Source organism: Strix uralensis, chromosome 3 (assembly GCF_047716275.1).
Source record: "Strix uralensis isolate ZFMK-TIS-50842 chromosome 3, bStrUra1, whole genome shotgun sequence".
Lineage (NCBI taxonomy): Eukaryota > Metazoa > Chordata > Aves > Strigiformes > Strigidae > Strix > Strix uralensis.
The window spans coordinates 900792-1178385 of NC_133974.1; the positions used below are offsets into that span (position 1 = coordinate 900792).

Below are 277594 nucleotides of genomic sequence, written 5' to 3' on the forward strand. Positions count from 1 at the left end.
CCATTCCATTCAGTGGGCACCTGGGCAACTCCTGGAATGGGAAAAGTAAGATAAGGGGGAGCTCGAAGAAAGAGACACAGAGACCCTATTGTAGGAGGATGATTCTGCTGATTTAGGAAGGAGGCACCTGCACTTTACTTCACAGCGCTCGCTCTGGACAGAGGGTCAGCTGGCGACCAGCGTGAAGAAGACTGCTTACTTCTTCCCTCGACCAGCAAAGACCCTCACCCTATTTTCACTACACGTGCTGGGACTGCGTAAATGAATTCCGGGAACTCCTTATCATAAGACACCCCTTTCTAGGAAATCTAATGAATATCTACAATGCGTGTGTCTGTAAAGCGATGTCCCTTACTCCTTCTTGGGAGCCCGTATGGTGGAGAATCCCCAGGGCCACCCCAGCGCTGCTGATAAAGAATATCTGCTTGACAGGGAAGAACTTGACTGTTGAGTGAATTTCTTTGTTTCAGGTGAAAAGAGCCAATGAGCTGAGCTGTCCAGTCACCCTGTTACTGCAGTTGGTGCCCCGCAGCCCCCGGGCTCTGGAGGGGGGCAGGAGGCAGGAGGCAGGGTGCAGGCAGGCACAGTCCCTGCCTGCTCTGGCAGGAGCAGCTCTGGGCCAAGCAAACGTCCCCGTCGTGGTGCTTACGGACGCGGGGCCGGACAGAGGGGACAAAGCCCGGGGGAGCTGGGAGCCAGGACCTGGGGGAGACCCGGCGGAGCCGCCGGGGGGGTCAGCAAGGGACCCAAAGGGGAGGTTTGGCAAAGGGACGGGGGAGAAGGCGCATCAAGGGCTGGGTGAAGAACCACGGCACCAGGGATGGAGACAAGATACTTTAATTTTTTTACATTTCAGGTGGAGTCACCACAGGGACTTTCCCAGCCCTCACCCCCATCTGCTGTCTCCGGGCTGCCCGCTGGAATCAGCATTGGTGTTGCCTCGGGGGCTTGCGGAAGCGCCTGCGGCAGGACTGGCAGCGCCGTTGCCACCAGGCCTTGGTACCCCTGCAGAGCTGGGCACAGCCCTCCCACGCCCGGCCACGCGTCCTGCCCGCGGGCACCCGCTGCTGGGGACTGGGCTCCGCTGGGCTGCTCCTGCCCGGAGCCGCCGCGATGGTGCTGCCCAGGCTCACGGGGCTGCTGCTGCCCGACTTCACGGGGCTGCTCCTGTCCATCTCCAAGGACTCCACGTTCGGAATCCTTGTCTCCTTGTCCCCATCCTCAGCCCTGTCGGTGTCCATGTGCGGCACCGGCAGCTCCGCTCCATTGCTCCGCAGCCATATTTCGATCACCAGCGTCCGCAGGCGGGCGTGGGGACTGCCGGGGGCCGGCTCCACATCCCTGGGTGTCTGCGCCTTGTCCCCCTCATCCCCAGGGACCTGCTCTTGCCTGGTCCCTGCTGACTGTTCCAGTGGGGGGTCCTGGCCCAGGGCTGCTCCCAGGCTCTCCACCAGCCCCTCATCTTCCTCCGGGGACTGGGCGGGTCCTGAGCGCTTTTGCGCCGCCAGCTCCGCCATGGCACCGGGGCAGGGCTCCGGGAAGGAGCAGAGGGTGTCCACGGAACTGGAGCTGCTCGTCGAGAGGGAGCTCAGGGACGATATCCGGGGTAGTGGGCACAGGCGCTCCATGCTCGGTGCCTTCGCGCTGTCACTGCAGAGGAGGAGAGGGAGGTGAACCTGCTGCACCCCGGCCCCTCCGGCAGGACGGGCAGGGCTGCCCGGCGTGGGCAGGGCACGGGCTGAGGGTCTGGGGCAGGATCTGGGGGTCTCCCCCAGCACTCACCATGTCTCCAGGCTTGGTGCGGGCTCCTTCCTTCCTCTGTGCTTCGGTAGAGAAGCCTCCGAGGAAGCCAACAGAGCGAGCTCAGGCCTGCCATGAGGTTTGCAGGGTGCTTGGGGCCAGGTCGAAAAAACCAACTGTCTGCACGGATACCCCGTGCCGTGCCCTGCTGCACCATGTTCGGCCGTGTCATGCCATGCCATGGGTTCCCACGCCGTGCCATGCCATTCCATGCCATGCTGTGTTGTAGCCTCCCATGACATTCTGTGGCATGTCATGCTCTGCCATACTATGCCATCATGCTTTGCCGTGCCATGCAGTGTTGCACCATGATGCTGTCCCACGCCGTGCCACACCATGCTGTGTTGCACCATGATGCCGTCCCACGCCGTGCCGTGTGCTGTGCAGTTGGGCCATGCCGTGCCACACGGTGCCATGCCATGCCATTTCCAGTCTGCTTGGTGCCAGGGCCGCTCACTCCTCAGGTTCTCCAGCTCAGCTTCCACTGTCATCCATCGTTTTGTCTCCTGCCTCTTCCTCTGCAGGACCACAAGAGCTGGGTGAGACGGGAGCACCTCCCAGGCCCACAGCACAGCCCCCCCACAGCACCCCACACCACCCTACACCACCCCACAGCACAGCCCCCCACCCCACCCCACGCCATCCCACCCCCCGGCGCAGCGCGGTGCACCCGTCACCTACCCATAACCAGTAGGCCGCCAACATGGCGCCAACCAGGAGGAACAGCAGGATGAGCATCACTAGCGGCAGCATCTCGGCCGAGGTGGGCCCGTTGCCACACGCCATGATTGTGGGCCCAGTGCGGCTGCGGCCTTTTATTTTGGGGCAGGTGGGCGGAGCCCCTTTGTGACCTCACGGGGTGGCTGAAGCCCCCTTTGTGACATCACGTGCTGGGGAGAGCCCCCTTTGTGACACCCAGCAGCCACTCCTGCCATGTCCTTCCCCCTGCGAGGAGGGGCTGGGGTGTCCCCCTCAAAATCACAGTATCCCAGAATCATCTCAGTTGGAAAAGCCCTTGAAGCTCCTCCAGTCCAACCCTGAACCTCACCCTGACCGTTCCCAACTCCACCAGATCCCTCAGCACTGGGTCAACCCGACTCTTCAACCCCTCCAGGGATGGGGACTCCCCCCCTGCCCTGGGCAGCCCATTCCAACGCCCAACAGCCCCTTCTGCAAAGAAATCCTTCCTAAGAGCCAGTCTGACCCTGCCCTGGCGCAGCTTGAGGCCATTCCCTCTTGTCCTGGCGCTGGTTCCTTGGCTCAAGAGACTCATCCCCCCTCTCTGCACCCTCCTTTCAGGTAGCTGTAGAGGGCCATGAGGTCTCCCCTCAGCCTCCTCTTCTCCAGACTAAACCCCCCCAGTTCCCTCAGCCGCTCCCCATCAGACCTGTGCTCCAGACCCTGCACCAGCTCCGTTGCCCTTCTCTGGACACGCTCGAGTCATTCAATGGCCTTTTTGGAGTGAGGGGCCCAAAACTGAACCCACTCATCGAGGGGCGGCCTCTTGAGGGAGTGAACAGAAAATGGGGGAGACGATCGCCGTTTCAGGGACATGGAGCTGCCTTTCTTGTTCCTCTTATTTTCTGGCTGTCCATTGTGGCCCTGCCTGGAGGCAGAGATGTGGGATGCGATGTGGTGAAAGCCCGGCCCCACCAGCAGCAGTGGCAGGAGCTGCTCCAACCACCAGCCCGTCCTGCTGCTGGCAAAATGGCCTTTTCGGAAGCTGCTCGGGCCGGCCGTGTGGATCAGCTGGAGGCAGGAGGGCTCGTAAGACCTAATGCCACATATGCAAGTATCTGCAAAAGAGAAAAGCAGCGCGGGGGAGCCCCCCTTGCATCGCTTTTACTTCCCCTCCTCAGGAATTCATCTTTCTGACAAAGCTTATTTCTTACATTGGGTTCTCCAGGGGCATCTCAAAAGATTTACCCAGCTCCCGGGTATAGTTTGGTATCTAACTGAGTTCCCCTGCCTCGATGACAACAGCAAAATTAAAGAGGCAGCTTGATGCCTACAGGCGGGGGGGTGGCTGGAGTTCAGAGCTCCTGGTCTGGCCCCGGGTACTTGCAGCACGGACCACGCTCAGAGGATCGGTGTTGTATGGCAGCAGGAGGAGGAACTTCAACCCCTTTTCTGTTCCTCCTCAGACAACGCCCTGAGCACCTGGGGCTGCTCCCGCCGGCACCCTTGGGCCTCTTGTCCTCACACAAATCTTGGGTTCCAGCCGTTCCTGAAGTGGGGGGAGCTGGAGGTAACCGAGGGTCTGCGCTGGAGGGTTCCAGGGAGATCACCCCTCCAGGCGAGGAACCAGAAACGGTGGGGCCAAAACCTCCTCAGCTGGCCCGACCTGGGCCTGTGGCCGAGCCACGCAGGCCCTGTCCTTGCCTGGGGGAGGAGCTGGAGAAAACAAAGCTGCTTGTTCGCGGCTGCTGCCTCCTGGGTGACAAAGATCCCTTCCATCCCCGCACATGCCAAGGGCTGGGCCCCGCTTTGTCAGAGGATTGGAGTAACCAGCGCGTTGCTGCTCTCCTCGAGCAAACCTCCCCAAACTTCAGTGCTGTTGCACAACTCAGCGATTCGCTTTTCCCTTCCTCACGGTGAGGCTGGAGGGCGAGTGGTGTTGCAACACGCCCCCCCCCCCCCCCCACTGCTGCTCAGCTGTTTCTGACAGCCGGGAAGAGGCTGCCGGGTCCTGCTGGCTCTGCCGTTCCACCCTGTTCCTCCTGATTTGGTCATGACCCCTCGTCCCATCGGATCAGTGTCCTCCTGAGATCAGGGCAGAGGAGCTTTGGGAGGACGTGGTGGGGAGAGCTGTGAGAACCTTTCACTGGACATCCCCAAAGCTACCAGCGCCGCGGTGATGGTCTCCTGACCAGGACTCAGCAAGCAACCAAAAGCAAGGATGTCCTTGTCGTTGGTGGGGTTTCTCTTGCAGGATCAGTTCCCTCGGGGGGTGACATTTAGCATCAGGGCCAGTCTTAGACATCAGACAGAAAACACTTTATCTTGTTTGCAGTGGGATGTGCGAGATTTCGTATTGCTTCCTCTCTAGGATCCTAAAAGATAAACTTCTTTGAAGTCCATGAAAAAACTTTCTAGGACAAAAGGTTGTTGTAAACAGCGGCGCAAACATCTACTGATGCGCTTGTGCTGATAAACCCTTGGGGGGGTGACTGGAAGCCGCCTGGGTCCCCCGTCAGTAGCTGTGGCGGTGCCTTAGCCGCCGAGCTCGACGTGAATACGGGCGTTTTTCCTTCTTCTCTGCTCAGTTGTAGACAGGAAGCGTTTCATACAGTGCCCTTAAACTGATCTAGCCGAGCGCTAAAAATAAACCTTCTTTGTGAAGCCGCAAACTCCTGCCTCATCTGCTGTGTCAGCTCCTGGAGAGAACCCGCTGTGAGAGCTGAAGGTTTCTTGGGCCAGAGGCTTGTACCCCACGCACGGCGGGGGAAGCGTGTCGGCAAGCGGGAGCCGGCAAGGCTAAGAAATCAAAATACAAAGGGAAAAACACCCCAGCGTCTGTCTTCAGAGACGTGCTAAGCCGCTTTGGGAGGGGCAGGGTGGGAGGGGTACGACTCGTATTAAACCTTTGGAGGTAACTCACCCCGCGAACAGCGGGAAATTACCGTTCGCAGAAGGTTTAATTATGTAAGCGAGCTGCAGCTGGCAGCGTGCTGGATGGCGCCGCGGGACGGCTGGGTTTCGAAGGCGTGCGAGCCACTCGCTTGTTTGCCAAGGGCTGCTCCTCCCCACGTTGGAGCAACGGGGTGTCCGGCAGCCCCCCGTGATGGGGCACTTCCAAGGGGCTTCGGCGGTGACCCTGCAGCTTGGCTCTCACCGCAGGGGGGGTTCGCTCTCCCATCCAAGCAGGAGCTGCGACTAATGCCCTGAGCGCCCAGGTAGCTGCAGGGTCGCAGGAGGGATGTGGGCTCCCCGCGTTGCCCGTGTCCTCGAGTCCCCTGCTTCCAGCCCGTCCACTCGTCTGGTTTTGGCTCCCCATTTCTGGACCGGGGTGTCCCTCTGGGCTCTTGTGCCTCGGTGCTCAGCCCAGCTCTCGGTGGCCGCTGTGGGGCTGTGCCTTCCCCGGGAGGCGCCCAGGCCCTGCGTGACGGCCCGCTGGCTGCAGCCTGGGCCCGCAGGCAGCCCGGTGAGGCTCGGCCGGAGCTGGCGGCTCCCGGGCCTGCAGCGGAGGGTCCCCAAGGTGGGGACACCGCGGAAGGGGCGCCGGGCCCAGGGCCTCTCACGGGGGCGGGGGGGACACATCGGGGCCGGCCGGGTCCCTGTGAGGGCCCGACACCGCCTCCCGCCGCCAGGGGGCGACCTCTTGCCCGCCGCCCCCCCGCCACCGAGGGTCGCGCTCACGCCCCTGCCCCGCCGTGACGTCACCACAGAGGGCGGGGTGGAGGCGAGACTGAAAGGCGAGCCTACCCAATGAGAACAAGCAGGGGAGGCGGGACTTCCGCCGGCGGCCGGCCGGCACGCAGGTGGGAAGGCGGGGCCACGCCCCCTCCCCTCCCAGCCCTTTCAGGCCCCGCCCCCGGCGCGCGGCCGCGGGTGACGTCACCACGGCGGGCCGCGCGCGCCGCCCCGCCCCCTTTCCCGCCCCCCCTTCGCAGCCCTGTTGCCGCGAGCAGTGCGTGCGCTGCGTGCGTGCTGACGTCAGGCGGTGCGCGCTGACGTCAGGCCCTGCGCGCCCCCCACCCCCCCCCACCCCCCCCGTAGGCCTGCGCGGTTACCGAGCGGCGCGCGCAGCCTCGGCAGCGCCTGTGAGGAGCCGCTGCGGTCGCCGCCGCCGTCCGGGGGAACCGGGCCGGGCCGAGCCGAGCCGAGGGGTTATGAGGGCGGGCGCCGCCGCCGCCTCCCCGTGAGGAGCAGCGGGCCCGTGGCGGCGGGGGGAAGCGCGCCAGGCGCCGGGGCCGCCCCGCGACAGGAAGCCATTTTGTGGGCCCCCTCCTCCTCCTCCTCCTCCTCTTTAGCCGCCGCCCTCCAGAGCGGTGCGGCCGGTGCTGCCGGCCGGGGTGGGCGGGCGGACGCGCGGCGGAAGCGCCCGGTAAACGAGGGCGGCGGCGGGGGGGGCGAGCAGGGGGCCGGAGCGGGCGGCGGCGGCCGCCGCGCCTCCCCATGGCGAAGAAAACCTACGACCTGCTCTTCAAGCTGCTCCTCATCGGGGACTCGGGGGTCGGCAAGACCTGCGTGCTCTTCCGCTTCTCCGACGATGCCTTCAACACCACCTTCATCTCCACCATCGGTCAGTGCCTCCCCCCCCGCCCTGCGCCCCGCTCCCCCGGGGGTCCGCACCTTCTCGGCCCGGCCTCCCCCGCCGCCCCGTTCCTGCTGTGGGGGGTTCCTGCAGCCCTCCCGGGGGGGCACGGCCCTGCTCTCTGCCTTGCCTCGCAGCTTTCGGGCATGTTTTCTGCTCTTGTGTCAGGCGAAGGGTCCCCGCGGGTCCCCGGGGACCCCCTGTCCCCACCCTTTCTCCTCTCTGCTCTCGCTGTCGATGTGAAATCCTCGGCGAGCCGGCCTCCCTGGTCACACCCGACACCGGCTTTGCCCCTGCTGCAGGGAGGGATCGTTTGGTTTCTCTCCGCAGTTGAGCGCAGCAGTTTTCTCGGCTGTCGGTGACCCTGAGCGACCCTCTCTTCCCCTCCCTTGGGGGCAGCGTTGGCAGCGTGTCCCCCACCCTCTCCGCCAGCGAACAGCCGGAGCCCACCTGGCTCCTTCCCTCAGCGCCTGATCTCCAGCCCCGTGCACGCAGGAGGGCGGTGGGGTTGCCATCCCTGCGCGGTCTCTTCGCCGCTATTGATGTGGCTTAGCAGAAATGATTCCACTTGTGGGTGGGGTCTGTTTTCTCACCCAACAAAGCTGTCCTTCCCTCGTTTGTGAGCGAGCCGCCGGGCTTCTGGCAAAGCTGATGCGGCGTGAAGCTCCTGACTGAGGTAGTTTCTTTGACATCGTGAAGGAGAGCTGTGTATTTTTGCAGGCTTTCCCCTTTCCGTGTAATCTGTGCCGTGAGACAGGCCGTGTACCTAATGTCCTTTCTCCCTAGGTTTATCAGAGAGTTTTGTTTGTCTTCTCCTGAACACCGTCTTGTTTTGCAGATGAAGAGTTCAGGTCAGCAGCTTCTTACCCTCTTGGTGACCGACTCTGGCAATTTAAGAGAATTCATGCTTCCATTCTGTCTTGCAGTACCTGGCCGTGTAATGTGTGCAGATACCTACCACACATCTGGAAAACAAATCTTTTTTTTTTGGAGGGGTTTGAATTGGATCTGGCTTTTTGTGCTTGACATAAATCCCTTGAATGTTTGGCTGTGCAGCTGTTCACCGAGGGTGGGACAACATGGAGTATCAGTGTAAATCTTAGTGCTAGGTGTAAGGACGCTGCTGTGTACTTCCTCATCGGTGTCGAAACGTCACCCTAAAAATTGCAGCTCAGGCTACAAGATGTAAAAAGACACTCTTAAGCAAGCCTTGGGTCATTGGAAAAGTATATTTGGGGGACAGCTAAGTGTCAAGGCACAGTTGTTGCCTAAAAGCTCTTTGGGCCTCAGGGTTTTGCTTAATTGTTTTGGGGGGAGGTGTGTGTGACAGTCACTTCATCTTGTCTCTTAACATCACGTACCTTGACTGTATTTGTTTTGCTGCTGTGGCCTCAGTGTAATTCTGCGCTGCTTGGCAAATTCTCGCCTGGATCACATGGCGCTTGTTGCTTTCTGAGTTTGCTGGGAAGGTTTATTTCAATTCTCAAAGTTAAAAATAGTCAACGTCTTAGTTAAGAGGTCAGCGGGTATGTGGTGGCTCTTGCTCCAGAGAGCTTGTGCTTTTAGAGATGTATAATAGTTAGTAATTTAGTAATTAGTTCTTGATCGAACTCTGCAATTCTGAGTGTTCAAGCAGAGTATCATCAGGTTTAGTAGCAAGTGTGCATGTGCAGAGTTTGGAAGTGTTTCTGCACAGTCAGAAATTTAGACCAGTAGGTATTTATTGCTGGAGTACATAAACTGTTTGTAGTGCATGTACACTGGAGGGCAAACAAGTTTTATTTCCTAAATTCTGGACTAAACACCCAGGCGTAGCTGTGAATGCTGCTTGATGACTGGTTGGCGTGTCAGAGTGGGTCAGACTTGTGTCTTCACGGTGGAATTCAGCAGGTTTTTGGGGTACAAATAGATTTTTTTTCTGTGTGGTGCTGAATTCCGAGTGCTTTACTGCCCAAAGATGACTTAAATGTGTTGTTTCCTTAGTTCTTCAGTAATTGCTTAAGGAGGAAGCCTGGTGGGACAGTGTCCTGTGCACGCAGTGTCAGTTGAAAGGGAGACTACATTAGCACCTTTTAAAAAGCAGCTGGTCCATGAGGGAAACAATCTTGAACTGGGTTAAAACACCTGTCCGCTTAGTTCTCCACATAATTACAACAAAGTGGATTGAGTGATCTGTCTAAAAACATGTTATCTCCAATTACCACCAGTGACTACAGTTTTTAGACTTTCTCAGGTTTTCCTCTGCTGCAGCAGTGACAGTCCAGGAAAGGTGCTTTGCCCGGTGGTACTTGCTGTGATAAATCCCCCTGCATTAGCTGCACCACTTGGGCTGGTTTTGCAGCCCAAAGAGGAAAGTTTCAGGAAAAACTTCAGGCGGAGTCTTTGACCTGTAGCAACAAGGAAATACTATTTCCAAAGTACTTGTGTACACAGTAGATGACGTTGGAGGTGATTGGCTTATTGGCTGAATCTCTCCTTATGTTTAAAAATGTAATACCCGGTAGCTTGTTAGCTCTGATTCATGCTTTTGTGTTTACACTGAGCTCCACCAAGAGCCTGAGATAGTCGAGTATGTAAAATATACAGCAGTACTGGTGGCTGTGAGCAGGTACTGGTCCAGTCTTTCTAATCTTTATCGGGAAAGATGGGTCTTGGAGAATATTGAAACTAGCCTGTGTATATAAAAGAAGAGTGGGGGGAAGCGTTTTAATTCTATAAAAGCAAAAGCTTGTTTGCATATGTAAGTGAAGGTACAATAATAATGCATTTCCACTTCACACTGGTAACTTAGATTCACTTCCATCTTTACACATTTTAAGGACTGATTAAGCACAGTCTGTAATGGCAGTTTGGATATAATTTACTATATGTGTAATTCGGTATACTCTCTTTAACATTTGACTTTTAATCACTCCAATCTAATATTTCCTGCTAAAAGAGCAGTTAAGCTTTTGGATGTGATGAGGTGCATGTGTGAATGATTTCATTACCCTGTCTAGAGGTGCTATAAATAATCCAGATGGCACTTCTGCAAGAATCCCTAAGTCATTGTAACCTCCCTGGAGAGAGCAGGGGCCTTGTCCTCAAATGCTATGTTGCTGTTTTCGGGTAGAAAGGGAATAAATTGTAGAAGACTTAGTCTATCGCAAACAGTTTTTAATTTTAATAACTCTTCAGTAATGCTCTGGAGCAAAAATCATTTTTATGGTATCTTTTTCTGAGAGATTGTGGAGGTGACTTTTCAGTTGTGCTCTATGGATACTCAACAGTTGGGCCACGTCTGTCGGTGGTAGCTGTTCCTCTGGGCAGTGGTGTTGCTCCCTGGTGCTCCTGAGCACTGAGTACTGGAGGCCTCTCTTAGACTGCTGCCTGGTCTTCCCTTTCCCCAAACGCTACTAATTTTAGTAAATCTGCCACTCATGCTGCCAGCAGATTTTCTGTATTTTCAGTATTAAAAACGTTAGTGTAAGTAGCTTCCAGTCAACGTATACTTGAGATCTTAAATTTTCTTTAGTAATGTTTGTATGGGCACGCAGCCTGGCAAGTTGATGACAGCTTGAAGTGAACCCTCAGCAGATGATGTGTCGGAGCTCTGCGGGCACGCTCTGTGAAGCTGCTCCGGGTCAGCCTTTGCCTGGGCACAGGCAGGTAGAGAGGGCTGCTCTTGCAGGGCTGTGTCTGTCTTGGAATTTGAATGTCAAAACTGAACTCAAGCGTATAATTGCTATTGTCTGACTAAGTAAAAATGCAAATGAAGGTGAGTCACAAAAAAAGGTTTTCCCGTGGAATCTGACTACCTTGAGTAACATGCTCAACAGAACAAAGTGTATGTAATCATGGTGAGATTCCCTCTAAATGCTGCTGGTTTAGGTAAAGCTTTCATGGCTCTGAACCCATCCTGAAGATGCACTTGTGTTCTCTGTTCCTGGTCTTTACTCACATTGACTGCAACTCTACAAACCCAGAGAGAGGGAGAAAAAGCAGTATGATTTTTTTTTTTTTTTGAAGTTTGATCACCCCATATTTTATTCTGAACGCAGCAAGGTCTTGATGCCAAAGCTGTGCTAGGAGTGTGCAAAACTTGTTTTAAATGCAGAGGTACGTGAGAAATACTTTCTGATGAAATCAGTCTTTTCTCATTTTTTTTAAAAATTTCTTATCCCTTTATTAGAAGTGATTTTGAGTTGCTAAGCACTTCCTTTGGAATCATTCCATATTGGTACATTAAAGCAGTGAAACGCTTTTAAAATAAGTCCTCAGATATCAAAAATAGTAAATATAGCAAGTTTCTTCCTATGTCTTGTGAGGATTTGTTTGCCTGTGCTTGTGCTGTATTAATATTGGGAAGGAAGGAGTCCCAGGTAGAGAATGGGGAGAAACTTGGTCAATTGGGGGAAAACAAACTAAGTGGAAATTACATTTTGAATTGTGAAGACGCTTTTTAACCGTATGATGGGTGCAATGAAGTTGGAAAAACAAGTGGTTTCTGGTGCCCAAAAAAAGAGTGTTACTACAGCAGTTGAAAGTACTGGCTTGCTTTTTCCTTATATTCCTTTTTTGTCTCAAATCTATAGTTTGTCGGCTTGTAGGAGCAGCAAACGACTTTGAGTTTTGTGTATGTTGTGCCCAGGCTGTGGATTCAGTCCGTATTTGACTCCTGGCATGGAGCATGTGAATTAGAAAAAAAAACAAACCAACAAACCAGCGCCCCAACAAAAAAAACCCCCACCCCAACTCCTGTGCAGTTGTTTCCATGCTGGAAATCATCAGGCAGCAAGAGATGCAAAAAATGTTTCTACATAGAGGTAATTGATGTGTAAAACTTGCTGTCATGGGAAGTTTTGGAAGGGAAAATATACATGGGTTCAGAATGAAAGTAGAACATTGAAGTGGATCCATCGGTGGCTGTTGGATGTGACGCTTTGCATGCGGCCTCGAGCTTGGGAATCCCCTCAGCTCTTGGTTGCCAGAGGTGGAACGAGTATTTTTTGGCCTGGAGAGCATGGTTCTCCTCACCTCTGTCTGCTGGGACGCCCAGGAGAAGGGTTCCAGAGTGAATTGGGCTTACGGTATGATTGAGGGTGGTTTGGGTTTTGTTAATCTAGCAGCAGTTTTGCTTGTGCATGCCTCGCAGCGCTGATGAGAAGCGTGCGGAGGGCTGTATGGTGAAGAGCTGAGGAACTGAGCTGGCTGGAAACTTTTTTAAACATAGCTATTTTTTTCAACCGAGCTGCATCGGTTCCCTGATCTGGCTTCTTAAGTTACCGTATAAATCTGGCCTGGCAGAGTGCATAGGGCATCTGGGGACATGGAAACACTGGAATAGGTGGCACTTGTGCTGAAAGTTCACTTTTAGGATTGCAGTTCCACGACACAAAGCGCTTGCAGCAGCGCCGGTATCTAGTGTTCCCTCCTTCCTGCCCCCAGTGTGAACCAAACCCTAAACTGGGCTTGCTCCTCTCCCTGCGCTGCTGCTCTCCCTGCCTGGGGGCAAAACCAGTTGATGAAGGGCGAGAAGGCTGCTGAACTCCTTACTTGGGCACATACCTGTGTGGTGGCAGCGCAGGGCACGGAGCCCCGCTGCTCCTTTTTCTGTTTGTCCTTGCACTGCCGTGCTATTTATGTTCAACTGAAACTAATAGGCAGCTGTTCCCTAAATGCGCTGAGTATGATCAGAAGACGTGGAGACAAATGGGAAGGAGCGTGCAGAGGTTGGCAGCTCCAGTTAAGCCAGACCTGTGTCCAGGAGGAGGCTGAACTGGTGCTTCAATAGTAAGTGGCAAAGCTAAAGAGCGGATGAAGTCACTAAGATTTTTTTTTTTTAGGGTAAAGCGTGTTTCGGATTCGGCGTGTGGGCCTGTCATGTCTTGTGATGGGCTGTCCGTATAACCCATGGTCTGCTCTTGAATTTTACAGATGAAGTGCCTGTTGATGTTGGTAGAAAACTTGCTCAGGAACTGCTGAGCAGGGATACAGCCTTCATTTTAAGAAACCAAGGACTATTTTTTAGTGCCTTGTTGAGTGATAAGCACAACTGTGGGGCACGGAGAAGTGATTTCCTCTTGCTTCTTGATTTACCTCTCTCGAAAGAAAATCTGTCACTCCCCTTTTTATCCTGAGAAAGTGCGTAATCGTTTCTACCCTTAAAGTTAATATTGATATTTAATTAGAGAATCAGTTGACAGTCTATTGATAAATACTTCATCAGGGGATAGAAAAAAACCAATCCTGACTTGAAGGGGTTGTTTTTTTAGGTCGTGCTAAGCGGCTGTTGCTGCCCGTAGCCCAGCGGTGCCGCGTCAGGGGGCTTTGCCTTGGCAGGCTGTGCTCACCATGCCTGCTCCTGGCCGCCGGCGGGAGAAGGGTGTGGGCTGCTTCCACCGTTGGGGTGGCAACAGCTTGCCCTTGCGCTTCTCCTTTCTGGAGCTGTGGAAGGGCAGCGTGTTCTTGCTTGTCAGCAGAGGAAGAGCTGGAGAGTCGCCTGGAAGGATGGTGACTGGGAGCGGGCTGCTCCTGCCAGGAAACTTCATCCTGCCTGGGGTTGAGAAATGCCCGGGAAAGATGTTGGATGAGAGCAGGTTGCCTGGATTCTTCTGACAGTGGCAGCCGGCGCCTGTTTTGCTACGTGACCTTCTGATGACATGTGGAGAAGGGTTTCGGCTGGCGCTGATTTTGTGTAACCCTTGTGAGGGAGTAAGGTACCTCAGAAAGGGTTTGTGAAAAACAAGCTTGTCAAATTCCCGGTGCTGTGGGAATTCCCTGTCTGGCCCTGGGGAAACAGGAAAGAGGCCAGAGCTGCTGCTGCTGCAAGTCTTCTTGAATGTTTAGTGTTTCGGTACAACTTAACTGTGTGGGTCTGTCTTTTCTGCGTGGGTTTAACTAGAAGTCTTGTGTGGGTTTAACTAGAAGTCTCTGCATGTTTTTGTTCTTTTCTGTAGCTAAAACAACTCAAGGCTTTCTTTCCCCCCGGGATTGTGACTCTTTTATACTGTGTAACCTGGAGAAATCCCCGTTTGTGCCTTGCATTTCCAAAACCTGACTTAAATCATCCTGAGAGGGGTTTGGTTGCCATTAGGTATGGAATATATACACTGACATCCATACCAGAACAGCTTTTTTCCTCAAGGATGCATTTCAAACTGGTGTTCTTTCATATTCAGACTAACGATTAGCCCAACAGACAGCAGATACGCTGAAGCAGTTGTTGGGTTGGGGGGAGCACTGGAAACAGTCTCTTCCCCATAACATGGGCCTGGTGTAGCTGCTGCTTTGTATACTGGCAGTTCCTTTAGTACTGCAGTCCGATGGGGCTGTGATCAATATCGGCCTCAGCGGGAGGCCGTCTTGGCCTAAGATCTGAGCTTCAGAACCCTTAAAAGACGAAGATGGGTAGGAGTGTGAGAACTTCAGGTGTTCACCCATTTTAGGTCAGGGTACAGTACCTCTTCCTTGTCTGTCCTTTGGTTTATGAGGCTGTCAGAAGGTTTGTTAAAGCTGGGCTTGTCAGGTTGTCTCATCTGTGGCTGATGAGATCAAACCTCTTCCATGGCAGCAGTCACTGAACAGCGTGCACCAGGTCCTGAATAAAAAGTTATTCTGCTCTGAGATAGTTCTGTCTTCCCTTGGTCTCACCAGCATTTCAGTGTTCTAGAGTAAAGGTGATTTTATCTTTTACTTCAGATGTTCAGTTACTAACTTCAGGCATCTGGACATGTGAATTAACGTATTGAGGTCTGACGTACTCATGTGCCAAGTGTCATCTCTCCTGCCCTTCCAACCGTAGGCGTGTTACCTGTTCTTCCTCGCCACCAAATCTCACTGGCAGCTGACTTCCCTGCAGGTAACTAACTTGATTGCACTTCTTAAACTATCTTACTATTGCAGATCCACAGTAAATGTCCAAACTTTGATAATGAAAAGAAGTTGAAAAGGTTGGTAGCAGTATCTAGATGTGTCCAGTTCCTTAGGCAGCAATCTTAATTTTCACACCTTCCAAGGCTTGCTGCAGCCTGTGTCTTATCCTCTTCCCTTCCTTTTCTGAAATGGGATTCCTCTACCATAACTAGCTCATTAATAGCTGAACTGTCAGCAAGGGCTAGCTGTCTAGGCCCCTGCTATAAGTGGGGCAAAGGAAAATAAGGAACTCCATCCATCTGCGCGTGGCAGTACGTACGCGTGCCTCTCCGTCACTTTAGAGGAAGCTTGGATGTGTAGCTTAAATATAGCTGTCTAATGGCTGGTTAAATGCATCCCACCAACGCTTCTGTTTCATTAAGCATCCTGTGAAATGCTTTCATCTCAACGTAACTTTTTGATCTTGCCAGTAAACAACAAAATTTTTATTTTTTTTTTTTAGCTACTCAAGTGTCTGGCAAAAACAAAGATCGCTGCTGGCTGGTTCTTTGGATTTTGTACTTAATGTTGGTATGTCTGGGACAGCACGGACCAGAAATGTGAGTTCTCTGGAAAGTCTGGTGCTTCTCATTGTGACTTCAGCGAGCAGGACTGGTGAACAGAAATGCTGGTTTGCATGGAAGGGGGTTCAGAAACTCCACCTGCCATCTGCTCAGCTGTGGTGGCCATGTGCCATGGGGCATGTGTCCCTGCGTGCTTGAGGCTTTGACCCAGCCAGAGAACCAGGAGGATGCTGCTGCCTGGGTTTGGGTCGCGGGCAGTTCGCTGAGGGCGCTGCTGAGGACAAGAAGCAGTGGACGCAAGTCACAACAGGGAGAACTCAACCAGGGTATTGGGGGAAGAAATTGTGACGAAGGTGGTCTGCGGCTGTAACAGCAGTGCAGAGAGGTGATGGGATTGCTGACCTTCGGGTAATGAAAATAGTTCTAGAAGAGACCCCAGGCAACCTGAGTGGACACGGCCCTGCTGTGGGGTGTTAGAAGCACAAGCTCTGCGCCCCACAGCCTGCCTTAGGCTCGCTGTTGGTCCTGGGTGCCAGGACAGGACCAGGGTTGGGGGTTTGAATTCCCAGTGCATGTCAGAGCTGCTGCTGGAGCCCATCAGAGCACTACAGGCTGGAGAGATTCCTGCTGGGAGTCTCCTCTTGATCTTCAGAGCATTAGATAATGGCCACCAGCTTCGCAAAGAGCTTCTAAGTAGTTTCCTAAGAGGGAGAAGAAACAACTAATGAAGAAGGATGGTGATGTCTTGCTCAGAGCAAGTTCAGGTGCTCCTCCTCTTGCTTTTGCAGGAGCTTCAGCACTGCTGCCAAACTCCGAGCAGGCACCTCTGCGGTCAGAGTTGCTGTCAGCATTGTGGTTTCTCACCCTGTAACTTACGGTGCTGCTGGTCCGGCTATTGGTAAAGCTCTTATTTAACCTCGGTTCCTTCCGTGTCGATCCTGATGTCATTTTCTAGCATAGTCCCTTTCAATATCGTAGTCAGGCGCTTTGTTGCAGGATAGGTGTGGGATGGAGGGAGCTGGAGCAGGTCCTTAGAGGCGGGACGGCTGCCTGCACGACCACTCCTGGCTCCCTTCAGTGCAAAGGTCTCGGGGGTTATTCCATGAGAATCGAAACCGGGAGTCTCCGTGGTGGCCTTGCAAGTGAGCGCCTGTTCCCATCATCCGGAGGCGTAGCGCCTTCTCCGGAGCTGAGAGTTGGCAAGGTGCTGGCTGGAGGCTTTTTTCTCCTGACAGGTGAGGTGTAGCTAACCTTGTTGCAGCATACAGCAGACTAAAGCATCCAAACGAGTGTTACAGCCTCCAGTGCTGCCTTGGGAGAGGCCAATGTTTTGGGGTAGCAATAACTTCTGATTCTAGGTGTGTCGTGTGACATTCTTCCACTTTTTCCCACCCTTTCAAAGGTACATAATTCTTGTTTCTCAGGCTCTTTTCGATGAGTTCAGTTTGAGTGTTGAGGTATCAGCAATAGCTAAAAAAGGTGATAGAACTTGCTGATAAATGTGATGTTTCTGGGCAATATTGTAGCAGTAGGCCTTTTTTTTTCATCCTTCAAGCTTTTTTCCCTGCTAATTAGCTAGACAGCACTGCCATTCATCTTCTCACTTGCTGGAGAACTTAGAGGTTGGGTAGAAGTATCTGATGTTACAATATTTGATGTCTTCCAAGGGCAGGGAGTTGGAGGAACTGTCACGGTCACGCTGTGCCATACAGCTCGAGGTCTGGAAATGGTCTGACAGATTCCTAGACCTTGCAGTAAACTGGACAGAAGTACCTGCTGCCGTGCTTGGACTCTGTGAAGTCTCTGTGTTTCTTGATGCTGAAGGGTTAATAAATTAATGCTTTTTCTGAAACTTAGGTGTTGGAGTTATATGTATAAGTTGATACTCAGTAACTGAAAACATCCTAAATCATGTGGTGACAGTGCCAGTTAAATCCATATTGAATTGTACTAATGTAGCACAAGCAAGGGAGCTTTGAAGCTGAACATACTGTTTGTAACCCGAGACACAGCACCGTTCCTTGGGGTCTGCGTAGGAAATAATCGGTGTGTCCGTAACCAGCAGTTCTGTACTAAAAATTTTACGCAGGAAGGGCCAGTCACAGCTTATCTCCAGCCCTCTTGCAAGCGGGAATGCTCTCAGGTGGCATCTTGGGCTGCAGTGCTTGGATGCTGTGGTAATGTCAGTGCATGTCTAATGCCAACAGTGGCAAAACCTGCTGCCGTGGCACAGTCTGGGTAGCTTGACTTAGGATACTTTCATAAATAATGGCAATATTTTCTGTTTATACTGGAAGAAGCCTGGTTTTCCAGCAATAAGTAGTCACTTACAAGCACATGTGCTCTTTCCAGTGGGTTGGAGCAGGCAGCTGGTAGACTGTTTCACAGAGAAAACAAAGTCCAAGTGCTGTAACGACCTAGCCCTCATAAAGCTGCACCGACTGAGAAACTTCAGACACAGTGTGAAGCATTTAAAGCATCACAAGCTTTCGCTTCTCAAATATTGACAGTGACCGCATCGCGCAAACAAATATCAAAATCTGTTTGGAAGCAACTGGAGAATCTTTGACTCCTCAGTTTTGCTGTTCGAAGTTTGCAGTCCCTGTGTGGTACCTGTGAGGGTGTTTGAGTGTGTTTTGTGTTTTTCAGCGTGGCTGAAACTAGTGAAATGTAGGTCAGCGGGTTCAGCTGAGGGTGTACGCTCCAGCAGGTTGTCTTGTCTGAAAACGTAAGTGATGGTCTCTCCTTCCTTTCTTCAGTAGTTCCAGCAGTAAAGAGTTTTAATTACTGAAACAAGAAGTAACTGATGTGAGTTTCTGCGCTGCAGTACGACACCATTACGGAAGCTGGGAAGGCAGAGAGCTTCTGGAGCTTCAATTTATAACAGGTTGACTAGCTGAATCTTTTTTAATGACCTCCAAGACACAGTACCTGCCTCTTGGGTAAAGCTAATGCTTTTCCTGAGTCAATCTCAATCCCTTGATTTATGCATTATCTGTTTTGTCAATTTGCTGAGTATAAATTAGTCAGGATAAGTGTTAACTTGAATTTCATTTTTATGTAATTTGAGGACAAAATTACTGTTACAGCAAGTAGTGACAAATTTTCTATTTCATAAATAGAAGCAGTTTATCTGAAAGCAGATTCACATACCGTATTTATTTTCTAGCGAACAAATACAGAGTAAGTAGGCTAAGACATGCATAAAAACTGATTTCATTGGCTGTAATTGGACTTGAACATACTTAGTCCTTATCCTTGGTGGTTTAGAGTAGAATTCCACTGAGCTGTGAATTTGTGTGTGGACTGTTGGCCTTCTGGAATCCAGACCTTTCCCTGCCATGATTTGAGGTGTGGGATCCGATGGGTTTTGCTGACAGAGGGATTCACAGGGGGTTACGGCTGCTTCGTGTGACACCCTCTCTAAAAATACGTGCTGGTAGAGGTGGCTGGCAGAACTCTGCTACCTGCACCAGAAGTTTGAGTATATTAGAAAATGAAAGATACAACGGCAGAGTTAAATCAGCCCTCAAACCTGGAATTAACTGACACTAAGCAGAGATTATTGCTGCATGGGAACAACTCTGCAGTAAGTACTGTTTCTTGCTAGAGCTTCCTTTCCCTTTTTTTTTTTTCCCCCCTTTGCTACCTTATGAATAAAAACCTTATTGTCTCTTTTGTCTTTTGGTATGCATAAAACATCACTAAAATAGTTCCTTTGTTCATTTTCTTTTGTTTTGTTTGTGGGAGCCTTGTGTAAGGTTTAGCTGCCGGAATAACAAAATTATAAAGTTTCTTTTTTCTGGAAGAAGTAACTGCTTGTGCTGAAACTGTGCGTGGTCTCGTAGACCTAAGCAGTGGTGTAGGTGGTGTCAACAGGAAGCTTTAGTTTTCTTTGAGTAGAGATTTTTTTTTTAACATGTAGATATGAGCTGTACTTTCACGTGACTTGTGAAACGCCTTCTCTGAAAGGGATATGGTTAAGTAAAGAGAGATCCTGTGGGACCCTCACTGGTTGATCTGCTTGCTCTCCGTGGCCACTCGGATCCCTCTGGGCAGCATGCTATACTGAGGGCTAACCTGTACTCTTAGACATCAACAAATGTTGCATTAATGCTTAGAAATGAGGTGAAGGCAGCTGGGAGGAGAGGATGAGAAGGCTTTATAACCGGTTCCAGCATGAGAAATGGTTTCTGTCCCTGTGGTATGTTACTTGCACCACAGTGAGACTCTCCGAACCTTCATCTTTGTCTGGGATCTCAATTCTAGTCTGCTTGGTGGGAATGGCACCCAGAACTGGTGTCAGTGGTGCTTCGAACATGTCTGCTGAATTGATGCGTAAGTTAAAAGTGCCGGATTCTTACTGTTGGAAATGGCTGTCACTTGGTATCCAGAACCTAGTGCCTGCATCCATTTTATTGAGAAAAGGTCCTTGGCCTGCTTTTCTCCTGAACTTTGCCCAGGCCCTGATACGGAGAGCGCGAGCTCTCAAATCAACCCCCTGAGATCAAAACCATGCCACGAACGCTTGGCCCATGGGCTGACCTGGGAACTTCCCTTGCCGCCAGCTGCTGTGGCCGTAGCGTGCTGTGCAACGTTTCATACACGGGAGGGTTCGCAGGCATAGCTCTGCCAGGTAGAGCTTGCCCAAAGTCCCCTCCCCTCTTGCTTTGCCAGAGGTACAAACCTGTGTTACTGTTTGGTACAGCCTCAGCCGTCTCCCTTGGTTTAAATCGCCAGTGGTGTGTTTGTTAGTCACCCAAAAGTGTGGCTTGAATTGCTGAGGTATAAATGTGTGTGCTGGTGTCACTCCCTTTGAACACCGAGGAGGACATGATGCCTCACAAGGAAAGGTTCTTAGAAACCAGATCTTTTTGAGCTCTTGTGGATTTAGCTTTAGTTTAAGGCACCTTTCTCTACAGACCTCTAGTCAGGCACCTCTGATGTTTTTAAGCTCATGTATATCTTAGTTCCTCCCTTGGAGGAGTCATTACCTTCACTTTACAAAAAAGTTGTGGTTTGTACTAATCTTTGCAAATCATTGAATCACAGAGTGGTTTGGGTGGGAAGGCACCTTTAAAGATCATTTAGTTCCAACCCCCTGCCATGGGCAGGGCCACCTTCCACTAGCCCAGGTTGCCCAAAGCCCCCTCCAACCTGGCCTTGAACCCTTCCAGGGAGGGGGCAGCCACAGCTTCTCTGGGCAACCTGTGCCAGGGCCTCACCCCCCCCACAGGGAACAATTTCTTCCTTAGATCTAACCTAGATCTCCCCTCTTTCAGTTTAAAACTGTTCCCCCTCATCCTGTCCCTCCCCCCTTTCCTGTAGCCCCTTTCAGTCCTGGGAGGCCGCTCTAAGGTCTCTCTGGAGCCTTCTCTTCTCCAGCTGAACCCCCCAACTCTCTCAGCCTGTCCTCACAGGGGGGTGCTCCAGCCCCCTGAGCATCTTCGTGGCCTCCTCTGGCCCCGCTCGAGCAGGTCTGTGTCCTTCTGCTGTTGGTGCCCCCAGAGCTGGACCCAGCACTGCAGGGGGGTCTCCCGAGAGCGGAGCAGAGGGGGAGAATCCCCCCCCTCGCCCTGCTGCCCACACTGCTCTGAGTGCAGCCCAGCACACGGGTGGCTTTCTGGGCTGCCAGTGCATGTTGCTGGCTCATATCCAGCTTTTCACCACCAGCACCCCTAAGTCCTCTGCAGAGCTGCTCTCGATCCAAGAAAAGTTGGACCAGATGATCCTTGAAGTCCCTTTCAGCCTGGTATTCTGTGATGTGATTCTATGATATGATTCATTCTCTGCCCAGCTTGGGATTGTGCCTGAGATTGCCCTGACCCATGTGCAGAACCTTGCCCTTGGCCTTGTTGAACTCCATGAGGTTGGCACGTCCCACCTCTCCAGCACATGCGTGTCCCTCTGGATGGCACATCCCTTCCCTCCGGTGTGTCACTGCACCACACAGCTTGGTGGTGTTGGGGAACTTGCTGAGGGTGCCTCGATCCCTTAACAAAGATGTTAAACAGCACCAGTGCCAACCCCAACCCCTGAGGCCGCTGCTCATCACTGCTCTCCATTTGGGCATCGAGCTGTTGACCCCAACTCTTTGAGTGTGACCATCCAGCCAATTTCTTATCCACTGAGTGGTCCATCTGTCCAATCAGTGTCTCTTCAATTTGGAGACAAGGATGTCGTGTGGGACAGTGTCAGATGCTTTGCACAAGTCCAGGTAGATGTCATCAGTTGGTCTTCCCTTACCCACCACTGCTGTAACCCCGTCATAGAAGGCCACCAGATTTCAGGCACAATTTGCCCTTAGTGAAGCCATGTTGGCTGTCAGCAATCACCTCCTTATTTTTCATATGTCCTAGCAGAGTTTCCTGGAGGATCTGCTCCATGATCTTGCTGGGCACAGAGGTGACACTGACTGGCCTATAGTTCCCAGGGTCCTCTCTATTTCCCTCTTTAAAAATGGGGGTTACGTTTCCCTTTTTCCAGTCAGTGGGAACTTCACTGGACTGCCACTTCTCAAATATGACGGATAGTGGCTGTGCCACTTCATCTCCCAGTTTCCTCACTGGGTCCCATGGCCTTGTGCACCTTCAGGTTCCTTAGATGGTCTCAGACCTGCTCTTCTCCTACAGTACAGTGGGGGTTCTTCCTTCTCCCAGTCCCCACCTTTGCCTTCTGCCCCTTTGGTGGTGTGGCTGGAGCCCTTGCTGGTGAGGACTGAGGCAAAAAAGTCATTGGGTACCTTGGCCTTCTCCATGTCCTGGGTAACTGGGTCTCCTCTTTCCTTCCAGAGAGGGCCCACATTTTCCTTAGTCTTCCTTTCATCACGGACGTACCTTTTCTTGTTGCCCTTGACGTCCCTGGCCAGATTTAATTCTATCAGGGGTTTGGCCTTCCTAACCTGATCCCTGGCTGCTCAGACAGTTTCTCTGAATTTCTCCCAGGCTCCCTGTCCTTGCTTCCACCCTCTGTAGGCTTCCTTTTTGTGGTCGAGCTTGTCCCAGAGCTCCTTGTTCATCCATGCAGCCTCCTGGAGTTTCTACCTGCCTTTCTCTTTGTGGGGATGCATTGCTCCTAAGCTTGGTGGAGATGATCCTTGAATATCAAGCAGATTTCTTGGGCCCCTCTTCCCTCCAGGGCTTTATCGCACACTACTCTGCCAAGCAGATCCCTGAAGAGGCCAAAGGCTGCTCTCCTGAAGCCCAGGGTAGCGAGCTTTCTGTGTGCCCTCCTTGCTGCCCGAAGGACCTTGAACTTCACTATTTCATGGTCACCTCAGCCAGGGCTTCCCTGGAGCTTCATGTTCCCCACCAGCTGCTCCTTGGTGAGAGCAAGTCCGGTACAGCACCTTCTCCATCACTTGCAGAAGGAAGTCCTCATCAGCGCATTCCAGGATCCTCCTGGACTGCCTATGCCCTGCTGTGCTGTCCCTCCAACAGATATCGAGGTGGCTGAAGTCCCCCATGAGTCCCAGGGCTTGTGCACATGAGGCTGTTCTATCTGTCTGTCGAGGGCCTCATCTGCTCTGTCTTCCTGGTTGGGGGGCCGGTAGCAGACCCCCACTGTAACATCCCCTGTCCCTGCCCTCCCTTTAATCCTGACCCATAAGCTCTTGGTTGGCTCCTCGCCCGTCACCAGGCATGTCTCCCTGCTCTCCAGCTGGGCACTAGACATGGGGGTGACCCTCCGTGCCCCCCCCCCATCTCCCCTGCCTGTCCTTCCTAAAGAGCCTGTATCCTTCCATCCCAACACTCCAGCCACAGGAGCCATCCTTCCTCTGGTGCCAATAAGATCGTAGCCCTGCAGGCGTGCGCCCATCTCCAGCTCCTCGTGTTTATTCCCTGTGCTACATGCATTTGCACAGAGGTGTTTAAATTGAGCCCCGATGAAGCCAGCTTTTACTGGCTGGAATTCCTTTGTGTGCTGCCCCTCAGGTGCTCTACTGCTGCCCTGGGACCCCTCGCCAGGTTCTGGGCATCTCTTGCTGGCACCGGCATCAAATTGGTAGGAGTAGGATGGATGGGGGTTCCCCTCCCCGGGCAACTTTAGTTTAAAGCCCTTTCACCAGCTTGGCAAGCCTGTGGCAGACAGGCGGACCCTGCATCAGCCCAGGTTTCTCAAAGCCAGTCCCAGTCAAAGTAGTCAAACCCCTGGCTGTGGCACCGGTCCCGTAACCATTTGTTGATTCACCAGATCGACTGGCCCTTTCAAACCCCTTCCCTTTGACCGGGAGGATTGATGAAAAAACTACGAGCGCTCCAGAGTCCCTCCCCACTGCTCCCAGGGCTCTGTAATCCTTCTGGGTGCACCTCAGGCAGCTCCTGGGTGTATCCCTGGTGCCCTCGTGAAGCAGCAGCAGCAGATAATAGTGGGTTGTGTGAGGCTCAGCATCTCTCGGTGCCATCCCTGACACGAGCCCCCGGTGAGCAGCACACCCCTCTGGAGCGCGTTGGGTTTGCAAATGGGTGCTGCCATGCCTCTCAGAAGAGTCGCCTGCTACTCTCACCCTTCATTAGTCGATTTTTTGTTTACGGGTCAGTAGTTAGATGTATGTAGTAGCTGCGGTGGGGGAGCTGGAACTCGAGCCGTATGTAGAATTGTTGGTAAGTCGCTGCTGAATGAGGCAGTGCTGTTTTAAAATACCTTCCAAGCGGGTACATGAGGTGGGACCTCAACTACGTCTGTGTGAGGAATGGTACCAGTGCCCTTCTGACCTTCTGATGATTTGGGTTTGCTGTTTTCATTCCGGGTAGGGGGATGAACAGCACTTCACGTTGTAATCGGTCCGTTAAACATCTGAACAATGGCACTTGAGGAGAAGCAGCTTTGTGGAATTCTTGATGTATTGATACTCTTTGCTTCCTTACAGCCTTGTGGCTTCTGAGACCTGAATGTATGGACATAATCTGTATTTTTTTAAAAAAAAGAAGTCTTACTGTTTGTGTTCCAGCTAATATAAAGATTTACGTCTGCAGTTATCCCAGTACATAACAGCAAGGTAATGGACTTCTCTCTATTGGAGGGGAGTAAAGTGGAACAAAAGATCTCAAGGTGTGTTTCTGAAGATGATTAATTTCTAAAATACAGGTGACAAGCATAGTGGAGGAGCACAACCTGGTGCATGGAGAACAGACAATTCACCTCTTGTCTCCTTGTGATTTGATTTTTTTTTTTTTTTAAATACTGCCCCCAAGTGCTCTTAAAGAGTTTCTGGTAGCAATGTTGACTTCTGTGATGATTTACTCCAGAGTTAACGTGTAGGTGTTGCCTTGTGATTTTAATATAAATTTCTGAAGGATGGTTGTTGAGGAGGTTTCAAGTGAGGCTAGTAGTGAGAGAAAAATGTGGGTGCTCTAGAAGGCTGGAGTCTTGGCCTAGATTTAATGTGCCTCCTTGAAACAAATTGGTGCACAAAGGAAGCTTGCATGCTTACAGCTTGTCCGCCGCTTTGAAGGGAAATGGGAACACTTCAAAAAAAAAAAAAAATTCAAGTTAGGGAAGTGTCCTTCACTCTGGCAGTTCTGAATTTTGTAATTCTGAACATTGCTGGTCATCTCTCAGCTGGCTGGTGGCTGCTCGGAAAGCTCGGGCGAGGCAGCTGCGGGCGGGGAGGCAGCAGTGGGGCGTGAGGATCCCCCATCTCTGCAAACGATGAAGATGTGAATGAATTCACAATACGTGGCTTTCCCAGATAAGAGGTCAGGCCGGATAACAATGGCTCTCTATTGTTTGAGGGGGATTAAGCCAGATATTTGGGGGGATATAAACCAGAGTACTGGATTTGTCACCAAAATGAATATTCAGCTGAGTCCCCCGTATCAGTCAGTGTTGATTTGCATAAATCAAATATCCCCGCAACGCTGAGTCTTATTTTTTTGGGATGTGTGACAGCATTTGAAAGCACAACAAATGCAGGCATCTAGAATGGAAGAATGTAGGTCACAGTAAGAAGCTGCTGTCTCACAGGATTGTCATCTGCTTCGTTAAGAATAGATTAATTGGTAGGAGATGATCTGGCAACACTGCTACTGCTAATGTCCTGCGTTCTCCCTTACACTGCCAACTCTGAAATTTATCTGTATTGATACAGTATTAGTGAAACTCAACCTGTAAAGACAGTTTTATAAAGACACTGTAAAATCATACTGAAAAACTCCAGATTCAGGAAAGAGCCATGGGGGTCACTAGAAGGGGCTGATAGGACTTGTTCAGCCTATTGAAAAGGAAATGTGCTTCTTTTTTTAAAAAAAAGATTCTCTAGTTTAGCAAATTTTGTGTTAAAAGCTAAAAGTAAGTGAATTGTTTGGATTTTGAGAATCTACTGCACTCCTAAAAATAGATGCCAGAATTAAATGAACGGTTTATTAAGATACACACCATCACGCTGGCGGATGTCACTGGTTAAGAATCTTTAACTTACCTTTACAGAGAGAGAGAGGTCTGGTCATAAGTACTTTTCTTGATACCCGCTCTACAAAAATACCCATTTTTAGGATACTTTGGGTACGGTGGGTACTTAACAGTTGAAGATACAGCTATTCCCCTGGCAGTTTCTCTGCTTGTTACTAGGCATGCTCCTAAAATACCCCAGTTCTGTGGAGCTGTTGTTGTTGAGGTGGCATGGATGGGGGCTGGTGAGCTCGAGATCAAGGAATGAATGTTTACCCGAGGGCTGGTTCGGGAGGGTACTAAAACAAAGTATGCAAGGGGTTGTTTAGTGAGTGGGTAGAGCGCTTGGGGAAGGTCCTCGGGGAAAGGAGAGGCCTCTCGGTGATAGACTCGGTCTGAGGGTGGGAGGATTGACACCAGTGACTGGGTGTGTGGGAAAGAGGAGCAGGGGAAAAAATGTAACACTAATCACATCATCGTTTGTGGCTGGTGGAGTTAAAGTCATTAAATCACTTGTTTCTATTCCCATTGTCCTCCCACGCCTCACTCAAAACTGGGCTCTCAAACAGGACGCTTGCCTTCGTGGATGTCTTCTCTCACCCAGCTGTGGAACTTTCTTAGTTAATTCTAGTAGGCTAAGTGTACGTTTCCTAAGGGTTTGTGTAAGGTATGTGTTACTTTATTTAGATGCAACTTCTGATGCTCTGTAAATGCTGAATTGTCACGACTTGAAACCCTGCAGAGCTGGAAGAGTGAGTTCTTGTTGCTGCTCTGGTTTTGCTCACTCTGCACTAGGAAAAACTTACTGCAGAGAAGATAAAACACTGAAACAGTTGAATCCATTGAATTTCTGTTTTACTACTGCGTAAATCCATAGTCTGCTCATATCTCGAGTACTTCGTTACGCTTCTCATCGCTGAATGTCAAAAATGATGGAATTAAAGGTTTAGAAGAGGACAGCAAAGACAGCCGAGAGGCCGTTTCAGTGTCACCTGCTCTGTGATTTCTGATGCCCCCCCCATGTTGGTCCTAGGGGGCTGCTGGTGGTTCTCCCTGTAGCCTTTTCCAGGCGGTGGTTCTGGGGGTCCTGCACTGTCTCGGTTCATTTTTGGGGGCCCCTTTGCTCTGAGGCTCTGCTCACTGGTCCTGCCACTGAGCTGCTGTGTCTGAACAAGTTCTATAGGTGCTCCCTAGCCTGCAGTCAGGAGTCCTGAGTCATTGTAACTGTGCAGACAGTAAGAAAACTCTCTCACCTAAGTCTGTATTGTGAGCAATTGCAGTCTTTTTTTTTTTTTTTGGTAGGCATTTATTTTAGGTCTGACCAGTGTGGTGGTAGTTTAAATGAATGGGAATCTGCAACATGGTCTGACGTAACTGCTGAGTGTTGTCTGTCGTCTGCGTGCAATGGGTCCCCCACCTTATTTCTAACTTATTTTGTTTAGCAGCAGTCTGTGTGGAGTTATTCCAGGCTAACAGCAGTCGTCAGGCTCCACTGGTGAGAGAGACCTGTTTGCCACCTCTGCTCTCCATCTGCATCTGACTGTGTTGTCTGATTACGCTGCTTAGCTTAAATTTTTGGAAAGCAACTTATAAGCCTCTTGCTGTGCTAGGATATGCAATTTTGGTTTTGTGGAGAAACTAAAATTACCTCGAGGGCAGAACAATATCTCAGCCACTGACTGATGGTTGCTACCTGGTACAGTTTTCTTCTCCTTTTGTTTTTCCCCTCCCACCCGTTCCCCTCCGTTAAGCAGAACAGGCAGGTTCAGAAACATCTTGCTAGTTTTTGAAAGAAGTTTTACTAATCTATTAATTATTAAATTTATTATTAATTTTATTTCATATAGGTGCCTCACTTTTGCTTTGTCTTACAGCAGTGTTTGCTTGCAGTGGGTAATGTCCCTCAGCTTTTGGAGTTGCCTGCAGGAGTCGGTGCACTTGGAGGTTTTAGTGTGAGGTCAAGAAAAATGAGACAAAAGGAAGAGTCTTGCTGGAGAGTGTAGCTCCCTCCCTGCATCAGGTCTGAGCTCTTCTCTTAGATGTTTTTATGGAAATGAAGGTGATAAAATTGATTTGAGATGTAAGTAACTTGCCCTGGCTTTTGCAAGGGGAGAAGCTGCCACTGGGGTTGCAGTTGTAAATTTACTCACCGGAACTTGCATGTCTGTGTAGAGCTTTGCTTCTGGCCATGCAATTCCTTCCTCTCACCCCACTCTTCCCCAGCTCCCCGCCTGCAGGTGGAGAGCCCAGAATGGGCAAGAACTGGGGTAAAACCTGAGGTACCTGGCTCTGAAATGAGCTGCATAAAGGTAGCCTGGTCCCAAGACCTTGGTAGCCCGCGCGGGCTGTCTGACCCCCTCAGCATCCCGTGGTCGGGCAGCATGGTGGCAGGTGATCCGTGGCTGACTGCGGCTCTCCGGGAGAGCTGTGAGGGGGTTGGTGGGGCTGGGACATGAAGGGGGCCCTGAGGACTTGTGTGATTTTGGCAGAACTTACCACAGAATCATGGAATGGGTTGAGTTGGAAGGGACCTTAAAGTCCATCCAGGCCCCCTGCCATGGGCAGGGACACCTTCCACTAGCCCAGGTTGTCCAAAGCCCCGTCCAACCTGGCCTTGAACCCTGCCAGGGAGGGGGCAGCCACAGCTTCTCTGAACTTGCATTCGGCCATCTTGGTTTTCTCCTTTCCAAAGCAAGAGGGGAGCTGCTGACTTCATGTGGAAGTTTGTGTTACACAACACTATTTTATTTCTTCAAAGAATTCATTACCACACGTTAAGTGTAGAAGAGATAACTACAAGTAGTGATGCAGGTACAGGTATGTATATATGGGAGACTGGGGATGTGTACGCATACACATAAAAGAAAATCAACAGATAAGCATTGATGCGAAGTGAGCTTTCCCCTGAAAGAGGAACACGAGCTGTCTTATTTACTTAGTTACTCTCTTGTTTACTCACAAGATTAAATGTGTTTGAAGGCTGGAGAGGAGGGTAAATTCAGTACTGTGAAACCAAGAGGTGTGGAGCTACCACAACAGCTGTGCATCCTACAAAGCCACGAGCAAAATTCGTATTGCCTGCTAGGTTGAAACTAAGAGTGCTGTGTGTGCATCTTGTCAGACCCTAAAGCGCCAATGGGCTGCTCGTTTTAATTTGATTGCTTGTTTTTTGTGGCTGGTCACCCTGCCTTTCCCTCCTCCCAGGCAGCTGACCGTGCCGCACGTGATCAGGGCTAAAGACAAGGGAGAGTTCAAATGCAATGTAATCCCTCGCTCCGGATGAATAAATGTCTTGTTAGAGAAAGTAGTTCTGACCTAAAGTATCGGTTCCTTACCTGGATCTACAATTTCTCAGTACTGCTTAAAAGAAGCCAAGTAGTCCAGGTTTTCAGGTTTCCTCGTCGTCTCGGTCTCTCTGATAATCTCATTCACACTTGCTTCAGCAAGCAAAAGTTTGAGACTTTGTCTAGTGACTCTTTTTTATTTTATTGCAATTTTCTCCTGAGAAAGCAGGCTTCACAAAGAATTAATAACCACAGAGATCCACCTGTTAGTTAGAGGTTCATGCGAGATGTAAGCCACAAGCAATAGGGAGGATAATGTGGGTTCCAGCTCCTTTTAGAGACCGGTTATTAAGAGCTTTTCTCTCCTCTGTAGCTAAATGACGTGCGTTTTGCCAAAGGTAGCAAATCTGTATTTCATAAAGAATTGCCATGACTGTAGAGGCTTGTCCCAGCTAGCCTAAAGTTTCCTCCTGTTCCTTACCACGTCAGCTGAATTTTGCTCTCTCTGATAAAACTTATACTTTCACACAAACTCTTGCCAAAGGACAAGTCTGTGAACAGCTTGAGTTTCTCTTCCAGCACAGTCTGAATGGTGCTTAGTTTGCAGACTTGCAAAGTATTCCTAAGTCCTCTGATCAAGAAGCTGTGAGTCTTACAAGTGGCACTTTGTGAAGGAACCTTATTCCTTTCTGATCTCTCGCGGACAAGTGAAAGGAGACGTCCCGGGGAGCTGCAGAGAGCTGCCACCACGGGCCCTGCGGCTGCCTCCCCGCAGCCCTTGCTGAGAGTAACGACCCGGGAGCAGCCCAGCTGCAGGTGAGGCCAGACTGCCTGTGAAAAAGCACTCCTTGGATTTCATAGAATCACAGGATGGTTTGGGTGGAAGGGACCTCAAAGCCCATCCAGTGCCACCCCCCTGCCCTGGGCAGGGCCACCTTCCACTAGCCCAGGTTGCCCAAAGCCCCGTCCAACCTGGCCTTGAACTCTTCCAGGGAAGGGGCAGCCACAGCTTCTCTGGGCAACCTGTGCCAGGGCCTCACCCCCCTCACAGGGAAGAATTTCTTCCTTAGATCTCATCTAAATCTCCCCTCTTCTAGTTCAAAACCATCACCCCTTCTCCTGTCACTACAGGCCATGCTAAAAAGTTTGGCCCCATCTTTCTTCTAAGCCCCTTTCAAGTCCTGAAAGGCTGCAATAGCTGTTTCCTTCTGAGGAATGAGAATGGAGGTTATTACTGGATAATCCAATCTGTAAACTTGTCAGCTATAAATGAACTGCTTTTAAGAAGTCACTGCAGTATCAAAACAGAGTTCAATTTAAGTTTTGTGAAGAGGAAAGTTTGGGGTGTTTTGTGGGTGTTTTTTACTGTTTGGGGTTTTTTTTGGGGTATTTTTTTTAAGATGAGGAGTTAAGGTTCTTTAAAACAGATTTGTGTATGTTTGAGTAATCTGTGTGTACTTGCCCAGGTCTCCTTAGAGCCGGAATCAAGGGGTTGCCAGCATGCCTAGGCACAAAGTGATCACCTGCCCTGGGGTTTGCTACTGCTCCTCTGAACTAAACGCTCCTGTCTCAACCTTGTGCTTTGAGCACCTTTCACACCAAGTGCGAAGCATTGTCTCAGCAAAGTCCTGGGTCCCAGTAGTGGGTACAACACTGGGAAAACCCAGCGTTGAGACTTTGTTCTGTGCTGAAGGTGTGAAAAAGGCCGAGAAACTTGAGAAATCTGGTTCGTATAAAGCCTCTGAAAAGTAGCGTTGGCACTTAGTGTTGAGTGTGGTTGGGAATGTTGTATATTCGTGCTGTGCAGGTATGAATACCTTGTAGAATAAATATTTTGAAAGACTAAGTAGTAACTGAGATCACTAAGAGCTTAATTAAAACCAGATCTCTCATCTCTTGCCTGATATGCTTGTGTTGGGCTTTCTTTGGAAGGAGAAAGTATATTTACATCTGAAGCTTTCTTGCAAAATATTTGATCTAAACTCCTTCACTGATAACAAATGTCAATGTCTGCATATTCTTAGTAAAACAACAGTATTAAAGCTTGTTTGCAAGGCTTGGGTTGACTTTGGAGAGTTTATAGTTCTGGACTTGATATATTTTGAAATCTTGTTACTGGGAGGGCTTAGAGGAATCAACTTTTTATTAGTGTTATGCTGTAGACGTTAATAAATGTTATAAAGCAGTATCTGGCTTAGGAGCTTGTTTTAGAAGTCATCTTCTGCATTAAGGTGTTAAGCTTAAAGACTAACAATATAACAAATTTCTGTCAAGAATTGTGGGATCTCATGATCAAATACTTCTGTGTAAAAAGACTAGACAAAGCTCTGCAAAGGTTTCTGCCCCAAAGTTAATTTTTTTTCTTTTTAAAAGCTTCCAGACCTAGTTATTGCTGTATTTTCCTGCTGTTGGTAAGTTTTCTTTTACTGCATTTTTGCTTCTTAAATATAGACATTTGAGGGCTTTTATTGGGCCCTACTATAAGCTGTAAACATACCTGAAGGTTACAGATTTTCTCTGTGCTTCTGTGACGGTGGTGGTGTGTGAACTTAGAGGTACGTTAGGGTTTCTCGTACTGATGTGCCGTACGTCAGGACGCTGCGTTCCTTCTTCCTCTGTGAGTTGGGAAGTTGCTCATTCAAAGAGAGCAGACTTCCTTCTGCCTGCTCAGTCGTTTTCTTCGCCTAACGCTGGAGTTTCTAAACAGGGAGGCAGTAAAGATAAGATTGATTCCTTTTGTGGCTATTAAAGCGCTTGCAAGAGCTCCACCTTGCTTTGGCTGTTTGAAGTGGCTTAGTGGGGGGGTTGAAGTGCACCCCCAAACCCTCGGAGACCGCGCAGCGGCGTGGGCTGAGACCCTTCCCTTCTGTGGGGTTGCTGACGCTGGTGCAGTCGAAAGCTGCTGGCCGGGTGGCTCCAGGGCTCATCAGAAAATCTGAATGTGGCCTCAGTTCTTGCCTCTTAATTCGGGTGTTGATCGCTGCAATTTAAATACACTGTTAAGAATACTTGCTGTTGCCAGAGCCTGTAGCACAAAGGGGGGGGCAGCTTGAAGGCGCGAGACTCGAGTCTGAATTTGTGCACGTTGGCTTTTCTTTCCCGAGTTGAAAACACACAGTTCTATTAAAGTATATCTGCAAGGCAACGACTAACAAATGAAACACAAAATGCCCTTATTTATATGCTGCTTACAGTCTGCACTTGATGGGGATTTGACGTGCAGGTTGACTGTCCTCGCGCTGCAGCGTTGCCTCTCTCTTGCCCTACATCCCGCTTCCTACCACCCAGTGTCCTCACCGAGCTCAATGGGGTCTTTGTTTGGGAAGAATGCAAACAAAATTCGTGCTGTCTGAAAAGGGCTAGCTCATCATTTGTAGCTCTGAAATGGACTGGAAAATAACTTTTTCTCCCTCCCTTTTGTACTGATGGCATTCTTGTCTTTCACTTTCGGAGAACAGTTGGTTTGTGATTTAGCAACAGAAGAGTGATCTTTACAAAGCCTTGGCAGGGGCTTGGGAGAAGGTGTAAAGTGATACATAGCTGTCCGGATGCTGTGATTATGGCTTTAAAACACGCTGTTCTGCTGACGCAAGTCCAGGGTCTTCGTTAACATCTTTCATCTGAGAGCAATGGAAACGCAGAACCGTTGAGCAAATAGTTCTGTGTTCACCCAGACATTCAGATATTTAAACTTACACAAATAAAGCTGCAATACGTTGTCGGGAGTCGTTGACAATAACCTCTGCTGATGTAGGGACAGAAGAGCTTCACTTCAGTGTCCTGATGCACAGGTCTGACCTCCCGGCTTCCAAAACTCCTCTTGGTCTGCCTGTTTACAGTGACTAGGCAGAAATGACTTCCAGTAGTTGTGTAAGGGCAGAGCTTGTTCGCACATACCATGAGATCAACTGCTGGTACTTCTTAAACCTTGATACTCAAAGGCTGGTGACCTAAAGAATCCATAAACAGCCTTTAAAAAACAGTCTTTTTTAAAGCCATGAGTTCAGTTTTTGGTCAGATCTGGGCCCGGATATTTCTATAAGCAACTGGTAGAAGACTTGAAGTTGGGAGCAAACCTAGAATTGAGCCAGAAACCTGGGATGATCTGCCTGTAAGGAGACCTCGTTGTGAAACTGCGTGAGCTGTACTGGAGAGTAACAAACACTTCCAAATTTTTATTTGAAAGTATGGGGTTATAAGTGTTTCATAGGCTGGCAGTATACTTCCAGGTTTTTCTGTGAATTCCAGTTTGCCCTGTTGAAGTTGATGAATATCTTACTGACACTTAATGAGGGAGTAATTTCATGCTCATCTTTAATTAATTAGTTTTGTCATTATCTCTTGTGATAGCAGTATGTCTGTTCTGCATGCCATTCGATTTTTATTCCCGTTACCCTCTTAAACTCTTTCTTGAACTTAGTGTTACTGGAAGCTCCCCATAGCTGTGATCTCTTCTCCCCGAAGCCTTTGTGTTTCTGCAGTATAATGTCACCAGCGGCTTCTTTGGAAAGACCTCGAAGGGAGCGGGCATTATAGTGATGCAGAAATCTATTTTTTCCAGTCTGTTAAAACTACTTTGAAAGTATTTGGAGACAAATAGTCATTCCTATTTATAACAATCTTTCTGTTATGAAGGCTGAACTAGTATTATATTGTAATTGGAATGGAAGCTGAGTATAACATGGGATTAGAGATTTATTTTATCCCCAAATACTAGAGTTAGCCAAATCCCTCTCAGTGCAGAGAAGAGTTAATGTCCTTGGCTGGCTTAATAGCTTACTTTAAGGCATAAGAAGTGGCTGTCAAACATCCTGCTTTATCTGGGCAGAACCTAAAAGTAAGTGTCAGTGTATAAAATACTTCTATGTATGATCTTTCGGTAAATGCTGTGTTGTTTGTTCGGTAGCATTGCTGTGGAGCACTACATCATAGCAAACAACTTGGTTAAATGCTTTTAACTTGGTTAAATGCTGCAAAATGTGGGGATAGTTAAGTGTATTTGGGGCAGTTCTGTGTGTTGGCTATTAATCATTCAGGTTTATTTGTCAAACCACATCCATACAACACTAGCTATACTGAGTCATAAATCTGACGTAACATGAATGATGAAATGCTGCTTTGGCTAATTGGAAGAAAATGGAGCATTGACCTGAAACGAAGGTCTGAAGGTCCCAAGCTGACGTCTTAGAATTAGTGGACAACCTTGGCCTTTAGTCACTGTACTGCTTTAAATCCTTAGAAATGGGGAGTTTTGCCCCTTCACACTCCAACTCGTGTTTATGAAGTACTTGGTAACTGCGAGCGGCTCGGTGAGGAGGTGCAGTTGGTGATCATTTCAGGGTTATTCCCTGTTTTCCTTTCTGGCTGCATACGTGGTGGGTGTCCACCTAGCAAGTGCCGTCCCCGCTCCTGCCCCTGCACTACACAGGCCTGTGGGGAGGGGGATTCTCCCCCCACCCACCCTCTAAAATTGTGTAGTCTTTCCCAGAGAGGCTCTGGTATCCTGATTTACTAACTTTTAATGTTAAAATCAAGTAGTGTGTGCACTATATAGAGCTAAAAGGAGTTGGACTTGGTGGGGTTTGAAGCTGCCTTCCAAGGCAGACTTCTTGCATAATAGTGTGTTTCATAAATTCTATTTAATCTTACTTGGTATAAAATGACCTTGTAGATTTAGGAGGGAAGTGTGTGATTGCAGCTGCTGCCTTTTAAAAACTCTAAATATAAACAGATTTTTAGAAAGCATGAAAAATGATCAGCAGTGTTTTCTCTGGTTTGAATTGAAAGTCAGGACTCTGGCATCTGATGACGGTCAGAGCAGTTTGAGAAGATGGCTTGTAGTGTTCCTGCTCCACTGATGTAGTCTGTGCTGGTAATTCTTGTGGGCAGTTTTGGAGAAGAGAAGGTTGGAACAAGACATGGTCCTCGAGCCTCTTCGGCTGTGGAGGACCTGGTGGGGGAGATCCTCATCCTGGCCTGTCTTGCTCGGCATACGTTTTGCTCTGAGCCCATCTCTTCTGAGAAAGAATGAGTAGTTTGTACATGTTGCACAAACGAGGTTTCACCAAGGTCTTACACAACGGTGTTCGCATTTCCCTGCTTCGGATGGAAATTTCTCACCGGGTGCCTGCAAGATTGTATTTGCTTATTCTAGGGTTGCCTCTCCATCAGATCATAGTTTCGGGTTGAGCCAGCGCTTAGGGATATGGTGGAGTTGAGAACAGTCAGTGTGAGGTTAATGGCTGGACTGGAGGATCTTCAAGGTCCTTTCCAACTTAGGTGATTCTGTGATAGTTACTCCATGAAAGTAAAATGGTAATCTCTCAACCTTCGGTCTTTCTTCTTTGTCATCTGACAGCTGCTGGTTGGCAGAAGAAATTCTTGGCTAGCAGGCACGTAATGTTGCATTTTGTACTGCTGACACCTGTCCCTTGTGTTTGTTCTGTCTTCAAGTTTATCAGTTTCTTATTTTAATCGTCCTTTGTACAGTGCCTCTCACTTTTGTAAGCAGTAGACTTCAAATAGGACAATTTATTATACCAGAATTAACAATGAAGATATTAAATACTGGTTGCAGCATTGATCTCCGCCAACGATTTGTCTTCAGTTTGATATTTTCATCTTGCCTAAGTCTTGTCAGGACAGCTCTCCTTCATCTCCTCAGTCCTTGCAAATCCCGTGGGTAACTCACTTCCTTGTGATACCATTTCAGCTTTGCCGCTAGTTAACATGTGAATTATTTTGTGTTAGTTGGCATGAAAAGGAAAAAAACCTTACTCGTACTCTGTCAAGATGGTCTGTGCTTACTCCGAGTGTTGAGAGTCGTGGTTATGCACAAAAAGTCAGTCAGATCCTGACTTTGCTTGTACAGAGACTGGAGCAGGGATGGACCTGGATGAAGAGACGTGGTGATTGAGTGCCAGCTTAGCTGATAACTTGCCTTTTATTGCTGGTTGAAAGCTTCATGTTGCTTAAACCCTTCTGCTTACGTTGATGGAGCTTGAGGTTGGTGCTCCCGAAGCCACGCACGTGTGTGTTCAGCTCGAGAGACAATTCAGGGCTTCTGCAGCTTGTTCCAATGGTGTAAAAAGCAAGATGACTGGTTTTAGTAGTCTGGAGTCATGTCACATGCTCTGACCGCTTTGAGTTATGTTAAACAGGTAATAAACATTAAGATTTCTTTAGTTAATGGTGTTCTGACAGGTAGATTACTTGAGCAGAATTAATGGAAAGGAGGACCTTGGGGAAAAGAGGTGGAGTTTTTTTCAGAGGTTTCTGAAGTGGTAGTATCACAAGAATTAGGTCTAAGAGTAAAAAAATAAAGAAAAATTCACCTCAATATTTCACATAATTTTTCAGCATATGCCAAATACTGTGGTTTAATAATTTTGGGGGAAAGAATCTTTTTTTAAAAAACAACCATAAAACAAACAAACAAAAAAAATAAAACAAACAAAAAACCAAAACAAAAACCCCAAACAAACAAAAAACCCAAAACAACCAAAAAAAACCCAAACAAAAAACCAATAAGAAGAAATCTTGCTGTGTTGTTTAGGATGTTTAAATTTATACCCAAACTCCCAAATTTCTTCTTTTTGGAAGTTCTACAGAAAAATTGCAAAAACCTGATATTTTTCGTTCTTAAAAATAAACAAGAAACATTTAAAAGCTTTTCCAAGCCAGATCACCGTAACTTTGTCAGCCGAAGGGGGACCCTCTGAGGCCCTGTCTGCGCTGGCCGGTGCGTTCCTCGCCTTCCGGCTGACCCGCACATCCGTGGTGTACCCGACAATTCCCTAAAAGAAGAAAAAAGCTGTTGTCTGGAGCAGATGAGTTGATGTGGAATTGCTTTTGTGTAGGTAAATACTAATTAGTTATTTATGTGTTTGTTTATTTCAGGGATAGACTTCAAGATTAAAACTGTTGAATTACAAGGAAAGAAGATCAAGCTACAGATATGGTGAGTAATAGACCCAAGAAGCTACGGGGTGGCATCCTTCTGGGTGGCTTCTTCCAGAAGCAGGTCTTCCTGAGAAGAGTTTGCTCTTCCTGAGATTATTCAGGTATCTAATTTTGTAACTGTGTGTTGTATTTTCCATAGTGCTAAAGCTCAGTGTTATCTCCCTAAACATTTTTTAAGAAAAGGGGAAGAGATCTGCGTGATGTTTGTAACCACTGTTCCTGCCTGCTCCCTCGGACAGGCTGCTGGCAGATCTCCTGTTTGGGAGGACAGGATCCTTGCAGTCTGTGATTTAGTGGGAAGTGCTTTAAAACTGGAATTTTTTAATTATGAGTTGCCTCGAATCTATGACTATAAATTCACTAGTAGCCTTGCTTTGTGTCAGCAAGAAAGTGTAATCCACGTCTCCACTTATTTTATATTTTTCTGTGGTAAGCTGGAGAGTTTCTCAGCTGGCTGAAAACATGGCTGCTTCTATGTAGGGAAGCCTAACATGAGGCAGAACTTGAACTCTTTCTTTTAACTTGTTACCTAACTAGAGATTTTTCTTGTGTTTTAATAGTCCTGTAATAACTCAAGTCAGGAAAGCTAATGGCTTTTCCTAGCCTGTATGTTTTAGGCTCCCTCCTCAACCGTGTACGACTATTGCTGGTGCATTCTCCAGCTTTACCAAGAGTCCAAAACTTGCATTTGTTGAGACCTTCAATTTTCCCATTTTGTCGCCCACTAATAAAAATCTTTTATGACTTGATAACATTGACGTTTGTAGATGCTGATGGATGGGTTCCAGTTAGGAGGCACTGATCTCTCTCTGTCTGGGGGTAGGACCGGCTGAACGATTATCCTTCCTAACGAGTGTGTTCTGAATCCTCCTCGTTACCAGCATGCTGAGCGTGCACCTTGTCTCCTAGTTGTTTCTCTCATCCCCATCCCACGAGCACCTCCTTCGCAGAAGTTGGCCAGCTTAGTTGTTTTGTTTTGTGCCCTGCAAGGGAAGGAGCTGTCGAAGGCGATGGTGTTGTATAAACTGCGTAGCCGGTCGATAAGGAAGCGCTTGGATGATGAAGCAGCTCAGCGTGCTGGAGTGCGTCGGCGTGGAGCCGTCTGGGTCAGGGCAGGGTTTTAGCTGGAGCTGCCTGAGGAAGGATGGGTAGAGATCAACTGGGAACCGAAAGCAGAGCGGCGGGAAGGAAGGAACCGAGAGCAGGAGCTGAAGAGGCATTTGGGGGTGATGCAGCTTCATTGATTGACTCGCTGGGCAGCTCTTGCTGTAGGAGTTCACCAGACTGTTAACAGCCAGCTTTTCAACCCAGAGCAAACCATAACTTATAACAAACATTTTGTCGTATTTTTCACCCCAACAGGGCAGGTGCTGGGAACTACCGTGGGATGGAAAGGTAGAACAAAACACTGGAATGACTTAAAGGAAGCGTTAGATTAAATTTAGGAAAAAAAGTCATTGTGAAATGTAAAAACAAAAATATGGAATACTTGAGGATGTTTAATGTGTATGCAGATGAAGAAGCCAAGCCATAATGAAGCTGTAAGCGTTGTGGGTTTTAGTGGCTTAGGGGAATGAAGAGGGGTTTGAGTGAGCCGAGTTCTATGAAACTGCAACTTTTAAACATTGCAAAGTTGGGAGGTCGTTGTCTGAATCTGCTTCTTGTTCTTGCCAGTTTAAAATTGACATTTGAAATGAAACTTGGAAAGCAGAAAATGAAATTCCTATGGCATGCACTTTTGATGGAAAAAAAAATTAAAAAATCTAGGCTTTGTAGTTTCCAACTTTTCCTGTACAAGGAGTTTTGCCCAGCGGTGGTTTGGTGGCTAGAACAGTAGTGCCTTTTGGTGAAGATACTTTGTGCAGCACATCTATATTTAACCACCGCTTCCTGTAGTTAAACTCGCCCTGTACTTCTAGGAGTTGTGTAACAGATTTCCAGAATTACACTTCGCTCCCGCTGCAGCAGTTTTGTGAGCAAGGGATGTGTTTAGTGGAACATTTCCTGTGTCAACCCAAGGCTGTTCTTGCAGCTTTTCTTGCATCCAGAGCATGGGTTGTGCTTTTATAACTGAAGTAGGCCCAGGAGCCAATGTAGCTGAATCAGCAAAATGTCTTTGGAGTCGTCGGTAGCATTTCCACAGGGACACGGCTCGGTGCTTGATTAACCTCAGCAGAAGGTAACAAAGGGCTGATGGGGACGAGAAAACGGACTTTTGGTTGGGACAGGAGATGAGACCCTTGGCACTTGGCTGCTTTCAGTTAGTATTGCATTGCAGGCATGCCTGTATCCACACACAGGATTTAGAGGAGGAATGATGGATATTTCATTTGTGGGATTCCCCCTACATCAGAAAACGATTGTCCCGTTCGTGAGACTGCCTGCCAGCTCGCCCTTTCTCGTACGCGCATCTGCGCTGCTGCTGGTCGCTTACAGAGACGGGATGAGTCCAGCCGTGGCTTTCCAAAGTGCCACCATGCCTTTTGTAACGCTATTTTCTTGCTTCCTTACAGGCCCTTTTATTGTTAGAAGCAAAGGCAATTTTGTCCTGTCATTGTTGCTGTTATCATCATCATCACTATTATTATCGGTGCTTATTCAGATTGAAACCTCTTTTTTTTTTTCAGAATAGTGACATTCAGCTGTTTATGAAATGACAGATGGTGACAGAATTTTTTACCTTGAACACCTTCCTACGTGTTAGCCATTTCCCAAATATGACAGACTTTCTTCACCTGGAGTTGCTCAGTGTTTGTGAGGGAGCTGTGCTCAGTGAGCCATCACTGGTGAAAGTGGTGGCTGAGCAAACCTGTCACTTAGAGAATAAGCTTTCTCCAACAGTGGGAGCGATGAAGTATTTGATTATGTAGCATTCATTTACATAGGTGAAAAGGGTATTTCTTTTCACATACAACAAGAGAAATAAACTGTTCCTCAGTTTAAAATTACTGTATTGATCTGGCTCTCGCTGATCCATACAGTCCTCCATTACCCACATACTAAATCTTGCTTAGACTGTTGTCCTGGTACAGGAGTTGCTCTCTGGCTGCCTGCAAAGCTGGGTCGCTGTGTTTCACTGTGGCTGGTACTGGCTTTTGTACTCCTTGGGGGGGGGGCTGCAGTCTCAAGGGACAAATAGTTTTACAGAAAACAGATAAAACCAGCACTTTCTGGTATAGCTCTGCTCCTTTGCTACACAGCGAGATAGCTACCTGCTTCTCTTCCTGGGTGTGGAAAATGAGCAGACGTGGCAGTAGCGCAGTCATGCCTTGACCTCTGAAATATATATAGAGAGAGAGTAGAGCAAGAATACAAAGGTCAAGCAGAGTTAAACCTTGCCAGAGGCGATAAGCAACTTGATACTTCATAGCTATTAAAAAGTGGGGTTACTGGTCAGTAAGGATCAAGCCAGGATTAAAGCATTTTCATATTGCTCCAAATGTGAATGTGACTGTTGCCAAAATGACATTGAGATGGGGAGAGAGGAGGTTGGGACAACAGGAAGAGGAGGCTGGTGGGACCAGGTGGCAAGCGGGACCGTGTCTGCGTGCAGGGAGGTTCTGGAGGAGCCCAGCACCGTGCCTGGGCTGCCAGCAGGGAGCAGGATGGGACACGGCTCTCGGGACTGGCCTTTGGGCTTCAGGGCAGACCCATCGGGAGGACCACTGGTATGTGAAATTCGGGGTGGAAGCACCTGGAAGAGTCAAGTGTCTTGGTTAGGTGATTGTACTCCGTGACTGTTTAGAAAAAGATGTGACAGTGTGTGATACGATGCCGTGTGGGAAGCCACCAGTGGTGGGCTTAGTACAGGGGTTGGGAGAAAGGAATTGGAGTAAAGGTGTGGGAGTGGAAATGCTTATGAAGGGTGGGGCCTGGGAGGGTTGACACTGATGAATGTGATTAATACAGTAATGCTCGCAGTACAGAGAAGGGAGGGAGAATAAAAGAACCAAAATGAGAGGTTACTGCTCCAGGAAAAGACGGTGTTACCATTGCGAAAGCGATGAAACTCTTTAGAGGAATAGAGTGGTAGAGCTAAAAATTCAGCTCTGAGGAGTGAATACCATAATGCTCCGGGAACTCAGGTAAAATTGCTTTGAAATGGAAACCAAAAGGCTTAGGCGTCCTGTAATTCACCAAACTTACTAGCTCAGTGTAGCAATTGAAAAATTAAATGTGATTTTTCTGATACCGTGGGTGCGATCGTTTCCAGTGGGCAGGGAAGTGTCACAGCCCAACATAATACACAACTTTGATTAGCAGGCCTAACATAATATACAATTTTGATTAGCAGGCCTTAGAAAGAAAGAGGCAAGTAGGATGATCGAAGGGATGTAATAACTATTTTAGGAAGAACAGCTGGAAAGATTGGGATTCTTCAGGATATCAGAGAAGTGATCAAAGCGCATTTTTAAAATCATGACTATACTGGAAAAGGTAGGTAGAGACTGATGTAACTCATTGCCTTTTCCAATACCAGAGCATTAGTTCTGGCCTAAGGCTCGAAGGTGGCATGTGCAAAACACAAGGAAACAAAGTTAAGCTGTGAAACTCCTCATCACAAGATGTTGTGGTAGCTGCAGGTGTACGTGGGATTTCACAAGGGGATGGTCTGGTTTGGACTGTCACATAGATGGATCTCGGGCTCCAGAAGTCCTTGAACTCCACAGAAGTGAAAGCTTGAAAACCTCTGGCCTGACAAGTGCGGCTCTTACACGCTTGTGAGAGTGCACAGAAGTCAGGTCTAGGTTTTTCATCCTGGTGAAACGAAGGCTGAAAGGAGATGTTACTGTCATCTAAAACATACATCTAAAAAATAGCAGACAGGGAGGAGGAGGAAGGACTTTATAAGCTCAAGGACAGTGGAAATCAAAGTTGCTGGAAATCCAGCAGCAGGAGCGGGAGACTGGGAGAAGCTCTAGTTCAGCGTAATGTAAATGAAATAAAGGGGAATGCGGAAGGAAAAAAACCCAGATCGGCCAGGTAGAACTTGGCATGATGTATCCTGTTCTGCTATTGCAGAACTTACCTCAGGAGCCCTCTTTCCATTTATTCAAGAATATTCTGTGAAAAATGGTTGCAGAAAATACAGCCACTTTCTGGTCTCTCCATTCACAGACTCCACGGTCTGGGGAGACAACGAGGAACTGGAGGAGATGATCCTGAGGTGGAATTACAGGATGTTGATGTTGGGAGAGTGAATCCAAAACAAAAAACCCCCGAAGATGTTTATGCTGACTGTGGGATGCTGGAGGGGTGGGGTAGGGCCAAAAGCTGTTGAAGAAATTACTGCAGTAATTAGGAACAGGTTTGTAGGGATTATCAACAGACTGGGGTTATGGGAGCAGTGGTGAGTGCTCAGCCTTTTCCAGAGGTCCTTATTTGCCTTTTCAAGTCAGAGTAGTAATCCCAAGCTTCATTAAACAGCCACATGGTGTATACACATCTAGTCTTAAACTAGTCTTAAGCTGATCTTAAGGAGTAACCACAAGAGATGGGTAGAGCTGTATGAAGAGTTAGTTCTGCAGGGGTTCATGGGGGACTAACAGTTGTTGATTCCTCACTTGCGAATTTTCTATTTGCCAGTTTTCATGCGGATTCCTGGCGTGGTGTCGGTGGGCAGTGTGTGTTGTCAAGCCAGACCGAGGAACTCAGAGATGAGGTGAAGGACAGTAGGTGTAAGTTAGCAAAGTGCTTGTTCTTCTTGTGCCTGGACAGGCTTGTTGCAAGACGGTGACTTGCGTCGTTAAGGCCAGAAAGGTGAGATCTAAAAGGCTACGCATCCTGGAGAGCTTCCGGAGCTGGGCAGGACAAATGATCCCTTTCTCTTTGGTGTTGTATGAAACAGTCATACCTGACAGTGTTGGATTAGTATGGAAGCAGTACAATGACAAAATTGCTTCTGTAGCAAACTGAAAAACACTTAACGATTCGAAGGCATCTAAATTTTTTCTTTTTTTCCTACTTAGCTGCTACGCTGACCCTCCTGTCTTTACATAAAATTTGTATGTCAGCCTATTTTCCTACAGTCTGCTTGACTGATTCCAAATTTTAGAAACAGCCTTATTTTTTCTAGCATGCAGCTCTTAACTGTGTAGAAGACCATAAAGCAATTTTTTTTTTCAGTGCATCTTTGCTGGGAACACTTTTACATGGCTAGAAAAGGGTCCTCAGAATTTTTTATTCAGCAGTGGGCTCGTTGCAACAGTAATGGGCTGACCTGGAACAGCGGAAAGAAACGTGCAGCAGCGTGGCTATCTGAAATAACTACCCCCGTGGAAATGCCCTGTTACCTGCAAGTTCTTGCATTTAATAAGTACAGAGGTGAACAGCCAGAGCTGCAGACAGCACCACTAGCTGTTGTGGTGTGATTGTTGTGTGCACTAGTGTGTGATCAGTCTCATTAAGATTTGCAATTATCCTAGGAACTTCTGAAAGTTAACTCTTGCTTCTGAGAGCTTTTGAGACTATTCACCATGTGCGTAGCTCAAGGTGGAAGGGACTCTCTTGGCATGTCACTCTGACTTCCTATAAAACAATTAGATTCTTCACTCATAGATTATTTTTTTTTCCATGGCTGAATATTTTTCAGAAAAGCTGAAATTTGCCAGTCGTGAGGTATCTTACAGATGTTCCTTTGTGAAGGAAGTTTTTCGCTAAAGCTTCCAGAGCGTGCCTCATGTCAGCAGTACAGTTTCTTCAATGCAGTATTGTGCTGTGTAGTTTTAAAAAATATTATAAGAAGAAACAGTGGGACATAATAAAGTTCTTAAGAATATTTTGCTAGGAAGTATTTGGTTTAATATGTTGAAGACTCTTATTTCGAGCTGTGTGGACTGGAAGGATCTTCACAGACCATCAGATATAATCTCTTCTTGTTGCATCCCTGTGAATCTTTCATAGATAAGTCATAGTACATCTTAAGGTTTCTTTAGTCTCTGCTAGGTCAACCGGAAAGCTGTCCCAGAAATTCCTTTCTCTGTTGGTTAAACCTCTAATATGATACAGCTTATGCATACTTTAATGTTGGCATGAGAGTAATTTAAATAGATTTTTCACTTTCCTTGTGCTTCTCCTTTCCCTAGTCCCACAGGATGACCTTCTTTGTCTTTATTTTGCAGCTAAACAAACCAAGTTCCCCCTTTCCTCCTGTGCAGTAGAGCTTCATTTTCCTAAGCTATCTTAATAGCCCACATCTACATTTATTTGAGCTTGGAAAGCTAGCGAGCTTCCGCAGTTGTTTTTGCCTGTGTTGAGGATTTGCTGCACACCCGTAGCTTTGGAGCATATTCTTACATCCTAGAGGTTGGAACAAAAGAATGGCAAGCCAGGGCAGTGAACAAGACACGTGGTCTCTGACTGTCTTGTGGCGTTTGCTCAGGGTGGATTCATCGGTCGTAGGCAGTTTGAAAACCATAACTCATTTCCTCTGTTTGCTTCAGTCAGTTCTCTAATCTCACAGCCATTAAGAGTTATCTCTGAATAATGAATGGAGAATCCATTAAGAAGGGGAAAGGGCAAATATAGTACTTTAAAAAAAAAAAAAAAAAAGGAAACACTCCAGGTTCTTAGCTTTATTCCTCCCCGGCTTTCTTTTCCTCCATTAGCTTCAGTTGCCAGAAGAAACACTGGAGGAGTTAACGAAGCAAGTTTAGTTGTAGGCACATAGGATGTGACAAGCGATGAGTAACAGCTAGGTGTTGCCCATGCCAAGTTGTGTAAAATCAATCTGAATTCTTACTGTGAGGGCTCCTGGCCTTGTCAGGAGAGGAGAAATTGCAGGTGCCGTATGTCTTGATGTTTTTTGTAAGGCTTTTCTGACAATGCCCTGTTTGATGTAAGCAAGTCAGGGGGAAATGACTTGGGTGAAGATGCTATCAAGGGGATACAAAACTCCTGGTGAGAGAAAATAAGTGATGTGCAAAAGTTCTGTTGAGATCTTTTGCAGGAGTCTGTCCTGAGTCTCACAATAGGCATTTAATGTTTGGGGTAAGGGAATAGAGAGTATGGTTCTTGTCTTTAAGTTAAGCAAGAAACGATGAAGTTGGAAAGTATCAATTGTGCAGAGGACTGGATGATAATTCAGATTGCTTTCGACTGATTGGAGAAACGTCACTGGAAAAAGTCCTGTGAAATTTGGTAGAGACAAATGCAAAGTTAGCAAGTTCAGTGTGAGTAATCAGTTACTCAAATGTCAGAAAAATCTGCTTAATCATGAGGAAAGGGAGTGGGATGCGTAAACAGGCATGCCCAGGTCTTCTGGAAGATGTTCCTGCACGAGGCTGGTAAGACTTCAGCTGGACTAGTGTCCTGGTTTTTGCTTAGACCTGGGCAAATCAGAGGGAGTCTGGAGAGAGTAAATAGGTGAGGCCGTGTATCTTAGACATTTGGCCAGTGAGTAAGGTCTAAAGAACTTGAGGTGGCTTGAGAACCTTCAGAGAAGGTGCAAGAGCTGTGTTTGATGTTTGTGTTTAGTTGTAGAGAGGAGGGAGATGAACTCCTCTAGTTATCTATGAAAGGGAAGACAAGGATTAACTTGCACTAAGGAAAACCTGAGTGTGCCATCAGGAGAAACTTCCAAGTGGGACAGAAAGGAAATGAGAGAGGGGGATTGAAGCCAGCAATCCTCAGAGGTCTCCAGCAGAACTTTTGGGAATAATGTGAGTATCCCTCAACGTTTTGTAGAGCCAGGGAGTGGACTAGGTTGCCTCTCGAGGCTACTGCCAGCGAGCCGGACCTCTGCGCAGCACGGCCTGTTAGAACAGCTCCGAACAAAGTGGTGCTCGGGTTTAGGAACTGCCCCTATTCTTCCTCCTCCTCCTCTGCTCTTCGCCTTCTTCCTGGTATTTGTCATTTCCTAGGAGGAGGTAGAATCTCGGGAGCAATCAGCCTTAAAACCATGATCTGGGGTCTGAGCCAAACAGGAGGCGATAAGACTCTTGGAGAAGAAACTTTGTACAGCGTTTCCCCTTCATCTTAGGAACTTTTCCTCCGTGGTATCTTCAGCTTTTGAGGCTTTTCATTTACTCCCCATTTGCCAGCTGATACCTGGCCAGAAATCTAACATGTGCTTAAACAAATTGATTTGGCAACTGCAGTCAGTGTTTGTTGGTTCAACTGTAGGTGCCAGGACGGTGGGGAGAGCTGAGTTTCCACAGGACTCAGTGCCTGGTGGTGTCCATGTTCTGCCCAGGCATTTGCTGTGACCTCAGGAACAGTTGAGAGGGAAACGAGTTGAACTGGTTCAACTGAAGTCTGTCATCTTTTCTGAGGTTACTGGTTTGTGAACAAGGAAACGTGGGTCTGGGGGGGAATGCTGTGCCTTTCGGGAGGAGGTTAGGGAATGGGTAATCTCAATTTAGACCAGTTTAAATTTGGAGACATATCTGATTCTACCTTATCATAGAATAGTTCGAGTGGGAAGGGACCTTACAGCCCATGCAGTCCCACCCCTCTGCCATGGGCAGGGACACCTTCCACTAGCCCAGGTTGCCCAAAGCCCCCTCCAACCTGGCCTTGAACCCTTCCAGGGAGGGGGCAGCCACAGCTTCTCTGGGCAACCTGTGCCAGGGCCTCACCACCCTCACAGGGAAGAATTTCTTCCTTAGATCTAACCTAAATCTCCCCTCTTTCAGTTTAAAACCGTTCCCCTTGTCCTGTCCCTCCCCCCTTTCCTGTAGCCCCTTTCAGTCCTGGGAGGCCGCTCTAAGGTCTCCCCGGAGCCTTCTCTTCTCCAGCTGAACCCCCCAACTCTCTCAGCCTGTCCTCACAGGGGGGTGCTCCAGCCCCCCTGAGCATCTTCGTGGCCTCCTCTGGCCCTGCTCAAGCAGGTCCGTGTCCTTATGTGAATAGTGTCACTGAAAACTAACTGTAAACATGTAATCTGTTGGGTTTATATCCTCTGAAAGACACTGTAGAATGTGGCAGTTAACTCCTGATTCTCAACTGAATGGCCTGCAGGTTTAACCAAATCTCATGCACTCTCCATCAAACATCTGGGAACGAGATGGGAAAACACATACTGTTATTAGTATTGCACTGTTTATTTTCAACATATTGCTTGTAGAAATCAACAATTTAATGTTACAGTACATCTCCTAGATTTATTTTTCATACATTTTGATCTAAATTTCAGCAATTTACGTTTGTAAAATCAATTTAAAGCTTTATAAAATTGATCTGAAAAAACAGAATTCCTCTCAGTATTAAGTCTGAGTTCCAGAAAATGTTGAGTGATTGGCTTCGTGGCTGCTCAGCAGCTGGTGAAATGGAAAGGGATCTTCTTGGGCATTGTGGTGGTGTTGATTGGGTAGTTGGGTCACGTCGTTGCTCGTCACAGTTCCAGTCTCTCCTGACTTTGACAGCAGCGTTGCTAAACAGCCTACAACATTTTGGAAACTTTCTATAGAAACTTGAGTACCGAGTCCGCGGGGCTTGTGCTGTGTCAGTGGTTATGGCATGTAAGTTAAAAATTGTAAATGGAGTTTTAAAGTGGCTTATTCTTATGTTAATTTGGGAAGAACTGGTCAGTAACAGGAGAGAGTGTCTGGGACAGCAGCATTTCAGGGTCGTTCAGACTCTCACTGCTGGAGCTCGCAGTCCTATCGAAGTGTTGGCAGAGCATTTTTTGCTCCTGTTTCGTGCAGTCCACTGCTGGTTCCTACCAAGGCTCAGGAGTCTGAGACACTTCCCTGAGATATGAGACTTGGCAGTGAAAGTTTTTCCTTTCAGGTGCAAGTTTCAAGTTGTCCATAAAAATACAAAGTTTAAAATGAAGAAATTTCTACCGTGACTCGATACTGAGTTTATTTATTGTGGTAAGATAGTAGACGACCTACTGCAACCTACCACTTTGCTGTTCAACAGATGGCTTCATCCTCTGCCACCTTAGTCGTGTAAGCCCAGTTACGCAGTCCAGCATCTTGTTTCTGTCCTAGTTGACTCTGAAATGTGTTTTTAAAAAACCTAATCCCCTTTAAAGTAAAATCTGGAAGAGAAACGTCAAACCCTCAGTTTCTGTAGCCTCCTGAGCCTGGCTTACCGAAGCTTGCCCGTTCTGCGAGTGTTCAGCTACACCTGGGAGGGAACAGGTCTACCTTGAAGCTGGTGCATGTTGGAGGATGTCCTACTGCTCTTTGAAAACATCACACATCCCCCCGTAGCGGTGCCGTAGAGCACGTACAGGGCCGTGCACACTTGTCTAATGGATACACCATGCAGGGTTCTTTAAGCTTGCCTCTGATACATACTCTTGTCTGTTTTCTGCAGGGACACGGCAGGGCAGGAACGATTTCACACCATCACCACCTCCTATTACAGAGGTGCCATGGGCATCATGCTAGTATATGACATCACCAATGCCAAGAGCTTTGAAAACATCAGCAAGTGGCTCAGAAACATAGATGAGGTGAGTAACGTTTGTAAGATTCCAGAATTGAGCTGTTTGGTGTGACCCGTAGAGCGTGTGATGAGTCCCGCAGAACTCAGCTTCTGCTTCTACCCTGGCAGAAGGTGTAAATTAACACGGGTTTGGGTGCTGTTCTTTGGCTGTCCTGTGTTCCCTCCCTCAACTCTCCCTTCAGCAATGGCATGAAGGGTTGCGATGCTGCACAGGAGCTAGTGGTGTCCTAAAACGTCAAATTCATACACAAGTGAACTTTGTTTCTGTGCTGGAGAATACTCAGAGGTAAGGAATGTGTCTTCTAGTAACTGGGAGTTGCAGTTTTCGGGAGGAGCTGCCACCACGAGGTGGTGTGCAGAGGAGCAACGCGAAGCCGTAAGCTCTAGAGTAGCTATAGAATACGTCACTTCTCGTTCTAACCTATTTTATAAGGATGGCTGTGTAAATTCTCAAAGATCATTAAATATGCTTACCTCCGCTCCCTCAAAATTGACGTCGTGAAATATTTGCAAGTTTTATCATGGGTGTTGCAGATAGTATGGCGAACTGCTCTTGTTGAGTGTTGGCAAACTGCTCAAACCTGCATAGCTGATTTTTTTTCTCCTTGTTTGAGAAGTACCAAACAAGGAGGCTGGTAAAATTTCAAGCCAGGTCAAGTGAAGCAGAAGAAACTGATGTGGAAACATTCAGGGCCTGGATACCCAAGAGTTCATTCTCCGGGAGTTCTGAGGTGTTAGAGAGCAGCACAGCTGTTAGTTCTTGGTTTTGTTTTGCTGTTCCCAGCTGGAATAAATGTTGGGATTTTCCAGCTTCGTGTTTTTTCTAGAAAGCATGAAGATGGCCCTGTAGAACCGAGCGTCAGCAGATGGGTGCTGTCAGACTGGTGAAAGGTTCTTAGAGAGCAAAAATTTTATATTGTGACTTTAATTTTCTAGCATGAGAAATGGGAAACTCTACTGTTACGGAAAGGTACACGTTTTGGTACAGAAGGAGGGGCGGGGAAGTAAGGCAGCACAGGAAGAAACTCAGAGACAAGTTGAATGTAAACTTGAAACCAGGGTCTTTAGATTCTGCAGTTGCTTTGTTTAAAAACAATTCAGCAGTATCCAGGAGTAAGGGATGTCGTTCATCCCATCATGTCTGAGGAGAGAGTGGTTTTACTGCCCTCATGGTTTTAAATCTGCACCACACAAACCCCGGCAGCTGATTTCAGGTACGTGGGGACAGCAGCGTGGTTACTGCAGTTTTATAAAGGATGTTTGACCCTTCAGGAAGCTTTTTTTATTGTGGAAGAAGCTCACTAAAGGAGTGCATTTGTAGGAGTGACGGGTGAAGTCATCCTCTGGGGTTCCAGGTGCAGCGTTGAGGCTTCTCACTAAAATGTGTGGCAGGTGTAACCCGCTCAGGGACAGGACATTGCAAATGGTAGTTGTGAACGAAGGGATGGAGTGCTTCAGTTTTACACAGCATTAATATCGCCGAGGATATTCTCTGAAGGAGGAGAATTTTCAACAAGCCAGCTGCTCTTCTGAATTGCTAGTCTGTGTAAGGAGCCTCTTCTACAGGCCACTTAAGCCTTGATTTAGAAATAGCCAGGAAACCTAGAGACATTACACCTTCATCCTTGTGAAATACTTCATTATTTAAAGCTCACGCATTCTGCAGAGGTGTCCTGTGCTGTGCACTTTTGTTTGGGCTTGAGTAGAGTTGAGTTGCTCAAGCGCACGGTTCTGTATGTTGGGGCTAGCTGTAGTTGAAAGAAGACTCTTGCTGTGTAAGCAGTTTTGGGCGTGAAAAGTTAACGTTTTCAGAGTTTTATTCTATGTGACATCTTAATCTGCCTTTGGCGACTGGCTGCTCTTCCTCCTTGTGACCTGAAAGAAAAAATACTGGGGGTGATTCTCCTGAGGGATGTGAAATGGGTTGTTACTGTAAGCAGGAGCATGGCAACGTGGATCTCTTGCCTCTGTAGTTGTGTTAGTAATGCTTCTGTAAAGTAGTATTAAGAGCGTTGGAGTGAAAGTAAATTCAGATTAGTCTTTCCAAGAAGCTGCTCATGGCAGTTTTCAAAGTACTTCAGTTATCCACTTAAGTGATGCTTTGTGTTGGGGCTGCTGGAGCTTTTCTGCTAGTCTGGTGCATCTCTCTGGCATATTCTTTCCTTCCTGTGATGGATATTGGCAGTGCTTCCATAACTGAACCACTGGGGTATTTTTGCTTGTTCAGTGTTCCTCGAGAAAGCATTGGTGGTGTATTAGAAATAGTGTGACCAGCAGAAGCAGGGAGGTGATAGTCCCCCTGTGCTCTGCACTGGTGAGGCCACACCTGGAGTGTTGTGTCCAGTTTTGGGCACCTCAATCCGAGAGAGATCTCGAGGGGCTGGAGCGAGTGCAGAGGAGGGCAACGAAGCTGGGGAAGGGCCTGGAGAATAAATCCTGTGAGGAGCGATGGAAGGAGCTGGGACTGTTCAGTGTGAGGAGGAGAAGGCTGAGGGGAGACCTCATCACTCTCTACAGCTCCCTGAAAGGACATTGTAGAGAGGTTGGTGCTGGTCTCTTCTCCCAGGGAATTAGTGACAGAACAAGAGGGAACGGCTTTAAACTGCAACAGGGGAGGTTCAGACTGGGCATGAGGAGAAAAATTTTCCCAGCAAGAGTGTTCAGAGAGTGGAATAGGCTGCCCAGGGAGGGGGTGGAGTCCCCATCCCTGGGTGTGTTTAAGGGCCGTTTGGATGAGCTGTTGGGGGATGTGGTGTAGGGGAGAACTTTGTAGAGTCGGGCTGAGGGTTGGACTCGATGATGCCAAGGGGCTTTTCCAACCTGAATGATTCTGTGATTCTGTGTTTGCTTTTGCCTTACAAAGGTGATTCCCTCAGTGCATGGTCCTGCTTTTCTTTGCATCCTGGGCGTTAGCAGGGTGCTCACTTCAGTTTTCCCTCGGCGATGACCTGGTTTACATGTGCTCAGTGCACGGTCTGCATTACATTTCCCTGCAGGAAGTACTTAGCAGATGGAGCTCAAGCAGAAAGCTGACATGCAGTCTTGCTCTCATTGCGACATCAGAGGAGCAGCGTGATGCTAGAGAGCTGTAATTTCCCTTTGTTAGTTAACTCGGTAACTCCTCTCAAAAAAAAAAAAATTAACAGGCGAACAGGTTTATTTACCAAGTTCTTGGTTAGTTGGCTTTGCGGTGGCTGAAACAGAGTCGCAGTTGTTGAGGAGACTTACAATAAAATGATGCAAAGGGCCCTTTAAACACCAAAAAGTAGTGTCAGCTGGGGCCATGGCACTGCTTGAAGCTTGATTCTTGGCATCTGTAGCTGTGGGGTGGTTCCCATCCTGTGATGCTTTGTAGCATCGTTTCTGTGATGTGCTTGCCTAGCACTCAGAAAAACTCACACCTCTAAGTGCCCGGCGGGAAGATGATTCTTTTCCCACGTTGCTGAATACAAACTAACGGAGGTTTGGTAGGCTGGTGTCATTAACTATGGGTCTGGGTCGCAGAACAGCGCTTGGCCTTTTTCAGAAAGGAAGACTTCACGTGTAAACTACAGAAATAAAAAGGAAGGGGGAAAATAACTGGCATTGGGATGATGATAGAGCTGGGTCACACCTGTAGCTGTTGTCTCATTCCACTTCCAGGTTATGTGAGCACTTTTGTCTGAAGAACGATGTCTGGCAGCCTTTTTGTTACGACTCAGGAAGGTGCAGGACACCAAGATCTGTAAACGTTAGCCTGGACTTCAAACAGCCTGGAAGTACAAAAGTGAGGTGGATATTTACTGCTTGTTGGGGGAGGTGTGTGAACCTGTCTCTTGTCTCGTTTTAGCATGCCAATGAAGATGTGGAGAGGATGCTGTTAGGAAACAAGTGTGACATGGAAGATAAAAGAGTTGTCCCTAAAGCAAAAGGCGAACAGGTAAGTGTCAGACCAAAACTTGCTTATCCAAGGAAGCAAATCGGTGCCAAAACCTCCTGCCAGCTCCAGTCGGTTGAGGTGCCACAGTGGGATGTGCCAGGGAGCGGGCAGGGCCGCTGGATTTGCTGATGCTTTGTAAGTCCAGGGGTTGTTTTCCCTGAAGCTGCGTTGCAGACAATGCCGTGAATGGAAATAATTCCGCTGCAGTTTCTGCTGCCTTTGATAACTACAGATTTTCAGGCATCCTTTGTTAAGTTACTTCCCGTGTGACAGGCTTGTATGGTATCGGTCGTCTTGCGTCCAGACATTGACTTGTGGTTTAATACACTTTAATTGCTGTTTCTGAATCATTCTGTATCAAATCTTTTGTGACACTTTGCCTAGCTAGTACTTCTGATGCCTGCTACGGCCAAAAGTATATTATGTGCTTATAAATGCCACTAATCCCCAAGTTACGGCAGCACCAAGTGAATAACTCTGCAGTAACGCTAACCTCCTTCTTTTTCTCTTTTGGTTTAGATTGCTAGGGAGCACGGTATTAGGTTTTTCGAAACTAGTGCAAAAGCAAATATAAACATTGAGAAGGCATTCCTCACATTAGCAGAAGACATTCTTCGAAAGGTAGGTGCTTACAGGATTTGCTTGAAAAAAACACCCTAAAAATTTCAGCTCCCATCGCTGTTGATGTTTATCTGGATTGTTGCAGCTTTTGGCTTTGGTGTGCGAAGGCAAACGCGTCCCTGAAGGAGTTCTTGTACGTTGGAAGTTTCTAAAGCTTGTTTGCTGTTCCATTGTTGTAGGGCTACTGTGTAGAGGGAGTAGAGCCAAGGAACGTGAACTTGTAGCTGTTTGGCCCTTAAACTCATGGTTGTGTTGTACGTGTGCTTGGGCTTAAAACGTTTCAGTCGGGGTGGGAGAGGATTGTCCTGTCCCTGCCACCATCTCCATCAACGTGCAGCACGGGCTAAAAACTCTGAAGCGCCTCTTGGGAAGAGTTGAGGTGTGGTTGGCCAGACAGATGAAGGAGCTCGAAGTGTTGTTTCTGCCCTGTTTCCAGTGATGAGCCCCCTCGGCCTCTGCGTTTCGTGGGAGGTTTTATTGGGACGGTTGTACTGCAGCTGAGAGGAGAGCGTGGATCACCAGCTCATCCCGGTGGCTGGCTCCCCATCCCCTGAAGACAGTGGCCTTGGTGGCCTGTACCCAACTCTGCGTGCCCAGAGCGACAGGGCGCTGCTGTACTCGTACCCCTGATATCTTCCACGAGCAGAAAAACACACCAGCTCCTGATAGCTGCCACCGTTCGTAGGATCGAGCTGAGTGGGTGGCTCCGGGGCTGGTTCCAGTTAGTTGTTGTGCTCCCGTAGCCGAGGGCTCGCTTTACCCTGTCACCCTGTGCTGGCACGTTCCTGCTTCCCATCGGGTCGTGCCCCTCCAGCGCTGGAACTCCGCAGAGCTCGGGAGATGAGGGTTGGCCAACTCCAGCACGTGCCGGGGTGACCCTACGTGGGGTTGCTGTGCCCCAGCTGAGCGTTGGGGGCTGCCCTGTCTCCATCACTTCATCGATAATGGCATCTGAGTTAACTGGGTCCAAATTTAGTGCAAGGTCAATGTTGAATCTTTTTTGCAACCCTTATAAATACACGTCGCTCAGCAACGTCTGGTTCGCCGTTGTAGGTCCGAGTTGTTTCTCAGGTTTTGACAAGCTTTATGTGAGAAACCGGCTGAAAATCCCTGACCTCTGGTAAGCAGGAGGTCAGGCTAGCGAGGCTCACTGACCCTTTTCACCTTCAAATTTTTATTTTGGCCGTCAGTGTATTTGTCTGAAGAATCGGGGGGAAGAGCGTGCTTTTGCAAGGCTGTGAAAAAAAAAAAATAAGAAAAGGAATACAGAGGCTAACCAGCAGCATTCTCATGAACGTTTGGGTTGGTTTCTGAACAGCTGAAAGGAGATGTTAGCATCGGATCAAACCCACTTGACTCTGATTGTTGCTTTGGTCTCACCAAGTTTACATCCCATGACGCAGGCGAGCCTGCTTTGCCTGCTGCCTCGGAAACTGGTGTCCTGGTTAACTGGAAGGCAGATGCTGTTGAACAACCCCTCTTTATCCATAAATTACTCTGTGGTTTTCTAAGGTCGTTAGTTCACATAATTTAGCTTCAGCTTGTGTTGGGTGTACACTGTGATTTACTTACTCCACCAAAGTCCGAGTGTCAGTTCTAAGAGCAGGATCTAGAAATAGTTTTAGTTTACTTTGGGGTGGTCCAAGTTCAAAAGTTGTTGTTGTTGGTTTTTTTTCTCCCCCCCAGATTTCCGGTTGTTGTTTATTTAAAACAAAACTTAAAATGGTTTTGTCTGCTTTTGCTGGAGGGGGAGGAGGATTCCCTACATTTCTGAGGGGCTCATTGTCCCTAGTTTATTCATAATATTATTCGGTGATGCCAGTCGTCTTGCAAGCCGCTCTCTCTTCCGCTCTGAATACTTTACTGCAGAATATCTTGAGAGTCATCTAACTCTTTTTACTTGTTTCCTTGCAGACCCCTGTAAAAGAGCCCAACAGTGAAAATGTAGATATCAGCAGTGGAGGTGGGGTGACAGGCTGGAAGAGCAAGTGTTGCTGAACGTTCTCCTATATCACCAATCGCCATCCACCGCCCCTTTTTTCTCGCTGCAAAACAAACCACTCTGCCTGTTTTTAACCTTAAACCAATGTTTTGTTCCTCATCTTAACAAGCTCCTGTCTCCCTTTGTTTTTCCGTTTAGGACAGCTTGCGTACTATAATTTTCTCAACCATGTGTATAGGAAAATCATCTCCGTGACTTCATTTTTTTTTTTTAATGTACCTGCTCAACTTACCACTACGTTTTGGTTGTATTATAGTCCCGTTCCTCCTGACATTAAAACCTATAGCAATCATATTCAACTCTATTCTGCAAATTGTATAAGAATAAAAGTTAGAATTAACAATTTATTTTGTACAACAGTGGAATTTTCTGTCATGGATAATGTGCTTGAGTCACTGTATTCTCTAGATGCATCAAAGAGCCAGGAAAACACTCATTTTTGCCTTGAGTCTGTGAATGGGGTTTATTTTGTCCTGTGCCTTATGTGGAAAGGAACTTTTGTTTTCACTTTTTTTCTTTTCTCCTCTTCTGGTGGAAGCATGTGCAGGAGACCTACCATCCATACTTGACCATTTTAAAATACTGAACTCTTTTGTGATTGCTTTCTGTGATTGTTGGTGTAATGCATCGAGGACAAAGGGTGGTGCAAAAAAAAAAAAAAAAAAAAAAAAGACATTTAATCTGCTGTGTCTCCTTTTTGGTGATCTAGCCATTCAGAACTGTTCCTGCTGCCATTTTTCTTTTTTTTCCTCACTCGCAGCTCTTTCCTTTTGCCTGCATGCTGCTTTTATTTGCATTTCTTCATGGTGTGATGTGTTAATTAAAAGGATGGCAACGTGGTATGTTTGCCAAAAATTTAATACAAAGCACTGATTTAGCTTTCAAGGTAAAAATGTTGACGATACCTACTAATTTCCCTCTAGGCAATGTCAGTTCACTAGTATATCTTCTCTCTCCTCCTGCATAGCCGTTGGGTTTTATGATATGGAAGAGTTATTTGCATGCACTAGTTTTCTATGGAGGGTGATGTGGTTGTCTACTTTATGTGTATGAATATAACATGCAGTTCCCAAACTGACAGCAGTTAACACGAACTTTTAAGTTCTCTCTTCCCATTAGCCCCTCCAACCAGTGGTTCGGTAGCCTAGCAAAAGGCTGAGTGAAACTAGATTTAAAAAAAAAAAAAAAAACACGAAAAGGGAGAAAAAAAAAATGTTGGCAGTTTAATTTATTACCTCCCTGCAAACTTTCCATTTTCCCCGTGGTAACGGCGGCGGCGCTGGGACCGCGGTCAGCCTTGCTCTCGGTCCTGCGCTGCGGGGACGCGGCGGGGGATCCCGGGCGGGCTCCTGAGCTCCCCCCGGGGATTAATTTTGCTTTTCCAGCGGCTGCGGGGGTTGCTCCGGTGCCCGCAGCTTCCTCCCTTCCGGCAGGGAGCGGGGAAGGACGCGAGCGCGGCCGCGGGAGCCTTTGTACCTTCACTTGCGTTTAAACCCCCCCTCGGAGAGCTGCTCCCCCCGAGGACTGAAAGATATTTTAAATAGATGCTTCTTCCTCCCCAGGCCTCCCGGTCTCCCTTAGTTGGACAAGTTTGTGCCTCGCTCTTGTCCGCTTGGGTTTCGGACTGTCTCCGGTAAAGAATTAAAGTAGTAAATAACGCTGGTTTAATTGTAACGAAATGACGGTGTTTTGACATCTAGTTTTGAACGGCTTCCCGGTAGTAACTTGAACCGAGGTGTCTCCCCTTTCCCTCTGTATTCTGGCATTTTGTCTCCGTGTGTGTTAACCCTTCCCTGTCGAGTGGCCGCCGGGCTGGGGCCGGACATGGGGACGGGCGGATCAGCCGCCTCTGTCGCGCCCAGCGCTGTAAATAGAGTTACGGCTACTTTTGGTTAAACCTGCACTTTCTAACATGATCAAAAAAGGGAAAAATGGAGAAATAGACATCAAGGTGGTTTGGTTTTGGTTTTTTTTTTTTGTTTGTTTTTTTTTGTATAATCCTTGTTTTAAATGTGAGCTTTTTATTTGCTGCCAGGGGCTTGGCTCCCTCTGTGTAAATCCCTTTGTAGACGCTGTGTTCCTTGCGAGCCAACAGGTAGAGAGCAGGCCCCTCGCTGCTGCTCCTAGCCACCGCCTCCCCTTCCTCCTCTCCTTACCCACGTAATAAACTGAAATATTTCTAGACGGTCTACTTCTGTTCACATAAAAACCATGAATTTTAACCGCCGGGCTTGGCTTTGTTTTGCGTTGTGGAGTGCAAGGCCCAGCCGAGGAGGAGTGAGAGACAGGGAGTCAATGCTAAAAGACAGGGAAAAAAAAAAAATATAGTCATAATAATCATGTTGGAGGAATTTGCAGTACTTTTATTTCTGCTGGTATCTAAACTTCCTGCTAGCTAGCGAACTAACTGCTTGTGAAACCTCTACTTGGAAGACACCCCCTCCCCAGCCCTGGGCGTGGAATAAAGCCTAAGGCCAGCCTAGAAAAGGATGCGAACGCAGCTGTCCCTGCTCCAGCCCCAGGCTGGGCTTTAGCCGCCACAGAGGACTCGGCGCTACCTTTTTGTCACAGGAAAAAAAAAAAAAATCAAAAAATCTAACTCGATTAAATTGGTCCTGATAAACCAAATCCCGAGGTTGAATCTGTCCTACAAGTGTGTCCAACCGCTGCCCCGGGGAGCTGCTGGGGCGGGGCAGGGGGCAAAGCGGCGCTTCCTCCTCTCGGCCTCCGACGGTGGAAAAACAGCATCAACTTAAGGTCTAGGATTAATTCCCATGCCTACAATTTTTTACTTAATCTTTTAATATTTTTGCTACTCCACTCTGGCTTTTTATTTAAAACACATTCTTTTGTACCACTTACTGTATCAAATTGTATAAAAGATCACTGTCCCATTCTTGGTCGTACCAAGAGCAAATAAAAGCTTTTATAAACTTGCATTGGTTACTTCCTCGGCCCCATTAAATTCCCTTTTCCCAGGCCCTGGGTGGGGGCAGAGGGCCGAGCCCTGGCCCCCCACCTTCTCCCAGGGGCCACCGAGTCCCCCCTGAGCCTCATCTGAGCGCTTGGCTGGGCCGCTGCCACTCTCAACTTCTGAGAAAGGATTTGCCTGGCGCTAGAACTCCTCATTTCTGTCTTTTCTGCAGCAAAGCTTTAGGTTGGTGTTTCCCAAAGGCAGGATGGGGTGAAGCGTCCCCTTGGCATGGGGGTACCCCAGCTTGGGGGCTGTGACACCCCCCAGCTCCTCAGTGTGGGGAAAGCGGCCGCCCTGTGCCAGCAGCCCTGAGCCAATGCCCTTCCCTGACCCCTCTGCTGCCCCCCCGGGGCTCCCCCAGCCCTTGGGAGCACCCCTGGGTGGGGATGTCACCCCCCACGAGAGCTCAAGCTGTCCCCATCGGCTGCTTGCGGTCCCCTCCCGTGCCCCTCGCAGGGGAACGAGGCCACCCCCGATCCCCCCAGTGACTCCATTGCTGTGGTCGAGGCACCGCGGGGTCGGGGCAGCGCTTCCAGCCGTGCCCATGACCTTGGTGGTGGCATTTGTGCCCCCGGGGGACTCAGGGACCGGGCAGGGACCTTCCCCCACGGACACCGGCACTGTCCGGCAGCTCTCGGTGTCCCCGTGTTGGTGTCATCCCTGTCAGTGAGTCCGGAGTCTTTCCCTGTCGCCCTCCTCTGCTGTGTCACCCCGGCTGTCCCCATCCCTGTCCCTGCTCCTTCCTTGTCGCTGCTCCATCCCCATTCCCATCCCTGCTCCATCCCTGTTCCCGCTTCATCCCCATCCCTGCTCCATCCTCATCCCTGATCCTTTCCCATCCCTGCTCCATCCCTGTCCCTGCTCTGTCCCCATTCCTGCTTCTGGCAGGTTTTTTATGTCCCCACACGTGGGCTTTCCCCCGGAGGACCCCGCTGCTGCTCTGATGGCACCTTTGGGGGTGGGTGTGTGTCCCCCACCTCTCCAACCCGCACCAGGACCCCACCCCTGCGCTGAGTCAGGCCCTCGAGGAGGGGTCGGAGTCTCCAGCACCCATCGCCGGGGGCTCCGGCTGCAGCCTGGGGGTGCTCGGGATGGGGGGGGGGGGGACACAGCCGGGTGACAGCCGGGTGACAGACCCCAGCGCGCAGTGACACGTCCCCAGGGCTGGACACTGGCCCCGTCGGCCGCTTGCTGCTTCCTCTGCTCCTTCATCCTCCTCCTCCCGGGTCTCTGACCACCCTGGGGGGGTGGCTGGGGGGGGTGCGGTGTCCTCAGCTCCGCACCGCGGCACCCGCGAGGACCCCGAAACGGCTTCGTGGCTGTGAGCGAGCGTGTCCCCAGCGCCTTACGGGGGTGCGGCCCCCCCCCCCCGGGCCCGGCGTCCCCAGCTCGGGGTGCCCGTGAGCCCCCCCCAGGGTGCGGGGTCCCCGCTCCGTGCGATGGGGATGGCCCTGCCGGGGGGTCCCCGCTCCCTGGGCCTCGGGTCTGTGCCGGGGGTCCCCGCCGGGCGATCGGGGTGTCGTCGTCCCCACCCCCGCAACACGCCCCCCCGCAGCCCCCACCCGCGTCTCGGCCCTTCCAGCCCTGGTGTCTCCTTAGGGGGGGGGGGGGGGGCGGGGGCAGCGGCTCCCCCCGCCCTGCTCGACCCCCCCAAGGGAGCCGAGCCCCCCGGTACCCCGGGGCTGAGCCGGCCCCCCACCCCGGGTCAGCAGCGTCTCCTGGGGGCGGCTCCGCTTCGCCGGGGGCAGCGTGTGTGTCCCCCCCCCCCGCCTCGGGGGGTCCCCAGCCAAGGGGAGGGGGGTGTCCCTCCGGGGGGGTCCCCACCCGCCGCCGCCTCCCCCCGCCCCCTCGGGGAGGTTGAGGGGGGCGGTGGGGTGGGGGGGGGGGGGGTCCCGCCTGTCGGGGCGGGCGGGCAGGAGGGGCCGAGGGCGGGCGGGGGGCGGCTCCCGGCTGTGCCCCGCTCCCCCCCCCGCCTCCCCCCCCCCGCCCCCGGCCCCGGCCCCGGCCCCGGCCCCGGCGGCGGCGCTGGAGGCCGGTGCGGCCGCCCCCCCCCCGCGGCCCGGGGCCGGCCTGAGCCGGGATGCGATGGAGAAGCTGGCGGCGGGGCTGGCCCGGCTCCGCTGGAGCCCCGCGGCGCTGCCCCTCGATGCGATCGTCAGCCAGTGCCGGTTGCCCACCCTCGTCTGTCTGGGGCAGGGTGAGCGGGGAGGGGGCGCGGGGGGGGCTGGGGAGGGAGGGAGGGAGGGAGGGGGAGTAGTCAGGGGGAGAGGAAGGCTGGAGGGACGAGGAGGAGGAGGGAGGGAGGCTGGAGGGATGGAGAGGAGGAGAAGGAGGGAGGGAGGAAGGCTGGGGGGGCGAGAAAGAGGGAGGGAGGGAGGGAGGGAGGCTGGAGTGATGGGGAGGAGGGAGGGAGGATGGAGAGGTGAGGAGGAAGGAGGGAGGAAGGCTGGGGGACGAGGAGGAGGGAGGGTGAAGGGAGGGGTGGAGGGAGGAGGGACGAGGAGGGAGGAAGGCTTGAGAGTGAGGAGGAGGAGGGAGAGAGGAAGGACGGGGCGACGAGGAGGAGGGAGGGCGGGAGGCTGGAGTGATGGGGAGGAGGGAGGGAGGAAGGCTTGAGAGTGAAGAGGAGGGAGGGAGGATGAGGAGGAGGGAGGGAAGCTAGAGAGATGGGGAGGACGGAGGGAGGGAGGATGGAGAGGTGAGGAGGGAGGGAGGAAGGCTGGAAGGAGGAGGGGGGGGTGGAGGGCAGAGGGATGGGGAAGAGGGAGGAAGGCTTGAAGCGAGGAGGAGGAGGAGGAAGGAAGGCTAGCGGGATGGGAAAGAGGAGGGAGGAAGGCTGGAGGGACGAGGACGAGGGAGAGAGGGAGGCTGGAGTGATGGGGAAGAGGGAGAGAGGAAGGCTGGAGAGGTGAGGAAGGAGGGAGGAAGGCTGAAGGGAGGGGTGGAAGGCGGAGGGACGAGGAGGAGGACGGCTTGAGAGTGAGGAGGAAGAGGAGGGAGGAAGGCTAGAGTGATGGAGACGTGGGAGAAAGGGCAGAGGGAAGCGGGAGGGAGGCTAGAGGGAAGAGGAGGGAGGAAGGCTGGAGGGAGCAGGAGAAGGGAGGGAGGCTGGAGGAAGGAGGAGGAGGGAGGGAGGTTGAACGGCCAGGTGGGACATGGGGGGGGCGGGGGGGGGGGCGGAGGGCGGTGTGGGTGAGTGGGGGGGTGCGTGGGGGGCCCCCCCAGCCCCCCCAGCCATGGGCCTGGGTGTGGGTTGCCCCCGTCACCCTTGGTGGGGGCTCAGAGCCACCGGTGTGTGTCCCCCCCCCTGGGGACACAGCCTGGCTGAAGGGGCGGGGGGGGGGTGGGGGTGGTGGCTGTGACCCCCCCCCCCACAGGGGTGCACAGGGTCACCCCAGGGTGGCTTTCCCCCCCTGCCCCGAGCACGGTCTGTCCCTCCCGAGCAGGGTGGGTCCTGGGGGCCAAGCTGGGGGTGGGTGTCAGGGACGTGGGGTGCAGCGGAGGAGGGGGGGCTGAGGGGGTTTTGGGGGGGGGTGGGGGGTGCCCTGTGGTCTCAATAAAGTTGTTGTTTGTGGCGGCTGCAGCTTTTCAGGGGGGACAAAGAAATTGTTTCCTGGGCAACTGGCAGCTCTTGGCAGCGGGCACCTGCTCGTCTGTCCGTCTGTCCAGACACTGGGGGGGGGGCTGTGGGGGGGGGTCCTGGGGCTGGTGACAGCCCTGTGTGTGTGTGTGTGTGTGTGTGTGTGTCCCAAAATGTCAGGCGAGCGCGTGGAGGGGGTGAGCGCCCAGGACGTGCTGTTGGTCCACTCCTGCCGGCAGTGGACGACGGTGACAGCCCACGGCCTGGAGGAAGGTCACTACGTCATCGGGCCCAAAATCGACATCCCGCTGCAGTACCCAGGTGAGGGGGGGGTGGGGGTTAGGGGTCCCCCTGGGGCGGGGGAGCTGGGATGCCTCCCCCAAAGCTTGGGGGGGGTGGAGGATTGGGGATGCTCCAGTAGGGTCCAGTTGAGGGGAGGGGATGGTTTGGGGGCTGTTGTCTGGCGCCTCCCCCCCCCCCCCCCCCCCCCTTGATGGGGGTGAGGGTGGGAGAGGGATGGGGACGTGGGGTGGGGTATTATGGGATGGGGTGGGGATGGGATGGGGATAGGAACAGGGATGGGATGGAGATAGGAACAGGGATGGAATGGGATGGGATACTATGGGATGGGATAGAAACAGGGATGGGATGGGATGGGATGGGATGGGATGGGATGGGATGGGATGGGATGGCATATTATGGGATGGGATGAGGATAGGGACAGCAATGGGATTAAGATGAGGCTGGTGATAGGGATGGGGACAAGGATGAAGTTGGGATGAGGAGGGGGATGGAGATGGGATGGGATGAAGATGGGGACAGGGATGGGATGAGGTTGAGGATGAGGATGAGACAGGGATAGAGATGGGGACAGGGATGGGATGAAGATGGGGACAGGGGTGGGACAAAGATGAGGATGGAGACAGGGATGGGGATAGAAATGGAAACAGGAATGGGATGAGGATGGGGATGGGGCCAGGGGTGGGAAGGGGGTCGGGGCTGGTGATGCAGACGAAGGGGCCGAGATGCCGGCGGCTGCCATAGCAAAAGCCTTAATGACCCCTCTAAGTGCTCGCCATGTCGGTAATGAGTCCTGCTAATAAATAAATAATGGGAAATGGAGCGGGGGAGGGGTTAATCACCCGTCCCAAGGCGGGGGCCGACGAAGAGGAGAGGGCCGGGCAGTGGATTAACTGGCTTCGGGGGGCTCGGCTGTGTCCAAGCTGATCCCCCCCGGCATGTGGGACTGCCCCCGACTCCAGCCTTGACCGACTCCGGTGTCTCCGGGACCCTGCCCAGGCGCTGGGCTCGGGGGGTGGCAGCGGTGGGGGCGGCTGGTGCGGGCACGGCAGGGGATTAATATTCCCCTCAGGTCTGTCCCCGGCAAGCCGATGCCAAGGGCGGCAGTTTCGCTGCCGGCCGCGGCCCCCCCGCCTCGCTCCCCACTCCTGCCTGCGCCTCCGCTGCCACCAAGCCCCCGCTCCCCTCCCCGGGTCCCCTCCCCAGTGGGTCTCCCACCCGCGGTGTGGGGTAGAGCTTGTGGAGGGGTGTCATGGGGCCTCGGTGGGGCTGGGGTCAGGTTTTGGGGGGCAACGGGGGCTCCCTGTGGTGTTGGCTGCTCTGCTGGCTCTGCTCCAGGTGGGTTCCTCCACCCACGAGGCATTTCTGTGGCTGCTTTGGGGGGGGTCCCTGCAGACACCTCCAGTGTCTGGGGCTTTGTACTTCCCCCACCCCCCCTCGATGCTGCATGTGTGGGGTACAGGTGTGGGGGCTGTGCTGGTGTCCCCTTGCAGCCCACAGAAATTATCCTTCCCCCCCTCCAAATGGGGGGCTGTCCTCAAGGATGGCTGCCCCCCCCCCAAAGGTGGGTCACAGCAGGTCCCTGGGGCCAAGCTCTCACCACCGAGGGTTTGGTTGGTCGACGCAGGGAAGTTCAAGCTGCTGGACCAGGACCGGGACCTCCGTGAGCCCGTGCAGTACTTCAACAGCGTGGAGGAGGTGGCCAGCATCTTCCCAGACCGCGTCTTCGTCATGGAGGCCATCACCTTCAGCGTGAAGGTCCGTATGGGGGCAGCAGGGGACGGTGGGGAACAGCTGGGGACAGTGGTGGGACAGGAGGTGAATGTCAGGGAGTGGGGGTGAGGGAGCAGGGGGTGGTGGTAGGACCTCAGGAGACAGTGGTGGGATATTAGGGGAGGGCAGTGGACCAGCAAGGGATGGTGGTGGGACATTGATGGATGGTGGTGGGACATCAAGGATGGTGGTGAGACATTGGGGGAGTCAGTGGTGGGACATCAATCAAGGGTTGGTGACATGGGAGGTCAGTGGTGGGACATCAGGAGAGGATGGTGGGACAGGAAGGGATGGTGGTGGGACATTGAGGGATGGTGGTGGGACATCAGAGGTGGTGAGACATTGGGGGTGGTCAGTGGTGGGACATCAGTCAAGGGTTGGTGACATTGGGTGTAGTGGTGGGACATCAGGAGAGGACGGTGGGGCATCAGGGGATGGTGGTGGGACATCAGGGGTGGTGGTGGGGACATCAGAGGTAGGTCATGGGGACATCAGGGATGGTGGCTGGACATTAGTGGTGGTGGTGGGACATTGGGGGTCAGTTGTGGGACATCAGGGATAGGTGGTGGGAATGAGGGGGTGGGGGGCGGAAGTGAGGGTCAGTGGTGGGACATGAGGAGAGGATGGTGGGACAGCAAGGGATGGTGGTGGAACATTGAGGGATGGTGGTGGGACATCGGGGGTGGTGGTGGGACATCAGGGGATGGTGGTAGGACACCAGGAGAGAACAGTGGGACAGTGCGGGGGGTGATGGGCCATCAAAGGTTGGTGGTGGGACATCAGGGGATGGTGGTGGCACACGAGAGGGCAGTGGTGGGACATCAGGGGCAGCGGGGTCCCATGGCGGGGCCGTGCCGGGGCAGGTGGTGTCGGGGGAGTTCAGCGAGGACAGCGAGGTGTACAACTTCACGCTGCACGCGGGGGACGAGCTGACGCTGATGGGCCAAGCCGAGATCCTCTGCGCCAAGACGGTGAAAGAGAAGTCGCGCTTCAACACCATCCTGCGGAAATTGGGCAAGGCCGGGCCGGCGGCGGGGGCCCGGCAGGTGAAGGGCAAGATGCCCTGTTTGATCTGCATGAACCACCGCACCAACGAGAGCCTCAGCCTCCCCTTCCAGTGCAAGGGCCGCTTCAGCACCCGCAGCCCCCTCGAGCTGCGCCTGCAGGAGGGCGAACACACCATCCGCAGCATCATCGAGAAGGTGCGGCTACCGGTCAACGTGGCCGTGCCCAGCCGGCCGGCACGCAACCCCTATGACCTGCACGCCATCCGCGAGGGCCACTGCTACAAGTTGGTCGGCATCATCTCCAAGACGGTGGTGCTTTGCTGCATCCTCCGCCGGGACGAGCTGGTGCCTTTCCATTTCCTCCTGTTGACCGACATGCCTCGCTTCCAGTTGCCCGAGGGGCTACTGGCCGGTGACCCGCAGCTGGAGAAGCTGCTGCGGGACAGCGCTGCGTATTGCCACGACCGCTTCAACCCCGACGAGTACTCGCGGGCCGTGCGGGAGGCCAAGCCCGATTTTTCGGAGGAATGTGCCAGCCCCCGGCGCTTACGGCTCTGCCTGCCAGCCTGCGCCCGCGAGGAGCTCAACCAGCCCCTCCAGCGACTCTCCCTCTGCGCCTGCGGCACCCGCGAGCCCCCCGCCCGTTGCCAGGGACCGCGGGGCGTCACGGGGAGCACCCCGCGCCCGCCGCTGCCCGATTTCCCCGACGCCGACCGGGAATACGTGACGCCTGACTGGGCCGAGCCCGAGTTCAGGACTCAGGAGCCGTTGGAGATTCCCTACGAGGAGCTTTGGAGCAACCCTGGCGCCGAGGGCTGCTGCGAGGGGGGCGGCGGCCGGCAGGACCTCGGCTCTTTCGGGGTGCTCACCCCGCTGGGCTCCCCGCACCGCCCCGGCGTCCCCGGGGATGGACCCCGTGGGGACACCCCACCTCCCGTGCCACCCAAATCGGAGGCGGTAAGAGCCACAGTCCAGGGAAGGACACCCCGGGGTCCCGGCAGCCGCCCTGGCCAGCGGCGAGGTGGTGGGGTAGCTCCCCATCTCCAGGGGGGTCCCCCGGGCTCTCTGCACCATGGGGTACCTTGGGCTTCCCAGCACCTGGGGGGTATCCAAATCCTCCGGGCTCCCCCACACTGTGGCTCTCTAAAGTCAGGGCTCCCCTGCACCATTGCGGGGTGGGTGGGGGGGTGTCCCCAAAATTTCAGGCTCGTCATGTGGTACCCAAATATTTTGGGCTCCCCACACCATGGGGTACACAATTCCCTGAGGGGTCCCTGTTTTTTGCCCCAAGCTCAGTGGCTCGATCGGGGCTGGTTGCCCCCCCACATCGCTCCCTCCATCCATGGGGTCCTGGGGGCAGATCCCCTGACACGGGTGACTTTTGGAGGTGGGGTGTGTCTGACAGCGCTCGCCCCCCCCTTCCAGGTGAAGGAGGAGTGCCGGCTGCTGAACGCCCCCCCCGTGCCGCCCCGGGGCAGCCGCCCCCCGGTCCCCTGCAGCCCCCCGGCCCCCCTGCGCTGCCCGAGGCTGGCACCCGCGCCCTCGCCCAGCCCCAGCCTCTCCTACTACTCCTCGGGGCTCCACGACGGGTGAGTGGCTCGGGGGTGGCCGGGGACATTATGGGAGGGGTGGGTTGACACCCCAGGGTGGGGCTGGGGGCGACACAGAGACACATCACCGGGAGGATGGTGACGCTGCCCTTCCTCCCTGCGGCAGGTCGGTCCCGCGGAGCGGCAGCGGTTCGCCCTCACCCGACGCCTACTCCCTGTACTGCTACCCCTGCACTTGGGGTGACTGCAAAGCCGGGGACCCCCCCGGGCGCCCGCTGCCCCCCACGGCCTTGCCCCCCGCCCCCCAACCCGCCCCGAGCTCCTGGTCGGACCCTTGGGCCTACGTCGAGGCGGGTGCCGGGGCGGGGAGCGGCTGCTCGACGCCGGGGGCCGAGCCCCCCCTGAAGCCCTTCCGCAGCTGCCCCCGCCTCAAGCCCCCGCACCCCCAAAAACGCTTTGCCCCTTTCGGGGCACTCAACCCCTTTGCCAGCCCGGCCGAGTGGCCGGAGAGCTCGGAGTGGCCCAAACCGCCTTCAGCCCCGGTGGCCCCCTCGTCCTCTTCCTCCTCCCCAGAGCCCTTCGCCCCTGTGGAGGAGCCGGCGGCCCCCCCTCGCCCCCCGAAAGGTTTCGAGGGGGACAGCATCGTCATCCGGGGGGCGGCCCCGCTCTCGCCCGCTGTCCTGCGCGGGGCCGAGGGCGGCGTCACCCGCCTCTACCTGGCGCAGGGCGTCATCGAGGTGCCGCCGGCGGTTCGTGGGGGGGACGGGGGGACCCCGCCGGCCGCCGCCCCCCGCCCCAGTGGGGACGGGTCGCCCTGGCTCCCCCCCGCCGACCTCTCGGCCCTTTCGCTGGAGGAGGTTTCCAAGTGCCTGCGTTTCATCGGCCTCTCCGAGGACGTCGTCAGCTTCTTCGCCCGTGAGCGCATCGACGGCAGCATCTTCGTGCAGCTCAGCGAGGAGATCCTGGCCGACGACTTCCGCCTCACCAAGCTCCAGGTGAAGAAGATCATGCAGTTCATCAAGGGCTGGCGCCCCAAAATCTAACCCCACGCTGGGGGGGACCCCCTGGACCGGGGCTCCCTTTCCTCCACCCCAATAGCTCAGCCCTAGGCCCACCCCCCCTTTCCATTTTAACACTGGACGGTAATTTTGGCCCAAATGGGCTGGAAAATAGAGTTTGCGTTGACTGGTTTAACTTAATCCTTGTGGATTAGCACAATAAATGTACGGGAGAAAAACGAGCCGCTGCAGAAGCCCCTTTGCTTGGGGAGGAGGGGGGGTGGTGGGGTGGGGAAAGGAGGCTCTGGGGGTTGCTCCCATCCTGGCACCCCCTTCCTGCCTCTTGGGAAGGGATATATGGTCCCCCCAAAGGACAAGTGTTGCTCTGGGGGCTGCCTGCACCCCAGGGTGATTTTGGGGCCCTGAAGGAAGCTCCCCCGCTTGACAGCACCCAGGGAGGGGAAGCAGAGACCTGGCATTGCCACTCCCCCTACCCCACCATGAGGTGCCCCACAGCCCCCCCCGAGCTCCCCAAAGCTTGATGGGGCCACAGCAAGAGCAGGGTTTGGGGCCAGACCACCATCTCACAGTCCCTCCCCCCCCCCCCTCGCCAGGAGGGCTGGAGGTTGGTTACCAACCCCTGTTCCTCCCCCAGAATGGTGTTTTTTTCCACAATTTTGTCGTGGTAGCCTCGAGAAATGAGCACAGACGTGACAGGAAAGGAGCAGCAGGGCCCAACTCCCAGGCCAAGCCCTGCCAGGGTGCAGGAAGGACGTTGGAGCCTGGGGAGACACCGGGGAGACAAGGGGGGAGGTGGGGGCCAGGCCAGCTCCAAAATCAGTGACAGGTGCCCAGAGATTTAAAGCCTTTTAGTTTAAGCTGAGCTCTCCCCACGGGGGACCCTTCTGGCCTTTGGCTGCTCGATGTGCAATTACAGGCGGGTCCATCTGCCAGGAGCAGCGCTCGGGGCCAGACAAAAAGCGCCAGAGGCTCCGTGCAGACCCTGATGGAGGGCAGAGGTGACAGAGCCGGGTTTTGTGCCGCCAGCTCCTGCCTCTCCCCAACCTCCAGCAACTCCCAGCGGCCCCTTGGGGGGGGGGGGGGTCTCTTAGGCTGCAAGAAAGCCCAGAGGATTGTCTGACCTCTTTAACAGCTCCCTTCCTCGCTGCCACCGCAGTGAGAGGGCAGGAGAAGCAGGCACAGAGTCCAAACCCAGGAGATGGGGATTTATTTTTTTCTTTTTTGGTTGGAGGTCGAGGGCCAGCTGCTTGCTGGACGCTGCCTGCCAGGGCGGGAGCTCTGGAGGTCGCAGCATGAACGCAGAAGAAATTCTCTCTTCCAGCGAGGAGCCACCAGGCCCACGCTGGCATGGGACGGATGTGCCCAAGGCCCAGGAGCTGGTAAGGCACTTGAAATGACTACAAGCCATGAGGCAACCTGCTGCCACCCTCCTTCCCCTCCCTGCCTGCCCCCGGGTGCTTTGCAGATTAACCTAGAGAGCAGGAGAGCTGGTGGCCCTGGCTCGAGCTGTCAGCGTGTCGTGGGGGGCATCGGGCCATGGTCACTGGTGGAATTTCTTGCTGGGGTTGTTGGCGTAGTCCAGCAGCAGCTGGCAGGGGGTGAACTGGCTGCCGTAGACGGCCTCGTACTTCCGCAGCTTGTCCACCAGCTGCTTGGCTCCGTACGAGTCCACGTACCTAAAGGGACCTGCCGGGGACAAAGGGACAGCTGGGTGACAAGGGAGGGAGAGGCACAAGGTGCCTGGAAGGGTGAGAGCAGGGATTTGGCTCATCCGTCCTTCTCCGGGGGAGAACCCCCTGTCTCTCAGCTGGGCAACGCAGGGCCCTGCTCCCCGCCTGTCTGCTGGGGGCAAGCTGGGGCACAGATAAGCACCACCTCCTGCCCAAGAGCCTGCTGTTATCCCGCAGCTGTGAGCTGAACCTCAGCTCAGGGTTTGTCCATGGCCACCCAGCCAGGTTGCCAAGAGTCCAGGAGAGCTTTGCCCATGCTCTTGGCTAGTACCTCGGCCTGAAAAGCACCGTGCCCTGCGGCTGAGGTTATCAGCTCAGCTTATCTGCACGGGGCTGGACACAGCAGTGTGTCCCTGAGCTCCATTTCTCTCTGTGCAGCACAAAACCGGGTTTCCCCAAAGTGCTGCCAGCAAGTAGCAGTGGCCACAGGTGAGAGAAAAACCAGAACCTCATTTTTCACCGAGCACCATACAGCTGCACAAAAGCAAGCCAGGGATTTCTTAAAATTGTAGGGGCTTTTGCAAGTCCATCCCACCTACACCCCCACGATTATCAGGCATGGTAAAAGCTCTTTGAAGTTCTCGGGGGAAGTGCTGATGAGGCTGGAGCCAGCACGGCTCTGTCTTCTTGTTCAAACCTGAACACACAGCACATGGGTTGAGTCCCTTGAGCCTCACCAGCTACAGCTCTGCAAAACACCCGAGGGACTCCCCAGGGTGCTGGTGGAAATGTCTCCCAGCAGCTCTCGGGCTCGCTGCCACCTCCCTGGGGGGGGTGGGAACGCTGGAGCAACCTCACCGTCTCCGGCTCTAAGTGGGGGGGAGATGGATGCTCAGGCTTGTCAGACAGCAGCTTAAACCTGGCCTTAACAGCTGACTCGCCTCTGGGGGCTGGATCCCACTAGTCAAGCTCAGTCCGATCCTTTTGAGCCAAGCTGTGCAGCCCAGCCCAAAGCCCAGCCTAACCTCTTACCTCCCAGGCACGGCGGGAAGCCCAAGCCGAACACAGCACCAATATCCCCCTCCACGGGGCTGCTGAGGATCCCTTCCTGCAGGCACATGGCCGCCTCGTTCACAAACCTCGTCACCAAGCGCATCTGGATGTCCTCATCAGTGCAGCTGCAAGGAAAGAGTCTCTAAGGGCTGCGCAGGATGGAGGAGCACGTGAAGCCGGCACAGACTGCGGACAGAGCCAGGCCAGGGGGAGAATGATTTCTCACTTAGTCTGTCCCTCTCCGCGTGAGGCTAAGGACCAAGTTCTGCGACGTGTCCTGGAGCAGGCACGTAAGAACGGCAAAGGCTCGATAACCGCTCCAGGAGATGTTTCAGTGCCAGCTCTGCAGCCAGGGGGGGTCACACAGCAGGGCCTGCACCAACCCGCCTGCCCCGGCGAGCCCCCCCACAGGGAATTGTTCTGCAAAGGTGCCCAAGAAATGCTGATAAATTCGAGGGTGCCCTGCTCCCGCTCACACAGGCTCTCCAGGGACATTTAGACTGGCTCTTAGGAAGTATTTCTTTGCAGAAGGGGCTGTTGGGTGTTGGAATGGGCTGCCCAGGGCAGGGGGGGAGTCCCCATCCCTGGAGGGGTTGAAGAGTCGGGTTGACCCAGCGCTGAGGGATCTGGTGGAGTTGGGAACGGTCAGGGTGAGGTTCATGGTTGGACTGGAGGAGCTTCAAGGGCTTTTCCAACCCAGATGATTCTGGGATTCTGTAACCTGCCCCCCACCACGGCTGGGAACAGCCAAATGCTGCCTGGAGTGACTCTTGTGCTCAGCACTGTCCTCCAGCACTGCCCCGTGGCAGAGGGAGCTGGGCAGGGGTGAGAGCCAGCCCGCGAGGCAGCTACTTACACTTCAGGCTTGGCTGGCAGTTTGAAACGTGCCAAGATCTCATCCGTGCCAGAATTCACACTCCTGTTCTTCACCCCCTCCTGGTAAACGTAAAAGCCTTTCCCTGCCTTGCGACCTGCCAGGGACGAAAGGAGACAAGTCACACCCTGCAGCACGACCCGTTCACTTGTGATGCCTTCGCTTCTGATTTTCTCCTTCTGCTTTAGCACCAGGGTGAGAGCTGGGACACAGCTCCTACCACGAGGGCACAGACATAATTTTTCCTCAGTCTGAGCTTCTAAAGCTCAGCTCAGGGCTTGTTTCACTTGAGCACATTTCCTTCCAGCCATTTGCTCCTCAATTCCCGGAGCACCTGGGGAGGTTTCACAGAGGGGCCACAGGGAGTTCAGGAGATCTTGGCTGCCTTTGCTTCAGGCAGAATCTCTGCCTGCTGCTGCCATTTCTGCATGGGAAGGTCTGGCCACAGCCCAAGGTCAACCCAGGGATCCCCGACCTGCTGCTGAGCTGTTGTCCGACTGCCCTCACCCGCGGCAGGAGCAGCTGATGGCTGGCAGTGCTTTTCCTTGAGCAAAGGGGAAATGGGGTGGATTAGGGCAGCCCAGTGTCTCACCTAAGAAACCTTTTTCAACCATGAGCTTGAACAGCTCGATGTTGCCTCCTCCAAAGCGCTCGCCAAAGGCCTTGCCGAGGTCCTCGGCCACGTGTGTGGCCACATCCACACCCACCTCGTCGATCAGCGTGGCAGCACCCACAGGGAAGCCGAAGGCCGTTGAGATGGCATCTATTTTCTTGGGGTCAGTGCCCTCCTGCAGGAAAAGAAGGGGAAGCAGTGGTATCTCTGGGTTGAGAGGCCTGGAAAACCAGTGCGGGGGCAGAAAGTTCTCGCTCATCCGGGGCCACGGGGGCGTCACCAGCCCCCTTAGACCTTTGGTTACGGACAGGAGTGGCAGAACGGTGCCTGCACCACTCCTGACTCCCCCCCGGTGCTGTGTGGGGAGGAAAGAGCCTCATCCCTCCCTGTGCCAGGTCTCCCCAGCTCAGCCAGGAGATGTGGGGACAACCATGAGCACCGGGGTTGGTTCCCCACCTCCCTTCGCGGCCAGGGCTGGGCTCAGCCTGAGCCGGGGCGCAGAGAAGCCGAGTGTACACGACTATTTGGTAGTCAACGGGATACACACCTGGAGAACTCGGACCACTTCTGCCAGCATTGGGCCCAGGCACCGCGTGGTGTAGAAGCCAGGCCCGTCCTAGGGAAGAGTGGAGCAGCAGGAAGTAGGTGAGTACAAACAGCTGGAACACGGCCCCGCTCAGCAGCAAGGGCCTTTCACCGCCCCGGCTGCAGTTCGGGTGCTGACACAGAGGGCAGACACAAACTCCAACACTACGTAATCACAGAACCATCTCGGTTGGAAAAAAGCCCTTGAAGCTCCTCCAGTCCAACCATGAACCTCACACTGACCGTTCCCAACTCCACCAGATCCCTCAGCGCTGGGTCAACCCGACTCTTCAACCCCTCCAGGGATGGGGACTCCCCCCCTGCCCTGGGCAGCCCATTCCAAAGCCCAACAACCCCTTCTGCAAAGAAATACTTCCTAAGAGCCAGTCTGACCCTGCCCTGGCACAGCTTGAGGCCATTCCCTCTTGGCCTGGCGCTGGTTCCTTGGCTCAAGAGACTCATCCCCCCTCTCTGCACCCTCCTGTCAGGGAGTTGTAGAGGGCCATGAGGTCTCCCCTCAGCCTCCTCTTCTCCAGACTAAACCCCTCCAGTTCCCTCAGCCGCTCCCCATCAGACCTGTGCTCCAGACCCTGCACCAGCTCCGTTGCCCTTCTCTGGACACGCTCGAGTCATTCAATGGCCTTTTTGGAGTGAGGGGCCAGTCTATCGACTGCTAGAATACTTTTTTTTCCTGTGGGGCTCAGCAGCGTTTGAAGACTTCCATGAATTTACCCCCTGGAAATCCCCAGCAGAGTGTTTTTATTTGAAATAGTGCCCAGAGGTCCCAAGCAGGCTGTAGAACCCCTCTTGCTTCCCCAAGTCCAACGGGCTGACAAGGGAAAGGGTGCTCAGCACAAGTGAAACAAGCATCAACTGGTTGTTTTAACTCTGACAGCACTCACAAAATCAGGAAGCAACAGATTAGCTGCAAACTGCCATTCAGTGATGTGGGGATGAAGGTTAGAGAAGCAGCACTATCTCCACTGGCTTTTAGAGATGCCCAGAGCACTTTTTGAGAAGCCAGTGTTCCCAGCACCACAGGAGAGACCTGCTCAGCGTCGCTGGCAGCCTCACGCATTGGTGAAAAGACCAACCCCAAAAAATATACTCGAACTGCCCTGAGCCAACCGGCTGAACCTCCCACGCAGCTCAAACAGCATCTCTGGTGCTTCCAACCGTGGAGCACGAGACCAGCTCTGTTTGGAGGGTGTGTGTTCAACAGCAGCACCAGCCTAACCCCCCATCCAAAGCCCGTGTGCCTTTTTGGAGGCTCTGCTGCCTCCTCTGACAGAGCACAGTGGTTTGTTCTAAACTCCTGCCTCGCTGTGCTCAGTCTTCTCTGTTTTCTTGGTACAGCTCTTCCACTACACTTGCATCTGTATTTCTGCCCCCCGCCCCCCCCAGTTTAAATCCAGAAAGAGGAAGGTCACTGCTCATTGACCCTCTGTCCTTGCAGTCAGGGAGAAGAGGTGTGAGAGTCCCGCCCAGGCTCTGCTCCCTCTCAGATGACCCCAGCCTCCCGGCAGCTGTGGAGCAGCACTGCCAGCTCCTCAGACCGCCCCTGCGCCTCGTGGTCTTCCATGGCCGCTCCAAAGGACACCCGAGGGATCACTTCTCACCCCCTTCTAACCTCCATTTTTACCTCTCATGGCAGTAGCTAATGCCAGTGTACTCACAGCCACGTTTCAGCCTCCTCTCAGCGCACAAACCTGCCCTTTTGTTTATAATCCCAGCCTGTGTTTTGTGCAGCGTTCCCTCACCTTTACCACGATGACAATCTTGCCCTGTTTGAGGCCAACAGCGACAGCGGAAGCAGCCGTGTCCTGGGATGTTTTGTCTGTGGTGATGATTTCCAGCAGCTGCATTCTGTCAACAGGGGAAAAGTAGTGCATCCCAATCACCTAGGCGGAAGAAAAAGCTCAGGGTTAAGCTAGACTTTGGCTCTGCATGTACCATCTGAGCTGGCAGAGCAGCCACCCGCACCTTCTCCTGGACTTTGAGAGTGGCACAGCAGTCACAGGTGTTGAGCACAGTCCCTGTGTTCTGCTTGTGAATGTTTTGTTTCGGGGTTTTGGTTTTTTCTTTTTTCGTGATGAAGGGAATCTAAGGACAAGGCAGCATGTTTCCAGAAGCTCATTAGAGAGGTAAGCGCAGCCTTCCTCTGGGAACAGCATCTAAGGGGAGATGATCCGGCTGTGTGCCTCTCTTTCTTAACACAATCATGTAATCAGCACGTCACCTTCCTGCCTGCTGGAAGCTACACTTGGCACTGAGATCTGTGTAAGTTAGAGGCATCTTGCAGGAGAGCTGCAGACTGCAAAACTAATCATAGAAAATACACTAATTAGTTAACCCATTTCCTATTAGTTTGCCCATAAAGAGCCATTACACTGGCAATTTAGGCAGCAAGAGGGTGTTATTTGCAAGTCTGAACAAATAAGACTCAGTTTGCATTTCAGATGCAACTCAGGTCTGACAGCAAACCAGGAAGAGGCTCACGAAGGTCACAGGAACCTCCAACAGCCAGGACACACATCGTTACTCTGGGGACTTGAGAATAATTCAGCTGGAAGGGTCCTACAATGATCATTTAGCCCAACTCTGCAGATGTCCCCAGAACTTCTGCAGGAAGACAAGCAGCAGAGGCAACGCTCTGCCCTGGGCAGGCTTGAGACCCTTGTAGGAGTTTAGGGAACCAGCCGAGCGTGCCTTTGCTTCTGCATGTGTGTAACAGTTTCCAACTGAGGTCTAGAGCTTCCCCCTCCCTCTGCCCGAGCTGTTACTGCCTTCCCATCCCACCTGTCAGAGGGGGAGATGGGATTATCTCACAGGGGAACTGCTCGTTCCTCCCTGCATTTTCTGCAGCCTCAGGTAGGCCAAGCAGAGTCCTCAAACGAGGGGGAAGTGTTTCCCCCTTTTTCTACCAAGGCCACCCTAGGGTGAGGCTTAGCCCTGGGGAGGTGGCTCCGCCTGCTCACGCAGCCCCCTCGCACCACTTCAGGCTGTCTGGCCTCCCGCTGCCGCTCCCCGAAGGCCGCGGGTCTCCGGCAGGGCCCGTGCCAGCTCTGCCAGCCTCAGGGGATGGAGGAGGCCTCTGCTCCAAACCTCTGCCACAACCTATGCTGCACTCTGTGTCCTGTTCACAAGGATCATTTGGAGCCAGACAGAAAATCCCATCACCCCCTCAGGAGCCGATCCCACGGCTGACTAAGGCTTCACGTTTCAGCACCTGCGAGTTTAGCTTCCAGCCCCCAACTTTTCTGCCCTTTTTGCCGTGAGGTCAGTGCCTTCTCCCCGAGAAGGCATTTTCCCACCGTGGCAAGTCACTCCTACGCCCCTAGTCAGTTTATCAAAATGACTGAAGTCTTCTTGGCTGGAATTCTCTCCACTTGAGCCCTTCCACAGCTTCTCTGCCCACACGTGCACTAATGTTTCCCAAAGTGCGCTCACCCCCCCACCGCACCTCGCCAGCGTCACGCTGGGGGTGAGGTCGCCTTCAGCCCCTTCCTGCCTGTCCCAGCACCACAAGCTCTTTGTTCCAAGCCCACACTGGGGGCGGAGAACGAGCAGTTTTGCATTCCGAGGAGGAAGCAGAAGATCCCAGCACTCACCTACGGCCAGTTTTTGCCACGAACAGGCAGCTTGGTGCAGAGCAGAACACTAACAGGCAGGTAGTGCCAGGCACTCACCTTCTCCGGCCTCTTGCTAACGGCAGCAATTTGGCTGATGGGGAGGGCAGACGTGTTACTGGCGAAGACACAGTGAGCAGGGATCACCTGTGGCAGAGGGTGGAAGAGATGGTGTAAACGCAGAGGCTCCAGAGTCAGACCCAGAGCGTGATGAGCAGAGCCCTGAGAGAACAGGACCAGCACCTGGTAGTGCTGACAAAGCAAACCCTCCTCTGTCAGGGCAGACACGTTAGGAACTAATTCTGAAGCAGCAGCCCAAGTCAGACAGATCTGACTTGGCCCGAGCTCTCCCCAGGTCTGCAATATTAGTCTCAGAGCCCCCGCGTTGCTGCCAGGCCACTGCAACCTCGTTAGACGCTGCGGGAGGGACTTCGTAAAGGTGCACAGAACAGCTCCTTTCTATTTCTACTTCCCCAAGGATGCTCTTGAACAGAAAAGGGCAGTGGCAGCGAGCTGGAGATAGAGGATTAAGTTGTAGAAACGCCAAAGGACGTTACTGTCATATCAGTGCGCTCAGAGAAATGACAGTTTTTTTGGAGTGGCTCCCAGGAGTCAGGGAATGTCAGAACTGCCCTGTTCAGCTAAGAACTACTGACTCCTTACTGAGAAGTGAATATCCTCAGTGAGCAGAAAGCTGCCCTTCATGTGCTGACAGAAATAACTTGCACCAAGCACCAAATTGCAGCACAAAGGGGACGTGACAAACCCAGCAGGGTAGGACACCCTGAGCCTGCGCCGTACCGGGGCCACATGTAGCACGAGCTGCTCCGAAGGGATACTCACGGCTTCCACTTCCTTCAGCACTTTGTGCTTGATGTTAATGTCCTCGAACACAGCCTCGATCACCATGTCTGCCTTCTCAAAGCCCTTGTAGTCCAGCTGGCCCGTCAGGTTGCTGAGAATGGAGTCCCTCTCAAACGACGTCAGACTCTTCTTCTTCACCTTGCTGTTCAGCCTAGGGAAGGACAGCTCTGTCACGGCGCCCGGGCAGGCCTGCCCAGGCTGCTGAGGTGCACCCCAACACCAAGGGCATCGCTCCCTGCCTCCCTCCCAGAGCTGGGACCCAAGGAACCTCCAATCCCAGCCCCTCCTTCCATCTGGAAAAGGGAGAGCCATGCTCACACAACTCAGCTGCTGCGTTAGGCTGAAGGGCAATCGCTGACGTTCCTGGCGACACACGGCTAAGCTCTGTTACTACTGAGCCAGGAGGACAGGGGAAAGAAACTTTCCGAAGTCTGACCCGATGCCTGCCCTGACGTGGCCTTTAGGCAGCCAGGATTACTCCCTGCCCCTTAGCTCTATAAGCTACTGCTAAATCTAAAAGCTAAAGCAATCATCTGTTAGGTCATCGACCTACCTAAGGAGCTAAGGCTGAATACACCAGGCCTATTCCGTAGCAATATCCCCACACACTGCACAGGGCAACCTCAAAAGAGCATTTCTGTCACATCAGATGGTAGAAGACCCCAAAGAAACAGAGGTGTCAGGGGTTCCCAGCTGCTTGAAAGCAGAGCAGTGTTTTAACTAAAGGCAGCCCCATCCCATCCCAAGCGAACTCCTTTTAACTGACGTACCCCTTGAAGACCTGCTGCTGGCCTCTGTCCAAGCCTTGCTGCGCCGTGTCCTTCAGAATGGTCTTCAGTCCCTTGTCCACTGAAACCTGGGCGATCCCAGCTCCCATGAGCCCCGCTCCCAACACAGCCAGAGTCCTGTGCAGAAGAGGACATATTTCAAAGCTGGAAATAGCTGAATTTCCATTGCTGCTGTCAGACTCGCACAGCTCCTGTTCACCCAGGCACTATTCTTAATGAGAAGCAGCAATTTGGAGTTCTTTAGCAAGAAGATTTCACTTGTGGGTGAGACCTCCAGACTGCAAAGGATGAACCTTCTGGAGCCTGGAAATCTTTCTGCTCTGGTCCACTGTTTTCTGGGACTCGGCCACTCGGTCCCAAGAGGCTTTTAGGAGAGGGCCTCCAACTGCTCCTTCAGGCATCCCACCCTTGCACTTACTTGACCTCTTGCTGAGGTGTTCCAAACTTGTTCTTCTTGCAGTACACCTGCCCGCGGTAAAGTCCAAGCAGCGCCTTGGACTCCTTCGTCACTGCGAGCTGGCCAAAGTTCTGGAAGAAAGGGAAGAGGGAAGCAGAGAGTTTGACATTTAGCAGCTGTCTCACCTCCAGCACGCGTCAAAGCCCATAGCCCCCCGTGTAACTGCAGAGAGCAGTAACCTGGTTAGAAAAGGAAGAACAGACAGGGCATGCGTACCCTCTGCCCAGAGGCGCCTCCTGTGCTAAGCACAGCCCACTCTGCACCGCTGCCTCCCATATGGGCTGTCAGAAAACACGAGGAAACTGCTTAATTCCATGTTCTTTCCCCAAAAAATGTATTTTAAAGCATCTGAAAGGGGCTTTACAGCAGGGCTGTATTTCACTGACATGGGACCCTTTTTCCCCTGTGTGCATCCTGCACTAGCTGAGCCCATTGCCCCAGGGGCTTCCAGGTGAAAAGGCCCTGCCCTCAGAATTTAAGAAAAAATCTTTAAACAGGCCAATGCTCACTGACAGCAGTAGCCTGATACTATTTTCGGACGACAGGCAACAAAATCTAAGGCCTGTGTAACCTCTCAGCACTCAGCATGAAACAGGAAAGTAGTCAGGAAGACAAAAGACAGCATAAGGCGACAGAAAGCTGATGTCTGAGCCAAGGCAGCTAAGGAAAGCCACCAATGCAATGTAGTTTAGAGCAGGCTGGATCTTCCTTCACCGCTGTCCTGTGAGTTAGAGGCTCGTTAAAATATCAGAAACACAAAGCCTGAAAGAGAATCTGCAAGTCTCCTACCCTAGGGGAAAGAGGGAGGCATTAAACATGACACTGACACTGATTATTCTTTAGAGGGTTCTGGGAAGATCTCCATCCTGCTGCTATTCTCAGGAAAAAAAAACATTCATTCTCTTCTGTAAGGAACAGAGTATCCCAAGCCTTTTATTCAGCACCAGACCAAACGTGGGTGGAATGCATAAGCAGAACGGAGGGGGTATACCCAGGAGGTCACTGTGAAGGTAGCTGGCAAAGAGCTACATCTCAGACCAGGAGCTTGTCACCAGAGCGAACAAAAGGAGCTAAGTGTGGCCGGAAAGATTGTGGGATGTGACAGAGCAGCGCGAGGAGCTGGGGAAAGTCAGAGAAAGTACAGCAGGGGACGGATGGATTTCACCGGCGGTTAAGGGGCAGTGATGTGAGAGATGACCTAAAAGCAGAGATAATCAGATGGGAGTGTTGTGGGTCTTCTGGGAAGCCTTGCAGAGCCAGCAGTGCCCAGGCGACCACAGCAGGGACGCTGCGCACAGAACTACCTCTTCAGTATCAGAAATAACAAATTTGAGTACAGATGTAGCAAAACTGGGATCAGTGAGGAAAAACTCGTTAGGGGCAGGTTGTTTATTAAGGCAGAGTCAAGATGGCTGAGGTTGAATGAGCGCGGGAAGACAAAGACTCTGTGTGTGGGGAATAAGTGTCATGCACAAGCAAGCTGCTGGCGAGGACGCCTGCCTGCTCAAGCCCTGGGCCTGCCCGCCCCAGCCCGTCCTGCCTCCATTTTAAACTCTGTTCCTATTTTCCCCGAGTGTGTCACTAGCAAACCTCAAGCAGGACTGGGTGGCACTTAGGACGCGAGATCCATGTGCCAGGAGCTGGTCGGACTGGGCCCCGTGGCCAACTAATGACAGATGAAACATCTACAGCCAGTTACTGAAGGGTGCGTGGGGGCGTGTGCGTGCACACGTGCACTTATTGCTGCATGTGAACTTCCATCCTGGTCAGCCAACAGCAGGAACAGCATCAATCACCAGTTTGTGTTCCTGTGGGTGTCACCAGGAAAGTGACCGCGCTGGCTGTGCAGCCAGCTGTGTGTGTACTCTGTGAACACATGCATGTGTGTGTGTTTGTGTCCTACACCTCTGCAGTATCTGCTCAGCCTACATGGACCTACAAAGGGAAAAGCAGCGAGAAGAACGAGAGCTGAAGTCTCCCACACCTTAAAATGCAAGACTTGACTACCCTTAACAGTTGGTGTTGGCGCTAAACTCATGTGCCAGGAAACTAAAGAACTGAAGGGAAAGGAAGAATGAAAGAGGCTGGTTTCACAGAATCACAGAACCATCCAATAGTTGAGGTTGGAAGAGACCTGTGGAGATGGTCTTCGCACCGCAATGACTGGGTTCAGTTTTGGGCCCCTCACTCCAAAAAGGCCATTGAATGACTCGAGTGTGTCCAGAGAAGGGCAACGGAGCTGGTGCAGGGTCTGGAGCACAGGTCTGATGGGGAGCGGCTGAGGGAACTGGGGGGTTTAGTCTGGAGAAGAGGAGGCTGAGGGGAGACCTCATGGCCCTCTACAACTCCCTGACAGGAGGGTGCAGAGAGGGGGGATGAGTCTCTTGAGCCAAGGAACCAGCGCCAGGCCAAGAGGGAATGGCCTCAAGCTGCGCCAGGGCAGGGTCAGACTGGCTCTTAGGAAGTATTTCTTTGCAGAAGGGGTTGTTGGGCGTTGGAATGGGCTGCCCAGGGCAGGGGGGGAGTCCCCATCCCTGGAGGGGTTGAAGAGTCGGGTTGACCCAGCGCTGAGGGATCTGGTGGAGTTTGGAACGGTCAGGGTGAGGTTCATGGTTGCACTGGAGGAGCTTCAAGGGCTTTTCCAACTGAGATGATTCTGGGATTCTTTACCGCTTCCCACCAGGTATTTGCACACCTTGGTAAGATCCCCCCGAGCCCTTCTCCAGGCCCAGGTCTCCAGCCTCTCCCAGTGTGCCACACGCTCCAGGCCTTTCATTAGCCTCGTGGCCCTCCACGGGGCAAACTCCAGACAGCTGGCCCCAGCCTGGACCAGTGGACAGGGTTATTCCTCCCCAGGGGCAGCACTTGGCACTCCCCTTTGCTGAACTTCAGGGGGTTCCTGTCTGCCCAGTTCTCCAGTATGTTGAGGTACCCCCGAGTGGCCAGTACTAGCCAGTATGCTGACCGGAGTGGCTACTAAATAGGCAAGTTAGACTAAGGGATAAAGAGAGAGAAGTCCTGTTCTGGGTGAGAAACCACTATTGAAAAACACCCACCAAATTTTCCCAAGTACCCAAATTATCAATGGGTGAAAAAGGACCAGTGCAAAGTACCTGGACTAGAAAACAGGACAAACAGCAAAAAAAGAGTAAATTGAGAATCAACACCCTGAACAAAGATACTGGTGAAACAAGGTGACAGAGTAAACAGAACAAAGGTAAAAATGCAAGTTAATTCTTTGAAGAAATGATTTGCTTGCACCAAATTGCCTGGAAACACTGATGAGACTGACAGCACTATACCCACACCTCGAGGTTCTCTGTCCCGTGTGACAATCAGAAAAAAGAAACAGCGCTCAGACAGAGACATCAAAGTCCTCTTACGTGAAACCTGGATCGGTGAACTCCGTCTGGTTATTTCCCACTCAAGAAGATAACACAGACGGGAAGGAGAAAAGGCACAAAGTGTTTTCACAGGTGAAGAACCTTGACACAGTCCTGTTGTTTAAGGGAGACCTTTTTCACAGCCTCACTGCCAGAAGGGGCAGGGAGCAAGACACCATTTTGAGCAGCCTGTGACAAATACTATCCTTTGTGTGTGGTTAAACACAAATCCCCCCCACCTTTTACAGAATTTACTGCTCACTACCAGAGATCTAATCTCCTTACCTGAGATTCAGCGAGGTATCCAGCGTCATGCCCCTGATCAAGACCAGCCTTTACAGTCTAGTCAAAGAAGAACAATAAAGATACGTCACTGTTACATCACGTCTGCCAACATCTCCGCGTTAACGAGACTCCTTGTTTAGCTGCACCTCCTGTTTTCACAAGTGACCCCTCCCCAACATTCAAGGCACACTTCAGGCTCTCATTCAGAGCAGAGCTACCAATCACCCTGTCCTCCTAGCACAGAACAGCTACGATGGCAAGGAGTTCTCCATCAGGTTGATTTTTAACACATACCTTGCTGTTTCAGGAATTGTTTTCAGTAGGACTGTGCTCCTGTAATGCCACTGCTCTCGGAGTCAGAGGGGGGCATTCACAGGTTTTGGAGAGGTCTTGACAACAACTTCATGAAAAGTCACTTTAAAATAAGGATTCAACCATGGACAGTGGCTGTAATACAATGCCTGTATAACTCAGGGGACTAACTTTTAAAGTATTGTGTGGTTAGTGCTCCAAAACCAGCAATTTATATCCTCCTGGCTTCAAACAGGTTCAACCCAACTCTAAAAACTGTATAGGAAACCTGGAAAAACTGCAGCTGAAAGCTTCGTGGGCAAAGCATTGCAGTTAAGCCTTTCCCTGGCTGGCATTCTTGCTCTTCCCCTTACTGGTACCAGTACCACACAAACTGGTGATCATATTCTGGGAGTTATTCTGAATGTTACCAGGCTTGCTCGACACACCAGAGCCAGCGCTCATCAGGACTGATCTCCTGGGAAGATTGGGCTGTATGGCCAGGCTCAGCGCAAGGAACCACCTTCCTTCTGTCTGCTGCTGTATTATCCCAGAGATCCACTGTAGTTTTTTGGGAGTTACCTCAATGATCTTTAGCGGAGCAGGGTAGAGTCCTTTGGTTTGCTTCCGAACTTTGTTCTCCACCGTCTTGTAGACTTGCTGCCTCACAAACGGAACAGCCATAGCGTAGTCTGTTAACTCTGCAAGATGGGACAAAACACGTCTCAGCGCAGCGTGACAGGCACCATCAGCCTTTCAGCGATTAACCTGAAAGTTAACGAGCAGGCGTCGCATATCTGCAACAGAAACATGCACCTGGAACGCAGACGCAAGTAGCACAGTCTGCTCAGAAGGGTTTCTACGGCTCCTTCCACAGACAAGTCTCATTTAGGGTTAAAGGATCCTCCTAACGCAACCGGTGACAGGCTGAGCTCCAGGGAGCAGAACTCGCACAGAGATGTCGTCGTTTCTGGGCTCTAAGGGCTCTGTGGAAGAGGATGAGCGCAGAGCATGCCCACGTGCCTCTTCCTGCTTGATTACACGAGCTTCGTACAGAATTTGCTACTAAGACTGAGGACATGTAGTCCTCCGGAGGTAGGAGCTGCTCTGGCCCCAAGGCCTGGCTCCCTTCTAGTACACTCCAGCAGCCACCTCCTGCAGCTCTGGCAACACCACCTGAACAGCAGATCCACAGAGAAATGTTTTCTCTACCAACCCACCCAGTTCAAGAGGGAATTACAACATGAAATAACTTTGCTTTGGAAATGGAATTAAGTAGGAGCATGAACACAGCCCTGAGAAGCAGAGCTGGATAATACTCCCTACAGTCCTTGGGGATTTGACCACACTGCCCACACTTACTCTGCATTAGTCCTTTCGATCTTTTGGCAGACACAGTCCTGTTGGCTAGTCCTCTGGCAAAGTCAATGGCCACCTCCTCCAAGTACTCAATCGTCCGTGCTTCTGGACTCTTCACACCTGGCCCTGTGAATAAAAAAAATGTGTGGCAATGCAGCAGAAATTATCACTGGGGGATGACGATGCGGAGGAGCAAGGATGAGACAGCAACTTGAAGTTCCTTTGAATTGCTACCACTTCATTCCCCCCCTCTCCACGTTTGACTTTTCTTGATTATGAACAATGACGGAACGGCGCAACAGGCAACTATATGAAAGCCCCCAGGCATTTAATAGCCACAGCATTGCACAGAAATGCCAAAACGCCAGCTCCCAACGGCAGCAAGCAGCAGTACGCCACAAACATCAACGCTACTTTCAGAGCCACAGAAGAGCTTTGGTTGGAAGGGGACATGGGAGGCCATCCAGTTTGACCCACTGCTCAAAGCAAGGTCAAGTTCAAAGTTAAATCCAGCTCTGGAATTAGACTGAGTTGCTCAGGGACATAGAATGGTCACAGAATGGGTTGGGTGGGACAGGATCTTAAAGATCATCTAGTTCCATCCCCCTGCCCCGGGCAGGGCCACCTTCCACTAGCCCAGGTTGCCCAAAGCCCCATCCAACCTGGCCTTGAACCCTTCCAGGGAGGGGGCAGCCACAGCTTCTCTGGGCAACCTGTGCCAGGGCCTCACCCCCCTCACAGGGAAGAACTTCTTCCTTAGATCTCATCTAAATCTCCCTTCTTTCAGTTTAAAACTGTTACCCCTCGTCCTACCCTCTTGATAAAGAGTCCCTCCCCAGCTTTCCTGTATCCCCTCTAAGTACTGGAAGTACTTAAGTACTTTAAGGCCGCTCTTAAGTCTCCTTTATAAAGCATGTTCTGCCAGTCTCTGAATACCTCCAAGGACAGAGGCTCCCATCACCTCTCTGGACCCCATCCCAGTGCCTGACCATCTCTTGTTGCAAGTTGTGCCCTTTATCCCTCAACCTTTTACTTTGCATAACTGAAAAAAAAAACCCAATAAAAATCTGTATCTCAACAGAACTTCAGTGTTCTGCCTCCCCTCCCTCTAGTGGCACCTCTTCTTTCCCACAGGGCACCATAATCTACACAACTGAGATGTGCCAACACTGTTGCTACTAAACATACAAAGTGCTGTGTCCCTGAAAATTACCTGTAGTGGAGCTGATGTCCGATGAAAGCTCAGCTTTTGATCTCAGGTGCAGGAACTCTCTCCCTGGCTTTAGCTAGTGCCCCTGGCAGTAACGCCCAGCCAGGCTCCCGGTGCCATCATCCTCTGCGCTAACTTACAGCTGGCCCACAAATAATGAAGCAAGCCACCACAAAACGAGTTTTAGCAATCTCTTTGAGGGTGGGTTGCACAATTTCCAAGCACAGGACTTGTATCATCAGTACGGGAGGATAGAGTACAGGGCGGTGGTGTAAAGTTGCTGGAGGCAAATACAATGAGTCATTAATGACAGAGCAATGCCCAGCGATTCCATTCTGCACAGGGCCACCGTAAGGAGCCTTGGGCTGCCTCCGAACTAGCAGAACAAACCTGATGAGGTTACAACTCAGAATCCCCACAGCTGGAAAACCTCGTTAACCTTCCCTGTAAACTGCTCCAACCACACCCAGATGCTGCACAGAGTTCTCAGAGCGAAGAAAGCGCCACAGCAGACAACTACTCCCCGACACAGAAGGCAGCTGAAGAACAAAACCAGAACAGAAACCCCTTCCTCTTTCACCTCCCACTACTCTCGCCCTCCACCAAAAGCTGAGGTTCTTCAACTTTAAAGTTTCACCTCATAAAGACTTGAGAGCGTCTACTCACAGATCCCAAATGCTGCTGCTTGCTGGAGGCTCTCAGCAAGCAGCAAATAAAAGCACACGTACGTTTGGACCAGATCATGAAGCTCGCTGTTAGGAAGTCTCACTCATGCTCTGGCAGTATGTCAGAGTCATTCTAGAGGAAAACAGTCCAAACAAAACACCATATTTCATTTTACAGGCAGCTCAGAAAACTTAACCCAGAGCTGCTGCATGATCTACATTTCAGCAGCGCCCAGGGGATTTGAAAGAATTTGTTGGAAATTTGAGAGCATTTGGGATTTCTGAGCTCAAACCATACCAGCTTCCAAATTCTCTTCCTGCTATTTCAAAGCAACGTGTTTGAGACCTTCAGCTTTAGTGACCTGATGTCACAGAATCCCAGAATCATCTCGGTTGGAAAAGCCCTTGAAGCTCCTCCAGTGCAACCATGAACCTCACCCTGACCGTTCCCAACTCCACCAGATCCCTCAGCGCTGGGTCAACCCGACTCTTCAACCCCTCCAGGGATGGGGACTCCCCCCCTGCCCTGGGCAGCCCATTCCAACGCCCAACAACCCCTTCTGCAAAGAAATACTTCCTAAGAGCCAGTCTGACCCTGCCCTGGCGCAGCTTGAGGCCATTCCCTCTTGGCCTGTCACTTAGATCTGGGCTCTGCAGTAAATAGATCGAGAGAATTCTGTAGAACTCCCAAGTGAAGGAGAACTGATTGCACCCCATGAAATTGCCTCCTTATTCATGCCATCTCTCTCCTTCAAAGCTTTCTACAACCAGTTCAAGCATCTCCCCAGTTAAAGCTGCTTTCCCCCAGCTGTTGAGAATGAAAATGAAACTACTCAGCAGAACTGGCTGGCACGGCCGCTATCTGCCTGAACGAGGAATGCCTCTAATGTGTGCATGTAATTTGGTTTTTGTGCTTATCTGGTCTGAGCTAGGATTCCAAACAGCTCTCCAGGATGTTCAGGTTTCCTTTAAGCAAACCAGTGTAATCGTTGGTATAAAAAGCCACATTTGCTGGGTCTTAAAAGGCGATTCACATTTAAACAAGTAAAGTTTACTCAGCCGATTTCACCTCAGGACTGGGTACCACTGATCTGTTTTTTAAGGAAAGTTACAGCTAAGGACACCTCATCCAGCTGAACACCGTCACGTGAGACAGAACGGACACAGGGCCTTCCCCTGCATTTCTCAGGGTAGGCAGCACCTTTTCTTTTTGTTTATTTTCTTCAAATTCAGGAGCTAAGGGCCACCAAGCCGTGCTCTGCCTGAGGAAACCAAGCTTGGGGTGCTCAGACCTTTCCGAGGAGGCTGTGGAGGGTTTGCCCCTCCTTTAGTCACCTTCCAAGAAAGCCACCCTAGTGAAGGAACAGCAGAAGCAAGAAATTATTCACTAGCCCACTCAGCACTTGAAAATATGCAGTTTGCAAGGAATTTCTCCATCCAGCTGAAAGTCAGTTGGCAATTCAGAGCACCTAGGCCATGGGGTTGGCTTCTTCTCAAGATCTTGTCACAGAGATTAACATCTGCAGGCTGCATAAATGTAGACATCGGTCATCTATTCTCCTTTCATTATGGGTTGCAATCTCTGCCTCTGACATGATAAATGAGGAATGCAGGTTCTTATCTGTGTAATTAACTGATGCAAGAGCCAGCGGGCCGCCCTCTGCGCTAACCTTTCCCTACTCACTGCACTTTAGCAGGAGCCCGACGTTTCAAGGTCCCCGTGCACATGCTTTTGAGGTGGGGATGGAGACTGCGCTGCAGAGCGTGGTAAGGACTTCACAGCCCCCGTGCTTTGCCCCTTCTAGACTGCATCAGTGGCTTCTCCCCCCATTTCAGCAGGGTGGAGAGGTTAACTGACAGGCAGCAGATCTGAGAGGCATCATGTCTGACCTAGTGGATCCACCAGCTGGTCAACCAGACCCATTTTCTTCGCTCTGTCAGCACGGATGTTCCTTCCGGTCAGCATTATATCAAAGGCAGCAGGAAGTCCCACCTGGAAGGGCAGAAAGGGGCTTTCAGAACAGGAGCACGCCACGCAGCGGAAGGGGCTGTCGCGTGAAGTTTTCCCTCTTACTTACCATCTTGGGTAGCCTCTGAGTACCCCCTGCCCCTGGCAGGAGACCCAGTAACACTTCAGGTGTTGCCAAGACTGTTTTCTTCTCCTTTGTTGCTATTCTGTAGTGGCAGGCAATGGCAAGCTTGAAAAAGGAAGAGAAAACTAAAGGTTTCCCTGTGAAAGACCACATGTGCTTGTAAGAAGGGGCGACTGCTTGAGAAATCAGTATGCAACTGAAGAGACTCCATTCCTAAAGGATTGTCACTGAAACAGAACAACTTTGCTCCACGGAGCACCGGAGTCTTTCAGTTTACAAAATCCTAGATGGAGATTACGGAAGCAAATACTGCACCCAGCCAAAGCGACGGAGCAGAGTACGCAGGCCAGGGTGGGGCCTGCCAGGTTCCCCACACTCATCCCTCTCACAGCCACCTTTTAAAGAACAGAAGTTGCTGGGATATGAGACTCACTTCATCTGAAAAGCAGCAATTTCCAGCCCAGACTCTGCCAGCAGCATTTATGCCTGCCAGAAACAGGCAGTTTTCCCTGCGATGCTCTCATCTAAATATTAGCCTGGCCCACACAGGTTCGTACTGGATTAGCTCTCTTTCAACAGAAGCAGAAAAATTAGCCTAAAGCACAACCAGGCCATTAACTTGCCACAAACTCATCTGAATGGATGTAATGAACTCAGTCAGGTCTCAAATCCCTCTCCCAGTAAGGAGCCCTGCAGGCATCACCTGGATGGTTTAGAGCACCAGCGTTATCAACTGCTTGTCAGCCCCAGAATGGTTCAATACCTCCAGTCCTCCTCCCAGGCAGGACCCACTGATGGCAGCAACTACGGGCTTTGGAGACTGCTCAATTTTTTCGAGCATCTTCTGTCCTTCCTGAGAGAGCTGAGCCACTTCCTGTGAAGTCTTGCAGGCTTCAATCATGCTGCAGCGAGGCAGAAAGGCTGATCAGAATTGGAAAAGCACTGAGAAAACAGCAGTAAAATGAGAGCGCTTCAATGAGTTTGTTCCTTTTTTTCCCACAAAGCTCCAGTGAGTGACAGGCAGGCAAGAGCTATTTAGTCCCCCAGTCTTAGATTAACAGACAACACGGGAAGACTACTAAATTCAGTGGGTTAAGTCACTGCACGCTGACACTGGGCTGTGCCTGCAGGCAGTGAAAGAGTTTCCTTGTGTCAGAGCTTTGAAAGCCTTTAGGGGAGAGCAGGAAGGGTCATAGGAAGCCTCAAAGCACTTGCCAGGAAGGGTGGAGGGGAGAGCCCAGGAGCAGTTTTTAGAGGAGCAGATGGCCAGTGCTCTGACGCTGCACTCGGCCAATTAAAGACTCCCTGTGCCAATTAATCTCAGGGAGGCTGGCAGTGTCTGCCAGGCAGGGCCAAATCAGGAGGCCCGTAGTGTTGAGACCAGCAGAGACCTCTCAAACGCAGCCGGTCTTTTTGCCAGCTCTAGCTCCTGCCTCCTTCCCACCACAACACACATCAAGTCTCTGCCCCTGAATAAAGCCCGTCGAAAAGGTAATGAGGTTTGGAAGGGTCTGTTTGTAATTTACCTTCTCTCCTCAGAGCTTTCTGGCTTTTAATGTCTTTAAACAACTACTCTGTCCTGCCCGATGTCGGGACTAGGAGGCAGTGGCGCTCCAGGTCCCAGTGAGAGCACCCACACGGGTCGTTCCACGCCCTGCAAAAGTCACCCACTGCCTGGGAGGCCACTCAGATGCTCCACGTGGCAGAGCGCCAAGTCCTGCCTAATCAAGGGGCCACGCGGCAGACTGCCAGGCACTCAAACCCAGCTTAAATGAAGTCCTGCATGTAAATGATCTGCTCTTGCTGCGTCCCAGACCAAAGGACAATGCTTATCCCGGAGCCAGGATGGGTTTTCTTGGCTGCACCCCAGCACGCAGGAAGGAGTGACCAAGCGTTCCAGCCAAACGGGGTTTAACGACTCGCCACGTTCCTCTTTGTCAAGCTCCTGACTTCATTTGAGCGAGTCAGGCATCCTGCACACAGGGATTTCATTCCCAGCCTCTGACTCGCCCCTGGGGAGATGTCAGGGACAAAATGCTCAGACTTCACAGCCCGCTGGCCCCGGATGCTGGAGAAAGCTCTAGCTGTGTCACTTCTTAAGCCCCCGTACTTACTCGAGATCTGCTCCAGCAATGAAAGAGCCTGGCTTTGAAGAGATGAGGACGGCACTTTTGACAGCTTCATTGGCCCAGATCTCATTCATGATGTCAGTAAACTCTGAGCTCAGTTGCTTGGATAGGGTGTTCACCTGAAAGCAGCAAATAAGCACCATAAACCAGGAGCCCAGGAGACAGGGGAGTTTAACCTCTGGTTAGGCCTGGACTCAAATCATCAATCATCAGAAAACCAGCACAGAAGACAAACTGACAACAAAAAGGCAAAGCCAACAGTAGGTCTGAACGGATTTTCCAAGCCAACAGGAGCAGCAGCTCTCCAGCCTTTCAAGATTTGCCTTCTGGAAAAAAAAAACCAGGACTAGACCATCCATGAATCTGCCCAACAGCTCGACCACTGCTTGGTGCAATTTTAACACTTTTGGGGCGCTCAAATGAAGTCCAGATTTGCTATAAAATTTAGTTCATCCTGTGTCATAATACAGTGAGAAAAAAAAAATCCTCCAAGATGAAACCTTGCAGCAGGTCATCAAGTAATCTGTTATTAATAACTTCCTCAACCTCACCAACAGTGGGTTTGTGACCTCAAACACAGATTTTTATGAATTTCTAAGCAGTTTTTTTTCTATATAATGGGCACTCTCCTTAACTATCTTGAATCCAAGAACTTAGTAAAATTTAGCAGTATTTTGTGCCAGTGAGAGAGACAAGTTAGCTTAGCACACACAAAATATTCCCACGAGGCATTCACAGAATCCCAGAATCATTCAGGTTGGAAAAGCCCCTTGGGATCATCGAGTCCAACCCTCAGCCCGACTCTACAAAGTTCTCCCCTACACCACATCCCCCAACAGCTCATCCAAACGGCCCTTAAACACACCCAGGGATGGGGACTCCACCCCCTCCCTGGGCAGCCTATTCCACTCTCTGACCACTCTTGCTGGGAGACATTTTCTCCTCATGTCCAGTCTGAACCTCCCCTGTTGCAGTTTAAAGCCGTTCCCTCTTGTTCTCTCACTAATTCCCTGGGAGAAGAGACCAGCACCAACCTCTCTACAATGTCCTTTCAGGGAGCTGTAGAGAGTGATGAGGTCTCCCCTCAGCCTTCTCCTCCTCACACTGAACAGTCCCAGCTCCTTCCATCGCTCCTCACAGGATTTATTCTCCAGGCCCTTCCCCAGCTTCGTTGCCCTCCTCTGCACTCGCTCCAGCCCCTCGAGATCTCTCTCGGATTGAGGTGCCCAAAACTGGACACAACGCTCCAGGTGTGGCCTCACCAGTGCAGAACACAGGGGGACTATCACCTCCCTGCTTCTGCTGGCCACACTATTTCTAACACAAGCCAGGATGCCGGTGGCTTTCTTGGCCACCTGGGCACACTGCTGGCTCCTGTTCAGCTGCTTGTTAATTAGAACCCCCAGATCCTTTTCTTCCATTTTCAGATGTCTCATTAAACGCCCAAATGCTCATTTTTCTTTTTACTTTGCTCGCAACTTTGAAAAGCCGCAGGTTAGGGAAGTTCTTAGTCCTAAATTAGACTTTTCGATGTCTTCTCCGTACGGCTGCTTTTCTTGCCACTGCCACTGATACTCCACTTAACCACAGCCAGCTAAAACAGTACCTTGGAATTTGGCGTGTTGAAGCGTACAACGGCAACATCTCCTTTGATATCACAGCTAACGTGGGTTCTAGCTGGAAACAAACAGAAACGTGTCATCAGCTTGTGCTCAGGGGATTTTAAGAAAGAAAATGAACCCACACAGAAAAGCTTTACACTTACTCTGAAGAGCGGTGGAGGTGGAGATGTTACGGCAGGCATAACCTAAAGAAAAGATGTTGTAGATGTTAAAGGAATTCTCAGTAGCCTGAGCTTAACTCTCCTTTATTAATGCATCCTCCCATCTCATCTGCTGAGCACAGCGTTTTGGAAAATCCTGACTATGAGCCAACTCCTTCTCTTAGGCTTGACCTGAGCCACCACCAGAGTTCAGCAGATGCCACACTTGAAATGACCTTCACAGCACAGATTCCACACCATGGCTTCCAACAGCAGCAATGCCAAACTGAGAGCAAAAAAAAAAAAAAAATATCAAAGCTTTCTTCCCAAATTGCTGACAAGAGATAATGCAGGTGGCACACGGGGGTGTTTTGCTTTCATCACGCAGAGTTCAACACTTCTGCATGTGCTAAACCAGAGACCTCGCTGCACTTGGGAGAGTTTCAAGCCTGCGAGTTAACTTCTCCACAAATCAAACACAATCACCCCAGAATATTTCTGCAAAAACACACTCTTGTGCTAGCGAAAGGTGCCACCCCAAGTATTGCTTCACAGATCTCAGGGCATACACCTGGTGAGCCACAAAAAAAGCACACAAAATATTTATTCTCATCTCCATCTATCAGCAAAATATTCGAATTTTGTTCGAATGGAAGCACCTAGACACACTTGTCTTGTTTCAAAGCACTCATAAAACTCAAGACCACCGTGTGAACAAGTTCTGTCCACAAGTGAAATGCCACTTTTCTGACTTGTAAACCCCAATCTCCTTTTTCCGCTGAGAAATTGCTCTTGTATGATCTCTCAGCACAAGAACAAATCTCGGTTCTATTCAAGCGACCTTGATCTTGACCGAGAGGCTCCTCTAACGCAGAGCTAGGCTGAATCCTGGCCAAAGCTGCTTTATGTCTGAAATCTAGTAAAAGTGTTACTTCTGAAGCACCATGTGCACATCTACCAACTGGAACACAGCTGCTTAGCTGGGGGAGGTTTACTGCTCAGCGCCAGCAAAATGTTCAGGAATGAAACATTCCCATTCCTGGCAGCAAGAAGGCAGAAAACCCAGTACGAGCTTAAAACCTCGGCCTACACCTCACCGAGAGGTGCTTCCCCCTCCCCACAGCCCCGTGACCCGGGCTGAGGGCTGGAGCTCCGCTGCACTTTGGCCCCCTTTCCACTTTGTCTCCGGTGCTGGCAGCAGGGACTGACCTTTGCGCTCCATTCCCCGAGCCCGGGACACACGGTGTGGTGGAAATTCAGTGTCAGTCTGTCCTGGCACACAGGTTTGTGTGTCCCTGTGTCTGTCATGTGCCCACAGCACCATTTCATAAACGAAGAGTGAACCGGTTTCCACTGCAAAGCTACTTTAAGGTATTTTTTGACTGGGAGAATACCCAGATTGTGATTGCCATAGCCAGCATTAATTTCCCTACACTTGTTGCGCACTGAAGTCAGCTATTCCTGAAAATAAGCACCAACACTCATTTCCCACAAAACCGAGCGTGGTCTGACAACAGTTTCTCTGCTGACAGATGCTCCTCAGCAGACTATGATGCACTTTTAATGGCGGTATTTTAACTCAGTAAAAGCCACATTACTTTAAAAAGGCGGCAAGGCCTGAACTATCTTACTGAATTCACTCACTTCAATCCTGTACCGCCGCACATGGCACGGCAGGAAGGAGAATCAACCCAAACAAAGCTCAGCTGCAAGGCAAGTGATGATGTTTTCCTTCTACACCCTCAGTCAGGCGCCTGCTAAGGCTGGCATGTGGGAAGGTAAGCAGCACATCTCTCTAACTGGGAGCAAGGCACTGGCAGCGTAGTAAAAACTATATCGTGTGCGAAACACACACCGTCAAAAATAAAAAGGGAATGGATTAATTAACTTTTTCTGTGGTCTAACATGCCTTCCTCCTTCCTATCAGTTTCCAGACAGACTGCTTCCATGAAAACCTTAAACCTTGAATTCCATTTTGCCTTTCAGTTCTAGCAAAACAGAAGATAGGAAGTAGGAAAAAAAAAAGATCAAGGGCACGACTGAACAAGTCTCACTACATTTTAATATAAACTGTTTTGGGAAAGATGCTGTCATTAGAGTAACAGCTGCTTCATATTTGAGTGAGGTTTCTTGAGCCTGACAGTATTTTATTTTTGAGCCCAGAATACTTGTAGAAAACATGTCTAAAACTAGAAGCACATTGACTCAGTCACAGTCACAGCACATCTGCTTTAGGCATCGATTCATTCAGCAGCACGATGGTAACTTGCCAAGACTGGAGCCAGAAAAATCCTCCTTCAAACTGCTGAAGGAAGCAGCAGCAGGCCAGATGTACGCTTCTGCCACTTCCCTAACGTTCACTCTAGAATTAAAAGCTTCAAATATCGATTCCTTTTTCACTACTTCACTCACTCCAATTAAAAGATTGTCTAGAGACGGGGAAACCAACACTTCAGACAGTTGCTGTCAGGCCTTTGCTGAGAATTTGGATGCAGCAGAGAACGGAAAACCCCCAGCCGGGATCTGTTTCTTCCCACTTTCTCTTTTATTTCCTGGGCTGCTCCCCTGTCCAGCACTTCCCCTTCTCGCCCTTCCACTCACCCAGACACGCCACGCCACTTGAAGTGGGAACAGCATCCATCGGTTCTGGAGAAAAGCCTGCTCGCAGTCCTGGCCCAAGCCAAGATCCGGCAGCATGAATCAGCTGAAGCTCTGGACAACAACCGCCCAACACTTTCAGCCTGTACCTGCGAGCTGGGAAACTACTGACAAACTGAGCTCTGCTGTCCCCTCTGGGAACCTGCCCAGGGCGTGTGGCTCAGCAGGTACAGCCCGCTCTGGAGCTCACGCTGTCTTATGCCTGCTTGCTGCCTTCTGCAGGCTGTTTCGCCCACTCTGGCGAGGTTTGCATCCAGTTTAACAAACACTTTGTTATGGCAGAACAAGGTTATTAATTATCGTCAGTGACAGCGGTCCTCACAGCAGCTCCAGGACTGTTTGCGATGAAGAATTTTGCCAGTTATAAGAAGAAATCCAACCAACAACAGCCTGAGTGCTCACTGGAGTTACCACGGGTCTGCTCACTGTCGATCGCAGCGCCCTGCTCACGTACAGACGCGCTCCAACACCGCACGTAAGAATGGTGTTAGATTTAAACAAAATGCTGCCAGATTTCAGGTCAACATCGATACTTCGGCCCTCCCAGGGGCATGTGGTGACTCCTTGCTTTGGTAGCTCTGCAAGGAAGCACCACGACCCAGCGCTGCATGCACAGAGGCAGGAGAGTGCCAAGGCCCTGCCTGGGGCGGGGGCAGATCACAAGGCAAGATGCCTGTATACTAAAATAAAAACAAATCCTGGGGCACCTGGAGATGCTAACAGGCCTGGGGTGTCCTCCCCACCCACGCAGGGACACCCCCTTCCCACCTGAGTGCCTGGAAGACAGCCCCAGGATCCAGACAACCAAGGACATGGGGACATCCTGCCCCCCCAAAGGGACACACACAGGGGGACGCACACATGCATAAGGACACAAGGACACTCTCTCCCTGTGGATCAGCTCAAGTGAGGAGGGTGTGTGTCCCCCCCAGTGCAGGGTCACAGAGACACCCCAGAACCCTACACAGATTCCCAAAACGTACCCATCAAGGACACAGGGATCAGGCACACAAAGGCCAGCCTTAGCATCAGGGACTGGCGTGGGAGCATGTCCCCCGTGGGGGGACACACACAGCCCCTTCCTCACCCTGTGGCCCACCCAGGACACAGAGACACGGATCCCCGCCCTGGGCGGGCCGAAGTATCGAGGGGGGGTTGTTAGGGACGTGCCGGGATCCCCTTAAGCGATACACAAGCCGTGGGGACAACACCCTCGCATGGGACACACACACGCGGGGACTCCTCCGCCGCGGCAGCCCCCTCCCCTCCCAGCGGACACGCACACCGGGAACACCCCCCGCCACGGCCCCCACAGCCCCCGCGCTGACACCCGAGGCCGCACCGCCCGGCGACCCCCTCCGGGACACGCCGCCCTCCGCCCACCCCCAGCAACACCCTCAGGCGTGGGCACAGCGCCCGCTGCCCCTCACAGCGCCCCCCCCAGTGCCACCCTCACGCGTGCCCCCCTCAGTGACACCCCGTGTGCGTGTGTGTCCCCCCCCAGTGCCACCCTCACGCGTGGGCACAGCACCCTGGACACGCTCACGCCAGGACCCCCCGCTCCGAGACACCGCGCCCGTTCCCCCCCCCCACCGGCGCAGAAAGCAACCCCCGAGGCTCCGGCTCACCCGCGGGGGGTGGGCGGCGGGACGGGCTGTACTTGGCGGCGGCCGTGAGGCGCCTCAAGCTGCCGATGGCGCGCACCGCGGCCGCCATCTTTACTGCGCGCGAGGTCGAATGAGGGAGACGCCGCCTGGGGCCTTGGCCGCTTCATCCGCGCCCGCCCCGCCCCTCCCGCGGCTGCCCACGGCGCTGCCTGTTCGCTCCGTCGCCTCTGGCTCCCGCCTCCCTCGTTTTTCTCCGTCCACCGCGAGGTCTCGGATGCTGCTGATCCACAGCGAGCGGGAGCGGCGGGAGGGAGAGGGCGGGCTGCGGGCTGCGGGGCGGGCGGCGTCCCTCAGGCGGGCGGCGGGCAGGCCGGAGGGTGGGGCGGGAGCGGGGTCCTTCCTGAGTGGCGGCGCGGCGGCGGTGCGGGGCGGTGCTGGGTGCGGGCGGAGGTACGTGGGTGCCGGGGGGGTTTGAGGGTGAAGGGGGAGCGGGAGGGGGTCGCTGAGGGTAAAGGGGGTGGTGGGCGGCTGGTCGGCTGGCCCCCGATGGAGGGGGGAAGGGTGAAGGAGAGGAGTGAGTTGTGGTGTACGTGAGGGGTGGGGACGTGTGGGGTGTCGCTTAAATTTGGGGGTTTGCCTGCGGCCCCGTGAGGGTGTCCCTGGGGTGGGGCTGCCTGTGCGTGGCGCGTGTGTTGCTGAGGAGTGGGTGCGTAGTGCGTGTGGGCTGTGTGGGGGGTGAGGAGTGGGTGTGGAGTATGGGGGGGGCTGTCTGTCTCGGGGAGAAGCGAGTGGGTAGTGTGGGGGGGTTGTAGCTTGTGTGCGCCGTGAGTCCGCGGGGTGGGGGTGTAGCTTGTGTGGAGGTGAAAGGTGTTGTGGCGTGTACAAGGGTCAGGGGACACGTGTCGTGTGTGGGGAGAGGAGCAGGGGCTGTTTGTGGGAGCGGGGCAGATGCTGCAGCCTCTGGAAGGAGCTTTGGACAGCTCGATTTGTGGGGGTGTGAGGCTGTCTCGGGGTGCCAGGGGAGCAGCTGGCTATTGAAAATGTGGGGGCTAGTGCATGTTTGGGGGGGGGGGGCGAGGTCAGTGGGTGTGTTGTGAGGAGAGCAGCTCTGCAGTGTGCAGGGTGTGTCGGGTTTGGGTGCCTGGAGAGGAAATGTTTTTTGTCAGGGGAGATTTGGGGAAAAGGTTCCATCAGATGTGGGAGGGGAGCTTGACACAGATGGAGGAAGAGAACACAGGGATGCTGGGGAGGAGGAGGAGGTCTGTTTTCTGGGCCTTTACTGATGTGAGGAGCCCGGGTTTGGTTTGTGGGGTGCCAGCGTAGCCAGAGCGGGCTGGGGAATGAAGAATACTGCGTGGCATGTCACAAGTGTGAGACGTAGAAGGGGAAGGGGCTGGCTGGCAGCTTAGGCTGAGTTTTGAGAAGCTGTGGAGGGCTGCAATACCTGGGTGAGCTGGGCTTGGGACCACAGGGGTGTCCCTAATTCTCTAAGGAAAGTGTGTGTATTTGGGGGAGAGAGTGCTGTTAGCTTGAACGCTAAAAGCATAACAGAGTGAGATGAACGCTGCTGTGAGGCAGCCAAAGAACTGGAGCTGTGAGGACTATTTTTTGCCCTGGGCAATAAAAACTGCAGATAAAAATTTGTCTGCAGGTCGTAAGCTTTTTGGGAAAGTGACAGAGGAAGTTTTTTGGGTAGCGGATGCCAACTCGTTCCGCTTCCCACAGGGATACACAGCGAAAGTTACTGAGGTTAGCATCAACAGTTAAAATGAGGGGTAGCGGCATGAAATCATGCCAAGGAGAGTGCGTCAGGAGAGTCACACTGGCAGCGAGACCGGCTGGGCACTGGGACAATTTTCCAGTGGGGAAGTGGTGGGACAGTTATCGGGAGGGGAATCGAAAACTGCGCTGGCTGCTGCTAGTACAGTGCTGGGTCGTGGGGAGACGAGTATTTATACACAGGAACACTCGCAGGCTACAGTCAGAAGCCAGACTCCTCGTGAGTTAGCTGCTGTTCAAAAAGCGTAATAGGAAGTAATTCTCTGTGCTGCTGCCCTTGGAGCGTCTTCTCCTTTTTCAGTTTTTTGGCTCTGCGAGAAGTAGGCAGATCACTTACCTTGAAATTGTTCCGAATAGACCAGACAGGGCTAATATCAGTCTTTTTCCAGCTCTCTAGGTATCAAAATGCGTTCCATACTGACCCATGCCATCAGAAACATCCCTGCTTCCTCAGCATGGGCTGCCAGGGTCTGTGAGTATCTTTATGTTTATTAAAAGTGTAAATAATTATAAAATTATTGAATTCGTATTCATAAAGTTCTGTTTTAAGTGTTGGGTTTGACATGGATGCTTGCATCTGAATGTCTGTTCCCTTGTCATCTTAAAAAAGGTGACGATGGCTTTTTTTTTTTTAAAGTAACTAATTCCATTGTGATCCTTGTCCCTTTCCACATCAGATGTGGGAGAAATCTCATGAACGGTGTCGTTTTTATGGACAGAGTAAACTAAAAAGTATCTCACACATCTTCAGGTGCAGTTGTCTTACTGTGATATTATCTTTTTTTACAGTTCTTACAGAAACTAGAAATGTTTCTAACATGTCGAGTTTGACCCTATGTTTCGCTTCTTGTTTTTCCAGTTGCTCGGTCGCTCAGCTGCTCTTCACAGTTACAAGCCGCAGGTAAAGTGATAACACTGGGAATCTCAGTGGGTCTGTGCTAGGGAAGACTATTTTTGAAGCTGCCTCCCTTTTCCAGAGTCTCGTTCTACCTAACTCTCAGAAATACGCTGCGGACAGCCTTAGTTTGAGGAAGTTGCAAATAAATAAAACTACAGGCAAAGCCCTGCTCGCAGCAGAGTCCTCTCAGCCTCTGAACGCCCCTTGCACGCAGCTGCAGAGCTCACGCCCCGTCGTCCCCTGATGGATTGCTATTTCTAGAATCTAAACAGAGAGGCTGAGCTCGGGGTTTATAAACTGTCCCAGCATAACCAGATGGCTTGCTCAGAGGGGAGGGGATTGTCCCTGACGAGGAGAATCTTGTAGAATTAGCTCTGAAATCCAGCGAGACCAGTAAGAGGCTCAGCTCTTGGTGGAGCCACCGAGCGCCCACATTTAGGTGGGTTTTTAGCTGTGGCCCTTAGCGAGCAGGCGGGGTGATCTGGCGTTGGGGGGTTCATTGTGGGGCGGTTGCTCAGGTGGCTGATGCTTTGAGCTGCCTGGAGTTTGGAAACAGGCCTGGACAGCCGCTCCCTCTCCTCCTTGGCTTTGCGCAGAGCGACTTGTGTAACCCAAGAACAGTGCTGGAGTCTCATCCGGGTGCTCAGCTGGCTTGAGCACAGTATTTAGCTGGAGTTAGGCTGCTTTTACATGTCTTTGTCCTTTTGCTGCTTGTAAAGGAGCTGCTGTTTGTGCTCGTTAAGATTGCAGGCCTGATGGCGTTAGGAAATTCTCCTTGAACTCTGTTAATCATCACTCTGGAAGAGCTCTGACAGTGGCTTCTTGAACGGTACTGTGACATGACGTGGTTTGGCTTGAACCCGAGATACTCAGACTATGGAGAAGTAGCAAGTTACCCAGAGCAGCTATATGCACTCCTTGCTACTGCTTTCCTACGGGAGTGAAAATTAGTTGACTTCCTGAACTTTTTGAATTATCTTTTTGAATTATCTCACCTTAACTGTGCAGTAAGAGCCCAACTGTGCAGAAGGAGCTGGGACTGTTCAGTGTGAGGAGGAGAAGGCTGAGGGGAGACCTCATCACTCTCTACAGCTCCCTGAAAGGACATTGTAGAGAGGTTGGTGCTGGTCTCTTCTCCCAGGGAATTAGTGACAGAACAAGAGGGAACGGCTTTAAACTGCAACAGGGGAGGTTCAGACTGGACATGAGGAGAAAATGTTTCCCAGAAAGAGTGGTCAGAGAGTGGAATAGGCTGCCCAGGGAGGGGGTGGAGTCCCCATCCCTGGGTGTGTTTAAGGGCCGTTTGGATGAGCTGTTGGGGGATGTGGTGTAGGGGAGAACTTTGTAGAGTTGGACTCGATGATCCCAAGGGTCTTTTCCAACCTGAATGATTCTGTGATTCTGTGATGTATAGGCAGTTACTGTGGAAGGTGGGTTGCAGTTGGCAGTCCTTGCTGCTCCTGCAGTGAGAGATCTTACTCAGGCTTTGAGTTTGGTCTTTCTTGCTCATATTGTGTTTTTAGAGGCATCTCTTCCTGCAGTAGGCTTGTCTCCCAGAGACTGGGAGGTATGTGCCTTTGTTCTCGACTGTATCATTGCCTCAGTGCAGCTATAGGTGAATCTGCTGATGGGGGACGTACTGAGTTGTTAAATCATTTTTCACCTATCACGTAATTAGCCAGACAGAGACAAGATTACAGCTCGGGTGTCCTACCTACTCTGCTTTTGACTTATGTACCAAAAGAGAACAATTTCCCTAGTTTTCTAGTATTTACAGAATCCCAGAATCATCTGGGTTGGGAAAGCCCTTGAAGCTCCTCCAGTCCAACCATGAACCTCACCCTGACCGTTCCCAACTCCACCAGATCCCTCAGCGCTGGGTCAACCCGACTCTTCAACCCCTCCAGGGATGGGGACTCCCCCCCTGCCCTGGGCAGCCCATTCCAACGCCCAACAACCCCTTCTGCAAAGAAATCCTTCCTAAGAGCCAGTCTGACCCTGCCCTGGCGCAGCTTGAGGCCATTCCCTCTTGTCCTGGCGCTGGTTCCTTGGCTCAAGAGACTCATCCCCCCTCTCTGCACCCTCCTGTCAGGGGGTTCCTACAGGGTCTTTCTTTAAGCTTGCTGGTAGTCTTGTTAACATCACTTCTCTCTTAGCAGTCCAGCCTAAGAGTAAGAAAACCTTAACCAAAAGTGGCGTGAAGAATATTGTTGTGGTAGAGGGCGTCCGTATTCCATTTTTGCAGTCTGGCACCTCGTAAGTATAAAATAAGAAGAAAATACACACTGACTTGGTTAATAGTAGAATCTTTCTGTGAAAAAAGTTGGCTTACTTGTTCATTTTAATGTACTTATGATGCCTAAAAGTACTGAGGTGGCAGTGAGTTAGGCTGCTACAGTTACTCCGGCTTACCTGATTTGGCTTGAAGAAGACTGGTCATGTATATGAATTCTGAGAAGGGGGATTTATGCTGCGTGCCTAGAAGAAGCTGGTGGTGAATCGTAGCAGATAAAGCAACAGGTTTCACAAAACTAGCAGGACAGGCGCAGAGAATTGGCTGTAGACTCTTCTAGCCCCAAATCCGCAGCTGAATTAGGACCAGACCTAACTCTTAGCATGGGGAGGGGATTTCTTTATTCTGCTACTGCTGGTTTTTTGGTGGTTTTAGGGCAGGTATTTTGTGCTGACCTATACACAGGGAGTCTTCACAACCCAGGGTAGGAGATGTTTGATGATAAATGCAGTGGTGCGTTGCTGGTATGTCACTGGTCCTTTGTACCTGTTTCTGACACGCCTAAGTTTCTGCCTCTCTTTAACTTCCAGGTATGCGGATCTTATGCCCCATGACTTAGCAAGAGCTGCGCTGCAGTAAGTAAATCAAATGGTGAAAGGGCCCAGGAAACTTGCTGAGGTCCTGGGGTCCCAGTGTTGGGATGGCGGCTTCTAGAAGTTTGGAGGCCAACATCTAGCTTTGTCTCTGAATGATGCGATCCAGGTGCTTCATTTTTCATGCTCCACCACCACCACCTTAGGAGGTGGCTTAAGCCGCAGGGTTTACAATAGGCCTGTGTTAAAGTATGTTGTTACACAGAGATGGTGTTGTTGTCCTGCTTGACAAATTCTAGCTCATTGGATTCTGACTAGTTTTCTAAACATGGAGGTTGCAGCTATTCTACTACCAGCAGAAGCAGGGAGGTGATAGTCCCCCTGTGCTCTGCACTGGTGAGGCCACACCTGGAGTGTTGTGTCCAGTTTTGGGCACCTCAATCCGAGAGAGATCTCGAGGGGCTGGAGCGAGTGCAGAGGAGGGCAACGAAGCTGGGGAAGGGCCTGGAGAATAAATCCTGTGAGGAGCGATGGAAGGAGCTGGGACTGTTCAGTGTGAGGAGGAGAAGGCTGAGGGGAGACCTCATCACTCTCTACAGCTCCCTGAAAGGACATTGTAGAGAGGTTGGTGCTGGTCTCTTCTCCCAGGGAATTAGTGACAGAACAAGAGGGAACGGCTTTAAACTGCAACAGGGGAGGTTCAGACTGGACATGAGGAGAAAAATTTTCCCAGCAAGAGTGGTCAGAGAGTGGAATAGGCTGCCCAGGGAGGGGGTGGAGTCCCCATCCCTGGGTGTGTTTAAGGGTCGTTTGGATGAGCTGTTGGGGGATGTGGTGTAGGGGAGAACTTTGTAGAGTCGGGCTGAGGGTTGGACTCGATGATGCCAAGGGGCTTTTCCAACCTGAATGATTCTGTGATTCTATTGTTGGTGTGGGCCGTGCAGAGAAACTGAAGTGGCAACCAGAATAACGAGCTGATTCTGACATCTTGCCTGTCCCTCCTGTTCTGTGATTCTGCAGTGGTTTGTCGAAAGCTGCAGGCCATGAGCAGTGGGTTTGTTTTGTTGAGAAGCGGGGTAAAGTGCTGTTGGAAAGAGAGAAGGCTTTACTTGGAGCGGGGGCGGGGGGGGAGGGAGATTTCAGGGCCCAAGGTTTGGTGATTGTGAGGTTGGGTGTCCTCATGCCAAGTCTGAATGCCATGCTTTACCAGGGCAGCCTAATTTGGTTGACAGTGTGTTAGTCCTGTGTGAGGGCTCTGTCCTGGCCATCAAGGGGATTTTAATGTGCTGTGGAAGAGAAGTTATTGATTGAGGTGCCTTTAGTTTCATTTTTCTTTGGTACTTCCTGGTGCACGCAACCACATTTGAATCCCAGTGGCCTTAAAGCGCTGCCTGCAGTGGGTTTGCTGCGCTGAGTGTTTGTCAAGATGTTCAGGCAAATCACACAGTGTATTTTCTGACGAACTGTGAAAACACACTGCTCCTTTTTTGTGTGTCTTTACTGAAGATTTACACTTTCCTACACTGAGGGTGATTGGTTTTGTTACCTCTGAAGGCCTTCTTCCTTTAATTTTGATGTCAGAACACTCCAAATTGGGGAAGATACTAACAGCCATTTCTGAGAGCGGTGAAGGGATAGAGTAGTTAGTTTCATTAAATTATGTAATTATTTTACATGATAATTTACATGATTTAATCACCATGATTATTTGCAGTCTGTAGTCAGTTACACTTTTCCCTAAGTGCCTATGCGCAAAAGATTTCTTCTGAGCTGGCGGTGGAAGATGTGGCTCTATTGTTGCCTCATTCTCCAGCCAAGCTGGTGGAAAGAGGATGTTTGAGGAGTGGAACAAGGTTATTGCTTACGTGGTGCAAATTCTCTTTGTTTTGGTCTTCTCCTTAGGGGGCTGCTGAACCGGACCAGTGTCCCACGGGAGGTTGTTGATTATATTGTTTATGGCACAGTTATCCAGGAGGTGAAAACCAGTAATGTTGCCAGAGAGGTGGGTTACGTGCAGCATTTCCCCTGTGAGTCCCATTTCTGCAGCGAGTATGAAGATGACAAACACTTGCCAAAAAAAAAAAAAATAAAATCAATCTAGTATTATGGTTCATTTAAATGTGATTTGAGAATATGAACTAGTTGTGCAGTGTTGCCTGTGAAAGTGACTGTATGGGCTCTGCCTCCTCTTGAAATCTGCCATAGATCAAGTGCGTTTTAACCCTCTGGAGCCTCTGCTTGATTCTTCCGTGAAAGGCAAGCTCTTGTTAACAACTGCTGATCACTCAGCTCTTAATTACCAGTCAGACTCAAAGGCTGGCTTGTCTGAAGTACTTGGGGGGACCAGAGCATGCTGTGATACCTTGCTTTACTGTGGTATTTATTTCTTTTAGCTGGCTGATCAGATGCATCTTTGGAATGATTTGAAATGGAGTAGCTTAGCTGCCCTTTTTTCTGGCAGTCAGAAAACACAATCCGTGTATTATCCACAGAAATTATCCACTGAAGCCACGTTACAGAGGCGGCTTGGGATTTTCTGTAACCTGCTGTTCTCTGCAACTGGGCGAAACTGTGACGTAACCTGGGCTGGAAAGACTCGGGAGGTTATGAGGCTCTCCAGTTCCATCAGCAGTTTTCGCCTTGTATATGCAAATAGTTGCTTTGGTCACCTGCCAGTCAGATGAGGCTGCCGCGGTGTAATTTTAACTCGGGAACAACTGTTGAACTTTCAACTAGTTGGCCACATCTCAAGTAGGGAAGGTCTTGCTGGGAGCCGTTCTCTCGTGACGGGAGGCTGGGCTCTCGCCTGGGGCAGCTGTGATGCTGCTTTCTGAGCTGCAGGGAGTGTTTTCTGCTCTGTGAAAAGCAAGTGCCTTCTACTGAGGGGTCTAAGTAATTCCTTTCACGTGTTGCCTTTGCAAATAAGGTGAAGCAGAGATGATGTCGCGTTAGTTGGAGGCTCTTTTGAAATTGTGAGGGGTGTGATGACTTTGTCCCTTTATTAATGGGGGGCTGGTGATGGCATCATGCGACTGAGAGCCTTGGCAGCTGCCATCTCCTCCTCTCCCCGGAGTCTGGGGAGGGGATGAGCTGCTGCAGTAATTGCCTGACTGGAAACTCGATGTATTTGTTCCCAGCTTAGTCTGGCAAGGTGTGTTGCTGGGCAGAAGGTAGCTCAGACCCTGTCTTGCAGAAGGTGTAGATTTTAACAGCCGTTCTTTGCTCGTAGGCTGCCTTGGGAGCAGGTTTCTCTGACAAAACTCCAGCCCATACAGTCACCATGGCTTGCATTTCTTCAAACCAGGCTATGACCACAGGTATGTTGGCTGGAAGAACAAGCTGTGGGTGTGAGACTGAGCTTAGCAACTCCTCTACATCCCTCATCTAACTTGCACTGCTTAGTGGATATAAGCGACCATATGAAGAAATTCTGGAATGGAGGGAAAGTTTTTGAGCTGACAAAATATAATACAGATTGGGTGTGTGCTGTAGACCTGCCAGCAGCTTGGCACCCTTTGCACTCAGCAATAGTTTGTACTCAGGGTCTGTGTTAGCCTGGGAGGTAACAACCACATCACGATAAGGAAGTTGATACCTTTCAGGCTACTTTCATGTCTGACTTAGCCTAAACAGTGCAAAAAAATGGACACCTGGTTACTGTCTCTAATGGCTGGGGGTATGATTCTCCCAACTGCTGTGTGTGACAAAGAGAAGTGGAAGCAAAGTTCTGAGTCACTAGCGTGACTCAGAAAATGTCTGTTCAACCTGGTCAGTCTCTGTTAAGCCTGTGTTCTGTAACTTGGCCAAAGCCAGAGACTGGAGGAGGAAATAAAACGTAGTGTCCAAGGCATGAATGGGGTAAGTGTCGCTTCTCCCCCCAGCTCTCATGGGAAGCTCTGTCTCCTTCTGCAGGCGTGGGTATGATTGCGGCTGGCCAGTGCGACGTCGTCGTAGCGGGGGGTGTGGAGTTGATGTCAGACGTTCCCATTCGTCACAGTAGGAAGATGAGGAAGACTATGCTGACCCTTAACCGAGCCAAGACCTTGGGCCAGAAGCTCTCCCTGCTTTCCAAAATTCGCCCCAACTACTTTGCTCCCGAGGTAATTTTTTTTCGGGCATTTAGATATTTACCTATGCTGTTTTATAAGGAGGTGTAAAACAAGTTGACTTAGGCAATTTTTTTAGCCTCAATGGGGAGGATATAAAAAGGGTAAGATGGCTGCCGGTGTATCGGCTCTTTGTGCTGTGCCTTAGGTTAAAAGTGCAGTTGGTTAATGCATCTCATAGCATTTGTGATTCTCTGCTTTGTCTTCTTACATGTTGGTCTTCAGTAAATTGAACTTATTTCAAAACCCCTCTCCCGCAATTCCTAGACAAACGGTGCTGGAGACTGCAAAAGTTTTTTCCCATAAATATAAAGCTCATGCAAGGGTCCTAAAGGCCAGAAGAATTTTTGTTTCCTAGATGATAGAAGTAACGTGCTTAATATCACAGAATCATCTCGGTTGGAAAAGCCCTTGAAGCTCCTCCAGTCCAACCATGAATCTCACCCTGACCGTTCCCAACTCCACCAGATCCCTCAGCGCTGGGTCAACCCGACTCTTCAACCCCTCCAGGGATGGGGACTCCCCCCCTGCCCTGGGCAGCCCATTCCAACGCCCAACAACCCCTTCTGCAAAGAAATCCTTCCTAAGAGCCAGTCTGACCCTGCCCTGGCGCAGCTTGAGGCCATTCCCTCTTGTCCTGGCGCTGGTTCCTTGGCTCAAGAGACTCCTCCCCCCTCTCTGCACCCTCCTTTCAGGGAGTTGTAGAGGGCCATGAGGTCTCCCCTCAGCCTCCTCTTCTCCACACTAAACCCCCCAGTTCCCTCAGCCGCTCCCCATCAGACCTGTGCTCCAGACCCTGCACCAGCTCCGTTGCCCTTCTCTGGACACGCTCGAGTCATTCAATGGCATTTTTGGAGTGCGGGGCCCAAAACTGAACCCACTCATCGAGGTGGGGCCTCACCAGTGCCGAGTCCAGGGGTGAGATCCCTTCCCTGTCCCTGCTGGCCACGCTAGTGCTGATACAAGCCAGGATGCCATTGGCCTTCTTGGCCACCTGGGCACACTGCTGGCTCATTATCAGTCAACCCACCCAGGTCCCTCTCTGACTGGCAGAGAGGAATGTTCTCAGTATATTAATTGTGGTTTGATTAATACGCCTTATGATTAGTGTTCCTGGCCAAGTCCTGCCAGGTGCTGAATGCGTTCATCTCCCGTGTTTGGGCCCTGACGAGAATCGGCGGTCTGCTGGTTTGTGTCAGGACTTTGCTGCAGAGGAGCCCCCCGTCCCTGCCTTGGAGGTCACCAGAGGGGTGAATTCCACCGTGGTGGAGATGGGAAGGAAAAGCCCGTCCCTCCTGGCCGCCACCGAGCTCCTCCTGAGCAAACTGTGTCTGTGCCGGCCGCCTTCAGCACAGCGAGCGCGCGGCAGAGATGAGATCCCCAGGCTGAATAAGAGATGAGCATCGCAGGCTTAAATGCACGCGGGGATTTCCTGTGTGGGGCTGGAAGAACAAAAGCTAAGCTCAAATCACCTGCTGCCTCTGGTTTTGCTTGAGGAGGAATCTAACAAGGAGTTTTAAGGTCCCAGGATGTGGTGTTTCACCTTAGCTCAAAAACTCCGGTCACCCTTCGTAGGGGATTCCTTTTTAAATGCACAGGGCAGCTGCTCTTTGCACGTGCAAACGCAGTGCAGTTCTTGAACCTCTGGAGGAAGCAGCAGTCTGGGCCTTATTTTTATCCATTTTTTCCTAAAATCTTTGAAAGTGATGGTTCCTCTTGATAAAGACAAATAAAAATATACTTGTAGCAGAATGGGTTTCACTCTAGGTTTGCCTTTATGATCACATCCACAACTCAGAGTTGGGCCACCACCTCAGTGAATGGCAACTTACACCAGTCCCTGCTCCTTCTTATATAGGGATTCTAAACCATCACATCATACAAAGTCCACCTCGGTTTCCCTTGATGTTTCAATTCTCTCTTCTTTCAGTGATCAGAAATGTCCATAAATTTCCATCAGTCAGCAGGTCTGTTCTTGTCTTTGGCTCTGCTCCTGATCACATGGTTTGTTGGTCCGTTTCAGGGTCAAGTCATCCAGCTTCAAACAGCCTCTTTCTTCATCTGTCTCCCGCAACCTTTCCTCGATGTTCCATTTAACATTTCTAATTTCTGAGAAGTTAATCTTATAACTTTTAAGAACATTAAAACTAGACGCTCTGATCATCGCCCATTTCTTACCTCATGTCTTTATCAGTTAAAATATTATAATCAGCTTAAACATACCTAAACTAAAGGTTTCAATTTATCTTTCTTTATCCACGGATTAACTAGGCTGGGTTTTTGGCCAGCCATGCTGAGGGCTATACATGGGACAAATGAGCAGCACAGCGTGGTTTTATGACTTCGGATTATTTGAACACCTGCAGCCTTACAATAGTTTACTAATCTCTAGTCTCTTATTCAGAATCACAATCACCATTGATTTCTTATTTCTATGATCTCATTTATTTATAAGTCATCATTAAAAAATCATCTATTTCTTAACACCTCTAATACCACTTCTGGTAGGGTTACCTTCCGTTAATTGCGTATTAACCGCTCTGCTTAATAAACAGAAGGGCCTCACTGGCTGACTGTGCAGGGCTTACCCAACTTCTGCCCTTTATGTAACTGCCCAGGGAGAGGTGTTTACCTGTGCTGACTTTCTTTTTCTGTTTTGTAGCTCCCAGCTGTGGCAGAGTTCTCTACCAGCGAGACCATGGGGCACTCGGCCGATCGTTTGGCTGCTGCCTTTGCTGTTTCCCGCCTGGAGCAAGATGAGTACGCCCTCCGTTCGCACACCCTTGCTAAGAAAGCTCAGGATGGAGGCTTGCTGCTTGATGTGGTACCCTTCAAAGTGCCAGGTAAAAGTGCACGTGTTTTGTTGCTAAAATGAAGTAAATAAAAGAAATATTTTATGCAGAAAAGGAGGGGAGGTGCTGGGGTCAGATTCATAATGTTCTGTGTATCTGGTACGGATTTTAACTCTGAAATGCTCTCTGTTTCTCCATGAAAAAATACTGCCATAGGAGCATGTTTCTAAACATGCATATTTAAATATATAAACACATCCTTTCATATCGAAATTTTGTTGTACCCACCTTGTATCCGTGCTAATGTGGTGACAGAGTGTTAAAGAATTTCACCAGACTGCAGGTATCTCTGGGTTTGCTTTATTAACAGCTCAGAGTTGGGCCATCACCTCAATGAAAGGCACATGTCCGAAGGCCTTGCACAGTTTATACACTATTTCTGAATCTATCATCTAAGTCCAAAGTCTTTAAGTTTCCACTCAAGCTTTTAGTTCTTGATTCTCATCATTTATTAAAGTTCACTACAATCCCCTGTCCCAGCTGAATTCTTCTCTTCTGGTTCCAATCCTTGTTTCAGTGTCAGGGCCATCTTTCGGGTCATCATCATCATCTTCATCTTCCTTCCACTGGTTTTCATCTCGCACAGTTCTGAGAAAGACTTCAAGATGTTCTGTTAAAAGCTTGGGTAGAGCGAGCAGTTTCTGTATACTAAATGCTCTTAATCTGGCAAAACCCCCGTGTTTAGTCAATTAACCATCCTTTGTTAAGCCTGGCTCTACAGGATTAGCTTGGCTGGGATTTAAACCAGCCTTGGGCTGGGACTATCCAAGCAGCAGGCTGAGGACACTTTCCAGGCCTGTGGAGCAGCGTTCCGGTTGCCTTGGTAACGGTACAGGATCGCTCGGTCCTGAACACATTTCACTGGGCCTTAAAATCTATTTCAAATATACCAGAGGTTGTATTTAAAATTCTTCTACATAGAGCAAGGAAAATCAGAACAGTTGGACCAAGAATCCCTCTGTTCTTTCAGTTAGGCCAGAGAACCCATCTTTACACCCCAAGCTATTAACAACAAATAGAAAACCTGATAAAATCCTGGTCTGATAAACCAGGTGCTGGACAGGAAGAGCTGAGATGTGTTCTGCTTGGTAGATGCCGGTTCCCCAGGCCTTCCAGTCCTGGCTCAGATAGGAAAGAGTTTGGGGAGAAGCTTTAAGCTGTCCTTTGTGGCCTGACTCCTACCCGCATCCCCCTCAGCCAGCGGGCACGCTTTGCTGGAATATCTCTTCATCTGGGGCACTTCTACTCCATCATCAAGTTTCCCAGAGAGACCTTTTGTAGATTCACAGTTACATATGGTCTTTGTACTAAAATTGGTGCTTTCTGTTAACTATTTAAGCAGTGGGTATAGTTGAAGATGGGTGTATTTGGTTTTTCCTAGTGTTCTTACTTCCTCAAAACTCAGCACACAAGCATATACTGATTTAGGCCCAGTTCTCCAATTTAGACTTTCTAATCTGAATTTAAATTCTTTCTTTTCAATAAATTATTTTCAACTGGGGTTTCCATGTGGTAATTTTTTCTTACAGTAAATAGATTGCAGCACTTCATTTTTGCAGTCTTTGGAGAGAAAGTAATGTAGCTTCAATTTTTAAGTGCTTTTTTTTTTAGCCATGTTAAATATCCTGATACTATGAATGGATTTCCCTTTTTTTCCTCCTCCCACTTGTCATAAAAAGCAGAGGTTTCTGATTATTTTTTTTTTGTTCCCCTGGACTCCTGATGTGCTGACAACATTTATGTTGCTGACTTTCATAGTTTACATATGCTTTTTTCATCAACAGGCAAAGACACAGTTACCAAAGACAACGGGATCCGTCCTTCCTCGATGGAGCAGATGGGCAAGCTGAAGCCGGCTTTTGTCAAGCCCTACGGAACTGTCACAGCTGCCAACTCCTCCTTCCTGGTAATGTGTGTTCCCACCACTGAGCCAGAGGGGAAAACCTCCCAGTTTACCCTCTGCCTCCCGCAGGCACATAGATCAAGCTGTATAATCTGTGGGAACCAGTTGTCTCCTTTGTAATATCCCCTGCTTTCGGATTTTTCAAGGGTAACATGGGCACTGGATTGTTTCATTTTAAAATCAGTAACTAAGCCCCTGAAGTTTCGGTCTGTCTAACCCATTTGCTTCTCTGTAGCTGCCTCATGAGGGTTGTTCATTCAAAGGCACGTCTAGAAATTCTGTCCCAGGGTGGGATTGATCACACTGTAAGTCTAGAAGTTTGTAGTTTTAGTCTAAACTTGTCACTTTAAAGCTTGCCCTGTAATCCACAGAGATTTCTCAAGTACGTCTATGATGAGCTCTCTTCTGCACATACTCCTTTTTCCTCTCTTTAGCGCTTTTAAAGGAAGCTTTTTCAGATGCTGGGGTCTCAGATAGTTGTGTAAATTAGGCGAGGTGTATCTGAGCGAAGCTGAAGATAGGGAGGCTCTACAGAGAGACTTGGATAGGTTGGATTGGTGGCCAACGTTAATGGGATGGGCTTCAACAAGGCCAAGTGCCAGGTCCTGCACTTGGGCCACAACAACCCCCTGCATGGCTACAGGCTTGGGGAGGGGTGGCTGGAGCTGTCTGGAAGAGAAGGGTCTGGGGGTTCTCATTGACAAGCAGCTGAACAGGAGCCAGCAGTGTGCCCAGGTGGCCAAGAAAGCCACCGGCATCCTGGCTTGTGTTAGAAATAGTGTGACCAGCAGAAGCAGGGAGGTGACAGTCCCCCTGTGCTCTGCACTGGTGAGGCCACACCTGGAGTGTTGTGTCCAGTTTTGGGCACCTCAATCCGAGAGAGATCTCGAGGTGCTGGAGCGAGTGCAGAGGAGGGCAACGAAGCTGGGGAAGGGCCTGGAGAATAAATCCTGTGAGGAGCGATGGAAGGAGCTGGGACTGTTCAGTGTGAGGAGGAGAAGGCTGAGGGGAGACCTCATCACTCTCTACAGCTCCCTGAAAGGACATTGTAGAGAGGTTGGTGCTGGTCTCTTCTCCCAGGGAATTAGTGACAGAACAAGAGGGAACGGCTTTAAACTGCACCAGGGGAGGTTCAGACTGGACATGAGGAAAAAATTTTTCAGAGAAAGAGTGTTCAGAGAGTAGAATAGGCAGGGGGTGGAGTCCCCATCCCTGGATGTGTTTAAGGGTCGTTTGGATGAGCTGTTGGGGGATGTGGTGTAGGGGAGAACTTTGTAGAGTCGGGCTGAGGGTTGGACTCGATGATGCCAAGGGGCTTTTCCAACCTGAATGATTCTGTGATGCTGCAGACAGTCTCTTGCAGAGGCTTGAGGCGACTCTCTGGTTCCCACACTCAGCCCTGGCAGATTCTTGTGTTTTTAAAAGGCTGTCTCACAGTTTATGAGGAGCACTTGCACGGAGACAAGTAACCACTGCTGGGGCTCTTGCAGCAGCAATGCTGTTGACTCCCTGGCATTCCTGGGGACTTAGAAAAGCCTGGTAATGCCTCAGCCTTGGCGTCATGACCAGCTGAACTGCTGTTGGTGTGCCACGGGTCTGTAGGCCAGCTTAGGCTGTTACCCCAGAAATGAGCAGTCCCATGCCAGGGCCCCGCTGTTCGTTTTTGCAACGTGGTGAGCCTGGGGCTTGGGGTGTCCCAGAGTTACACCCCGGTTTTGGGATGGAGCTGAGTGGGCTCACAGGTGAGGGTTTGGGTAACCAGCTTGTCCTGGGGACTGGCAGGGCTTTTGACGCTAGGGGGAGAGCTGGGGCTGGGCTCTAAGGAAGTGCTTCAGCAGTGTGTGTGCCAACATCGTCAGAGATCGTCCTTCCCCTTCCCCTTCCCCTTCCCCTTCCCCTTCCCCTTCCCCTTCCCCTTCCCCTTCCCCTTCCCCTTCCCCTTCCCCTTCCCCTTCCCCTTCCCCTTCCCCTTCCCCTTCCCCTTCCCCTTCCCCTTCCCCTTCCCCTTCCCCTTCCCCTTCCCCTTCCCCTTCCCCTTCCCCTTCCCCTTCCCCTTCCCCTTCCCCTTCCCCTTCCCCTTCCCCTTCCCCTTCCCCCCATGCAGCCTGTTCTGTGTCCCGTATCACAGGGGGATGTCCTGGAAGCACTGGTTGTACTGGGCCCTCCCTTGCAGGCTGCTGTGCTGCGGGGCTGTCGGGCTCTCGTGCTCAGGGTGTGCTCGTCCTTGGGCAGCGAGTGGCCTCACGGGCTTTGTCTGCCTGTTTCAGACTGACGGTGCATCGGCAGTTCTGCTCATGTCTGAGGAGAAGGCTCTGGCAATGGGGTACAAACCAAAGGCCTACCTGAGGTAAAAAGAGATCCTTGGACGTGCCTTCTGACGTCTGCTCTCGCTTCCTTCTCCTCTGGCTGTTACTAACAGCATTTCCCCTGTGCAGGGACTTCGTGTATGTGTCCCAGGATCCAAAGGACCAGCTGCTACTGGGGTAGGTGCGATGATGGAGATCATCCCCTGACAGTCCTTCCTTGCACACAGCCTTGTCTTGCCATGACATGTTTGTTTTTATGTGAAGGATCTCATGAGATATTACATCTCTTCACACCTCCTTGCAAAGGGGTGAGGGCTGGGGCGTGAGGTGTGACTCAGGAGGGGGAAGTGGCTCCTGGGGGAAGAGCAGCTGTGGCAGAAATACCCTGATTTGCTGGGGGGCATCTCGGCGTGTTGGTACTTGGGGTTGTGTTTCAGTTGGAGCGGGACAGGCAGAGAGCTGTACCATGAACCCAGGAGAGGAGGAACGTGACGCGGGTCGCTGTGGAAAAGGGGGATGATGACAGGAGGAAATAAATTCATGCAAGGCTTCTGTTTCTTAACTCTTCTTCAGTCCAACATATGCTACGCCCAAAGTGCTGGAGAAGGCTGGTCTCACCATGGCTGATATCGACGTGTTTGAATTCCACGAAGCTTTTGCTGTGAGTACTCAGAACGCTGAGGATTCCTCTAACTGTAAAACGCCAGTCTGTAGACGTCTGTTTTCACGCTGGTGAAAGCTCTTGTGAAGACCTTCACTAGATGTAGATAGGTGTAATTCCACTTTTATGTCTAAATATAAGTACTGTATCTATTTTAAACATACAGCAGTTTCACATTGACACAGTCCGTGCTAAGAGTGGTTTATGTTGCTCGAAGTCACCACAGAAATTCTTCTAAAATAATATGTTAAAAAAAAAAAATCTTTCTTTCCCAAGACCCCTGTATATGAGAGAAACCACTTCTTTACATCATCTGCTAATTGGGTTGGGAATATGTGTTACTCTGCTGAGGTGGCTTGTTAATTTTTCTAGCTAAGGTTGAGCTAACGTCGATTAACAGGGCTGATCCTGTAAAAATGCCTTTTTTTCAGTTGGCTGTGTTAGTTTTGTGGCTGTAGGGAATCTCAGGATGTCTCCCATTTGCTAGTGCTGGCCTTGGGCTTTCCTTTGCCATTTCCTTGATAACGTCGCCCTCGCCTCCCTTTCAGGGGCAGATACTGGCGAACCTGAAAGCTATGGATTCGGACTGGTTTGCCCAAAACTACATGGGCAGAAAGTCAAAGGTAAGACGCAGTCAGGAGGCTTTTATCTTTAGTTTAACTTCGGGATTAATTGAATTCCTCGCCAGGGTGGGATACACTAGCACTGGTGTTACATTCTGTGAGGAGAAATGATGTTTCTTGAACTCTGGGTTAGCAAATCCCAGTGGGAGCCACTTTGGGAACTGACAGTTCCCGTCGTCAGCGGGAGGTGGAGATCTGGAGCCAGAATGGTGATTGTTGGAGAGGAGGGAATTAGAAATGGTGGGTTAGCTCAGTCCTGTCTGTTTCCAAGAGCATGGGGTGTACTGGTCTGGCTGCAGGTGACACAGCAAAGCCTTGAGCACAGTTCTGTTCCTGTCGCCGGGCACTTTTACGTGCCAAGGAGCACTTTAGGTGGCCAGCCCGGAGCACTGTAGCCTCGGTGGTGTGAGTAGATCAAGTAATCTCCTTCCAGACCAGTGACTGCGTGCTTGCCTCGGTGTGTTCTTGCAGGTCGGAGCCCCTCCTCTGGAGAAGTTCAATACCTGGGGGGGCTCCCTCTCGCTGGGACACCCTTTTGCTGCCACCGGCTGCCGCCTGGTCATGACTACGGCCCACAGATTGAAGAAGGAGGGAGGACAGTACGGCCTGGTCGCTGCCTGCGCCGCAGGGGGGCAGGTAAGGGTCTGGCACTGCTCCCTCAGAAGAGGGGCAGCTATTTCACAGAATCCCAGAATCATCTCGGTTGGAAAAGCCCTTGAAGCTCCTCCAGTCCAACCATGAACCTCACCCTGACCGTTCCCAACTCCACCAGATCCCTCAGCGCTGGGTCAACCCGACTGTTCAACCCCTCCAGGGATGGGGACTCCCCCCCTGCCCTGGGCAGCCCATTCCAATGCCCAGCAGCCCCTTCTGCAAAGAAATCCTTCCTAAGAGCCAGTCTGACCCTGCCCTGGCGCAGCTTGAGGCCATTCCCTCTTGTCCTGGCGCTGGTTCCTTGGCTCAAGAGACTCATCCCCCCTCTCTGCACCCTCCTTTCAGGGAGTTGCAGAGGGCCATGAGGTCTCCCCTCAGCCTCCTCTTCTCCAGACTAAACCCCCCCAGTTCCCTCAGCCGCTCCTCATTTCAGTTCTGCTCTTGCTGCTGTGAAATCCTGCCCAGTTACACCGGGGTGGGGACATCTCTGAAGTCCCTTGGCACTGGGTGTTTGTCACCTTGGGAGCTTGCCCCCTCTCCTCCACTTCAGAGGCACCAGCCCGTCTCAGGATTGTACCCAGCCCGCTGCTGCCCCTGCGGCACCCAAGGGGAGGAGAGATTTCTACCGTGTTCTGAGGGTTGTGTTTGGCGACTCAAAGACTTCCCAAGCATGTGCTGGGCCCATAACTCAGGGGTCGATGGATCGAAACCATCCTCCGCTACCAACAAACCTCTGCTCACTCAAACCAGGACCCTCCACCCCTCACCTCTGCCAATCACCTATTTAAGAATTGACATTAAAGGCACAAGACAATACATTGACACACTAATGAAAAACAAACCAGAAAAACTTCCCCCCACCAAATTAAAAATAACATTATCATGAAACCTAGACACAATACACAAAATCCACCCCTCCTCCCTCCACTACAGAGAAGAAAAACCAACTTCCCCACAACTACAACACCAGAAATTCCAGAGATCTTTCCTCTTAACAGAATTCACTCCCTGTTTTACCTGTTAGCACTCCCTATTACTATCCTTATCAACTCGTGTTCCTTGAGCCCCTCATTGGGTGCCAAAAAGGAATTTTGTGGTTTGAGCTCAGAGGGCAACTGAGCACAGGCAGCTGCTCCTTGCCCCCTTCCCCCCCAGCACTGGGAAGGAGAAGCAAAAGACCCAGGAACTTGACATAAGGACAGGGAGGGGTGATCTCACCCTTTAAGGCACAGGCAAAAGACAGACTCGTTAGGGGAAGGGAAAAAGAACATAAATTTAATACAGACACTAACAACAATGCCATGTAACAGTCAGAGTAGGGCCATGAGCAGCATTACCACATCCTGAGAACACCTCCCCCCACCCCTCCCTTCTTCCTGCGCTCAGCTTTGCTCCCCAAATCTCCACCTCCTCCACCCCAGCGGTGCAGGGGGCCAGGGGATGGGGGGTGCGGTGGGTCCTTGGGGAGGGGGGAAGGTCTGGCATTCCTGCCCTGCTCCAGCGTGGTCCCCCTCTCACAGGAGACCTTCCTCCACAAACCAACTCCCCCGCGAGTCCCTCCCGCAGCCGGGGGAGCTTCGAGAAGCTTCTCACAGGGGGTCACTGCTGTAGCCCCGTCCCCTGCTACCAAACCCCCCCGCTGCTCACTCCAATCAGGACAGCATCATTCTTCTAATTGTGGGAAGAAAGATCTTTACAAGGAAAATAGGGGCGAGACTCCTCCTTGCTGCTCTTGAGGCTGTTCTGGGGGGACCCTCTGTCACCTGAGGGTGTGGTTCCACCCCGAATTCCTAGTTTGGCCCTCAGGGGAGCCTGACACGTCGCTCAGGGTGGACTCTGCTGCCTCGGCCAGCCTGAAGCTGCCCCAAAGCCACCAGACTGCTGGCTCGTAGCAAATCGTACTGGATTTCTGTCTCCCTTTGTATTTTAAGGCGGTGGTGAGATGGGCATTGCCTCTCAAGTGTGTGTCTGTAATAATTAGTCCTTTTGGGGACTGTTCTCTCTCTCTCTCCTTCCAGGGACACGCGATGGTGGTGGAGCTTTACCCTCAGTAGCGGGCCAAGGACAGCCGAGGGGCTCTTTGTGCATCCTGTGCCTGGCAGCGCCGTTTCACTGCATTTATAAAGACGTACAGACAATCCTTCTCAGAAAGGAGTTTTGGTGGCCTTTGCAAATACCTTTTAGCTACTCAGCTGGTAATTTTCAACTAAGAAATACTCCGCTTTCAGGAGAGTAAAAAATGGGGCTCTTACTCTTTCTAGAGTCCTTGTAACCCATCTGATTTCTACTGTAACTCTTCAATAAGTGAGATTTCTCCCCCCCGGAGAGGAATGATTCCAAAGTTCTGTCCAGAGAATTAAGTATGGAGATAAGGAGGATGTAAAGTGCTGGAGGTGGGTGGGCTGAGGTGCGAGTTAAAGCCTCCTTGAGGGGAGTAACAACTGTTCCCAGAAACGGGTTCACACCACGTTGGCTGACCTGGTTTGTAAGGAGGGAGTTTGCCTCACAATGTCCCAACAGCGTTGCAATTAGCAAATAGCTTCTGACAAACGAGCGTCACCCACGTTAGCCACAATAAATCAGGACAAAAAAATAACAATCTGGCTTTTTTCTTTCCCTCCCCTCGCCTGAAATATGTTGGGGATGGTTTCTATGGTGGTTGGCGTGGGGGCTGGTACCAGGTCTCTGCTTTCAGAAATGGGAGTGAGCTCCCCCAAAACCTGCCCAGAACCCACCCTGAGCCCCAGTCAATCATCAGAATACCTGATTTTGAGACTGTTTTGGTAACTCGTGCTTGATTACACGCTTAAAAGTGTCCAGCGTTTTGAAAATTCAGAAACTGGGGCGGCGTAATGCTTATGCAGAATTGAGTTGCTGATAAAACTTCAGGTGGGCAGACTTGGGGTCTTTCTCCCAAGATTTTGGGAAGATGAGACAATTGTCCCTGCCCTTTTCGTTAATCTTTTGGGTTATTTTCCTTGCTCCTCTCTGGTTTTCTTAGCTGGAGGTGGTTTGTGTTACTTGCTGGGAAATAGAGATTTTTCTAAAACAACCTGCAAAAACCTTGGAGTCTTTTGTCTGAAAGAAACAGCTACAGCCCCCCCAGTTCGGGCGACGTGCCTGAGATGGGGCCTGGGGGCCACCGTGGGTGCTTCTTGTTTATTCCTGGTTGGAAATCTTGGGTGAAAAAAGCTCGGGAGCAAGTGGGAACTGCCTGGGTGCAGGGAGAAGAGGGGCCCGTTGGCTTTTGTACGCGTCTTTAAAAATAATGTCCCGCCGTGCCACAAAAATGGTGCAGCCGCTCGCTTTGGTGATGGAGCGAAACCCTGTGTGGGCACGGAGCTCTCCGCAGCACCCGTGGGTGGGGGGGGCACAAGCTGCGAGCCTGAGGGGGCTGTTGTGGCTGTGTTGGGGGGGGAAGAGCCCTGCCTGGGCCTTGCTGCAGGGACCAGAGGGAGCTGAAGCGGGTTCGAGGTGGGGAAGATGCTGTTTGTGCTCCGTCCCCGAGCGTGAAATATTTCCGTGGCCCCCTTGGAGCGTTCTGGCCCGCCGTGCTCTGTGGCGGATGGTTTTCACAGTTACTTGGGGGGATTTAAGGCCTCCCCAGGGCCTGGGGGGAGCAGAGCGGGGCTCTTGCAGGTGGTGGCTGGTCCCTACACGCTCCTTGGCAGGGCAGGGCTGCAGCTCTTCGGGATGTGACTCATCCTCGGGGCTCATCCTGCTCCTCCCCCCTGCTCTGACGGTGCCTCGGCTGCAGCTCTGCCATCACCAGGACCCTCGCCACCCTTGCTGGGACCCCGGCTGCCATCGCCACCATCACCAGGACCCTCACTATCGTCACCAGGACCCTCACCACCATCACTAGGACCCTTGCCACTGTCGCTGGGACCCTCACTATCATCTCTGCCATCACCAGGACCCTCACCACCCCCACTGCCATCACCACCATCACCAGGAGCCTCACTGTTGTCACCAGGACCCTCACCACCCTTCCTGGGACCCTCGCTGCCATCCCCACCATTGCCAGGACCCTCACCGCCATCGCAGCCGAAGCTGCTCCGGTGCGTCCCGCACCCCTCTGCGCGGGGAAGGTGCTTGGGGTGAACGGGGTGGGTTGGCTGCAGCGAACCACGAGGGGAGATGGAGGAGCCTTTGCAGAGCCCCCTCACCAGTTCTCGGTGTGGACAGAGCCCGGCTCTGCTCTCCTCCACCCTGGCCTGGCTCTGACCCTCAGCTCCCCAGAACAGCAGGGAGCCCCTCGAAGCCTGGCGCGAGTGTGCCGGAGGAAGCCGGGTTTCGGGGCTGTGCTGGGCAGGGCCGGGACAAAGGTTTCTTTCACTCTCGTGGCGTTCGGCACCAAGCCGGGGCGGAGGTGTGAGGTGAAGGGTGTGGGGGGAGGAGAGGGCGAGGCTGGGGTGGGGGTCCCGGCTGGGCTGGGGGAGCTGTGCCACGCTGGCGTGTACCCCTGGGGCTCATGGGCGAGCCGGGGCTGATCTCACCTCCTGGGTGTGCCGGGCTCGGCGCGCCAGCGTGACGCAACGGGCAAGTGGGCCCTCGCTGTGGCTCCTGGCCTGGCGCCCCGGTGAGCAGCCTCTGTCTGCTGGGGGGGCCAGGGGGGCAGTGAGGAGAACGGTCACCCTCATCCCCCCGGGAGGCAGCGGTGGGGAGCACGGGATGCGGGTGCTTTGCCATGGTCGGGGAGTTTTCTGACTGGCAGGACATGGGGCTGGTGTGGGGGTTAGCTGCGGGACCCACCCCAGCTGATGAAAGCCCCTTCGCAGGAAGCCTGAGCCACCCCCACGCTCTGTCCCCCATGGACAGCCGGGTGCACGATGGGGCCGAGGCACCACTGGAGGGATGTGCCAGGGTCGAGGTGAGCGTGGGCAGGGGCTGGGGGGTGGAGACGCCCCACGGAGAACTGTGGCTGGGCACCGGGGCTTGGGGGACCCCCACGGGTGGAGCATGGGGACGTGGGTGCAGCTGCTCCCCGAAAAGCGTGGGGATAACCGGATCTTAACGTGTTTGGGGGGGACATTGTATTTATCCTGGCCTGGGGGCTCGGGGGACTTTCCCACAAACCAAGCACCCCAAGAGCAGGTTTTCACACTCCTTTTAGACATGGAAATCAGAGATTAGCACTTTTCCAAACCACGCCTATTAGACTGGTTAGTGATTAACATAAAATTAGAACACGGGTTTACCTAGTCCTTCTGCTGCTCCCCATGCCCAGGGGAAGGGACTTAACCTGGGCAGGGGCCTTTTTGCCCTGGGGGGTGGGTTTTAATATTATAATGAAGGTCGCTCACTTGCCCACCACTCAAAAGTTAGTTTCGTGGCCAAGTTAATTAATCGAACAGTCCCTTTGCCAGGCTGTCTCATAACTCATCCTCAGCACAACCCCAGACATTTATGGTCCAGGATGTTCTGCCTATTTTCTAGGGTTTGGAGATCAAAGCTTATTCTTGATGAACTTCTTATCAAAAATCCAGGTCAATCTTGACCACGCTTCAAAGTCTCGCTCGCCCAAGCTTCAAAACCTCAGAATTGTCCCCATATGTGTGGTAACCGTGGTTACTGGCACGATTATTAACCGTGGCCACTAGCAGATGTGAAGGATCATAGAATCCCAGAATCATTCAGGTTGGAAAAGCCCCTTGGGATCATCGAGTCCAACCCTCAGCCCGACTCTACAAAGTTCTCCCCTACACCACATCCCCCAACAGCTCATCCAAACGGCCCTTAAACACACCCAGGGATGGGGACTCCACCCCCTCCCTGGGCAGCCTATTCCACTCTCTGAGCACTCTTCCTCTGAAAAATTTTTTCCTAATGTCCAGAAATGCTCTACTGCAGCCACCAGCATCAGTGCAGGGTTGGGTCTGAGGGCTGGGTGGGGGGACTGGGGCACGGAGGAGCCAGTTTGACCCTGTAGATTCTGTAGGATGGGGTGGGGGATGAGGGGACGGCCCCACTCACCCCTCTCCTCCCGGTGCAGGTGTCGGAGGGGGAGCAGCACCCAGCGGGGCGCTGGACGGTGGCGGAGGTGGGTGCCTGGCTGGCAGCTCGGTGGGGGGCCAGGGGGCTGGCGGAGCTGGCCCAGGAACACGCCGTCTCAGGCCGGGTCCTGCTGCGGCTGACGGAGGGGACCCTGCGGCGCATGGGGGTGGCCCCGCGAAGGCGACGGCGGGAGCTGCTGCGGGAGCTGCTGCGGTTGCGGCTGCAGCAGGAGGTCGAGGAGCTGCTGAGCATCGGTGGGGGTGAGTGTCCCCCACGCCAGGGGTTGAGGGTGGGCACAAGGCACGATGGTCACTGTCACCTTCTCCAGAGCCACGGTGACGTCCCTGCGGATGAGCCTGCGGGGGGAGAGGTGACGCCACGGGGGGACAAATCAGCAGCTGGAACTGAGCACCTGAGGCAGGAGCGGTGCTGGAGGGAGCCCTGAGGTCACCGTGTCCCCCACCAGAGAAGCCCAGACCTGCCCAGCAAGTGAGCAGCGAGAGGTGGCCACTGAGGGGGCACAAGTTGAGGGTGGCCACCCCTCGCATCGCTGCCGGCTCCCGTGGGGTCCCACCGGCTCTGGCAAGCTGAGGGGAGCCCTACAGCACCCCCCCCGGCCCCCCAGCATCCTGCTGCAACCACCAGTTCACCCTCCAGTGACAGGGCATGGCGGCCAGTCCGTCTGTCCATCCATGGGGCAATGGGGGCTGGCGTGGCGGGGACCAGTTCCCCAGTTGCTGCGTTGATCCATCACCTCAGTGCCCGGGGCTGGCAGGAGGAGCCCAGCCAGAGCTGCCCTCAATAAACACCTTCCTGGTAATGACAGAGGGGTCCCCACTCCCCGATTTCAACCAGAGTTGAAAGCCTGAGCCTCCCACCCCACTGTGCCTCCTCTCCCCTGGTATTTTCCTGGCCCTAGACTTTAGCAGAGGTGGGGAGGGGGCCAGCCCCCGCCCCGGTACTGCTGGCACCAGGCAGGCTCGGGCAGCTGCGAGCTGCGGGGCAGGATCTGTCCCTGGGAGCTGATTCCCCAAGGGAGGAAGAGGAGGGCGAGTGCTCCTCCCCCCTGCAATACCCTCCCCTGGCACCCCGAGGCTCGAGGCTCCTGTGGTCCAAGAGGTGATGGGGGGCTCCGGCTGGATCCTGTGGAGCCCCCAAAGAGGGAGGGGAGCTGGGAGGTGGGGGGAGTCCCTGGGCAGGAAAAACACATTAAATATCACGCAAATTGTTGTTCGGCCTGTGAGAAACTCAGAGGCACCTTATGGAACAGCCTTGGGATTCCTGCCCTGCTGTGGGGAAGGTCAGACAGGTGACAGCAGCAGACCCAAGAGCTTTTCCTTCTTTTCCTCTTCCTGGCTGGCCAGGACCGAGCTCGGTGGTGCTGGCATCCCCGTCTGCGGGCCTCTGCCCGGGTGCTGCTGCGGAGACCCCCCGGGTCGTTGGTCATTAAAAATCCTTGGGATTCACGGGGTGGGGGGCATGGTTAGCACGAATTGGAATGATGTTGTTCATCAGATTTGTATTTTTTATGATAGGATTGGTAATAGTACGTTGTACGATTACCTGTGCCATCTCTTCCGTAACCTCTCTCTGTTCTTCTGTGTCACGTCCCACCCAGACAAGGGAGACAAGTGACTGAGGCTTGTAAATCCCCAACGGGGCGAACAACAGTGAAACAAGTCCAGACACAGACAGTTATTAATTTCCCACAATGTACTAATTGGATACACAATAATTGGCTGAGTATATAACGAGTCATGGCAAGTGATACAGTCGGCCTTGCGTTAATTAATGGTAATAAGGGAAAAAAGAAAAGAAGAGAGGTAGAGGTAGAAATAGAGATCACTGGTCTGGGTTCCTGCGTCGGTCCCGCCAATGAGGGTTCAAGGAGGCATCCATCTTCTTCACTTCCCCTCCTCTTCTTGCCCCCCCCATTTATACCCCCTCTCCTTGGGTCCCTCCCCTCGGCCGACCCACACACCTACGTATCCCATGGATGGGGAGGGGTAAGGCACTTCATGTAATTAGCATGAGCTTGTTAATCTTCATTAGCATATGCAGGGGTGTCAACTTTGATATGCATTTCATGGATAAAGAAGCAAAGATCGTTCACAGGACAGATGCCCCTTGAAACTTTACAGGATGCCCCAGAGCAGAACCATCCTGTCTCCCCAGGGCTCCCCCCTCCAGCCCATCCCGCGTCATCCCGGTGGCTTTATCAGCTCCAAACTCCACATTATCCACCCCAGGACTATAATTTCATTACTTGTGAGTGTTTGAGATGTGCTTAAATACTCAGGTTTTGCATTGCTGCGTGTGCACCCACCACCCTTAGAAGACCCAACTGCGCAGGACATCGCTGCATCCCAGGGCAGGGAACTCCCTCTCTTTCCCCTTTTCCTCTCTTCTTCCCTTTATCTCCTATCTTTCCTTTTAGTAATCTCAGGTGCAAAGGGTAATCGTTTTGCTTTATTGCCAGAAAATTATCTCCTCATGTGATTCAAATGTGTAATCAATAAATTTGTGCTGACCATTGGTGTTGTTTCACCTTATTTCACCCCAAGGTATCAGCTAAAGAACCTCTATTTTATGAGAGACTCTATTTTATATGAGACTATTTTCCTAATAACTTGTCAGTGATCAACTGATCAAAATTCAACTCCTATAAAACTTATAGATATGAATATATGTAAGAAAGAGAGAGCAGAAAGAGGAAAGAGAAAAAGAAGTATATATTTTAGGAAGGATTTCTTTGCAGAAGGGGTTGTTGGGCGTTGGAATGGGCTGCCCAGGGCAGGGGGGGAGTCCCCATCCCTGGAGGGGTTGAAGAGTCGGGTTGACCCAGCGCTGAGGGATCTGGTGGAGTTGGGAACGGTCAGGGTGAGGTTCATGGTTGGGCTGGAGGAGCTTCAAGGGCTTTTCCAACACAGATGATTCTGGGATTCTGTGAAAAGAGAGGAGGAGGGGATAGGAAAAGAGGAATCACCACCCTTGGATCCCCCGCTGTCACAGAGTAGCCAGGTGGGGCTGTAGGTGGTGGGTCGACAAAGACATGGGGTGTTGCCTTTATATTTCTTATGCCTGCGCAATAGGTTCCAGAAGGTTCTCATTTTCTCTGGCTTGGACCTGTGCAGTGAGGCAAGTTCTGTCTCTGGGCAACAACAGGAGGGAGGGGGAGAGAAATGCCAATTGTCCCACCGCCGCGGAGCTCGGTCTGCTTCCCCCACCAGGGCATCCCACTCGAGTTGTCCAAGACATCCTCTTTGCAAACAGTTTGTTTATGAAGTGACACCCGTCCCCAGCCCTTGCTCCGGATGGAGGTGGGGGGAGGACCGGGCATCCCCCTCCCAGGTTATCGTGGGCCTGCACATCCCTGGGGCGGTTTGCATGGAGGTAATATTCCAGGTGATTTGTGTTAGCTGTGGGCTTGTTTCGGTCCTGTGGGTGTACTGAGGATGATGAGGGGGGAAGTGTGGCTGGAGCTGTCTGGAAGAGAAGGGTCTGGGGGTTCTCATTGACAAGCAGCTGAACAGGAGCCAGCAGTGTGCCCAGGTGGCCAAGAAAGCCACCGGCATCCTGGCTTGTGTTAGAAATAGTGTGACCAGCAGAAGCAGGGAGGTGACAGTCCCCCTGTGCTCTGCACTGGTGAGGCCACACCTGGAGTGTTGTGTCCAGTTTTGGGCACCTCAATCCGAGAGAGATCTCGAGGTGCTGGAGCGAGTGCAGAGGAGGGCAACGAAGCTGGGGAAGGGCCTGGAGAATAAATCCTGTGAGGAGCGATGGAAGGAGCTGGGACTGTTCAGTGTGAGGAGGAGAAGGCTGAGGGGAGACCTCATCACTCTCTACAGCTCCCTGAAAGGACATTGTAGAGAGGTTGGTGCTGGTCTCTTCTCCCAGGGAATTAGTGACAGAACAAGAGGGAACGGCTTTAAACTGCAACAGGGGAGGTTCAGACTGGACATGAGGAGAAAATGTCTCCCAGCAAGAGTGGTCAGAGAGTGGAATAGGCTGCCCAGGGAGGGGGTGGAGTCCCCATCCCTGGGTGTGTTTAAGGGTTGTTTGGATGAGCTGTTGGGGGATGTGGTGTAGGGGAGAACTTTGTAGAGTCGGGCTGAGGGTTGGACTCGATGATCCCGAGGGGCTTTTCCAACCTGAATGATTCTGGGATTCTGTGATTCGGGGCTCAGCCCTGGTCTGCAGCCTCATCTAAGCCTCCGGATGGAGATGGTGTTGCGGGAAGCAGAGGGTCAATAGCCCGTGTCGGTCTGGGCGCCAGAGGCTGGTGCTGCTTTAAGGATGTGAAAGCACAAAGCTCCTTTCCCTCGTCCCCTCGGCAGGGTGGGTGGCTGCCAGTCTCGGGGCAACGCGCTGTATCTTGACAAACTCACTCAAGTTTGTTGAAGGAGGAGCATTGCCAAAAGCAAATGCTGCCACACTGTATGCAAGCTCCCAATTTATTACCACTTGTTTACACAGGTTCATTTTTACTTCTACATCCTCCTGACCTTTGGGTTTTGCCTGTTTACTGCTCACCTGCTCGCCACGCTTCGCAGGTGCTGTTTCTTCCTGCTGCTTCTCACACTCTGTCCTGATCCAATATCGGGGCGGGTTCTTAAACGATCCCAAGAGCGAGATTAAGACACAAACGAGGTCAGATGCTGTACAATCTTGTGAACTTTATTTTCTATAACAACTGATAACAGCGATAGGACAGAGAGAAAAAGAAAGTCAGAATCCCTAAGCCAGAAAAACGGTAGAGATGCAGCTAATTACCCCCACCACCAGGGATCCAACGATGTTCTGTAGACTCGGCCTCGGTGCAGGTGGTGGTGCTCCAAGCTCCGCCGAGGTTCCAGCTCCAAGTCACAGGTGTCAAAGAAAGTTGCAAAGACCGTGGCACCAAGAGAGGCATACGCAGTCCTTTAGTCCCCACGATTTCTCCGAAGAGTCCGCCCATTTCCACGGAGCTCATTGTAATATGTGCCGCCCTGTGGTCCTCCATACGCGCATGCCCAGGTGTTCATGGTGGCCGTGCTGGTGGGGGGGTTCGACCTGTGGTCCCTTCGGCTTTTGCATGTCTTCCTCGCCCCGCACCCAGCTTGCGCGCAGGTACAGCTTGGCAGGCACTGCCAAGGCTGTCGTTGTTCTCGCTTTGGGCGGATGTCGTGGCTTCGTCTGGGACCCTTTGTCTCCTTCGGAGCGTACTCCTCCATGGCAACAGGATGCTGAGGCCAGGAAGTGGTAGTTGTGAAACAGCAATGTTGAGACAATAACAAAGTCTAACACAGTTCCTTACACACTCCCAACATGGTGTTCTGTAATGTTGCCTCAGTTATCCACAATCATTCTTCTAACCTCAAGGTCAGTTTTCCATTTTGCTAACTACCAATTCTTAAATTCCACAGATGGCCAGGGGAGAGGTCAGAGAGGAGCTGCCATGGTGGCTGTGGGGACAGGAGAGCAGTGACACTGTCCTGCCGTGGTGCCAGCCAACAGTGGCCTTCTGGGTGCCATCTGTCACCCCAGAGAGCCTGAACACCCCCCTCCAGCTCTGCCCAGCCCTGGGGGGATTAAAGGAGCATCTGGAAAGATCAAGTGAAGACCAAGGGGCTGGGATACCGTGTTTCACCCACGTGCTTTTCTTCATCTCCATGTATGATAAAACCAGTCGCTTCTCTCCTGGCCCCTTTCCTGCCCCGTGGGGCGGGGGGGGGACGGGCACAGCTGCGGGGTGCAGCGTGTCCAGGGACATGGGTCGGTGCTGGGGAGGTGACTGAGAGCAGCTCAGAGACCACACTGAGGGGCTGGAAGCAACATCCTCCACGCCAGGAAATCCAGGAGCCTTCTCCCCCCTCCCCGCACTGGCGACAGGACCCTCCATACTGTCGCGGATGAAAGTATCTCATAGGGTTATAATTTAATAGCAATTTCAGGTCTATTAATGGGGTGAGGTGGGTCAAAAGGTTGAATTTTATCAACATTTGATGATTGACCAATTTAAAGATGAACCAGGTGGTTTGTTAGAATATATTATGATTAAAATAGCGACTTAATTATGGATTTGAGAATGGCAAGATTCACACTAACTTACTACAAGGTATTCTAAATCAAAGGATGTATATACATGTACATACGGACAACACAACGCACAAACAGCGCAGAAATATTTGGATATCCAGTGAAATACGTAGACATCCACCCTCGTGATGGCGGATGTGCATAGTTAAGCACATGGGTAGGTAAAGAGGTGGATGGAAGAGGCCTAGAGTTCAAATTTCCCTCATCTCCAGCTTGGAGCAAATACAACACACCGTCATTCCTCAGCGGGTGGTAGTTGAGAGGCGAGGAGAGGTTTGGCCTCACCCCGGGCTTCTGTCATGTTTGCGGGCAGTTGATCTTCAAACTTCAAGTCTGAGTCTGAGCCCGAGAGATGGCCCAGCTGAGGGGAGATGCTGGTCACAGCCCGCTGCCATCCGGGGGAGCTCAGAGGGTCTCGCTTGGAATCGCTGTTTATAGGGTCTGAGATAATTATTTATAGGGTCTGAGAGAATTGACTTTCAATAGGTATTTTTCCATTTCAGTCCAGCTCGGATGATGGAATATTCTGGTACTTTCTAACCAGAACTTGCCAGATCTTGGAGTTCTGGTATCAGCCCTTCGAGCCACAACCCAGGCAGGGCTGCACCGGGCTCTCGGGAGGTATCGATGGTCCTTGTTGTTCTGAAGCATGAGGGAGGGGGCAGGAACCCGGGGGGCTGAGGGGGCCCTCCCACACACTGGTCCCCTGCCTTGCCCTGCTCATCCCACCCTGGGGGGGAATTGCACCAAGCCCCGAGCAACCCGAGAGATGGGGGGTTGCACCACCACAGCTACACGTGTGTGTGTGCACGTGCACACGTGTCTCTGTGTGTGTTTCCACACATGTGTGTGCATGGGGGGGGTGTTGTGTGTGCACCACCCTGCCACAGGCTCTTTGCTGAGCCCTCAGACTGCTCCAACACGCGTGTCCTGGGGGGACATGGAGCCCTGTGCCCTGGCACCCTGGATCCTGGGTGCTGGCACCATCTGCACCCATCTCCACACTGAAAAACGTGGCGGGAGCTGGGGCTGGCGGCCCGGCCAAGCCGAGGGACAGGACACCCACCGCCACGACCCTGTCCCCATGGCCACCGCGCCTCTCGGGGAAGGGAATGAGGCTGGTGACAGCATTTGGGCTTGATGGAGCCACGCTGACTGCTTGATCTCACTTTATTATCCCCCAGGTGCTGATAAAAGGGTCCTCTGATGATTAGGCTGTGGGAGCTCTGCCAGGGGGGCTGTTTGTCCCCCACTCTCATCTCCCTTCTTTTTGTTTGTGGCTTGTGCTTGGTCAGCTCTTACTCTGCTTCCCAGAAATCAGAGCCCTTCTTGGAGAGCGTCTGGCAGCCTGTGAAACTGAAATCACTCCTCGGGCTCATGTGTTTTCAGGCAAAAAGCCTTATTTCTCCCTTCTCACGTCAAGTGTTTTTCCTCCAATCCCCTCCCGAGGATGGAGGATGCAAACGGGGGCTCTGAGGAGAGGGCACTGGTGCTGCAGGGTTGGGGAAAGGAGGATTCGGGGTGGGTTTGATGGGTGGACAGTTGGTGGGTGAGGAATTGGCTGGCTGGTCACAACCAGAGGGTCAACGGCTCAATGTCCCGATGGAGATCGGTGACGAGCAGGGTCCCTCAGGGATCTGTACTGCGACCAGGACTGTTTCATATCTTCATCAGGGACACAGACAGTGGGATCTGAGCAGGGCGGGTGACATGCCTGAGGGACGGGATGTCATCCTGAGGGACCAGGACAAGCTCCAGAAGTGGGACAGTGTGAACCCCATGAGGTTCAACAAGGCCAAGGGCAAGGTCCTGCCTATGGGTCAGGGCAATCCCTGGTATCAACCCAGGCTGGGGGCTGAAGGGATGGGGAGCAGCCCCAAGGAGAAGGACTTGGGGGGATCAGTGGATGGAAAACTGACTGTGAGCCAGCAACGTGCGCTGGCAGCCCAGAAAGCCACCCGTGTGCTGGGCTGCACCCAGAGCAGTGTGGGCAGCAGGGCGAGGGGGGGATTCTCCCCCTCTGCTCCGCTCTGGTGAGATCCCCCTGCAGTGCTGGGTCCAGCTCTGGGGGCACCAACAGCAGAAGGACACGGACCTGCTCGAGCGGGGCCAGAGGAGGCCACGAAGATGCTCGGGGGGGCTGGAGCACCCCCCTGTGAGGACAGGCTGAGAGAGTTGGGGGGTTCAGCTGGAGAAGAGAAGGCTCCGGGGAGACCTTAGAGCGGCCTCCCAGGACTGAAAGGGGCTACAGGAAAGGGGGGAGGGACTCTTGATCAGGGGGGAGGGATAGGACGAGGGGGAACGGTTTTAAACTGAAAGAGGGGAGATTTAGGTTAGATATTAAGAAGAAATTCTTCCCTGTGAGGGGGGTGAGGCCCTGGCACAGGTTGCCCAGAGAAGCTGTGGCTGCCCCCTCCCTGGAAGGGTTCAAGGCCAGGTTGGACGGGGCTTTGGGCAACCTGGGCTAGTGGAAGGTGTCCCTGCCTGGGGCAGGGGGTGGGACTGGGTGGGCTTTAACATCCCTTCCAGCCCAAACTGCTCTGTGACTCGATGGTCTGGGGGTAAGAGGAGCAGGTCGGGAGGTTTCCAGCCAGGACCCCCAAGCTCTGCCCAGCCCCTGCTGCCTTCCTCCCCCACCGCAGGCAGCAGCTTTGCCAGCACCCCACCAGCGCTGGGTGGGTGCACTGGGCACCCCTGTGCACAGCCCGGGGCACGATTTGGGAGCCTGGTGTGGGTGCTCGGTGGGAAGGGGGTGCTGCTGCTGCCTTCTGAGCTGCCTGACTCAGCTCCAGTGCAGGCAGCAGCTGGCGGGTTTCACTTTCACAGTCGGTGGAAGGCAGTGTCCCGATTTCCAGGAAGGCTGGAGATATCTGAATAAGAAGCAACACCCCTCTTGTCCTGGGTGGTTACTGAAGAGGGGGGCTGTATAAAAACAGGGGCTGAGCTGGGGCTGCCACCAGTCTGGGAGCTGCGGAGCACTGGAGGGAGACTGCAGGACCTTGCTGGTGAGCTCTGGGGCTCAGAGCTGGGGGGGTCAGCACGGAGCAGGGATCTTGTTCCCCTCCCACTTCCTATTCCATGTGTTTTTCCCATTGCGTGGGAGATGCCAGAGGAGGAAAAAAGCGGTTTTAGGGCAGCAGGTGGATGGTCCCTGCTCTGAGCATGGCTTGGAGGAAGCCGCCTTTGCTCGCCAGCTTGTCTGGGGGGGCTGGGGGGACCTGTGTGTGCTGGAAGGGTTGAACTGGGAGGGTAGGAAGGAGACAGCAGGGTCAGAGCGGGAGCTGGGGGGGAAGGAGGCGGCATCCGGGGGGGTTTGGGGGCAGGCTGATGCCTGCAGGGGTGCAAAGCCCGGTTTCAAGTGCTGGCAGCAGAGCTGGGGAGGGGGGACCCGCGGGCTGCCCCAGGGACAGAGCCCTTCCCTGCTCCCCCAGCCCCACGGTGGGTCAGGATGGGTGCACTCGCCCGAAGCCGGGCCGGGGGCTGGGGGGGCTGCGGAGCTGGGCATGCACCCGCACCCCGGGGCCACTCGCTTCCCTGCTCGGGGGACAGGGTATGTGTCCCAGCGAGACTGCAGGGCCGAAAGTGAGGTGGGGGGTCAGTCCTGTGGGTGATCCCAGGGCCTCAGAGCTGAAAATTGGGGGAAGATCCCTGATATTAACCTGTTCGGTGGCACACTCTCTGTCAGCATTAACGGGGTGCAGAAGGAATGGGTGCTGGGGCGCAGTCCTCGGGCCGGGGCCCGGGCAGCTTGGTGTGGTGGTGCCTCCTCCTGCGCTGCTGGGGGAGAGTTTTCCTGCACCTTCTGCCCTAGGTTGGGCTGGAATAAAGTGGATTTTCTTCCTGGGAGCTGGTACAGTGCTGTGGTTGGGTGGGGGGTGAGAATGCTGTTGGTCAGTCGGGGGTGGGCTGGGTGTTGCACAGCAGCGTTTGTACCAAATCAAGGGCTTGTCACTTCTGCTGCCCGGCCAGCGGAGCCGGGGGGGGCACAAGAAGCTGGGGAGGGGGGGGACACACCCAGGACACCCCCCCAAACTGGCCAAAGGAGTGTTCCAGACCATACAGCATCCTGCCCAGTATCTAAACTGGGGGAGCTGGCCGGGGGCACCGCGGCTGGGGGACTGACTGGGCATCGCTCAGCAGGTGGTGAGCAGTTGTGTTGTGCATCGCTTGTTCTGTATATTCTCTTTATTATTGTTTTCCCTTCCTGTTCTGTCCTATTAAACTGTCTTTATCTCAACCCATGAGTTTTACTTTTGTTTTTCTGATCTCTCTCCCCCATCCTGCTGCGGGGGGAGCGAGTGGCTGCGTGGTGCTGAACTGCCGGTGGGGGTTCAACCACAACAGTCTTTTTTGGTGGATTAAGGTTTTCACTTTGTTGCATGGCAAAAGCAAAAAGCAGCCGCTAATGAGTACAAGACATTAATTTACAATAAGGCCAGCAAGCCCTGTGGCAAGCACAGGAGCCTGCCCATTAATGGCTAAACAGCAGTAATAGCTGTAAATTTGATCTTGTCCATCCTGCTCAAGTCTGTCTGGTCTCAAACCCTTCCAGCCCCTTGTTGGGAACCAAAAAAGCCTGTTGTGGCTTAACCCCCACTGGCAATCCTGTGCAGCCACTCGCTGCGGGGGACTCACCCCGAGGTCACAGTCTGCCTGGGCTGAAGTTCACGTTCTCCCTCGTAGCTGTGCAGTGCAGATTGGAGACTTAAATAATGTTGGTAATGGGCTAAAGGGCGAGGAGTTGGGAGGGGACAGAGCTGGGAGTGGTGGGCTGGAGTGGACGTGCTGTGCCCAGCAAACTTGGGGGGAAGGAGGAGGAGGAAGGGGAGATGGTGGTGGCTGTGGTTTGCCTTCCCAAGCCGCCATCGTGCGTGCCGAGGCTCCGCTTCCCAGGGAGCAGCCGGACACCCCCCAGCCAACAAGAAGTAGGGAACAAACACCACTGGGCTTTGAGAGCGCGCGCAGCTTTCCCTCGCTTGCTAAACTCTCCTTGGCTCGACCCAGGAGTTTTTCTTGCTGTTGCTTTTCTGCTTCTTCCCTCGCCCCGCCCTGCTGGCAGTGATATGGTGTACTTCATGTTTGCTAGTAGCCATGGCTAGTGATTATAGAGTAGCTCTAGTCACCGCACATATGGGGAGCGATAAGAAATTCATAAAGAATAGGTTTTGATCTCCAAACCCTAGAAAATAGGCAGAATGTTCTGGACCATGAAGAGAATGTCTGGGGTTGTGCTGAGGATGAATTATGAGACAGCCTGGCAAAGGGACTGTTCGATTAATTAACTTGGCAATGAAACTAATTTTCTGGCAAGTGAGCGACCTTCATTATAACACTAAAAACCACCCCCCAGGGCAAAAAGGCCCCTGCCCAGGTTAAGACCCTTCCCCTGAGCATGGGGAGCAGCAGAAGGATTAGGTAAGCTGTGTTCTAATTGTATGTTAATCACTAAGCAATCAGGATCTAACAGGCACGTTTGGAAAAGTCCCAACCTCTGAGTTTTGTGTCTAAAAGGAGCGTGAAAACCTGCTCTTGGGGTTCTTGGTTTGTGGGAAAGTCTCCCCAGCCCTGGTGCTGGCAGGAGGGCCAGTGTCAGAGAGGTCAGGAGGCAGCTGGGTCCTGGGGGAGGATCCCTGTGCTGGGGGATCCTTTTTAAATTACAGTTGGACTGAGCTTTGACTTCAAGGCCAGGCTTGGTCTTCCCCGCCGTGGGGTTGTTATGGTACAGAGGCATGACAGTCCTGTCCTGAGGCACCTTCTGGGCACCTTCTGCTGTGTGCAGAAGAGACCTTTAAAGCAGGAGATACTTGGCTTTGCAAACTGTCCCTGGGCTCACGTACGCAATGGGTATGTGGGTTTAGGGCCCAGTGAAGGCCCAGTCTGGTCACCACCCCAAGAAGGCCCCGCTGAGTCCCCGCTCGCTGGGCCATCATCGCTGGTGGGGAAGGGATGGCCCCCACTGCTCCCTGGGATGAATCCTCCATGTTGATGCATTGCCATCTCCTGTCTGCCTGGTCTTCTCTTTTAGGATTGCCAGTGTTTTTCTTCCTGAATTCTTGAGGTGGTGCCCATCTTCTCCTTGACACCCCGGCCTTGTCTACCAGGCCTGCTGTGTGACCATGTGCTGTCCCAGCTGAGCCGGGGACCTCGGCGGCCTGTGTCCTCTGGAAAGTCAAGCACCTGCCTGAAAGGAGCATCTGCTGTGAGGTGAGATGAATCAAACCCCACATCCATTGAGCATATTGCCTAAACCTTCACTGACTTTAAAGGAAAAGCTGACACTAAAGGCTCTGGAAGGGTCCAAGAGCCCAGTCACAAGCACCTTGGATCAATACCTGTGTTGGTAAGTGTCACGTCCCGCTCAGATGAGGGAGACAAGTGACTCAGATTCGCAAATCCCCAATGGAGCGGACAACAAGTCTCCAAGTCCAAACATTTATTAACTACTCACAATGTACTAATTGAACACACGATAATTGGCTAAGTATATAGCAAGTTGTGGCAAGCAATACGATATGCCTTGCTGTCCTGGTTTAACCAGGATAGGGTTAAGTTTCCCCAGCAGTGGGGGGGGAGCTTTAGCTGGGTTATTCAGATACCATGCAGACGTCACATCCTGGCGCGGGAGTGCGGGGCACGTGGTTCTATACATCTTCTCACTCCTGTATTGGTAGATATATTTTGCCCTGTTCATTGTTATTACTGTTATTCTTATTGTTATTGTTGTTGTTTGTTGTGTTGCTATTGCACTGTTGTATTAAACCTTTCCTTATCTCAGTCTCGGGGCTTTGTATTTCACTCCCTTTGTGGGGGAGGGGCAGCGGCCGCGTGGTCTCAGACCCTGGCAGGGGCTAAACCATTACACTTGCATTTTTAATGGGAAAGAAAAATGAGGGAGATAGAGGGAATGGGGAAATACAGATCACCAGTCTGGCTTTCTGCGCTGATCCCGCCGGCGAGGGTTCCAGGAGGCAGCCGTCTTTTTCACTTGCATCCATCTGCTTCGCTTCACGGCTCTCTCCCCGGGACCCCCCTTTCTTCCCCCACCCTTGATTTATACCCACTTTCCTTGGGTCCATCCCCTAGGTCGACTCACCTACCTACGTATCCCATGTACGGGGAAGGGTCAGGTGTTTCATGGGATGATGTAATTAGCATAATCATATTAGCCCTCATTAGCATATTGAGGGGTGTTAACTTTAATATACATTTTGTGGATCACGAAGCAAAGGTCATTCACCGGACAGATGGCCCTTGAAATTTGTCCAGGTGCCCCAGAGCAGAACCGTCCTGTCCCCACAGGGCTCCCCCCTCCAGCTGCACCTTGTGTTATTCGGGCAGCCTTATCAGCTTCGACCTCCACACCATCCACCCTGTGACTCATAGTTTTGTCTTGCGAGTGTTTGAGGCATTTCTTCGATCAGTCTCAACTTTTGCTTTCTCAGGCTGTTTTTCTTAGTTTCTCGCAGGCCTGGTTTCTTGGCTCTCACATCCCACCCCGTGACTCAAACACTCCAAGTTCTTCTTTGACCGTTGTGATCTCAAAGAGTTATAGGGAAAAAGAAGACAGAAGATGAGAGAGCATATATCTAACTGCTGCAAGGCATACTATTAAAAGCAAAAATTTGCATAATATCACAATACTAATATTTACAAGCCATCTTCCCCACCCCGTGAGTCCTGAGGATCCCAGTGATGTGACCCATGACCCAGGGTTCCATCCATCAAACCAGTCCATTGGTCAGAAAGGTCCTCTGTTCCTGTTGGTGATCTTCTTCATCGTGGCATGGGTCTCCTCTATAGAGGTGGTGGCATTGTGGATGGGGATGCAGTGTTCTCCCTCAGTTAGACTCAGCACACCGCCCAGTCCATGTTCCTGCAGCAATGCTAGCTGGATTCTGCAACGCCATCTTAGATGCTTGTTGGGTCTGTGCCTTTAATTCCTTAAAGGCATAACTTGTTAGTACATATAATTGCTAAGTTAAATTTTCTAAAACTATTTGAGGTTATACAATCACATTAGCAGGTCTATAAGGATTTAAATGGGAATACAATTCAATATTCAGCTACAATTCATTAATGCTTAATTTGTGGGATCAGACCCCTCCAGCTAGTCTTTGATTACTTCACCCTGCTGTTGGTGGGTGTGGTGTTGTAAGGACCACATCCAGTTATATGAGCGAGCACTGTAATCTGTTTGGTGTTTGCAAGCACCGGTGTGCAGTCACAGGTGACTCACAGGCTTCCTTAACTTTGGAGGTAATTCCCAACAAGGTAACTTAAGGCACAACTCCAGGTTAGCCTTCCAATAAATGGACTCATTAAATGTACCTGTAAAATTTCCTGGATTGTTGATTGTAGCAGGTATGATTCCACAAATTATATAATAATGTAAGCAGATTACAAATAGTAACTAGCCGATAATGCCTATAACTATTAAAAGCACTAAAAGTAACATAGGTCTCCTATCGTCCAGGATCAATGACCTGTAAAACAAATATATATATAACAAAACAATGATGGTTAGAAAGAAGGGACAATCCACCTGGTATTGACGCGGTATTCTTTCCCATGGGCATCAGTAGCCACCCATGAACAAATATTGATGGGAGTTTTTAGGGGTAGGGGTACTTGCTCCACGGTGGGCAAGTCTACTCAAACAGGTTGTCCAGGAGAATGGAGCGGGTTTGCAGGGTCTTTAGTCTCTTTTTTCCAGGCGAGTATGGACAGAGGCTTAGGACAGAACGCGGTAAGTCGTGGGCACCCATTAATTCCCCACCGGCTGTTTATCTTCATTACTGCGTCTGGCACCCGTTGTGGCCATCCTGGTTCGAGGGGGTTTAGGGCCTGCTTTAGAAGTCCGTTGTTGCGTTCCACAGTCCTATTTGCTTGGGGATAGTATGGAGTATGGAAAATCCACTGAATTCCTTCATCTCAAGCCCACTCCTGAACCACCCCGGCAGTAAAGTGACTCCCATTGTCTGATTAGATCGATTTGGGCTTAGGCAAGCAGCTAAACCAGCGTTTTAACCCCTTCACCGTATTTTCTGCAGTTGCTCGAGATACAGCTTCTGCTTGGGTTAGGCCCGATACTATTTCCACCCCCACCAATACATAACGTTTTCCCTCAGAGAGCGGGAAAGGACCAATATAATCCACCTGGTTGTTTAGTAGGTGGGCAGGGTGATTTCCTGACTGGGTCTGTCCCACTGCAGCAGCATCAGAGCCACCAATCAGAACATCATCAATATATTGATATATCCTAACCCCTTCCCTAGGAGGGATTTGAGCAAGCTCCTGTGCTAGTGCATAATGAGCAATGGTCGGCGAGTGGCAGTATCCCTGGGGGAGATGTGTAAAAATAAATTGCACGCCTTCCCATGTAAAGGCAAAGCGATCTCTGCCTCCTGTACGGTTGCAACCAGTTCAGCTATGTTAGGCACTGCAGCTGTTAGAGGACCTGTATTGGCATTTAATCGCCGATAGCCAATTGCCAGTCGCCACTTTCCGTTAGGTTTACGGACTGGCCACACTGAGGAATTATAGGGTGAGTGACTTGGAATGATTATCCCTTGTTCCCTCAGCTCTGCTCTTACTGGAGCAATCCCCTCCCTTGCACCTAATGGTAAGGCGTAAGGTTTCACATTAAAAATTTTAGAAGGAGGAAGCGCAGGCGCTTGCTGTAAAAGTCTTATAGAGGCAGCTGGGGACCCAAATTTCCATTCCCTTCCTTCTGAATCCACCCAGGCTTGTCCCTTCAATAGGTCAAGTCCCAGGATATTTGTGGGGAAATTTCCCAGGATCATAATAGCCTCTGTTGCAGTTTCATTCCCAGGTAACCAGCATTTCACCCGAGCAGTCGGCTGTGGCTTAGAGTCCCTGAAAACATCTGTAACCCACATCTGCTTTTTGTCAGCAATGGTGCCATTCCACTTGGCAACGTCAGCTTGGAGTGCTGAAATCTGAGCACCCGTATCTACTAGAAATGTAACTGGAGTTTTAAAGGGCCCAAGAGGAAAGGTAATCAACAAGTGTCCTTTAGCATTCTCTGTGAGCTGCCTTAAGTGGACCCACCCGCCATCCCCTGGCTCACTTACTGGGGATGGCGCGTCCAGTTTCCCGACCCTAAATCAATCAAGTTCTCTTCAGGGGCAGTTGGTGTTTGAGAAGCAATTACCACCATCTCGTTAGTTTTCAGTTCTGTCCCTCCCTTTGCCCGAAAGGTCTGCTCGGTTGAGGGGGGGCAGCTTTCTTTTGTCTTTCCAGCCTTGAATGAGCTTTTCTAAAACTGTAGTAGGCGTACCATCCATCAACTCTTGGGGAATCCCCTGTCCAATTCGCTCAGTCCACAAGAGGTTTCTCTTTGTTCTTAATACTTGTGGAGGGGAAGGAGATGGATTTTCCTGCTGTTCCACTCTGCGTACTGAGGGCTTAGGTTTACCCGTTCCCCTGGTAAGGCCCATTCTCCGGCTGTAATTTATTAAGTCCTGAGCTATCTCTCCCCAAGTCACGGGTTCTCCCCCTGCCTGTCTCCCCCTAGTTTCTCGCAGGCCTGGTTTCTCAGCTCTCACAGTAAGAGTCTTGTGTCAGTGGGATGAAAGCTGGATACACAGGAAGGTTTTGTGCACTGAATAAATCTCTTCAGTAGCCAACTGAACCGAGACAGAGACAATTATCAGGTTTGTATGACAGTGTAAGAAAAAAAAAAGGTGTAAAGGCACATGGACAGTGAGAGTGTCAGCTCCATGAAGGTTAGTAGTCAAGGAGTTTTCCAACGCATGTGGGATAGTAAGTGAAGGGGGAAACAATAAAAAAACCCACACAGGGACACAAACTGGGTAGAGAGGGGCTCCTGGAGACAAAGCCAAAGACCCAAAGTCTCCAGTCACTAATGATGGGCCAACAGGATGCTCCAGGCACAGCTCTGGACAGGGACAACTTGGATTTTTCCCATCCATATCCCGAGAATCAGCTCCTGGGGAGACCAGGCGAGAATGAGGGGCTGCACACCAGCAGCTGGAGCGGGACCACAGGTCCCAGCCCGTGTGCCTGGTGCTGGGTAGTCGGGGTGAGTGTATGAGTTTCACTAAGGCCAAATGCTGGGTTCTGCACTTCGGCCACAACAACCCCGCTACAGGCTTGGGGAGGAGTGGCTGGAGAGCTGCCAGTCAGAGAGGGACCTGGGAGGGTGTGAGAGACTGAAATGTCCTATGACTGTCTCAAAGCTTGCTTGTGTCTGTGCAAACCTCCAAGAGAAGCTGCTGCGGCCTGTGAATTGGTCTGGGGGATGTTGCCAAGAGAAGCGGGAATGTATTGAAGGATGCACCCGCCCACTTCTTTGCAGTTGCATTGTCAGACTCCGTAGATAAGCCTCAAAGGGGCAGAGGTGTGCTGAGCTGGCCCCATCCTGTAGCCGTTTGTGGCTCTGTTGTGTAGGCCAGACACCATGCCTGCATGGCTAATGAACTGACAAGAGGCAAAGGTTCCTGCCCTGAAGCCAGATGCAACAAAACCTGTTGGACCAGAGAAAAAAAAAAACCTAAAGGAGAGCAGATATGTTAATCAGCCGATAAGATGAACTTAAAAAGACAGCAGAAAATTTTCTCTGTGTGTATCTACCACTGAAGCTTGATTCGTGTGCACCCACCACTGAAGAACTGAAGACTGAGGACCAACGGGACACCGCTGGATCCATGGTGGTGACTATTCTTGCAGCCCTATCCCGCATCTTTGCTTTATTTCTGCCTTTTCCTTCCATTCTGTCCTATCGCTACCCCTCTTCACTTCTTTATTAATAAAAAACCTGTTTAGGGTATACGGCATTTGACCTCGTTTGTGTCTTAATCTCGCTCTTGGGATCGTATTGAAACCTCCCCTGACATTGGATCGGGACAGAGGGTTGATTGATAATGAGCCAGCAGTGTGCCTAGGTGGCCAAGAAGGCCAATGGTATCCTGGCTTGTATCAGCAATAACGTGGCCAGCAGGGACAGGGAAGGGATCTTACCCCTGGACTCGGCACTGGTGAGGCCGCCCCTCGATGAGTAGGTTCAGTTTTGGGCCCCTCACTCCAAAAAGGCCATTGAATGACTCGAGCGTGTCCAGAGAAGGGCAACGGAGCTGGTGCAGGGTCTGGAGCACAGGTCTGATGGGGAGCGGCTGAGGGAACTGGGGGGGTTTAGTCTGGAGAAGAGGAGGCTGAGGGGAGACCTCATGGCCCTCTGCAACTCCCTGAAAGGAGGGTGCAGAGAGGGGGGATGAGTCTCTTGAGCCAAGGAACCAGCGCCAGGACAAGAGGGAATGGCCTCAAGCTGCGCCAGGGCAGGGTCAGACTGGCTCTTAGGAAGGATTTCTTTGCAGAAGGGGTTGTTGGGCATTGGAATGGGCTGCCCAGGGCAGGGGGGGAGTCCCCATCCCTGGAGGGATTGAAGAGTCGGGTTGACCCAGCGCTGAGGGATCTGGTGGAGTTGGGAACGGTCAGTGTGAGGTTCATGGTTGGACTGGAGGAGCTTCAAGGGCTTTTTCAACCCAGATGATTCTGGGATTCTCTGCTGGAGAGCCCTCTTTATAAGAGGCCGCAGACTCTTCCAACATACCTTAAAGAAAGTCTGTTTTCTTCTTCCACAGCCATGGATTTCCAGGAGGACATCCTAGAGGATGATGAGAAGTCAGACCTTGCTAAAAAACTACTGTCAGAAGCATGTGAGAAAGAAGGACTGGACTGTGGGTACTGGCTCCCCAAACTGTTGGGGATACTGGGAGTCAAGTCCAGAGAAGCCCTGAAACATCTGCGCTATGAAGACTACCTCAAGCTGGAGTGCGAGGTGCGGTACCCCTGGGAAACAAAGGCGCTCCGAAAACTCCTGGAACTTACGAACAACAAGGCAACTTCTGAGGAGCTGCAGAAGGAACGCTTGGAGAAGGCAAAGCAGAGGCAAGAAGCAGCCAAGGTAGCCCTGAAGGAGCTGAAAGAAATGCACAACAGCAGCAGCCTCAGCACGGACGCTGTAAGAGAGAAAGAGGAGTCTCTGTGGCAAGCCATGGAGATTCCCAAAGAGTACTGGGCACCACCAGAGAGGTCACTGGTGGATGTGCTGGAGAGCATCCAGAAGCAGCTGGAGGCACAGGAGTCGGTGGTGGGCAGGAGTGAGAACATCTCCGACATGGAGGTCCTGAGGCGGGCGTCGGGGGGACTGGCCCTGCAGGGCATTTACAGAACCAGCAGCTTTGCGGATGTGCTGGCAAAGCGGGACCAGCTCATCAGGGTTCCCGATGGATTCAGGCTTGCCGGTCCAGAGCAAGGGTCGCTGCTTGAGAGGAAGGAGTTCTCCTCCTCTGCAGCAGAAGCTGCTTTCACCAAGTCCATGGAGCAGCTGGGGTTCAGCATCAGCGTTTCTGCCAAAGCTGGGTTCTGGGGGTTTAATGCTGAAGTCGGTGTGGATTACAGCAGCTCCTCGCGGTCGGAGGACACCCATGAGTCCCGCTGTGAGCAGAGCTACATTTGCACCACCAAGTACCAGTACATGCCTCTGGCCTCCTGTTACTTCCAAAAGCATCAGCTTCACCTCTCGGACGTGGCCCTGCGGGAGCTGCAAGACATCGAGCACCTTTTGAGCATCACTCCGGAAGCAGACAGGCCCCCCATGCTGAAGAGCAGATGCGCGAGCTTCTTCAGCAGATTTGGGTCCCACGTAAACCAGGGTCCCATCCACTTTGGGGGGATATTCTGGTGGAAGGCGACTACAGAAGGATTCAGCGCTGAGCAGCGGGAAGAGTTGAAGCGAGAAGCGTCTGAAGCCCTCAGCTGCTACGTCGGGGCCAGCTACAACGGCTTCGGTGCCAGCGTGGAAGCGGGTGTGGATGTTTCAAAATCCAGCTCATGGGCTTCTGTCAAGAGAAAAGATGGAAGGAGTGCCCACACGGCGATTCAGCTCTACGTGGCCAGCACAGGGGGCCCATCAGAGACAGATTCTCTTCCACAGTGGAAAGTGGGGCTTGTAGCTAATAACACCACCTGGTGTGTTATTGACCGAGGCTTTCAGCTGATCCCAGTGTGGGATATAATCCTGTTCAATCACAGCAGTGATTTTAAATCCATCTATCAGATGAGCAGCAGCCTCAGGGCCACGTACGAAGCGCTAACGAATCACAGTGTCGGCACCATGTTTGGAGAGGAGCTGGTCAGTGCAGTGGAAGAGGCCAAAGCTTTCATGGAGCACGTGAAGGCCTGGGAGGTGACAGCAGATGAAAGGCAACTGCTCACGCTGATAGATGTCAAACGGAATCTGAATGAAAAAACCAAAAATCACAGTGTCTGGATCAACGTGTGCCTGTCAGACAAAGCACTGCAGGAGTTCCTGCGGGACACCATTCTGTTTTACAAGCAGTCACCCCCAGAAAACATCACCTATATCAAGTCTCTGTTGAGGTGCCTCCTGGATCCTCATGTCTATTCTGTCAAGGACTTCCCCGGGTCTTCCCTCATTATGCAATGGATCTTCCATGCCGAGCATGTGCTTCCCGAAACTCTCAATGTTTCCGAGCTTGAAGACCTCACCAAGACGCTGGTGCAAATGAAGGATTACATCCAGGAAGTCACCTACGCACCAGAAACCTCTGCATCAGCCATTCACGAAGCAAAGATAAAAGCCACCTTGACGGCAAGCCTGGCTGTTTATTCCTTACTCCAGTTTCTCCAGGAGAGGGCACAGAAAGACATAGAACTGTTGGTGCTCTTAATTACGACCAGCACGGGGTACCAGGTGGAAAGGAGCACTTTTCAGTACCTCCTTGGATGTCCAGAAATTAACTTCATGGCAAATGAAATGCAAACGAGACATAAGGAGTATCTGAGTCTGAAGGAGCAAGATGCTTACAGAGCTCAGGCCTTCCTGCTGCTGACGGGTCTAACTGTAACGGCCAAATATAAAGAGATGTCCCCTGAGCAGAAGAATAAGCGGTTAGTTTTCATGGAAGATCAAATGGAAAACTTATGGTCCACAGAGATAAAAAATCTCCTCAAAAAGCATGGTGCGTTCAAAGACTGGGAGCTGCTGGAAAGGGACTTGGATTCCTTCATCAGTGGGCACTTGGGTGACACGTGTGATGATCTGAAGGAAGACAGTATAATCAAAGACATAGAAGACACTTTTCAAAGAAGAGAGCCTTCCCATCAGTCCAAATCCAAACCAGACAGCAGCGAATCCGAAGGAAATCAAGCCACTGCAAACCAAGAGTTCCTCCACTTACTGAAGCGCCTTGGACTAGAAAGTTACTACCCAAGGAAAATGGGGACAGAAGATTTCCACATCCTATACGAGACATCTTTACATGACAGCCATCCCAGCAAGGACAGTGAACTGCCATTTTACTTCTTGCAAAAGCTCTTAACCGTGGACTATCGGGTGAGGTACCTGACTTGCAAGGATGAGAGCAAGCCAGGACTCGCACCCGTGCCCAAAACCCCAGAGCAAGAGCATGAACCCTCGGATTCCTTTGATGACTTTTTCACTGATTTGGAGGAAGAAGCCCCTGAATCTGCAACCAGGGACAGTCGTGTGCACCCCATGGACCTCCAGATGGCAATTTTTCATTGCGCCGATGACTTCATGAGACAGTACATTTCAACAAAGCTTGCTTTCTGCCAGTTTGCGCTACCTCTCCTGGTACCAAACCCGTGCACTTCACAGATAGAGTTCCCCCTCTGGTCCTTCAGCCAAATAAAAAAGAGCTGGAAAGGGGCTGAGAAGTCGGGAACGCAGGCCAAAATTACCAGTTACAAAAACCAACTCATTTATCAGGCCGAGACACCCATCGTGTCCTTCATACGGATCGGCAGTTCTCCCTCCTCTTCCAAGTCTCACATCCTGAATGCTCTGCTGAGCAAACAAAAGCACGACACATTTTTCCACCGACATTGCAAAGGCAGCACCAAAGACTGTTTGCTGATGAAAGGCGTTGTGGAGATCTCCTGGTACTGTCCCCGGGGCAGCGACGATGACAACTTTGACTGCTGCGTTGCCTTCTGTAACCTGCACGGAGATGCAAGGGATCACGAGAAACAGCTGCAGTTCTTACAGGAGATATCTGCCGTGAACGTGGTTCTTGTAACCGAGTCTGATCAGAGGGACAAGAGAGGGATGGAAATTTTACGTCAGCTGTGGCAGTCACAAAGGCCTTTGGTTTGTCTTTTCACTGAAAAAGAGAATGTTGCAGCTGGCCGATCCAGCCAAAACATAAGAATAGGGATCAAGAACAGAAATGAAGCGGAACTAATGGGCGAGCTGACAAAAACAATCAGGGATCTCCTGGAAGGGTCTAAGACACTGTTCAGCCTTGACGCCTGCCTGGACATAGCTCAGAAGCACGGATTCAAAGTTGATGAAGATACAGATGCCTGCGTGACGGCCAAAGAAAAGGCAAAGGCACTGGTGAAGCTTCTGGAGAAAGAGAAGTTGTGTGAGATCAAATCCCAGCTACTGCCTCTTCAAGGAAAACTGTGGTACCAGTGGTGCAAAAAGGACAAAGAACTCACTCGCTTGCAGGAAAAGAGAAACAAGAGCATAGAGCATCATCGGAGCCAAATCGAATCAGAGAAGTCAGCAATAAGAAGAAAGCAACTAGACAAAGCCTTCCCCCTCAATCAGCTGATGAGATCAGTCCTGGGCTTTCTCCAGTCACAGCCAGCAGATACCAAGAAATACTTCCTGCAGTGGATGAAGGTCTTTATGGATGACTTGTCCTCTGGTCGTCTTGACGAACTGAGGAGAGAATATCACCAGTTATGGTCTGAAATCCTGGCAATAAAGAAAAGCAACGAACAAACCGATGTGAAATCTCTGCTGCTGAGTAAGTTAGATGCCCTCTCCAATGAAATCAACGATTCGTCCATTGGCCTCGAGCATATTCTGAGAGAGGTAGGGCAGATTTATGAAGCTCTGGAATCAGTGAACTCAAAGGATAAATGTTTTGTCAAACTACCCGAAATTGCAGCTGATCTGATGGTTTCGGGGTACCCTGTCGAGCTGATGGATGGTGATGCTTCTTACGTTCCATTACGATGGGTCGGAGCCATCTTTGACAGACTAATTGAGAAGCTAGGGGACAAGCGAGTGTTTGTTCTCTCGGTGCTTGGCATCCAGAGCACAGGGAAGTCAACCCTGTTGAATGCCATGTTTGGTCTCCAGTTTAATGTCAGTGCAGGGAGGTGCACCCGGGGAGCATTTATGCAGCTCATTAAAGTGGACGAGAAGCTGCAGCAAGATTTGGACTTTGATTACATGCTGGTTGTTGACACAGAGGGGCTTCGTGCCATAGAGATGGTCAATAAACAGTCCCTTAACCATGACAACGAGCTGGCCACCTTTGTCATCGGCATTGGCAACATGACCCTGATCAACATCTTTGGAGAAAACCCTTCAGAAATGCAAGATGTCCTTCAGATCGCTGTGCAGGCTTTCCTGAGGATGAAGCAAGTACATCTTTCCCCAAGCTGCCTGTTTGTGCACCAAAATGTGGGAGAAATAACTGCCAAGGAAAAGAACATGGAAGGACAAAGACGTCTGCAGGAGAAGCTGGATGAAATGACCATGACAGCTGCCCAGCAGGAATTCTGTGACATCTCCTGCTTCAGTGACGTCATCCGCTTTGATGTCAACACCCACATTCATTACTTTGCTCACCTGTGGGAAGGAAACCCCCCAATGGCACCACCCAACCCCACCTACAGCCAGAACGTCCAGGAATTAAAGAGCAAAATTCTCCAAGCTGCCAAGAAGGAGTCGCAGGGCAGCATTTTGAGGCTCTCGAGCTTGAAAGTTCGTATTAACGACCTCTGGAACGCTTTGCTGAACGAAAACTTCATTTTCAGCTTCAAGAATTCGGTGGAGATTGCTGCGTACAAGAAACTGGAAACCGCATTTAGTCAGTGGACCTGGCAGCTGAGGAGTCACATCTTAGACATACAAATGAAACTGGACCATAAGGTTCGGAATGGGGACTTGCAGAAGGTCACCACAGAATACCTTGAAAAACTAGTGCAAGGGACAAGCGATGACATCATGAAAGCCATGGAAAAGTATTTCAGTGAAGACAAAGACTCTGAGATTCTGATCCAGTGGAAAGGCAGCATGGAACTGAAGCTGAAAGAACTAAAAGAGTCTCTTCTCCTGGAAACCAGGAAGAAGTGTGAGAGTCTGATTGAACTAAAGAAGAACCAGTGTAAACTGGATGAAAGGAAGTCAGAATATGAAAACGAGCTCCTGAAAAGGAGTAGGCAGTTGGCTCTGTCTCTGAAAGGCCAGTGTCTAACTGAAAGAGAACTGAGAGACAACTTTATTTCTCTCTGGGCATTCTGGATTACTGAGGTCTCCTCTGCTGCTCCCCCTCTGGAGAAGGTTGATATTGATGTGGAAATAGAAGATGTCCTTCTAGATCGCTTTAAGGAGCCCAATTTACAAGCACGAATCGAGGAATTTCCCAAACATGGAGTATTTTCTCTTGACTTGAAGAAACATATCACTAAGAAAAAACGTTGGGGCATCTTGACTGTGGATTTTGATGCTGCCGATGTGAACAACATGCACCACATTACAGATAACATCATAGAGTGTGTGAGGGCGAACATTGATAAGAAGGAAAAGGAGAAACGGGATTACAGTCGAAGCTTTATCCATGAAATACTAAATGAAATACAAAAAGGTATGAACTCTGTCCCTAGCAGTGCAAAATATAGTTTTAATAAAGATTACAGAATAGATTTATCACTGCATCTGTGCAGAATGGCAGCAGAAAGGTTTAAAGCCATGCATGTAGCCTTCAGAAAAGCAAATGATCCAGCCGTCTACCTGGAGAGCAAGAAGGAAGATTTCTTTAAATGTTTCCAGATTTCCTGCCAAGGAGCCACTTCTATCACAACATTTGCTGTTTTTCTGTGTGACAAGATTGCCCCAGCTCTTCAGCAGGCGGTCTATGAGAAGACAGCTCTTGCCATAGCTCGAGACATGAAGAGTAAAGTCCCAGATTTCAAGGGCAATAGATACTCTCTGGAAGTTTGCATACTGAAATACCTGGCGCAAGAAGAAAAATTTGAGAATTTCAAGCAGTACCTTAGTCGCCCAGAAGGGTTTTTCCAGAGTTACATTGAGAGATGTGTGAGGATGTACTGTTTAGATGAGAACAGGAGGCTGGAGAAGTTTTTAGAAGACTCCCTCACTCTCCTCTATGAAAGCATCCAGTCAGCTGTTTTTGCATCAACCAACATTGTCAGAGACAGAAAAGACAGAAATGACAAAATCTCTCTTTGGCTGGATGAATTTTGCAGCGCACTTGGAGAGGTGCTAAGCTTGCCCAGAAGGGACCTGAAGGGCATTGAGCATCAGGAGGTAACAGACATAGAGTTCCTGAATGATGCTATGACAAAGGCCCTGGCTCCCCTGAAGGATAATATTGAGGAAGACTTTGCTACTGCTGATATGAGCAAATTCGAAAGGCAGCCTCACACCATCCTGGCTGAACAGTTTGCAGGGTGCTGGCAGCAGTGTCCCTTTTGTGGGGCTGTTTGCACAAACACCATGCCCAATCATGATGGAAAGCATCAGCTTGTCTTCCATCGCCCGGAAGCTCTGGTGGGACGAAAGTGGCACAGAACAGACCATCTGGTCATTGATATTTGTTCTAGTAGCGTTGCAAGTGACTGTTCATTCCATATTGGTGAAAACACATGGATCCCCTACAAGAGATACTGGGATGCAGGGCATCCTTACTCCACTTGGAACATTCCTCCTGATCCATCCATGCAAGCGTACTGGAAATGGTTTGTGTCTCATTTCAAGACAGAGATAGAAAGATGGTACAATGGAAGATTTCATGGCAGAGGAGAAATCCCTCCCTCGTGGCATAAAATTACAAAGCAGGAAGCGCTTGACCAACTGCAGACTCTTTAGGCCAAATCGATAGGAAGGAAGAACTGCAACTGCTTTGTGTTTCAGAACATGGCACAAGTCATTCTACAGGATCTTGTTATAGTGAGTATGACCTCAAGCCACATGAAGGAATGATAGCTAATTGCTCAAAGTTGTGTGATATAAGGTGTGCTACTCCTGCCATTGCTCAGAAATTCCCTTGCTTCATGATAACGTCAGAACCCTCTCCTCTTCTTGCCATAAGCATTGACCTTTGTTTTGTTTTAGAGCAAAAAAGAAAAACACTCCTGCAGCGAGCAGTCATATGGCCAAGATTAAGACCAAGCGCCAGATGAAGAGCAAGGGCAGTGTTAGGAAGTACTGATTTTATCAGCTGCTATGAGAAAATAAGTGACACTGGCAAAACAATATTTTTCCTGCGGCAAGTTCTTGTTACACTTCAAGAAAGGGCTGCGGGATCTGAGAGCAGCTCCATGCTAGCTGCAAGCTGTGCTGCTTGGCTTTTCGGGATTATGGTGCTTTAGCGGTAGCTGTTCTGTCTCCGATGTCATTAAAGCAGTTACCACAGCAGCTGGTGGGGGTTTAGGCAGTGGTTTAACTCAGTGTTTACACCTTCCTACATTAGGGTGAGCCATTCCTACTCAGGAATGGGCCTGGTGAACTTTCCTCCAGCTCTTAGCCACAATAGCGATGGCTCTTGCCATTTGCTCAGCTGGTGAGCAAAAGCCTTTGTATGACCAGGGTGGAGAATTCCTTCTCTCTGCAGCTCCCTCAGCAGCCATCGGCAGGGTGCAACGTCAGCGTTTGTGCTGTCAAGACAGGCTGGGGGCAACGGAACCATGGACTGGAGAATGTGTCACTGGCTGGGGCTGCACCACCGAGGTGGTTGGTGGGTTTTGCTGCACAGTTCCTGCACTGCCACTGGAAATCCACGGATCAAGTCCTCCTGGAGAGTTGGCTAAAGTGGTAATTCCGTATAAGCCCTTGTAGCCTTTGCTAATAAACTAGTTGGCTTGGACTGGACCGGTCTCTGTATCCTTTATTTTTGGGTGAGCCACAGTGTGTGTGACTTCAGTGTTTGTGCTGTGAGGATGGGCGGGTGGCGAGCGGGCAATGGTCTGCGGAAGGGTGTGTGGAAGGAGAGTGTCTGCTCCTCTCACGGGTCTGGTCAAGGACCTTCTTCAGTGTCTCAAAGGATAATAATACAGGGAGGAAGCCCTAAACAAGAACATCCAGTTAAACAAATCTGACCGACAAATGATAAGGGAGGCAGCGGTGGGGTCAGTCGCACTAATTGAGGAGTGAAGGGATGGGAAGGTTTATTCTGGCTGTTCTGCTGATCGAAGGTGCTAGTTAAACTCAGACACCAGAGTGAAAAGAGCAGGCTGGTTTTACTGTTAATAACTAAAGGATATAACCAAGTAACCCAGAAAATAAGCAGTAAGAAAAATACAGAATAGCGCATTTAATTATTACTACATACAGTTAAGCGAGGCAATGCACCCAATCATTGCTACACGACGGGGAGAACAGTGATTAAGAAAGATCCCTCATGTATCCAGACCCGCAGGCGCTGGCAGCCCCGGGTCAGCGAGGATTTGGAGTCCCTCTCCCTGCAAGGGGGAAGTCCCACGCGAGGCGTCCACCCGTAGCTGAGGCGTCCAAAGTCGGAGCAAGCGGGTCCGGCCTTCTGCACCAAACCTCAGCAAGGCAGGATAGCTGGCACCTTTGTTTTGAGCGGAAACATCTGGTTTCATCCTCCTGTTGGATTCCACCCAAAGCCCGGCCAGGGCTCAGGGGGGAGAACCAAGGGAGTTTCTAACAAGGCCAAACACTTGGGGTCTCGGCCTTGAAGGAGGCTGAGCAAGGGCAGTTGGATACATTCTCTCAGCATTTCATCCTCACTGCTGATTATGTTTTGTCTAAGCTACATCTTTCACTAGTGAGCATACGTATTTCGTTAATGATCAGATACTAATAATTAACGCTAATGGTAGTGCAGATTTTACTACTTCGCAGATACTAATAATAGATAACGTTTAGTTGTGAGGTTCATCTAGAGGCCTATTATTCAGGCCCTAGCACTACACCGGTGAGGTTTTTTGATCGGGGAGCTGGGCAGCTGGAAAACTAAGCGAAAAAAGGGGAACCAAACCCAAAATGTACCAAGACACAGACCTGACAAAACAGACATGGAGACAATGACAGGAAACAAACCTCAGCAGCGTGAGTGTGTGCTGCAAGGACTAAGTGCCTGTTACCGGTGGAGAGCTGTGTGTGTGCGAGTGGATTTGGGGCCAGCTACTAGAGTCAGACTGGGAGTGCAGGTGCCTCTGGCCCGTGGTGCAGCTGCGGGAGTGAGTGGGGTCCCAGTGCCACTACGGGAGTGAGTGTGGGGGTCTCAGAGCCAGCTACTGGAGCAAGGAGGGGGTCTTTAACCTACAGCCGCTGGGGTGGGGACGGTGTGTGTCCTGAAAACAAACTACCTGGGGGGACCGGTGTGAATGAGGTGAGTGAAGGGCTGAGCACCAGCAAACTCCAAGCTGGACCAGCTGGTGAGTAGGATGGCCTTGGGCCTGGGGGCTCCATGCTGGTACCCTCACCTTGCCATGTGCCTGAAACACTTTTCCAGGGCTTTTTTTCTCCCAAGTGTACTGTGCACTGCTTGCAAGCTTTAGGTAATCTTCATCTTTCAGATGTCTCAAGGCCTGTGTGCCAGTAACTCCCAGCTCCTTCTTCAGTGCAGGGAGCCAGTTATCTGTGTGGAGGCCCAGGCCTTTTGGTGTCTCTGCCTGTCACTTTGGCCTGTGTCTCCCTCAGAGGGATCATCTGGCATGTCCTTCCTTCCAGACATTGCTGTGGGAAGAAATGAAAACCTGCCATCACAAAGAGGTGCAGTAGCTGTCCCTGTCTACAACGGTTCATAGGATCATCAAATCACAGACTGGTTTGGGTGGGAAAGGACCTTAAAGCCCATCCAGTGCCACCCCCCTGCCCCGGGCAGGGCCACCTTCCACTAGCCCAGGTTGCCCAAAGCCCCGTCCAACCTGGCCTTGAACCCTTCCAGGGAGGGGGCAGCCACAGCTTCTCTGGGCAACCTGTGCCAGGGCCTCACCCCCCTCCCAGGGAAGAATTTCTTCCTTACATCTAACCTAAATCGCCCCTCTTTCAGTTTAAAACCGTTCCCCCTCATCCCACCCCTCCCCCCTGATCAAGAGTCCCTCCCCCCTTTCCTGTAGCCCCTTTCAGTCCTGGGAGGCCGCTCTAAGGTCTCCCCGGAGCCTTCTCTTCTCCAGCTGAAACCCCCCAACTCTCTCAGCCTGTCCTAACAAGGGAGGTTTATAACTAAGGCTCTCAGTGACACTGACTCGCTCAAAGGAAGTCATGAGTGAAGGCAAAAGACCTGGTGATGGTGGGATGTGAATGTAAAACTGACCAGGAATTGCCTGGTGAGGGTCTGTCTGGTGCACGTGGCGGGAGAGATGGGGGCTGGAGAAGGTAGGTGGCAGGGCTGGGGCTGGGGTGACAGCCTGGGAGGAGGCCAGGGCGGTGCTGGAAGTGGAGATGGCGAGATCTGAGCGTACCAACTTTGCTTTCACTTTTTCTTCTCCCCTTCCGTGCCTTATCTTCTCCTCCCCCTCCTTGCTCTATCATTCCCATCCCTCCTCCCTGTGTGTCCCCTCCCATTTCCCCCCATCCCGTGGGATCCCAAATATATATCCCTTGTCCCACCTGTCCCTGGAGCCAGTGGGACACAGACGGGCTCCCTGTGGAGCCCATCGGTTCCCCTCACCCCAGCCCTGCCCTACCTACTCCTGGGTTTTCCCTGCTAGTCCTGGCCTCAGCGTTCATGGAGCCTGGGATGCTCCTGGTCCAAGCTGCATTGGGAAGGTTCCCCCTGTTCTGACCCCTTTGGACCATCTTTCTCTTACACTTTCCTTTAAAGGAAAAATGATAAAACTGCAGCAAAACGCACATGGGGAACAAGCAGGGCTGGGACTGAGCAGATGTTCCTATGAGATGGGAAACTGAAAATGTTGATGCTTTTCTTTCCACTTGGCGGAAAGTCATGAAATCCCACAATTCCCCGCTGAACAGTGATGGGGGATGAGGCGCATGGGGGAAGATACGAAGAATCACAGAATTGTTTAGGTTGGAAAAGACAACTTCAAGATCGAGTCCAGCTGTTAAACCTCACGCTGTAAAGGCCACCAGTGCCCTCAGGAGCTCCCCAGGGCAGCCCTGGCTCCTTCTCCTTCCCCTGAGGAGGTGTTTCTTTTGAACCCAAGACCTCCTCCTGGCCCACAGGCCTGGAGAGAGAGGCTGGCAGCCCCCAGGGAGGCTGCGAGCCTGGCCTAACACAGGCGGGAGGCAAGCCTCCATCGCCTCCAAGTTACGTGGGAGTGTTGATCTGCTCAAGAGTAGGGAGGCTCTGCAGAGAGACCTGGACAGGCTGGAGCGATGGGCTGAGGCCAAATGCCCGGTGCTGCCCTTGGGCCACAACAACCCCCAGCAGCGCTATAGGCTTGGGGAAGAGTGGCTGGACAGCTGCCAGTCAGAGAGGGACCTGGGGGGGATTGATAATGAGCCAGCAGTGTGCCCAGGTGGCCCAGAAGGCCAATGGCACCCTGGTTTGTATCAGCCATAGCGTGGCCAGCAGGGACAGGGAAGGGATCTTACCCCTGGACTTGGCACTGGGGAGGCCGCCACTTGATGAGTGGGTTCAGTTTTGGGCCCCTCACTCCAAAAAGGCCATTGAATGACTCGAGCGTGTCCAGAGAAGGGCAACGGAGCTGGTGCAGGGTCTGGAGCACAGGTCTGATGGGGAGTGGCTGAGGGAACTGGGGGGGTTTAGTCTGGAGAAGAGGAGGCTGAGGGGAGACCTCATGGCCCTCTCCAACTCCCTGAAAGGAGGGTGCAGAGAGGGGGGATGAGTCTCTTGAGCCAAGGAACCAGCGCCAGGACAAGAGGGAATGGCCTCAAGCTGCGCCAGGGCAGGGTCAGACTGGCTCTTGGGAAGTATTTCTTTGCAGAAGGGGTTGTTGGGCATTGGAATGGGCTGCCCAGGGCAGGGGGGGAGTCCCCATCCCTGGAGGGGTTGAAGAGTCGGGTTGACCCAGCGCTGAGGGATCTGGTGGAGTTGGGAACGGTCAGGGTGAGGTTCAGGGTTGGACTGGAGGAGCTTCAAGGGCTTTTCCAACTGAGATGATTCTGGGATACTGTGATTTTGAGGGGGACACCCCAGCCCCTCCTCGCAGGGGGAAGGACATGGCAGGAGTGGCTGCTGGGTGTCACAAAGGGGGCTCTGCCCAGCACGTGATGTCACAAAGGGGGCTCCAGCCACCCCGTGAGGTCACAAAGGGGCTCCGCCCACCTGCCCCAAAATAAAAGGCCGCAGCCGCACTGGGCCCACAATCATGGCGTGTGGCAACGGGCCCACCTCGGCCGAGATGCTGCCGCTAGTGATGCTCATCCTGCTGTTCCTCCTGGTTGGCGCCATGTTGGCGGCCTACTGGTTATGGGTAGGTGACGGGTGCACCGCGCTGCACCGGGGGGTGGGATGGCGTGGGGTGGGGTGGGGGGCTGTGCTGTGGGGTGGGCGGCTGTGCTGTGGGGTGGTGTAGGGTGCTGTGGGCCTGGGAGGTGCTCCCGTCTCACCCAGCTCTTGTGGTCCTGCAGAGGAAGAGGCAGGAGACAAAACAATGGATGACAGTGGAAGCTGAGCTGGAGAACCTGAGGAGTGAGTGGCCCTGGCACCAAGCAGACTGGAAATGGCATGGCATGGCACCGTGTGGCACGGCATGGCCCAACTGCACAGCACACGGCACGGCGTGGGACGGCATCATGGTGCAACACAGCATGGTGTGGCACGGCGTGGGACAGCATCATGGTGCAACACTGCATGGCACGGCAAAGCATGATGGCATAGTATGGCAGAGCATGACATGCCACAGAATGTCATGGGAGGCTACAACACAGCATGGCATGGAATGGCATGGCACGGCGTGGGAACCCATGTCATGGCATGACACGGCCGAACATGGTGCAGCAGGGCACGGCATGGGGTATCCGTGCAGACAGTTGGTTTTTTCGACCTGGCCCCAAGCACCCTGCAAACCTCATGGCAGGCCTGAGCTCGCTCTGTTGGCTTCCTCGGAGGCTTCTCTACCGAAGCACAGAGGAAGGAAGGAGCCCACACCAAGCCTGGAGACATGGTGAGTGCTGGGGGAGACCCCCAGATCCTGCCCCAGACCCTCAGCCCGTGCCCTGCCCACGCTGGGCAGCCCTGCCCGTCCCGCCGGAGGGGCCGGGGTGCAGCAGGTTCACCTCCCTCTCCTCCTCTGCAGTGACAGCGCGAAGGCACCGAGCATGGAGCGCCTGTGCCCACTACCCCGGATATCGTCCCTGAGCTCCCTCTCGACGAGCAGCTCCAGTTCCGTGGACACCCTCTGCTCCTTCCAGGAGCCCTGCCCCGGTGCCATGGCGGAGCTGGCGGCGCAAAAGCGCTCGGGACCCGCCCAGTCCCCGGAGGAAGATCAGGGGCTGGTGGAGAACCTGGGAGCAGCCCTGGGCCAGGACCCCCCACTGGAACAGTCAGCAGGGACCAGGCAAGAGCAGGTCCCTGGGCATGAGGGGGACAAGGCGCAGACACCCAGGGATGTGGAGCCGGCCCCCGGCAGTCCCCACGCCCGCCTGCGGACGCTGGTGATCGAAATATGGCTGCGGAGCAATGGAGCGGAGCTGCCGGTGCTGCACATGGACACCGACAGGGCTGAGGATGGGGACAAGGAGACAAGGATTCCCAACGTGGAGTCCTTGGAGATGGACGGGAGCAGCCCCGTGAAGTCGGGCAGCAGCAGCCCCGTGAGCCTGGGCAGCACCATCCTGGCGGCTCCGGGCAGGAGCAGCCCAGCGGAGCCCAGTCCCCAGCAGCGGGTGCCCGCGGGCAGGACGCGTGGCCGGGCGTGGGAGGGCTGTGCCCAGCTCTGCAGGGGTGCCAAGGCCTGGTGGCAACGGCGCTGCCAGTCCTGCCGCAGGCGCTTCCGCAAGCCCCCGAGGCAACACCAATGCTGATTCCAGCGGGCACCCCGGAGACAGCAGATGGGGGGTGTCCTGGTTTAGCCAGGATAGGGTTAAGTTTCCCCAGCAGTGGGGGAGGAAGCTCTAGCCGGGTTATTCATATGCCATGCTGACATCACGTCCAGGCACCAGAGCGCGGGAAGAATCGGTGATCGCGTGGGGTTGGCGCAGCCGGGTTTTCTCTCACTGCTGTGTTGGTAGATATCTTGCTCTGTTCTTTGTTGTGTTGCTGTTGCTCTGTTGTATTAAACCTTTCCTTATCTCAGTCTCGGGGCTTTGTATTTTACTCCCTTTGTGGGGGAGGGGCAGCGGCCGCGTGGTCTCAGACCCCGGCAGGGATTAAACCACCACAGGGGGTGGTTGTGGTTTGAACGCAGCCGGTAGCAAATCGCCACATGAGCAGTTGTTTGCTCCCTCCCCAACGTGGTGAAATAGAGGGGGGACAGAAAAAGAAGATGGGAGAGCAGGCGCCCACCTATATGCTCAGCTTTGACGTCACATGACATGGAATGCTCCAAGGATCGATCAGGACCCAGCCCTTCAGCTGTGCTCCCTCTCAGCCCAAGGAAAGTTATCTCTACCCTGGCCAAAACCAGGACAGGGCTGTAGGGATGGGAACCTCCCTGGGGTGAACCCACGTGAAAAATAAAAAAATTAAAGTATCTTTTCTCCATCCCTGGTGCCGTGGTTCTTCCACCCAGCCCTTGATGCGCCTTCTCCCCCGTCCCTTTGCCAAACCTCCCCTTTGGGTCCCTTGCTGACCCCCCCGGCTCCTCTGCCGGGTCTCCCCCAGGTCCTGGCTCCCAGCTCCCCCGGGCTTTGTCCCCTCTGTCCGGCCCCGCGTCCGTAAGCACCACGACGGGGACGTTTGCTTGGCCCAGAGCTGCTCCTGCCAGAGCAGGCAGGGACTGTGCCTGCCTGCACCCTGCCTCCTGCCTCCTGCCCCCCTCCAGAGCCCGGGGGCTGCGGGGCACCAACTGCAGTAACAGGGTGACTGGACAGCTCAGCTCATTGGCTCTTTTCACCTGGAACAAAGAAATCCACTCAACAGTCAAGTTCTTCCCTGTCAAGCAGATATTCTTTATCAGCAGCGCTGGGGTGGCCCTGGGGATTCTCCACCATACGGGCTCCCAAGAAGGAGTAAGGGACATCGCTTTACAGACACACGCATCGTAGATATTCATTAGATTTCCTAGAAAGGGGTGTCTTATGATAAGGAGTTCCCAGAATTCATTTACGCAGTCCCAACACGTGTAGTGAAAATAGGGTGAGGGTCTTTGCTGGTCGAGGGAAGAAGTAAGCAGTCTTCTTCACGCTGGTCGCCAGCTGACCCTCTGTCCAGAGCGAGCGCTGTGAAGTAAAGTCCAGATGCCTCCTTCCTAAATCAGCAGAATCATCCTCCTACAATAGGGTCTCTGTGTCTCTTTCTTCGAGCTCCCCCTTATCTTACTTTTCCCATTCTAGGAGTTGCCCAGGTGCCCACTGAATGGAATGGGCTGCCCAGGGCAGGGGGGGAGTCCCCATCCCTGGAGGGGTTGAAGAGTCGGGTTGACCCAGCGCTGAGGGATCTGGTGGAGTTGGGAACGGTCAGGGTGAGGTTCAGGGTTGGACTGGAGGAGCTTCAAGGGCTTTTCCAACTGAGATGATTCTGGGATACTGTGATTTTGAGGGGGACACCCCAGCCCCTCCTCGCAGGGGGAAGGACATGGCAGGAGTGGCTGCTGGGTGTCACAAAGGGGGCTCTGCCCAGCACGTGATGTCACAAAGGGGGCTCCAGCCACCCCGTGAGGTCACAAAGGGGCTCCGCCCACCTGCCCCAAAATAAAAGGCCGCAGCCGCACTGGGCCCACAATCATGGCGTGTGGCAACGGGCCCACCTCGGCCGAGATGCTGCCGCTAGTGATGCTCATCCTGCTGTTCCTCCTGGTTGGCGCCATGTTGGCGGCCTACTGGTTATGGGTAGGTGACGGGTGCACCGCGCTGCACCGGGGGGTGGGATGGCGTGGGGTGGGGTGGGGGGCTGTGCTGTGGGGTGGTGTAGGGTGCTGTGGGCCTGGGAGGTGCTCCCGTCTCACCCAGCTCTTGTGGTCCTGCAGAGGAAGAGGCAGGAGACAAAACGATGGATGACAGTGGAAGCTGAGCTGGAGAACCTGAGGAGTGAGCGGCCCTGGCACCAAGCAGACTGGAAATGGCATGGCATGGCACCGTGTGGCACGGCATGGCCCAACTGCACAGCACACGGCACGGCGTGGGACGGCATCATGGTGCAACACAGCATGGTGTGGCACGGCGTGAGACAGCATCATGGTGCAACACTGCATGGCACGGCAAAGCATGATGGCATAGTATGGCAGAGCATGACATGCCACAGAATGTCATGGGAGGCTACAACACAGTATGGCATGGAATGGCATGGCACGGCGTGGGAACCCATGTCATGGCATGACACGGCCGAACATGGTGCAGCAGGGCATGGCACGGGGTATCCGTGCAGACAGTTGGTTTTTTCGACCTGGCCCCAAGCACCCTGCAAACCTCATGGCAGGCCTGAGCTCGCTCTGTTGGCTTTCTCGGAGGCTTCTCTACCGAAGCACAGAGGAAGGAAGGAGCCCACACCAAGCCTGGAGACATGGTGAGTGCTGGGGGAGACCCCCAGATCCTGCCCCAGACCCTCAGCCCGTGCCCTGCCCACGCTGGGCAGCCCTGCCCATCCCGCCGGAGGGGCCGGGGTGCAGCAGGTTCACCTCCCTCTCCTCCTCTGCAGTGACAGCGCGAAGGCACCGAGCATGGAGCGCCTGTGCCCACTACCCCGGATATCGTCCCTGAGCTCCCTCTCGACGAGCAGCTCCAGTTCCGTGGACACCCTCTGCTCCTTCCAGGAGCCCTGCCCCGGTGCCATGGCGGAGCTGGCGGCGCAAAAGCGCTCGGGACCCGCCCAGTCCCCGGAGGAAGATCAGGGGCTGGTGGAGAACCTGGGAGCAGCCCTGGGCCAGGACCCCCCACTGGAGCAGTCAGCAGGGACCAGGCAAGAGCAGGTCCCTGGGGATGAGGGGGACAAGGCGCAGACACCCAGGGATGTGGAGCCGGCCCCCGGCAGTCCCCACGCCCGCCTGCGGACGCTGGTGATCGAAATATGGCTGCGGAGCAATGGAGCGGAGCTGCCGGTGCCGCACATGGACACCGACAGGGCTGAGGATGGGGACAAGGAGACAAGGATTCCCAACGTGGAGTCCTTGGAGATGGACGGGAGCAGCCCCGTGAAGTCGGGCAGCAGCAGCCCCGTGAGCCTGGGCAGCACCATCCCGGCGGCTCCGGGCAGGAGCAGCCCAGCGGAGCCCAGTCCCCAGCAGCGGGTGCCCGCGGGCAGGACGCGTGGCCGGGCGTGGGAGGGCTGTGCCCAGCTCTGCAGGGGTACCAAGGCCTGGTGGCAACGGCGCTGCCAGTCCTGCCGCAGGCGCTTCCGCAAGCCCCCGAGGCAACACCAATGCTGATTCCAGCGGGCACCCCGGAGACAGCAGATGGGGGGTGTCCTGGTTTAGCCAGGATAGGGTTAAGTTTCCCCAGCAGTGGGGGAGGAAGCTCTAGCCGGGTTATTCATATGCCATGCTGACATCACGTCCAGGCACCAGAGCGCGGGAAGAATCGGTGATCGCGTGGGGTTGGCGCAGCCGGGTTTTCTCTCACTGCTGTGTTGGTAGATATCTTGCTCTGTTCTTTGTTGTGTTGCTGTTGCTCTGTTGTATTAAACCTTTCCTTATCTCAGTCTCGGGGCTTTGTATTTTACTCCCTTTGTGGGGGAGGGGCAGCGGCCGCGTGGTCTCAGACCCCGGCAGGGATTAAACCACCACAGGGGGTGGTTGTGGTTTGAACGCAGCCGGTAGCAAATCGCCACGTGAGCAGTTGTTTGCTCCCTCCCCAACGTGGTGAAATAGAGGGGGGACAGAAAAAGAAGATGGGAGAGCAGGCGCCCACCTATATGCTCAGCTTTGACGTCACATGACATGGAATGCTCCAAGGATCGATCAGGACCCAGCCCTTCAGCTGTGCTCCCTCTCAGCCCAAGGAAAGTTATCTCTACCCTGGCCAAAACCAGGACAGGGCTGTAGGGATGGGAACCTCCCTGGGGTGAACCCACGTGAAAAATAAAAAAATTAAAGTATCTTGTCTCCATCCCTGGTGCCGTGGTTCTTTACCCAGCCCTTGATGCGCCTTCTCCCCCGTCCCTTTGCCAAACCTCCCCTTTGGGTCCCTTGCTGACCCCCCCGGCTCCTCTGCCGGGTCTCCCCCAGGTCCTGGCTCCCAGCTCCCCCGGGCTTTGTCCCCTCTGTCCGGCCCCGCGTCCGTAAGCACCACGACGGGGACGTTTGCTTGGCCCAGAGCTGCTCCTGCCAGAGCAGGCAGGGACTGTGCCTGCCTGCACCCTGCCTCCTGCCTCCTGCCCCCTTCCAGAGCCCGGGGGCTGCGGGGCACCAACTGCAGTAACAGGGTGACTGGACAGCTCAGCTCATTGGCTCTTTTCACCTGAAACAAAGAAATTCACTCAACAGTCAAGTTCTTCCCTGTCAAGCAGATATTCTTTATCAGCAGCGCTGGGGTGGCCCTGGGGATTCTCCACCATACGGGCTCCCAAGAAGGAGTAAGGGACATCGCTTTACAGACACACGCATCGTAGATATTCATTCGATTTCCTAGAAAGGGGTGTCTTAGGATAAGGAGTTCCCAGAATTCATTTACGCAGTCCCAGCACGTGTAGTGAAAATAGGGTGAGGGTCTTTGCTGGTCGAGGGAAGAAGTAAGCAGTCTTCTTCACGCTGGTCGCCAGCTGACCCTCTGTCCAGAGCGAGCGCTGTGAAGTAAAGTCCAGATGCCTCCTTCCTAAATCAGCAGAATCATCCTCCTACAATAGGGTCTCTGTGTCTCTTTCTTCGAGCTCCCCCTTATCTTACTTTTCCCATTCTAGGAGTTGCCCAGGTGCCCACTGAATGGAATGGGCTGCCCAGGGCAGGGGGGGAGTCCCCATCCCTGGAGGGGTTGAAGAGTCGGGTTGACCCAGCGCTGAGGGATCTGGTGGAGTTGGGAACAGTCAGGGTGAGGTTCAGGGTTGGACTGGAGGAGCTTCAAGGGCTTTTCCAACCCGGATGATTCCGGGATTCTGTCCCCTCATCGGAGAGGTGCCCAGGGCAGGCCCGCCTCACCCTCCTCTCCGCTCGCGGCGGGCTCTACCCCTGCGGGACCTCCCCAGGTTTTTATTCGCAAGAAAAAAAAAAAAAATCCCTTTTTTTGAGCCGTCCGCACCGGCCGAGCGCTCCCCCCGGCGCCCTCCCGCCCGCTCGGTGGCGCCCTCCCGCCAGCTGTGCGCGGGCGTGGCGCCCTGGTGACGCCGTGGTGACGTCACGGCCACGCCGGGTGGGCCGATGCGGGCGGCGAGAGGCGGGTTACGGCGGCCGGAGGGGGCCTGGGCGGGCGCGGAGCGGCGGGACCGGGACCGGGACCGGGACGGTAACCGGGACCAGGCGGGGGGGCCGCCATGGAGTACGTGACCGCCGAGCAGCTGGCCGGCTTCGGCAAGTACAAGGTACCGAGGGGAGGGTGCGGGGGGGGGGCTGGTTGTGGGGCTCCGGGGGGCGCCTCGGGGCCTGGCCCCGTGAGGGGGGGGGGGGACACGGACACGGGGCGGGGGCTCATGGGGGACGGCGTTTGGAAGGGAGATACGTGAGGGGGGGGCTGCGGTGTGGGGGGGGAGTGTGGGGGTTCAGTGCTGAGGGGAGGGGTGGCGCGGGACCCGGTGCCGTGGCGGGCGGGAGGTGCTGTTGGACCCCGGGTTTGTGGGAAGGGGGGCGGGGGGGAGCTGCAGTGGAACTTTGTGCCGTAGCGGGGGGGCGGCGAGGGCTGCCAGAGGTCCTGGCGCCGTGGAGGGGAAGCCGTGGGGCCCGGTGCCGTGGGGGGCGTGGGGGGGCAGCCGCAGTGGGGCCCGGTGCTGTGGGGGGGCGGTGCCGTGCAGTGGGCGGGTGGTTATATGAAGTGTGTAGTGTGTGTATCGCCCCCCCCCCCCCCCCCCGGGTGCGGTGAGGTTCGGGGCAGTGCGGTGGGTGCTCGGCTCCGTGCAGGCCTCCACCCCACGCACCGTTCCCCGGGTGGGCCGTGCCGTGGGGGCCAGTGCAATGCGGTGTAATAAAATGCTTGTCCCCGCTCCTCCCCCCTCCTCCCAAGCTGTTTCACGGGGGGGTGCTGGGTGCAGTGAGGACGTGGGAACCCCTCCTTGCGGGAGGGGACAGGGGGACCATTGTGTGCCCCGCAGCGAGTCAAGGGGTCTGCAAACTGCCCCCCCCCCGCCAGCCTGTTTCCCAGCAGGGACAAGGATGGGGTGTGCGATGTTGCAGGGTACAACGTCCAGCACCCCCAAGCTGTTTCCTCCCCCCCACCCCGGGGAAGAAGGACAGGCTGCAGTGGGGGACAGCAGAGCATGGGGTGGTGGCAGTGTGATCGTGTGCTGGCTGTGCTCCCCCAGCCGTGCTCCTGGGGTGGGGACACACCTTCACGGTCTATGGTACCCCACGGTACAACGTTACTGTGATCACATTGGATATGTGTGTGCTCCCCCCAAGTCTGGCCCTAGGAGTGGGTGGCACCGTGTAGGTGTGATTGGCAGTGGTGCTGTGGCAGCTTGCCTGTGTCCCCCCCACCCCAACCCAAACCTCTTCCTGGGTGGTCGAGGTGGCTGTGACATGTCACTGCAGGCAGCAAGGTGCCAGCTTGTGCTGTGAAGGGGCCATGGGGGTGGGAACTGGGAGTGCATGCGGGTCTGCATTGCTGTGGGAGCGCGGCCAGTCCAGGGGCTCCCCCCGTGTTTAGCTCAGGACCGCGGGGCTCCTGCCCCGGGGCTGCTCCCTGCACTGTCAGACCCACAGAAACGTGCCAGATATCGTCCCCGTGGTGGTCTGCGTCTCATTCAAAGCACTGGAGCCCTTTGAAGAAACTTGCTGTGAGCGCTGAGCGTGGCAGTTTAAATCCCTAGGGGCTGATTTGGGGCCAAAATATGTGGCATCCTTAACCCAGGGGAACACTGGGTTGTGTGTTTATGTGGAGGGGAGGGCGTTCGCCATATTTTTTCTTCTCCCACACCAGCAGTGAAGCTGAAAGGTTCTGCCTCGTCTCCTTTGCTTTGCTCTTGTTCTAGGATCTATCACATCGGGCCACGCTGCAGCCGTCCTTCTAGGGTGGTTCATGGGGTGTCGTTTAAGCATGCGGGACAGTTAGGACAAGTGTGAGGCGTTCAGGGAGCGAAGCAGGTGACGTGCTGTCCTGTGCAGCTGGGTGAGACTCACAGTGTGGGTCTGGTCTCCTCCTGGAGCAGTCTAGGGGGGCTGGGGTGGTCAGGGCTTGCTCACACTTTCCTTTAGCACACTCAGAGCTGATGGGGTGGAGATAAATAGACTCGGTAGAGCGAGTTTGACCAACGTGACGGATTGCATGAGGCTTCCTGTGGAAGACGGATTGTATGGGGATTCGTGAGTAAACTTTGTGTTTAGAAAGGCAGTGCAAGATAGTGATTTTGTGTGGGTGCTGGGAAAAGGTAAGCAGAATGCACTCAGCTTTGAGCCAGGCCTCCTGGAGTGACTAATTTTGCCTCTGTGAAGACAATGCTTTTGCTTAAAGAGGGAGACTATCGTGTGTTCAGCCTGTTTCCAGTAGTGCTGGAGGGATTTGTGGTGCTGCCACCTTCCCTCTCAGGACCTGTTCGGTGAGAAGGGGGTTTCCACCCTCTACAGACGGTGCTGGCAGTTGAACTTGGGAGGGTCCGGGCAACTGCAGCCACCTTCTCGTTTGTGTAGCAGGCAGCAAAGACCCGCTCCCAGGTGATGGTCTTTCTGGAGATGCCTCTGATGGAAACACTGTTGCAGTTAAATCTATGAACCGGATCCTAAATACAGACCAGAGCGAGGAGGAAAGTCTCATCTGGGACCCCCAGTGTAAGAAAGACACAGACCTGCTCGAGTGGGGCCAGAGGAGGCCACGAAGATGCTCGGGGGGCTGGAGCACCCCCCTGTGAGGACAGGCTGAGAGAGTTGGGGGGTTCAGCTGGAGAAGAGAAGGCTCCGGGGAGACCTTAGAGCGGCCTCCCAGGACTGAAAGGGGCTACAGGAAAGGGGGGAGGGACTCTTGATCAGGGGGAGGGATAGGATGAGGGGTAATGGTTTTTAACTGAAAGAGGGGAGGTTTAGATTAGATATTAAGAAGAAATTCTTCCCTGTGAGGGGGGTGAGGCCCTGGCACAGGAGCTGTGGCTCCCCCCTGCCTGGAAGGGTTCAAGGCCAGGTTGGACGGGGCTTTGGGCAACCTGGGCTAGTGGAAGGTGTCCCTGCCGGTGGCAGGGGAATGGGACTAGATGGTCTTTAAGGTCCCTTCTCACCCAAACCACTCTGTGATTCGATGATTCTATGATCTAGCATATAAAGCATGGCGTGGGCAGCATCGGCCGCTTCCCGTCACCAGTTACGCACTGGTGTTGTGCTTACTCGCCTTGGTTTGGGTGGCACGGGGCTGAAATGTGCAAGTAGGTCTCTGATGGAGGAATCACTCCCAGCCTGGCACAGCTGCACCAGCAGGCAGAGAGCAATAAAGCTCTGTACGCCCTGCGGGCAGGAGTTGGGTCTTACTGGGCAGAAGTAGCTTTGCTGGAGAGATTGTGGTTTTATTGAGTCAACAGGAACTTTGATAAGAGCGGGTGGGTTCACACTCAGCGCTCAAAGAGCATCGTTTCTGCCCTGCACTGGTGCCTCATCTTCATGTGCTCGGCAACACCGGTACCTGCGGGTGACAGCGCTTTGCTGGAGATCAAAATAAACTGTATTAAGGAGAGGAATCCCTGCTGACACACCGGGCTGCTGCAGCAGGTAGTGAAGCCCCGGTCAGTCTCTGCAGTGCTCCCTTTCTACGGGTCTTGTTTGCTTGGGGAGCTTTTTTTTTCCTTTGCTATTTTAGCCTTGAGAAAGCGGCTGATCCAGGCACAAATCTCAGATACTGGGTCACATATTCCAGCCTTGCTTTAGGCATTGAGGCTTGTCCTGCTCTGCCCTTTCCTTGCCTGGAAGGTGTGACTCTAGATCTGTCACTGCTCCGTTGATGAAAAGCTGGTTGATCTGGGTACAACTAACTCTTCTTGCCCAGAAAACTTCCACAACGGGGTAAACTCACCCCAAACGGATGGAGCAAGGAGGGAGCAGTGTGGGATGTGTATGGATGGCAACATGAAATAACAGGAGAGTAAATCACAGAATCATCTCGGTTGGGAAAGCCCTTGAAGCTCCTCCAGTCCAACCATGAACCTCACACTGACCGTTCCCAACTCCACCAGATCCCTCAGCGCTGGGTCAACCCGACTCTTCAACCCCTCCAGGGATGGGGACTCCCCCCCTGCCCTGGGCAGCCCATTCCAACGCCCAACAACCCCTTCTGCAAAGAAATCCTTCCTAAGAGCCAGTCTGACCCTGCCCTGGCGCAGCTTGAGGCCATTCCCTCTTGTCCTGGCGCTGGTTCCTTGGGTCAAGAGACTCATCCCCCCTCTCTGCACCCTCCTGTCAGGGAGTTGTAGAGGGCCATGAGGTCTCCCCTCAGCCTCCTCTTCTCCAGACTAAACAACCCCAGTTCCCTCAGCCGCTCCTCGTAAATTAGCCGCTGTCAATCTGCTTTCTCTGCCTTGTCCCCAAAGTAGGCCTGTGTTTTTAACCGCAGTGTAAGAGGTCAGTGTGTGGCAGCAGCACAGCAGGTCACCTGAGAAGGTGGCTCACGTTGCGTCGCTTGAGTATGTACCCGAAGCCGGTGTAGCTGGAAGGCAGCTAGGATGAGTGGTTACTTTTTGGTGGGACCAGCCAAAAAAGGCATGGTCAGAACCCAAGACTCTCCAGTTCCAGCTGCAAGAGGCTCTGCAGCCTTTGGCTCTGCCTCAACCGCTAAGCTGGGCCTGGCAGAAGGTCTCCAGCCCGCACGTGCTAGATTTGGAGGAGAGCGAGCCGATTCGGGGGGGATGTGGAGGAGGCAACATGTGTCCGAGGGAAGCAACATGTCCTCAGAGAGGAGCTCGTGTCCCTGGAGCTGATAGAGCAGGAGCAGAAGAGCTTCATGCAAGATGATCCACAGCTTTCTCCAGCCCTGGCTGCTTTACTCCTCCTGCTGCTGCCAGGAGCACATATGGGAAGCAGCGAGTCGAGAGGCCAGATGGTTTTTGCTTTGCGGCGTGCACATTTCTCCTGGCTGGGGGAGAGGGAGGTGTACACTCCTTCTGTCGCAGGCTGGCGTGTTGGGGTGCGGAGGGAACCGTCCTTTAGCTGCTCTTGGAGGGACACTGAAGAGCTCCTCGGCCAGAGGAAGCCGTGCAGCAAAAAGCGCAGCGTTAGCGGAGGGTTTTTAATGGTACCTCTAACACTCCTCCAGTAGGAGACTGTCATTTGGGTGCAGTTTATGTGCCTGTGGAGACAATTTAAGTGAAGCTGACCTAAAATGGGCAGGCAGGGTTTCTCTGCCGGAACAAATACATCCTTTGTAGCTGCTGTATTCCATCCCTGCCCGGCGGCGGCGTGCCGAGGCTTCCCCCGAGGAGGTGCTGTACGTGGCGGTTGGAGAGCTGGATAAATCCTCGGTGTGTCTGCTCCAGCTCTTCCTCCAGCCTAGTGTAGATGATTGATGCTTCTGGCAGGGTGGAGGTCACGATATCAAAAATAAAGCTCTTGTTTTGAGGCTGTGGAGCAGGATGCGCATGTCGACCTTCCGAAGAAAAAGCAAACCAGACGCTCTGCTGTTGTCGGGTATTGAATGTCCTCTGCCAAAACCAGCCACGCTGTTACTGTGAAGTCTTGAACATCCTCTGCCAAGAAAGATGTGGCCAGGCACTGCTGTTTTGGGGTGTAAACCTTGCAGTTGGATGCCAGAGGTCATGATCTGCTTAAAAACCTGCCTACAAATTGCTTTCTGGCAGGCTGTGTGGCAACCTCCTTCTCTAAATTTACAGGGAGGGAGGAAAAATGGGACTGTCTGGAACATTCGCAGAGGTGTCTGCTCCTACTTTGCTTTCTCTACGAGAAAGACCTACCCCTCTCTTCGCTCCAGACTGCTTCGAGTCATGTTTTCACAGAGTAACCCAAACAACTCTCCCTTGTTTGAGCTGTCTCTGCCTTTCCCGAGCGTGGTGCCCAGAGCTGGATGCGATGTGCGAGCTGGAGCCTCGCCAGCGCAGCGGAGAGGGGAAGGATGGCTTCGTGCCTTGCATACAGCACTCGCGTTGCTTCTGCTCGTGCCTCTCGATGAGCTGCGCATCGCATTGTGACTCTTGTGGCTCATTTCAGTGGGTCGGGGGGGGCTGCGCTCGCGGCTGCCACGGTGCCGAAAGCAGCTGTGGAAAGTGAGACTGGCTGCAAGTGAGGGCAGAGCGCTACAACTTCACATGTCCTCTTAGTTACAGACAGCCTCCATGCTTTGTCACTGTCTTTTTCTATTCCAGTCACGTGCCCTGCGTTTCCTGTAGCCTTTCCTTGCCCAGTGTTCTCTGAGCTGCTCGTGATTCTGCTTTATTCAGCTCTACCCTGTGGAGTCCTGCACTGTGCTGGTGTCTTCTGCTGCGATGGAGTCACTGATGGCCCTTCCTGGGGCACGTCTTAGAGCCAGCGGTGTGGTCGCTCTATGGCTCTTTCATCCAGCTCACGTAGGAGCAGGGAGAGTTCTCGAGCGACGGGTGCTGTGTATGAGGCTCTGGCCACATGTGTGAGTGGTCTCTGCTTGTGTGTTTTCCTCGCCCTGTGAGCTGGGTGGAAGTGCAGGTGCGAGCCTCTGTCGTGATGCCCTCTGGACCTCGGGCTTTCCTTAGCGGTACCTCTTATCCTCAGGAGTAATGGTTTGGTGGAAATGCCAGCGAAGGAGGACATGGGAAGTGCCTCTCCTCATGTGTGGCGTGGGAGGGATGCGAGAGGGAAGGCGCTGCCACGTGGCGTGGTTGGGTCCAAAGGTGGGACAGGCTGGTGTCTCGCCCCAGAAGCTTTGGGAGCAGCTGTGAGTTCAGTAAGAGGAAGGTGAATTTGGGCTTGGGAAGTACCTTTTAGAGCAAAACTACTGCGCCCTAAAATCCTTCTGTTTCTGTGTCCTCGCTTCTGAGCACGAGGTGGTGACAGCAGCCCCGGGTAACACACCCCAAGCAGCACCGGGGTGGGGGGGGGCAGGCAGCAGCGCGCTCACCAAGGGCTCTTGTGAAGAGGGTCTTTGTCTCCTTACCAGCGTGGGCAGTAAAATGAAGTCCTTTTGCCTCATGCCTGCTGGGCTGAGGCTTGGCAGCGACCAGGAATGCTTAAGCGCTAGAAAAACCATCCCGACTTTCTGCTCATCCCAGCTTCTCTCGGCAGCGACCCGCGCTTCGCTGTGGGTTTGGCCGATGATCTGCTGTGGGCTGGTTCTGTGCTCCCGCTGTGGAGGGAAGTACCTCAGCAGGTCCCAGCATCGAATGCCTTGGCAGGAGAACGGCGTGGAGCTGCCCAGAGCAGCAGCGAAGGGTGATGTGGGCTCTTTCTTCTCCGACTGCTTGTTCCTGAGGGTGGGGAAGGCATCTTGTGCTGTGCAGAGCTGTGTGGTTGAGGGCGGGCAAGCCCCGTGGTGGGTTCATACATAGCAGAGATTCAAAGAATCATCTCGGTTGGAAAAAGCACTTGAAGCTCCTCCGGTCCAACCATGAACCTCACACTGACCGTTCTCAACTCCACCAGATCCCTCAGTGCTGGGTCAACCCGGATTTTGCACCAGGAGGTGCTGGTTTGTTGTCCTAATAAGAAAGGCATTCGGGCTCTGTAAGGTGCTGTTTATTAAAGCTAAGGCTAGAAGGAGAGAATAGTACAGATAATCTTAAATCCCTTTTAGGTGGTGGGAACCCTGGGTGATGTAGCATCAAATGGGCCTCCGATCCACATGTAGCAGACCCCGTCCATAGAAGGTATTTCCCACATTTCAAACATTCAAGCTATTACAGGCTTTTCTTAGAGGAAAACTACTCTATTCCTCATTCCCAGTGTCAGATGGAAAGGATGTTCACAAGAGCTTCTTGCTGTGCTCCTAGATAAAGGCAAGGACGTGCAGGTGACCCGGTCACTGACACCGAGTGGGACAACGAGCTGGGCTGAGTTTATCCTGCGGCTGAGGGGTCTGTGGAGCACAGCAGGGGCCTGGGCATGCTCTGCCATGGGGGTCCCTGGCTTCATGTGCAGGGATCTCCTGGGCAGGCTCACTGCAGGGTTTGCAGCAGTGTATCGAGGATGGTTGTCTCGCAGTGTCAGGTCAGACCTGGTGTGCTGAATGCACCAAAGGGCCAGGCATCTAGTGTAAAGGATTTCTTTTAATTGTGGAAAGTATGGGTGCTCTTCTCCCTTTTCTACACCCTTCTTCCTGGTGGGAATTCCTTGATCTGTCCCAAACCCGAGCTAGCACCAGCAGCTGACCTGCCAGGTGTTGCAGATCCACAAGCCGTGCGTGTATCGTGCTTTGGCTGTGGATTGAACGGTTTCTGTAGGGCCCATAAGCCGGTCCCACGTGGTCCACTCTGCCCTGAAGAAGAGGGTGCTCTTCCCCTCATCCAGCCTCAAGAAATCCTCTTGCCTTCTGACTTCAGAGGATTGCAGGGCTACAGATGCTGGGCTGCGGGAAGCAGATGGCTGGAAGCTCTCTCTGGGCTTTTATAGGCTGCTCTGGAAATCTGAGCCCTGAAGAGATCTCCGCAGGGTTTGCTCTGCCGAGCAGACACACCAGCGTATGCCAGTGGCAGTTCAGACCAGTGGAATGACAACAAAAGTGGTAGCGAGAGCAGCAGAAAGGAAAGCTTTTTGATGCTAAAGATCTGGATTTGAGGCTGGAGGCCATGGGGATTAATTAATAGGTCAGTCTTCCTCACCCCCAGATGAACCACTTGCCTCATCCTGCAGGATCCTTCGCATGGAGGGTGTGAGCCCTTCCAGCCCTGTTCTTGAATCACTTAACTCCTTCCCCCAGGGCTCTTTTAATTGCTCTGAGACTCTGTGTGTGTGTGTGTGTCTGTGTCTGCCTTTAAACAGCTTCCCAAGGTGCCACTCTGCTGCGCTGTGGAGGATGCTGCCAGGAAGTCCCAAAGTCCTCCTAGACTCCATGACCTGTAAGATGAGTGGTGTAAAAGTTAGAGGTGCACTTCCTCTTCCTTCTCCTGTTCTGCAGTTCAATTCAGGGTTTTGAACCTCTGCCCAGCTTCGTGTGTCCCTTGCAGCTCTTGTGGTCTGAAACCTGCCCGGCTGCCGCAGTTGGGGGAGCCAGCAGCAGCGTTTATATGTTAACTGGAAACAACCTGGCTCACGAGCCTTGGCTGTGCTTTGGCTCTGTGTGAAGCAAGGCGATGAGGGGAAGGGATTTATCTTGCTTTCTAGAGACGCTTCTGACATGCCTTGTAAAATTTTGATGAGTGATGAGCTGGTTCCGCTCCCAGGATCTAGTCTGTGTGTTGACATCTCTTTGTCTTGAACAATCCTGAGATCGCTTCTGGCAGCTTGGTGGGCGGTTTGCTGCTGCTGCAGGTCTGGTTTCTGAGCAGTGGCCTTTGCTCTGCGGAGAAGAGGAGGCTGAGGGGAGACCTCATGGCCCTCTACAACTCCCTGAAAGGAGGGTGCAGAGAGGGGGGATGAGTCTCTTGAGCCAAGGAACCAGCACCAGGACAAGAGGGAATGGCCTCAAGCTGCGCCAGGGCAGGGTCAGACTGGCTCTTAGGAAGGATTTCTTTGCAGAAGGGGTTGTTGGGCGTTGGAATGGGCTGCCCAGGGCAGGGGGGGAGTCCCCATCCCTGGAGGGTTGAAGAGTCGGGTTGACCCAGCGCTGAGGGATCTGGTGGAGCTGGGAATGGTCAGTGTGAGGTTCATGGTTGGACTGGAGGATCTTCAAGGGCTTTTCCAACCCAGATGATTCTGGGATTCTGTATCAAAGATACTGAACCACGTTTTGGTTCAGTGCTGAACCACGTTTTTAGCCACAGTGGCAGTGATGAAGCCCTTTGTGGTCAGGAACCTACTCCTACTTCAGTCTGTGGTGGGTCCTGTGAGGTTTCCTAGGAAGAACTTCAAACCTCTGTGGATTTTGATGTGAGAAGATGACTTGCCCGGGGACACACAGCTTGGCTGCCAAATAGCTGCTGCATCAGCAGGACTGTCGGGCCAGGGCTGCTCTTCTCTGGGTGGTTTGGTTGATGCTCACAGGGTGATGCTTGTGCTGCTGCAAATGACCTTCTTCTGGGGAGGGGAACTGCCTTTGGCTCTACACTGCTGCTTGAGGGGGTTTTTCCTGCAGTCCCTACCCCTGAAGACGTGAACTGGGCAGCCCACGTGCGCGATGGGTGAGGGCAGGGGAGTCCTTGTCCTGTCCCGCAGCGGGAGCCCTCCTGGCTCTTCCCTGCTGTGCAGGTGGAGGATGCAGCTCCTGCTCTGCCTGCATCCCTCTGCATCGTTTGCCCCACCTGAAACAGAAGATGGATGTCCCCAGCCGGTGGTTGGGGACATCGGCTAAAACCAGGTGCCTTTCTCACGGGTCTGAGTGCGATGGAGGAGTAGGAAGCAGAGCGCAGCAGCCTTTTGCTCTTCAGGTTCCCTTTAAAAAAAGAAAAAAATTTTAAAATCTGTTATTTACTCTATATTTTTGCTATCTGATTGATCTTTGCACGCTCCTTTCTCCTTTGCTGTCCTGCTGGGACTCTGCTGTGATGGTTGTCTGTGTCTCCCACACCCTCAACAGCTGGCCGAGCGCTCCGGCTCTGCTGCGTTCCCCCATCCCCCTTGGCAGTGTCAGCACAGAGCCAGCCCCAAAACGAACACCCATAGGGACGTGGAAAGGAAGGTGGGTGACACTGATAAACGTGTGGGTGTGGGGGGCTGTATGACCCCTTTCCACATGCTGGAGGAGCCTCGCTAGCCCTGTCGCAGAGGGTGGCGTGTGCAGGAGAGCCGGGTTGCAGTCACTTAAAAATAGCGTAGGCTGCTTGTCAGCCCATCTTGGGGCTCCTTAATTGCACTGAAAGTTTACTGCAGTGTTTATTGGTGCATGTTGAATCTTGGCTTCAAGACCTCCATCATAGAAGTCACTAATTAGCAGCAAGTATTTGGCTGTTGGGACGGTTTGGAGGAGAAGCGGAGCGCATTGTGGAAATTAAAGTATCGCTTCCTGTAGCTGGCTCAGAAAATGGCCACGTTCTTAGGGCTTGACCTGACTTGCTGTGCTTCAAGTCTTGCACAAAGCAGGATGTCAGGGCTTGCGAAGTAACGCAGCTTTTTCCTGTTAATTGTGAATTTCCTCTTTGTGGAGAGGCGGGATGAGGGATAGAGAGAGGCAGAGTGTTGCACGCTATAGAGGGTTACGTGCTTTGGGAAAAAAATGTTTCATTTGTGCCTTTCACACAGGTTCTGTCGAAACTTGAAGGTATCTTCCCCCTCCTTCCCTGCAGTGCTTCATCTGTAATCATCTCCTGATGTGCGTGGGCTTGTGTTTTCCTTTGATAGGTCTACTTAAAAGTTCAACTTGAGTTCTTTTTCCTGGGATTGTAATGAATTCTCTTTTCTTGCACCGACCCGTGTGTTCTCCTGGTTGGTTGGTTGGCATCAAACCCAGCTCTTCCCTGGGCTTGGCCCAGTTCTGCCATGGCCTCGTGGTCCTCTGGAGAGGAGACTGGGGCTGTGATCTTGCAAGCAGCTGCACCTCCCCGGAGGCTCGTGGCCTTGGCAGGGCCGATCCGCTGCGCTGACCCTGCAGGAGACGGGCTTCGTGGTGCTCTGCGGGGTCTGAATGCCCTCGGGAGGGCACGGGGTGGAGGTTGAAGTGTGCCTGGGGATGGCGAGCGACTGCTGCCTCGTCCCCTGCCCCCCTCCCTGGGTTGTGATGCAATACTCGTCCTGGTCTCTTCTGTTCTCTTTTGGCACTGAGAACAGGCTTGCAAAACTGCCTGTGCTGGGTCTGATCCTTCCCCTCAGGTACTTCAGCCCTCTTTTCGAAGTCCGAAACAGCTCTGGCAGTGGTTGGAAAGTCTTCTGGCTGTCGCAGTGTTATTATAACAGGTTTTCTGTTGGTGCATTTTTGCTTCTGCCTTTTCTTCCTCCCCCCGTAGTTCCTTCCTGAAGTCCCTTCTCTGATCCCTCCATTCCCACTCCAGAGGCTGATCCTCCTCTAACTGCATCCTTGCCTCAGGCCCTTGAGGGTTCATCTTCCTCACTCCTGTGCTCGCCATCTGTGCGTCCTTTCTGCAGCTGATACCTCGAACTGTAGCGGAAGCGGCGGTGACCCATATTCATGGATATTTAATGCTCCGAAACAGAGGGAGAGCTCCTGGTTGCAGAGGGAGTTGGCAGGCTGTTTGCTGAAGCCTGCCATCAACAGCAAGTGTTGCTCCGTGTTACGCATCTGCAGGGGAATGATTTCCCCCCGCTCCTGGCACAGTGATGGAACGGGGTCAGGACTCGCAGTAGGGTGGGGGGACTGGCTACCTGCTCCATCCTGGTGCCAGCACAGACCTGCAGCTCTGGATGAGATGCCTGGAGCTCAGGTAGCCAAGGGTTGACTCGAGTGTGGGCTCCCCATCAGGTGGGTTTTTGTGAGTGAGCTCCTGGGGTGACCACAAGCAGGTCCCATCATGAGCTGCTGTTCTGGAGGGTGAGTCTGTGTTCTGCTGATCGAGGGTGCCAGTTAAACTCAGACACCAGAGTGAAAAGAGTAGGCTGATTTTGCTGTTAATAATTAAAGGATGCAACTAAGTACTACAGAAAATAAGCAGTAAGACAAATACAGAACAGTACACTTAATTATTACTACATACAGTTAAGCAAGGCAATGCACCCAATCATTGCTACACGACGGGGAGAACAGTGATTAAGAAAGATCCCTCATGTATCCAGACCCGCAGGCGCTGGCAGCCCCGGGTCAGCGAGGATTTGGAGTCCCTCTCCCTGCAAGGGGGAAGTCCCACGCGAGGCGTCCACCCGTAGCTGAGGCGTCCAAAGTCGGAGCAAGCGGGTCCGGCCTTCTGCACCAAACCTCAGCAAGGCAGGATAGCTGGCACCTTTGTTTTGAGCGGAAACATCTGGTTTCATCCTCCTGTTGGATTCCACCCAAAGCCCGGCCGGGGCTCGGGGGGGAGAACCAAGGGAGTTTCTAACAAGGCCAAACACTTGGGGTCTCGACCTTGAACAGATGCTTTGCATCCCAGCGTGTTTGTTTTATCTGTCTGCAGTCCCTCTGCTCCGAGCTTTAATTCCTTTGATGTCTAAAACCTGCCTGGTGAAAAGCAGGCAGGAGGAGGGAAGCGATGCCATCACTGAACGCTTTCCCAGCCTTGGAACATTTTTAAGATTCGGCTGGACAGGGGCCTGGCTCATCTTGTCTAGACCCTGCTTTAGCCAAGAAAGGTTGGACCAGCTGATCCTTGAGCTCCCTCCCAAGCAGGTACTCTGTGATTGAAGCTCGCGCTGCCAGCTGGTCGGGCAAGCTGACAGGACACCTTCACCCTGTTTTGTGCCTGCTGAGCTGCTGCTGCTCATGGTGGGAGCCAAACCCCTCGGCTGGTGTGGTGGTTGTGGGTTTACCGCTGCCAGTAAAGAAATTACCTTAGAAAAGATAAACAGGACTCAAGTTAATAAGTACCGTTAAAGCACGATGTGACTTCTCACAGGTCAGCAGAGCATGGGCATAGTGCAAGTGTGGTTTGTTTGCACTGGCATGGCTCTACTCAGCTGGGTTTGTTGAGTTCGCTGCCTTTGGCTTATCTTGAGCCTGATCGGAGAAGGCTCTTAGCCTTGCACCCTCTTTGTATTTAAGGAGATTTATAGGAAACAGCCTTACGGACTTGCTGGGGCTGCTCTGCTGAGGCTCCTTCTGCCCTGCTCCTGCTGCTGGTGCAAGCGGTGAAACGCGGGCTTGTGGCCAGCAACGTGGGCTGCCCTGGACCTCGCCGGAGCACCCGCGAGCAAAATGGGGGTGTACAAATCCTTGGCTTGCCGTCCCCAGCGTGGGTGCCTGTGCCACCGGTGCTGTCCTCCCCTAGCCCGCCCCGGCTCCATTCAGGACCCAGAGCACCCATGTGACGGCATTCGGTCTGCTGCTAGCTCCGGGTAACCACATTACTTAAAAGTGGAGTTGATTTTCTGGCCAGGAAGGCTATTAGTAGTATCTGGGCTATAAATCTGTATTTTTTTTCCTCCTTGAACGCATAATTGGTTCTTCCAGAAACATCCTGATTGTATGATTAATGTTGTTTTTAAGCTATATGAGCCATTTGTGTCTCTAAATCCCATAACGATGCCAGTCAGCTTGCTGCTGCACCCTCAACAGCACTGGGGCTGGCTGTTGGGGTGCCCTGTGGCACCTTTTGGGGTGACTGGATGAAGGAAGCAGGGGGTCTGAGTGATCCTGTGGCCGTCCTGGCACGGACGGGGCGCGGGGGAGGCTGCTGCTGTGCGCTGTGAGTGAGGAGATTGTTGCTGTGAAGTTGGTTTTGCTCTTTTCGGAAGGAGTTTAAACCCAAATCCCGAGGGTGGGCTCCTTCCTGCAGCTGGAGAAGCAGCATCTGCATACATGGTGCTATTTTAGAGCAGGGCCTGTTACAGATGTCTGTCTGCTTTGAGAAGGAGGCTCTGAGGTCTCCAAAATTCCTTCTGTACACTCATGCTTTTCCTTTGACCTTCTCTCCCTGAAAATGAAGGAGAAATCAGAGTCCTCACTGGTGGCAGAGTCCTAACTGGTGGCAGAAAAATGACTTGGAGAAGGATAAGTCACATGCATGAGTCACTAGACCGATGTGTACAGACTGAAAATGGAAAAAGTGATGCTAGTTTGCAGCAAGGATGAGGTGGGTGAGTGACAGAGCTGGTGCTGTGCGTGGAGAGCTAAAACACTGCTGTGTGTGTAGCCTTGGGAGTGTTTCATCACAGCAGCTGAGTGTGAGACGAGCTCTGGGCGAGGACGAGCCCCATGGCTCAGCCTGGTGCTCTGGGGAGCTGTCGGGGCCCCTTCTTCAGCTTTGCTCCAAGTGTATGAACAGGCAGATCCAGACAGATATCACAGAATGATCCAGGTTGGAAAAGCCCTTGAAGCTCCTCCAGTCCAACCATGAACCTCACCCTGACCGTTCTCAACTCCACCAGATCCCTCAGCGCTGGGTCAACCCGACTCTTCAACCCCTCCAGGGATGGGGACTCCCCCCCTGCCCTGGGCAGCCCATTCCAAGGCCCAACAACCCCTTCTGCAAAGAAATCCTTCCTAAGAGCCAGTCTGACCCTGCCCTGGCGCAGCTTGAGGCCATTCCCTCTTGTCCTGGTGCTGGTTCCTTGGCTCAAGAGACTCATCCCCCCTCTCTGCACCCTCCTTTCAGGGAGTTGGAGAGGGCCATGAGGTCTCCCCTCAGCCTCCTCTTCTCCAGACTAAACCCCCCCAGTTCCCTCAGCCGCTCCCCATCAGACCTGTGCTCCAGACCCTGCACCAGCTCCGTTGCCCTTCTCTGGACACACTCGAGTCATTCAATGGCCTTTTTGGAGTGAGGGGCCCAAAACTGAACCCACTCATTGGGGGGCAGCCTCCCCAGTGCTGAGCCCAGGGGTAAGATCCCTTCCCTGTCCCTGCTGGCCACGCTAGTGCTCATACGAGCCAGGATGCCATTGGCCTTCTTGGCCACCTGGGCACACTGCTGGCTCCTGTTCAGCCGGCTGACAATCAACCCCCCCAGGTCCCTCTCTGACTGGCCTGTATTTTTCTGTGAATGTCAGTCTTCAAAAAACATTGGCCCTAAAGCTAAAGTTGAAGTGGCAATTTTAGTCTGTAAGAAAGAAACCAGATGAGGAAAAGCAGTTGCAGGAGGGCTGGGTACAGCGGATGGTTTTGAGTTGAGGCAGGTCAGTGGTGTTCTGGCAGGCATCTGTCCTGGGCAGGCACCTTGTCCTGGCTGCCTGGGAGCACCCTTGGGGTGCCAGAGCCAGCCCCAGCTCGGTCCCTTTGCTCTGTTGGTGTCCTCGGAGCTCTTCTGACACTTCCAGGCAAAGAAACGTCCCTCCAGCAGACGGATTGAAGCTGGGGTGGTTGTATCAGCAAACCTCTGCAAAACAGCTGCCCTCTCCCCCAGTTTCAGGTCTCTGAGTTCCACAAGCAGGGTGGGAACATGTGTGACCACAGGGAAAAGCTGCTTATTGACAATTATCCCCAGGCTTTGGGGGGAGAGAGGGAAGTTTCCCGGGACATGGGCCTGCGGAAACTTCCCCCAGGTACCTTACAAACATGGGCATAGAAACTCCAGAGCGCTTCCCCAACCTTGCTCCAAGCATTAGGTCTGTTTTCTTGTTCCAGGCTGTTTTGGGGATAATGAGATTTAATCAATCTCCAGCTCTCCTCCCCTAACCAGTGGTTCAAATCCTATTATCTTGTAAAGCGTTTGGAATTCTGTCCTCTGAAATTGCGTTAAGCTGGGATGGAAATTCCTTGCGGCTTAAACCTCGCCCCTGTATGGCGTTGAGTTTGGGGCTTTGTTGCTGCTTGTTCTGCAACTCCTACGGGTTTTACTGGTGTGGGGACGTAAGTGCTGGGGCAAAGTCCCAGCAAGATGGACCGATCCGTGACGGGGAGGGCAGGGAAGAGCTGGTGGGAGCACAGAAACGCTTTGCCAAGGGTGGGATTTGTCCTGTTCGGAGCAAATGCTGGCAGCTCTCAGCCTGCTCAGAGCCCGGCGAGACCTGGTGCCCCTTCTTTGTGCAGGTGTCTGTCTTGTGTGTCTTTGCCCTTTCCCACCGCTTTTTTTCCCAGCTTTTCAAATGGACAGGCTGCTTCCAGGGGAAATGGGGTTTCCAGCCGAGGAGAGAAGCGCAGAGGGAGGAGCAGGCTGTCGGTGCAGAGAGGGTGGTGGGTTCAAGGCCGGGGAGTGGGTGGGGACCTGGAGCTGATGGGTTTCCTTTGGCCAACCTTATCTCGTGGGGTGCATAGGTTATGTCTGGGGTGGAGAGAAGGGGTGGAGGCTTTGCTTTCGCTGACGCTGCTCGTGAACTTGGGATTAGACTCGCGTGGGGTGGCGGCGGGCGCTGACTCCAGGGAGCTGCAGGCGTGTTGTCCCAGCCACAGGCACCCAGAGTGTGTGGGTGGCACGAGCTGAGCACTGAGCACATCAGCCAAAGAGTTTCGTAGCCTATGAAATTTTTCTTGGGCTTCTTATCAAACTATTACTTGGGGAGGAGGACTTTAGATGGGGTAATCTTTGCTAGGAAGGGGCTGTGAGCTGGAGAGCAGATAACAGCTTGCGGTGCTCTTGAGAGCCAAATGATGTCAAATTTTAACTTTCGAACTGGAAACCGTTTTGTAGCTTGTCTGGGTCTTTGATTTTTATTTCTATTTTTATTTTCCCCACCATATACCCACCCCGACCACCTCAAATGATCTAAAAGCAGAGGGATGAGGGGTAAGAGCTCTTCTTCCCCATTTCCTGAGGGCAGCAGCTGCCTCTGCAGAAATCTCAGCTCCTTAACAGAGAAGAGCCCTTCTGAGGAGCCCTCAGACCCATCCTGTGTGGGGTACCCACGGGCCTCCTGCTGTTCACCCACCGATTGTCCCCCTTCAGAAATGCAAACTCCAGCTCGCTGAGCTGGACGCAGGCAAGGAGCGAGATGCTGATCCTTCACCAGCTCAGTGGGCAACTTCAAACTGCTCAGCCCTAACTGAATAAGGAAAAATGACATGGGTCCTACCTTCAAACAGTGCAATGTGTCGCCCGTTCTGTTTACAATCACTTTGCTCCCTTGCTGGCCCCAATCTCCATCCCCCCATCCTGCCCCATGTCCCGTCGTACCCACAGACCAGCTCAGGTCACCTGTGTGGCCGCACTGGGAAGCTGGTGCCTCCTCACCTCTCTTTAGTGCCAAGTGACCCTTTGTGTCTGAAACAGAATCCCAGAATCATCTTGGTTGGAAAAGACCTTGAAGCTCCTCCAGTCCAACCATGAACCTCACCCTGACCATTCTCAACTCCACCAGATCCCTCAGCGCTGGGTCAACCCGACTCTTCAACCCCTCCAGGGATGGGGACTCCCCCCCTGCCCTGGGCAGCCCATTCCCACTCCCAACAACCCCTTCTGGAAAGAAATGCTTCCTAATATCTAGTCTAAACCTTCCCTGCGATGGGATGTGCGGGATTTGGAGGTACTTGTGGATGCGTGGTGGTGTTTTGGAGTATCTGCAGGACAAGGGTAGGGGGGGTTGAAGACCTTTCTTGGAAATATCTGCTCTTTCTGGGAGGAGAAAGTCTCTTCCAAGTGACTGGAGATGGGTAAGACAGTGATAGCTGCCATCTCAATGGGCTTTGTCCTTGACTAAGGCACAGCAGCTCCTGTGCAGGACCTCTGGGGTCAGTCACAGGTTGTGTCTGGGTCATTCAGAACTGTCAGCACAGGAATGTGTCACTTGAAGCCTCCCCATCAGTGTTCTGTCCGTCAGAGAACAGTCTCCCATCCCAGGGACCCCACCAAGGGGGCTCATTGTTGTCCTCCTGCAGCCTTTGGCAAAAGGAGGGGTGCTGGGGTGTGAGAGCCAAGGAGCCTGGAGACCCGCAGGGCTGCAGGAGTCGCCCCAGCCCTCGTGGTGGCTGGGGAAGTCCCCTCTGCCCTTCTGCGTGCTGAAGCCACGGGCCCTGGTCCTGCTTCTCTTTTGGGGCAGGACACTGCAGGATTGCTCAAGCAGTCCTTGGTGGATCGGTCCCACGGTGTGGGTGCATGGAGCTGTGGGACTGTCCCTTCTTCTCTGGCTTGTGAAGAGCATCACCGGGCCTGCGGTGTGAGGCGTTGGCTGTAAAAGAGGTTGTGTGTCCTCGAGTCTCTCCCCACCTCCCAAGAACCATTGCGCTGGGCATGTCACCCACCCTCCTCCTCGCGGAGCTGCTGCCTGCGGAGGGGCGGGGTGGGGGGCAGACGTGAGATGGGCACCCAAGAGCTGCCTCTGCGGGTCTGTGGCCGACGTCGCTGGAGCTGGTGGGTGCTTTTTGGGTGGTTTAGCACCATCCCTGGTGAGATTCTGTCCCTGACCTGAGTGTTCTAGCAGTGCCAAGACTTGGGGAGCAGGTGTCCTGACGGAAAGCTCAATATTCGGGATCTCTGGCTTTTCACAAGTCATGTTGGAGCCCTAACTATTTTTTTTTTTTGTTGTTTTTCCCTTGTCGTTCACAGTACAGTGCCGTGGACAGCAACCCCCTCTCTCTGTACGTCATGCATCCCTTCTGGAACACGATAGTGAAGGTGAGACCACATCCTGCCCCGACTCGACCAGCAAAACTTCAGTCACCACAGAGCCATCTCTGTAAAACTGTCCGCCAAAAAGCCCTGCTTCGTTTGTGGTGCAACTAATTACAGAGGCTGCTGCCTTCCAGCCTGCAGCCTGCCCCGAGCTCACTGCATTGCAGCTTAAAGCTTCCTGCTGCCCCGTGGTACACCAGATGCGACTAAGCAGTGTTGTCTAACGCCCAGACGATTGTAACCAGGTCTCTGCCGTGGCTGGGAGCACCACGTGGTCCTTATTACATGTTTTAATGAGTTCATGTGTTCTTTTGCTGCTTTCCCATAGATCTTCCCTACCTGGCTGGCCCCAAATTTGATAACGTTTTCTGGCTTCCTGCTGCTTGTCTTCAACTTCTTCCTCATGGCATACTTCGACCCTGACTTTTATGCTTCTGGTAAGGCTGCATGTTCCTGGTTGGGTGCGAAGCATCGGAGTGGTGAAGTCTGTCACCTCCTCTGCTGTGACTTCTGGTGCTCGTTGATCAGGTCTCTTAGTCTGGGCCTTCCCAGAGGCAGGGGGCTGGGACAGAGTTGAGGGGTTGAACTCGCTGGGCTTCGTGAGGAGGCCTTGTCCAAGTGCAGCTCCTCCCCTCCGGCTGCTGGGCAGGCGACTGCGGGCGAAGGAGAAGGAAACAGCCGAAATCTTGAGTAGGACTCGGCTCTGTCTACAGAGCAGAGAAGAATCCAGTGCCCTCATTTTAAAATCTAACAAGGTTATGTGGGAAATTGCTTCCCTGAAGTCAGCAGGTAGAGCCTTGTTCTCTGCATCCCAGCTAATTGCCCTCTTGCAAAAACCTGCCGGCGCCATGTTTGGACTAACAAAAGCAAAATCCTCTTTCTGGGTTTTACCATTCTGCATAAGGCAATGATGTGCAGAGCTTGGAACTTTTTAACAGTACCCATCGAATCACAGAACGGATTGGGTGGGAAGGGACCTTTTCCATCTAGTCCCACCCCCCCTGCGCCGGGCAGGGACACCTTCCACTAGCCCAGGTTGCCCAAAGCCCCGTCCAACCTGGCCTTGAACCCTTCCAGGGAGGGGGCAGCCACAGCTTCTCTGGGCAACCTGTGCCAGGGCCTCACCCCCCTCACAGGGAAGAATTTCTGCCTTAGATCTCATCTAAATCTCCCCTCTTTCAGCTTAAAACCGTTCCCCCTTGTCCTATCCCTCCCCCCCGATCAAGAGTCCCTCCCCCCTTTCCTGTAGCCCCTTTCAGTCCTGGGAGGCCGCTCTAAGGTCTCCCTGGAGCCTTCTCTTCTCCAGCTGAACCCCCCAACTCTCTCAGCCTGTCCTCACAGGGGGGTGCTCCAGCCCCCAGAGCATCTTCGTGGCCTCCTCTGGCCCCGCTCGAGCAGGTCCGTGTCCTTCTGCTGTTGGTGCCCCCAGAGCTGGACCCAGCACTGCAGGGGGGTCTCCCGAGAGCGGAGCAGAGGGGGAGAATCCCCCCCTCGCCCTGCTGCCCACAGTGCTCTGGGTGCAGCCCAGCACACGGGTGGCTTTCTGGGCTGCCAGCGCACGTTGCCGGCTCACAGGCAGTTTTCCATCCACTGATCCCCCCAAGTCCTTCTCCTTGGGGCTGCTCCCCATCCCTTCAGCCCCCAGCCTGGGTTGATACCAGGGATTGCCCCAACCCATAGGCAGGACCTTGCCCTTGGCCTTGTTGAACCTCATGGGGTTCACACTGTCCCACTTCTGGAGCTTGTCCTGGTCCCTCAGGATGACATCCTGTCCCTCAGGTGTGTCACATGCCCCACTCAGATTCCACTGTCTGTGTCCCTGATGAAGATATGAAACAGTCCTGGTCGCAGTACAGACCCCTGAGGGACCCTGCTCGTCACCGATCTCCATCGGGACATTGAGCCGTTGACCCTCTGGATGTGACCAGGCAGCCAATTCCTCACCCACCAACTGTCCACCCATCAAACCCATCTCTCTCCAATTTAAAGAGGATGTTATGTTGTACTGTGTCAGAGGCCTTACAGAAGCCTGGCTAGATGACATTTATAGCTCTTCTCTTGCCCATGGATGCAGTCACTCCATCCTAGAAGGCCCCCAGGTTGCTGAGGCAGGCCTTGCCCTTGGTGCAGCCACGCTGGCTGTCCCAAATCCACCTCCCTGTCCTCCACGTGCCTCAGCACAGCTTCGAGGAGGATCTGCTCCATGACCTTCCCAGCCGCAGTGGTGAGACTGGCTGGTCGGTCATTCCCAGGGTCCTACCAGTGTTCATCAGTTGTGGGGGTGTCCCAGGGAAACGTTTATTCTCAGTCACTTATCAATAGCTTCCTCTCTGTATTTTCCTCTCCCTTTGCCTCTGCCAGGTTTGGTTTAGGTTGCTCAGAAGAGTTGATCTAGTTCTTCGAAAACTGGCCCAATCATCAAAACACAGTTAAGTGGGGAAAAATACTGGTTCCTTGGGATTGTGTTTATTGGTAGGTAGACAAGGACTGTTTTCAATATGCCAGGCTTTCAAAAGCTTGGCTGGCATCAGTGGCTGCTAGCTAAGATTTGGACTGCGTTTTGGTCCGTGAGCCATAGGAAGAAAAGCTGACAGTAGTCGCTTGGGGAAGGAGGCTCAGTGTAAGAATCCCCAGGACATCAGACATCCAGAAAATTGGGCTCTGCCAAAGGGATGGTGAAGCTTATGCTTTGGGACCCTTTTATACATCCAAGTTATGCGTGTCCTGCTTGGAAAGACTTTTCATTTTGCTGGTGAGGCCTCCAGAAGCTTCTGCCTTCCCCCCTCCTTGGATAGTTTTGTAGATGCGATGCCCTCCATTTGCTGCTGGAAAGGCACCATCGTGCTGCTCTAAGGAAACAGGAGGTGGCATTTCACAGAATCGTTGTTCCCCCAAGGACACCTCCATGAGCCCCCCCTGAGGCTGCTGCCAAGAAGCTGTGTCTCCTCTTCTTGCTTTTTTTTCCAATGCATCTTTGGGCTCCCTGAGTTGCAGACAGTGAAGCTGGTTATCTCCTGAAACGCTGCTGGGGGAGGTTGGAGATGCTGTTAAGGAGGGGCTGGAGGCTGGGGGGGAATGTTGCCACATCTCAAAGAGGCTCTACTTGATGCTCTGTGAGCAAGTGATTGAGGAGAATCTGATCTGCACACACTTCCATGTCATGCATTTGGCTCCAGCTGCCACCAGTTCCTAGATCCTGTGACTTTGGGGAGCTGGGGACAGAGGACAAGTATGTCCTGGAAAGCAAAGTCCTTGGTGACCCACTTTCACGTGCTGTTGTGGAACAACTCTGCCATCATGTCCTGGAAAGCCAACATCTCAGTTTCACTGAGCTCTGTAGGTGCTTTGTCTGGATGAGCTGCCGGCCCATGTTGCTGTGCCAAAACAAACCCGCTAGAAGTCCGTACAGAGCTGCCCTGATGTGGGTCTTTCTGATCTCTGCAGCTCCTGATCACCAGCATGTTCCAAACGGAGTGTGGGTCGTTGTGGGGCTCCTCAACTTCATCGCCTATACATTAGGTAAGACTTTATCTAGTTGATGGTGGGGGTTTGTGCCTGTCATCTTCATGCTCTGGCTGCGTGTCATCTTATCTCGGAGCCTGTTGAGAAATTTTTGATTCTGGGCTTCTGCCGTGCCCTAAGCCACTTGCTGCTTGGTCTGCTGGAGCGGTTTCTGGGAGCTGCTTTGCAAAGTGGGTAGAAGAAAGCTGTCCCAGAGCAGCTGATGTGTGAAAGGAGGATGCTGGTACTGACCTTGAGACGAATTGTGAAACTCTGTCTTGGTCCGCTTGAAATAAATAGAATCTTGTCAGACTATTGCATTTTTCAGTCTCAAACAGAGCAGGGGGGTGGGGAGCACGCTCCCCATTAGAGGATGGAGGTAGCGAAAGCTGCTGTTCTCAGCTGCAAACTGGCCCGTTTCTTCATGGGGGTGTCCAGCAAAACTCCCCATTTCTCCTTCTTCTCTTCCCAGATGGTGTTGACGGGAAACAGGCTCGCCGGACCAACTCCAGCACGCCCCTGGGAGAGCTCTTTGATCACGGCCTGGACAGCTGGGCATGCGTATACTTTGTCGTGACAGTCTACTCCACCTTTGGACGTGGCTCCACGGGTGTCAGTGTCTTCGTTCTCTACCTCCTCTTATGGGTGGTCTTGTTTTCATTCATCCTCTCCCACTGGGAGAAGTATAACACGGGGATCCTCTTCCTGCCCTGGGGATATGACATCAGCCAGGTGGTAAGTACACACCGTGGCCGCTGCTTGGCTTCGGCAGAAGCTCCACAAACTGCTGGGGTGCAGAGGGGTGTGTGTGGCTCTTCCATGTGGCCAGAGTCTTGTATATTGGTCACTGCAACGCTCGCTGGAGGTGGGTGTCTTCAGCCCGTCTCCAGGCTTTGAGGAGGAGAACTTTCCAAGAGTGCCTGTGTGACGTTGGCCAAGAAGGCCAATGGTATCCTGGTTTGTATCAGCACTAGTGTGGCCAGTAGGGACAGGGAAGGGATCTTACCCCTGGACTCGGCACTGGGGAGGCCGCCCCTCGATGAGTGGGTTCAGTTTTGGGCCCTTCACTGCAAAAAGGCCATTGAATGACTCGAGCGTGTCCAGAGAAGGGCAATGGAGCTGGTGCAGGGTCTGGAGCACAGGTCTGATGGGGAGCGGCTGAGGGAACTGGGGGGGTTTAGTCTGGAGAAGAGGAGGCTGAGGGGAGACCTCATGGCCCTCTCCAACTCCCTGAAAGGAGGGTGCAGAGAGGGGGGATGAGTCTCTTGAGCCAAGGAACCAGCACCAGGACAAGAGGGAATGGCCTCAAGCTGCGCCAGGGCAGGGTCAGACTGGCTCTTCGGAAGGATTTCTTTGCAGAAGGGGTTGTTGGGCGTTGGAATGGGCTGCCCAGGGCAGGGGGGGAGTCCCCATCCCTGGAGGGGTTGAAGAGTCGGGTTGACCCAGCGCTGAGGGATCTGGTGGAGTTGGGAATGGTCAGGGTGAGGTTCATGGTTGCACTGGAGGAGCTTCAAGGGCTTTTCCAACCTGGATCATTCTGGGATTCTGTGACTTTGCACTAGAACTGCTTTAATGGGGTGGGCTCACGTGACACTAGTGTTGAACTGCTCAAAACCATGAAATCCAAGGAGGTTTGTACGCTGTGGTTTTTATTTTGTGCCAAGTAGCTTTTGTAGATGGACTCACCACAAACAAACAAGGCTTGAAGAGTGGATATTGCCTTTGTTTCCTCTGCCTGGTTCCTGCTGTCCAAAGATGCATGTTTTGGCCACCTAAATCATTGCTCTAAGGCAGAGTGGGTAAATTCAACTCTAGAGTCTTGGGGTGCCTTTTGGCACTAGGAGGATGCGTGCCAAAACAGAGCAGAGTAACTAATTGGCTTGTTAATCACTGTGCCTGGAGCAAAGGTTCCTGGGGAGGTGCCTCTCGGTACCATGGTCGCTGTTGAGACTGACGGCGATGGACCCTTCGGTACGTTGGCACGTCTGTCTCTCGTGAAAGACTTTTCTGCAGGAAGCTCTTTTCTGGAGAGCCCACGGGGCAGGGAGCGAGCTCTGGACGATGCAGTTCCCGTCACTCCTCACCAGCATGCCGCCTCACGGCACACAGCCCTCCTTTACCGTCTGGTTTATCGGCCGCTGGGCGGGAGATGCAGCGAGTTGGAAGGAGATTTCAGTTGATGCAGCTGCATTAATTGCAGTAATTGTCTCTACTGGTAAAAGGAGGCTGTAGCTGGTCCCCTCTGACTATACTCTGATCCCTTTCTCCAGAAGCATTGCTCAACCCTCCTGCTTTCAGATCTCTGCCCGGTGCAGAAAGGCAGGGAGTGGAGGGCTAAGCTACCCTGCAGCGTGCCTCACCCACCCTCAGGGTTACTCTTAAAACTGAAATACCCCTTGTTAGCTTTTTCCCTGTCTAATTGCTTCACCAGATGGATAAGAAAGAGTCCCTGAACAAACCCTGCAGGGTCACTGCAACTTGTAGTATAAAACCTCTCGCTTGTGCTTCAGGCATCTGGAGAGTTCAAGCCATGTGAGGGCATCTTTGCTTGAGGAGCTGCTCCTGGTTGTATCCTCCTCAGCAGCTCAGCTACCACACTTATTATACCAAAAACGGGATGTTTATGTTTTTTTTTTTTTTTTTTTTTTTAATTTTCCTCCTTCCTCCCAGAGGAGAGAACTTGAATGTATCTTGAGCAGGATGGACTGAATGTATCATGACCAGGAGACCTGGGTATAGCTTGAAGCGTAGCTCTCGAGCTGCCTTTCCCTGAAGCTGCCTGGCCTGTGCGTTGTGCTGCCAGGTTGGGTGCTGCCAGACTTGCCTGCTGAGTCGGATGCTGCCAGACTTGCCTGCCTGGTTGCTCACGCCTGCTTGTCCTGTGCTTCCTTTCAGACCATTTCAATTGTCTACATAGTGACGGCCATTGTGGGAGTTGAGGCTTGGTATGCACCTTTCCTGTTTAATTTCTTATATAGAGACCTATTCACTGCAATGATTATTGGTAAGAAACTCCATGTTGAAGCCTGTCTTTTAAACTCCACCTTTTTAACAAAACCCAATGTCTTAATTATATGATGAAGCTGTTCTGTTTGCTGTAATGAAAGCTCCTGTAGGCTGTTATTGAAGTGACTAATTGAGGGTGTTCTTGCAGCCTGCCCTTCCCCAGGATTTCAGAGTATTGCCTCCTGCGTAGTTACTTTGGAGTAGTTAACTCCAGCGTGCCTGGGTCTGTGCTGACCAAAAAAACGAGGAAGCAGAGCGCTGCGCTCACACCTCAGATATATTTTGTGCCAATGCTGAGGGTATAGGTGTGTGCTGCTGCTCAGGGGATCAGCCCCGGTGCTGCCTACCTGGGGCTGAGGGTTTGTGCAGACACACAAAGTGGTTGTGGCTCGGCGTGGTGGGCAGAGGAGAGAGGCCGAGGGTCGTGGCTGCTGCTCAGGGCCAGGTGTTCTGGGGGGCAGCTGGAGTTCAGCATCCCCTGGGTGGGTGCTAAACAGGAGACTCCCTCATGCCTGGGACTGTGAGAGCGTGAAAATATGTCTCCTCCAAATAGCTGTGCTGCCCCAGCGCTGGCCTTCACGTTGCCCAGCTTCAAAAAAAGCACAGTTTCTCTCTCAAAAAAAAAAACCCCAAACAACAAAACCCAACCCCGTGGGAGCCTGGGGCTGCTGCAGGAGAGAAGTTATGGCCACGGAGATGGGGAAAAGCACTCTGCTGTTTGGGGATCCTGGCCTCCATCCACCCATCTCAAATTAAAAAACCCCTAAAATTAAATAAAAGCCCAGCCTCTCTCTCCAGTGGTCAGTCAGAACAAGCCACTGCAAAGGGGAGAGTAATGCAGGTGAAGCTTAGTGGGGGTGAGCTGTCTTTGCTTCATGCAATTTGGCTTCTTCAGAAGTTGTTGCTCAGTTTAATCTTTCTTAGTCTACATCCCTTTCTTTAGGGGTTAATTGTAGCTACTTAATTTCAAGTCAATATGTCTTGAATTGTGTTAAACTTAATGCTTGCACTTGTCTTCATCAGGTGGATATTCTGAGCTTTCCTTTGGCAGTTGTATAACTTAACATATGAATAATAAATGCAGTTTTCCTGTATGAAAAACAGAGCACATTGGCTGGATTTGTGCACTTGGATAGGAGTTGGGTTATTAAAAGCAGGAATATTTACAGCTTTGTGTAAAATACCTGCTGCTAGATAAACATGGAGGGAGTTGGGATAGACTCATGGGTTTGAGTGTAGCGGATGATGTTCCTTATTGAGGTCTAAATTTTTTCAAAATTACTCAGGCTTTTTGTATCATTCGTCAAGTTAAATGACAGGAACTCTTTTGCACAGTGGGAACTCAAAATTCTTGCTCGCAGTGGGAGAAATAGCAAATTGGCTTTATTATGAAGACTGAAAACTGTTGTGCCCAGCCATGTCACTTGTGGAGTTTGAACTCGCCTCATGTCTCATTAAAGACAGTATTATAATTAAACTTTTAACTGTTTAAAGCGTAATACTGGGCTCCTTAATGCAACTTCAAAATTGAAATGGCTTTAATTTATAGCAGACCTTAACTTGTAATTACAGCTCTTGGACCAGAATTAGGAGCACCTACTTTTAAACATGCCAAGCTGTTCTCTGCGCATCTCAGAGCTATTTTTGGTGCAAGCAGCTTAAACCAGAGCACGACCACCTACCCCTCCGTGGGGTGCACGTGCTGGTCTCCCTCTTTCGTGGGGTAGTAACGTGGCTCTTTCTCTTCCAGCTTGCGCGCTCACTGTGACGCTGCCGATGAGCCTGTATAACTTCTACAAGTAAGTTCCTCTGTCCTCGGGTCTCCCCCCCTGCACTAACACCTTAGCAAGAGCCCCCAAAGCCTCTTGGAACTTTTTTTTTTCCCCTTAGGAGTTTTCAGACTGTTTTCAGTGTGGCAAAGTGGCTCTGACACACCAGAAGGTCCCAGTTTGCAGGGTGCACTGGGAGGAGTGGGCTGGCAGCCTGCTCAGCAGGGTCTTGTGGAAGGGTCCCTGACTTTTCTAGGCTTGTCCTGGTGGTCACAACCCAGAGAGCTGGACGACCAGGTGCTTCTGGAATTTGGGAGGTTTTGAGGCTAAAATGAAGGTGTGCACCTTCCTCATCTGACTGTGGTTGTGACTGATAGCAGCAGTTTTGAATAGCAGAATGGCCAGTGAGGTTCTGCAGCAGGGACCAGGAGTTTCTCGGCTGTGGTTCCAGGAGTTAGTTTCTCGGCTGTGGTTCCAGGAGTTTTCAGGTTTTTGCTTGCCTTTCAGGGCCTATAAAAACAACACCTTGAAGCACCACTCTGTGTATGAAATCATGCTGCCGCTGGCGTCCCCAGTGTTGCTGTTCCTGCTCTGCACCACGTGGATCTTCGTGTCCCCGACAGACATCCTGGAGGTCCATCCCAGGCTCTTCTATTTCATGGTTGGAACAGCCTTCGCTAACATTTCTGTAAGTGGCTTTTGCTTCGTGCTCCAGTTTATCCCCTGGGAAGTGTGAAGCCTGCCAGAGCGCTTGGGAGGCAGGAAGGAAGAGACTGGCTCGCATGTGAGGAGAGAAGGGAGATGTGAAAGTAAACTTAACAGCTTTACTATTTTTCTAGGGTTGAAAGAACAAACAGGAAAGGAGACAGGGTTTGGGGTCTGCGAATTTTGTGCTGCAGCTCTCTTCAGAAACTAGAGAATGAGTTAAATCGAGTGTTTTTACGCACGCGGGCACCCTCTGTGTTGCGAACAGCAAACTGCTAATATCAAAGGAGTTCCTGCTTCCTTTTTTGGGATGAACTTAAAATGTGGGGGATTAAAGCTTTTGCCAAAATCCGGTTTAGCTGCATATTGCATCTGTGCTTGCTCGAGACCTTAACAAAGGCACCTCTGCTTGTCACCTCAGATGTGTGAGCTCTGTGCCTCCGTGCCCTGGCTCCAGCAGCTCGTGCTGGTTGGTGCAGCTCGCTCTGCTCAAGGGAACTCCTTTTTCTTTTAAAGATGCCCTCAATGCCTGTTTCCCTATTACCATCCTGCCCCACGGGAGGCTTTGCTGTGTGTGTCCCACAGGAATTCTAATGCAAAGAAAGATCCCGAGTGAGAAACTTGGGGTGGGGACGGGGGGAAGCCACTTGGTGGTAGCTGTAAGCAGAGATGATTGGTACGGTATTTGAGGGACCTGGGGGATGTGATTGCCAGCTGGCTGAACAGGAGCCAGCAGTGTGCCCAGGTGGCCAAGAAGGCCAATGGTATCCTGGCTTGAATCAGCACTAGCGTGGCCAGCAGGGACAGGGAAGGGATCTTACCCCTGGACTCGGCACTGGGGAGGCCGCCCCTCGATGAGTGGGTTCAGTTTTGGGCCCCTCACTCCAAAAAGGCCATTGAATGACTCGAGCGTGTCCAGAGAAGGGCAACGGAGCTGGTGCAGGGTCTGGAGCACAGGTCTGATGGGGAGCGGCTGAGGGAACGGGGGGGTTTAGTCTGGAGAAGAGGAGGCTGAGGGGAGACCTCATGGCCCTCTCCAACTCCCTGAAAGGAGGGTGCAGAGAGCGGGGATGAGTCTCTTGAGCCAAGGAACCAGCACCAGGCCAAGAGGGAATGGCCTCAAGCTGCGCCAGGGCAGGGTCAGACTGGCTCTTAGGAAGTATTTCTTTGCAGAAGGGGTTGTTGGGCGTTGGAATGGGCTGCCCAGGGCAGGGGGGGAGTCCCCATCCCTGGAGGGGTTGAAGAGTCGGGCTGACCCAGTGCTGAGGGATCTGGTGGAGTTGGGAACGGTCAGGGTGAGGTTCATGGTTGCACTGGAGGAGCTTCAAGGGCTTTTCCAACCGAGATGATTCTGGGATTCTGTGCGCATGTGTGACCGTCCTCTCTGTGCTCCGGACAGCTCTGGGCTTGCGGAGTTGATCCTGGGTGCACGCCCTGACAGCCTTCTCTTCCTGCAGTGCCAACTGATCGTCTGTCAGATGAGCAGCACGCGCTGCCAGCCTCTCAACTGGATGCTGCTCCCCATAGCGGGGGTGCTCTTCGTGGTGGTGTCCGGGTTTGTGCCCAACAGCGAAACGCTTCTCCTCTACTTGTTAACGGCTTTCCTCACCCTGGCACACATCCACTACGGAGTGGTCGTGGTAGGTGAACTCAGCTGATGGCAGGCTTTGCTCGGGGGCTGTTTGGGGCAGAGAATAGTCTGCTTAAAAAACGGGAATGTCAGCGGGAACGGCTCTGTGTCCTGCCGTCCGTGACCGTGTGAAACGGGAGCTGACTTCCTTGTGAGAGGCCTGGGCAGGCTGTCGTGTGGGTTTGAAGCCAGCTTCACACAGTGTGTGATGGCAGGGGGGCTGTTGGACATGGGGTTAGTTTGAAACAAATATTTGCATCTCTGCTGCCGTGTTTAACTCCTCCTGGCTGGTGTGGCAGCTTAGTGACCAGCTTGGGTGACAGCCAGCGTGGGTGACCCGCAACCCTGCGCAGCGGGAGGGGCAGCTCCACTAGACACGGTGTCTGCGCGTCGGCCGTGAGTCCTTAATTTGGGAGTCTTAGGATAAAAATTAAACTGCCTGTCGGTGTTACTTTGGTTTCATCTGCAACCTCGCTCTCGTGCCCTATGCTGGAGTCACTGGGAGAGCCATGATGGAGCGGGGGTGTCCCTGCTAGGGAAGGTGGGGACACTGGAGCTGCAATGCTGCAGGGGCTGTGTAGAAATCCAGGGACTGATTTGCTCCCCTTGCTCTGGGCCAACTCCCTGAGTTTTGATTATGAGAAAAAATAGACTCGGAGGAGACCGAGTCCTGTTAGAAATGCCCCCAGAATGAGGGGGAGGGACCCAATGGCCCCTGCGGAGCTGGCCGTGTGTCCTCCCTCCTTGGGAAGCCCCATCCCCTGGGAACCCCAACTCTAATGTGGAGCCTCCGGAGTCGAGTCTGAACTGTAATTACAGCAAAAAAATAATAGCCAGGTTGTCTTGTCTTTCCAATTAGTGTAATGAGGCTTCTATGCAAGAAGGATTTGAATAGCTAAGAAGCTTAAATAAATTTGGTCTTGGAATCAGAGCTGGAGACGGGGCCTGACCGGATGGTGTAATCCTGCCCGCCCAGGCTTGCCCAGCCCCTGCAGCGAGCTGCTCGGTGCTCTGCGTATCTTCCCCTCGATCCTCCCCTCCAGCTGTCCGAGGACCCATCTGTGTAGTCTCCTCTTCCAGGATAAAAGGAACTTTGAGCTGAAGAGCCTTTTAAGTCTCTGACCGCTCTGAGCCTGGGGGGAACGATTGGGAAGAAACCCTCTGCCCTGACCCGCTGCCCAGCTCGGCCTCCGGTGCTGCTCACTCTTGGTGCCATCACCAGATGCCAGTGCCACACCACCTGTTTCATCCTCCTCTCTGCAACTTTCAGAAACTGAAAGCTCTTTTCCTGGTGCAGCTCTTGGTCCTCTCTGGTTTTCTCCTGTCCTCCAAGGAGGTGGTGAAAGCTTCTCCCAAAGGGTGGTGTAAAAGGGGCCTGATTATCCAAAGCCTGGTGTTGGGTTCCCCTTCTTTCTGTAACCCTCCTGTGTGTGTCTTGGTGGTCTCAATGTAAAGTACCCGACCTCCAGTTTGAATTGCAAATGGATTCAGGGAGCGGGTTTTTTTATATATAGATATCCGAGATTAAGTAATTTAAGCAAAATAATAAAAATATTGTTGGGAGGGACAGTACCCCAAGGTAAAATTCCGCGTGCCTGGGCTCAGGGCGCGTGTTTCTGACTGTTGAGCAGGGCAGGAACGGAGCTGAGCCTGCTCCTGGATAGACCAGGCTTACTCAGGAAGCTTTGGGAAGGGAGCAAGGCTGCACCTTGCGGGGCCACGTGCCCGGCTGGCCCCAGTGTCGGGCTGGCAGGGCCAGGGCTTGGCTCCGGGAGCACGTGGGGTGGGCAGTGGTGGGGAAAGTGGGTGCAGGAAGGTGACAGGGGCTTGGTCGGCCGTGCAGGAACCAGGTTAGTGCTCTGCCCGCTTTCCTCCTTGTCCCCCCTCGCCTCGCTAAGCCGGTCCTGTTTGCCTTGTCCCCAGGTGAGCCAGCTGAGCAGGCACTTCAATATACGGCCCTTCTCGCTGAAGAAGCCCACGCCAGATTGACTAGGAGTGGAGGAAGAGAAAATCAGCTTGCGGTCTGCAGAAGTACTGTAAATAACTGCTGCAAATACCTGTAAATACTTCAACCATCACCACAGATCTAAACTTATCCTCTGGACAGACATCAGGGCAAAGTACGCACGGTATCCGGTGCAGCCAGGGCAGGACTGGTACGGGGCAGCCCCTGCTGCTGTTCCATGAGCGCAAGCTTTCGGTTTCGGGTGGAAGTGGACGAGGAGAGCAGCCTTTCAGGTCGCTATTACTGTATATTAGACCAGCTGAATGTTCCCGGTGAAACCTCAAACTCCAGCTCTTGCTCAGGTAAAGCCGGTTGGGGATGCAAATGGCTTTACCTGAGCAAAGCATCTCGACCTGTCACCAAAACCAACAGAACCGCTGATTTCTGCAAGGTGAAGGGAACATCGTGGTGGTCGGGGGGGTCATGTCTGACCCTCATCCTGCTAGAGAGCCCTTGTCCCGGGCTGGTACTTTGGGAGCAGATGGTGACAGTTCCCCCACGTTCTGTCCTGCCTTCCTGCATTCACCTACTTGGGCAAATACTTATTTGGGCAAATACTTGCACTTTTTTTTTTTTTAGGGGTGTGGGAGGAGAAAAAGAACAACACACAAAACTAGTAATATTCTACTTGGGGTGGGCTTAGAAAATCAGGGCTCAATTTCCTGTAAAAGCGAGAAGGTGGCTTCTGCCTCCCCTGCTCGAGCTGTGGGTACCTGGGGCCATGTCTGAACTGTGTTCCTGTCCGCGCTGCGCTTGGCAGCAGAACGTGGCTTACACCAGCCTAACGCCGAGCCCAGCTGCCCCCTCTTTCCCCCCAGCAGGAACTCGCTGTTCCAGGTCAGCTCTGCTGGGTCACCGCGTGCTCCTGAGCCGCTGCTCTCGCAGCAGCGTGGCCAGGCTCAGTCTGCACGTTGCCCTTCCCGCCGGACCAGCGACGGCTCCGATCCACCGCTCGGAGAAGCACCTTAATAAGTGTTGTGTTGGTTGTGTGCGCAATCTCAGAAAGCTCACAGGTGTGTGTGTGGTGGGGTCCTTTCCAAATATCACTTTATTTTTCAAAACCATCGTCCCCAGTGGCTGCATGTCTCATCCAGGGATCTATTTGTTTACTGTCTGTTCGTAAAAGACATGTTTGCATTGATTTTTTTTTTTTTTTCTTGTTTCATAATTGAGTTAGAGTGGGGTGGTGAAGACTGAATGCTGATTTTCTTTTCTGTTCACTTTATTTAATGAAGATCTGTGCTTGAATGAAGAGTGTAGCTTAAACCCAGGCTCTGGAAAGGCTGCATCCGGAAGCGAACAAGCACAGCAGATTGTGCATATGTAATTACCATGGGAACAAAGTCGCTTTTACACTGATTATTGTGCAACGTGGTTCGTAGAAGCTTGGTCACAGCGTTTTCCTTCTGCAGGTGAAGACTCCTCCTGCCTTAGGAAACCTTCAGACTGTAACTACTATTTAAATACTTTTTCTTTTGTAAATTTGAATCCTTGTCATGCAGACTATGAGGCTTGAAATCCTGAGGCAAACTCAGGCCTTCCCTGGGTGCCACGTCAGGGTTTTTTTTTTTCGGTCACGGTACGCCCCGCGAGGAGCGAGCTGGCGCCTTCATCGGGGCTGACGTCCTCGGCTGAATGTCTGCGTGCTGGCGTGGCTGGATGCCTCCCGCCTCTCGGGGAAGGGTGGCTCACCTGGGAGAGGGGGCAAATGGTTTTCAGAGTTTATTTAATAAAGTAGCTTACTCCTATCTTATTTTACTGACGTTGTACAGAGAAAAAAAAAAAACCTAAGTGTACAAATGAATTGGGCTGTGCTTGAATTTTTGACTCTTGCTATTTAATGAAATATAATAATTATGAAGGGAGATAAATTTAAGTCACGCTCGCACAAGAATTAACAGGGAATCTTGAAATGGGGCACAATTACCTACAGGATGTGTTCAGATAGCAAAATTGTGCTAGCAGCACTGATGGAAAGCGGAGGTTGGGTGATTTACTTTCTAGTTCCGTGTGTTTGCAGGACCAGGGAATACCTGAGGTGTTCCCGTGGGCTTTCAGCTGAGCTCTGGGGGCCCAAGCCTGGAGCTTGCCTTGTCCTGTCTCTTCCCACTAGCATTGCTGGGCCCCGAGGACTGGGCCAGCGCTAGTGTTGTGAGTTGTCTGATCTTAAATCATAGGATATCACTTTGTCTCAGTAATACACTGTCTGTCTGTTGTCTCACCTAGCTGTGAGCTGGTGCGCTTTTGCAGCACGTAATAAACCCTGAAAAAGCCTTTTGTGAGGTTACAAACTTGTGGAAGCAGGGCTTCCTCTCTAAAATCCTGCAAATGTTTGTTGTGCTGTAGGAGAAACATCTCTCAAAAACTGGAACCACTTCTTATCTGCACAGGCTTTATCTTTGGAGAGTCCTGGATTTTTGGTGCCTTAATTTATTGCACCTTGAAGCTAGAAAAATATCTCCTTAAATCAGTGCTGGAAAACAGGCTCGCTGGTCTCTAGGGCTGCCAGGCTTGTGGCAGAGCGAGGAGGGAGCAGGCCTGGTCTCAGGGCACGTGTGACTGTGCCCAACTCGTGCTGCTGCTGCGAAGCTGGGGGGTGGTTTCTGTTTGGGCTGTTAGAAATTAAGTGATTTCTGCTCCCCGATTCTGGGAGGGGAACGGAAACAAAGACAGACCAAACTGTCTTGCCCTGGTGGGGTGGGGCATGCTGAGAAATGAACCATTTATTAATAATCGTGGGTTTAAGTCTTAAGAATAAAGGTATTTCTTGCTAACAGCAGCTGGGGGTGATTGTATTCCGGTGGTGGTTGCTTGGCCAGACTCTGTCCCTGCAGTGGGACATGCTCCTTGGGATGGGGCTGGGTCGTTGGGTAGGACGTGCCCTCACTCCTCACCTCCTTCCAGAGCTGATCTGCCTCGTGTCTTCTTCCAGGGACAGCGTTCATCATCTTTTCTTAATTACTGATGGACCCGCTGAGTCGATAATAGGACTGTCTGATGCTTTCTTAAACCTGTTTTGCACATTTTCTCTCGATGCAGAGTATGACCAGGAAAAAAAAAAAACCACACAAAAAACCAGTTCAGGGAGGGGTGCAGTCCTCCAAGACCTGCTGGGATGTTGGTCACGGGGCCTCGGGCTCCAGGCAGGGCCCTGTGGGAAGGGCTGGCTGGTGCTGCTGGCTCCTGGTCCTCCCCATGCCACCAGCTTTTGCTCTGACGTGGGTTTTTGTGGGAGCCTGGGACGTGTGACATGGCCGAGGCCGAGAGGCGGCCTCGCTTGAAGCCTTTTTCCCCTCGGTCTCTGCGCCGACCTAGCGCAGGAATTCACCGAGCAGAGCTGGGGCTGAGGGTTGAAGTGCAGATTTTGGGGCCTCCTGGCATTTGGGTAAAACCGCCCGTCGCAGTAAAAGCAATGTTTTACAGGTACAAAGGCTGCGGCTGACCTGTGGGCGAACCAACATCGGGCAAAGCGAGCACCTACGCGCTGGGGTTTTGGCTTCTTCCTGCCCCCCCTGTGCTGCCGTTAACTCCCCTCCTCTGCCGTCGGTCACAGCAGCCTCTCATAAACATCAGCCACCTGAGACAGGCACTTTGCCAGAGCCAGGGGGGCAGGATGGTGTAAGCGTGAGCTTCTGAGGCTCTGGGAATGTATTTAATCTCCTTAAATAGACCTGGCTTGATGTTACCCCCTGGGTGCCTTCAGTACCTGCAGTTTGTAGACTGAGAGCTGTTTCAATCGCAGTCAGGTCAGTTCTAGCAAGGCCAAACTCTTCTCTGAGAGCATCTGTGCTTGTGATGGACCTGGAAAGTCTCTGGAGAAGTAGTGCTTTTTGGACACTAGCTCAGATCTTGTTTTTTTCATAGGCAGGTGAAGGGAACAGTTGATTTTTGCGCAGACACAAGCCGTAGCTGAGCTTTGGTCACCTGGGTTTGTGGCAAAACTGGGGGGGGGTGTCTGTATCCTTTCGAAACCTGCAGGAACTTTTTTGTTGGTTTGTTTTGTTCTGAAACCTGCAGGAACTGCTTCCTGAAGCAGTCTCTTGTTTCCAGTTGTCCCTTTTTGCTTTTTCCTTTGCGCACCCCCATCCCAAAACCTGGCGGTGCAGCGTGTCGGCCTCGCTTCGGCGGTGATGTAGCGGGCTCAGCTAAAACCTCGTTTACTCTTTGCTTTTCTAACGCGGAACCCAGCCCTGGCCTGGGGTTGCGAACTTGACCCATCCTGCTTTTGTCCCCATTCCCCCTGGCCGCGCTGTCGAAGCAGTGGCCGAGGTGACGTGGAGGCTGCTCTTGGCGGGACGTGGTGACAATGGGTGCTACCTCTTAGCTTCTGGGAGAGGTCTCTAAGAGCCATCCCGGTGTGGTTAGGCCTGGCTTGAGAGGTCTCTAGGCTGGTCTTGAGGAGGTGGTCAGGGCCTCGCTGCCCCAGGAGTGGAGATTTTTGGTGAAATTCTCTGCTCGCCCTACGAGGGGCCGTTCGTCTCGGCCAGCGGCGGCTGTGGCGGCTCTTTGGCAGGAGCTGGTGCTGTGCTTCAGGTTGGAGATGGCGTTAATCAGAATCTTCCGTCCCACTCCCCCTGGGTGTGCTTCAGCCTGACCCTCTCTGTCCCTCAAGCTGAAGCACATGCTGGTTTTGGTGGTGGTCCGTGCTGGTGCCAGTCCCTCTGGAAGAGGAGGGTGGTGGATCCCGGGGCTGGTTTTGGCTCTGGTCTGAGCGAGGGCTGAGTCGCTCTCTTCTCCGGCGGTAACCTAAAGGCAAAACAAGGCAGCAGCATCAAACCCAGCCCCTGGCGGGGCTCCGTGGCACAAACTGGAGCCTTTCAGGCTCAACCCTTACACCTGGGTGGTTTTGCAAACTGTCCTGGCTCTTGGGGAGGACAAGGATCTTCTCCGCAGCCCCTCGGAGCATCTCTGAAGGCCGCTGGCCATGTGGCTGTTGAGTTGTCGTGGGCAGAGTGGGGCAGGAGTTGGTGATACCACCTTGTCCTTCTAGGAACAAGTTTGGAGGCACAAACTGGACTCAGGAGATCGGCCTTCTGCCCCCCCACCCCCACCCCCCCCTTCCCTGCACAGTGGGGCTGGAGAGCCGACACTCTTCCCGGGGCTGTGGGGGCTGTGAAATGATGCAGGGAAAGACACGTTTGGGGCTTGGGTGGTGGTTTGGTTCTGTCTCTTCCCTCCTTGAGCCTTTCCCAAGGAGCCACGGGGGCTCGGGGGGGGGGCTCTGCCGGGCTCCCCACCGGCACCAAGCGCAGTCCCTCGGCGTGGGGTTGCCCCTAAAGGTGGATCAGACGAAGGAGCCTGGTGGGGAGCAGCAGTCCCGGCACTGCCATGGCCCCCCAGGGCCCCCCATCGCTTCCCCGGGGTCCTGGCGCTGGGAGTTGAGGTACTGCAGTGGGTTTGAATTCCAGTCTGTTAAATGCTCTTACTGAAATATTTATTGTGTTTAAACCAAACAAAAAAACTATTAAAGTTCAGTAAAGAATAAAATTTTCCAAGCCTTTTAATGGTATTTGTCTTTTTTTTTTTTTTTTTTCCTTCGTTCTGCTGAGCAGGGGCAGCCCAGCGCAAGGGGCTGAGTTTGGGCAGCGGGGCCAAATTTACACTGTGGTGGAGAAGCTCTTTGGGGCAGCTCTTTGTCTGCAGCCCTGGCAGAGGACGGGGCAAGGAGAACGCAGCCTTGCCCTGGGCTGTGCCTGCCCTATGGCCCAGCTTCATTGCACCAGTTCCGTTGCCCTTCTCTGGACACGCTCGAGTCATTCAATGGCCTTTTTGGAGTGAGGGGCCCAAAACTGAACCCACTCATCGAGGTGCGGCCTCACCAGTGCCGAGCCCAGGGGTGAGATCCCTTCCCTGTCCCTGCTGGCCACGCTAGTGCTGATACAAGCCAGGATGCCATTGGCCTTCTTGTCCACCTGGGCACACTGCTGGCTCCTGTTCAGCTTGCTCCAGGCTGCGAGCTCTGCTCTGCCCAGAGTCCCCCCCCAAGTGATTAAATCCCTAAAACCCCTTTAGAGTTGGTGCTGTGTTTCCATGGACGGCTTGGGCAGAGCTGGGGATGTGGCCACGTGGCTCCCGAGGACAGCCTGCCCTAAAACGCGCTGCTTAAAACGCGGAGTGGGCAGAGATGCTGCGTTTGGCTGGACGCCCTTTTCCTGCCCTCCTTGAAGCCAGGATCGTGGCCTGCTTCAACCGCAGCTCATCCCATGTGGAGCTTGCCCCGACCACGCTCCACAAGGTGCCCCGGAAGAGGGAGGAGGTTGGGTGTCACTGGAAAATGGTGTTTTCCTGGCTGCAGCTTGATGGCCTGGAGAAGTCAGGACTCAGCTCTGCCCTAACTAAGCTGCCTACCCTCACAGCGAGTCATTAGCACTGTTGGCTTCGGTGCTCATCGGGGCGATCCCCTCCCGATCCCGCTGCCGGGGCTTCGCACAGGGAAGGAGACCACAGACACCAGGGAGGCTGAGGTCAGGGATTGGGAAGAACATCCCTGCAAGCCCCAGCCTGGCCTTTTGCAGAGGGGCGTTAACGGAATCATGGCCCTCCTGGGTCACCCAGGGCTGTGGTGGGACATGGAGGTGGCCAGGGACGCACACGGTCCTTGCTCCGAAGTGGTGGGGAAGGCTGCAGCAGGGGCGGTGAGAGGGGCTGCCTTCCCCCTTCCGAACACACATCGTGGAGCTTGGGGGGGCATCTTTGTGGCCACCAAATTGCATAAAAATTCAGCCAGACACAGAGGTCTGAGTCGCTGCTTTGTATGTGCAGCTCCAGGAGCGCCCAGGAAGGGGTGAAATGGGGAAAAATGGAGTGGAATGGACTGGTGGCAGCTTTGGTCGAGGTCCAAGAGCTCTCCAGGCTGACATCCCAGAGCAGAAAGTGATGCTTCTACTCCAGAAGCTCCTGGGGGCCTCAGCAGATCATCTGAGAAGCATCAGATTTACACCCCCTGCCTTAAATTCCCCCTCCCTGCCCTTCACTCATCAGAAGGGACAATGCAGTTGGCGGTCGTGGGGGTTTCAGCCCCAGTGCCACCCCCTGCACTTTGGGTGCCCCCAGACTGATGCCACTGTGCTCAGGACCTCTTTGTGGTTGGGAAAACTCTGTCTTCCCCCAGCGGGACAGGGAACAGGGGGGTCCCAGGGGCCCCGTGCTGCTACTCATTCCTGCACCACAGTGACCAGCCCACCCACCAGCATTCCTTCTGAAAATAGCAAGAATTGCTACAAATAAAGGTGCGTGATGGGCGGTGGTGCTGCTAGGGCAGGAACCACGCTCTCTCCCGGCTGTGAAATTGTGGGTGGGAAACAGCCCCGGGAGCCATTTTGCTCCCCCAAATGATGGGGTTGCAGCTCCGTGGGGCACAAATGACCCCTCAGCCAGTGGGACCTGCAGAGTCCTCTGGCTGTGGCTGAATTTTGGGGGAGCTGGGCTTTGGCCAGGCCACCTTTAACCCACCGTGGCGGGACGTGGGTGAGCAGCCACCGCGGCGCCAGGCTGGGGAACCTTGGAGCAGCCTGTGGGGCACGGGGTGAGGGCAGAGACTGGGAATCCGGGGCTGAAACTGTCCTGGGAGAAGTGGAGGAGGCTGCAGGCTGGTGGCAAAGCCTTGAGCAGAACCCAAGAGCCCCGTGGCCTCTTCCCGTGCCCTGGGCCACGCGCTTTCCCTCTGGGCTAAAGCCTTGGTGTATTTAAGCGATGCCTCGTCCTTTATCGGCCGTCTCTGACGGCTTCTTCTAAGAGGATTGTTGTGGTAGGTGTAATATACTTAAGGGATTGTTAATAAGAAAAGCGTTTCGGCAGCACATGGTGTGCCAGCGGCACAGGCTGCGGTCACGGTCTGTTTGGACCTCGTGGATTTACAGGACAACGTGCTCTGTAAATTAAACTTTTATGAGCTTATTAGGAAAGAAAGCAGACAAACCAGGACTCAATCCCCTTTGTACAGACTGGGCTAAGAAAAGAATTCACTAATTCATGGCTTCACTGGGGGGAAGAAGGGGGAGAGCTGAACCTGCTGTTGGCACCACGGCTGCCTGCCCATATTTATCCAGCCATGGCCTCTTCCATCCACCCCTGCCAGTGCACGGTGCCCCGAAGCCACAGGGATGGGCATGGTCCAGCTTGGCAGCTCCTGGCACATCCCTCCGCTCCCCTCCCACGGGTCAGCATCTCCCTCCCAAAATGGGGGGCTCTTGCACCCTCCCCAGGGTCCTCTGGCAAGGGGGATAGCCCTCCCAGGGCACCCCAGATGTGGGTGCTGCAATCTGGGCTGGCTGCCCATGGCACAGGCGCCAGCCACGTGGCACCTTTGCCCACCTTTGGACTCGCTGGTGTGCGGCCAGGACAGTGGGTCCAAGTGCTGATAAGACCAAGTGCAGAGATGTTTGCAGCTCTGGGGGAGGCAGAAAGAATCATAGAATCACAGAATCCCAGCTTGGGAGGGACCTCAAGGATCAGCTGGTCCAACCTTTCTTGGCAAAAGCCCAGTCTAGACAAGCTGGCCCAGCCCCCTGTCCAGCCAAATCTTAACAGTGTCCAATATTGGGGAATCCACCACTTCCCTGGGGAGATGATTCCAGTGGCTGATCTCAGTGTGAAAACTTTTTCCTCTTGTGTCCAATCAGAATCTCCCCAGGAGTAACTTGTACCCATCACCCCTCATCTTCTCCATGGAACTACTTGTACAAGGTGAGTCTCCATCTTTGTAGCCACCCTTTAAATACTGGAACATGGGGATGAGGTCTCCCCTCAGCCTTCTCTTCTCCAGGCTGAACAAACCCAGTTCTCTCAGCCTTTCCTCACGTGGCTGCCCACTCCCTCGATCATCTTTGTGGCCCTTCTCTGGGTCCTCTCCAGCCTGGCCACAGCTTTTTTGCATAGCGAGGACCAAAACTGAACACAGGATTCCAGGTGTGGCCTGACAAGTGCTGAGTAGAGTGGGATGATGACTTTTCCATCTCTGCTTGTGGTGCTCTTGTTGATGCAGCCCAGCACCCCGTTGGCTTTTTTTTGCCACTGCAGCACACTGCTCGCCCCTGTTGAGCTGTTTGTCCCCCAGGACCCCCAAATCTTTCTCCCCAGACAGGTAGATCCCAGTCTGTGCTGCATTCCCAGATTACGTCTTCTCAGGTGCAAGACCTGACACTTGTTGAACTTCATGAGGTTCTTGTTAGCCCACTCTTCCAGCTCATCCAGGTCTTCCTGCAGGGTGGTTCTTCCTTCCAAAGTCTCCACTTCCCCACTCAGCAAAATTCATCAGGGTCCCCTTGATCCTGTCGTCCAGATCACTGATGAAGATATTAAATGGTGTTGGGCCCAATATTGATCCCCGGGGGACCCCACGTGTGACAGGTTGCCGGTTTGAAAAAGGCCCATTTCCTCCCCAAACGCTCTGGGTGCGGCCAGTTCCCCACCCACCGCAGGAACACTCGTCTAGACCGTAATGCACTGGCTTCTCTCGGAGGAAAACCTGCGTCCTCCCGTCATGCTGGCGAGGGAGGACAAACCTCTTGCTCATAATCACTTGAGGTTGCTCCAAGAAACGGGGTCAAATGCGCGTCCCCAAGGCCCTGGGCCTCCTGTGCCACATGGCTCGTGGGACATGGGTGATGTGCTGGGGAGGGACTGGTCCGCACCCAGATCCTGGTTTTGGCCGATTTTGGGAGTCATTTGGTGCACAGGTTAATCAGGAACAGAACCCGCCAGGTGGGAGCTGGGTGGGGCCGGCGAGGTGATGTGAGCAGCCATAAAGGCGACCTGGTTGGAAGGGGAAAATTACTGGACAGAAGAAAATTACTGAACAGAAGAAAATGTCTGCTGAAATACCAACAGAGGAGCTGCCTGCCAGCCAGGGCACTCGGCCTGGGAGCCAGGAGCATCCTTAAGCATCTCTGAAATGCCACTGGGTACCAAGAAACCAGAGACATCCCGAGGCACCATGGATAAGCACAAACCCAAGGAATAGCTACAGTGATGTATTGGTCTGAAAAGGTGAAAAATAGTCTGGTAAAAGGAAGAAACATCTTGAGAAGGTAAGAATCGGTAACTGCCCCTGGCTGTTCTAACTGCAAGAACAAGAAAACGGTCTGGAAAAATAAAAATTGATCAGAGAGAACAGAAAACATCATCATCTATTGGCTGTTCTGGGTGAAAAAATAGAAATTAATGGTATATCAGTGTACGCTGAAGGTACAGGCTGAAGACCAGAGGCTGCTTGAAGTGGTGGTGTCCTACGCCCTCTTATGTCTCTGTTATAAAAATGACATCATTTTTACCCAAATGTAGCTTCTCTCTCTGAGAGAGAGACTTTTCCCTTTCCTAAACAGGTCTGCATGAGCTTCTTACGTGCTCTTAGACTCTAGCCGGGGGCTCCTGGATGACTCCAGACTCCGCGACACAGATTGTCGTCGAAGTGAGACTTGATTATTTTCGTGGTCTCCCTCGGGGCCCCATCCTGGGGTGGTTCATTTGTCTCACCACTTCTGGGATGGGTGGGACCCTTCTGGGACCTAATGCCCTTGATAGAGTGAACATAGATAATAAATATATATGTATGCATATAAATAATCTATCATAAGTACATCTAAGTGTTATATCGTTTATAAATTTGCTTTACTAGTGATAAGATTGTGGTAATCCATAATATTTTATATATTTGCTATTTTTTGATTGCTGCTGTTATTGATTGCTGCTATTATTGATTGTTGCTATGATTAATTACTGCTATACTATTGATTGCTGATAATAATCTTGTAAATCGTAACAGCTTGCTACATATATATTCACTTTACTAATCACAGGTATACTTGCTTAAAGTGAATTTTGTGGCAATGTGTAACAAAGCAGAGAAATTTAGAGATCAGACTTCCGTGTCCCTGTGTGTGAGGGAATCCTACGGCCCCACAGTCATGATTTCTACACACCCACAGGCCGGGGAACCCTTTAGGTCGTGACACGGGGTCAGGCTGGGTTTGGAGCCCTCTCTGAGGATACCTCTCAGTGAAGTGGCTCCTGTGGAGTGTGGAGCCCTGGAGCCGTGCCAGGAGGGGCTGCAGAAGGGCTCCATGCCCCCGGCTGCAGCTTTGTTCATGGTTTGTGCTGGCTGACAGCTTGTCCTGGCAAAACTTGTTCCTTTGCTGACCCTTTTCCTGCTCCCTCTGGCCACATCTGCCCGGGCTCAGCCCGCATGACTGCACTGCTCATGGCCCAGACACATCCACGGTGCAACTGATGGGAGATCATCTAGGCTTGCCCCGTGTCCCCATGACCCCCCGTCACCCAGAGCATCCCAGAGCTGGCAGGGCCGGCTCCAGAGAGCTGGGAGATCACCCAGGCGGTCGAAAGAAGACAGGGAGAGTGTGCTGGGTCCGGGCTGTCCCACAGCAGCCCCCACAGTCCAGCCGGTGTCTCCCCCCACAGCTGGAGGAAGCCCCACGAAGGAGAAGGGTGGGAAAACAGCTTCGGCGGGGCAGCGGCTTCTGCAAGGGAGCTCCCCCACGAGACGGGAGACGTGGATCGAGGTGGGAATGTCGGTGCTGCCACCAGCTCGGAGCTCCTCAGGAACCAGCCTCCTCCTCTGACAATGACATGGAGGAGCTGGCCACGTCCCTCATGGAGTCCCTGGGCATGACCCAAGTCTGCCACGACCTAATAAAAAAACTGAAGGAGGCTCAGGGCAGTGACATTCTGACCCTGTGTGAAGCCATTCAGAAGGAATATCCCACCTGCCTGGAGTGCCATCGATGCCTCACCGGCAGCTGCCCGCACCGCAGCGAGCCCGTGGCAGACCGGGACCTGCCCATGCTGGCTGCCATTCTCCACAGTGTGGACCTACTGGTGCATGAGGAGGAGCACCAGATGCAAGTGGGGATGGGCTTTGAGCTGGTCCTGGCTGGGGAAACCATCTGCATGTGGGAGAGAACCCAGCGGTTCCCCGAAATCCCCCTGGAGTGATGCTGGGAGGGGTGCAGCGTGCCACACAAGGCATGGAAGAGGCTGGGGGAGGTGGGCATCCTGCGGGGCATGTGAAGGGCCAGGGCTGATACCAGCCAGGGAAGCCCAGGAGAGGCCTGATGCCTCTGCTTGCACCCCCCAAAGCCCCTTCGCTCAGAATCTTAGAATCACAGAATTGTCTAGGTTGGAAAAGACCTTGAAGATCATCCAGTCCAACCATTGACCTAACACTGACAGTTCCCAACTACAGCATATCCCTCAGCGTTAAGTCAACCTTACTCTTAAACACCTCCAGGGATGGGGACTCCACCACCTCCCTGGGCAGCCCATTCCAATGCCTAACAACCCGTTCTGTAAAGAAATGCTTCCTAATATCTAGTCTAAACCTTCCCTGGTGCAACTTGAGGCCATTACCTCTTGCCCTATCGCTTGTTACTTGGTTCAAGAGGCTCATCCCCAGCTCTCTGCAGCCTCCTGTCAGGGAGTTGTAGAGGGCCATGAGGTCTCCCCTCAGCCTCCTCTTCTCCAGGCTAAGCCCCCCCAGTTCCCTCAGCCGCTCCCCATCAGACCTGTGCTCCAGACCCTTCACCAGCTTCGTTGCCCTTCTTTGGACACACTCGAGTCATTCAATGGCCTTTTTGGAGTGAGGGGCCCAAAACTGAACCCACTCATCGAGGGGCGGCCTCACCAGTGCTGAGTACAGGGGCAAGATCCCTTCCCTGTCCCTGCTGGCCACGCTAGTGCTGATACAAGCCAGGATGCCATTGGCCTTCTTGTCCACCTGGGCACACTGCTGGCTCATGTTCATCCGGCTATCAGTCAACACCCCCAGGTCCCTCTCTGACTGGCAGCTCTCCAGCCACTCCTCCCCAAGCCTGTAGCGCTGCTGGGGGTTGTTGTGGCCGAAGTGCAGCACCTGGCATTTGGCCTTAGTGAAACTCCTACAGTTGGCCTTAGCCCATCGCTCCAGCCTGTCCAGGTCTCTCTGCAGAGCCTCCCTACCCTCGAGCAGATCAACACTCCCACCCAACTTGGTGTCATCTGCAAACTTACTGAGGGTGCACTCGATCCCCTTATTTAGATCATCAATAAAGATGTTAAACAGGAGTGGCCCCAAAACCAAGCCCTGGGGGACACCACTCGTGACCGGCCGCCAACTGGATTTAACTCCGTTCACCACAACTCTTTGGGCCCGGCCATCCAGCCAGTTTTTTACCCAGCAAAGCGTGTGCCCATCCAAGCCGCGAGTAGTCAGTTTCGCCAGGAGAATGCTGTGGGAAACAGTGTCAAAGGCCTTACTGAAGTCAAGGTAGACAACATCCACAGCCTTTCCCTCATCCAATAAGTGGGTTGCCCAGTCGTAGAAGGAGTTAAGTGCTGTCCCATGGCTATAGTCCTGTTCCTGGTGGCTCACCTTATCAGGTGTCGAAGTTCAGGTCTGGACCAGGCAGACTCCCTCTGCTCTCAGCTTCACCGGGCTCTGTCTCCACTGCATGTCGTCCTGCAGCCCACACAGAATCCCTCCGATTCCCTCCTTGTCGAAATCACGTCGGGGTCACCACGTGTCGTAGAGAGACAAAAAATGACAGGAGACCAATTTCGTTTAAGTTAGCATGCAAGACGAAAAAGCCCCCACACCCTTGATTTTCTGCCTTTTTATAATATGTCTGTGCTACCATGGCAAAAGCTTATCGGCTACACAGTTGTTTTTCACAAATGTGATTGGTGGTGAGTTGCTAACACAGGTATTCCCGGAGCTGTAGAGAGTGATGAGGTCTCCCCTCAGCCTTCTCCTCCTCACACTAAACAGCCCCAGCTCCTTCAATCGCTCCTCACAGGATTTATTCTCCAGGCCCTTCCCCAGCTTCGTTGCCCTCCTCTGCACTCGCTCCAGCCCCTCGAGATCTCTCTCGGATTGAGGTGCCCAAAACTGGACACAACACTCCAGGTGTGGCCTCACCAGTGCAGAGCACAGGGGGACTATCACCTCCCTGCTTCTGCTGGCCACACTATTTCTAACACAAGCCAGGATGCCGTTGGCTTTCTTGGCCACCTGGGCACACTGCTGGCTCCTGTTCAGCTGCTTGTCAATGAGAACCCCCAGACCCTTCTCTTCCAGACAGCTCCAGCCACCCCTCCCCAAGCCTGTACCCATGCAGGGGGTTGTTGTGGCCCAAGTGCAGGACCTGGCACTTGGCCTTGTTGAAGCACATCCTGTGCTTGATAAGGACACTCCTTGTCCTTATCAAGACCATCAATAAAGATGTTGAACAGAAATGGTCCCAACCCCGAGCCCTGAGGAACACCACTTGTGACCGGCCGCCAGCTGGATTTAGCTCCATTGACCACCACTCTCTGGGACCGTCCATCCAGCCAGTGCCTGACCCAGCAGACCGTTCGCTCATCCAGGCCATGGGCAGCCATTTTCTATGAGAATTCTATGGGGAACTGTGTTGAGATGGGGAAATAGGAAGTTAAAATAGGATATAGAAATTAGGCACTTAAGAATGAAGATATAACCTAGTTTAGAGATAAAGATGGAAGACTTAGAGATCAGGCTAGGGGCTAGAGGCCCATTAGTTAAAAGACAACTAAGATTAAATAGGATAATAGATGATAGTTGATGGCCCAGAGAGCAGAACAATGTAGAAACCTTGATTAATAGAAGCTCTGAGGGAATGCTTCCTGATGGAATAGGGAGACAGCCCTAAAAACTGGTCAAAACCAACCCTATGGTCTGGCCTGAGTCCAGGAGGCTACAGAGACTGCGCAAGGAACGGAGGTAAAAAGTTCAACAGTGAGGAAGAGGAGCTACTTCATCTCTGCGACCCCAGCCCACGACCACCGGGACACACTGTGCAGGCGCGACTAGGAGGAGACCGGGGCGGAACATATGAAAATGACTTTCAGGCTCATTATAATATGAAGCAGGGATAGGCCATGCATATGCATAGGCATATTATGAATATGTGATGCTTTGTAGCATAAAGCCAAGACAAGGTGCCACGAGAGGGGCGCACGTTTGTGGTGGAGCGATCCCCCGTGTGCCTCAGCGCTGAATAAACATACCTGCTTTATAACCTTATAGGTTGTGGAGTCTTATTTTGGCACCCCAGATGGGACGTGCTTTGCTCGGCTGCAGGATAGACGGAGGAGTGGACGTCCTAGGCGCGCCCTGAGTCCTTTCTCGGAGGAACTCCGCTCCCAGCCACTCGCTGCGGGGGCAAACAACGACCATCTACAGCTGCGGACAAACGGTATGTTTAACGAGGGAAGCCAGTAAGTCATACGCTTGGCTGGGGCTGCTGATAAATCGCGCAGAGACGTCTGGCGTACAGCATAGTCCCTGTATGGGAGGAGGGTACCCTGTATGCAGGTAAAGGGGATTCGCTGACTGATAGAGCGGCCGCTAGCAATCTTGGGAGTAGATCGAGTGAATCCGAGGTCACCGCTGCATCCCAGTTTTGGGAGCCAGGAAGCACCTGCTAATGACTTTATAAGAAGCAGGATAAGGGTAAGCGGAACCTCTTGAGTGGTTTTGGTAAAACACTAACAGCTGTTGGAGGGATATCAACTGGAATGTAGTAATAATTGTGTATTTAATTTGTAAAATGCCTAGGAATTTTATGTATGTTTAGGAAACCACATTACCACCTAATTTTTATGATGTGCCCGGTACCAAGATATAACATCAGCGAATCGTGGATCCAAGAGTAAACAACTCAGATCAGTTATAACCAACATTATATTAAGCTAGCTTTTAGATGAGTGAATGAGGATCTGTGTGTGTGTAGGAGACGCAGCACAGCTGCGAAGCGAGTGTGGAGTTCTGGTCCGCGGTTCCGTGTTCTCTGCAAGGAGAGTGGCCGGAGACGAACGAAGCAGACCAAGTGCATGTCAGATTGTAAGAAGTGTTATTTGAGCCTGTGGTTAACTTCTGGTGCCCCATACACGAACCCGAGGATTTTTCTTGTAATCCGATCTTTGGTTTTGAATGCTTTGGCTGTGGGCGAAAGGTCTGGGTGGAATTTGGAGACGATTTCTGGTGTAATAAATGTCAGGGGAAGCGGTCTGAGTGGGACAGAATCGAGCGCTCGGGTCAGCTTAAAGGAGCGTATTGTGAAAACGTAAGAAACCTACAGAGGCAGTAGAAGGAAATTAAGGCAGAAGGAATAACCTAATAAAAAGTAAAATGGGTAATACTCAGGATGAGGATGTTTTAAAATGGAGCCGCCTTGGTTGCATATTGACACACTGGAGGGATATTGTCAGAACCGGGGGTACAGAGAGCAAGAAAACTCTTACTAAGTATTGTAATCACTGGTGGCCGATTTACAAATTAGATAATAAAGCAAAGTGGCCACTTAATGGGTCAATAGATTATAACACCCTCTTGCAGTTAATATTGTTTTTAAGGAGAGAAGGAAATCAGGATGAAGTATCATATGCGGATGTGTTTTTCACCCTCCGAAACCATCTGGAGTAGCAAAGGGACGTGGGATTGTGTCGCCACAGGACCCTACGGTACTCACCCTCGAGCGGGAGAATAACAAAGAACTTAAAAGGTAAACTGAGGTGGTGTTGCTCGGTGTGTTAGTATTGGGCAAAGGTGCACTAGAATACATAAAATTCACCAGACACCAGAGCAAGATCTAACTGATTTGTTTAAGCCTCCCCCTCGACCACAGGAACGAGATGTGGACTCGGATGGAACCCCCACTCCCCCCGGCAGCCCAGTATCCTCCCACACCAGGCTAATTGAGGTACCTTTCTCCACTACTGATTTAGAGGTGTGGAAGAAGGGTTGCTAAGGACTACTGTAATGACCTGGTGAGTGTAACCAAACACTTTCAGTTTATTATAAAACAACATAATCCTGACTGGAACGGTATACAATTGTTAGAATATATGACCGAGACAGAAAAATAATTAATCTTAAAAACCGCAGGGGAATTAGCTGAGGATCATTACAGAACCACAGGAGGAGATGTTAAAGAATATCTCCCCCTCCAAGATCCAAAATGGGAGGCAAACAGGTCTGCACATATGGAAAGATTGCATGCATACCAGGAATGGATTGTAAAAGGAATGGAGAGGGCTATTCCCAAAACAATAAATTGGTCAATATTATATGAAATTAAACAAGGTCCTTCTGAGTCACCATCAGAATTCCTGGATCGACTGAGGGACGTAATGCGTCGCAACACACCGTTGGATCCGGGGTCAGAGGTAGGGATACACCAACTAGTTTCTCTGGTTTTAGGACAATCTACAGGGGACATTAGACGCAAGCTTCAGAGGCTGCATTCCACAGAAAGTAGAAACCTGGAAGTATTACTGGATGAAGCGTGGAGAGTGTTCAGAAATAGAGAAGAAGATTATAAGCAAGGACAGAGAAGGGTACTGGCAGTTGTTAGGGAAGAAGAAGAAAGGAAATCTAGGCGAGGACCGCCTCGATTAAGAAAAAATCAATGTACAATATGCAAACGGTTTGGGCACTGGAAAAATGAGTGTCCGGAAAAATGGAAAGTTAAGGAAAGGGGACGAAGTAATCGGAAAGGAAGGGCAGTGGCCCATATGAAAGAGGACGGACGGGGACCTGAGGAATCTACCCTAGTGGATCCGCTGGTTACAATAAAGCTAGGGAAAGAACAAAAGAAGGTAGAATTTTTAGTGGACACTGGAGCGACATACTCAGTTTTAAACCACGCCCTAACGGCCTTAGAGGAGGATTATATTATGGTAAAGGGGGCGACTGGCCAAAGTGAAAAGGCATATTTTGCAAACCCCTAAGGTATAAATTAGGAAAACAATGGGGCATACACAAGTTTTTATATATGCCTAACTCCCCAAAGGCACTTCTGGGGAGAGATTTATTAGACCAATTGGGTGCAATAATTAAATTCAAAGAAGGAGAGATTACTCTGGAGGTAAATGACCAAGAGTTTATACAAATAATGAGCTTATCCCTAACTTGTGTTCCCACAGGAGGAAGAATCAGCGAAGAAATTATTGACCAGGTTTATGGTGGAGTATGGGCCACCGACGTGCCCGCGAAAGCAAAGAATGCCCCACGTGTTGAGGTCAGACTTAAAGAAGGACAACAGTGGGTAAGAATCAAACAATATCCTCTGAAGAGAGAGGATTGGGAAGGGATTCAGCCAGTTATAAAGAAGTGCCTACAACTGGGATTACTGAAGGAATGTGAGTCTGATTTTAATACTCCCATATTACCTGTTCATAAACCTGACGGGTCATATCGAGTGGTTCAGGACCTGCGGGCAGTGAATAAGATAACTGAAGACCTCTACCCGGTGGTGGCAAATCCATACACTTTATTGACTGTATTGACACCTGAACCAACCTGTTTTACTGTTTTAGACCTCAAGGATGCTTTCTTTTGCTTCCCTCTCCACGAAGCCAGCCAGAAAATATTTGCATTCAAATGGGAAAATCCTAAAAGTGGATGTAAAACTCAGCTGACTCGGACGGTGTTACCACCGGGGTTTAAAAACAGCCCTACTATATTTGGCAATCAACTCGCGAAAGACCTCGAGTCGTGGGAAGCCCCAGCCCCGCCTGAGGAAGGGAAACTGTTACAATACGTGGGTGATAGCCTGATTGCCACCAAGACAAAAGACGCTTGCGTGACTTGGACGGTAAGCCTGCTAAATTTTGGGGGGCTCCAGAGATACCGAGTGTCTAAGAAATAGGCCCAAGTAATGCAGCGCGAAGTGATTTATCTGGGTTATGAAATTAGTGCCGGAAAAAGAACTTTAGGACAAGCTCGAAAAGAAGCAATATGTCAGACCCCGAGGCCACAAACAGTGAAAGAGTTACAGACTTTCCTGGGAATGACTGGGTGGTGCCAACTATGGATTTATAATTATGGACTGCTTGTCAAACCCTTATATGCATTAACGACCACTGAACAAAAACACCTTCAATGGAATAAAGAAACTATACAGGCCTTTGAGCTGCTGAAAAAGGCCCTGATGTCGGCTCCGGCCTTGGGACTCCCAGATGTAAGTAAGCGATTTTTCCTTTTCTCTCACGAGAAGCAGGGGATTGCCCTGGGGATATTAGCACAAGATCTGGGCCTGTATCGTAGAGCGGTTGTCTCCTTTTCCAAACAGTTGGATACAACTGCCAAGGGTTGGCCTGGATGCTTGCGAGCGGTCGCGGCTGTGGTATTAAACATCCAGGAAGCCTGAAAATTCACCTTGGGCCAGAAAATGACTGTGTTAGTATCCCATACAGTGTCTGCAGTGCTGGAGGCGAAAGGTGGACATCGGCTTTCCCCACAAAGATTCTTGAAATATCAGGTTGCAATGGTAGAACAAGATGATGTAGAGATTGTGGTTACCAACATTGTCAATCCAGCCTCTTTCCTCGGTGGGAACACAGGAGAACCAGTACAACATGACTGTCTAGAGACCATCGAAGCGATGTATTCGAGCCGCACGGACTTGAGAGACAGCCCTGTGGAGAACACAGAGAACTGGTTCACGGATGGAAGCAGCTATGTCCTAAGTGGTAAAAGACATGCTGGGTATGCTGTTACTACCAGCCAGGAAATAATAGAATCGGGGCATTTGCCCATGAAAATATGCCTTTGGAGTCGTACACGCCTGTGGAGCAATTTGGAAAGAGAGAGGACTATTGAATTCGCAGGGTAAAAACATCAGACATGCAGAGGAAATTCTGAGACTGTTGGAAGCAGTCCAGCTTCCTAGAAAAGTGGCAATCATGCACATCAAGGCACACCAAAAGGTGAACTCGGATTCGGAGAAAGGAAACGAGCTGGCAGACAGGGAGGCAAACGAAGCAGCCAAAGGAGAGGTAAAAGTAGAAGGAGCTTTAATCCCTGATGGGCGAATTTCCCTAGAGGGTAAGCCTAATTACACTAAAGAAGATCAAAAACTTATCACAGATCTGGAAGGATCATATAATGAGGAAGGTTGGGCCCTCACCCCGCAAGGAAAGATAGTCATTCCCTCTTCTTTAATATGGTCCCTGGTAAGGGAGGAACATAAGAAAGGACATTGGGGAGTACAGGCCCTATGTAAACACTTAATTAAAGACATTAGAGCTAGAAATTTATATACTACGGTAAGACAAGTGACTCAGCAGTGTGATCTTTGCCTCCAGACTAATCCTAAAAATACCCTGAGATTGGAAATGGGCCAAATTGGGAAAGGCAATGGGCCTGGGCAACAATGGCAGATTGATTTTTCAGAACTTCCAAGAAAAGGGGGGTATCGATACCTATTGGTAGTAACAGATACCTTTTCAGGCTGGCCAGAAGCATTCCCTACCAGAACCGCCAAAGCTCGGGAGGTGACCAGAATATTAACACAAGAAATAATACCGCGCTTTGGGGTTCCAGCAACAATATCCTCTGACAGAGGGCCACATTTCATTTCAAAGGTGGTGCGACAAATCAGCCGCCATTTAGGTATAGATTGGCAGCTTCAGACCCCATATCATCCCCAGTGGAGCGGTCAAGTAGAAAAGATGAATCATTTAATCAAACAGCAGATCGTGAAACTTGGACAGGAGACTAATTTGGCTTGGCCTCAGTCCCTTCCTGTGGCCCTTCTGCGCATATGAACTAAGCCAAGGGCAAGAGAGGGGTTAAGGCCTTTTGAAATTCTGTACGGATGACCCTATAGCATACAAAAGGGCATATCCACGCAGGCAGGAGATGAGACTATAACTTCATGTCTAGTGGCATTAGGTAAACAGCTCAATAAAATTGGAAAACACGTATTTGGAACCCGAAGCAGAGGGTTAAATGGACCTGTGCATGATATATAGCCTGGAGATTACGTGTATGTTAAGTCTCTTGCAGAAAAGACTCTGGAACCGCAATGGGAAGGACTGTTCCAAGTACTTCTCACCTGCTTCACAGCAATTGAGACCAAGGAACGAAGCGCCTGGATCCATCACACCAGAGTAAAAAAGGCCCATAAATCCCCATGGAAAGTTACACAAATTCAGCCAGGAAAACTGTACTTTTCACGATAATTTTGGTCAACATCTATACCATTGTGGTAGCATGGAATCAGAATTTCTTTGTAGGCCTTCTTCACGGAATGGCTCAAGGAAATAGTTTGTCAGATTGCTGGGTATGCACAGAATTACCAAAATCAGGTCAATTTCCTTTTCTAGGTATCCCCAAATTTAACATCCCACGGTTTACAAATACGACAGGTTGGGTAGGGGGACCCACCCCTCATGATCTGACGGGAGTATGGAGGCCACCCGATGGCAATTATGAGAGCTATTGTCTTTATGGACAAGATTTAAAAATTGAGCTAGAATATCAATGGATATTAGATCAAGTTGACTGAAACGATGCCTTGTATAATGAATCCAAAGCCATCGAACTAATGCGGGCAAAAAGCACATGGCCACTCCGACAGCCGATAATGATGCGAAACAGGAGAAGTAATCCGGTCCAGTTCTTAAGCACAAAAAAGGGGGCTTATCAAACTTAAATAATACGTACCCCGTAGGGTCAATAAGGAAGACCGGCTACACAGGAAGGGGGAAATTCCCAGGCGAATGCCATGACACTGCTGAGTGGAAGCATGGTCCCAGCGAGAAAAGGTGCAGTTTACTGCCAGGTTGGTGGTACTTATGTGCAAACGGAAAGGCCAGGAAGTGTTTACCTCAAAATTGGTGGGGAGAATGTACAACAGGTATATTATTGCCTATCTCATACCCCACTAGGAATCTGCAAGGCATCTCACAGACCCTGTGGTACCAGGTTAAACAAAAAAAGAGAGGTTGAGAACCCCCCCAAGGAACTGGATTTCATAGCTTTGTAAGATGGCTCATCCCTATGTTAGGAGTAAGCGAATTAGAAAAAGCCACAGTAAATATCTCTGCCACTGTCGAAATCTTGGCTAATGCTACTGCTGATGCCATTGTCAATTGACCAAAGGAGATTAATTCGTTGGCAGAGATAACTATACAAAATCGCATGGCTTTGGATCCATTAATGGCTAAAGAAGGAGGGGTCTGTACAGTGATTAATCAAAGCTGCTGTGCCTTTGTAAACCGTGAGGCCCAAATTGAGACGGACGTGCATAGAATTTGGGAAGCTTCAAAACAATTTCATTTAATAGCACAAGATGATATGTCCTGGGGTTTCACAAATCTTTGGGAAAAATTGACTTCATGGCTACCTAATTTTGCATGGTTAAAACAGCTTTTTGTTCTGGTAGTGACACTATTGATTTTAGGAGTATTAACTTGTATTCTAATCAAATGTTTCTTTTGGTGCTGCCAGAACACTGGAGTTGTTTATGTCCCATGGAAGAAGAATCAGCTTAGGCATAGGTTAGAATCAAACAAGGACTTTTCTAAAGTGTTAGATCAGGAGTCAATTTATTAGAAGTAGTAAAAGAATTTACCAATGTCTTAGAAAAGAGGGGAAATTGAGATGGGGAACTAGGAAATTAAAATAGGATATAGAAATTAGGCACTTAAGAAATGAAGATATAACTTAGTTTAGAGATAAAGATGGAAGACTTAGAGATCAGGCTAGGGGCTAGAGGCCCATTAGTTAAAAGACAACTAAGATTAAATAGGATAATAGATGATAGTTGATGGGCCAGAGAGCAGAACAATATAGAAACCTTGATTTATAGAAGCTACGAGGGAATGCTTCCTGATGGAATAGGGAGACAGCCCTAAAAACCGGTCAAAACCAACCCTATGGACACCCGGCAGCCCCCCCTGCCACGCCCTTCCCAGCCAGTCCAGGCAATGTGAGGGGATCAGGGGGGCTGGGATGTCCCCCTCACCAGGGGAAGGCCATGAGAGGGGGGGCTGCCGGGTGTCACAAAGGGGGCTCCAGCCACCCTGTGAGGTCACAAGGGGGGCTCCGCCCGCCTGCCCCAATAAAAAAGGCCGCAGCTGCACTGGGCCCACAACCATGGAGCCTGGCAACAGGTCAACCTTGATGCCTGTGTTCCTGATGTTCATCCTGCCGCCCTTCGTGTTCAGCGCCGTGTTGACGGCCAAGTGGCTCTGGGTAGGTGACGGGTGCACCGCGCTGCACCGGGGGGTGAGATGGCGTGGGGTGGCGGGGTTGTGGGGGTGGGGTGAGGTGGGAGGCTGTGGGAGGCTGTGGTGTGGGCCCGGGAGCTGCTCCCGTCTCACCCAGCTCTTGGTGTCCTGCAGAGCTTGAGGCAGAAAGCAAAACAATGGAGGGCAGCGAAAGCCAAGACGGAGAAGAGTGAAGCGACCCTGGAGACATGGTGAGTGCTGGGGGAGACCCCCACATCCTGCCCCAGACCCTCAGCCCGCGCCCTGCCCATGCCGGGCAGCCCTGCCCGTCCCGCCGGAGGGGCCGGGGTGCAGCAGGTTCACCTCCCTCTCCTCCTCTGCAGTGACAGCGCGAAGGCACCGAGCACGGAGCGCCTGTGCCCGCGACCCCAGACACCGTCCATGAGCTCCCTCTCGACGAGCAGCTCCAGTTCTGTGGACACCCTCTGCTCCTTCCCGGAGCCCTGCCCAGGTGCCATGGCGGAGCTGGCGACGCAAAAGCGCTGGGGACCCGCCCAGTCCCCCGAGGATGATCAGGGGCTGGTGGAGAACCTGGGATCAGCCCTGGGCCAGGACCCCCCACTGGAGCAGTCAGCAGGGACCAGGCAAGAGCAGGTCCCTGGGGATGAGGGGGACAGTGTGCAGACACCCAGGGATGTGGAGCCGGCCTCCGGCAGTCCCCGCGCCCGCGTGCGGATGCTGCGGATCGAAATATGGCTGCGGAGCAATGGAGCGGAGCTGCCGGTGCCGCACATGGACACCGACAGGGCTGAGGATGGCGACAAGGAGACAAGGATTCCAACCATGGAATCCTTGGAGATGGACAGGAGCAGCCCCGTGAAGTCGGGCAGCAGCAGCCCCGTGAGCCTGGGCAGCACCATCGCGGCGGCTCCGGGCAGGAGCAGCCCAGCGGAGCCCAGTCCCCAGCAGCGGGTGCCCGCGGGCAGGACGCGTGGCCGGGCGTGGGAGGGCTGTGCCCAGCTCTGCAGGGGTACCAAGGCCTGGTGGCAACGGTGCTGCCAGTCCTGCTGCAGGTGCTTCCGCAAGCCCCCGAGGCAACACCAACGCTGATTCCAACGGGCACCCCGGAGACAGTAGTTCGGGGTGAGGGCTGGGAAAGTCCCTGTGCTGACTCCATGTGGTGGTTTAGCCCCTGCCGGGGTCTGAGACCACGCGGCCGCTACCCCTCCCCCACAAAGGGAGTGAAATACAAAGCCCCAAGACTGAAATAAGGACGGGGTTAATACAACAGTGCAACAGCAACACAACAAACAACAACAATAACAGTAATAGTGATAGCAATGAACAGAGCAAAATAGCTACCAAATACAGCAGTGGGAAGCACGATGTACAAAAGCACGAGTGCACCCGCTCCCGCGCCAGGAAAATGTGACCTGCCAGGATGTGACCACGACTTCCGCATGGTATCTGAATAACCCGGCTAGAGCTCCCCCCCCACTGCTGGGGAAACTTAACCCTACCCTGGTTAAACCAGGACACTCCCCCTGAAATTAAAAAAAATTAAAGTATCTTTTCTCCATCCCTGGTGCCGTGGTTCTTCCACCCAGCCCTTGATGCGCCTTCTCCCCCGTCCCTTTGCCATACCTCCCCTTTGGGTCCCTTGCTGACCCCCCCCTCCTCTGCCGGGTCTTCCCCAGGTCCTGGTCCCAGCTTCCACCGGGCTTTGTCCCCTCTGTCCGGCCACGCGTCCGTAAGCGCCACGACGGGGACGTTTGCTTGGCCCAGAGCTGCTCCTGCCAGAGCAGGCAGCAGGGACTGTGCCCGCCTGCACCCTGCCTCCTGCCTCCTGCCCCCCTCCAGAGCCCGGGGGCTGCGGGGCACCAACTGCAGTAACAGGGTGACTGGACAGCTCAGCTCATTGGCTCTTTTCACCTGAAACAAAGAAATTCACTCAACAGTCAAGTTCTTCCCTGTCAAGCAGATATTCTTTATCAGCAGCGCTGGGGTGGCCCTGGGGATTCTCCACCATACGGGCTCCCAAGAAGGAGTAAGGGACATCGCTTTACAGACACACGCATCGTAGATATTCATTAGATTTCCTAGAAAGGGGTGTCTTATGATAAGGTGTTCCCGGAATTCATTTACGCAGTCCCAGCACGTGTAGTGAAAATAGGGTGAGGGTCTTTGCTGGTCGAGGGAAGAAGTAAGCAGTCTTCTTCACGCTGGTCGCCAGCTGACCCTCTGTCCAGAGCGAGCGCTGTGAAGCAAAGTCCAGGTGCCTCCTTCCTAAATCAGCAGAATCATCCTCCCTTCAGTAGGGTCTCCGTGTCTCTTTCTTCCAGCTCCCCCTTGTCTTACTTTTCCCATTCCAGGAGTTGCCCAGGTGCCCACTGAAGGCCTTGAGTCTGCTCCCAGGGATTTCCGTCGGGAGCCTGACGAGCGTTTCAATCGTACCTAAACAGACAAAGGGACCTCAGGAAACAGTTGAGGCTCAGGAGTCCTTGAGAAACAAATGAAGCAAAGCACAAGCAAAGCTTCCATACATTGCATCACAGTTTAGTCTTCATAAGTGTCAGGAATTCATTTGTTTGAGCCCTTTCCTTCCCTTCCCTTCCCTTTCAGTGGGGCTGCTCCTGTCCGGAGCCACAGTCTTCTTTCTGTCCTTGTCCCCATCCGCAGCCTTGTCCGTGTCCACGTGCACCCACGGCAGCTCCACTGCACGGCCCTGGAGCCACATTCTGGCCACCAGCAGTCACAGGTGGGCCTGCACCTCCATCCTGGGGGGGTCTGGGGGGGCTCCTCGGGGAGGCTCCCACCGCAGCCCACCGTTGCCACTAGCCACTGGGCCAGCTCCACCTGCAGCCGCTTGCAGAACTGCTCAGTCACGGCCTGGCGGGTGGAGATGTGCTGGGTGAGCTCCAGGACGCGCTGCCACTTGGCCGTGGCGTTGGCCGGGGGCTGTCGGGGGCACTGCAGAGGAGCAGAGGGAAGTGACCCTGCTGCACCCCGGCCCGTCCCAGTAGCGGCAGCAGCTGGGCCGAGGGGGGCCCGTTGCGGTGCCCCACGGCACCAGCTCCCGCGTGGCCACGGCACACTGAGGCGTCAGCACAGGCCCAGGGTGCGGATCCCCAGGGACCCCCAGCCAGGGGACCCCCAGCAGTTCTGGTGTGGCAAAGGGGGAAGCTGCCATCTGCCGCAGGGTCCCACACTCCCCGGCAGGGAGGCAGAGCCCCCCTCTGTGACACCCGGCAGCCCCCCCTGCCACACCCTTCCCCAGCCAGTCCAGGCAATGTGAGGGACTCAGGGGGGCTGGGATGTCCCCCTCAAAATGACAGGTGTCAGCTGATGGAAGCCCAAGGTCAGCAGGACAGGGGAGCCTGGGGGTGCTTTGGAGGGGAGAAGGAGCAGGAGGAGGAGGAGGAGGAGGAGGAGGACCCCACATACCTGGCCCTCCAGCCAACAGCAGCACTGGCCAGAGCTTTTGAAATTGCAGGGGATCCCCTCAGTGCTGAGGCCAGCTCCTGCCCAAACCCAACCCAGGTCACTGCCTGCCAGCCCCAGGTCCTGGCTGCTTGACCCCAGCCACCGCTGAGCCACCCCACAGCCGTCACCACCCCCCCAGTGGGATGCGGGGAGAATTGGGAGGGCAAACAGGAGAAATAAAAGCAAATAGAGACGGATTAAAATGGGGGACGTGAAGGAAAGCCCCAAAGCCTGAGGTGCCTGTGGGCAAGGCCCAGCCAGGCCGCGACCAGGGGCTGCCTTGGAACAGCCCCCCAGTACCAAAAAGCCGCTCAAAGAAACTCTCTAAGACTCATTTGGGAGTTTTAGAAAGCAGGCGTTCTTTACCGCAGCGCTGGGCGCACTCGCTCTTACTGTAAATTCGGTCTCAGAAGAACCCTCGAAGGCTTAGTTGGAAGTTCTAGAAGGCAGGCAGTCTGTGCTGCAGCGCTGGGTGTGCGGGGGATCATTCCGCCCAACGGCCGTGCCCGAAGACAAGGGCACACTTCTTATATAACACCAAAGAAACGAATATTCCTGTCATTTCCGAGAAGTACACACCTATTTGCAGAGACTCTACTGCCTATGTCGGTACATTGTTTGGGGGAGAGTCCCTGAGGGGCTTCCACAGGTGTCTGCTGGTTTCTCTGCCCTCCCCGGGATGGACCCGTCGGAGCTGCAGAAATGATGTCCTTGGGCACAATCCTGTCCGAGGCCCCTCACAGCAATGAGCACCCACTGCTGGCAGCCAGCAGCGGGCAGGCATCAGCTCCCCCCTTTTCTTGAGACTTTGGGCTCACAAATCCAAGCTCTCAATAGTCAAAACCCAGACCTTCTTTTCAGGCAGAAGAAGAGCCGCCGTCGCTGTGGCACAAGAGTCAGAGGTCCCTCAGCCAGAGCTGAGCCGGCCGTTCCTTGAGCCAGTGCTGATCAGTAAATGGGAATTAGGGAAACACAGAGGGATCGGCGGGCAACGCCCCGCTACTCGCTACCCCCCCATTGGGATGGGACACAAAGATGGTCCCGTGAAGGTTCCTACGTGGATCTCGGGCGTCACACGCAGGCAGAAAGCGCCACGTCCCAACCTGCCGGGGCCTGCCGTCAGCTACGGGGTCTCTCGGCTATGTCGGCCGGTTTGGCTCTGAGCCTCCAAGCGTGCCGTGCCGTGCCGTGCCGTGCCGACACAGGGGCCCGTGATTTCCAGGGGGACACCCCAGCCCCTCCTGAGCCCCTCGCCAGGGGAAGGCCATGAGAGGGGGGGCTGCCGGGTGTCACAAAGGGGGCTCCAGCCAGCCTCTGAGGTCACAAAGGGGACTCTGCCCACCCTGCGAGGTCACAAAGGGGGCTCTGCCCACCCTGTGAGGTCACAAAGGGGGCTCCAGCCACCCTGTGAGGTCACAAGGGGGGCTCCGCCCGCCTGCCCCAATAAAAAAGGCCGCAGCTGCACTGGGCCCACAACCATGGAGCCTGGCAACAGGTCAACCTTGATGCCTGTGTTCCTGATGTTCATCCTGCCGCCCTTCGTGTTCAGCGCCGTGTTGACGGCCAAGTGGCTCTGGGTAGGTGACGGGTGCACCGCGCTGCACCGGGGGGTGAGATGGCGTGGGGTGGCGGGGTTGTGGGGGTGGGGTGAGGTGGGAGGCTGTGGGAGGCTGTGGTGTGGGCCCGGGAGCTGCTCCCGTCTCACCCAGCTCTTGGTGTCCTGCAGAGCTTGAGGCAGAAAGCAAAACAATGGAGGGCAGCGAAAGCCAAGACGGAGAAGAGTGAAGCGACCCTGGAGACATGGTGAGTGCTGGGGGAGACCCCCACATCCTGCCCCAGACCCTCAGCCCGCGCCCTGCCCATGCCGGGCAGCCCTGCCCGTCCCGCCGGAGGGGCCGGGGTGCAGCAGGTTCACCTCCCTCTCCTCCTCTGCAGTGACAGCGCGAAGGCACCGAGCACGGAGCGCCTGTGCCCGCGACCCCAGACACCGTCCATGAGCTCCCTCTCGACGAGCAGCTCCAGTTCTGTGGACACCCTCTGCTCCTTCCCGGAGCCCTGCCCAGGTGCCATGGCGGAGCTGGCGACGCAAAAGCGCTGGGGACCCGCCCAGTCCCCCGAGGATGATCAGGGGCTGGTGGAGAACCTGGGATCAGCCCTGGGCCAGGACCCCCCACTGGAGCAGTCAGCAGGGACCAGGCAAGAGCAGGTCCCTGGGGATGAGGGGGACAGTGTGCAGACACCCAGGGATGTGGAGCCGGCCTCCGGCAGTCCCCGCGCCCGCGTGCGGATGCTGCGGATCGAAATATGGCTGCAGAGCAATGGAGCGGAGCTGCCGGTGCCGCACATGGACACCGACAGGGCTGAGGATGGCGACAAGGAGACAAGGATTCCAACCATGGAATCCTTGGAGATGGACAGGAGCAGCCCCGTGAAGTCGGGCAGCAGCAGCCCCGTGAGCCTGGGCAGCACCATCGCGGCGGCTCCGGGCAGGAGCAGCCCAGCGGAGCCCAGTCCCCAGCAGCGGGTGCCCGCGGGCAGGACGCGTGGCCGGGCGTGGGAGGGCTGTGCCCAGCTCTGCAGGGGTACCAAGGCCTGGTGGCAACGGTGCTGCCAGTCCTGCTGCAGGTGCTTCCGCAAGCCCCCGAGGCAACACCAACGCTGATTCCAACGGGCACCCCGGAGACAGTAGTTCGGGGTGAGGGCTGGGAAAGTCCCTGTGCTGACTCCATGTGGTGGTTTAGCCCCTGCCGGGGTCTGAGACCACGCGGCCGCTACCCCTCCCCCACAAAGGGAGTGAAATACAAAGCCCCAAGACTGAAATAAGGACGGGGTTAATACAACAGTGCAACAGCAACACAACAAACAACAACAATAACAGTAATAGTGATAGCAATGAACAGAGCAAAATAGCTACCAAATACAGCAGTGGGAAGCACGATGTACAAAAGCACGAGTGCACCCGCTCCCGCGCCAGGAAAATGTGACCTGCCAGGATGTGACCACGACTTCCGCATGGTATCTGAATAACCCGGCTAGAGCTCCCCCCCCACTGATGGGGAAACTTAACCCTATCCTGGTTAAACCAGGACACTCCCCCTGAAATTAAAAAAAATTAAAGTATCTTTTCTCCATCCCTGGTGCCGTGGTTCTTCTACCCAGCCCTTGATGCGCCTTCTCCCCCGTCCCTTTGCCAAACCTCCCCTTTGGGTCCCTTGCTGACCCCCCCCTCCTCTGCCGGGTCTTCCCCAGGTCCTGGTCCCAGCTTCCACCGGGCTTTGTCCCCTCTGTCCGGCCACGCGTCCGTAAGCGCCACGACGGGGACGTTTGCTTGGCCCAGAGCTGCTCCTGCCAGAGCAGGCAGCAGGGACTGTGCCCGCCTGCACCCTGCCTCCTGCCTCCTGCCCCCCTCCAGAGCCCGGGGGCTGTGGGGCACCAACTGCAGTAACAGGGTGACTGGACAGCTCAGCTCATTGGCTCTTTTCACCTGAAACAAAGAAATTCACTCAACAGTCAAGTTCTTCCCTGTCAAGCAGATATTCTTTATCAGCAGCGCTGGGGTGGCCCTGGGGATTCTCCACCATACGGGCTCCCAAGAAGGAGTAAGGGACATCGCTTTACAGACACACGCATCGTAGATATTCATTAGATTTCCTAGAAAGGGGTGTCTTATGATAAGGTGTTCCCGGAATTCATTTACGCAGTCCCAGCACGTGTAGTGAAAATAGGGTGAGGGTCTTTGCTGGTCGAGGGAAGAAGTAAGCAGTCTTCTTCACGCTGGTCGCCAGCTGACCCTCTGTCCAGAGCGAGCGCTGTGAAGCAAAGTCCAGGTGCCTCCTTCCTAAATCAGCAGAATCATCCTCCCTTCAGTAGGGTCTCCGTGTCTCTTTCTTCGAGCTCCCCCTTGTCTTACTTTTCCCATTCCAGGAGTTGCCCAGGTGCCCACTGAAGGCCTTGAGTCTGCTCCCAGGGATTTCCGTCGGGAGCCTGACGAGCGTTTCAATCGTACCTAAACAGACAAAGGGACCTCAGGAAACAGTTGAGGCTCAGGAGTCCTTGAGAAACAAATGAAGCAAAGCACAAGCAAAGCTTCCATACATTGCATCACAGTTTAGTCTTCATAAGTGTCAGGAACTCATTTGTTTGAGCCCTTTCCTTCCCTTCCCTTCCCTTTCAGTGGGGCTGCTCCTGTCCGGAGCCACAGTCTTCTTTCTGTCCTTGTCCCCATCCGCAGCCTTGTCCGTGTCCACGTGCACCCACGGCAGCTCCACTGCACGGCCCTGGAGCCACATTCTGGCCACCAGCAGTCACAGGTGGGCCTGCACCTCCATCCTGGGGGGGTCTGGGGGGGCTCCTCGGGGAGGCTCCCACCGCAGCCCACCGTTGCCACTGGCCACTGGGCCAGCTCCACCTGCAGCCGCTTGCAGAACTGCTCAGTCACGGCCTGGCGGGTGGAGATGTGCTGGGTGAGCTCCAGGACGCGCTGCCACTTGGCCGTGGCGTTGGCCGGGGGCTGTCGGGGGCACTGCAGAGGAGCAGAGGGAAGTGACCCTGCTGCACCCCGGCCCGTCCCAGTAGCGGCAGCAGCTGGGCCGAGGGGGGCCCGTTGCGGTGCCCCACGGCACCAGCTCCCGCGTGGCCACGGCACACTGAGGCGTCAGCACAGGCCCAGGGTGCGGATCCCCAGGGACCCCCAGCCAGGGGACCCCCAGCAGTTCTGGTGTGGCAAAGGGGGAAGCTGCCATCTGCCGCAGGGTCCCACACTCCCCGGCAGGGAGGCAGAGCCCCCCTCTGTGACACCCGGCAGCCCCCCCTGCCACACCCTTCCCCAGCCAGTCCAGGCAATGTGAGGGACTCAGGGGGGCTGGGATGTCCCCCTCAAAATGACGGGTGGCAGCTGATGGAAGCCCAAGGTCAGCAGGACAGGGGAGCCTGGGGGTGCTTTGGAGGGGAGAAGGAGCAGGAGGAGGAGGAGGAGGAGGAGGAGGAGGAGGACCCCACATACCTGGCCCTCCAGCCAACAGCAGCACTGGCCAGAGCTTTTGAAATTGCAGGGGATCCCCTCAGTGCTGAGGCCAGCTCCTGCCCAAACCCAACCCAGGTCACTGCCTGCCAGCCCCAGGTCCTGGCTGCTTGACCCCAGCCACCGCTGAGCCACCCCACAGCCGTCACCACCCCCCCAGTGGGATGCGGGGAGAATTGGGAGGGCAAACAGGAGAAATAAAAGCAAATAGAGACGGATTAAAATGGGGGACGTGAAGGAAAGCCCCAAAGCCTGAGGTGCCTGTGGGCAAGGCCCAGCCAGGCCGCGACCAGGGGCTGCCTTGGAACAGCCCCCCAGTACCAAAAAGCCGCTCAAAGAAACTCTCTAAGACTCATTTGGGAGTTTTAGAAAGCAGGCGTTCTTTACCGCAGCGCTGGGCGCACTCGCTCTTACTGTAAATTCGGTCTCAGAAGAACCCTCGAAGGCTTAGTTGGAAGTTCTAGAAGGCAGGCAGTCTGTGCTGCAGCGCTGGGTGTGCGGGGGATCATTCCGCCCAACGGCCGTGCCCGAAGACAAGGGCACACTTCTTATATAACACCAAAGAAACGAATATTCCTGTCATTTCCGAGAAGTACACACCTATTTGCAGAGACTCTACTGCCTATGTCGGTACATTGTTTGGGGGAGAGTCCCTGAGGGGCTTCCACAGGTGTCTGCTGGTTCCTCTGCCCTCCCCGGGATGGACCCGTCGGAGCTGCAGAAATGATGTCCTTGGGCACAATCCTGTCCGAGGCCCCTCACAGCAATGAGCACCCACTGCTGGCAGCCAGCAGCGGGCAGGCATCAGCTCCCCCCTTTTCTTGAGACTTTGGGCTCACAAATCCAAGCTCTCAATAGTCAAAACCCAGACCTTCTTTTCAGGCAGAAGAAGAGCCGCCGTCGCTGTGGCACAAGAGTCAGAGGTCCCTCAGCCAGAGCTGAGCCGGCCGTTCCTTGAGCCAGTGCTGATCAGTAAATGGGAATTAGGGAAACACAGAGGGATCGGCGGGCAACGCCCCGCTACTCGCTACCCCCCCATTGGGATGGGACACAAAGATGGTCCCGTGAAGGTTCCTACGTGGATCTCGGGCGTCACACGCAGGCAGAAAGCGCCACGTCCCAACCTGCCGGGGCCTGCCGTCAGCTACGGGGTCTCTCGGCTACGTCGGCCGGTTTGGCTCTGAGCCTCCAAGCGTGCCGTGCCGTGCCGTGCCGTGCCGACACAGGGGCCCGTGATTTCCAGGGGGACACCCCAGCCCCTCCTGAGCCCCTCGCCAGGGGAAGGCCATGAGAGGGGGGGCTGCCGGGTGTCACAAAGGGGGCTCCAGCCAGCCTCTGAGGTCACAAAGGGGACTCTGCCCACCCTGCGAGGTCACAAAGGGGGCTCTGCCCACCCTGTGAGGTCACAAAGGGGGCTCCAGCCACCCTGTGAGGTCACAAAGGGGGCTCCGCCCGCCTGCCCCAATAAAAAAGGCCGCAGCTGCACTGGGCCCACAACCATGGAGCCTGGCAACAGGTCAACCTTGATGCCTGTGTTCCTGATGTTCATCCTGCCGCCCTTCGTGTTCAGCGCCGTGTTGACGGCCAAGTGGCTCTGGGTAGGTGACGGGTGCACCGCGCTGCACCGGGGGGTGAGATGGCGTGGGGTGGCGGGGTTGTGGGGGTGGGGTGAGGTGGGAGGCTGTGGGAGGCTGTGGTGTGGGCCCGGGAGCTGCTCCCGTCTCACCCAGCTCTTGGTGTCCTGCAGAGCTTGAGGCAGAAAGCAAAACAATGGAGGGCAGCGAAAGCCAAGACGGAGAAGAGTGAAGCGACCCTGGAGACATGGTGAGTGCTGGGGGAGACCCCCACATCCTGCCCCAGACCCTCAGCCCGCGCCCTGCCCATGCCGGGCAGCCCTGCCCGTCCCGCCGGAGGGGCCGGGGTGCAGCAGGTTCACCTCCCTCTCCTCCTCTGCAGTGACAGCGCGAAGGCACCGAGCACGGAGCGCCTGTGCCCGCGACCCCAGACACCGTCCATGAGCTCCCTCTCGACGAGCAGCTCCAGTTCTGTGGACACCCTCTGCTCCTTCCCGGAGCCCTGCCCAGGTGCCATGGCGGAGCTGGCGACGCAAAAGCGCTGGGGACCCGCCCAGTCCCCCGAGGATGATCAGGGGCTGGTGGAGAACCTGGGATCAGCCCTGGGCCAGGACCCCCCACTGGAGCAGTCAGCAGGGACCAGGCAAGAGCAGGTCCCTGGGGATGAGGGGGACAGTGTGCAGACACCCAGGGATGTGGAGCCGGCCTCCGGCAGTCCCCGCGCCCGCGTGCGGATGCTGCGGATCGAAATATGGCTGCGGAGCAATGGAGCGGAGCTGCCGGTGCCGCACATGGACACCGACAGGGCTGAGGATGGCGACAAGGAGACAAGGATTCCAACCATGGAATCCTTGGAGATGGACAGGAGCAGCCCCGTGAAGTCGGGCAGCAGCAGCCCCGTGAGCCTGGGCAGCACCATCGCGGCGGCTCCGGGCAGGAGCAGCCCAGCGGAGCCCAGTCCCCAGCAGCGGGTGCCCGCGGGCAGGACGCGTGGCCGGGCGTGGGAGGGCTGTGCCCAGCTCTGCAGGGGTACCAAGGCCTGGTGGCAACGGTGCTGCCAGTCCTGCTGCAGGTGCTTCCGCAAGCCCCCGAGGCAACACCAACGCTGATTCCAACGGGCACCCCGGAGACAGTAGTTCGGGGTGAGGGCTGGGAAAGTCCCTGTGCTGACTCCATGTGGTGGTTTAGCCCCTGCCGGGGTCTGAGACCACGCGGCCGCTACCCCTCCCCCACAAAGGGAGTGAAATACAAAGCCCCAAGACTGAAATAAGGACGGGGTTAATACAACAGTGCAACAGCAACACAACAAACAACAACAATAACAGTAATAGTGATAGCAATGAACAGAGCAAAATAGCTACCAAATACAGCAGTGGGAAGCACGATGTACAAAAGCACGAGTGCACCCGCTCCCGCGCCAGGAAAATGTGACCTGCCAGGATGTGACCACGACTTCCGCATGGTATCTGAATAACCCGGCTAGAGCTCCCCCCCCACTGATGGGGAAACTTAACCCTATCCTGGTTAAACCAGGACACTCCCCCTGAAATTAAAAAAAATTAAAGTATCTTTTCTCCATCCCTGGTGCCGTGGTTCTTCTACCCAGCCCTTGATGCGCCTTCTCCCCCGTCCCTTTGCCAAACCTCCCCTTTGGGTCCCTTGCTGACCCCCCCCTCCTCTGCCGGGTCTTCCCCAGGTCCTGGTCCCAGCTTCCCCCGGGCTTTGTCCCCTCTGTCCGGCCACGCGTCCGTAAGCGCCACGACGGGGACGTTTGCTTGGCCCAGAGCTGCTCCTGCCAGAGCAGGCAGCAGGGACTGTGCCCGCCTGCACCCTGCCTCCTGCCTCCTGCCCCCCTCCAGAGCCCGGGGGCTGCGGGGCACCAACTGCAGTAACAGGGTGACTGGACAGCTCAGCTCATTGGCTCTTTTCACCTGAAACAAAGAAATTCACTCAACAGTCAAGTTCTTCCCTGTCAAGCAGATATTCTTTATCAGCAGCGCTGGGGTGGCCCTGGGGATTCTCCACCATACGGGCTCCCAAAAAGGAGTAAGGGACATCGCTTTACAGACACACGCATCGTAGATATTCATTAGATTTCCTAGAAAGGGGTGTCTTATGATAAGGTGTTCCCGGAATTCATTTACGCAGTCCCAGCACGTGTAGTGAAAATAGGGTGAGGGTCTTTGCTGGTCGAGGGAAGAAGTAAGCAGTCTTCTTCACGCTGGTCGCCAGCTGACCCTCTGTCCAGAGCGAGTGCTGTGAAGCAAAGTCCAGGTGCCTCCTTCCTAAATCAGCAGAATCATCCTCCCTTCAGTAGGGTCTCCGTGTCTCTTTCTTCGAGCTCCCCCTTGTCTTACTTTTCCCATTCCAGGAGTTGCCCAGGTGCCCACTGAAGGCCTTGAGTCTGCTCCCAGGGATTTCCGTCGGGAGCCTGACGAGCGTTTCAATCGTACCTAAACAGACAAAGGGACCTCAGGAAACAGTTGAGGCTCAGGAGTCCTTGAGAAACAAATGAAGCAAAGCACAAGCAAAGCTTCCATACATTGCATCACAGTTTAGTCTTCATAAGTGTCAGGAACTCATTTGTTTGAGCCCTTTCCTTCCCTTCCCTTCCCTTCCCTTTCAGTGGGGCTGCTCCTGTCCGGAGCCACAGTCTTCTTTCTGTCCTTGTCCCCATCCGCAGCCTTGTCCGTGTCCACGTGCACCCACGGCAGCTCCACTGCACGGCCCTGGAGCCACATTCTGGCCACCAGCAGTCACAGGTGGGCCTGCACCTCCATCCTGGGGGGGTCTGGGGGGGCTCCTCGGGGAGGCTCCCACCGCAGCCCACCGTTGCCACTAGCCACTGGGCCAGCTCCACCTGCAGCCGCTTGCAGAACTGCTCAGTCACGGCCTGGCGGGTGGAGATGTGCTGGGTGAGCTCCAGGACGCGCTGCCACTTGGCCGTGGCGTTGGCCGGGGGCTGTCGGGGGCACTGCAGAGGAGCAGAGGGAAGTGACCCTGCTGCACCCCGGCCCGTCCCAGTAGCGGCAGCAGCTGGGCCGAGGGGGGCCCGTTGCGGTGCCCCACGGCACCAGCTCCCGCGTGGCCACGGCACACTGAGGCGTCAGCACAGGCCCAGGGTGCGGATCCCCAGGGACCCCCAGCCAGGGGACCCCCAGCAGTTCTGGTGTGGCAAAGGGGGAAGCTGCCATCTGCCGCAGGGTCCCACACTCCCCGGCAGGGAGGCAGAGCCCCCCTCTGTGACACCCGGCAGCCCCCCCTGCCACACCCTTCCCCAGCCAGTCCAGGCAATGTGAGGGACTCAGGGGGGCTGGGATGTCCCCCTCAAAATGACGGGTGGCAGCTGATGGAAGCCCAAGGTCAGCAGGACAGGGGAGCCTGGGGGTGCTTTGGAGGGGAGAAGGAGCAGGAGGAGGAGGAGGAGGAGGAGGAGGAGGAGGACCCCACATACCTGGCCCTCCAGCCAACAGCAGCACTGGCCAGAGCTTTTGAAATTGCAGGGGATCCCCTCAGTGCTGAGGCCAGCTCCTGCCCAAACCCAACCCAGGTCACTGCCTGCCAGCCCCAGGTCCTGGCTGCTTGACCCCAGCCACCGCTGAGCCACCCCACAGCCGTCACCACCCCCCCAGTGGGATGCGGGGAGAATTGGGAGGGCAAACAGGAGAAATAAAAGCAAATAGAGACGGATTAAAATGGGGGACGTGAAGGAAAGCCCCAAAGCCTGAGGTGCCTGTGGGCAAGGCCCAGCCAGGCCGCGACCAGGGGCTGCCTTGGAACAGCCCCCCAGTACCAAAAAGCCGCTCAAAGAAACTCTCTAAGACTCATTTGGGAGTTTTAGAAAGCAGGCGTTCTTTACCGCAGTGCTGGGCGCACTCGCTCTTACTGTAAATTCGGTCTCAGAAGAACCCTCGAAGGCTTAGTTGGAAGTTCTAGAAGGCAGGCAGTCTGTGCTGCAGCGCTGGGTGTGCGGGGGATCATTCCGCCCAACGGCCGTGCCCGAAGACAAGGGCACACTTCTTATATAACACCAAAGAAACGAATATTCCTGTCATTTCCGAGAAGTACACACCTATTTGCAGAGACTCTACTGCCTATGTCGGTACATTGTTTGGGGGAGAGTCCCTGAGGGGCTTCCACAGGTGTCTGCTGGTTTCTCTGCCCTCCCCGGGATGGACCCGTCGGAGCTGCAGAAATGATGTCCTTGGGCACAATCCTGTCCGAGGCCCCTCACAGCAATGAGCACCCACTGCTGGCAGCCAGCAGCGGGCAGGCATCAGCTCCCCCCTTTTCTTGAGACTTTGGGCTCACAAATCCAAGCTCTCAATAGTCAAAACCCAGACCTTCTTTTCAGGCAGAAGAAGAGCCGCCGTCGCTGTGGCACAAGAGTCAGAGGTCCCTCAGCCAGAGCTGAGCCGGCCGTTCCTTGAGCCAGTGCTGATCAGTAAATGGGAATTAGGGAAACACAGAGGGATCGGCGGGCAACGCCCCGCTACTCGCTACCCCCCCATTGGGATGGGACACAAAGATGGTCCCGTGAAGGTTCCTACGTGGATCTCGGGCGTCACACGCAGGCAGAAAGCGCCACGTCCCAACCTGCCGGGGCCTGCCGTCAGCTACGGGGTCTCTCGGCTACGTCGGCCGGTTTGGCTCTGAGCCTCCAAGCGTGCCGTGCCGTGCCGTGCCGTGCCGTGCCGACACAGGGGCCCGTGATTTCCAGGGGGACACCCCAGCCCCTCCTGAGCCCCTCGCCAGGGGAAGGCCATGAGAGGGGGGGCTGCCGGGTGTCACAAAGGGGGCTCCAGCCAGCCTCTGAGGTCACAAAGGGGACTCTGCCCACCCTGCGAGGTCACAAAGGGGGCTCTGCCCACCCTGTGAGGTCACAAAGGGGGCTCCAGCCACCCTGTGAGGTCACAAAGGGGGCTCCGCCCGCCTGCCCCAATAAAAAAGGCCGCAGCTGCACTGGGCCCACAACCATGGAGCCTGGCAACAGGTCAACCTTGATGCCTGTGTTCCTGATGTTCATCCTGCCGCCCTTCGTGTTCAGCGCCGTGTTGACGGCCAAGTGGCTCTGGGTAGGTGACGGGTGCACCGCGCTGCACCGGGGGGTGAGATGGCGTGGGGTGGCGGGGTTGTGGGGGTGGGGTGAGGTGGGAGGCTGTGGGAGGCTGTGGTGTGGGCCCGGGAGCTGCTCCCGTCTCACCCAGCTCTTGGTGTCCTGCAGAGCTTGAGGCAGAAAGCAAAACAATGGAGGGCAGCAAAAGCCAAGACGGAGAAGAGTGAAGCGACCCTGGAGACATGGTGAGTGCTGGGGGAGACCCCCACATCCTGCCCCAGACCCTCAGCCCGCGCCCTGCCCATGCCGGGCAGCCCTGCCCGTCCCGCCGGAGGGGCCGGGGTGCAGCAGGTTCACCTCCCTCTCCTCCTCTGCAGTGACAGCGCGAAGGCACCGAGCACGGAGCGCCTGTGCCCGCGACCCCAGACACCGTCCATGAGCTCCCTCTCGACGAGCAGCTCCAGTTCTGTGGACACCCTCTGCTCCTTCCCGGAGCCCTGCCCAGGTGCCATGGCGGAGCTGGCGACGCAAAAGCGCTGGGGACCCGCCCAGTCCCCCGAGGATGATCAGGGGCTGGTGGAGAACCTGGGATCAGCCCTGGGCCAGGACCCCCCACTGGAGCAGTCAGCAGGGACCAGGCAAGAGCAGGTCCCTGGGGATGAGGGGGACAGTGTGCAGACACCCAGGGATGTGGAGCCGGCCTCCGGCAGTCCCCGCGCCCGCGTGCGGATGCTGCGGATCGAAATATGGCTGCGGAGCAATGGAGCGGAGCTGCCGGTGCCGCACATGGACACCGACAGGGCTGAGGATGGCGACAAGGAGACAAGGATTCCAACCATGGAATCCTTGGAGATGGACAGGAGCAGCCCCGTGAAGTCGGGCAGCAGCAGCCCCGTGAGCCTGGGCAGCACCATCGCGGCGGCTCCGGGCAGGAGCAGCCCAGCGGAGCCCAGTCCCCAGCAGCGGGTGCCCGCGGGCAGGACGCGTGGCCGGGCGTGGGAGGGCTGTGCCCAGCTCTGCAGGGGTACCAAGGCCTGGTGGCAACGGTGCTGCCAGTCCTGCTGCAGGTGCTTCCGCAAGCCCCCGAGGCAACACCAACGCTGATTCCAACGGGCACCCCGGAGACAGTAGTTCGGGGTGAGGGCTGGGAAAGTCCCTGTGCTGACTCCATGTGGTGGTTTAGCCCCTGCCGGGGTCTGAGACCACGCGGCCGCTACCCCTCCCCCACAAAGGGAGTGAAATACAAAGCCCCAAGACTGAAATAAGGACGGGGTTAATACAACAGTGCAACAGCAACACAACAAACAACAACAATAACAGTAATAGTGATAGCAATGAACAGAGCAAAATAGCTACCAAATACAGCAGTGGGAAGCACGATGTACAAAAGCACGAGTGCACCCGCTCCCGCGCCAGGAAAATGTGACCTGCCAGGATGTGACCACGACTTCCGCATGGTATCTGAATAACCCGGCTAGAGCTCCCCCCCCACTGCTGGGGAAACTTAACCCTACCCTGGTTAAACCAGGACACTCCCCCTGAAATTAAAAAAAATTAAAGTATCTTTTCTCCATCCCTGGTGCCGTGGTTCTTCCACCCAGCCCTTGATGCGCCTTCTCCCCCGTCCCTTTGCCAAACCTCCCCTTTGGGTCCCTTGCTGACCCCCCCCTCCTCTGCCGGGTCTTCCCCAGGTCCTGGTCCCAGCTTCCACCGGGCTTTGTCCCCTCTGTCCGGCCACGCGTCCGTAAGCGCCACGACGGGGACGTTTGCTTGGCCCAGAGCTGCTCCTGCCAGAGCAGGCAGCAGGGACTGTGCCCGCCTGCACCCTGCCTCCTGCCTCCTGCCCCCCTCCAGAGCCCGGGGGCTGCGGGGCACCAACTGCAGTAACAGGGTGACTGGACAGCTCAGCTCATTGGCTCTTTTCACCTGAAACAAAGAAATTCACTCAACAGTCAAGTTCTTCCCTGTCAAGCAGATATTCTTTATCAGCAGCGCTGGGGTGGCCCTGGGGATTCTCCACCATACGGGCTCCCAAGAAGGAGTAAGGGACATCGCTTTACAGACACACGCATCGTAGATATTCATTAGATTTCCTAGAAAGGGGTGTCTTATGATAAGGTGTTCCCGGAATTCATTTACGCAGTCCCAGCACGTGTAGTGAAAATAGGGTGAGGGTCTTTGCTGGTCGAGGGAAGAAGTAAGCAGTCTTCTTCACGCTGGTCGCCAGCTGACCCTCTGTCCAGAGCGAGCGCTGTGAAGCAAAGTCCAGGTGCCTCCTTCCTAAATCAGCAGAATCATCCTCCCTTCAGTAGGGTCTCCGTGTCTCTTTCTTCGAGCTCCCCCTTGTCTTACTTTTCCCATTCCAGGAGTTGCCCAGGTGCCCACTGAAGGCCTTGAGTCTGCTCCCAGGGATTTCCGTCGGGAGCCTGACGAGCGTTTCAATCGTACCTAAACAGACAAAGGGACCTCAGGAAACAGTTGAGGCTCAGGAGTCCTTGAGAAACAAATGAAGCAAAGCACAAGCAAAGCTTCCATACATTGCATCACAGTTTAGTCTTCATAAGTGTCAGGAATTCATTTGTTTGAGCCCTTTCCTTCCCTTCCCTTCCCTTTCAGTGGGGCTGCTCCTGTCCGGAGCCACAGTCTTCTTTCTGTCCTTGTCCCCATCCGCAGCCTTGTCCGTGTCCACGTGCACCCACGGCAGCTCCACTGCACGGCCCTGGAGCCACATTCTGGCCACCAGCAGTCACAGGTGGGCCTGCACCTCCATCCTGGGGGGGTCTGGGGGGGCTCCTCGGGGAGGCTCCCACCGCAGCCCACCGTTGCCACTAGCCACTGGGCCAGCTCCACCTGCAGCCGCTTGCAGAACTGCTCAGTCACGGCCTGGCGGGTGGAGATGTGCTGGGTGAGCTCCAGGACGCGCTGCCACTTGGCCGTGGCGTTGGCCGGGGGCTGTCGGGGGCACTGCAGAGGAGCAGAGGGAAGTGACCCTGCTGCACCCCGGCCCGTCCCAGTAGCGGCAGCAGCTGGGCCGAGGGGGGCCCGTTGCGGTGCCCCACGGCACCAGCTCCCGCGTGGCCACGGCACACTGAGGCGTCAGCACAGGCCCAGGGTGCGGATCCCCAGGGACCCCCAGCCAGGGGACCCCCAGCAGTTCTGGTGTGGCAAAGGGGGAAGCTGCCATCTGCCGCAGGGTCCCACACTCCCCGGCAGGGAGGCAGAGCCCCCCTCTGTGACACCCGGCAGCCCCCCCTGCCACACCCTTCCCCAGCCAGTCCAGGCAATGTGAGGGACTCAGGGGGGCTGGGATGTCCCCCTCAAAATGACGGGTGGCAGCTGATGGAAGCCCAAGGTCAGCAGGACAGGGGAGCCTGGGGGTGCTTTGGAGGGGAGAAGGAGCAGGAGGAGGAGGAGGAGGAGGAGGAGGAGGAGGACCCCACATACCTGGCCCTCCAGCCAACAGCAGCACTGGCCAGAGCTTTTGAAATTGCAGGGGATCCCCTCAGTGCTGAGGCCAGCTCCTGCCCAAACCCAACCCAGGTCACTGCCTGCCAGCCCCAGGTCCTGGCTGCTTGACCCCAGCCACCGCTGAGCCACCCCACAGCCGTCACCACCCCCCCAGTGGGATGCGGGGAGAATTGGGAGGGCAAACAGGAGAAATAAAAGCAAATAGAGACGGATTAAAATGGGGGACGTGAAGGAAAGCCCCAAAGCCTGAGGTGCCTGTGGGCAAGGCCCAGCCAGGCCGCGACCAGGGGCTGCCTTGGAACAGCCCCCCAGTACCAAAAAGCCGCTCAAAGAAACTCTCTAAGACTCATTTTGGAGTTTTAGAAAGCAGGCGTTCTTTACCGCAGCGCTGGGCGCACTCGCTCTTACTGTAAATTCGGTCTCAGAAGAACCCTCGAAGGCTTAGTTGGAAGTTCTAGAAGGCAGGCAGTCTGTGCTGCAGCGCTGGGTGTGCGGGGGATCATTCCGCCCAACGGCCGCGCCCGAAGACAAGGGCACACTTCTTATATAACACCAAAGAAACGAATATTCCTGTCATTTCCGAGAAGTACACACCTATTTGCAGAGACTCTACTGCCTATGTCGGTACATTGTTTGGGGGAGAGTCCCTGAGGGGCTTCCACAGGTGTCTGCTGGTTTCTCTGCCCTCCCCGGGATGGACCCGTCGGAGCTGCAGAAATGATGTCCTTGGGCACAATCCTGTCCGAGGCCCCTCACAGCAATGAGCACCCACTGCTGGCAGCCAGCAGCGGGCAGGCATCAGCTCCCCCCTTTTCTTGAGACTTTGGGCTCACAAATCCAAGCTCTCAATAGTCAAAACCCAGACCTTCTTTTCAGGCAGAAGAAGAGCCGCCGTCGCTGTGGCACAAGAGTCAGAGGTCCCTCAGCCAGAGCTGAGCCGGCCGTTCCTTGAGCCAGTGCTGATCAGTAAATGGGAATTAGGGAAACACAGAGGGATCGGCGGGCAACGCCCCGCTACTCGCTACCCCCCCATTGGGATGGGACACAAAGATGGTCCCGTGAAGGTTCCTACGTGGATCTCGGGCGTCACACGCAGGCAGAAAGCGCCACGTCCCAACCTGCCGGGGCCTGCCGTCAGCTACGGGGTCTCTCGGCTACGTCGGCCGGTTTGGCTCTGAGCCTCCAAGCGTGCCGTGCCGTGCCGTGCCGTGCCGACACAGGGGCCCGTGATTTCCAGGGGGACACCCCAGCCCCTCCTGAGCCCCTCGCCAGGGGAAGGCCATGAGAGGGGGGGCTGCCGGGTGTCACAAAGGGGGCTCCAGCCAGCCTCTGAGGTCACAAAGGGGACTCTGCCCACCCTGCGAGGTCACAAAGGGGGCTCTGCCCACCCTGTGAGGTCACAAAGGGGGCTCCAGCCACCCTGTGAGGTCACAAAGGGGGCTCCGCCCGCCTGCCCCAATAAAAAAGGCCGCAGCTGCACTGGGCCCACAACCATGGAGCCTGGCAACAGGTCAACCTTGATGCCTGTGTTCCTGATGTTCATCCTGCCGCCCTTCGTGTTCAGCGCCGTGTTGACGGCCAAGTGGCTCTGGGTAGGTGACGGGTGCACCGCGCTGCACCGGGGGGTGAGATGGCGTGGGGTGGCGGGGTTGTGGGGGTGGGGTGAGGTGGGAGGCTGTGGGAGGCTGTGGTGTGGGCCCGGGAGCTGCTCCCGTCTCACCCAGCTCTTGGTGTCCTGCAGAGCTTGAGGCAGAAAGCAAAACAATGGAGGGCAGCGAAAGCCAAGACGGAGAAGAGTGAAGCGACCCTGGAGACATGGTGAGTGCTGGGGGAGACCCCCACATCCTGCCCCAGACCCTCAGCCCGCGCCCTGCCCATGCCGGGCAGCCCTGCCCGTCCCGCCGGAGGGGCCGGGGTGCAGCAGGTTCACCTCCCTCTCCTCCTCTGCAGTGACAGCGCGAAGGCACCGAGCACGGAGCGCCTGTGCCCGCGACCCCAGACACCGTCCATGAGCTCCCTCTCGACGAGCAGCTCCAGTTCTGTGGACACCCTCTGCTCCTTCCCGGAGCCCTGCCCAGGTGCCATGGCGGAGCTGGCGACGCAAAAGCGCTGGGGACCCGCCCAGTCCCCCGAGGATGATCAGGGGCTGGTGGAGAACCTGGGATCAGCCCTGGGCCAGGACCCCCCACTGGAGCAGTCAGCAGGGACCAGGCAAGAGCAGGTCCCTGGGGATGAGGGGGACAGTGTGCAGACACCCAGGGATGTGGAGCCGGCCTCCGGCAGTCCCCGCGCCCGCGTGCGGATGCTGCGGATCGAAATATGGCTGCAGAGCAATGGAGCGGAGCTGCCGGTGCCGCACATGGACACCGACAGGGCTGAGGATGGCGACAAGGAGACAAGGATTCCAACCATGGAATCCTTGGAGATGGACAGGAGCAGCCCCGTGAAGTCGGGCAGCAGCAGCCCCGTGAGCCTGGGCAGCACCATCGCGGCGGCTCCGGGCAGGAGCAGCCCAGCGGAGCCCAGTCCCCAGCAGCGGGTGCCCGCGGGCAGGACGCGTGGCCGGGCGTGGGAGGGCTGTGCCCAGCTCTGCAGGGGTACCAAGGCCTGGTGGCAACGGTGCTGCCAGTCCTGCTGCAGGTGCTTCCGCAAGCCCCCGAGGCAACACCAACGCTGATTCCAACGGGCACCCCGGAGACAGTAGTTCGGGGTGAGGGCTGGGAAAGTCCCTGTGCTGACTCCATGTGGTGGTTTAGCCCCTGCCGGGGTCTGAGACCACGCGGCCGCTACCCCTCCCCCACAAAGGGAGTGAAATACAAAGCCCCAAGACTGAAATAAGGACGGGGTTAATACAACAGTGCAACAGCAACACAACAAACAACAACAATAACAGTAATAGTGATAGCAATTAACAGAGCAAAATAGCTACCAAATACAGCAGTGGGAAGCACGATGTACAAAAGCACGAGTGCACCCGCTCCCGCGCCAGGAAAATGTGACCTGCCAGGATGTGACCACGACTTCCGCATGGTATCTGAATAACCCGGCTAGAGCTCCCCCCCCACTGATGGGGAAACTTAACCCTATCCTGGTTAAACCAGGACACTCCCCCTGAAATTAAAAAAAATTAAAGTATCTTTTCTCCATCCCTGGTGCCGTGGTTCTTCCACCCAGCCCTTGATGCGCCTTCTCCCCCGTCCCTTTGCCAAACCTCCCCTTTGGGTCCCTTGCTGACCCCCCCCTCCTCTGCCGGGTCTTCCCCAGGTCCTGGTCCCAGCTTCCACCGGGCTTTGTCCCCTCTGTCCGGCCACGCGTCCGTAAGCGCCACGACGGGGACGTTTGCTTGGCCCAGAGCTGCTCCTGCCAGAGCAGGCAGCAGGGACTGTGCCCGCCTGCACCCTGCCTCCTGCCTCCTGCCCCCCTCCAGAGCCCGGGGGCTGCGGGGCACCAACTGCAGTAACAGGGTGACTGGACAGCTCAGCTCATTGGCTCTTTTCACCTGAAACAAAGAAATTCACTCAACAGTCAAGTTCTTCCCTGTCAAGCAGATATTCTTTATCAGCAGCGCTGGGGTGGCCCTGGGGATTCTCCACCATACGGGCTCCCAAGAAGGAGTAAGGGACATCGCTTTACAGACACACGCATCGTAGATATTCATTAGATTTCCTAGAAAGGGGTGTCTTATGATAAGGTGTTCCCGGAATTCATTTACGCAGTCCCAGCACGTGTAGTGAAAATAGGGTGAGGGTCTTTGCTGGTCGAGGGAAGAAGTAAGCAGTCTTCTTCACGCTGGTCGCCAGCTGACCCTCTGTCCAGAGCGAGCGCTGTGAAGCAAAGTCCAGGTGCCTCCTTCCTAAATCAGCAGAATCATCCTCCCTTCAGTAGGGTCTCCGTGTCTCTTTCTTCGAGCTCCCCCTTGTCTTACTTTTCCCATTCCAGGAGTTGCCCAGGTGCCCACTGAAGGCCTTGAGTCTGCTCCCAGGGATTTCCGTCGGGAGCCTGACGAGCGTTTCAATCGTACCTAAACAGACAAAGGGACCTCAGGAAACAGTTGAGGCTCAGGAGTCCTTGAGAAACAAATGAAGCAAAGCACAAGCAAAGCTTCCATACATTGCATCACAGTTTAGTCTTCATAAGTGTCAGGAACTCATTTGTTTGAGCCCTTTCCTTCCCTTCCCTTCCCTTCCCTTTCAGTGGGGCTGCTCCTGTCCGGAGCCACAGTCTTCTTTCTGTCCTTGTCCCCATCCGCAGCCTTGTCCGTGTCCACGTGCACCCACGGCAGCTCCACTGCACGGCCCTGGAGCCACATTCTGGCCACCAGCAGTCACAGGTGGGCCTGCACCTCCATCCTGGGGGGGTCTGGGGGGGCTCCTCGGGGAGGCTCCCACCGCAGCCCACCGTTGCCACTAGCCACTGGGCCAGCTCCACCTGCAGCCGCTTGCAGAACTGCTCAGTCACGGCCTGGCGGGTGGAGATGTGCTGGGTGAGCTCCAGGACGCGCTGCCACTTGGCCGTGGCGTTGGCCGGGGGCTGTCGGGGGCACTGCAGAGGAGCAGAGGGAAGTGACCCTGCTGCACCCCGGCCCGTCCCAGTAGCGGCAGCAGCTGGGCCGAGGGGGGCCCGTTGCGGTGCCCCACGGCACCAGCTCCCGCGTGGCCACGGCACACTGAGGCGTCAGCACAGGCCCAGGGTGCGGATCCCCAGGGACCCCCAGCCAGGGGACCCCCAGCAGTTCTGGTGTGGCAAAGGGGGAAGCTGCCATCTGCCGCAGGGTCCCACACTCCCCGGCAGGGAGGCAGAGCCCCCCTCTGTGACACCCGGCAGCCCCCCCTGCCACACCCTTCCCCAGCCAGTCCAGGCAATGTGAGGGACTCAGGGGGGCTGGGATGTCCCCCTCAAAATGACGGGTGGCAGCTGATGGAAGCCCAAGGTCAGCAGGACAGGGGAGCCTGGGGGTGCTTTGGAGGGGAGAAGGAGCAGGAGGAGGAGGAGGAGGAGGAGGAGGAGGAGGACCCCACATACCTGGCCCTCCAGCCAACAGCAGCACTGGCCAGAGCTTTTGAAATTGCAGGGGATCCCCTCAGTGCTGAGGCCAGCTCCTGCCCAAACCCAACCCAGGTCACTGCCTGCCAGCCCCAGGTCCTGGCTGCTTGACCCCAGCCACCGCTGAGCCACCCCACAGCCGTCACCACCCCCCCAGTGGGATGCGGGGAGAATTGGGAGGGCAAACAGGAGAAATAAAAGCAAATAGAGACGGATTAAAATGGGGGACGTGAAGGAAAGCCCCAAAGCCTGAGGTGCCTGTGGGCAAGGCCCAGCCAGGCCGCGACCAGGGGCTGCCTTGGAACAGCCCCCCAGTACCAAAAAGCCGCTCAAAGAAACTCTCTAAGACTCATTTGGGAGTTTTAGAAAGCAGGCGTTCTTTACCGCAGCGCTGGGCGCACTCGCTCTTACTGTAAATTCGGTCTCAGAAGAACCCTCGAAGGCTTAGTTGGAAGTTCTAGAAGGCAGGCAGTCTGTGCTGCAGCGCTGGGTGTGCGGGGGATCATTCCGCCCAACGGCCGTGCCCGAAGACAAGGGCACACTTCTTATATAACACCAAAGAAACGAATATTCCTGTCATTTCCGAGAAGTACACACCTATTTGCAGAGACTCTACTGCCTATGTCGGTACATTGTTTGGGGGAGAGTCCCTGAGGGGCTTCCACAGGTGTCTGCTGGTTTCTCTGCCCTCCCCGGGATGGACCCGTCGGAGCTGCAGAAATGATGTCCTTGGGCACAATCCTGTCCGAGGCCCCTCACAGCAATGAGCACCCACTGCTGGCAGCCAGCAGCGGGCAGGCATCAGCTCCCCCCTTTTCTTGAGACTTTGGGCTCACAAATCCAAGCTCTCAATAGTCAAAACCCAGACCTTCTTTTCAGGCAGAAGAAGAGCCGCCGTCGCTGTGGCACAAGAGTCAGAGGTCCCTCAGCCAGAGCTGAGCCGGCCGTTCCTTGAGCCAGTGCTGATCAGTAAATGGGAATTAGGGAAACACAGAGGGATCGGCGGGCAACGCCCCGCTACTCGCTACCCCCCCATTGGGATGGGACACAAAGATGGTCCCGTGAAGGTTCCTACGTGGATCTCGGGCGTCACACGCAGGCAGAAAGCGCCACGTCCCAACCTGCCGGGGCCTGCCGTCAGCTACGGGGTCTCTCGGCTACGTCGGCCGGTTTGGCTCTGAGCCTCCAAGCGTGCCGTGCCGTGCCGTGCCGTGCCGACACAGGGGCCCGTGATTTCCAGGGGGACACCCCAGCCCCTCCTGAGCCCCTCGCCAGGGGAAGGCCATGAGAGGGGGGGCTGCCGGGTGTCACAAAGGGGGCTCCAGCCAGCCTCTGAGGTCACAAAGGGGACTCTGCCCACCCTGCGAGGTCACAAAGGGGGCTCTGCCCACCCTGTGAGGTCACAAAGGGGGCTCCAGCCACCCTGTGAGGTCACAAAGGGGGCTCCGCCCGCCTGCCCCAATAAAAAAGGCCGCAGCTGCACTGGGCCCACAACCATGGAGCCTGGCAACAGGTCAACCTTGATGCCTGTGTTCCTGATGTTCATCCTGCCGCCCTTCGTGTTCAGCGCCGTGTTGACGGCCAAGTGGCTCTGGGTAGGTGACGGGTGCACCGCGCTGCACCGGGGGGTGAGATGGCGTGGGGTGGCGGGGTTGTGGGGGTGGGGTGAGGTGGGAGGCTGTGGGAGGCTGTGGTGTGGGCCCGGGAGCTGCTCCCGTCTCACCCAGCTCTTGGTGTCCTGCAGAGCTTGAGGCAGAAAGCAAAACAATGGAGGGCAGCGAAAGCCAAGACGGAGAAGAGTGAAGCGACCCTGGAGACATGGTGAGTGCTGGGGGAGACCCCCACATCCTGCCCCAGACCCTCAGCCCGCGCCCTGCCCATGCCGGGCAGCCCTGCCCGTCCCGCCGGAGGGGCCGGGGTGCAGCAGGTTCACCTCCCTCTCCTCCTCTGCAGTGACAGCGCGAAGGCACCGAGCACGGAGCGCCTGTGCCCGCGACCCCAGACACCGTCCATGAGCTCCCTCTCGACGAGCAGCTCCAGTTCTGTGGACACCCTCTGCTCCTTCCCGGAGCCCTGCCCAGGTGCCATGGCGGAGCTGGCGACGCAAAAGCGCTGGGGACCCGCCCAGTCCCCCGAGGATGATCAGGGGCTGGTGGAGAACCTGGGATCAGCCCTGGGCCAGGACCCCCCACTGGAGCAGTCAGCAGGGACCAGGCAAGAGCAGGTCCCTGGGGATGAGGGGGACAGTGTGCAGACACCCAGGGATGTGGAGCCGGCCTCCGGCAGTCCCCGCGCCCGCGTGCGGATGCTGCGGATCGAAATATGGCTGCAGAGCAATGGAGCGGAGCTGCCGGTGCCGCACATGGACACCGACAGGGCTGAGGATGGCGACAAGGAGACAAGGATTCCAACCATGGAATCCTTGGAGATGGACAGGAGCAGCCCCGTGAAGTCGGGCAGCAGCAGCCCCGTGAGCCTGGGCAGCACCATCGCGGCGGCTCCGGGCAGGAGCAGCCCAGCGGAGCCCAGTCCCCAGCAGCGGGTGCCCGCGGGCAGGACGCGTGGCCGGGCGTGGGAGGGCTGTGCCCAGCTCTGCAGGGGTACCAAGGCCTGGTGGCAACGGTGCTGCCAGTCCTGCTGCAGGTGCTTCCGCAAGCCCCCGAGGCAACACCAACGCTGATTCCAACGGGCACCCCGGAGACAGTAGTTCGGGGTGAGGGCTGGGAAAGTCCCTGTGCTGACTCCATGTGGTGGTTTAGCCCCTGCCGGGGTCTGAGACCACGCGGCCGCTACCCCTCCCCCACAAAGGGAGTGAAATACAAAGCCCCAAGACTGAAATAAGGACGGGGTTAATACAACAGTGCAACAGCAACACAACAAACAACAACAATAACAGTAATAGTGATAGCAATGAACAGAGCAAAATAGCTACCAAATACAGCAGTGGGAAGCACGATGTACAAAAGCACGAGTGCACCCGCTCCCGCGCCAGGAAAATGTGACCTGCCAGGATGTGACCACGACTTCCGCATGGTATCTGAATAACCCGGCTAGAGCTCCCCCCCCACTGCTGGGGAAACTTAACCCTATCCTGGTTAAACCAGGACACTCCCCCTGAAATTAAAAAAAATTAAAGTATCTTTTCTCCATCCCTGGTGCCGTGGTTCTTCCACCCAGCCCTTGATGCGCCTTCTCCCCCGTCCCTTTGCCAAACCTCCCCTTTGGGTCCCTTGCTGACCCCCCCCTCCTCTGCCGGGTCTTCCCCAGGTCCTGGTCCCAGCTTCCACCGGGCTTTGTCCCCTCTGTCCGGCCACGCGTCCGTAAGCGCCACGACGGGGACGTTTGCTTGGCCCAGAGCTGCTCCTGCCAGAGCAGGCAGCAGGGACTGTGCCCGCCTGCACCCTGCCTCCTGCCTCCTGCCCCCCTCCAGAGCCCGGGGGCTGCGGGGCACCAACTGCAGTAACAGGGTGACTGGACAGCTCAGCTCATTGGCTCTTTTCACCTGAAACAAAGAAATTCACTCAACAGTCAAGTTCTTCCCTGTCAAGCAGATATTCTTTATCAGCAGCGCTGGGGTGGCCCTGGGGATTCTCCACCATACGGGCTCCCAAGAAGGAGTAAGGGACATCGCTTTACAGACACACGCATCGTAGATATTCATTAGATTTCCTAGAAAGGGGTGTCTTATGATAAGGTGTTCCCGGAATTCATTTACGCAGTCCCAGCACGTGTAGTGAAAATAGGGTGAGGGTCTTTGCTGGTCGAGGGAAGAAGTAAGCAGTCTTCTTCACGCTGGTCGCCAGCTGACCCTCTGTCCAGAGCGAGCGCTGTGAAGCAAAGTCCAGGTGCCTCCTTCCTAAATCAGCAGAATCATCCTCCCTTCAGTAGGGTCTCCGTGTCTCTTTCTTCCAGCTCCCCCTTGTCTTACTTTTCCCATTCCAGGAGTTGCCCAGGTGCCCACTGAAGGCCTTGAGTCTGCTCCCAGGGATTTCCGTCGGGAGCCTGACGAGCGTTTCAATCGTACCTAAACAGACAAAGGGACCTCAGGAAACAGTTGAGGCTCAGGAGTCCTTGAGAAACAAATGAAGCAAAGCACAAGCAAAGCTTCCATACATTGCATCACAGTTTAGTCTTCATAAGTGTCAGGAATTCATTTGTTTGAGCCCTTTCCTTCCCTTCCCTTCCCTTTCAGTGGGGCTGCTCCTGTCCGGAGCCACAGTCTTCTTTCTGTCCTTGTCCCCATCCGCAGCCTTGTCCGTGTCCACGTGCACCCACGGCAGCTCCACTGCACGGCCCTGGAGCCACATTCTGGCCACCAGCAGTCACAGGTGGGCCTGCACCTCCATCCTGGGGGGGTCTGGGGGGGCTCCTCGGGGAGGCTCCCACCGCAGCCCACCGTTGCCACTAGCCACTGGGCCAGCTCCACCTGCAGCCGCTTGCAGAACTGCTCAGTCACGGCCTGGCGGGTGGAGATGTGCTGGGTGAGCTCCAGGACGCGCTGCCACTTGGCCGTGGCGTTGGCCGGGGGCTGTCGGGGGCACTGCAGAGGAGCAGAGGGAAGTGACCCTGCTGCACCCCGGCCCGTCCCAGTAGCGGCAGCAGCTGGGCCGAGGGGGGCCCGTTGCGGTGCCCCACGGCACCAGCTCCCGCGTGGCCACGGCACACTGAGGCGTCAGCACAGGCCCAGGGTGCGGATCCCCAGGGACCCCCAGCCAGGGGACCCCCAGCAGTTCTGGTGTGGCAAAGGGGGAAGCTGCCATCTGCCGCAGGGTCCCACACTCCCCGGCAGGGAGGCAGAGCCCCCCTCTGTGACACCCGGCAGCCCCCCCTGCCACACCCTTCCCCAGCCAGTCCAGGCAATGTGAGGGACTCAGGGGGGCTGGGATGTCCCCCTCAAAATGACAGGTGTCAGCTGATGGAAGCCCAAGCTCAGCAGGACAGGGGAGCCTGGGGGTGCTTTGGAGGGGAGAAGGAGCAGGAGGAGGAGGAGGAGGAGGAGGAGGACCCCACATACCTGGCCCTCCAGCCAACAGCAGCACTGGCCAGAGCTTTTGAAATTGCAGGGGATCCCCTCAGTGCTGAGGCCAGCTCCTGCCCAAACCCAACCCAGGTCACTGCCTGCCAGCCCCAGGTCCTGGCTGCTTGACCCCAGCCACCGCTGAGCCACCCCACAGCCGTCACCACCCCCCCAGTGGGATGCGGGGAGAATTGGGAGGGCAAACAGGAGAAATAAAAGCAAATAGAAACGGATTAAAATGGGGGACGTGAAGGAAAGCCCCAAAGCCTGAGGTGCCTGTGGGCAAGGCCCAGCCAGGCCGCGACCAGGGGCTGCCTTGGAACAGCCCCCCAGTACCAAAAAGCCGCTCAAAGAAACTCTCTAAGACTCATTTTGGAGTTTTAGAAAGCAGGCGTTCTTTACCGCAGCGCTGGGCGCACTCGCTCTTACTGTAAATTCGGTCTCAGAAGAACCCTCGAAGGCTTAGTTGGAAGTTCTAGAAGGCAGGCAGTCTGTGCTGCAGCGCTGGGTGTGCGGGGGATCATTCCGCCCAACGGCCGCGCCCGAAGACAAGGGCACACTTCTTATATAACACCAAAGAAACGAATATTCCTGTCATTTCCGAGAAGTACACACCTATTTGCAGAGACTCTACTGCCTATGTCGGTACATTGTTTGGGGGAGAGTCCCTGAGGGGCTTCCACAGGTGTCTGCTGGTTTCTCTGCCCTCCCCGGGATGGACCCGTCGGAGCTGCAGAAATGATGTCCTTGGGCACAATCCTGTCCGAGGCCCCTCACAGCAATGAGCACCCACTGCTGGCAGCCAGCAGCGGGCAGGCATCAGCTCCCCCCTTTTCTTGAGACTTTGGGCTCACAAATCCAAGCTCTCAATAGTCAAAACCCAGACCTTCTTTTCAGGCAGAAGAAGAGCCGCCGTCGCTGTGGCACAAGAGTCAGAGGTCCCTCAGCCAGAGCTGAGCCGGCCGTTCCTTGAGCCAGTGCTGATCAGTAAATGGGAATTAGGGAAACACAGAGGGATCGGCGGGCAACGCCCCGCTACTCGCTACCCCCCCATTGGGATGGGACACAAAGATGGTCCCGTGAAGGTTCCTACGTGGATCTCGGGCGTCACACGCAGGCAGAAAGCGCCACGTCCCAACCTGCCGGGGCCTGCCGTCAGCTACGGGGTCTCTCGGCTACGTCGGCCGGTTTGGCTCTGAGCCTCCAAGCGTGCCGTGCCGTGCCGTGCCGTGCCGACACAGGGGCCCGTGATTTCCAGGGGGACACCCCAGCCCCTCCTGAGCCCCTCGCCAGGGGAAGGCCATGAGAGGGGGGGCTGCCGGGTGTCACAAAGGGGGCTCCAGCCAGCCTCTGAGGTCACAAAGGGGACTCTGCCCACCCTGCGAGGTCACAAAGGGGGCTCTGCCCACCCTGTGAGGTCACAAAGGGGGCTCCAGCCACCCTGTGAGGTCACAAAGGGGGCTCCGCCCGCCTGCCCCAATAAAAAAGGCCACAGCTGCACTGGGCCCACAACCATGGAGCCTGGCAACAGGTCAACCTTGATGCCTGTGTTCCTGATGTTCATCCTGCCGCCCTTCGTGTTCAGCGCCGTGCTGACGGCCAAGTGGCTCTGGGTAGGTGACGGGTGCACCGCGCTGCACCGGGGGGTGAGATGGCGTGGGGTGGCGGGGTTGTGGGGGTGGGGTGAGGTGGGAGGCTGTGGTGTGGGCCCGGGAGCTGCTCCCGTCTCACCCAGCTCTTGGTGTCCTGCAGAGCTTGAGGCAGAAGGCAAAACAATGGAGGGCAGCGAAAGCCAAGACGGAGAAGAGTGAAGCGACCCTGGAGACATGGTGAGTGCTGGGGGAGACCCCCACATCCTGCCCCAGACCCTCAGCCCGCGCCCTGCCCATGCCGGGCAGCCCTGCCCGTCCCGCCGCAGGGGCCGGGGTGCAGCAGGTTCACCTCCCTCTCCTCCTCTGCAGTGACAGCGCGAAGGCACCGAGCACGGAGCGCCTGTGCCCGCGACCCCAGACACCGTCCATGAGCTCCCTCTCGACGAGCAGCTCCAGTTCTGTGGACACCCTCTGCTCCTTCCCGGAGCCCTGCCCAGGTGCCATGGCGGAGCTGGCGACGCAAAAGCGCTGGGGACCCGCCCAGTCCCCCGAGGATGATCAGGGGCTGGTGGAGAACCTGGGATCAGCCCTGGGCCAGGACCCCCCACTGGAGCAGTCAGCAGGGACCAGGCAAGAGCAGGTCCCTGGGGATGAGGGGGACAGTGTGCAGACACCCAGGGATGTGGAGCCGGCCTCCGGCAGTCCCCGCGCCCGCGTGCGGATGCTGCGGATCGAAATATGGCTGCAGAGCAATGGAGCGGAGCTGCCGGTGCCGCACATGGACACCGACAGGGCTGAGGATGGCGACAAGGAGACAAGGATTCCAACCATGGAATCCTTGGAGATGGACAGGAGCAGCCCCGTGAAGTCGGGCAGCAGCAGCCCCGTGAGCCTGGGCAGCACCATCCCGGCGGCTCCGGGCAGGAGCAGCCCAGCGGAGCCCAGTCCCCAGCAGCGGGTGCCCGCGGGCAGGACGCGTGGCCGGGCGTGGGAGGGCTGTGCCCAGCTCTGCAGGGGTACCAAGGCCTGGTGGCAATGGTGCTGCCAGTCCTGCTGCAGGTGCTTCCGCAAGCCCCCGAGGCAACACCAACGCTGATTCCAACGGGCACCCCGGAGACAGTAGTTCGGGGTGAGGGCTGGGAAAGTCCCTGTGCTGACTCCATGTGGTGGTTTAGCCCCTGCCGGGGTCTGAGACCACGCGGCCGCTACCCCTCCCCCACAAAGGGAGTGAAATACAAAGCCCCAAGACTGAAATAAGGACGGGGTTAATACAACAGTGCAACAGCAACACAACAAACAACAACAATAACAATAACAGTAATAGTGATAGCAATGAACAGAGCAAAATAGCTACCAAATACAGCAGTGGGAAGCACGATGTACAAAAGCACGAGTGCACCCGCTCCCGCGCCAGGAAAATGTGACCTGCCAGGATGTGACCACGACTTCCGCATGGTATCTGAATAACCCGGCTAGAGCTCCCCCCCCACTGATGGGGAAACTTAACCCTATCCTGGTTAAACCAGGACACTCCCCCTGAAATTAAAAAAAATTAAAGTATCTTTTCTCCATCCCTGGTGCCGTGGTTCTTCCACCCAGCCCTTGATGCGCCTTCTCCCCCGTCCCTTTGCCAAACCTCCCCTTTGGGTCCCTTGCTGACCCCCCCCTCCTCTGCCGGGTCTTCCCCAGGTCCTGGTCCCAGCTTCCACCGGGCTTTGTCCCCTCTGTCCGGCCACGCGTCCGTAAGCGCCACGACGGGGACGTTTGCTTGGCCCAGAGCTGCTCCTGCCAGAGCAGGCAGCAGGGACTGTGCCCGCCTGCACCCTGCCTCCTGCCTCCTGCCCCCCTCCAGAGCCCGGGGGCTGCGGGGCACCAACTGCAGTAACAGGGTGACTGGACAGCTCAGCTCATTGGCTCTTTTCACCTGAAACAAAGAAATTCACTCAACAGTCAAGTTCTTCCCTGTCAAGCAGATATTCTTTATCAGCAGCGCTGGGGTGGCCCTGGGGATTCTCCACCATACGGGCTCCCAAGAAGGAGTAAGGGACATCGCTTTACAGACACACGCATCGTAGATATTCATTAGATTTCCTAGAAAGGGGTGTCTTATGATAAGGTGTTCCCGGAATTCATTTACGCAGCCCCAGCACGTGTAGTGAAAATAGGGTGAGGGTCTTTGCTGGTCGAGGGAAGAAGTAAGCAGTCTTCTTCACGCTGGTCGCCAGCTGACCCTCTGTCCAGAGCGAGCGCTGTGAAGCAAAGTCCAGGTGCCTCCTTCCTAAATCAGCAGAATCATCCTCCCTTCAGTAGGGTCTCCGTGTCTCTTTCTTCGAGCTCCCCCTTGTCTTACTTTTCCCATTCCAGGAGTTGCCCAGGTGCCCACTGAAGGCCTTGAGTCTGCTCCCAGGGATTTCCGTCGGGAGCCTGACGAGCGTTTCAATCGTACCTAAACAGACAAAGGGACCTCAGGAAACAGTTGAGGCTCAGGAGTCCTTGAGAAACAAATGAAGCAAAGCACAAGCAAAGCTTCCATACATTGCATCACAGTTTAGTCTTCATAAGTGTCAGGAATTCATTTGTTTGAGCCCTTTCCTTCCCTTCCCTTCCCTTTCAGTGGGGCTGCTCCTGTCCGGAGCCACAGTCTTCTTTCTGTCCTTGTCCCCATCCGCAGCCTTGTCCGTGTCCACGTGCACCCACGGCAGCTCCACTGCACGGCCCTGGAGCCACATTCTGGCCACCAGCAGTCACAGGTGGGCCTGCACCTCCATCCTGGGGGGGTCTGGGGGGGCTCCTCGGGGAGGCTCCCACCGCAGCCCACCGTTGCCACTAGCCACTGGGCCAGCTCCACCTGCAGCCGCTTGCAGAACTGCTCAGTCACGGCCTGGCGGGTGGAGATGTGCTGGGTGAGCTCCAGGACGCGCTGCCACTTGGCCGTGGCGTTGGCCGGGGGCTGTCGGGGGCACTGCAGAGGAGCAGAGGGAAGTGACCCTGCTGCACCCCGGCCCGTCCCAGTAGCGGCAGCAGCTGGGCCGAGGGGGGCCCGTTGCGGTGCCCCACGGCACCAGCTCCCGCGTGGCCACGGCACACTGAGGCGTCAGCACAGGCCCAGGGTGCGGATCCCCAGGGACCCCCAGCCAGGGGACCCCCAGCAGTTCTGGTGTGGCAAAGGGGGAAGCTGCCATCTGCCGCAGGGTCCCACACTCCCCGGCAGGGAGGCAGAGCCCCCCTCTGTGACACCCGGCAGCCCCCCCTGCCACACCCTTCCCCAGCCAGTCCAGGCAATGTGAGGGACTCAGGGGGGCTGGGATGTCCCCCTCAAAATGACGGGTGGCAGCTGATGGAAGCCCAAGGTCAGCAGGACAGGGGAGCCTGGGGGTGCTTTGGAGGGGAGAAGGAGCAGGAGGAGGAGGAGGAGGAGGAGGACCCCACATACCTGGCCCTCCAGCCAACAGCAGCACTGGCCAGAGCTTTTGAAATTGCAGGGGATCCCCTCAGTGCTGAGGCCAGCTCCTGCCCAAACCCAACCCAGGTCACTGCCTGCCAGCCCCAGGTCCTGGCTGCTTGACCCCAGCCACCGCTGAGCCACCCCACAGCCGTCACCACCCCCCCAGTGGGATGCGGGGAGAATTGGGAGGGCAAACAGGAGAAATAAAAGCAAATAGAGACGGATTAAAATGGGGGACGTGAAGGAAAGCCCCAAAGCCTGAGGTGCCTGTGGGCAAGGCCCAGCCAGGCCGCGACCAGGGGCTGCCTTGGAACAGCCCCCCAGTACCGAAAAGCCGCTCAAAGAAACTCTCTGAGACTCATTTGGGAGTTTTAGAAAGCAGGCGTTCTTTACCGCAGCGCTGGGCGCACTCGCTCTTACTGTAAATTCGGTCTCAGAAGAACCCTCGAAGGCTTAGTTGGAAGTTCTAGAAGGCAGGCAGTCTGTGCTGCAGCGCTGGGTGTGCGGGGGATCATTCCGCCCAACGGCCGCGCCCGAAGACAAGGGCACACTTCTTATATAACACCAAAGAAACGAATATTCCTGTCATTTCCGAGAAGTACACACCTATTTGCAGAGACTCTACTGCCTATGTCGGTACATTGTTTGGGGGAGAGTCCCTGAGGGGCTTCCACAGGTGTCTGCTGGTTTCTCTGCCCTCCCCGGGATGGACCCGTCGGAGCTGCAGAAATGATGTCCTTGGGCACAATCCTGTCCGAGGCCCCTCACAGCAATGAGCACCCACTGCTGGCAGCCAGCAGCGGGCAGGCATCAGCTCCCCCCTTTTCTTGAGACTTTGGGCTCACAAATCCAAGCTCTCAATAGTCAAAACCCAGACCTTCTTTTCAGGCAGAAGAAGAGCCGCCGTCGCTGTGGCACAAGAGTCAGAGGTCCCTCAGCCAGAGCTGAGCCGGCCGTTCCTTGAGCCAGTGCTGATCAGTAAATGGGAATTAGGGAAACACAGAGGGATCGGCGGGCAACGCCCCGCTACTCGCTACCCCCCCATTGGGATGGGACACAAAGATGGTCCCGTGAAGGTTCCTACGTGGATCTCGGGCGTCACACGCAGGCAGAAAGCGCCACGTCCCAACCTGCCGGGGCCTGCCGTCAGCTACGGGGTCTCTCGGCTACGTCGGCCGGTTTGGCTCTGAGCCTCCAAGCGTGCCGTGCCGTGCCGTGCCGTGCCGTGCCGACACAGGGGCCCGTGATTTCCAGGGGGACACCCCAGCCCCTCCTGAGCCCCTCGCCAGGGGAAGGCCATGAGAGGGGGGGCTGCCGGGTGTCACAAAGGGGGCTCCAGCCAGCCTCTGAGGTCACAAAGGGGACTCTGCCCACCCTGCGAGGTCACAAAGGGGGCTCTGCCCACCCTGTGAGGTCACAAAGGGGGCTCCAGCCACCCTGTGAGGTCACAAAGGGGGCTCCGCCCGCCTGCCCCAATAAAAAAGGCCGCAGCTGCACTGGGCCCACAACCATGGAGCCTGGCAACAGGTCAACCTTGATGCCTGTGTTCCTGATGTTCATCCTGCCGCCCTTCGTGTTCAGCGCCGTGTTGACGGCCAAGTGGCTCTGGGTAGGTGACGGGTGCACCGCGCTGCACCGGGGGGTGAGATGGCGTGGGGTGGCGGGGTTGTGGGGGTGGGGTGAGGTGGGAGGCTGTGGGAGGCTGTGGTGTGGGCCCGGGAGCTGCTCCCGTCTCACCCAGCTCTTGGTGTCCTGCAGAGCTTGAGGCAGAAGGCAAAACAATGGAGGGCAGCGAAAGCCAAGACGGAGAAGAGTGAAGCGACCCTGGAGACATGGTGAGTGCTGGGGGAGACCCCCACATCCTGCCCCAGACCCTCAGCCCGCGCCCTGCCCATGCCGGGCAGCCCTGCCCGTCCCACCGGAGGGGCCGGGGTGCAGCAGGTTCACCTCCCTCTCCTCCTCTGCAGTGACAGCGCGAAGGCACCGAGCACGGAGCGCCTGTGCCCGCGACCCCAGACACCGTCCATGAGCTCCCTCTCGACGAGCAGCTCCAGTTCTGTGGACACCCTCTGCTCCTTCCCGGAGCCCTGCCCAGGTGCCATGGCGGAGCTGGCGACGCAAAAGCGCTGGGGACCCGCCCAGTCCCCCGAGGATGATCAGGGGCTGGTGGAGAACCTGGGATCAGCCCTGGGCCAGGACCCCCCACTGGAGCAGTCAGCAGGGACCAGGCAAGAGCAGGTCCCTGGGGATGAGGGGGACAGTGTGCAGACACCCAGGGATGTGGAGCCGGCCTCCGGCAGTCCCCGCGCCCGCGTGCGGATGCTGCGGATCGAAATATGGCTGCAGAGCAATGGAGCGGAGCTGCCGGTGCCGCACATGGACACCGACAAGGCTGAGGATGGCGACAAGGAGACAAGGATTCCAACCATGGAATCCTTGGAGATGGACAGGAGCAGCCCCGTGAAGTCGGGCAGCAGCAGCCCCGTGAGCCTGGGCAGCACCATCGCGGCGGCTCCGGGCAGGAGCAGCCCAGCGGAGCCCAGTCCCCAGCAGCGGGTGCCCGCGGGCAGGACGCGTGGCCGGGCGTGGGAGGGCTGTGCCCAGCTCTGCAGGGGTACCAAGGCCTGGTGGCAACGGTGCTGCCAGTCCTGCTGCAGGTGCTTCCGCAAGCCCCCGAGGCAACACCAACGCTGATTCCAACGGGCACCCCGGAGACAGTAGTTCGGGGTGAGGGCTGGGAAAGTCCCTGTGCTGACTCCATGTGGTGGTTTAGCCCCTGCCGGGGTCTGAGACCACGCGGCCGCTACCCCTCCCCCACAAAGGGAGTGAAATACAAAGCCCCAAGACTGAAATAAGGACGGGGTTAATACAACAGTGCAACAGCAACACAACAAACAACAACAATAACAGTAATAGTGATAGCAATTAACAGAGCAAAATAGCTACCAAATACAGCAGTGGGAAGCACGATGTACAAAAGCACGAGTGCACCCGCTCCCGCGCCAGGAAAATGTGACCTGCCAGGATGTGACCACGACTTCCGCATGGTATCTGAATAACCCGGCTAGAGCTCCCCCCCCACTGATGGGGAAACTTAACCCTATCCTGGTTAAACCAGGACACTCCCCCTGAAATTAAAAAAAATTAAAGTATCTTTTCTCCATCCCTGGTGCCGTGGTTCTTCCACCCAGCCCTTGATGCGCCTTCTCCCCCGTCCCTTTGCCAAACCTCCCCTTTGGGTCCCTTGCTGACCCCCCCCTCCTCTGCCGGGTCTTCCCCAGGTCCTGGTCCCAGCTTCCACCGGGCTTTGTCCCCTCTGTCCGGCCACGCGTCCGTAAGCGCCACGACGGGGACGTTTGCTTGGCCCAGAGCTGCTCCTGCCAGAGCAGGCAGCAGGGACTGTGCCCGCCTGCACCCTGCCTCCTGCCTCCTGCCCCCCTCCAGAGCCCGGGGGCTGCGGGGCACCAACTGCAGTAACAGGGTGACTGGACAGCTCAGCTCATTGGCTCTTTTCACCTGAAACAAAGAAATTCACTCAACAGTCAAGTTCTTCCCTGTCAAGCAGATATTCTTTATCAGCAGCGCTGGGGTGGCCCTGGGGATTCTCCACCATACGGGCTCCCAAGAAGGAGTAAGGGACATCGCTTTACAGACACACGCATCGTAGATATTCATTAGATTTCCTAGAAAGGGGTGTCTTATGATAAGGTGTTCCCGGAATTCATTTACGCAGTCCCAGCACGTGTAGTGAAAATAGGGTGAGGGTCTTTGCTGGTCGAGGGAAGAAGTAAGCAGTCTTCTTCACGCTGGTCGCCAGCTGACCCTCTGTCCAGAGCGAGCGCTGTGAAGCAAAGTCCAGGTGCCTCCTTCCTAAATCAGCAGAATCATCCTCCCTTCAGTAGGGTCTCCGTGTCTCTTTCTTCGAGCTCCCCCTTGTCTTACTTTTCCCATTCCAGGAGTTGCCCAGGTGCCCACTGAAGGCCTTGAGTCTGCTCCCAGGGATTTCCGTCGGGAGCCTGACGAGCGTTTCAATCGTACCTAAACAGACAAAGGGACCTCAGGAAACAGTTGAGGCTCAGGAGTCCTTGAGAAACAAATGAAGCAAAGCACAAGCAAAGCTTCCATACATTGCATCACAGTTTAGTCTTCATAAGTGTCAGGAATTCATTTGTTTGAGCCCTTTCCTTCCCTTCCCTTCCCTTTCAGTGGGGCTGCTCCTGTCCGGAGCCACAGTCTTCTTTCTGTCCTTGTCCCCATCCGCAGCCTTGTCCGTGTCCACGTGCACCCACGGCAGCTCCACTGCACGGCCCTGGAGCCACATTCTGGCCACCAGCAGTCACAGGTGGGCCTGCACCTCCATCCTGGGGGGGTCTGGGGGGGCTCCTCGGGGAGGCTCCCACCGCAGCCCACCGTTGCCACTAGCCACTGGGCCAGCTCCACCTGCAGCCGCTTGCAGAACTGCTCAGTCACGGCCTGGCGGGTGGAGATGTGCTGGGTGAGCTCCAGGACGCGCTGCCACTTGGCCGTGGCGTTGGCCGGGGGCTGTCGGGGGCACTGCAGAGGAGCAGAGGGAAGTGACCCTGCTGCACCCCGGCCCGTCCCAGTAGCGGCAGCAGCTGGGCCGAGGGGGGCCCGTTGCGGTGCCCCACGGCACCAGCTCCCGCGTGGCCACGGCACACTGAGGCGTCAGCACAGGCCCAGGGTGCGGATCCCCAGGGACCCCCAGCCAGGGGACCCCCAGCAGTTCTGGTGTGGCAAAGGGGGAAGCTGCCATCTGCCGCAGGGTCCCACACTCCCCGGCAGGGAGGCAGAGCCCCCCTCTGTGACACCCGGCAGCCCCCCCTGCCACACCCTTCCCCAGCCAGTCCAGGCAATGTGAGGGACTCAGGGGGGCTGGGATGTCCCCCTCAAAATGACGGGTGGCAGCTGATGGAAGCCCAAGGTCAGCAGGACAGGGGAGCCTGGGGGTGCTTTGGAGGGGAGAAGGAGCAGGAGGAGGAGGAGGAGGAGGAGGACCCCACATACCTGGCCCTCCAGCCAACAGCAGCACTGGCCAGAGCTTTTGAAATTGCAGGGGATCCCCTCAGTGCTGAGGCCAGCTCCTGCCCAAACCCAACCCAGGTCACTGCCTGCCAGCCCCAGGTCCTGGCTGCTTGACCCCAGCCACCGCTGAGCCACCCCACAGCCGTCACCACCCCCCCAGTGGGATGCGGGGAGAATTGGGAGGGCAAACAGGAGAAATAAAAGCAAATAGAGACGGATTAAAATGGGGGACGTGAAGGAAAGCCCCAAAGCCTGAGGTGCCTGTGGGCAAGGCCCAGCCAGGCCGCGACCAGGGGCTGCCTTGGAACAGCCCCCCAGTACCGAAAAGCCGCTCAAAGAAACTCTCTGAGACTCATTTGGGAGTTTTAGAAAGCAGGCGTTCTTTACCGCAGCGCTGGGCGCACTCGCTCTTACTGTAAATTCGGTCTCAGAAGAACCCTCGAAGGCTTAGTTGGAAGTTCTAGAAGGCAGGCAGTCTGTGCTGCAGCGCTGGGTGTGCGGGGGATCATTCCGCCCAACGGCCGCGCCCGAAGACAAGGGCACACTTCTTATATAACACCAAAGAAACGAATATTCCTGTCATTTCCGAGAAGTACACACCTATTTGCAGAGACTCTACTGCCTATGTCGGTACATTGTTTGGGGGAGAGTCCCTGAGGGGCTTCCACAGGTGTCTGCTGGTTTCTCTGCCCTCCCCGGGATGGACCCGTCGGAGCTGCAGAAATGATGTCCTTGGGCACAATCCTGTCCGAGGCCCCTCACAGCAATGAGCACCCACTGCTGGCAGCCAGCAGCGGGCAGGCATCAGCTCCCCCCTTTTCTTGAGACTTTGGGCTCACAAATCCAAGCTCTCAATAGTCAAAACCCAGACCTTCTTTTCAGGCAGAAGAAGAGCCGCCGTCGCTGTGGCACAAGAGTCAGAGGTCCCTCAGCCAGAGCTGAGCCGGCCGTTCCTTGAGCCAGTGCTGATCAGTAAATGGGAATTAGGGAAACACAGAGGGATCGGCGGGCAACGCCCCGCTACTCGCTACCCCCCCATTGGGATGGGACACAAAGATGGTCCCGTGAAGGTTCCTACGTGGATCTCGGGCGTCACACGCAGGCAGAAAGCGCCACGTCCCAACCTGCCGGGGCCTGCCGTCAGCTACGGGGTCTCTCGGCTACGTCGGCCGGTTTGGCTCTGAGCCTCCAAGCGTGCCGTGCCGTGCCGTGCCGTGCCGACACAGGGGCCCGTGATTTCCAGGGGGACACCCCAGCCCCTCCTGAGCCCCTCGCCAGGGGAAGGCCATGAGAGGGGGGGCTGCCGGGTGTCACAAAGGGGGCTCCAGCCAGCCTCTGAGGTCACAAAGGGGACTCTGCCCACCCTGCGAGGTCACAAAGGGGGCTCTGCCCACCCTGTGAGGTCACAAAGGGGGCTCCAGCCACCCTGTGAGGTCACAAAGGGGGCTCCGCCCGCCTGCCCCAATAAAAAAGGCCGCAGCTGCACTGGGCCCACAACCATGGAGCCTGGCAACAGGTCAACCTTGATGCCTGTGTTCCTGATGTTCATCCTGCCGCCCTTCGTGTTCAGCGCCGTGTTGACGGCCAAGTGGCTCTGGGTAGGTGACGGGTGCACCGCGCTGCACCGGGGGGTGAGATGGCGTGGGGTGGCGGGGTTGTGGGGGTGGGGTGAGGTGGGAGGCTGTGGGAGGCTGTGGTGTGGGCCCGGGAGCTGCTCCCGTCTCACCCAGCTCTTGGTGTCCTGCAGAGCTTGAGGCAGAAGGCAAAACAATGGAGGGCAGCGAAAGCCAAGACGGAGAAGAGTGAAGCGACCCTGGAGACATGGTGAGTGCTGGGGGAGACCCCCACATCCTGCCCCAGACCCTCAGCCCGCGCCCTGCCCATGCCGGGCAGCCCTGCCCGTCCCGCCGGAGGGGCCGGGGTGCAGCAGGTTCACCTCCCTCTCCTCCTCTGCAGTGACAGCGCGAAGGCACCGAGCACGGAGCGCCTGTGCCCGCGACCCCAGACACCGTCCATGAGCTCCCTCTCGACGAGCAGCTCCAGTTCTGTGGACACCCTCTGCTCCTTCCCGGAGCCCTGCCCAGGTGCCATGGCGGAGCTGGCGACGCAAAAGCGCTGGGGACCCGCCCAGTCCCCCGAGGATGATCAGGGGCTGGTGGAGAACCTGGGATCAGCCCTGGGCCAGGACCCCCCACTGGAGCAGTCAGCAGGGACCAGGCAAGAGCAGGTCCCTGGGGATGAGGGGGACAGTGTGCAGACACCCAGGGATGTGGAGCCGGCCTCCGGCAGTCCCCGCGCCCGCGTGCGGATGCTGCGGATCGAAATATGGCTGCAGAGCAATGGAGCGGAGCTGCCGGTGCCGCACATGGACACCGACAGGGCTGAGGATGGCGACAAGGAGACAAGGATTCCAACCATGGAATCCTTGGAGATGGACAGGAGCAGCCCCGTGAAGTCGGGCAGCAGCAGCCCCGTGAGCCTGGGCAGCACCATCGCGGCGGCTCCGGGCAGGAGCAGCCCAGCGGAGCCCAGTCCCCAGCAGCGGGTGCCCGCGGGCAGGACGCGTGGCCGGGCGTGGGAGGGCTGTGCCCAGCTCTGCAGGGGTACCAAGGCCTGGTGGCAACGGTGCTGCCAGTCCTGCTGCAGGTGCTTCCGCAAGCCCCCGAGGCAACACCAACGCTGATTCCAACGGGCACCCCGGAGACAGTAGTTCGGGGTGAGGGCTGGGAAAGTCCCTGTGCTGACTCCATGTGGTGGTTTAGCCCCTGCCGGGGTCTGAGACCACGCGGCCGCTACCCCTCCCCCACAAAGGGAGTGAAATACAAAGCCCCAAGACTGAAATAAGGACGGGGTTAATACAACAGTGCAACAGCAACACAACAAACAACAACAATAACAATAACAGTAATAGTGATAGCAATGAACAGAGCAAAATAGCTACCAAATACAGCAGTGGGAAGCACGATGTACAAAAGCACGAGTGCACCCGCTCCCGCGCCAGGAAAATGTGACCTGCCAGGATGTGACCACGACTTCCGCATGGTATCTGAATAACCCGGCTAGAGCTCCCCCCCCACTGATGGGGAAACTTAACCCTACCCTGGTTAAACCAGGACACTCCCCCTGAAATTAAAAAAAATTAAAGTATCTTTTCTCCATCCCTGGTGCCGTGGTTCTTCCACCCAGCCCTTGATGCGCCTTCTCCCCCGTCCCTTTGCCAAACCTCCCCTTTGGGTCCCTTGCTGACCCCCCCCTCCTCTGCCGGGTCTTCCCCAGGTCCTGGTCCCAGCTTCCACCGGGCTTTGTCCCCTCTGTCCGGCCACGCGTCCGTAAGCGCCACGACGGGGACGTTTGCTTGGCCCAGAGCTGCTCCTGCCAGAGCAGGCAGCAGGGACTGTGCCCGCCTGCACCCTGCCTCCTGCCTCCTGCCCCCCTCCAGAGCCCGGGGGCTGCGGGGCACCAACTGCAGTAACAGGGTGACTGGACAGCTCAGCTCATTGGCTCTTTTCACCTGAAACAAAGAAATTCACTCAACAGTCAAGTTCTTCCCTGTCAAGCAGATATTCTTTATCAGCAGCGCTGGGGTGGCCCTGGGGATTCTCCACCATACGGGCTCCCAAGAAGGAGTAAGGGACATCGCTTTACAGACACACGCATCGTAGATATTCATTAGATTTCCTAGAAAGGGGTGTCTTATGATAAGGTGTTCCCGGAATTCATTTACGCAGTCCCAGCACGTGTAGTGAAAATAGGGTGAGGGTCTTTGCTGGTCGAGGGAAGAAGTAAGCAGTCTTCTTCACGCTGGTCGCCAGCTGACCCTCTGTCCAGAGCGAGCGCTGTGAAGCAAAGTCCAGGTGCCTCCTTCCTAAATCAGCAGAATCATCCTCCCTTCAGTAGGGTCTCCGTGTCTCTTTCTTCGAGCTCCCCCTTGTCTTACTTTTCCCATTCCAGGAGTTGCCCAGGTGCCCACTGAAGGCCTTGAGTCTGCTCCCAGGGATTTCCGTCGGGAGCCTGACGAGCGTTTCAATCGTACCTAAACAGACAAAGGGACCTCAGGAAACAGTTGAGGCTCAGGAGTCCTTGAGAAACAAATGAAGCAAAGCACAAGCAAAGCTTCCATACATTGCATCACAGTTTAGTCTTCATAAGTGTCAGGAATTCATTTGTTTGAGCCCTTTCCTTCCCTTCCCTTCCCTTTCAGTGGGGCTGCTCCTGTCCGGAGCCACAGTCTTCTTTCTGTCCTTGTCCCCATCCGCAGCCTTGTCCGTGTCCACGTGCACCCACGGCAGCTCCACTGCACGGCCCTGGAGCCACATTCTGGCCACCAGCAGTCACAGGTGGGCCTGCACCTCCATCCTGGGGGGGTCTGGGGGGGCTCCTCGGGGAGGCTCCCACCGCAGCCCACCGTTGCCACTAGCCACTGGGCCAGCTCCACCTGCAGCCGCTTGCAGAACTGCTCAGTCACGGCCTGGCGGGTGAAGATGTGCTGGGTGAGCTCCAGGACGCGCTGCCACTTGGCCGTGGCGTTGGCCGGGGGCTGTCGGGGGCACTGCAGAGGAGCAGAGGGAAGTGACCCTGCTGCACCCCGGCCCGTCCCAGTAGCGGCAGCAGCTGGGCCGAGGGGGGCCCGTTGCGGTGCCCCACGGCACCAGCTCCCGCGTGGCCACGGCACACTGAGGCGTCAGCACAGGCCCAGGGTGCGGATCCCCAGGGACCCCCAGCCAGGGGACCCCCAGCAGTTCTGGTGTGGCAAAGGGGGAAGCTGCCATCTGCCGCAGGGTCCCACACTCCCCGGCAGGGAGGCAGAGCCCCCCTCTGTGACACCCGGCAGCCCCCCCTGCCACACCCTTCCCCAGCCAGTCCAGGCAATGTGAGGGACTCAGGGGGGCTGGGATGTCCCCCTCAAAATGACGGGTGGCAGCTGATGGAAGCCCAAGGTCAGCAGGACAGGGGAGCCTGGGGGTGCTTTGGAGGGGAGAAGGAGCAGGAGGAGGAGGAGGAGGAGGAGGACCCCACATACCTGGCCCTCCAGCCAACAGCAGCACTGGCCAGAGCTTTTGAAATTGCAGGGGATCCCCTCAGTGCTGAGGCCAGCTCCTGCCCAAACCCAACCCAGGTCACTGCCTGCCAGCCCCAGGTCCTGGCTGCTTGACCCCAGCCACCGCTGAGCCACCCCACAGCCGTCACCACCCCCCCAGTGGGATGCGGGGAGAATTGGGAGGGCAAACAGGAGAAATAAAAGCAAATAGAGACGGATTAAAATGGGGGACGTGAAGGAAAGCCCCAAAGCCTGAGGTGCCTGTGGGCAAGGCCCAGCCAGGCCGCGACCAGGGGCTGCCTTGGAACAGCCCCCCAGTACCGAAAAGCCGCTCAAAGAAACTCTCTGAGACTCATTTGGGAGTTTTAGAAAGCAGGCGTTCTTTACCGCAGCGCTGGGCGCACTCGCTCTTACTGTAAATTCGGTCTCAGAAGAACCCTCGAAGGCTTAGTTGGAAGTTCTAGAAGGCAGGCAGTCTGTGCTGCAGCGCTGGGTGTGCGGGGGATCATTCCGCCCAACGGCCGCGCCCGAAGACAAGGGCACACTTCTTATATAACACCAAAGAAACGAATATTCCTGTCATTTCCGAGAAGTACACACCTATTTGCAGAGACTCTACTGCCTATGTCGGTACATTGTTTGGGGGAGAGTCCCTGAGGGGCTTCCACAGGTGTCTGCTGGTTTCTCTGCCCTCCCCGGGATGGACCCGTCGGAGCTGCAGAAATGATGTCCTTGGGCACAATCCTGTCCGAGGCCCCTCACAGCAATGAGCACCCACTGCTGGCAGCCAGCAGCGGGCAGGCATCAGCTCCCCCCTTTTCTTGAGACTTTGGGCTCACAAATCCAAGCTCTCAATAGTCAAAACCCAGACCTTCTTTTCAGGCAGAAGAAGAGCCGCCGTCGCTGTGGCACAAGAGTCAGAGGTCCCTCAGCCAGAGCTGAGCCGGCCGTTCCTTGAGCCAGTGCTGATCAGTAAATGGGAATTAGGGAAACACAGAGGGATCGGCGGGCAACGCCCCGCTACTCGCTACCCCCCCATTGGGATGGGACACAAAGATGGTCCCGTGAAGGTTCCTACGTGGATCTCGGGCGTCACACGCAGGCAGAAAGCGCCACGTCCCAACCTGCCGGGGCCTGCCGTCAGCTACGGGGTCTCTCGGCTACGTCGGCCGGTTTGGCTCTGAGCCTCCAAGCGTGCCGTGCCGTGCCGTGCCGTGCCGACACAGGGGCCCGTGATTTCCAGGGGGACACCCCAGCCCCTCCTGAGCCCCTCGCCAGGGGAAGGCCATGAGAGGGGGGGCTGCCGGGTGTCACAAAGGGGGCTCCAGCCAGCCTCTGAGGTCACAAAGGGGACTCTGCCCACCCTGCGAGGTCACAAAGGGGGCTCTGCCCACCCTGTGAGGTCACAAAGGGGGCTCCAGCCACCCTGTGAGGTCACAAAGGGGGCTCCGCCCGCCTGCCCCAATAAAAAAGGCCGCAGCTGCACTGGGCCCACAACCATGGAGCCTGGCAACAGGTCAACCTTGATGCCTGTGTTCCTGATGTTCATCCTGCCGCCCTTCGTGTTCAGCGCCGTGTTGACGGCCAAGTGGCTCTGGGTAGGTGACGGGTGCACCGCGCTGCACCGGGGGGTGAGATGGCGTGGGGTGGCGGGGTTGTGGGGGTGGGGTGAGGTGGGAGGCTGTGGGAGGCTGTGGTGTGGGCCCGGGAGCTGCTCCCGTCTCACCCAGCTCTTGGTGTCCTGCAGAGCTTGAGGCAGAAGGCAAAACAATGGAGGGCAGCGAAAGCCAAGACGGAGAAGAGTGAAGCGACCCTGGAGACATGGTGAGTGCTGGGGGAGACCCCCACATCCTGCCCCAGACCCTCAGCCCGCGCCCTGCCCATGCCGGGCAGCCCTGCCCGTCCCGCCGGAGGGGCCGGGGTGCAGCAGGTTCACCTCCCTCTCCTCCTCTGCAGTGACAGCGCGAAGGCACCGAGCACGGAGCGCCTGTGCCCGCGACCCCAGACACCGTCCATGAGCTCCCTCTCGACGAGCAGCTCCAGTTCTGTGGACACCCTCTGCTCCTTCCCGGAGCCCTGCCCAGGTGCCATGGCGGAGCTGGCGACGCAAAAGCGCTGGGGACCCGCCCAGTCCCCCGAGGATGATCAGGGGCTGGTGGAGAACCTGGGATCAGCCCTGGGCCAGGACCCCCCACTGGAGCAGTCAGCAGGGACCAGGCAAGAGCAGGTCCCTGGGGATGAGGGGGACAGTGTGCAGACACCCAGGGATGTGGAGCCGGCCTCCGGCAGTCCCCGCGCCCGCGTGCGGATGCTGCGGATCGAAATATGGCTGCAGAGCAATGGAGCGGAGCTGCCGGTGCCGCACATGGACACCGACAGGGCTGAGGATGGCGACAAGGAGACAAGGATTCCAACCATGGAATCCTTGGAGATGGACAGGAGCAGCCCCGTGAAGTCGGGCAGCAGCAGCCCCGTGAGCCTGGGCAGCACCATCGCGGCGGCTCCGGGCAGGAGCAGCCCAGCGGAGCCCAGTCCCCAGCAGCGGGTGCCCGCGGGCAGGACGCGTGGCCGGGCGTGGGAGGGCTGTGCCCAGCTCTGCAGGGGTACCAAGGCCTGGTGGCAACGGTGCTGCCAGTCCTGCTGCAGGTGCTTCCGCAAGCCCCCGAGGCAACACCAACGCTGATTCCAACGGGCACCCCGGAGACAGTAGTTCGGGGTGAGGGCTGGGAAAGTCCCTGTGCTGACTCCATGTGGTGGTTTAGCCCCTGCCGGGGTCTGAGACCACGCGGCCGCTACCCCTCCCCCACAAAGGGAGTGAAATACAAAGCCCCAAGACTGAAATAAGGACGGGGTTAATACAACAGTGCAACAGCAACACAACAAACAACAACAATAACAATAACAGTAATAGTGATAGCAATGAACAGAGCAAAATAGCTACCAAATACAGCAGTGGGAAGCACGATGTACAAAAGCACGAGTGCACCCGCTCCCGCGCCAGGAAAATGTGACCTGCCAGGATGTGACCACGACTTCCGCATGGTATCTGAATAACCCGGCTAGAGCTCCCCCCCCACTGCTGGGGAAACTTAACCCTACCCTGGTTAAACCAGGACACTCCCCCTGAAATTAAAAAAAATTAAAGTATCTTTTCTCCATCCCTGGTGCCGTGGTTCTTCCACCCAGCCCTTGATGCGCCTTCTCCCCCGTCCCTTTGCCAAACCTCCCCTTTGGGTCCCTTGCTGACCCCCCCCTCCTCTGCCGGGTCTTCCCCAGGTCCTGGTCCCAGCTTCCACCGGGCTTTGTCCCCTCTGTCCGGCCACGCGTCCGTAAGCGCCACGACGGGGACGTTTGCTTGGCCCAGAGCTGCTCCTGCCAGAGCAGGCAGCAGGGACTGTGCCCGCCTGCACCCTGCCTCCTGCCTCCTGCCCCCCTCCAGAGCCCGGGGGCTGCGGGGCACCAACTGCAGTAACAGGGTGACTGGACAGCTCAGCTCATTGGCTCTTTTCACCTGAAACAAAGAAATTCACTCAACAGTCAAGTTCTTCCCTGTCAAGCAGATATTCTTTATCAGCAGCGCTGGGGTGGCCCTGGGGATTCTCCACCATACGGGCTCCCAAGAAGGAGTAAGGGACATCGCTTTACAGACACACGCATCGTAGATATTCATTCGATTTCCTCCAGGAGAATTTGCCACAGGGACAGAGAGGCCCTCCGGGAGGAGCTCCCTTGACACTCTCCGTGAGAGAAGTCCGGGAGTTGTCCCTGTCACATCAGGTGTCTGCCAGCTGAGCCTGTGTGACGAGGAGGAGGGAAAAGCCTGAGCCCAGCACCCCCGAGCGGCCTGAGACTCTCCGTCCTGCCCCGAAGAAGGCGTCAGGCTGTGTCAGTGCCATGGGGGCCCCGGGTCACCCCGGCGGGGTGTCTGTGCGGCTGCAGGGAAACCCGCGGGGAAGGATGGGCAGGAGGTCAGCCCAGCTCGCCACACAGGCTCCGCCGGAGGGAAATTCAGCGGCTTTTGGGGCAATTCAGGCGAGGCAGCGGCACAGCACGGCGGCAGCGGCCGTGAGGGGAAGGCGCGAGCGCGGGGCTCGGGGCCGAGCTGTGGGCGGGAACAACGGCCGCGGGGTCCCGTGTCCTCTGCGCCGCTGGGCCGGGCTGCGCCTCCTCCCGTGCCCCCCCCGCTGCGGGTGCCGCTCGTGGCTGCGGGGCCAGAGCCACGGGGCTGGAGGCCGGCGCCGGTCCCGAGACTGCGCGTCCCTCAGCGGGGAATTGAATCCAGGGGGAGGCTGCGACCTCCGAGGGTGTCAGGGAAAGTCCTGGTGGCGGGGAGGGGACAGGCATCAGGGCTGCTCTGTGCCCCGGCCCCACACCGCTGGGGCTGGCGTGTCCCCGGCTGCTGCACCCCAGGTCCCTGCTACAGCCTTGTCCCTGCAAGGAGCCTTTCAGGAGAGCAGCTGAGCCCCCCCCGCAGCACGGCGTGGCCCAACAGCACAGCACGGCATGGCACGGCACGGCGTGGCACGGCATGACACCGCACAGCATGACGAGCAGCAGAAGGATTAGGGAAGCCGTGTTCTAATTGTATGTTAATCACTTAAGTAATCAAGATCTAAGAGGCAAGTTTGGAAAAGTCCTGATCTCTGCTGTCAGTGTGCAAAAGGAGCACAAGGAGGAGGCGCAGCCCGGCCCAGCGGCGCAGAGGACACGGGACCCCGCGGCCGTTGTTCCCGCCCACAGCTCGGCCCCGAGCCCCGCGCTCGCGCCTTCCCCTCACGGCCGCTGCCGCCCGGCGCGTGCGCGGAACCGGCCGCTGCGGGGCGGGGACGGGCAGCGCACGCGCGGTCGTGCTGGGGCCGGGTGCCGGGCGCCGCGAGCCTCGGCGCATGCGCGGTGCCGGCGTTGCCAGGCGAAGCCGGGGACGCTCCGGCCGCGCCGCGCATGCGCTGGAGCTGAGGGGCCGCATGAGGCTGGGAGCCGGCGCCGAGGCGGGTTGGCGGGGTCCGGCCCCTGCCCTCAGCCCCCACGACCCGCATCCCGATCCCGACCCCGGTGCCGAGGAGCGCGTCGCCGCCCTCCTCGATGCCAAGCCCCGGTGAGAAACGGGACTTGTCCTCAGTGCCCTGCTTGCTTCGGCCTGCACCCCCAGCCGCGCCCCCCCCCCCCCCCCCCCCGCCCCTCCCAGATCGGAGCCAGGTCCAGGCCCCTCCCTGCCCCAAACCAGCACGAAGTCCCTCACCTTCTCCCCAAACCCCATGTCAGGTCACAGGTGATCTCCCCTTCCCCAAAATGGTACCGGGGTTGATGCCCCCACCCCCAAGCCAGTGCCACTTCCAAATCCCAGAATCATTCAGGCTGGAAAAGACCCTCGGGATCATCGAGTCCAACCCTCAGCCCGACTCTACAAAGTTCTCCCCTACACCACATCCCCCAACAGCTCATCCAAACGGCCCTTAAACACACCCAGGGCTGTTGGACTTAGATTCAGTGCCATCATCAGCAAGGCAGCTTCAGGAGGTATTTCCCAGGCTCTTTTTCAGCCCCTCATTTTCCCAGTGTCCTTGCTCCCCGCAAAAGGCACATTGATTATTTTCTAGGAGTAGTGACCGTCTGATCCTATTTCCACGTCCTGCCCCCTGTTAAAGGACTTTGCCAGACTGGGGGTATCTCTAGGCTGTCTGTGTTAACAGCTCAGAGTTGGGCCATCACCAAAGTGAGTGGCAGCAGCTAACAAAAACACCTCTATATATGATTGTACATATCATTGTGCAATACAAAAGTCTTTGGGGTTTTCCTATGAACCCTTAGCTCTTAATTCTTCATCAATTTCAAAAGTCCATTATATTCCCCATCTTTAGCTGATTCTCATCACTCTGTTCCAATTCTTGCTTCAGTTTCAGGGTCATTCTCCGGGTCATCATCTGTCGTCATACAGACAGACAAAAAATGACAGGAGACCAACTTGCTTTAAGTCAGCATGCAAGGCGAAGAACCCCCACAGCCTTCATTATCTGCTTTTTTAGAATATGTCTGTGCTACCATGGCAAAAGCTTATTGGCTACACAGCTGTTTTTCACAAATGTGGTTGGTGGTGAGTTGCTAACACAGGTGTTCCCCTTACTTCCTCAGACTTGTTGGCATTCTTTCCTCTGTCTGTCTGGTTTTCTCAAGGGCACACCAGAATCTTGTCAAGGTCGAGCTCTTCTCCAATCAGCTTGTCGGCAGACCAGCTGCCTTCCCCGACAATTCCCCCTTTTTGTATTTGTGCTGAAAGTACTGCGTGAACAGTCTTTGGCAGGGCCCTTTGCACAGACTGTTAAGGCAAGGCAACATTCACAGCACAACCACAATGTTATAAATGCAGAGGCAGAGCCATAAAATAACTTTTATAAATTTATTGCAATAAGAACGAGCTCGGTACGCCGGGCGGCAGGGGCGGCTTCCTGCTCCGCACCGACGAGCACCAGGTGGTGCTGCGTCACTCCCTTTTGTAGTCCCATCTTCACATGCGCAGCAGCGTCCCTCAGACTTTCCCGGGCTTTCTGGTGTTGCTGGGGCTCCTGGCAGGGATTCCTCCAATCATATTTCACCTGCGCAATCCGGTGTTGCTGGGGCCTTCTGACAGGGGTCCCGCCGGTAATTTTCCACCTGCTTAGCATCTGTCACTGAGGAAAAAAAACTCCAAACTCCTTTTAACAATAAAACTATGACAAATCTCCTTTAACTTGTGTACATGGTAAACTCTTTAACAAAGTCATCATATTTTCACATGAATCACCACCATATTCTTCACAATCCCTCGCCTTTTGTTTTATTAAATTGATTCGTGTTTGGGTTTCAAAACGTGCTCGGGTTTGTTGTATGGGATTTGGGTATTCTGTTTTCTTTATTTTAACTATCATTAGTGGGTGTATCTTTCCTCCTTTGGCTAATTCAGGATCTATTGGTATTGCAGAGATTTGCATCCCTTGAACAACTGAATGAATCAATCTAATAAAACATGGAATCATACATGGTATAAACCTTAGGGCAGCAAATGCACACAACAGGTAAAATAAAAGCTGTTTTACCCACGGGGCTCCAGGTAACCAGGACCATAGATCGCCATTCCAGCCACTCCATGTTTGGACAGGGACATGAGCCAGTTTTCTGATATCTGTGGTCAATTGAAGGACCACTTCTCCTACATCATCTATTTCTAGGCAACAATTGGAGACGTTTAATTTTCCACATACCCCTCCCTCTTCAGCAAGCAGGTAGTCCAGGACCATGCGATGTTGGAGGATCACAGTGCGCATCTGCTGAGCCTGTTGAGCTAAAAGATCTATAGCATTAGCAGTTTTATTCGTAATGATTTCTAAAACTGCTTGCAGTCTAATTATACGATTCAAATTATAAATTGGTTCTCTTGCCCCTGATATTGGTTCATTAGGGTTCCAGGTGGCAGGTCCATAGTATTTAATTATTCTCTCAGGAGGCCACTCATTTTCCCCCCACTTTTGTGTTCCGCCTATTTTGAAATCAATGGATCGCTTACGACGGGTAATACTCTTATTTCCTAATTTTTCATATAATTTTATTCCTAATTGGGGGCCATCCGCCTCTGGAAGAAGGAAAAATAGAGGTTGGATAATCCCTATATAACAAATTCCTGACCAGTTTGTCGGTAATTGTTTGTAGGCAGTATGTCCGCATATCCAATAGTGGCCTTTTTTAGCCTTCGTACCTTTGGCAAATGGTCCCTCTGCAGTCCTTGGGGTTTGAAAATAAGTCGTATTTTTGTCACCCAAAGGGCTGAAAACTTCGTTTAAATTGTTATTTATCCGTATAGTACAATACCAGGACCCAGTGTCATTTTTCCATTCGCAAGTTCGATTATAAAAACTGTTTCCTCGTAGTTTGGCATATTCGATTTCATTTTTGTCTGACCAGAACCCCTTGAATCCTTTGCTGCGTCCTTGTTCATTAAGCCACAACCATATATAGATACCTCTATCTTGTTAATTAATTTATGTGTAAGTGTCCATTGACACTTACTCTCTCCCACATCAACTCCTCCTTTCTGAGTTCGGTTCAGACAAAATTTACCCTTGTTAGGAAATTGAACTGGCCATTTTTCACTATCTTCCCAGGTAGTATTATTAACATCACTATAGTTACTTACAATTTGTGATGGGGAAAGCGGCACAGAAACCCACGGCCAACTTGACAATCCCAAAGGTCCCCCACAAACCCAGCAATGACTTAAATTGAAAGTTTTACTTATAGTTTTTGCTGACAGAACAAACTCATTCTCTTCAAAGGGGTCAGATAAGCTGGTAGTGTTTTGACCCTTTTTAGCCATCACGAGGCCAACACACAAAATGAGGGGGAAAAGCCAGTCGCCATCGTGAGGTCCGGTATGGCACATTTTTCTGTTTATCCCCGGACCCATTGGGTTGCTGCCAACGGTCGGGTTTGTGTCTTCTTAACAGCAAAAATGGAGGCCAATCCGGTCTTGCCCTCACTTGGACTTACTCTCAGCTTTTCCCTCACTCTCTTACTTCCCTTTTCTTTCAGTTTCTTTGTCCAACTATACAAACTGACTTATGTTTTCATGCAAAACAGTCTAAAACCGAAAAAAACCTGTGAATGTTACAACTTTTTAACATATATACATACACACAGGGTTCATGTGGATGATTCAAGATCTTTACTACTGTTGATGTCACTGTCTGTTTCGGTAAGTCCAGTTCTATTTTAGCTTTGTTGTATTTGAAGCTTCAAATCTCCAGGTGCTGACTAGATCTTCCAATCTGATTCACCTGTGACTGGTCCTTTCACCCTGGAAATATGAGTCCATCCTCTTTCAGCAGTTCTTACAGCTGTCTCCGTAGTCAATACCAGGAATGGTCCTTCCTATCTAGGAGATAAGCTTTCCTCCTTCCAGGTTTTAATCATTACTTTACCAAATGTAGTCAGGGGATAGTTGGTTAAGTAGCATATAGGGGCTTGCTACCACAGGGAAACGAGCCACAGTTCGCTGATTCACAGCCCTTAAATCTTGCACCAATCTGGAAGATCCGTCTGATTTTAAAACTGGTAAAATAGGTGCATTATGTGGAGACATGCGAGGTTCCAATGTGCCTTTACTTAGTGGTTTCAACCCCTCTCGACCCTTTAGGGGAATGGGGTATTGTTTTATCCGAATTGGTGTCTCCGGATCAATTAAATTAATTTTAATAGGCTGTATTTCAAATTTTCCAGTCTCTCCTTTTGTATACCAGACCTTCGGATCTATTTGTTGTTTGTCTTTTTCCGTTAATGTGTAAATTTTTAGTTCTTTTTCTTGTACTATTATTTTTAATTTTAACTCCGTAATTAAATTTCTTCCCAGAAGGTTATTTTCAGCCTCTGGTAGCAACAATAAATCCCCTGTAACGATACGGTGTTGGGATTCTATTTCTACATCCCTGACCATTGGTACTTTAAATGGTTCCCCTTTAGCTCCTATTACTAGAGCAGTTTCTTTTTTTTTTCACTTTACATCCCCTCAGAATGTTTTCCACAGTTGATTTTTCGGCACCCACATCTACTAAAAACTCAAACTCCTCTCCCTGGGGACCTAATTTCATCAAGGGCTCCTCTGATGTCTTTGTCCCCAGGAAATAGAGCCCCTGACACCCCTATTCTTCTTTAAACATCCTTTCATCCCGCTCTCGCTTTCTACAATTCCGCTGTAAATGTCCCTTCTTTCCACAATAATAGCAGGCTAATGTGTTTTCCCTAATTACTGCCCCTCTCTTTTCACCACCTGAAGCTCCAGGTGATTCATTAGAGCGAGATCTCGGAGGCTTCTCCTCTCTCCGCTGAGTTTCTCTGACTGCTGCAACAAATATTTTTGCCTCCACTCTCTGCTTTTCTTCGTCCCTTCTAACATACACCTTCTGTGCTTCTCAACAGCTCCTGCAGACCCCGATCTTGCCAGTCATCTAACTTTTTTAATTTCTCTCTGGTATCACCCCACGATTTGGCCACGAACTGAGTTTTCAGCAAAGCCTCTCCCACCGGGGAGGTCGGGTCTACCCCCGAACATATTTGTAAAATCTGTTGTTCGCTCTCTGCTTTATTCCCCGGCCGGGCTCCTCCAGCACCGCGCTCAGACCGCAGCGCTCGGCGCAGCCCCCGCGGGGGTGCAGCCGCCGTCGGGCCCCCTCCCTGCGGTGCCGCGGGGGGGGGGCGGGTCCTGGTGCGGGGTCGTGCCGCGGTCCTAGGGGCCGCCCGCCGCCGCCAACGCCTTCCCAAACCTCTGCCCCACTATTTGTTGCTTGTTTCTGTTTTTCTTGGTTGCTGGTTCTGCTAGTTGATGGAGGGGAAGGAGCGGTAGGCTTTGGTTCCTCATCCTCTGAGCTTCCCTCATGAGGAGGAGGAAGATTTTCTAAAGGTTCCCATTCTTTTTCTTTGAAAGTTTTCTTATTAGTGTTTTTATTCTTTAGTAATAGGATTTTTGATGTTATTCGGGAACCTCTCCACACCTGAGCATAGTTACATTCTTCTTGATTATAGGGGTTTTTATTACTTAGATATGAATTTAACGCCTGACATGTCCAATCATCAGTAGTTCCAAATTTTGGCCAAAATAAATGATCAGATTTAATAGGTTCTTTAGTCCACTCAACCATGCAATACTGAATCATTTTTTCTTTGCTTTTTCCTTTTGTTTCAGGCCAATTATTCCAATTTTTTAGCATATAACCCAGGGGACTGTCCTGAGAAATATCGGGCAAATCGCTCCCTCTCTGGGAACCTCTCCGTGGGTTCCCCGAGCCGCGGGATTTACTCCCTTTCTGGCCCATATTAACCCTGGGATAAAACCTATCTCGAATCTCTTGCCGGCAACCCTGGGATAAAACTAATCCCGTATCAACCCTAGGATAATGCCTATCCTGAAAATCCTTGCCTGAGTCCTTTCAAATCTTTTTTTTTCTTTCGCTTCGCCCCTTCGCCGGCCAGGCCTCTCGCGAGACTCTGGAAACGCGGCTAGAAGGGCTCCACACTCGCTTCGTGACACTGTCACGTCTCAGTCACACCGCACTCACTCAGGCAGAAAACCCTCCCGCACCAGGCGTCACTCACAGTCCGAGGTCTTTGCCTGGATCCTTCGCGGGGAATCTCCGGGGAGCGTCGTCTGGGAATCCCGATTTTCTTTTGCTTGTTCTTGTTGCCTTACGTTCGTGATACTGTCGGTCCGAGGAAGTACCGGAGTCCAGGGGCCACCTAAAAGGTGGGGCGCCTCCCCTGAAAACCAGCACGCCACGGGTCCCGAAGTATCACGTCGGGGTCACCAAATTGTTATAAATGCCGAGGCAGAGGCGAAAATATCTTTTATAAATTTATTTACAATAAGAACAAGCAAAAAAAACCTAGGCACGCCGGGGGGCAGGGGGGGCTTCCCACTCCGCACCGACGAGCACCGGGTGGTGCTACGTCACTCTCTTTTATAGTCCCTCCATCACATGCGCAGCAGGGTCCCTCAAACTTTCCCGGGCTTTCTGGTGTTGCTGGGGCTCCTGGCAGGGATTCCTCCAATCATATTTCATCTGCGCAATCCGGTGTTGCTGGGGACTTCTGGCAGGGGTCCTGCCGGTAATTTTCCACCTGCTTAGCATCTGTCACTGAGGGAAAAAACTCCAAACTCCTTTTAACAATAAAACTATGACAAATCTCCTTTAACTTGTGTACATGGCAAACTTTTTAACAAAGTCATCATATTTTAACACGAATCACCACCATATTCTTCACAAGGCTCTTGCGTAATTTGTACAAGCAGACTATATACACCATCACCCGGAGGTAGGTTCCAGCACAGGCCGAACACACCAAGCAGGAACCCAGCGAGGGCCGGCATCTGTAGAGACACAAGCGTAGCCCCTGCCCCAGGTTAATAATTCACATGGTCCACTCCACTGGCCAGTAACCAAATCTTGAACATGTACTTTGATGTCCTTTCGCAAATTCTGTTTTGAAAAAAGAGAGAAAAAATGTTGGAAAAGAGGAGGTAGAGAAGAATTATCCCCATAATGGAGAAAGTTAAGAACATAAACTGCTTTATCTAAGCGTGCCTGGGGTGGTTCCCCAATCATTCCCCCTTTTTGTTTTTGAAGTTGTCGCTTCAACGTGCCATGGGCACGTCCAACAATTGCTTGTCCTGTCGGGGAATGGGGAATGCCTGTAACAGGAGTAACACCCACACAGCAAAAAATGTTTGAACTTTCTTTGAAAGATATGCAGGGCCATTATCTGATTTGATTTGGCCCGGTACCCTGAGCATAGAAAAGGCTTTCTGCAAATGTCGAATTACATCTTTTCCTGTCTCTCTGTTATGTGCAGTTGCTACTAAGGCATGAGAATAAGTATCAATAGAAACATGAACAGATTTCTGCTGGCCAAATCCATCGATATGAGTAACATCAGTCTGCCAGATTTGTAGAGCCTGTACACCTCCGGGGCTGGTACCAAAATACACTGGAGTGTGAGTTCCTTGACAATCAGGACAGGCAGCTGCTATAGAGCGAGCTTCAGTATGAGATAGACCGAGCTGCTGCCGTAAAGCTCGAAAACCTTGATGAAAAAATTGATGCGATAATACAGCTTGTTGCTTCATGTTAGGAACAGGACCCAGGGCCATAGCTGAAACAAGAGCATCCGCTCTAGCGTTGCCTTCTGTATCAAACCCTGGTAAAGTAGTATGACTACAGATGTGCATGACAAAATAAGGTTCTTTTCGTTGTTGGATACTCTTCCAGAGTTCCAAAAGCACATCAAATAGTGATTGAGTGTCTGGCATAGTCAGCACTTCTTTATCCGATCGAGTAACCAGGTTGGCTACATATGCTGAATCGGTCACGATATTCACAGGGGAAGTAAATACAGAGAAGGCAACAGCCATGGCACGCAGCTCCACTGCCTGTGGGGAACCTTTTTGATGTACTACTCTGTTTTCCCAATGATTGTTTTCATCCCATACTACTGCTGCTTTACCTCTTTCCTGAGCCATCTGTAAAAACAGTGAGGCCTTTTACTGATTCTGATTGGCTCAAAGTTTTCTGACCAAATGGTACCTCTCGAGCAAACTTCAGCAGTGGCTGTGATGGCAGGCGATATGATATCTGTCCTTGAAAACCTGCCATGGCTGCCTGCAGCTCGTAGTTATTCGCTGGGCACCATTCAAAATACCCATTTTGCACAGGGAAAACAATTGTAGCTGGGTCACGCCCTGTCAGTTCTAAACATCTTTTTCTTGCTTTTATGATTATGTCAGCAATAAGCTCAAACAGTCCGGGAGCAGTTTTCCATGGCTGGAATGACAGAAACATCCATTCTAGAATATGTAATGGGTCATCCCATTGCGGGTTCCGTTGCACTAGAGCACCAAATGGTACAGTTTTGTCGATTAGTGCAAAGAATTGTACTACCTGAGACAGATCTATTCGAGAGACAAATTTCTCGTGTACAGATTGTTCTACCACATGAATTACACCTAAAACTTCCTTGTTTAGTATTCTAGGTTCTGCTGGATCATTAGAATGGTTTAGTAGCTCCAGTAATGGTTGTAATTGAGAATTGGTAAGTCCAAGATAGGGCCTTATCCAATTTAAGGATCCCACCAGTTTCTGTACATCATTGAGAGTTTTGATTTCAAGGTCGAATTTCACAGGTTGGGGCACAGTGACCTGCTTGCTTGTAACTGTCATTCCCAGATATTTCCATGGTTCTACCTTCTGTACTTTCTCAGGAGCAATAACCAATCCATAGTGCTGCAACGACTCTCTGGCTAAGTGCTCCATGCTGTTCAGCTGCTCCTTGCTGTTGCTGCTAACAGGATGTCATCCATATAATGGTAGCAATAGCCAGTAGGGAACTTTTCTCTCACAGGTGACAAAGCCTGGGCTACAAACCACTGACAAATTGTTGGCGAATTTTTCACGCCTTGTGGCAAAACTTTCCAACGGTACCTTTTTGAAGGCTCTGCGTGATTTACAGAAGGCACAGAAAATGCAAATTTTTCTTTATCTTGGGAGGCCAGTGGGATAGTAAAGAAGCAGTCCTTTAAATCCATTGCAATGATTTCCCAAGCCATAGGAATCATGGTAGGTGAAGGTAGGCCCGGTTGTAGGGCCCCCATTGTGGTCATAACAGCATTAATTTGCCGTAGGTCATGCAAAAATCGCCATTTTCCTGACTTCTTTTTACTTACAAACACTGGAGTATTCCATGGGCTGTGAGAGGGCTCAATATGTCCAGCAGCTAGCTGTTCCATTGCTAATTCCTGCAGGGCCTTTAATTTCTCTATTGGCAGGGGCCACTGATCCACCCACACGGGGTTATTTGTTAACCAAGTTAATGCAAGTGTGGGTTGGTTTACACCCTGCAGCAGAGTGGCCCCTGTTAAAAATCCGTGGTAATTTTAATGTCCCGTTGAGACAAACAATCACGTCCCCACAAATTTAAAGGAGCCACGGTAACATAGGGTCGAACAGCGGCTCTTTGTCCTTCAGGATTCATGACCATAACAGGAAGGACAGAAACCTCCCAATCCAACGACCCCGGTCTCTGTAACAGTAGTAGGCCAGGTAGGTGGCCACACGTTACGACACACAATAGTTACGTCTGCACCCGGGTCCAGCAGTCCGGTTGTCTCGAGTGTAGGAGGATGCTGGTCTCGACTGAAGATGGTACACTTCATGCGCGGTCTGTGAGGTGACAGAGGTTGCCACCAAAATGCCGTCGGTGATCCTGTTATCCGAAGCTGCCATCTCCTCGGAGGCATTGTTCTGCTTTTGGAACACAACTCAGAAAAGGTATAAGTCAAGCAGTGCGACTCCCTCGTGGAATGGTTACGGGTGGGTAAGGGGTAGAGACCATAGCACAAATCTGTCCAGTATAATCAGCATCAATAATTACCACATGCACAATCAATCCACTTAAGGTACCGCCAGATCTCCCGATTAGCAAAGCACTCAACCCTCGCCCTATAGGTCCTTTTGCATCTAGAGGTACTTTAACAATGTCCTTTGCTGAGAGAGTTACTGTGTCGGCAGCAGATACATCCAGTCCTGCTGGCCCGGCAGTTTCGGCCGTGAGCCGCTCACAGAGAGGTGGCAAGCCTCTGACGTGCGGGAGGGATTTCGTATCGTTGCGCGCCCTCTCGCGCTCTTTCTCCCGTTTCCCTGGAGAGGCTGTCCACTGGCATGAAATTTAGACCGATGCTGTTTAGCAAAATGACCGAGTTTCCCACAACGGTGGCAGGTTATTCCTGCAGAGCTGTTTGCTGCGCTTTTTGAGGACTTATTAAGAGGGCAGCTGGCTTTAACGTGGCCTGTCTGGTTACATCTAAAACATCTTTGCGGCTTATCTTTTAGTGCTGTAGCAAGGGCGGCAACCGTATGTTCTACAGTGCCAACTTTAGAACATGCAGCAACCGTATCAGGCACAGAGGGATCTCCGGGGAAAGCTTCAATATTGTTTTGACAGTCCTCATTAGCAATATCTTTTGCCAATTGCTTGCACAATATTTGTCGTAATGCCTCATCACCGACTTGTTTTTCTAAAGCGGCAGAAATTTTTTCAACAAACTGCAAAAACGGTTCTCTGGGCCCTTGTTGGATAGTAACATATCCCTGCTTTGGGGCCGCTAACTCCATGGTTCTTTTTAAGGCGTTAATTCCTATTTGCTGGGATTGTCCTAAAATAAGAGGGTGCCACGTCGCCTGTAATTGAGGATTACTGAACGGTCCCTCTCCTACTAAAGTGCCTTCACCAACACCCAAGACGTGGCTCGCCACGCGGCAATCCCCTATTAAAATGCGCAGCGGTTCGAGCCATTTGCTTCCAGGTAGCCTGAAAGACCATAAGCTGTATAGGCTGAAATGACACTTGTGCAAGGTGAGTAATATCATAAGGACATAACAAGTCGGTATTTATTATCCGCATTAACTGCGTAACTTCAGGAGAATTAATGCCAAATTTTGAAGCCTTTGTTTGTAGGTCTTGTACGACCTTCCAGGCGATTGGGTTATGATCATCATTCTGTCCTGAACACGGCGCAGCCTTGAATACAGGGAATGCCATCGAGTCACACGACTCCGAGTTGGAGTAACTGTTGTGGGGGAGATTAAGTTTTTCAACTAGATCCCAATTCCCTACTTCGGCTGCTTGCCTTCTAACTTGAGCCCAAAACCGACTAGGGTGACGAGGTGTAACAGTCACAGTAGCAGGAGGCAAAGTCCACGGGAGGGCGGATTTGCTAACACGGTCAAGGTCTCCAATCTGTAACGCTGCAATCGAATTTTTCACTGCGCCCGCTCCTCCCTCCTCCTCCTCCTCCTCCTCCTCATCACTACTGTCCCCCAGGAAAGGCAAAGGGATCTGAGAAGGATTCGCTGCTGATTCTGTTTCTGTCTCCTCCTCTGTGGGGGGTGCGGTAGGTTCTATAGAGTCAGAGCCTTGTTTCATCATCTGTAACTGCTGATTAGGGTTTGATATTGACTAGGTGGAGGCAGAGGAGGTGGCCGTGAACGAGGTTTAACGGACCCTATACAGGGTTTTTTGCCCGCTACGGAAGACAGAGCGGAACGGTCTTTAATTTGAGTGGGCTGCATCGGGCAGCTGTCCTCATTTTTTATAACTTTTAATTGCCTTTCTTTTTCCTCGCACTCCGCTTTCCGTTCTTTTAGGGCTTCACTCAATAATCGCCAGGTGGTAGCTAACTCTGATGCCTCTTTTGTCCCTTTAGAAATTGCATCCCATAACTTCTGCCCTACTTCTTGCCACGCTGCTACACTAAGAGCTGTGGCAGCTGTTGCTTCAAATCCTTGCGTTTTACTCCAAATGAGCATTCGCCTTAGCCCATGTTCATGAGTCTTAACACCTTTACGCCTAAGTAATGCTTTCCATGTGGACAGTATTGTTTCCTCTTCTTTCACAGAATCACAGAATCAGCTAGGTTGGAAAAGACCTTGAAGATCATCCAGTCCAACCATTGACCTAACACTGACAGTTCCCAACTACAGCATATCCCTCAGCGCTAAGTCAACCTTACTCTTAAACACCTCCAGGGATGGGGACTCCACCACCTCCCTGGGCAGCCCATTCCAACGCCTAACAACCCGTTCTGTAAAGAAATGCTTCCTAATATCCAGTCTAAACCTTTCCTGTCGCAATTTGAGGCCATTACCTCTTGTCCTATCGCTTGTTACTTGGTTAAAGAGACTCATCCCCAGCTCTCTGCACCCTCCTTTCAGGTTAGCTGTAGAGGGCGATGAGGTCTCCCCTCAGCCTCCTCTTCTCCAGACTAAACCCCCCCAGTTCCCTCAGCCGCTCCCCATCAGACCTGTGCTCCAGACCCTGCACCAGCTCCGTTGCCCTTCTCTGGACACACTCGAGTCATTCAATGGCCTTTTTGGAGTGAGGGGCCCAAAACTGAACTCACTCATCGAGGTGCAGCCTCACCAGTGCCGAGTACAGGGGTAAGATCCTTTCCCTGTCCCTGCTGGCCACGCTAGTGCTGATACAAGCCAGGATGCCATTGGCCTTCTTGGCCACCTGGGCACACTGCTGGCTCATGTTCAGCCGGCTATCAGTCAACACCCCCAGGTCCCTCTCTGACTGGCAGCTCTCCAGCCACTCCTCCCCAAGCCTGTAGCGCTGCTGGGGGTTGTTGTGGCCGAAGTGCAGCACCTGGCATTTGGCCTTAGTGAAACTCCCCCCGTTGGGCTCAGCCCATCACTCCAGCCTGTCCAGGTCTCTCTGCAGAGCCCCCCTACCCTTGAGCAGATCAACACTCCCACCCAACTTGGTGTCATCTGCAAACTTACTGAGGGTGCACTCGATCCCCTTATTTAGATCATCAATAAAGATGTTAAACAGGAGTGGCCCCAAAACCAAGCCCTGGGGGACACCACTCGTGACCGGCTGCCAACTGGATTTAACTCCATTCACCACAACTCTCTGGGCCCGGCCATCCAGCCACTTTTTTACCCAGCGAAGCGTGTGCCCATCCAAGCTGCAAGCAGTCAGTTTCGCCAGGAGAATGCTGTGGGAAACGGTGTGAAAGGCCTTACTAAAGTCAAGGTAAACAACATCCACAGCCTTTCCCTCATCCAATAAGTGGGTCGCCCAGTCGTAGAAGGAGATCAGGTTTGTCAGGCAGGACTTGCCTTTCATAAACCCATGCTGACTGGGTCTGATCCCCTGGTTGTCCATTATATGACTTTTAATAGCACCCGAGATTACCTGCTCCATGACCTTACCTGGCACCGAGGTCAGACTGACAGGTCTATAGTTTCCTGGATCATCCTTCCTGCCTTTCTTGTAGATGGGTGTCACATTTGCCACCCTCCAGTCCAATGGGACCTCCCCAGTCAGCCATGACTTCAGGTAAATCATGGACAGCGGCTTGGCGAGCACATCTGCCAACTCCCTCAGCACCCTTGGGTGTAACCCATCCGGTCCCACAGACTTGTGTGCATCCAAGCGGTGTAGCAGGTCTCTGACCACCTCCTCTTCAACTGTGCTGACATCAGTCTGCTTCCCCTCCCCATCTCCCATCTCATGAGGCTGGGTGTCCAGGGAACAGCCAGTTCCACTCCTAAAGATTGAGGCAAAGTAGGTGTTGAGCACCTCAGCCTTTTCCTCATACTTAGTTACCATGTTTCCCTCTGCATCCAGTAGGGGAGGGAGATTTTCTCAAATCCTCCTCTTGCTGTTGACGAATTTATAGAAAGATTTTTTGTTATCCTTAACAGCTGTAGTCAAGTTGAGCTTTAGCTGTGCTTTGGCTCTCCTAATGTTCTCCCTGCATAACCTCACTATGACTTTATAGTCTTCATGAGAGACCTGGCCCCTCTTCCAAAGGCGATAGATTCTCCTTTTGTTCTTGAGATCCAGCCAAAGGTCCCTGTTTAGCCAGGCCAGTCTCCTTCCCCTCGTGCTTGTTTTTCGGCACACGGGAACAGCCCGCTCCTGTGCCTTTAAGACTTCTCTCTTGAAGTATGTCCAGCCTTCCTGGACTCCCGTTTCCTTCAAGGCAGCCTCCCAAGGGATTTTGTTAATCAGTCTCTTGAACAGGTCGAAGTTAGCCCTCCGGAAGTCTAAGGTGGCAGTTTTACTAACCCCTCTCTTTGTTTCTCAAAGGATCAAAAATTCGATCATCTCATGATCACTGCACCCTAGACAGCCTCCAACCTTTACCTCCCCCACCAGCTCTTCCCTGTTCACAAGAAGCAGGTCCAGGAGGGCACCTTCCCTGGTTGGTTCACTCACCAGCTGTGTGAGGAAGTTATCCTCCGCACATTCCAGGAACCTCCTGGGTTGTTCCTTCTGTGCTGTGTTGTGATCCCAGCAGATACCCAGGAGGTTAAAGTCCCCCACAAGAACAACAGCAAGTGACGGTAAGATTTCTCCCAACTGTCTGTAGAAAGCTTCATCCCCCTCACTGCTTTGGTTGGGAGGTCTATACCAGACTCCCACAGCAAGATCTGCTTTATTGGCCCTTAACCTAATCCAAACACTCTCAACCCTGTTATCACTATACTTGAGTTCTGAGCTCTCATAGCATTCTCTTATATACAGGGCCACTCCTCCACCTCTCCTTCCCTGTCTATCGCTCCTGAAGAGCTTGTAGGCATCAATTGCTGCACTCCAGTCGTGTGAGGCATCCCACCACGTTTCTGTTATAGCTACTATGTCATAGTTCTCATGCTGCATCATGGCTTCAAGCTCCCCCTGTTTGTTGCTCAGTGTGTGCATTGGTATAGATGCACTTGAGATGAGCTAATGAATCCAACACCCTCTTGTGAGCACGGGCCCCATTCCCTACCAGACCCTTCTCAGGTGCTTCCACGGTTCCTAAACATCTTTTCCTTCTCTCAAATGAAGTGGCAGAGGGAGAGCCCTCACCAGTGCACCATCCTTCAAGCTTTGGCATGCTTCCCTTAAGCTTGTTCCTAACATGCCCAGTTATCTCCCCGTCCCCCCTCATATCTAGTTTAAAGCCCTGTCAATAAGCCCTGCTAACTCCTGCCCCAGAATCCTTTTCCCCCTCAGAGACAGCTGCATCCCACCTTTCTCATTTGTCGCCAGCAGACCAGGTGCCTTATAAACCTCGCCATGGTCAAAGAACCCAAAATTCCGATGGTGGGACCAGTCTCTGAGCCACGTGTTAATCAGATATGTTTTCCACCCTCTATCAGTGGTTTTCCCTTCCACTTGAGGGATTGACGAAAACACGACCTGAGCTCCCGAGCCTTCAATTAGCCAACCCCAGTGCTTTGAAGTCCTTTTTGAGTGACTTAAGACTTCTTTCTACCACCTCATTGTTACCTGCCTGGATAACCAATAAGGGGTAGTAATCAGAGGGCCGCACCAGACTAGTGATTTTCCTTTTAATATCTCTGACCTGAGCCCCAGGGAGGCAGCAGACCTCTCTATGGTATGGGTCTGGTCGACATATGGGCCCCTCTGTACCCCTCAGAACAGAGTCACCCACTACAATTACCCTCCTTTTCTTCTTACTTGAAGAAGTCGTAAGTCTTGGGGCTGTGGGACAAGCAGTAGATGACTCACCAGGTGGGTCCTCGTTTCCATCTTCAGTTGGCTGGCCATCTAGTTCCAACACCTCATACCTCTTGTATAATGACAGCTGGGAAGGTGAGGAGGGTAGAGGTTTTCGCTTGCCTTTCTGAGGAAGGACCTGACTCCATTCCCCCCTGCCTTCCACATGCCCTCCTACTGCCTGGTGAGAGGAGGGGAGGGAGTCATGTATTTCTTGTAGAGCCTCTACCTGTTGTCTTTGACTCAGAGTGTGGCTCCACCAGTCAATCTCATTTTTGCACTCTTTGAGTGTTCTCAACCTTTCTACCTCCTCCCTCAATTCAATCACCTGCCTGAGCAGATCGTTTACTTGATCACACCGCACACAGACGGTGTCTCTGACTCCTTCCGATTCAAGTGCCAGGCTCAGGCACTCTCGGCAAGCAGAGACCTGCACAGCCACCTGTTTGTGC

The 277594-nt window shown here is 53.7% G+C and overlaps 7 protein-coding genes and 1 long non-coding RNA gene across 26 annotated transcripts in view; 6 read left to right on the forward strand and 2 right to left on the reverse strand.

The window, feature by feature from the left end:
• Positions 1-823: 823 nt before the first annotated feature.
• On the reverse strand, positions 824-209299 carry LOC141940407 (uncharacterized). Of its 3 annotated transcripts, none has more exons than XM_074861231.1 (3): positions 209116-209299; positions 1783-2318; positions 824-1650 (listed from the first exon to the last, which is right to left on the reverse strand). In XM_074861231.1, the coding sequence occupies exons 1-3, from the start codon at positions 209188-209190 to the stop codon at positions 924-926; spliced, it is 1338 nt and encodes a 445-aa protein (XP_074717332.1). In that variant the 5' UTR covers positions 209191-209299; the 3' UTR covers positions 824-923. The 3 variants fall into 3 exon arrangements, with proteins under 3 accessions (XP_074717332.1, XP_074717333.1, XP_074717331.1); XM_074861232.1 differs by lacking the exon at positions 209116-209299 and adding an exon at positions 3188-6149; XM_074861230.1 differs by lacking the exon at positions 209116-209299 and adding an exon at positions 2482-2907.
• On the forward strand, positions 6523-57990 carry RAB10 (RAB10, member RAS oncogene family). The gene is made up of 6 exons (XM_074861209.1): positions 6523-7045; positions 37047-37107; positions 48378-48516; positions 52339-52428; positions 52948-53049; positions 54964-57990. Exons 1-6 carry the CDS (start codon positions 6919-6921, stop codon positions 55045-55047), a joined length of 603 nt encoding a protein of 200 aa, XP_074717310.1. The 5' UTR covers positions 6523-6918; the 3' UTR covers positions 55048-57990.
• On the forward strand, positions 60052-67475 carry GAREM2 (GRB2 associated regulator of MAPK1 subtype 2). Its single transcript, XM_074864642.1, has 6 exons — positions 60052-60222; positions 61786-61926; positions 63533-63663; positions 64542-65642; positions 66111-66274; positions 66402-67475. Exons 1-6 carry the CDS (start codon positions 60111-60113, stop codon positions 67276-67278), a joined length of 2526 nt encoding a protein of 841 aa, XP_074720743.1. The 5' UTR covers positions 60052-60110; the 3' UTR covers positions 67279-67475.
• Positions 68445-95367, reverse strand: HADHA (hydroxyacyl-CoA dehydrogenase trifunctional multienzyme complex subunit alpha). Its single transcript, XM_074861210.1, has 20 exons — positions 95251-95367; positions 90968-91009; positions 90809-90879; positions 89188-89321; positions 87837-87975; positions 87059-87178; positions 86871-86973; positions 83109-83231; positions 82329-82447; positions 81456-81512; positions 77749-77858; positions 77313-77447; positions 76522-76693; positions 75739-75825; positions 73810-73950; positions 72012-72080; positions 71444-71639; positions 70834-70948; positions 69957-70102; positions 68445-68940 (listed from the first exon to the last, which is right to left on the reverse strand). The coding sequence occupies exons 1-20, from the start codon at positions 95336-95338 to the stop codon at positions 68795-68797; spliced, it is 2313 nt and encodes a 770-aa protein (XP_074717311.1). The 5' UTR covers positions 95339-95367; the 3' UTR covers positions 68445-68794.
• HADHB (hydroxyacyl-CoA dehydrogenase trifunctional multienzyme complex subunit beta) lies at positions 95619-116889 on the forward strand. Of its 6 annotated transcripts, none has more exons than XM_074861214.1 (16): positions 95619-95679; positions 97398-97480; positions 97868-97909; positions 100063-100162; positions 100730-100774; positions 102635-102734; positions 103962-104049; positions 104645-104832; positions 107501-107681; positions 109475-109596; positions 111861-111940; positions 112029-112076; positions 112473-112560; positions 113109-113183; positions 113655-113819; positions 115856-116889. In XM_074861214.1, the coding sequence occupies exons 2-16, from the start codon at positions 97414-97416 to the stop codon at positions 115889-115891; spliced, it is 1425 nt and encodes a 474-aa protein (XP_074717315.1). In that variant the 5' UTR covers positions 95619-95679; positions 97398-97413; the 3' UTR covers positions 115892-116889. The 6 variants fall into 6 exon arrangements, with proteins under 6 accessions (XP_074717315.1, XP_074717317.1, XP_074717313.1 ...); XM_074861216.1 differs by having other exon boundaries at positions 100066-100162; XM_074861212.1 differs by lacking the exon at positions 95619-95679 and adding an exon at positions 96716-96978 and having other exon boundaries at positions 100066-100162.
• On the forward strand, positions 128776-146848 carry URGCP (upregulator of cell proliferation). Of its 9 annotated transcripts, none has more exons than XM_074861219.1 (4): positions 128776-128917; positions 131938-132252; positions 132688-137608; positions 138536-146848. In XM_074861219.1, the coding sequence occupies exon 4, from the start codon at positions 138538-138540 to the stop codon at positions 145849-145851; it is 7314 nt and encodes a 2437-aa protein (XP_074717320.1). In that variant the 5' UTR covers positions 128776-128917; positions 131938-132252; positions 132688-137608; positions 138536-138537; the 3' UTR covers positions 145852-146848. The 9 variants fall into 9 exon arrangements, with proteins under 9 accessions (XP_074717320.1, XP_074717323.1, XP_074717321.1 ...); XM_074861222.1 differs by having other exon boundaries at positions 137346-137608; XM_074861220.1 differs by having other exon boundaries at positions 131938-132116.
• SELENOI (selenoprotein I) lies at positions 158336-195304 on the forward strand. Of its 3 annotated transcripts, none has more exons than XM_074861227.1 (10): positions 158336-158485; positions 177119-177187; positions 177513-177621; positions 180629-180703; positions 181158-181420; positions 183581-183689; positions 185442-185490; positions 185968-186148; positions 187623-187805; positions 189719-195304. In XM_074861227.1, the coding sequence occupies exons 1-10, from the start codon at positions 158438-158440 to the stop codon at positions 189833-189835; spliced, it is 1203 nt and encodes a 400-aa protein (XP_074717328.1). In that variant the 5' UTR covers positions 158336-158437; the 3' UTR covers positions 189836-195304. The 3 variants fall into 3 exon arrangements, with proteins under 3 accessions (XP_074717328.1, XP_074717330.1, XP_074717329.1); XM_074861229.1 differs by having other exon boundaries at positions 189719-189784; XM_074861228.1 differs by lacking the exons at positions 158336-158485; positions 177119-177187; positions 177513-177621 and adding an exon at positions 180267-180520.
• A 61954-nt stretch (positions 209300-271253) lies between the features above and the next one.
• The window catches only part of LOC141940409 (uncharacterized), a 6790-nt gene continuing 449 nt past the window's right edge, over positions 271254-277594 (forward strand). Inside the window, exon 1 of one of the 2 annotated variants that reach the window (XR_012627979.1) lies at positions 271254-271390. This is a non-coding gene — a long non-coding RNA (uncharacterized LOC141940409). Of the gene's footprint in view, positions 271391-275741; positions 275981-277594 lie in introns of those variants that run through there. The other variant, XR_012627980.1, reaches the window with a different exon arrangement.

What these genes read in the sequence shown, in the direction of transcription:
- HADHB (XM_074861211.1), top strand. Translation starts at nt 96,929, where the DNA reads ATGCCAACTCGTTCCGCTTCCCACAGGGATACACAGCGAAAGTTACTG. An exon ending in ACACAGCGAAAGTTACTGAG is followed by an intron (nt 96,979 to 97,397) that starts GTTAGCATCAAC and finishes GTCTTTTTCCAG; the next exon opens with CTCTCTAGGTATCAAAATGC. An exon ending in TTAGCAAGAGCTGCGCTGCA is followed by an intron (nt 100,775 to 102,634) that starts GTAAGTAAATCA and finishes TCTTCTCCTTAG; the next exon opens with GGGGCTGCTGAACCGGACCA.
- HADHA (XM_074861210.1), bottom strand. Translation starts at nt 95,338, where the DNA reads ATGGCGGCCGCGGTGCGCGCCATCGGCAGCTTGAGGCGCCTCACGGCC. An exon ending in CAGCAGCAGGTCTTCAAGGG is followed by an intron (nt 76,694 to 77,312) that starts GTACGTCAGTTA and finishes GTCCTTCCCTAG; the next exon opens with GCTGAACAGCAAGGTGAAGA. An exon ending in AAGTGGTCCGAGTTCTCCAG is followed by an intron (nt 71,640 to 72,011) that starts GTGTGTATCCCG and finishes CTTTTCCTGCAG; the next exon opens with GAGGGCACTGACCCCAAGAA.
- LOC141940407 (XM_074861230.1), bottom strand. Translation starts at nt 2,586, where the DNA reads ATGGCGTGTGGCAACGGGCCCACCTCGGCCGAGATGCTGCCGCTAGTG. An exon ending in TGGCGGCCTACTGGTTATGG is followed by an intron (nt 2,319 to 2,481) that starts GTAGGTGACGGG and finishes GTGGTCCTGCAG; the next exon opens with AGGAAGAGGCAGGAGACAAA. An exon ending in GCACCAAGCCTGGAGACATG is followed by an intron (nt 1,651 to 1,782) that starts GTGAGTGCTGGG and finishes CCTCCTCTGCAG; the next exon opens with TGACAGCGCGAAGGCACCGA.
- GAREM2 (XM_074864642.1), top strand. Translation starts at nt 60,111, where the DNA reads ATGGAGAAGCTGGCGGCGGGGCTGGCCCGGCTCCGCTGGAGCCCCGCG. An exon ending in CCTCGTCTGTCTGGGGCAGG is followed by an intron (nt 60,223 to 61,785) that starts GTGAGCGGGGAG and finishes CCAAAATGTCAG; the next exon opens with GCGAGCGCGTGGAGGGGGTG. An exon ending in TCCTCGGGGCTCCACGACGG is followed by an intron (nt 66,275 to 66,401) that starts GTGAGTGGCTCG and finishes TCCCTGCGGCAG; the next exon opens with GTCGGTCCCGCGGAGCGGCA.
- URGCP (XM_074861218.1), top strand. Translation starts at nt 138,538, where the DNA reads ATGGATTTCCAGGAGGACATCCTAGAGGATGATGAGAAGTCAGACCTT.
- SELENOI (XM_074861229.1), top strand. Translation starts at nt 158,438, where the DNA reads ATGGAGTACGTGACCGCCGAGCAGCTGGCCGGCTTCGGCAAGTACAAG. An exon ending in GATATGACATCAGCCAGGTG is followed by an intron (nt 181,421 to 183,580) that starts GTAAGTACACAC and finishes GCTTCCTTTCAG; the next exon opens with ACCATTTCAATTGTCTACAT. An exon ending in ATTCACTGCAATGATTATTG is followed by an intron (nt 183,690 to 185,441) that starts GTAAGAAACTCC and finishes TTTCTCTTCCAG; the next exon opens with CTTGCGCGCTCACTGTGACG.
- RAB10 (XM_074861209.1), top strand. Translation starts at nt 6,919, where the DNA reads ATGGCGAAGAAAACCTACGACCTGCTCTTCAAGCTGCTCCTCATCGGG. An exon ending in AAGATCAAGCTACAGATATG is followed by an intron (nt 37,108 to 48,377) that starts GTGAGTAATAGA and finishes TGTTTTCTGCAG; the next exon opens with GGACACGGCAGGGCAGGAAC. An exon ending in CAGAAGACATTCTTCGAAAG is followed by an intron (nt 53,050 to 54,963) that starts GTAGGTGCTTAC and finishes GTTTCCTTGCAG; the next exon opens with ACCCCTGTAAAAGAGCCCAA.